The sequence below is a fragment of the Schistocerca gregaria genome, unplaced genomic scaffold (genome assembly GCF_023897955.1).
Source record: "Schistocerca gregaria isolate iqSchGreg1 unplaced genomic scaffold, iqSchGreg1.2 ptg000008l, whole genome shotgun sequence".
In the NCBI taxonomy this organism is placed as follows: domain Eukaryota; kingdom Metazoa; phylum Arthropoda; class Insecta; order Orthoptera; family Acrididae; genus Schistocerca; species Schistocerca gregaria.
In genome coordinates this window covers 1,451,430-1,739,787 of record NW_026061700.1, presented here as the reverse complement: position 1 = coordinate 1,739,787, position 288,358 = coordinate 1,451,430, and the positions used below count along the sequence as shown (strand labels likewise).

General features: G+C 40.3%; 2 protein-coding genes and 1 long non-coding RNA gene across 3 annotated transcripts; 1 reads left to right on the top strand and 2 right to left on the bottom strand.

Annotated features, from left to right (window-relative positions):
* Positions 1 to 79,125: 79,125 nt before the first annotated feature.
* Positions 79,126 to 104,351, bottom strand: LOC126301111 (uncharacterized). The gene is made up of 3 exons (XR_007552923.1): positions 104,327 to 104,351; positions 93,268 to 93,354; positions 79,126 to 79,142 (listed from the first exon to the last, which is right to left on the bottom strand). It is a non-coding gene; the product is annotated as an uncharacterized LOC126301111 (long non-coding RNA).
* A 26,708-nt stretch (positions 104,352 to 131,059) lies between these two features.
* On the bottom strand, positions 131,060 to 250,759 carry LOC126301101 (chaplin-A-like). Its single transcript, XM_049991691.1, has 16 exons — positions 250,708 to 250,759; positions 249,275 to 249,311; positions 243,566 to 243,709; positions 243,368 to 243,473; positions 229,270 to 229,306; positions 215,480 to 215,517; positions 204,029 to 204,065; positions 200,745 to 200,782; positions 193,177 to 193,213; positions 189,885 to 189,922; positions 182,306 to 182,342; positions 178,571 to 178,608; positions 170,972 to 171,008; positions 167,247 to 167,284; positions 159,649 to 159,685; positions 131,060 to 131,142 (listed from the first exon to the last, which is right to left on the bottom strand). Exons 1-16 carry the CDS (start codon positions 250,757 to 250,759, stop codon positions 131,060 to 131,062), a joined length of 834 nt encoding a protein of 277 aa, XP_049847648.1.
* Positions 250,760 to 277,816: 27,057 nt separating this feature from the next.
* LOC126301100 (cilia- and flagella-associated protein 251-like) lies at positions 277,817 to 283,903 on the top strand. Its single transcript, XM_049991690.1, has 5 exons — positions 277,817 to 277,822; positions 278,235 to 278,371; positions 278,424 to 279,136; positions 281,569 to 281,633; positions 283,763 to 283,903. The coding sequence occupies exons 1-5, from the start codon at positions 277,817 to 277,819 to the stop codon at positions 283,901 to 283,903; spliced, it is 1,062 nt and encodes a 353-aa protein (XP_049847647.1).
* Positions 283,904 to 288,358: the final 4,455 nt, after the last annotated feature.

Sequence of the window (288,358 nt, the reverse complement as noted above, 5' to 3'; positions counted from 1 at the left end):
GGTGAAGTTAAGGGCATTGTGAAGTGTTACTTAAACCAAAGTGGTAAATTAGAGGAGAGGTCAGTAGACGATAGCCCTAGATAGGAGACGGTAAAAAAAATCTGCTGTCAAGTAACAATGACCTTTCTGTACATTAGAGTCAAAATGGAAAGCTGAAGTGAACAGAGATGTTATGGCAGACTATTTCAAATATTTGGAGGGGACTGTAAGAGGTGTTCCACTGAGTCCCATGGCCAACTTCACCGATGACCTAGGCAATGTCATAGTGTTGGTCAAGAGCACATGTAAATACTTACACAGAATCATAGATACATCCAAACCAAAAAAGCCTACAATGAAGTTGAAAGAAGATGTTTTTAGATGAGTAAGGATGATATTTAAAGCTCTAAGGCACTGACACCTCATGAACTAACATATGGTATTCAATAACGAGTATCGAGATTTGTTTTGAGGAACATCGTACTGTATTAATAAAGCATTAATACATTCAGAGGTTGAATATTAATAAAGCATTTTGGGAATAAAAAACAGTAATTGGCTAACAGATGAATTAATATAAATGTATTTTTCTTAGTAAAATGCTGTTAGATGTGTTTAATGTGTTCCAATTCACCTCCACACATATTTTAAATGCAAATATTATTAAAAATATTCAGTGTTTCCAAATAGTCCCTGATCCTGCTGTGATTATGAACACAGTTTAGATTTAAATTTAAGGAAGAGTTTTGGTAGAGAATTTTCATCATTGCAAAACACTGATATAAGATGATCTGAAAATCATGAACTTGAGATTTTGCAGTTGTAGTGCAGTATTTAGACAATTCCCACTGAAAACTTTATTTTCTGTTCTAATTAAACCCAAATTAAGGAACTTGTACACAGATAATTCACAGTTTACATGTACAAAATAGTTACATAAACCTTATTACTTTGCTAACTATGCATTCATTACATAAACTTAATCATTGCCTAAACATATAAACCCTCAAATTCCACAAATTTTAACCTAGTTATTTTATAAACAAATACATAATTACACAAAATATCTTTACGTGAGTTTATAAATATGTCTTTCCTAAAAAAAAATAATCTTCAGTGTGCCATCATCAGTAACACTTGCAACATCTATGTATTGAGTCTCCAGTCATTTTGTGAGTATATGTTGTTATATAGTAACATTCATACCTAGAGAGTACACAATTAAGATGTTGATTCAAGTTTCTGTTCTAACAGATCAATTTAGGCAAAAAGAATATAAAACACTGACCACTACAATTTTTGGCACAATTGAATATTCCAGTGTCATTTTTCTGGCCAACAAAATGTCTTATGATGTATCTGTGAGAACATAAACAGTGTTTACCTACTTACAATTAGTGGATGTGTTTTGAGAATTAGTGCAACATTAAATATTTATAGTAACTGTAGTAATGAACAGTGTTCAACTTAGTTTTTCTATACAAAGTAAATTATGAGGCGACTTATGCTGTCACTGAAACTGTCACTGGCTGGGTGGTCCAGCCTGGTTCTTTTGATCTACAAATGCACTGAAGAGACAAACTGATACACCTGCCTAATACCATTATACCATTTAGGGCCTCATGCAAGCATGCACAAATACCACAACACAACATGGCATGGACTCAACGCAAGGGAATTGACACCATGAATCCTGCAGTGCTGTCCAGATCATATCTGGACATATCAGGGGTCCCAAATCACTCCAACATCACCCACCACACACCATTACAGAGCCCCCATCAGCTTGAAGAGTCCCTTCATGACATGCACAGTCAATGGATTCATGAGGTTACATCCATACCCGTACATGTCCAGCGGCTTGACAAAATTTGAACTCAGGCTCGTCTGACCAGGCACGATGTCTCCAGTCATCAACAGTCCAATGTCAGTGTTGACAACCCCAGGCATTGTGTAAGCCTTTGTGTTGTGCATTCATCAGTGGTACATGAGTGGGCCTTTGGCTCCAAAAGCCCATACTGATGATGTTTTGAGGAATGTTTCACAAGCTGACACTTGATGGCCCAGCATTGAAATCTGCAGCAATTTCTGGAAGGGTCATATTTCTGTCATGTTGAAAGATTCTCTTCAGGTGTCATTAGCCCTGTTTTTCCAGAATTTTTTTCAAGCCACAGAACTGATGTTTTAGCAGATTCTTAATATTCACAGTACACTCAGAAGTGGCCGTATGGGAAAATTGCACTTCATTGCTACCTTGGAGATACTATGTTCCATCATTTGTGCACCAACTAGAACACCAGATTCAAACTCACTCAGATCTTGAAAATGTGCCATTGTAATAGCAGTAACTGATCTAGAAACTGTGCCAGACACTTCTTGTCTTACATAGGCATTGCCGACTGCAGCACCATATTCTCCTGTTTATGTATCTCCGTATTTGAATACACATGCCTAAACCAATTTCTTTGGCATTTCAGTGTACAAGTGTTAGGTGACTAGTCGTCATCCAAACTGTCTATTTAAAGTTACTGAAAGTTTTCTTTTGTTATGGTTTTAGGGCACAAAACTCCCGATGATGAGTTCAGGAGGAAGAGGTCCAAGCACAAGGAAGAGCTATCTCGTCCAGCAATTTATTATTGGAAATGTCGACCAATGCGGGTGCCATGAAAGAGCAGCATGATGACATAAAGCACTCTGTAGATCGGTTAAGTGAATCATGCAAATAGCTGGCCAATGAAGAGAGACTGCATCCTTTGGCCGCTATATTGGCTGCCTTATTTCCGCAGATACCAACATATCCTGGGATACAGAGGAATGCCACAGAGAAGCCCCCCAAGTGGAGCAAGTGGAGGCAGTCCAGAATTTGGTAGACCAGAGGGTGGACAGGGTTGAGAGCTTGGAGACTGAGGGAGTCTGAGCACATAACAGACTGTATCCGCTGATAGCGATGGAAGTATTGGACAGCCTGGAGAACAGCATAAAGCTCCACAGTATAATCTGAACACTGGTTAGGAAGCCGAAATTGATTTGAGGTGTTGCCAACAAGGCAGAGAAGGACCACTTGGTCCGCTCCCCAGGAGGGCAATTCAGGACATGGAGGGTGTTGAGGGTCACAGACAGCGAGCCGAAAGATAGGAAATGTGGGAGGACCAGCACAGCTTTCTGTCAAACGTAAGACCCAAGAATTTAGTGACATCCAAAAACGGAAGGTTGACAGGTCCTAGATGTAAGGAAGGTAGAAGAAACTCCATATGATGCCAAAAATTAACACAAATGGTCTTACTGGGAGAAAAGCGGAAGCCTGTTTTGATGCTCCAAGAGTGGAGGCAATCGAGACATTCTTGAAGACGTCGTTCAAGAAGGCTGGTTGGTTGAGAGCTGTAGTAGATTGCAAAATCGTCCACAAAGAGGGAGCCCGAGACATCAGGAAGGAGACAGTCCATAATTGGAATTATGCCAATGGCAAACAGTAAAACACTTAGCACAGAGCCCTGGGTAACCCGTTTTCTTGGGAGAAAGTACGGGAGAGAGTAGTGTTCACCCGCACTCTAAATGTGTGCTCTGCCATAAATTCGCAAACAAAAAGGGGCAGCCGACCTCGAAAGCCCAAAGAGAACAGTGTGCGGAGGATACCCGTCCTCCAACAGGTATCGTATGCTCTCTCCAGATCAAAAAATACAGCTACTGTTTGGCGTTTCCAGAGAAAATTGTTCATGATATACGTGGAGAGAGCAACAAATGGTCAACTGCAGAATGATGCAGGTGGGCAGGTGTTAAAAGACTGTGGGACTCCAGCCACCAGGCTAAACGGCAATTCACCATACACTCTAAAACCTTACATACACTCCTTGTGAGCGAAATGGGGCAATAGCTAGAGGGGAGATATTTGTACTTTCCAGGTTTCAGAACAGGAACAATGATAGCTTCCAGCCATCCTCTGGGAAAAGTACTGTCGGTCCAAATTCGATTATAAAGGTGAAGGAGGTAGCGGAGACTATTGTATCATAAATGCAGAAACATTTGGATGTGGATACCATCCGGTCCTGGGGTGGAACAGCAAGAATAAGAGACTGCATGTTGCAGTTCCTGCGTGGAGGAAACAGTATTGTAGATTTCCCAATTTTGAGAGGAGAAGGCAAGAGGTTGCACTTCCACTGCACGTTTCTTCGGGAGAAATGCTGGTGGGTAATTTGAAGAGCTCGAAAACTCAGCGAAGTGTTGACCCAATGAATTAGAAATTGCGACAGGGTCCACTAATTTATAATGCATGACATTGAGCTAGAGACCGGGGAGAAACTAGGAGATCCAGATAACCGCCGAATCTGACTACAAACTTCCAAGGAGGAAGTGAACATGTAAAAAAAGCTAGTAAAGAAGACCCAGCTTGCCTTCTTGCTATCGCGGATGATGCAACGACATCACGCACGGAACTGCTTCTAGTGGATACAGTTGGCCAAAGTACGATGGTGTCTGGAAATGCAAAGAGCATGTAGCCGCTCATGTATTGCGTTATGGCATGCCTCATTCCACCAAGGAACTGGGGGGCACTGGGGCATTTCAGAGGTCCAAGGTATTGAACATTCCACAGCAGTAAGAATAACTTCTGAAATACGAGTGACCTCATTGTCGACACTAGCAAAGTGATGGTCATCGAATGTTGCTAGATACGAAAAAAGTGTACAATTGGCTTGGGCAAACTTCCAGTGTCTCAGGAACATATATGGCAGTTGTGGTTTCAATCGAAGGACACATGGAAAGTGGTCACTCAAGTGTGTATCAACATGACCGAACCATTTGAAGCATCGGGCTAGCGGAACTATTCCGACCGAAAGGTGGAAATGAGAAAAATTTGTCGTGAGGCAGACATAAAGGTAGGGTCCCCATTGTTGAGGCAAACAAGATCCGCTTGGTGGAAGGCGTCTATCAATAGTGATCCGTGCGGACTAGGATGCGAAGATCCCCGAAGAGGGTGGTGGGCATTGAAGTCCCCAACCAACAAATAGAGGGGCGGAAGTTGTCCAAGAAGAGGAAGGAACTTGGGAGACGGGGCCTCGTGCCATTGATGTCGATGATGGAATGTAGACAGTACAAAGAGAAAAGTTGTATCCAGAAAGTGAAAGACGGACAGTGACAGCTTGGCAGGAGGAGTTTAAGGGGATTGGGTAATAATGGACAGTATCATGGAGAAGAATTGTGAGTCCTCCATGTGCTGGAGTGCCTTCAACAGAGGGATGATCAAATTGGACTTGCTGAAAATGGGGGATAACAAAGTGGTCATGGGGATGCATTTTTGTTTCCTGAAGACAGAAGATGACCGGCGAGTAGGATCATAAGAGGATTGACAATTCATCCCGATTGGGTCGAATGCCACAAATATTCCAATGGATAATGGACATAGGGTGGACAGAAAATGGAAGAATGTGACCAAGATTGCCCTCAACTCAACGACTACTCAGAGCTTGCTACAGACAGCGTGAAATGGCTTTCAGCCGAAGGCTGAAGATCTTGATCCATAGGTTGTTCGGGAGCAGCTCCTGCCACCAGCGATCAGCTGGTTGATTGGCCGGCAGCAGTGTGCCTCGGCGACACAGAAGACGGCCGAAGGCAGTTACCGCCAGGTGGTGCTGTAGATGAGACATGCTGTGGCAGAGAAGGAGAGGAAATGGGTTTCTTATTAGCCTTCTTGGAAACAGGATGATTAGATGAAGGAGGAATCAATGGTTGTGAAATTGGGGTTCGTAAAATATCTTCAAGACTAGGCTCTTTTTTGGAAGTCCGGGTGTCTGATTTTGGGGCTCGAGATTGAGCAGAACCCGATGAAGAGTGAGCCATAGAGTGAGCAGGTGAGAGTGGGGAGGTTGAATGGGTGATCTTTGTGCTGTGGGATCTGATGACCATGGCACTAAAGGTGAGATCACAAGTCTGAGTGGCTGCCTCCTTTGTTGGCCACGGAGAGGCAAGGACAGTGCTGTATTTACCTGTGTGAGGCACAGTGGGCTTTTGATTGGTGAATAACTTTCGAGCAGGAAAGGTCGACACTTTTTCCTTCACTCTGATTTCCTGAATGAGCCGTTCATCTAACAAAATAGGGCAATCTCTAGAGGAAGCAGCATGGTCACCCATACAGTTGATGCAATGAGGGGATGGAGGTTTTGAAGCACCCTCGTGGACATCATTGCCACACAACGCATTAGGCCAGATTGGAGCAGGAGTGGCTGGTATGATTGAACCACTGACTCCGATAGCAATATGTAGGGCTCAGGAGGTAAGGGCGAATGGAAATTATCTCATAGCTCACTTTTATGTTGGATGGGAGTTGAACTCTGTCAGATGTCAACAAGACAGTTTGGGTTGGAACGATGTACTTGTAAACCCTTTTTGTGACTCGATGAACAGCGATGACACCCTATTCAGACAGGAAGTGTAGAATTTCCTTGTCTTACAATCAACCGAGGGAGGGTGTATAAACGACCCCATGTGAGGAATTGTTGAAGTGCGGTGCAGTTCCACCTAGACAGGGAATGTTTGTAGCAGTGAAGTGTGCAGCAATATTTGTGCCTGGAGGGCATTGACTGTTTTTAACAACAAGGTGCCATTTCGTAATCTGGAACAAGAATTTACAGGACCTACGATTGCATCGACACCTTTCTGATTAATGAAAGGGTTGACCGTGGAGAAGTCATGACCTTGGTCAGACCGAGAAACAACAAGAAACTGCAGCAACGATGGCAGAATAGTCAGTGGCTGAGACTCATTGAACTTATGCTTGTGAGCAGACATAGTAGATGATGAGGAAAGCATTGCGGAAATATCCCCCATGATTATCAGCATCTCTGATGGTGTGCTACTTCCTTGTGGGGGCCCTTGCTGAGGGCACTCCCGCCTTAGGTGATTGTTCACAGCTGAGGTCACACCTGCTGAGAAATGGATTCAGAGACCTATCGGCACACTTGGAAGGTATCAGCTTGGGTAATCACCCCTCCCTGGGCATGGCCGTTACAGAGGGTATGTTCGTGCCCTACCTGTCTATCCGGGTCAGGAAATTATGTGTTACCCCGTCACTGGTTATGCATGGGAATGTGTGGGTCAGCCTTCAGACACACACAGGGAGGAGAAAAGAGGAAAGGAAATACAAAGAAAGGGAAGGGAAAGAAGAGAGGTCCCAAACACTGCAGTGGAGAAAAGGGTAAAGAGAAGAGGTAAGGAAAAGAGAACGACAAGGTAAGGACAAAGACTTGCCAGCAGAGAAAGCAAAGAAGAGAGACTGTTTTACATTTTCGAGCATCCCTCTCCAGATGTAGGCACAAAAACATACTCCCAGAGGGAGAGAAAGTGAAAGAAAGAGGCAATGGTGAAGGGGGGGGGGGGGGGGACAAGATGGAGGATTAGGAAGGATGCGGAAAAGGAAGGTCTGCAGCCCGGAAAGGAAGGAGAGCCACATTAGCTCAAGGTCCCTTGCCTGGGGGGGGGGGGGGGGTTATGAAAGTGTGGCCAACTGAAACTATAAGACAATTGTGTTGCGCCCATTATTGTATAAGATTCAGAATTGTAGAGATTTCAGTGGAGAGACTATGGACTTATGCCTTACCAAGAAGAATAAACGCATGAGGCAGGAGCCAGGCTGGTAATCTTTCAAGCTCATTTTTGACTACATCAGTTAAATCCAGTTTGTGAAGTCCCCTTCTGGTGTGTTCTTTTGATGCATTGGCACATATCTGATATGCTAACCTGCAGGCTAAATTTTTGTGGCTCTTAAATTATGAAAATTTGTGTTTGTACTGTGTGTTAAGTGACTGAATTCTATTTTTCAGCAGTTAATTGTGTTGCAGTGTTTGGTAAGTGTAAATGTTGCCCGTTGGGTTGACAGGAATTGCTGTGTGTAGATTGTGGTTTGAAATTTCAGTGGAACAAATCTACTGGTCAATTTTTCTCATTTGATGGTAAAGCCACTGGGTAAGAATGTAGAAAATAATGATCCCATAGTTTTGATGAAATTCAACCCGAACTTCTCTATCATCTGCTCAAAAAATGTTAGAGGAGGTATTCTGGATGTCAACTTCAATTACTGTACCAACAAATGCATCGAGGTAAACCTGAAAAATGTGAATGATTAAGGCCAGTGTACATGCTATCAATGAATTTTACATGCTACCAGTATGGAATCCAAAGCAATTAACATGTTACAAAGGCAGCAACAAACAATAGTCTCCCTGAAACAAGATACAGAGGAGGGTATTATCAAATATTTTACAGCAATAATGAAATCATAACATCTAGAACTGAAGCATAATTTAGTAAGAGGGAATGAAGAAAAAATAAACCATAAACAAGACTGAGAGCTCATGACTTGATTTACAGACATAAATACTGGTGATTAAAAGCAAATTGCCAGAAAAGTAAGTTAAGAGAAGAAAGCTACATGTAAATTTTTCTCAAAGTCCAACTGTGCTCAAAGATGATAGCAAATAGTAAAAATGTGCAGTCATTACTAATGCCTCATCTTATACATGTTCTGTGATGTGCACACCACATGTATGCCCTCCATGTGATCCACACACATGCACAGTGAGTGCAGGCTGTGTCAGTGTGAGTGGAGCAGTGCAAAGGAGATAATGGTATTCACGGTGGAGTAGTGAGTGTTTGTTATGGAAAGTTATGTGACAAGAAAGTAATGGAAACAATGTGTATCACACCAATCACGCAGAGAAATACTCTGCCTGGACCTGCACACACATCCCTGCCTAATTGTGTGCTGTTCAAGCATTGAAACCAGCAGAAGCTACTCAGCACCTCCAGTTTTGTAAGTGTCTGTTCACTGAGAACAATTAACAACTTGAACATGGATCTGTCTTTTACTTCTGATTAAGCATGGTTTCACCTGAGTGGTTATGTTAACTCACAATATCATACATTATGGGCAGTGAAGAATCTGTGTAGCTTCCATGAAACACTATTGCATGATAAGAAGGTTGTCCAATCTCCTTTCATCAGACACTGACAACTGTGCATAGCACTGTGAACATTTTTAAACAATTTGTGGCAGCATTAATAGAGGAGGAAAAGACCTACAGTTACTTCCAACAGGACTGAGCAACTGCTCACACAGCTGGTTGAACCTTGGATCACATCTGCACAGTCTTCATGCCTGACAGTGTTGTTATCAGAGGTCAGTCTGGTCATGGTCCTAGCTGGCTACTCAGTTCATATGATCTGTGAGTGTGTCATTATTTAGTGTGAGGAGACCACAAGTGTAAGGTGTAGCATAACTACCTTCATAGTCTTAAGAAACTGTAGCAGAACATTTCGGATGAAATTCCAGAAATCCAGGTTCTGTGCGATGGGATGAACAGTGGTCACTTACAGCATCTGCTGTAGTTCAGTTGGTACAGTATTTCCTTTTCTCCAGTGTTTGTATGCTGGGACTCTGCTCTCCAGGCCACTTTTATTTGTCTCGCCCTTTATATGACAATAGTAATTTCTTAAACTTGTGTTTATGCTTAGTGAGAAATAATTAGCTTTTTGAATCATGTTCAGACTTCAGAGTATTACTTTCCCTTGCACTTTAAATATTATTGGTGATAAAAAAACCATTTGCATTATGCCCTTATGAGCTTTATATCATGGCCCCTGCAAGCAGGCAGTATTGAAATGTGCACATTTGTTAAAATTGCTTGTAAAATAATGGAAAACTAAAGACGGAATGTAACAACGTAATGAAAAGGACAAATGCTACTCACTCTATAGCACAAATGAGACTAAGAATCTCCACTGTATGGTGAGTAGCAACTACCCTTGTCATTATATTGTTACTTATTTATTCTTTCTCAAATTACATAAATGATGTCTAATAAGCCTGAAAAACAATTATTTAAAAGAAATAACACTGGTGCTCACTTTATTTAATCATAACCTTAACATCTCCATCCTTCTCCCATTTCCCCTAATGCTGATGACGATGTAGTAGCAATGTTCCCCTCCTTAGGTCATTCTAGTTTTAAACAAAATGGAAGTTAATAATGTAGTGCGCAATGGCCTGAACCACAATTAGAGCAGAAACTCACAGTGCTGTTGCACCATAGGACTCGTGTGGAACAACTAAGCCAATGAGATGTTGCTCGAAACTAGTTTTTCTCATTCCAATATTGATCACTCAATCTCATAATGCAAAGTTAGAGTTGTTATTGTTACTTATGTGGTGTACAGCATTCCCAGAGTCAAAAAATTAAATTTCCTGTCTCACCCTGTCTTCTTACATGAGAATATATAGCACAAGACATCAAATTCAAAGGGAATTCCAAGAGAATTTAACAAAATGATTCAGGACCACATGCAGAAGTAAGTACAATATCACAGCACTGCCAAATACTTGCAATTATGTTGCAAAGTCTTAGCTGATCTAGGGACAGTTACTTAGCAAATTGTTTGTGACACTCATCTTATACCGATGCTATGAGGTGACATGCAAATTCATTTGGTTTTATATGCTGTGCCATCTCCTGATACTTTGTAACATCACTTATTTGACAGTCACATGCTACGATACCAAATAGTGATAGGAAACCTCTTATGATTGAGCAGATAACAACTCAATAGTAATAATAAAAACTGACAATGAATTAAGTTTATTGCATTACAAATGTTTTAAACTAAAAATAAAAGTATCCTGATGACCAGTTGGTGCAATGAAAAGGTTTTCTTATCATTTTGTTACTGAATTCTGTTGTGGTTATTTCCAGAGAAAAAAAGAAAATAAGCTGAAGTGATACACATTGGCAGTACTTTGCAATCTGAACTGGCAACTGCTCTTGCCTTAGATGATGAGATGATCATGATGCCATGGAGCAGACATGACACTTTTTCATTCAGCTCTCTGCCATTGCTCTGGTTTTGGTTAATGCAGACAGTTCACGACATGAAACACCAAACAAGTGGAAATGTAAGCAAATAATTACCTTCCTAACATCAAAAAATGAAATTTATGATCTTGATCTCACACAGATGTGATAACTATTCAAATTTCTTCATCAGTACAAAAGGAGAAACTTAAGAGAATTTCGCACACTCACTCAGTACCAATCCCAAAAATGAGTTAATGACCGTGAAGTGCTGAACATCATCAGCAACATTGCCCAGCCTCAACTGCACTAGCAATATGAAGAAATTTATGGACAGCTCACAATGTCCTCATGGCTATTCACAGCCTGCTTCAGCCAGCCCTGACTGGAGCTGTGCAATCAGATGCCAAGTTGCCAATCTGGGGGACAGTTTCAAACTGACAGTAGGGTATACCAGAGAAAACTACACATGAGTTGCAAATTTATCCTGTTTGACTTGTGGTTTAAGCTTGTTATAACGAAAATAAAAATGTATGTAAAACTACCTTGTCCAAAATGGAACACAGTGTTCTACTAAACACAGTCAACACCTAAACAAGAGAGGGTAAGATATGTAGCCTGATCTCTTTACAGAAAATGTAGCACGAGATACCATCACACCATTCACCATCTCTGTGTTTACTGGTGCCATAGAGGTACCTGTGTTACTTTAGAATTATGATACAGACACCATGTTTTGAAAGAACTCAAAACAACTGAACAGACCAACAAAATATGCAAGTATCCACAGGAAAGTAAGGCTAGCTTTTTTCATCAGAATATTAGAGGATAGAGTAACCAGATGAAACAGCTTCTTTATCTCTTTGGAAATTTAGAGACCTCTAAAAATAATGATGTCCTGCATGTACCTCAGTACCAACCCAACACAGGGTTGGATGAATTAAATACTTTACTATTACATTCTAGCATCTTATTCAAGTAAAACTAATGTGGGAAAAGAATTAGTTGTTACATGCATGAACACACAACATACAATTAGAAACACTGAGACATGATGATTTTGTGATAATTAGCAGACATGAGTGCATGCTAGTGAAGCAACACTGAAAATTATCTTGTAGAAAAGTTCTTGTAGAATGACTGCTGCACAACATCTGTCATTTGGATCCTTCCTACAAACACCAGCTTTTTTGAACTGTGCAGGTGGCAGACCCCTGCAATATATTGTACATTCCATAACCATTCTGGCCTCAACCTTTGTTAATCATTGTCCTTTGCCCACCTATCCACTTCCCTGGTCCCATTCCACCACTACACAACTTCCTACTCCACCAATGCACATATAGTCTCTTTACTTATCTGCTTTTCAGAATTTCACCCCCCACCCCCTCCTCAACACCAACTGCCACCCGTCTAGCCCGTTAACTCCACTTGCCTACACTAGCCTCTCTCCACTTCTTTCCCGTGTACGTCCACACACAGCATTTTACCATCTCCCACTCCAAACCTGCTGTCCCTCCCCCTCCCCCTTCCCCTCCCACCCACCTTGTTGCTCCCACTATCCAGATCACTTCTCCCATCATGCAGCATTACTCACAGTATAGCCTCAGTAGCCATAGACAGTAGTCATTTTGAAAGTATCTTTTCTAAAGGATTATGGTAGGAAAAATATTCTGGGACTCTTATTTGGATTCAACAGTTCATTTAAACAGTTAATTGCTCATCAGTTTCATTTTCTATAGCACTTTTGCATGATAAATCACTAAAATGGTGAGCTTGTCATATTAGAGTCACATCAAAATTTAATTTGTAAATATAGTTACATGCAGAACTTTCTTAAGACTTTTTTAATGTGCAGATCTGTGTTATTAACTCCTGTCCACCACTTTCTGTACATTACAATAACAGAAACTGTTTGTGGAATAGAAGGAATTGCCAAGCAGAAGCTTTTTCACATTGCTTTTAAATTTTATTCTGTTGTCTGTATGACATTTTGTATCACTGGGTAACAAATGTAATTGTTTTGCTGCAGCACTGTGCACCACTTTCAGTGCTAAGGACAACCTATGTGTAGAGTAATGGGTGTTACTTTCTTCCATCTCATATTGTACTTATGTACATCAATGTTCCTTTTGAGCAGCAGTGGATTATTCACAATGAACTCCACAAGGAAGGAAATATACAATGAAGCAGTAATTGGAATGCCCAATGCCTTATAAAGATGTGTCAGAAGATGATACGTATGATCATCATATATTATTCTTACGACACATTTTGATTTCTCCCCAGTCAGAAGAATCTTCCCTGCTTAGATGGGTTGAATAATTATGTACCGATTTCTGCACTTTTTGGTCAGATGTGACATCTCATTCCACTATGACATTCAGTTCGATAAAGCCTCAGTTTTGCTAGGAGAATATTGTGATTTAAACAATTAAATGCCATAAATGGACTGCAGGAAATACCAGCCTGTGCTATTTTGTTATTTAATGCTTGTAAACTTTGGCGACTGGAGGCCTATATAACAATCTCAGCAGACAACTCATCTGAAATTACAACTGTTATTTACTGAGGAAATGACTGTTACATACCAGACTCTTAATTTTAATGAAAACCTGTCAGGAAGAAGACCAAAAGCTATTACTACAAACTCACTTCCTCATCTCTGAGTTTCAAGTGTTCACAAATGATGGAACAATAAACATACTCCCATTGGGATACTACAGTTCCATTACTCAGTGACCCCTCATCCTGTTTTGGACAAAAGTTAAGTTCTGGTGTGCAGATATTTAGAAGAGGAGCTAGCTATTCATATTGAGCCTCCTGCATACAAGTGTCAAAACTATGGAGATTTCTTTAATGCATTGCTTTCACTCTACAAGTCACAAGCAAAGCAAGCTTGTGTCAAACAACAGCATCACACTCAGAAATTTCCAACTACCTGACTTTCACAGTCATCCCAGCTTCTTCAAACACATGGTTTTTCAGAAGTATCAGTTTTTGGATACTCTATGTAATCCTGCATAACTGATAAGCATATTTTCAACGAAGTTACTTGTACAATTAAGGCTTATTGTTCTATAGAGACATTGTATTCAAAATATTTATGCATTTCAGAGCTTTGTACAACAACTAGACTAGGATAAATATAATTCCTAGTCTTGGTTCTTCAGCCTATGGATGAAATTACCACAAGTCCTGCCTCAGCAATACAGGAAAAATAAATGGCAACCTAAGGGTAAATTTCGTAACTAAGCAATATTCAGGGATACCTGGAACCCACAAATGCATTACAATTGTGTGGGGGGTTCATTAGAAACAGTCACAACCAGTAAAGTTTTGTGGAGTTTAGATCCACAAACTTAGGACACAGTGCTAGCTGGTGATCCTAACAACAACAATGACAACACAGGTGGTAACTGATGCTACAGGTAGGGTGAAGAGAGCAGATTTATAAGCTTTCATTCCCAAAAGACTACAAAATGCCACCCACATTAATTATTGAAGGGATAATGTGGAACTAATAAAATGATTGTTTATATCGTAAACAGATGTGTGTCATTGAGGACACATCTTGGGACTATGTCAATCATTTTAATCAGGGCTTATGGAACACCAAATACTGAGACAAGGCTGATGAAGGCAATGAATAGAAGATATTCCAAAAGTCAGAGAGAATATCCTGAGGAACACAGGAATACCAGAATTCACTGGGAAGATGGTACAGTGAAGGATTTATTTCAACAATTCTCCAACATATGGGTCACCCAAAAATGTAGGTAGGAAGTAGTAGTTTGTGTTTATTTATGGTTCCATGTACTAGCTATTAGTAAGAAATTAAGACTGTAATGCAAGTGGTATTTGTCTGCAAACACACCTAATACTGGAGAGATAAAAACGCAAAGTGATGTCAGCTCACATTTTTGCATCCTTAAGTTTTTAACCTGTGAGCTCTATGTAAATCTTGTTGATTAATCATAATCACAAGAAATGCTAGAATAATAAACTAACTTGTGGTAACCACATTCAACTCTGATGTTTCAAACGTCAAAAACAAATGGCTCTGAGCACTATGGGACTTAACTTCTGAGGTCATCAGTCCCTAGAACTTAGAACTACTTAAACCTAACTAACCTAAGACATCACACACATTCATGCCCAAGGCAGGATTCGAACCTGCAACTGTAGCAGTCGCAAAGTTCCAGACTGTAGCACCTAGAACTGCTCAACCACTCCAGCCGGAAAAAAACAAAAAACAAAAAACAACCAAAAAACAAATGACTGAAGCAGAATTTGCTGCTTATCATTGGGACAGAGCATGCAAGAAAAAAAAATCAAACTAAAGTTTCCCATTGTTCTTCGCACTGCTATTGCCCTTTACATCAGATCAACAACATTTATAAGAATTAAATATTTCACTCAAAAAACTAAGTTGGAAGTCACAGGGGAATGAGTGAGGAGAAGGCGGCACCTCTGGATCTCCTCTGCATCTGTTAAATCCCAACAGCATCTGGAGCATACTGGACTAACAGTGGTCTTCACTGCATTATATCGCTGACTTATTTTCCCTGAGCTGTAACCCTTCAGACATGACACTTATTTGGTTTGTCAAGTCATGAAGTAGAATTAATGGTTCATATGCCATAGTATCTGTGACACAGAGCATTTTTCATTTAATCACAGTGCTACACCATGAACAGTCCTTGTTGAGCCATTAGATACTCAAGCCAAGGGGAAGCATTTCCACCAGATAGATCATGTGTGTGCTGGATTCACCTCTCTGGTGATTGCCTGTGTATGCACGCCGTATTAGTGTCAAACTAGCTGAAGTCCTCACACGGAAGAAACTGCTGTACCATAACCATGATCTGGAGCCAACAAGTCACAGGCAGAAGCCACTGCAAACCTGTCTGCCAAGGAAAATCCACAGTGTAGTCCAAATGAAAACAGCCTGTCAGCAAAAAAGCGAGTTAATAACTAATGACTTCTCCCAGATACTAAGTGGAGTGTTTTAAATACAGGGGATATCTATTAGTTGCAGACCCTACTTAATGTGTCCCCGCAGTTGTAGTCAAATGTGTGGTGTCTAGGAAACCTGCATGCTTAGTACACTAGACAAGACACTTGAACAATTCTTATTAATGGGTTTTGTTACAAAATGAAAAGATACAATACTAAATTTTGCAATAACACAGAGGAGTCACATGCAAAGGGTAACATACAATATAAGCAATCTTCATCAGTATAGACAATCCTAAGTCTGTGCTACATAGTATGAGCGAAATGACTGGAATTGACACTCCTATCCGAGTCACTAGTCTGTAAGCTGCTACTCGACTGGCCCAACACCAATCGGTTGCTGCACTAACATCCTCTTCACATAGGCATTGCTGCCATCACATCGTCGTACCAGAGAGGGGTCAGTCAGCGTGTGATCGGCTGACGTCTTCCCGCATCTGTATTGTCTTTACCATTGCCGACTAGCATGCTGGTGCATGACCTTACACCGTAACAGTTAATATGAAAACTCAGGGCACGTTCTGATGGAGACCTTTGGAGCCAAACCTGTGGTTCCCACAGCAGGGGTATTTTCCTCGGCATTTTCCAAGGCTTCAGAAATTGTGCAGTTAATCCAACATGTATGAAGTATGATGCGCATTGTGTAACTGTGAAGCCTCCCTAGGTGCTCCAGCCAAGTACAAGGAGTGCAAAGAAAACAACCCTGCTGGGTACTGAAAATGCAGCTACTTTCTGGAACAAATGGGCAATTACTAGGGCAGATAAAAGAAGACAACAGCTGCTGTACTCGTTACTGACCCTCCCTTACAACTCACCTAGAGGCTCCACTCTGCAGGACTGAACATGTCACATTGCAAAAGTTAATTCTGAATGTTAGTTGTATAGAGCCAGCTGATCGATCTCTTGTACAGACTCAATGCCAATGACGACAAAATTGCCCTGGCGGGCAAATTGTCAGAAAGTGAGTTCAAAATAGTACCAATTTTTTAAAATCTGAAGTAGGAAAGGAATGCTTTGACACTTGTTCATTAGTGGTATCAGAAATATGGCAATTCACTGCAAGTAAGCAAAATTTAAACATGGTACTCAGACATCTGATGTGGTACTAAGCAAAATTAATAATATCCAGTTTAAACATTTCAGCAGCTGCAAAGATCTACAATGCTAGGAATACTTTGGAGTATGCACATTTTAAGTAACTCAAATTTCAGAACTAGGTATGCATAATGTGTGAACAGAATTTCCTTGAGTTGGTGGGTCAAAATCTGTCAACTTGACAGCATTTTTTTGCACACCCATAATGGAAATATGGGAGAAGTGTGCATTATGTAGCTATATAACTACATTCATATGTGATCTTGCTTTTGTATCCAGAAGTTCTGTATCAACTTAAATGGCGCCAACAAACATACTATATGGAAATCTGTTCATACTTGTTACAGTTTATTTGGGAAAAGAAGTTGCTAACATAATTTAACTTCAAATACTTTAGCGCATGCTACACTTTATTTATTGAATACAAGAATAACAGAAGTACATAATCTGGGAATGTTAACAAAAATGTACTTGTTGGAATGATTAGCTTATGAATTAGTGTACTCAATTACATACCATGTTTCAACAATGGAACAGTAATCAGAAATGAAGTTTTTGGGAAGATAGAAATAATATTTTAAGAGCAAATTGCTGTTAAAACTAACAAATGAAACTAGAACACAGAGAAGAGTGGATAAAAGGAGAAAAGAAAATCATTTATCTTGGAATGAAGAGGACTAAGGTGCAGGACTGTACTGATGTCAAGTAAGTAAATCAGACTTTCTTTTTTTTTCTTTTTTAGAAAGGTGAATAAGGAATTTGAAAATTTAAATATTATTTAGCATTTTTATATGTCATTTATTTTGTTTATATTTCATTTATATGAGAACAGTAAATGTTAAAATCACTTTTCTCCCCTCAGTGTTACTGGCATGTTTTATTTCAACAAAATAAATATTCTAATCGTTACCATTGGTTTTAAATCTGGTTGCCCCAGCCTGAACATAAATGAAGAAAACACTAGATTTTTATATATTTTCAGAATGACTGTTCATAATACTATTTTCATCTTATAGAATAGGGGCAAATGGTTGTGTAGGTACCCAAGATGTGAACATAAAATGCTGGAGCAATTGTTTTCCACCTAAATTATTACCATATTACTACTGTCAGAATGACCTGGTGAAGTGTTTAAAAGCTATTTAATAGCTTCCAGATGTGACAAAAATTTCAGTTTCATTATTTTGCATGACTACTGACTTAATTTAAAAAATGTAAAATAATGTCATGGTCTACTCACTAAGAGGAACAATCCTATTTTAAAGGTCTATCACAATAGAAACAAATAAGTGTACCAGTTAGGAACAGTGTTTTCGTCTCGAGGCAGTGCTACTGACAACATGCAAATACGTGCATCATATTCATCCAGTACCTGAGAATGAGACTCCTTAGCAACTTCCTAAAAACTTTTACAAAACATTCTATCACTGACAGCTTCCACAACATGATGAAAGAAAAAGATTATCACATATTACATTTTTGTAGTACATGCAGTCAAACAAGTTTCTGTTAATATTCAGCACTAGAGCTGTCAAATTTTATTGTTTACTGTATACCAGCTCAGCTGTAGAACAACACTTTTACTTTGCTATCACCAATTTCATTCTTATAACATGTTCACTTTGCCTGCCAAACCAGGAATTTATGCTTAAACTACAGCATCTTAATGAATGAATAAGGAACACACACTGGCAAACATCATATTATACTGCCACCAACTGGTGCAAATGTAATGACATAAAATGTCGGGTTGTCATATGTAATGTTAAATACCAACCCAAAAACAATAATTACAGTCATTCTGCTGACCAACTGGTGGAAGAACAGTGAGTAGGCATCCAGTAATCACAAGGAATGACAAAACCTCAAGTACAGAACTTAGATTAAAGAGTAACAAAAACACTACCCAATTAATGAAAACAATTCAAAAACAGGTACAAATAAAGGTGAAAAACACAATCCTACAAAAAATCAATGGAACTGGTGCTTTGCTTGCAATTAAATTTAACATGTAAAACAACAGGAATAGAACAAATTATCACCCTAGAGCGGACTGTGCACCAATACAAAACTTTCTGGCAGATTAGAACAGTGTGTCGGACTCAGACTCGATCTTGGGACTTTTAAGTTTTGCATGGCCAGGTGCTCTACAACTGAGCTACTCGAGCATGACTTGGACCCGTCCTCACAGTTTTTTTAATATAACAGGTAAATGGTGTTGCAAGGTAATTATGTAAAAGATTTCAGGAATAATATGTATGATCTCTCAGAATCATCTTAGGCCACAAATAATGTAGCTACAAAAGATGCATTGCCACTGAATTGTGTTTTCACTGAACTTGTGCAAGAATTAACAATACCTGAACTGAATCAAACAATTGAAAATCCAGCACAGAATGTAACAACATTACGAGAAGGAAAGATGTCACTCAACATGTACTGGAGACACTGAGTTGCAGATAGCCACAACAAAATGACTGTCACAAATAACACCTTAGATCCATCAGGCTGTAATCAGAAATGGATAAAACACTGCGTGCACGCCCACGCCCACGCCCACACCCACACCCACACCCACACACACACCCACGCCCATGCCCTCCGCATGTGATGGACTGCAGATGTAGATTTGGATGGACTTCACGTCATCTCCCTGCTGACAGACAAAGAATTACCTTCTACAGTGACAGTCACCATTCTTCCAGCAGTTGTCAACAAACAACAAATGACAAGGACAACTACAGATGTGTGTGAGGTCTGTGATGACTGACAACTAAGAATGTGGAATGTGCTGAAGAGGGGTTGTTTAGCGACCGAGTACAGTGGTATCCCCGATACTTCCAGCAATCCTCCACCACCGCACTTTGTCCCCATTTCTCCATTGGTGTTCTCTTGACATGTGGAATCCAGAAAATTACTTTGTTCAAATATCATCTCCAGCCCAGTGTTTTATGTCACTGGTATTCTGAAACAGTAATCTCCACAGTATTGCTTGCAGTTTTTCACAAGCCAGTGAGGTCACTTCAGTACTATGCCTTTCTCCAGGGTTCCCTCTGTAGTAATGGCAACAACTTAGGTTTACTGTTTCCAATATTCCCCATTACATTTTTGTCAATGACACTTAAAAAAAAACAGCAGCATTTAACATTTAATTCTGCTTACATCTTTCTAGTAAGGATGTTTATTTACACACAGACAGATGTCTCTTACTGAGGGTCTCTTGTTCTAAAACTGGAGGTATTCTGAGTGAGTGTGCTATCACACAAACACTGCTGTCCACCCATCCAGTATGGACTATTCCTTATAGCCTGTTCTGGCCTCACAATCCCCAGATATGGAAGCTGAGCAAGAGGTTATTTTCAGGCCTGTGAGTATGAAAACATTTTACAAAGATCAGTTACCAGCATTATCAGATAACCTGCAGCACATGGAAGATTGGTATTTGTCTGAAGAGTTTGCTCCTCTACAAGAGATGGCTTCACACAGCCCCTCTACCAACACCCCCCTCCACAACCCTTATGGTAAGTGGTAGGTAAGATTAGTAAATTAAAGACACCCTTGGGTCTCACAGTCTACGAGTGCTGGGGTTGAAAGAAAAGAGAGCTGGCCAAGAGAGAGCAACAGAAAAGAAAATACAAGTCTAATGTAACTGAGTGGATGCCATGTCAAACAGCTGAGAACTTACTAGCAGTCATACATGTTATAGTCTCCTATTTGGCATGAAGAGAAGAAACACTGTTGTATTAAGGATTAGATATTTCTTACACTATTTGTCAAATTTAATAAATAATATTTAACAGCACTTTCATGTGAGTGCATAAAGTAGCCACTTACACAATAACAACAATACTATTCAACAAATTAAAATTTTACATTGTAAACACATGTTACAGAGATTTATTACAAGTTATACATGAATATCAATGTCACGTATAGTATGTTAACACCATCAAGACTTGAACAAGACAGTAGGCCAACAATCACACAAACAACGAGCTCATATGTGGATAGTCACTTACAACCATTTCTACCTAATATTATGTCATACGTTAGTATAAAAGTTTGACAGTAAAATGGCCCAGCTCAGTATAGGGACCCTTTCCTTTAATTTTTAATATTTTCCACCCCCCTGACCAAACTATATATACAATATGCACCCATTCTTTTGCATACATATGCTACACATTTTTAATACTAGAAACTATTCAGAAACTCAAATGTAAGTAAAAGACACTAACTCAAATGTCAAAAGAAGCTCAACCATTAAGGCTACTGATGTCCAATACAATGAAACCATGTTAACGTATATAGCAACACATTACAAATGTGTGTTACCAACAGTCCTCAAAAATATAACACTAGGAAGAGATTGCAATATGTGAATCAAGAAATACCCATTTCTATTAACCAACCAGCAAGAAGTATATGCACAATCACATTAAATTGCAAGAAAATACATCAAAATAATATGATGAGCTTTGCAGTGTAATGATACAACAGGATTACAAGAGGGCAAGGGATGGATTTGAATATGAACAGGCAAGTACTAAAAACACTACTGGGAATGGTTGTGATTATGCTATGTGCAAAATGATCTATTTTAAATGCAACTACTCACAAATGAACCATAATATTTTACACAAAAATTAATGTAGATCAAATACAGGGTGAGTTACGAGGAAAGGTACATGTATTGATAGGTGATAGAATTACTGATTCTGAACAAAAAGTTTATGTGGACATATGCCCTATTGCAAATGGTTTCCAAGATAAAACACTTTCAATGTGCATTTCTAGTTATTTTATGTATTATTCACTGTCATTGTTTACAATGGACCACATTAATATAGAGGAAGTTGAGACGTACGATTTGGCACAGGTCACTCATGGTCTATCAAGTTGGAAAACTACCTCAAACTGCCTACAAGTAGTACCTAAGCTACAGTGCATGAACATCACATGAGATTTTCAATATTCCCATGATCTCTCCATGCAAACTGTTACTCCTAGACAAAAAATAGACAGTAATTTTTTGTAGCAAATTTATTTTAATTTAATTGTGTACTGAGTCACATTTTCGTTAGTGTGTGCTGTTTTCGAGTTATTAAAGAAACATGTACAAAAGTGGTATTAAATGTGTTCTATCTCAGAAACCATTCCCAATCGGGCATATGTCCATATGAAGCTTTTGTTCATAATCACTAATACTATCACATCTCGAAGCATATACCTTTCCTCCTGACTCATGCTGTCTATTATACAGAACCAATAAATTTGTGAAACAAACTCTTATGCACAGTGAAAAAAGAAACAGGAGTGTTCAAAAGGGCAAGAGTAACAACATGTTTTTGTGTACCTACACAAAGTTAAGATTACACTGAACACATCATACAATAATTGATGGAAAGCTATGTTCAAAATACCATGTCATTAACTTAACTAATACCTTTCCCCTGATATGACAAAAGAACAGGAGTCATACCTTCATATTATGGTTGTGTAAGAACATAGAAACAAAGTTTATACAGTATAAAATAGAAATCATGGATAACAAAAAGGCTTGGGCTAAAAAGACTCAAAAACAGAAATATAATATGTTTGTAATGTTTTGTCTTGTCATTAGCTTCAAATCCATATGATGGATTTAAAACACAAGCTACAGGGTAGCAAAGAGAATGTGCTAAAGTCTCACATATAGTAATGATGATGATGATGATGATGATGATGATGATGATGATGATCTCACAGGATAGAATTTATTAGAGCTCAAGCAACTGTGGTAAATACTATGACCAAGCCAAATTAATATATATTTATGTCAGTAGAAGCAATAACAGATACTACAAACCAATCAGTAAACAGTAAGAAACGTAATTCCCTCAGAAGAGAATTAACAAGTTAAATATTTGATGTTCAACATGTAAGTTTAAAAAAATGCAAGAGGATTTGAAATTTTATTTAAAGTTTGTCAGAGCCCACTAAGTGCGCTCAACTTTCCGTACTGTGCTGAACCTTTCATGTATCACACTTACTTTTAATGAAAAGATTATGACAAGAGTATAATTATTGTCTGAATCTAAACAAAAAATTATATGAAATGTAGAGAATCAAATTTTTTTCTCCTCTGGAAGTTGTTGGACAAACAACATGCAAATGGTACTGGGTTTCATTAATAGGATCAGTTGTTTTGTAATACTTATGGAGTAGTGTTCTTCTTTTGGGAAAGATGCCTTCTGTTCTGTGTCCTGCATCACCTCTGATTTATGCTAATGATCAGCCTGCAGTAATGAATGGTGTAGTACAAAAATTTACCGTATTTTATAGATATTGTATTACAAGGCTAGTGTCATCTGCAAACAGTTACCAGCAGCATTTTACCAAAAGTTTCAAATGGTTTGCTGTTAACTCACTTTGTGCCAAACTAAGAAAAAAAATTTTGTGCATTCTACAAGTCACAAAATGCCAGAGGAATACTTAGTGAAACTCAATGAGCATCAGATGAATGATATGGGATCATCAAGTTCCTGGACATTCATTTAGACTGAGGATGGAGAGGAGAACATCACATTCATCAATCTAAAAGCGATTAAAGGAACCTGGATATAGTGGGCTGCACTTTTACTAGTATTTTGAAATTTAATAACTCAAAAACTTTAATAGATACTGGAATGAAACTTTAATCAAACAGTAAGAGTACTATAACATCCGTGGAGAAAAACTGATCTTTATCTTGTAACCTATACACGATAAAAACTTTAATTTTAAATTGTGGTTTACAGGGTGGAATGAATATTAACTTTTATCTTACACACTGGATTACAAGTAATTTTTACTTCAGGAACACTGTACTTCCACATTATTCAAAATAAAAGGTCAAAAACTTTTTTTTATTTTTTTGAAATAGTATTACCTTATTGAAGCAGTAAACAAGGAATATTTGCCAATTTGTTGTTCATTGCAATTTAAAAATTTGTTTTTGAAAGTCAACTTTTTGCTCCTAATAGCTGAAGAACATATGACATGCTCCAAGTTAAAATAATTTAATACATTGTTGAATAATGTAGTTCACTGTGTAGGAAAGCACTAAGCTGTTGTTCATGCTAAATTTTGTTTTTGTGGCTTTAATACTGGATGAGATAATGATACCTAAGTAAGCAAAAACGCTGATAAAGGGGGAATTGGGACTAAAAATTTGCATGTTATCTTCTTCTCAATAAAAACATGTCAAAATATTCCAGCTCATTAATCTTGTCGATTGCGAGTGTCCTTACCATCATCTGTAGGTTTCTTTCTTTTCTTTGTTATTGTGTCCACTGTCATGCTTTTCGCAATTTTTCCAGCATTGGTGAGAATTCACCTGTGTACTTGTATAAGTCCACTTTTCGTGTCATCCCCAGTTTTGACACCTAGTCCACTCATAGTTTTTAATCTGCTCGTTACTCCAGCATTATAACATATTATGATGGCCAGCCCACCCATCTGAAAAGCTGACATACAAAAAAAAACAGTTTTTGGCAAGTGTACCCAAATGCAAGTTTTGAAGCTGTCATTCAGACTCTGTGTTTTGCCACACAACGTTTTTCTAGAAGTTTAGAATCTTAAAGGTCTCTATGAATTGGCTTTAGCTCTACCATAATGGTTTCTGGCAAGGGGTGTGCACATGTATGTTTCTGTCCATTTGCTTCACACATATTATGCTTGCAACATAAAGTGTTTCCTGTGGGCAAATGCCACACTGTGGATGCTCATCAGTGGATAGTCTGTAAACCAATGTGCCGAAATTGCTTTCCTCATCTCACTGACAATTTTGCTGTTTCTCCTGATGACTGGAACTTAATATTCCAAGAGGTTTCCTGTTTCTGATTTCGCAAGTCTTAATTTGTCACCAACTGCTTTGACACCAGATATTTTTACTGTCACATCCTTGGGGAGTTTCTTACGTCTTGCCTCTATTATCTTGATCACACATCCTGTACATTCCATTTCTTTAATTTCAGTTTTATCATTTGGTTTAAGAGCCACAACACTACAGAATCCTAAGAGTCATCAGCAGGGTTTCTAGTGTACTGCACACTACGTCTAGCAACTGACCTACTGGCAACAGAGACTTTCCCCTTACTTTTCACATCACCACTGAAACCTTCCAATTTTTTGTCAGATCTGTATTCATTTACCTCACTGACACAACCTTGGCAGTGTCAGTCCAGGAGCTTTCCTGTATCTCAACTCTCAGATTTTACAGGTGGCAGTGGGAAACTCTGATATGGCATGGATTATCTGGGCTGCTTGTACTTTTCTTCCCACCCCGACATATCTCGTGGTGTAAGGGAGATGATAATTTATTTCACTATATTTTGCAAGCACTTGACACTCCATTACAATCTTGCTGGACAGGTGACTCCTCTTAGTTATGTCCTCACTAAACTAAAGAGTTTTTCACTTTTATAGTATTGACAGTATTTGCAATAGTAATTTTCAATGCTTGTTCTTGCTAATTAAAATGTAAACACAATTTTCACAATTTTGTTCATTCTTGGTAAGATGTTTCAATCTTGCATTTTGATGCACTGCCTGGGTAACTTATAGGCTTAAACTCAGGCTTGAACTCCCTTCAGTGTGGTGTAACAAGTACTTCATTTTTAAGATTACTAAAAACACAACGATTTTGATCAGTGCATAATTAATGGCCACAGTTAAAATTCTTCAGTTTTGGCATTTCATGATTGAAAATGGTTGAAATATGCAGTCAGACCAAGTTTACAAGATGTACACATGCAAAAAACATAAGTAAACTGCAGAAATCTATTTTAATCAACACAAAGATAGATTGCAATAAATCCCTGCTCATAGTGCAGTCTGTACCTTCTTCAAGGAAATTACACAAATGAGTTGTTATAGAAATAGTGGTGGAAAAATTAAATGAGGAGACATTGAAGAGATTTTGTGTTTGACAATAGTATGACAGCTAGGCATTCATGCAATCCATCTGCTTCAGAAAGACATTTAAACCACACACACACACACACACACACACACACACACACACACACACACACACACTCTCTCTCTCTCTCTCTCTCTCTCTCTCTCTCTCTCTCTCTCTCTCTCTCTCTCTCTCTTTTAACTTTTACAAGCTTTTACAATCTTTTGGATCCCATCTGGAAGTCTGCTATGTACTGGAGTTCTGGGTGACTTTTCTGAGCTGTACCCTTTCCCTAAACTTCTCCAGCCCTTTTCCTTCACCCCTTCAACTCTTCTTCCTGAAGAAGGAGCTACTGACTCCACAGAAAGTATATAATTTTAGAATTGGAAAGAATCACAGAGTTTCATTACATAAACATTCTCTCTCTCTCTCTCTCTCTCTCTCCCCCCCCCCCCTCCTTTTTTTTGTAATCATGATGTCCAGCTCCCCTTAGGATGAGCAGTTTTTGCATCAAGATGAAATGATCAGAAATGCACCTTATTTTGCTTATAGGGACTGTCGTGTCATATGGAATTATCTTCTGGAGGAACTCTTCTCTAGCTCACAAAAGTGATTACAGTCATATGATGACATCCAAGAATGTCCTGTAATATATTATTTAGCCAGCTGGGAATAAACAGGTCTGTTTTGTTATCAAGAGTTCCATTCTCTTTGAACAAAACTCAGCAGTTCACTTATATGATGCTAAACAGAAGAACCTTTTTCACTATCAGTTACATTATCTGCAAAGAGATATTGACTATTCTGAACTACACAATTTTCTGTTGAATCACCCATTCTACTTTGTTGAGTAACAGATAAATAGACAGCTCAACTAAGGTGAGACAACTACATAGTTTCAAAATTGACATATGTTAATGTAAGTACTTCAGGGGACATTACTGATTCACTTCTGTAGGCATTACTATCAAAAGACCCTACACACTATGAAAGCAACCAGTTGGCTGCCAGACAATAGTTTCAGACCTACTGACTATACGAGATACATGCAACAAACAGTTCTTTTCCAGGGTCAGACATCCCGAGATGTGAGAGCAACTGTTACAAAGCATCACCTGAACTGTGAGACATTACTAGAACCAAATGTCAACTTCTGAAAAATATTTAGATTATGCACAACATCGTTGCAGTAGTCATACAGGGAAGCCATCTACTATGATACAGAGGTCAAAGAACCCTAAAACGATTATACAATATTGCAGTGCCTGTTTTATTATGAATAAGGATTGAAAGTTTCTTTGGACATGCATGCATGTCGGTACCCCACTGCCGACTCCTAAGTAAGGTGCGAGCATATGTGATTGGTTCCCAAGTATGTGAGCAGCTCAAAGGCTTCTTATGTAATAGAACGCAGTATGTTGTCCTCGATGGTGAGTGTTCATCAGAGTTGAGGGTATAATCTGGAGCGCCACAGGGATGTGTGGTAGGTCTGCTGTTGTTTTCTATCTACATAAATGATCTCTTGGATAGCAATGTGTGGCTGTTTGCTGATGATTCTGTGGTGTACAGGAAGTTGTCATCATTGAGTGACTGTAGGAGGATACAAGATGACTTTGACAGGATTTGTGATTGGTGTAAAGAATGGCAGCTAACTCTAAATATAGACAAATGTAATTAATGCAGATGAATAGGAAAAAGAATCCTGTAATCTTTGAATACTCCATCAGTAGTGTAGCACTTGACACAGTCACGTCAAATATTTGGGCGTAATATTGCAGAGTGATAGGAGGTTGGACAAGTATGTAATGGCAGTTGTGGGGAAGGTGGATAGTCATCTCCAGTTCACTGGTAGAATTGTTGGAAGATGTGGTTCATCTGTAAAGGGGACCAGTTATAATACACCGATACAACCTATTCTTGAGTTCTGCTTGAGCATTTGAGATCCTTATTAGGTTGGATTGAGGGAGGACATAGAAGCAATTCAGAGTCAGGCTGCTGTATTTGTTACTGGTAGGTTTGATCATCATGCGATTGTTACGGAAATGCTTCAGGAACTTGGGTGGGAGTCTCTAAAGGAAAGGGGGTGTTCTTTTTGTGAATCACTAATGAGGGAATTTAGAGAACCAGCATTTGAGGCTGATTGCAGTACAATTTTACTTTTACCATCTTACATTTTGCAGAAAGATCACAAAGATAAGAGAGATTATGGTTCATACAGAGGCATATAGGCAGTCATTTTTCCCTTGTTCTGTTGGGGAGTGGAACAGGGAGAAAAGATGCTGGTTGTGGTATGTGGTACCCACTGCAATGCACCGTACGGTGGATTGCGGAGTATGTATGTAGATGTAGATGTAGAACAGGCATTGTGGTAAACACAACCATTATGAAACACACTTTGTATATTTAAAAATGTGAATATGGACAACTATTAGCCATAGACCCAAATGATCACATTGTGAATTTGTGCCAGATCAAGACTTGAATCCAGATTCCCCCTTATCATTAGCTGTCCTCTTAACATGAGGCTATCCACACACGACTCTTAACAAGACCGAAACTTCCATGTCTTATGAACCGTGTGTCTACATCCTGTACTCATCATTCCATTATATATTCCCAAACATATGAGACATTTTGACTTTAAAGTTGCTTACAAAGTTTCACAGAAATATGATATTGTGTAACCTGCATTACTCTGAATTATGATGGATACCCAAAGGACCTTTGCATTTTAATTCAGAATAACATAGGCAAAGTGATATCATATTTATCAGCCAACATCGTGCAAGAAACATTCAAGTATAAATACCTCATCTGTACAGGAATATACATAATGGACCTACGAGTGTAGGTTGAGATGCATGACTGATGACATATGGAAGTTTGGATCTGGCTGCAAGTCATATGTGGATAGCCATATTTTAAGATGACCACTAACAATACCCGTAAATCTGGTTTTGAGTCCCAATTTGGCTCAAGTTTTCATTGTCATTTCATTCTGCAGCTGACAGTTGTCCATAATTGCAGTTAGAAATACATTTAATGCAAGTACAACACTGTAAGTGCAATGTACAACATTAGAGCCCAACATTTATCGAGACTGCTTTGCACATTTTTGGACCATATAAAGCAGCAAATCACTGAGACAGAATAATACTTATTAAACAGGAACACAAAAATGTAAAGAAAAGAAGCTGGTTACAGCACTGAATATTTGTGCTACGTGATTCCTGAAGAGGTTGAAGCATCAATAATAAACATAAAATCTGGTGGAGCTTTATGCTCTGACATCGGAGATTCCCTTTGCATCTGGTAACTACACGAGGAAATGGTTAACAAAATTCTTTGCTTCACTTCTAAAGATGAGAAATGTTCCCCAAGAATTTAAACATGCCGAGATAAATGTTCTCTGAAACCAGATCTAGTAGGATATCTCCCTACAAAATTTTTCATATCACTACACTGCTATTGTGATTCACAGTTTGTCCCAGGAATTTTGGAACAAACTTTGAGGAGTTGTAGGGGGTGTTAGAAGGAACAGATTGAGGGTAGGAACCTGTCTCTGGAAACATCATCCAATGATGCTCCAGAACACTGGTGCCATCCCTTAAAGTAAAGTAGAGTAGAGTAGAGTAGAGTAGAGTACAGTAGATTTTTATTGGTCCTGGTAATCATATAGCTCACAAATAGTAGATTCAAATTTACAACAAGTCAGTGTATAACAAAATATAATATTAAATTGGCATTAATTTCATTATTTGTACATTAAATGATAAAAAAGAAAGAAGAAAAAAAAAGAGTAGACATTATAAAGGAGAAAGATCATGTACTGTACTGGCAGATTAGTATTTGTATTACAGCAACATTTACATTTGTTTTCTTTTTTTGTCAGGAGGGTGGAGAGGGGGGGGGGGGGGGCCCTTAGGGCACGAAACAGATAAGGTTATAAGCACCCAGTATAGAACCATACAATGCTGGGATCACCAGGCTAAAAAACTGTTGCGAGGTCAAATACAAAAAGGAACAAACCACAAATCTAAAACATCAATACGTTATGGAAGAGTATCTAAAAGACTTTGACAAGACCAGAGTCCCCAGATAGAAATCAAATATCTTTTTCCCACCCCAAACAAGAGGGGACAGGGTAAGACTGTTGAATGAGCTGGTGAAGGAAACCCAGCATACTTTCTTGCTTTCCTTAGCAGTTTGATTGATCTGCACATGTAGTTGCTTGTAGCAGATGCAGTTTGTTAACATAGGATGACTGTGAAAGACACAAAGCGTACATCGTTACGTACCAACTGCATTGCCACACTCCACGGTCCACCAAGGGACTGAGACCTAACTGGGAGAAGTAGTAGTACAAGGATAGATGATTCAGCAGCCAAGAGAATAACGTCCACAAGGTGCTTGACCTGATCATTGTATCTGGGAAACGCCATTCATCAAAGACTGCCAAGGAGGAATATATACTCCATTCAGCAAGAAAGAATTTCAAATGAGTGGGATGGGGTATGATTGAACAGGTGAGTTACACAATTGATGTGGTCACTCGAGTAAGTATTAGAAAGAGCACACCACTCGAGGTGACGAGTGAGCTGGGCAGACCAGATCGAAGTTTCTAAGTGGGAGTAAGTGTGCAGGGTATCAGATAGAAATGTTGCATCACCATTGTTAAAGCACACAAGATTAAGGTGATTAAGTATCAACCAAAACGGAACCTCCAGGGCAGGCGACAGGTGAGCCCCAAAGAGGATGATGGGCACTGGTGTCACTGAGGAGCAGAAAGGGTGGAGGAAGCTGAGCAAAAAGCTGCATCGGGCCCTACTGACAGCAGAGACGAAGGGATATACATGGTGCAGAGGGAAAAGGTAGATTTGGGAAGGAACACACGGGCAGCAACTGCTTGCAGGTGGGTGCACAAGTGGATAGGAGTGATGGCGAGCATCAACTTGTAGAAGCAACGTGACACCACTATGAACAGGTTCATCCATAGCGAAATAAGATAGGAAAGAGCAAAATGGTCTTGAGGACATAGCTTCGTTTCTTGGAGACAGACTACAGCGGAAATTGACATCGCAGGGACAGATGGAGGTCTGACCTGTTAGACAAAAGGCCACGGATATTCCATTGTAAATGGGCCTTACAATTTTGGAACACCAGAGAATGAAGAAGAAATATTCACCTTGATGACTGCTTAGGGTGAGCCATCGAGGTAGGATGGCCACTGGAATCTAAAACTGAAAGGATCTTAAAACATCAACTCAGTGGGATCTACAGAGCTTCCCCAGTGCAGATCAGTTGAAAGGGACTGACAAGTTGAAGAGGACTGGTGAGTCGGGGAGGGGGAACACTATTTGCCTTTTGATGATTGTTTTGACTTTTGGGGATTGGTAGATGAGCCAGATGGCTGCGAAGTCGAGGTAAGCAAGAAATCTTCCTGGGAATAATCCTTTTTCAACTGACGGTTTGCTGGCTGCATTGCAACCATCTTCGCTGATGAGGGCAAAGAACAGGTAGTAGAATCTACAGCCCAGGAAGTGGGAGATGGAGTGTCAGCTTGAAGGCAAGTTGACTTTGACACCGTCGAACTGAACTGTAATTAACAACTTTGCATAGCCATGTTTTTTGTGGGATAGGGAGAGGCTAACACAGTGCTGTAGCCTTCAAGGGAAAAGAGCGCCGAGGGGGGAAAAGAGCGCCGAGGGGGGAAAAGAGCGCCGAGGGGGGAAAAGAGCGCCGAGGGGGGAAAAGAGCGCCGAGGGGGGAAAAGAGCGCCGAGGGGGGAAAAGAGCGCCGAGGGGGGAAAAGAGCGCCGAGGGGGGAAAAGAGCGCCGAGGGGGGGAAAAGAGCGCCGAGGGGGGAAAAGAGCGCCGAGGGGGGAAAAGAGCGCCGAGGGGGGAAAAGAGCGCCGAGGGGGGAAAAGAGCGCCGAGGGGGGAAAAGAGCGCCGAGGGGGGAAAAGAGCGCCGAGGGGGGGAAAGAGCGCCGAGGGGGGAAAAGAGCGCCGAGGGGGGAAAAGAGCGCCGAGGGGGGAAAAGAGCGCCGAGGGGGGGAAAGAGCGCCGAGGGGGGGAAAGAGCGCCGAGGGGGGGAAAGAGCGCCGAGGGGGGGAAAGAGCGCCGAGGGGGGGAAAGAGCGCCGAGGGGGGGAAAGAGCGCCGAGGGGGGGAAAGAGCGCCGAGGGGGGGAAAAGAGCGCCGAGGGGGGGAAAAGAGCGCCGAGGGGGGGAAAGAGCGCCGAGGGGGGGAAAAGAGCGCCGAGGGGGGGAAAAGAGCGCCGAGGGGGGGAAAAGAGCGCCGAGGGGGGGAAAAGAGCGCCGAGGGGGGGGAAAGAGCGCCGAGGGGGGGAAAAGAGCGCCGAGGGGGGGAAAAGAGCGCCGAGGGGGGGAAAAGAGCGCCGAGGGGGGGAAAAGGGCACCGAGGGGGGGGAAAGGGCACCGAGGGGGGGGAAAGGGCACCGAGGGGGGGAAAAGGCACCGAGGGGGGGAAAAGGCACCGAGGGGGGGAAAAGGCACCGAGGGGGGGGGAAAGCACCGAGGGGGGGGGAAAGCACCGAGGGGGGGGGGGAAAGCACCGGGGGGGGAAAAGCACCAAGGGGGGGAAAAGCACCAAGGGGGGGAAAAGCACCAAGGGGGGGAAAAGCACCAAGGGGGGGAAAAGCACCAAGGGGGGGAAAAGCACCAAGGGGGGGAAAAGCACCAAGGGGGGGAAAAGCACCAAGGGGGGGAAAAGCACCAAGGGGGGGAAAAGCACCAAGGGGGGGAAAAGCACCAAGGGGGGGAAAAGCACCAAGGGGGGGAAAAGCACCAAGGGGGGGAAGAGCACCAAGGGGGGGAAGAGCACCAAGGGGGGGAAGAGCACCAAGGGGGGGAAGAGCACCAAGGGGGGGAAAAGCACCAAGGGGGGGAAAAGCACCAAGGGGGGGAAAAGCACCAAGGGGGGGAAAAGCACCAAGGGGGGGAAAAGCACCAAGGGGGGGAAAAGCACCAAGGGGGGGAAAAGCACCAAGGGGGGGAAAAGCACCAAGGGGGGGAAAAGCACCAAGGGGGGGAAAAGCACCAAGGGGGGGAAAAGCACCAAGGGGGGGAAAAGCACCAAGGGGGGGGAAAGCACCAAGGGGGGGAAAAGCACCAAGGGGGGGGAAAGCACCAAGGGGGGGAAAAGCACCAAGGGGGGGAAAAGCACCAAGGGGGGGGAAAGCACCAAGGGGGGGGAAAGCACCAAGGGGGGGAAAAGCACCAAGGGGGGGAAAAGCACCAAGGGGGGGAAAAGCACCAAGGGGGGGAAAAGCACCAAGGGGGGGAAAAGCACCAAGGGGGGGAAAAGCACCAAGGGGGGGAAAAGCACCAAGGGGGGGGGAAAAGCACCAAGGGGGGGAAAAGCACCAAGGGGGGGAAAAGCACCAAGGGGGGGAAAAGCACCAAGGGGGGGAAAAGCACCAAGGGGGGGAAAGCACCAAGGGGGGGAAAGCACCAAGGGGGGGAAAGCACCAAGGGGGGGAAAGCACCAAGGGGGGGAAAGCACCAAGGGGGGGAAAGCACCAAGGGGGGGAAAGCACCAAGGGGGGGAAAGCACCAAGGGGGGGAAAGCACCAAGGGGGGGAAAGCACCAAGGGGGGGAAAGCACCAAGGGGGGGAAAGCACCAAGGGGGGGAAAGCACCAAGGGGGGGAAAGCACCAAGGGGGGGAAAGCACCAAGGGGGGGAAAGCACCAAGGGGGGGAAAGCACCAAGGGGGGGAAAGCACCAAGGGGGGGAAAGCACCAAGGGGGGGAAAAGCACCAAGGGGGGGAAAAGCACCAAGGGGGGGAAAAGCACCAAGGGGGGGAAAAGCACCAAGGGGGGGAAAAGCACCAAGGGGGGGAAAAGCACCAAGGGGGGGGAAAGCACCAAGGGGGGGAAAAGCACCAAGGGGGGGGAAAGCACCAAGGGGGGGAAAAGCACCAAGGGGGGGAAAAGCACCAAGGGGGGGGAAAGCACCAAGGGGGGGGAAAGCACCAAGGGGGGGAAAAGCACCAAGGGGGGGAAAAGCACCAAGGGGGGGAAAAGCACCAAGGGGGGGAAAAGCACCAAGGGGGGGAAAAGCACCAAGGGGGGGAAAAGCACCAAGGGGGGGAAAAGCACCAAGGGGGGGGGAAAAGCACCAAGGGGGGGAAAAGCACCAAGGGGGGGAAAAGCACCAAGGGGGGGAAAAGCACCAAGGGGGGGAAAAGCACCAAGGGGGGGAAAGCACCAAGGGGGGGAAAGCACCAAGGGGGGGAAAGCACCAAGGGGGGGAAAGCACCAAGGGGGGGAAAGCACCAAGGGGGGGAAAGCACCAAGGGGGGGAAAGCACCAAGGGGGGGAAAGCACCAAGGGGGGGAAAGCACCAAGGGGGGGAAAGCACCAAGGGGGGGAAAGCACCAAGGGGGGGAAAGCACCAAGGGGGGGAAAGCACCAAGGGGGGGAAAGCACCAAGGGGGGGAAAGCACCAAGGGGGGGAAAGCACCAAGGGGGGGAAAGCACCAAGGGGGGGAAAGCACCAAGGGGGGGAAAGCACCAAGGGGGGGAAAGCACCAAGGGGGGGAAAGCACCAAGGGGGGGAAAGCACCAAGGGGGGAAAGCACCAAGGGGGCGAAAGCACCAGGGGGGGGAAAGCACCAAGGGGGGGGAAAGCACCAAGGGGGGGAAAGCACCAAGGGGGGGAAGCACCAAGGGGGGGAAGCACCAAGGGGGGAAAAGCACCAAGGGGGGAAAAGCACCAAGGGGGGAAAAGCACCAAGGGGGGAAAAGCACCAAGGGGGGAAAAGCACCAAGGGGGGAAAAGCACCAAGGGGGGAAAAGCACCAAAGGGGGGAAAAGCACCAAGGGGGGGAAAAGCACCAAGGGGGGGAAAAGCACCAAGGGGGGGAAAAGCACCAAGGGGGGGAAAAGCACCAAGGGGGGGAAAAGCACCAAGGGGGGGGAAAGCACCAAGGGGGGGGAAAGCACCAAGGGGGGGGAAAGCACCAAGGGGGGGGAAAGCACCAAGGGGGGGAAAGCACCAAGGGGGGGAAAAGCACCAAGGGGGGGAAAAGCACCAAGGGGTTGAAAAGCACCAAGGGGGGGAAAAGCACCAAGGGGGGGAAAAGCACCAAGGGGGGGAAAGCACCAAGGGGGGGAAAGCACCAAGGGGGGGAAAGCACCAAGGGGGGAAAGCACCAAGGGGGGGGAAAGCACCAAGGGGGGGAAAGCACCAAGGGGGGGAAAGCACCAAGGGGGGGAAAGCACCAAGGGGGGGAAAGCACCAAGGGGGGGAAAGCACCAAGGGGGGGAAAGCACCAAGGGGGGGAAAGCACCAAGGGGGGGAAAGCACCAAGGGGGGAAAGCACCAAGGGGGGAAAAAGCACCAAGGGGGGAAAAAGCACCAAGGGGGGAAAAAGCACCAAGGGGGGAAAAAGCACCAAGGGGGGAAAAAGCACCAAGGGGGGAAAAAGCACCAAGGGGGGAAATAGCAGAAAGGGGAAAAAGCAGTAAGGGGAAAAAGCAGTAAGGGGAAAAAGCAGTAAGGGGAAAAAGCAGTAAGGGGAAAAAGCAGTAAGGGGAAAAAGCAGTAAGGGGAAAAAGCAGTAAGGGGAAAAAGCAGTAAGGGGAAAAAGCAGTAAGGGGAAAAAGCAGTAAGGGGAAAAAGCAGTAAGGGGAAAAAGCAGTAAGGGGAAAAAGCAGTAAGGGGAAAAAGCAGTAAGGGGAAAAAGCAGTAAGGGGAAAAAGCAGTAAGGGGAAAAAGCAGTAAGGGGAAAAAGCAGTAAGGGGAAAAAGCAGTAAGGGGAAAAAGCAGTAAGGGGAAAAAGCAGTAAGGGGAAAAAGCAGTAAGGGGAAAAAGCAGTAAGGGGAAAAAGCAGTAAGGGGAAAAAGCAGTAAGGGGAAAAAGCAGTAAGGGGAAAAAGCAGTTAGGGGAAAAAGCAGTTAGGGGAAAAAGCAGTAAGGGGAAAAAGCAGTAAGGGGAAAAAGCAGTAAGGGGAAAAAGCAGTAAGGGGAAAAAGCAGTAAGGGGAAAAAGCAGTAAGGGGAAAAAGCAGTAAGGGGAAAAAGCAGTAAGGGGAAAAAGCAGTAAGGAAAAAAGCAGTAAGGAAAAAGCAGTAAGGGAAAAAGCAGTAAGGGGAAAAGCAGTAAGGGGAAAAGCAGTAAGGGGAAAAGCAGTAAGGGGAAAAGCAGTAAGGGGAAAAGCAGTAAGGGGAAAAGCAGTAAGGGAAAAAGCAGTAAGGGAAAAAGCAGTAAGGAAAAAGCAGTAAGGGAAAAAGCAGTAAGGGGAAAAGCAGTAAGGGAAAAAGCAGTAAGGGAAAAAGCAGTAAGGGGAAAAAGCAGTAAGGGGAAAAAGCAGTAAGGAAAAAGCAGTAAGGGAAAAAGCAGTAAGGGAAAAAGCAGTAAGGGGAAAAGCAGTAAGGGTTAAAGCAGTAAGGGAAAAAGCAGTAAGGGAAAAAGCAGTAAGGGAAAAAGCAGTAAGGGAAAAAGCAGTAAGGGAAAAAGCAGTAAGGGAAAAAGCAGTAAGGGAAAAAGCAGTAAGGGGAAAAGCAGTAAGGGGAAAAGCAGTAAGAGGAAAAGCAGTAAGGGAAAAAGCAATAAGGAAAAAGCAGTAAGGGAAAAAGCAGTAAGGGAAAAAGCAGTAAGGGAAAAAGCAGTAAGGGAAAAAGCAGTAAGGGAAAAAGCAGTTTATCAAAGAATATTCCTACAAGCAAACCAATGCAAATGAGCTTCAAGAGCCCACAAAGGCATGTGACAAATTCTCAAAAGAGGGGAAAAGTACAGGAGAAGAAGAGACAAGCAGCAGACAAAGAAGCAGTGCTACGATGGCTGGGACCCTGTGGTTGCCAAGCACATACTCAGCAAAGGGTGGTGAGCTCCCTGGAGGGACATACATACTAAGTCATTGAAGTTCTAGTAACATTTATGTGATGTGTCACTAAGGCAAAGATACAAATCATTCACGAACTTCCTGAAGGACCTCGTGGAGGCTATAGAATCAGTAATATGTCAAATATGCCTTAGTAGTTGATAAGTTGACTTGTAATTTACCAGTAAATTTATTGATTTAATTTGCAGGGGGATTTCATTATAAATAACTTTCCCATAATACAAGGTTGCTTTTTTAATCAGGGTGGGGTTGGTGGGCTCTAAATGAAAGTTTCCTTTATGTCCGATGTCACAGGTGTGAATATTTTCATTTTTCTGAAAGAGAGTGGGATTTTTCATGGAATAGTATTTCACGAACACAATTATCTCATACACATACATGCATGGCACTGAGAGGATTTCTAGCTATTTAAAGAGTGGCCTACAGGTTTTGTTCCTTTTTACACTTCCATTATTCTTACATTTCTTTTTTGTAGCCTTTTTTGTAGCTTTTGGCTAAAAGAATAGTTACCCCAGAAAATAATTCCATAATTCAGTTGTGAGCATATATAGGCATAGTACACAGTTTTCATAGAAGCTTTGTTGCAACGTTCCTCCAATATTCTCATTAAGTAGCATGCAGTGCTTAATTTCTTACAGACTTTTTTAATATGCATTCCCAGTAATGATTATCTTGGAGCCACACTCACAAGAACTTAATGTTGTCTACATTCTGAAGGTCTGTCAGGTATCTTAGTCTGAACAGTTTGCTCACCTTTCTTCACATTATAGAAATATAGTTCCACTGTATTACTTTCATTTATTTCCGATTTGTTAAGACTTAACCAGTTTTCATTATTGTTCAGTGTCTCTGTGGTAGACCTATGAAGCATTTCCATTTCATTCCCACTCACTAGCACACTTGTATCATCAGTAAACTGGATGACGTTCTCGCAGAATCTGTTTAGGTCATTCACATATAACAGAAATAGGAGAAATCCCAGAACTGAACCTTGTGGCACTCCATATTTAATAGTTTCATTGTCTGAATAATTCCAAGTGAGTAATGTTGCACTTCAACCACTTGTGTTTGACCGCTTATGTATGACTTTATGCAGTTTTAGATGTCCCTATAATACACATGTTGTCAAGCTTAGGCAATAGTTTTGTGTGATCTATGATATCCAAAGTCTTAGATCTACAATATTCCAGTGACATTTCTGCCTCGTTTAGTTTCTGAAGTACTTCACTTAATAGTAAAAAAATTGCTGTATCAGTTGATTGGCCTTTCCAGAAACCATGTCATGCTGTGGATAGTATTTTGTGCTGTTCCAGAAAATCTACTATTCTTCCTTGAAAATGTTTTTCAATTTTAGAGGGTACAGATAGTGGCCTGTAGTTACCTACTTCATTCTTTTTACCTTTTTTGAATAGTGGGTTGAGCTTAACTGTTTATAGGCATGATGTGAAAATTCTGTTTAGAAAGGAACTATTAGAAAGGTGAGCTAATGGTTCAGTAATGAGATCTCCACATATTTTAATAAGGCTGTCTGGGATGCCCTCTATTCCTGTGGAACAATTCACTTTTAAAATTCTGATAATTGACATGGCTTCTTTCTGGGTTGTTCGAAAGAGAAACAGTGAAGGAGGATGATGGTATTTACAGATGATAATGGGCAGTTTGTTTTGCAAGGTTTGATTTCAGTGATTAATTGCTCACTTATATTGCTAAGCAAGTACCACACTCATTTGCTATTTCTTTAGGATCATTAATTTCTTTGCTGCTATGATTCAATTTAATATTGTTTCTGTGCACTGACAACCATTTTCAGTGATTGTGTCCGATTGCCATGATCATCAGTGGAGAAGGTCGAGGTACGTGCTACGTAGAATGGCCTAGTTTCCTACGAATGCAACTATCTGTTGCCTCAGTGGGTGACTGTTTTGGACACCATTATCCATCTGTAGTTCATTATTCTCTGGAACCTTCTAAAATCTCAGCTACAGATGGAAACCAGTGTCTGAAACTGTCATCTACTGAGGGAAAAGATAATCACAGATTGCAGTCTCAGGAGGCCTGTCTGTGGACCAGTCCAGTCCATCTTATCCACTAGCGATTGTGGCAATCAGTTGTAATCACTGAATAACAAACAATATTGTGGGGCATTCCACGTATAGTTTGCTTGTGTACAAAGTCTGATTTGCTGCCATAAGGGATGGCCTAGTGATGGGTTCCAGTGCCTGTAACTTCGATGTCCTGTAGCATCATTGAAAAATATTTCTGGACACAGGTTCCTATCCTCTGTTTGTTCCTCTGGACATCCTCTACAGCCCCTCCAAGTTTGACACAACATTTCTGGGATATCCTGAACAAATTTTTGAAATTAGTACTGTTTAAAGGGATCAGTCAAACAATGCTACAGAACAAGCCAGCTTATGCTCCAAATGAAACTGTGGAGACCAAGTACAGGCCCTCATGTCACATGCATAACTGTGTTTCCAGAAGAAAGGGAAAACGTCTTAGGCTTTCATCGGCCCATGATACCATCCGGATACAAGGGCTACTCTGTAAACCAATGAAGACAATCTACAGCCAGAAAGTAAAAAAGCTTGTTGAAAACTGACTTTTAACAGCAGGTTTCAGGTCATCATCCTATATAAAATGAGCTGCAAGTAATTTCCCTAAAATGGTTTACCCCAAGGCTCAATATCAGAGCCGCTGCTCTTCACTCTTTTTCACTTTGGAGGAGCCAGAAACAATTTGTGAGAAATTTGGTTATGTTGACTTTGAGCCATAGGAAAGAAAGGCACAGTTTTTTGTTTTTGGAAATGGTGATAGAAACCCTGACCTCTCAGTTTCCTCAATGACAGAATACTTCTGAAAATGGAGGCTTACACTTAATGCTGCTAGGAAGCCAATTCTGACAACACAGGGAGAATGCAAGCGATACCCAAACTGTCATCTCCATGGATGCTGAAATGTAGGTGCCTATCCATTTGGGGAGAAGCACAACTGTATGTAGCTATTGCTTTGGCTGGAACACCTGATAAGGCATCATGATGAATGTGTAACAGAGTGAAACCAAAGTTCTCAGCTGGTGGTCATGATGTTCTGGAAATCTCTCCAGACCACGATGCACGAATTTTATTACTAAAGGGTTTTTGTACTCAAACAAAGGTTATATATAATTACAAACTAAGTATAAAAGCTAAGGCAACAGTACTTTAAGGTTTCTTCGACATTATTACATAATAAGATTGGGAGGATGTTTAGAGTGTCAATAACGTAGATGACAAATATAATGTCAGTTGGGGTGGCCGAGCGGTTCTAGGTGATACAGTCTGGAACCGCGAGACCACTACAGCCGCAGGTTCAAATCTTGCCTCAGTCATGGATGTGTGTGATGTCCTTAGGTTAGTTAGGTTTGAGTAGTTCTAAGTTATAGGAGACTGATGAAATCCGAAGTTAAGTCCCATAGTGCTCAAAGCCATTTGAACCATGTGAACAATTATAATGCTTTCCTTAACTCATTTCTCATTATCTTTGATAGTTCCTTTCCCTCAAAACACTCAAATAGGGTATTAGCTATAAAAGGCAGCCTGTGTGTCTGACTAGTAGCCTAAGGATTCCATGTAAGACAGTGGGAATTGTATCAAAATGTTGTAAGTAGTCACAATCAAGCTACAGTAGTCCATTACAAACAGTATTGTAAGGTCCTCATAAATGTTGTTAGGAAGGCAAAGTGTATGTGCTACACAAATAGAATAGTTAATTCACAGGATAAAATTAATATTGTATAGTCTGTCATGAAGGAAGTGTCTAGGTAGCAGCACCAGGTCGATACATAAAATCAGTTCACAGTAAAAATATTTCTGTTACTGATAAGTCAGATATATGTACACTATTTAACAATCACTTTCTGAGCATTGCTGGTGGATTAAATAAAAACTTAGTTTCTACAGGGAATCAAAAAACTCTTTTGGAAAATGCGTTTCTGAGATTCATGTCCAAAACACTCCTTTCTGACACTCACAAGAGGGAGTTTGGGTCAATAATTAAATCACTGAAGCCTGAGTACTCTCACAGATATGATGTAGTGCCTTGCAGAATATTACAGTCCTGTGCTACACATTTTAGCCTTGTACTTAGGCATATTTGTAATTTTTCCATGAAGAATAGTCAGTTTGCTGAATGATCCAACTACTCTATAGTAAAGCCGCTTTATAAAAATGGGAGACAGGTATAATGCAGACAATTTTAGCCCTATTACTCTTCCACATAATTTGCAGTCACATGTACAGGTCAGTTTTAAAAGTAGTTAAATAAGTGAAATTGCTATATTCTCTTTTCTCTGTGAGGTACTAGATGGATTAAACAAAAAGTTTTGAATGCTAGACGTTGTTTTTCATTTAACTAAGGCATTTGATTCAGTGAATCACAAAATGTTGTAGTGATTCAAGAATTTCTGTGTAAATCGTATATATATATATAAAACAGAAAGAAACTTCCACATGGGAAAAATATATTAAAAACAAAGATTCCAAGACTTACCAAGCGGGAAAGCGCCGGCAGACAGGCACATGAACAAAACACACAAACACACACACAGAATTACGAGCTTTCGCAACTGGCAGTTGCTTCGTCAGGAAAGAGGGAAGGAGAGGGAAAAATGAAAGGATGTGTGTTTTAAGGGAGAGGGTAAGGAGTCATTCCAATCCCGGGAGCGGAAAGACTTCCCTGCTTGTGTCTGTGTATGTGCGGGTGGATATGTGTGTGTGTGCAAGTGTACACCTGTCCTTTTTTTCCCCTAAGGGAAGTCTTTCCGCTCCCGGGATTGGAATGACTCCTTACCCTCTCCCTTAAAACCCACATCCTTTCATTTTTCCCTCTCCTTCCCTATTTCCTGACGAAGCAACTGCCAGTTGCGAAAGCTCGTAATTCTGTGTGTGTGTTTGTGTGTTTTGTTCACGTGCCTGTCTGCCGGCGCTAGTGACAGTTCTAATCTGACATAAGAAATTACAAGATCTTGAACAAGCATACCCATGACTTGGATCATTTCCAGAAGCAAAATATTCATAATACAATTCAAAAGATCAGGAAAACTTTCACGAACAAGATTGTTAGTTTTTACAGAAATCTCACTCACTCTTGGTCTGTAAGCATCAGGCGTTTTGGAATGCCAATAATGATACGCATCCCCATACTTTTCTTTAATAGTCATACTGCCCACAGGCTCGCCAAAGATACATCGAAAACAAGCTTGAGGTTGCCGCACATGTACCAGTAAGAGAAACTGGCAGCTACAAGTATCCGTCCTCTTGCTTATGAGCATTACATCTGTAAAGATTCTTGTCAAGACTTGCTTTCTGCCTTCTGGTAACAAGAAATGCAAGTTCATGTCAAACACAACACCAGGATTAGAAATTTCAAACCATCTCATTGTTTAAGTGCTACCCATTTCTTTGGATATACAATTAAACAAAGATCACTCTTTCTGAAGAAGCATATACTCCTGCAGAGCTGATTATCATACATATGACAAAGATATCTGTAGGGATAAGGCACATTAGACTATCAAGTCATTGCAAGGATGAGGATTAAACATTCCAAAGTCCCATATAGAAGACAGAGCTTGACAATCTCGACTAGCAACTGACAAATCACAAGTAAGAACCAAATCTACCAGAGGTCTACCCTCTGCCAAACACACCAAATAACAGGTAATGGGAGAGAGGATGTCAAAACTGGGTATCATTCAGAGACAAAGGCCCTGGAACTCACAAAGTCATTATAACAGATACGGGAGTAGGTTTGTGCCACAAAGAGGCTTGAAGATGGTGGAGGGTTATGCTTGAGAACCCAGAAAATAATCCTAGAGGAGACAGTCCCTCACTGCAGTAACAACATGAGCAGTAGTCGATGCAATAGATGAGAGTAGAACAGAGCAGACATAGCAGAACCCATTTTCTATTTTATGAGGACATACGGGAAACACTTTTGGAACACACAAATTCTCTTTTGTTCACTTTGATTATTTTTATTGATTAAGTCTTTCTGTCTCACATGAAGTAGTGTTGTGGTCATCAGTGATGTCACGTTCAGTGGGTGTAACAATGAAGGAACTTCACCAATCCGCTCATGACAGATAATGAAAGTTTAGGAAACCATTGTGGAGAAAGAAGTTTCCATGTCAGATTACATTTACCCAGACTATTCGTCGGCAGGTAATATTGTGACTGTGTCCTGTCACGTGCACAATTTTAGGGTTAGATCAAGGCAGTAATGAATCTCAGTGGTGCAAAAGGAGAGACACCTGTGAGGTATCATGTATCTATACCACCCAACAGGAATCATAAAGTTTGCAATGGAATTTAAGTTTCTGTCAGACAACAACTGCAGTTTTGCAGAATCTGCTGGATCCGACGGTCCACGTTCACTGAACCACACCTCCAGCACGTCGGGGCTCCCTCTGCTGCCACAATATACAACAGCCAGTGGCAACGACATGACCCACTTGCACTCTGAGCCTCATAGCTACGCCATACTACATAGACGCCATCTAGTCATGGCTACGGCACCGTCATTGATGCTATTTCTCACTGCATTATTTGTAACAAGCCACTTAGAGAAATTAAAGTTAAGTAAATCTTCTGTTTGTTTTCCTGTTTGTTAATCATTTCTGTTCCTGTCAAGATTTCCTATGACAACAGCTGATGCACCACTTTGTAGTCCACCACTTCTTACAGAGAGTAACTGGTAGCTCTATGGTGTTAAGGTTTGAAAACTGTGTTTTGAGAAAAGACATTTGAACTCATCGCCCAAGATTTCTTGCTCACTTACTGAGCTAGGATCCTTCGACCGAGCTACACATGAGGTCAGGATGTCATGTTCTGTTCATTAACAATCTTCTTACATCTCGAAAACAGTGTGGGACAAAGTGCGTAATATGTAAGGTTCTCCAGATGTTGACAGATTTTAATTGTAAACCATATGGTAAAGGAGGCAAAGAAAGAAATGGTTCTGAGAGGATGTGACAGTGTTTTGTGACCATTTTAACCAAACTGTCCTGTAACTTGTGTATAACACACAAGATACAGCCGAATTAAATTGGAATAACTTATTCTTCACTTGGTAGTGAAATATTCATTATTGCTAACTATTGCCAATATGTAACAACTTCGATATTAATTTCAAACAACAGACACTCCACTTAGGAATATCAACAATGTAGGAAAAGACAGTTTGCTACTTACCACAAACAAAACTTGTAGAGTTGCAGACAGGCACAATTAAAAGACACACAAATGGCTTTGCTGTGTGTGTGTGTGTGTGTGTGTGTGTGTGTGTGTGTGTTTACCTGTGAAGGCTGTGGATAAAAGGTCTGTGCCAGTGGCTTAATTGTGCCCATTTCCAGCTTAATGTGTCTTCTTTATGATATGCAGTAATCTTTCTTTCACTACATTGTAGATTTTGGTTCCCTATGTTAAACTGCATGCATAGCCAAGTGAGAGGCCACTCTGACATAGCCAAGTGAAAGGCCACTCTGAAGGCAAGGTGAATGCAAATGAGGATGAGAAAGAAGCAGTTTAGGCTGAAAATAACTGTGAGTCCACTGCCACTACTATTTGCAGAGCCAACACTCTGCTCCCTGTGGAAAGGAAAATGCAAGGTAAACAAAGTCTTTCAGAGTAGGAGTTTATTGACTGGGATAAAAGAGTAAGCCCCAACAGTGTAGTTTGTCCCCAAACATAGCAGGCTACATCTTAAGTATATGCAGGACTACAGAGCGCGTTTCTAGCAAGCATGTCAACTGGATGTTTGCTGCCTAATGGCCCAAGTCTTGGAGGAACTGCTTTTGCAGAATGGAACACTGAGAATTAAAACTCCGCCAAAAATTGTCAGTTATTAAGATGCATTCTTAGTGAATGCTACAGGAACACAAAGTTGGAACTACTTTGTAGTGTGATATGTGCTGACATTCATCCAGGTGGTGCCATAGTGAACAGATATTTAAAGGAACTTCAAGACAGCTCTTATTAGTTCCATAAATAACCTCAGGGTGGGAGAAGAGAATGTAGCTGTGCATACAGGTACATAACTCTATTGGCCACTGTACGAAAGAAGGCACAGAGTGTTAGTAAATCATACACATTTCAGAGCCTTCAGACTAACTTACTTTTTAACTGGTCAACCACCTGAAATCTGAGTAAGTAAGGGAGGCTAGCACATAGTACGGCATGTAACTGGTTGGCACTAAAAGTAATCAGTATTCCACCAATTAAAATTACACCATGGTGAAAGACACAGAGCTCTCAGTTTACCACTCTGCATATAATCACTTCTCCTCCAACCCTTCTCACCAAGACGTCATTTGCTGGAAGTCCCTCCTACTTCTCCACCAGAACTTCATTCCCAGACTTCTGGGACAAGAGTCACTCAACTGCCCAAGGCTCAACTTACAATCTGAAATTGGAGTCTGCAATGCCTGCAGTATCAGTCATCAGATTGGTACCGACAGCTCATTTTCTCCAGCATTAAGTGCAATTGACAGCTGCGACTGGGAAGTGAACTGTGGGGGAGGCACAGTTTATGTAACTGTGCGCAGTGATTCCAATCTACATTTTGTAGGCTGATTTCCAGTTAGAAGTTTGACATGCTTCCAAATTTGGCAAGAGATGCACACTTTTATTTCTTTGTAGTATTTCTGATCTCTGTGAACTAACCTACAGCAATCAGGGTGCAACTTCTACAATTGTAGATTTTACATTCAGATACCACGTGTACCGGTAAGAAATGAGCATTAGAATACAAATGTGTTGATAGGGAATATTTGTTGTGAACAAGCCTTAATTTTTTTCTTTTGTTTGGTATGACATCTGTCAAAGATATTTAGTGTACATCAAGTCACGGAACAGTTAACATCATATGTTTTCATCATGTTAACAATGTCAAATTTTGTACCAGAAAGTGATGATTTGGGGAAAGCATTAATTTTTTGTTTTCATTTGAAGAAAATGTGCTTTAGAGTCACATCGAAAGCTTGTTGAGGCATATGGTGATCATGCTCTATCATAAGCAACAAGCAAACGATGGCCCTGTAGTATTTTATATGTTTATCCAGAGGAGGAATCCTCCTCATCATTAGGCAAAGGATGAGAATGTGTACGCTAATAATAGCATTGACAAGCAAAACAAACATATTTACACCTGCATGTATATGAAATCTGTTACACAGAAATACAGTGTAATGCAAAATTCACCTGACATTGCCCACATATTAATTTTAAGAGCTCTATCTCCAAAATCGTATGCTTACTTGCAAATGTGAGAAATTCTTTTGCCATACAGGGCAACAATTCACAAATGAATAGTAGAATTTAAATGCTGACCTGGTGTTGTCAAAGAGGTCCTGCATTTATTGTCAGAGGACATAACACTCGTTTCACATTCCAGTGTTCAGTTTGTCATGATTTGTAGGTTCCACAAGCAACCAGTGAATTACAATTTCTATGCAGTTATGACTAGTAGGTCTTTTCAGACTGTCATCTCTCAAAGAATCTGAAATGTATATTTGAGCTGTGAGATAAGATTATGGTGTAGAAGATAAGAAAGTTTGTGTTGATATCAAGGAAACTATTTGTGCATCCAGGAGTATATGCATTTCCTGTGACACACTGTATCAGTTAAAGGTGTTGCAGAGCCATTTTGAACACAGAGGCATTATGCTATATAATGATTTGAAAGTAGCACAGGCTCTGATAAAGGATCTTTTTAAGCAGTGACCTATCAATAACATTCCACATTACTAAGGTGGAGTTTCTTTTAACTGAAAGATCAAGGCAGAAAGAAAGGTGACATCAGTCCACTTTAATAATGTATGTTCACCTCTGTACAGTAGATTTAGGATCCATCTCGCAAGAATAAAGAGAGAATGTTGTACATGTACAACTACACTAGCTCATGGCAATGACTGATTGTTGCATTTCCAAAAAGTTTTCCCTATGTCAGTAAAACCTTTCTTTTCTTTTTCAAAAGACGAAAAAAGGATTAAAGTCATTTATAGTGACTTCTAGAGTATACCAAGATTGATTGTAAGTTTTTTCTATGAGATGCTCTACATCTACATCTACATCTACATCTACATCTACATCCATACTCCGCAAGCCACCTGACAGTGTGTGGTGGAGGGTACCTTGAGTACCTCTATAGGTTCTACCTTCTATTCCAGTCTTGTATTGTTCATAAAAAGAAGGATTGTTGGTATGCCTCTGTGTGGGCTCTAATCTCTCTGCTTTTATCCTCATGGTCTCTTATTTAGATACATGTAAGAGAGAGCAATATACTGCTTGACTCCTTGGTGAAGGTATGTTCTGAAAACTTCAACAAAAGCCCGTAACAAGCAACTGAGTGGCTCTCCTGCAGAGTCTTCCACTGGAGTTTATCTATTATCTCCGTAAGGCTATCGTGATTACTAAATGATCCTGTAATGAAGCACGATGCTCTCCACTGGATCTTCTATATCTCTTCTATCAACCCTATCTGGTATGGATCCCACACTGCTGAGCAGTATTCAAGTGGTGGGCAAACAAGTGTACTGTAACCTACTTCCTTTGTTTTCACATTGCATTTGTTTAGAATTCTTCCAATGAATCTCAGTCTGGCCTCTGTTTTACCGATGACTAACTTTATATGATTATTCAATTTTAAATCACTCCTAATGCGTACTCCCAGATAATTTATGGAATTAACTGCTTGCAGTTGCTGATCTACTATATTGTAGGTAAATGATAAGCGATCTTTATTTCTATGTATTCACAGCACATTGCACTTGTCTACATTGAAATTCAGTTGCCATTCCGTGCACAACGTGTCAATTCGCGGCAAATCCTCCTGCATTTCACTACTATTTTCCATTGTTACAACCTCACAATATACCACAGCATCATCCACAAAAAGCCTCAGTGAACTTCCAATGTTATCCACAAGGTCATTCATGTATATTGTAAATAGCAACAGTCATATCACACTCCCCTGTGGCACACCTAAAATCACTCTTACTTCTGAAGACTTCTCTCCATTGAGAATGGGATGCTGTGTTCTGTTATCTAGAAACTCTTCAATCCAATCACACAATTGATCTGATAGTCCATATGCTCTTACTTTGTTCTTTATGCAACTGTGGGGAACTGTATCTAACACCTTGCAGAAGTCTAGAAACATGGCATGTACCTGGGAACCCATGTCTATGGCCCTCCGAGTCTCATGAATTAATAGCACAAGCTGGATTTCACACGATCGTCTTTTTCGAAACCCATGCTGATTCCTACAGAGTACTTTCTAGTCTCCAGAAAAGTCATTATACTCTAACATAATACGTGTTCCAAAATTCTACAACTGATCAACATTAGAGATATAGATATATAGTTCTGCACATCTGTTCAAAGTCGCTTCTTGAAAATGGGGTTGACCTGTGCCCTTTTACAATACTTTGGATTGCTCTGCTCTTCTAGAGGCCTATGGTACACCGTTGCAGGAAGAGGGGCAAGTTCCTTCACGTACTCTGTATAAAATTGAACTTGTATCCCATCAGGTCTAGCGACCTTTCCTTTTTTGAGCTATTTTAATTGTTTCTCTATCCCTCTGTTATCTATTTTGATATCTACCATTTTTTCATGTGTGTGACAATCTAGAGAAGTAACTACAGTGCAGTCTTCCTCTGTGAAACAGCTTTGGAAAAAGACATTTAACATTTCAACCTTTAGTCTCTCATCCTGTGTTTCAGTATCATTTTGATCACAGAGTGTCTGGACATTTTGTTTTGATACACTTACCGCTTTGACATAAAACCAAAATTTCTTAGGATTTTCTGCCAAGTCAATACATAGAACTTTACTTTCGAATTCATTGAACACCTCTTGCATAGCCCTCCTCACACTACATCTTGCTTCGTGTAATTTTTGATCATCTACAAGGCTTTGGCTATGTTTATGTTGCTGTGAAGTTCCCTTTGCTTCTGCAGCAGGTTTCTAACTTGGTTGTTGTACCACAGTGGCTGTTTTCCATCTCTTATGATCTTGCTTTGAACATGCTCATGTAACGCATATTGGATGATGGTTTTGAACTTTGTCCACTGATCCTCAAAATTATCTGTACTTGAGTCAAAACTTTCGTGTTGAGCTGTCAGGTACACTGAAATCTGCTTTTTGTCACTTTTGCTGAACAGAAAAATCTTCTTACCTTTTTTAATATTTCTATTTACAGCTGAAATCATCGATGAAGAAACCGCTTTATGATCGCTGCTTCCCTGTTCTGCATTAACTGTTTCAAACGCATCGGTTCTGTTTGTCACCGAAGGTGTAATATGTTATTGCCACAAGTTGGTTCTCTGTTTATCTGAAAACTACAGGGAGCAGTTACAGCTTTTAAAAAAAATTAACTGTATTCTTTGTCCCAGCAACCCGTTATGAACATTTGAGTCTCCCAGTCTATATCCGGCAAATTAAAATCGCCACCCAGAACTATAACATGGGGGGGAAAATCTACTCTAAATATTTTCCAAATTATTCTTTGGGTGCTCAGCCACAACAGCTGCTGAGCCAGAGGGCCTACAGAGACATCCAATATTCATGTCTGAGCCTGCTTTAACCATGACCTTTGCTCAAATTATTTCACATTTCAGATCTCCATCAATTTCCTTCAATACTATTACACTTCTTATCCCTATAAACTTGCATCCCCCTTCACTGTCCAGCCTGTCCCTGTGGTATACATTCCAATCTCAGTGTAGGATTTCATTACTGTTTACATCTGGTTTCAGCTAACTATCTGTCCCTTGTACTATGTGGGCACTGTGACCGTTTACTAGTGAGAGCAATTCTGGGGCCTTTCTATAGATGCTCCTGCAGTTTACTATTAGCACATTAATATTGTTATTCCCTGTTGCATTTTGCCTACTCCTACCTTGCCGCATCTCAGGAGGCTTCTTGTCGGGTCTAGGGAGGGAATTCTCTAACCTAGAAAGCCCAAATGTGCACTCCACACGTACTCCGCTACCCTTGTAGCCACTTCCTGCATGTAGTGCGTGCCTAACCTATTCAGGGGGACCCTACATTTCTCCACCCAATAGGAGAGGTCAAGAAATTTGCACTCCACATCTCTGCAGAATCATCTGAGCCTCTGGTTTAAGCCTTTCACTTGGCTTCAAACCAGAGGAGCGCGATCATTTCTGGGAATTATACTACAAATAGTTAGCTCAGATTCCACCCCACGAGCGAGGCTTTCCACCTTCACCAACTCCACCAACCGCCTGTATGAACTGAGGATGACTTCTGAAACCAGATGGTAGGAGTCATTGGTGCTGACATCACCAACAATTTGCAGTCGTGGGTGCATTTAGTGCTCTCTATTTCCGCCGGCATGGCCACCTCCACATCTCGGATGAGACCCCCTGGCAAGCAGTCAGAGTGAACACTTTCCTTCTTCCCCGAGCTTTCCGCTATTTCTGTAACGGGCTCCATCACCTGCCTAACATCAGAGCTCCCAATCACTAATAAACCCCTTCCACCCGTGTGCCTGCTCAGACCTTGCTGAAGGAGCAGCCACATGTCCATTCACAGGCAGAGCGGGCGATGCCACATGGCCAGCATCCACATTGACCCTCCACCTTGTGCACTGCCAATGCTGCTGAACCCGCCACTCCCCTTGGGGAGAGGGTGGCCCAACCGCACCTGGTACCCATGAAGATGTCTCGACAGCAGGGACAGTGGGTGAAACATGTAACGCCTGGGGTGTACCATGCAACACACCAGATTCCCCACTGCGGCTCCACTGAGGCAGCAACCTGAAGACAGCTGACTGCACCAATCAACACTTTCAACTGTCCGCGAGCAGTGGCCTGCTCCTCCAGTGTCCATACACAGCAGTCACACATTCTATCCATCCTAAGAAATCAATTTACTATAGAGAGTTGATCAACTTTTTACTACACTGCTAACTCATTAAAGGCAGCTGATAGTTGACTAAACTGTGGTTACTAGACACTTTTCGCAGAAAAAATGAAAATAGCACTACCTGCCTCTGGACTGTATTCAAAGCAAACAATGGCACTACTGGTACTATGGCTGACTAAAGGGACTCTCTCTGACTGTATTCAAAACAAACAGGAAATCTGCGGTACATTATTACTAGCACTCGCCAATTAAAGCGTCCTAAAAGCAAAAACACACGGAAGAAGTACGAGTAGTGATAAGTAAGAAAAATACAGTTAATACTGAAATTAACATGGATTGCTGCACAGTAGACATGACGCACACGGCAGTTATGATGACACTGATACTTGTGTTTAATTCTATTTATGTTAACTTCACACCATTTGAAGGAACAAACAGGGTGTTTCACTTTATAATAGTGGCCAATATCCTCCTGGTAACTCCACTCTGCTAAAATATCTTCTGTTTATATATTACTGTACTGCTACATCACTCAGTCAGGTGACACACACAAACTCCATGAGCAACAAATGCTATAAATATATTATGCCTGATATACAGCTTATTCAGACAATTTTTGTCAATGCTGCTTATGAGAGAACTTTGACCTCAATTATGTGAATGCCATTGTGAGGCGTTTCCAGCAGTGTTAATCAAAGTTTTATCCAACGCATACACATCTAAATGTTTTCATCCACAATTGAGTCCATAAAATTCACACAGCAGGAGCTCATGGAAAGTTAGCTCACCGTATACCTGATACTCTGGCATTACATTCTTATTTTATGAATGGACTGACTGACCTTAATTAGGATTTTAAAATTACAAGACATTATTTGAAACACACAACAACCTGCCTCCACCAGATCACTATGCAGTGAATTTATGAATGTAACACTGACCCCAATAGCAGGAAGATGGTGGTCCACCTGGGACACATGTCTCCCTCCAATATTTAAACAATTAAATATTATGTGTTTAGATTAAGAAATGTGGAGTTAAGAAATCATGGGAACAACTGAAATAGCACATTGCTTCACAGCAATTTGCATTTATTATGGCATTTGATAACAGACCAAGGAAATGTCACATGTTACACTTGACAGCTAATAGAACTAGAACAATAATAAACATCTTTCTGCACTACAGTTATAGTTCAACAGGGGAACTCACTTTAAGTTCTCCCATAAATATAAATATATGCTTAGGCACATTTAGTCACTTATAACATCAAGGCAGGCACACTCCATGTACAGAGAAAGTAATTAGCATGTTTACACATCGACTAGAACAAGACGAACATCAGGAAAGTGCTCCAGCCACAACACATTACAGCGACAATTTACCTCCAATAAGTTATTTTATTTACAATATGACATTAAGTACAGTTCAATGGTAATATAAACACACCAACACGCACCCAAAAGACACACCGACACACACACACACACACACACACACACACACAAAAACACACACACACACACACAAAAACACACACACACACACACAAAAACACACACACACACACACAAAAACACACACACACACACACACACAAACACACACACACACACACACACACACAAACACACACACAAACACACAGGAAATTTACAAATCTATACCCAAAGGAGCCGCAGTCCATCTAAATACCCCAAAAATGACAACTTATTGGCTACCTAGAATAACAAATTAAGAGTAGCATACTTATAGATTGACTACAATAAAGGAATAAGTAACACACACACAGCTTCTGATGGCCAACACACTGTTTTGGGCTATTGAGCAGTGATTAAAATATCCACAACATATGCTAACTAGGTTAGCGGTATATTTAAAGACAAGTGTTGAGCAACAACACTGGTCAGAAAGTAATCAATACTCACAGTATTCCCTTACATGACAAATGAGCCAGCACATCCATTCACACCCCAGAATCAACTAGCCCAACGTAAATCTTTGACAAATTTCAGATACTGTTTTGAAACAACATACTTAAATACCTTTGTTTACCACAAGCCTTAATTATTTATCAGGTTAGATTCCATTATTGAGGCCATGCAAAAGAGGTAGCAAGTTAAGTTCTACAATTCTACTTTGCCATTTAACATACATGGTGATGAGGAAAGGAAGAATCCAATTAATTAATTTAAAGTCACTACTTGGATTCAGTATTTGACTGTGTGCTCAAAATTTTACAGACAAAGGTGAGATTCCAGTTTACACTCATAAACAGTAGAAGCAGAACACAAGCATAAAATGAACATTAAATAAACTACTCCTTCTTCAGTCATTTACACGCCAATAAAACAAATAATATTCGCCAAATTACTGCAGATGGTGGAATCCCCAGTTGCTTCAGGTAACACAAAATAATGGTCAAAATGCCTTAGTGTAAGTTTGATGACATCCACAGGATATGAGTTTCAATGGACAACCAGGCCTCATCCCCTTTGATCCATCTGTGACTGACACAGTAACATGGCTGGTATCACAGTCTTAACAATGCATCACACCTGACAAGAGTCACGTCAGACATCAACAAAATCTCGTGGCCTCCCGTATGCTCTCAGATGTCCACAATTAGAGTTCCTCCTCCAGACCAAAACTCTCTCACAAATGTGGCAGGCAGCCAGCCACAGCAATGCCAAAGCACAATCTGACTAGGGCAAAAAAACAGCAGAGCGCAAATGAGGAATTTCAAAGGGAATGAGCTACGGACTATGAGGAAACTCGGAGAACCAACAGTGACATTTCGTCATGGTTCACCTCCTTACAAAACAAAAAAAAATGGGAATTATGGTCTCCACAGCATTACTGAGAGATAGCCAATTAATACTAGCCATTCCCAGGATGATAATTCACCTGCTTTAACAAGAGACTAATTATGAACTGCAGATAAAGGCCAGGATCAATCACTTATGTCAAACACTGGGTGTCTCAAATGCAGAAAGTGCCTCATCTCCAGCCACATTCCCTTCCCATGTAAGACATCAGAAACGTTTTGTACATATGCAGACACCTGTGGAAAATAAGAAAAGCTTCATTTCTTTTGGTGAATTATCAGGGGCATTTCTATTCTCTGAACGAAATATCAAATCGTCTAATGACATTAACAATTGCATGTCATTTGAAACTCATTATTCTTTAAGAAGTTCTGATTGCATTTTGGTACAAAGTGCTCCAACATGAAATAATATTTTGGTACAACGAAGTAAGAACACATACACCTTCAACAGTAATTTGTGAAGTGGGGCAAAGCACATGAAGTCACGCAGTCGAACAACATTTTAGTTCGGGCAGATGAAGATATTGCAGATATTACAGCTGCCCTGCCCAACTCTGTGCTATGTACTGTATGAGCTGGGCAATCTGAGAAGCCTACGCAGTCAAAGGTAATCACATGGAGATAAGTATCATCATTCCTGTGACTGTGCACGATTAAGTATAAAACTAAGTCACACACAAAAGCAACTATCCAGGGAACTGAGACTACAAAATACACCAACTGGAGAGCAGTTAGGACATGGTGGAGTGTTCAGAATAGCTGCCCAGACAGAAAACATTAGCCAAGTGACATCTTCAGTGCATCATGACAGCATGACTAACACTGGCCAGTCTCACATAAATACTGTTGATTTACAGTGTGACTAACTCTGTCTGCAGCCCACCTCTCCAGAGGAGGGACATATGTTGGTGTGCCATTAACCTGTCTGTCTGTCTGTCTGTCTACAAGCTTCTATGGTGTATCAGTTCCCATCTAGGAGACTCAAATGCCATTTCCCCAACACCTCCGCCCACGCCAAATCTGATAATTTGACTGGCAGACTAATTGGAGGGCTCCGCTGCAATTGCTGAGGGTCTCCCACTGCTCTTCCATCATCATGAAGGGAGAGCTATCTCATCCGCCTGCCTGCCTGTTTCCAGCTCCCGAGGGCACTCGACACTTCAAGTTGCTGCCCTACTCATGTGCAACCTACGAGGTGACCACAGTGATAATGTACACCACAACCACGCATTTCTGAAGTGTCTATGTGTCTTTGACAGTACGGACAAAACTGCATGTCTGCTGCGAGGGCTGACAGACTCGTGCTGTGACCAGCCCTCGTGATGCTGCCACACCCATGAGCCTCACCTCGGTCAGTGCTCGTGGGGCAGATGTCTTCAGCCAATGCACCTACCAATACTAAGGCAATGGAGTGTCGAAACATGAACCATTGTAGTTTCTGAATGGCAAAAGTTTATTGTTTCAAAATTGTTTTACAAATGCCAAATGGCATCAGAGAGAAATCCACTCACTGAGCCACTATCCTCCCACACCTGGGGTGACAGTTTGACAGCCTCCTGACACCTACTGTCCCCACGTGCCACCTACAACAATGTCCAGCCCCACAGATGTTATGTCTGGTGTCAGAAGTCATCTTGCACTGGAGGTGCAGTGAGCCATTATCGCAACTTTGGTCTCACCTTTCCTACAATTTTGGTGAGTGATTCCCACTCTCAGCCTCTCCTTTTTCAGCATTACGGGTGTATGTAGTAGCCAGGACATCCATTGTAACTTAAAAAAGACTTTAGTCTGTAAGGTGTTGGAGAAACTATAAAGAATGCTTTTATGAATGCCATAATTTTTCTGGGTATAAGATGCACTAACAAAGACAGGGCCAGTTATGTGCAGTACTTGTAGAAGTTTTTGCACAATGCACAGCAGAGCTCTGAATCCGTCAAGGCTTAATCTTGCTGTATCACCCATGGTATGTTGATGGTGATTATCCTTCATGTTTTTGTATTATTAAGTGGAGATTGCACAAATGCCAGAATCAAGAATAGCACGGACACACAAATTGACTGAATTTCTATTTGGGCAATAAACTGTGGTGCGCAAAAATAATGCAATGCTGTGGCTAAGTTATACTGCATTACAGGAGCAACTAGGAACTTGCTAGCCATTAATGAGCATGGACAGGCTGAGCCAGCACAGGTAAAATCCTTGTCAGATGTCCATATCCCTCCTACAGATCCCTTCACATCTAATTTGCTGACTGATGTTTTGGGCTAACTAACTGTGGGTGTGCCAGAATCTGTTAGTGATTTATAAGCTAACACTAAGTTTGCCTTATGCAAGCAGGTCAGGTCCCATCTGGCCAATTTCTTACATTAAATTATGATGAAGAGACGTACTTTGTGTACTGTGAGGGATAAAGTGAGCCACAGGCATTTGAATGACTTACAGAGGAGCTCATTACAAAACAGCTTACCAGTTTGTCACAGACATGGAATAAAGCAATAGAAGCATTTCTGGATAGATCTATGAAAGTCAATGGACAGACTTACGAGTTACTACCAAATGCTGAAGCAGACTGAATCATTCTGCAGGAGACAGAGTATAGAGTGCCACATGTATTTCTATAAGACCTGCTGAGAAGGGTGAGAATGGAACCCCCAAAAGACTAACACACCACCACTAGATTGACACACTACCACAGAAAATCAACACTGCCAACTGAGGAACAGACAATTAAAGTAGCAGAAGTTCAACAGTCCAAGTAAACCAAAACAGTATTGTGGGCAGTGTCATAAACATGTGCATAACACACATTCAGAAAAAATTGTGAAGTGTGTCTATTGCCTTGAAGTTGAGGACTCAGTGTAGTCTATTGTATATGAACACATCTGTATTTTGTATTGTAATTTGTCAATTTTTTATTCACTCAATCCAATACTTATAACAATTAACAACATTATTAAACTGAAGCCTTAGTTCAAATACATCAACCATTTTGAAAGTTGTAATTTTTCGTCAGTAAACTTATTTAATACCTGAGGGCTCACTGAACACCCACATCCCCCCCCCCCCCTCCACCCTAGTCAGCCAAGTTATAAGATAAGGCTTTGTGCATCCTAGTGTTAAGAAAAATTTGATGTTTCAGCGTCTACAATCTAAGTAAGTGAGGCATTGTAACAGTTGGCAATGACCACTAAAGTGTTACACCATCCCAAGTTTTGTCTGTTGTGAAGGTAGTACCAAATAAACTGCAGATGTATCCACTAAAGCTCACTTTGCAATATAAGATCCCAGGAGGAATAGGAAAGACAGTCTTTGTGAGTGAGGATACCGACACACCGAGTGAGATGATGTGTGCTAAAAAGACATTGGAATATAATGACAGAATGCATACACTGCACTATGTTGTGTGCAGTGGTATAGTACATATAGGAGAAAAAGATGGAGGTTATTTAGTTCCAGTGAGTTGGCATTATTTCAGCACGGATGTGTCTGTCCAAGCGTTTGCCAATTACTACCAAATCTGACATTTCAGAGGTTAGGTATATCAAGTGGAGATATATGCCATAAGCAAACCGTCAGTGCATCTGGATGTGAAAACTTTTATCACTTATGGGAAGAATTAACAATGGTGTAAGACTTTATTCCTATGATTCACAGATTTATGTACTACTGGTGGAATATTACCAGCAACACTAAAAATATAATAAACAAGTCATAACACTACAGTTTACAGAAAACCATACAGGGACCAACAATACCTACAACCAATAGTGGAAGAGTTCCTCCACCAGCTGTTGCCTGATGGCATTATTAATTATTAAACATAGTGTCAGTCGGTGGGTGGTGGTTGGGGGGGGGGGGGGGGGGGTGGCAGCATCTGTTTGGATTATTCCCCAAAAAAGTCATCATCAGATGGTACAACACAGTATATGTTTTGGTGTCACTACAGGTATCTTAGTGCACTAACACAAACCAATGCATATTCTAAACCAGTTATAAGAGAGAATCTGGACAATTTGGGACAGTATAAATGCTTTATGATGATGACTTTAAAAGAGATTATTTCAAGTTTTAAGTAGTTCCAATAGACTGGGAAAAAAATGCATTCAGTCCAAAGTGTGTGCTGTAAACTGCATTCAGTCCCAAGTGTGTGCTGTCAGTATTGTTTGGTGTCAAGGGTGTTCCAGCTACTTTAGATGGAGTGCTCAAATAACAAACTGAAACAATGCATGGTTCATATTAGTGATACAATTGTCTTTACCAAAGACATGGAAGAGCATTTACAAAGCTCGGAGAAAGTATTCGATAGAGTGTGTTAAGCATGTTTAACAGTGAGTGTTGATAAGTGTCACTTTGCAGCAATACGAGCGATCTAGTGTGGGTTATGTAATTCATTAAGAGGGGGTAAAAACCATAGTGCAATTGATTTATGCTGTGTATTATTTCTAGCAACAACAGACAGGAAAGGTACATCAAATATTTCTAATACTTTGTAATTACTATATATAATTTGTGATGTATTTTGTGTAAGTTCCTGGGTCTTTAAACCCTCTGTTAAGGAAAGAGGGTGAAAATTCAATGGTGTACTAAATGGCAGACTGTGTTTGGAAATTTAAAAGGAACATTTACAATAGTTTTGGTATTGGTGTTTCCAAACTTTGAGATATAATTTTATCATGAGACATCACCAATTTGGTGACCGGATGCATTCTCAGCCAGAATATGGATGCCAAGGAACAACTGGTGGCATATGCATCAAGGCAGTTAAATGATGCAGTACAGAAGTATTCGTCAACAGAGAAGGTGGTACCAGCCATCATCTAGTGTATTATGTACTTCCATTGTTACCTGTAGGGAAGAAAATATAAAGCTGTGACAAACCATGCTGCACCAATATTCTGGAGTCAACAGCATGCTCGGGCATGTACAAGCAATAGTGGATGCAAATAGATCAATGGTGGACTGGTATACTACACAACAGATAAATTTGTAACACGATATATTGAATAATACCAAGGTAATAAAGGAATTGACTATGGAATTAATGTGAAATATAAAGGATACTATTGGGAGTAAAGCACAGGCAATGAGAGAAAACTATTTTAAAAGGGGGAAAAGAATCTTAAAATTTTGTGCAGATCTCTGTAACTTGATAGCTACTGCAATCTACAGCCATATGAATCTGCAGATAGTATTGATGCCTTCAGTTTTTACCATCACACTACAAACAGTTACTGAAATAATTATTTATTGATGTCTCAGAATGAGTTCTAGCAACTAATCCTTTGTTTTAGGTATGTTCTGCCACAAATTTCTGTTCAATCCATTTCAATTCATTAACTCATTAGTGATGCAATCTGTCCATCTGAACTCCAGCATTCTTTTGCAGACCACATCTCAAAAACCTCAGTCTAACTTGTCTGAACTGCTTATTTTCTACAATTATTTTCCATGTAAATGCCTTCAGGAAATACTTCTTAGCAAATAAATTTATGTTTGAATTTAACAAGTATATCTTCTTCAGCAATGCTTTTTTTGCCATTGCCAAATCTTTTTTTTTTAACCTGTCTGCTTCCAATATCATTTATTTTACTCCCCAGATACATATGTGCAGACTGAGAAGGGAAAAGTCAGGGTTGTCAACTGTCCCCTGCATTAGTCAACCATTGTTTCCCTTTTATGCCCTTCAGCTGACATTCAGTTTTTATGTGAGCCTCATTCAGAAAAAATCGATAACTTTCTTCAAGTGGACAAATGCTATAAACATCTGTTTGCATTTCCTTCATCTATCTTCTAAACTTAGCCATAAGGTCAGTATTGACTGAAGTTCCTACCTTTCTTCAGAACCTGAACTGATCTTTCACACTTTTCTATCCTTCAGCAAATAAGTTTGTAGTACTTTGAGAATTTCAGCGTTAATTCTAGAACCACTAGGCCTTCTACTGTCTTGAACACACAATATTTTAGATGTGAGTTGGGAGAAAGGAACCCTATCTACTGTGTGTCACCTGTCTGCATGTGAAGGTCAGAAGTTTATTGTGAGAAGACTGTAGATACAGTGGTTGAACAACACCATCAAGTACTCGTCAATTGTGCCACCTAAGTTGTAATGAAAGAGCACAGCAGAACCAAGGAACTTTTGTGTTATTCTGCGCTGTTTTATAACTGTGACTATTGTTAGTGACAAAAAAACATTTGAGCTGATAAAAGATTGAGTAACTTTTAAATTTAACTTGCAAGAGGCAAGACAGGTGGATGATTTCTGTGTAATAGAGTCATGGTTAGCAAGCCAACTCTGTTGTAAATGTAATTGCATTTCTAACATTTGGACATTCAAGGAGACCCACTTAACAGTATTTATTCATGTGGAGAGTGAGACTTTTAAAAGTTTGAAGTTTAAATATACGTTGTTAAGTGAAGCAAAAGAAACTGTGTATGTCTACTTATTTCTATTAGCAGAAAGAGTCTTGAGAAATTCCTCTTCCCAGCAATATATCACACAGAAGAAGAGAAAGGGAGTTTGTAGTAGCAGGCTAACCAGCTAGGATAGACAGCTGACCATCTCAAATAACTTTGCACACATACTTCACCACTTCAAGTCATCCGAAATGTTAGAAGTTGAGCCAATCTTCCGCAACCATAACTTATTAAATTGGAAATTCAGTAATATTCATATATGTCAGCAGCTGCTTTCTTTGGACTTATTAGTTGTTCTTGAATTCTGAAGGTATTCCATGTGTCTTGTACATCTTACATACTAGAATATCAGTAATCCTGCTAGAATTTCTTCTATTCCAGGAGCCTTGTTTCTACTAAAATCTTTCAGTATTGTGTTCAATTCGACTCCCATCATCTTAACTCCTATCTCTTCCTCTCCCCATTCTAGAATATAGCCTTCAAGTTCATTTCTCTTCTATAGCCTCACCAAATATCACACTTTACTTTCTGTTTTCCCATATTTAATGCTTATTTAATGCTTACAAGGCCCTGTTAGCTGCCTACAAATAAAGAGCTGTTATGACTGCTGTAAGTCATTGTACAGTCACCCTTTTTTCAGATCCACTGCACCACAACTTTAGCTTTCCTACGAATGATGAGGATAGTAACTGGACCTCATTCCCAACATTTTCCAGCACTGGCTCTAGATCAGTGTGATATTCACTGCATAATTTCACCCTCATAATCTACAAGGATGAAATCACAGAAATAAAACCATTTTTGTGACGTAGCATCACGCTAGAAAGAAGTATTATCTATTCAAAATAGAGAACTTCCTCAGACTGTTGTCACCTGTTTTAGTATTTCTCATTTGCTACTTTGAAGAACACCAGGTGCAGCATTAACAAGTATGGCTGCCTCCTAAAATGTTTAAAGGCTGAAAAATATAACTCAGAAAACTGAAAGATAATATATCTAACAATATAAATATTTTTGCTAAATTTTTCTTTGGATTAGCAATATATGACCCCTATGACATCCCTGTGGGGCTGCTCCATCCGGATCAAACTGTGTAGCACATGTGAAAGGTATTGGTGATTCTTAAATTAGTACCTACTTATCACACCCAGTACCTCTACAGGTTGGGAAATGTTACAGTTACATAGACCTTGGGCAGCAGTACAGATCAAACTAGAAAGGCCAGTACAGTGCAATAGCAGAAAATAAAGAAAGGGCCATCCAGTCAGCATGACAATGTGCGAGACTCTGTCATCAATACCATAAATTTGCGTTTTAAACTTATTCTCCAGAAACATTTCTCTTCTAAACTATTACTTGTACAGTACTAAAATTGTTTTCCATGTACCACTTAAAAGCATTCTAGAATTCATTGTCTCACTCACTTCTCCTTGATTAACAGGTAAACCAACTCAACTAATACTTTACTTCCTCTGGTAAATAACTCTGCAGTTGTCATATGTACCTGCAGGTCTTTCCCTAGGGTAGGCTGCTAAAAATTTGAGCTGAAGTAATACAGCACTAGAAGTTGTGACTATTTGTTGTAGAAATAGTAAACAACCAAGGAGTTACCAGTTGGAAGGTTTGTGAAAACCCCTTTACCACAGTTTCAATATTGATAAAAATGTCTTCATTAGAAGGAAATACTGTCAACCTAACAAAGTTAATGTTACATGCGTGCCTGCGCAGAGAGAGAGAGAGAGAGAGAGAGAGAGAGAGAGAGAGAGAGAGAGAGAGAGAGAGAGAGAGAGACAGAGAGAGAGAAAAGAAGAGAAGAATCGTCTCATTAGCAAAACAGTGGCAAGAGACCACTATTTGTTGTTACTTACACAGCTGCTTTCTTTGATAATGATCAACAAAAACCAATGAATAGACTGTGTATGATAGGAAATGTTCTGAACGAGAGTTAGGCAAAAATTTTTCTCCATTTGAAAATCTTTGTGGCTGCTTCTTTAGCACATCAAATTTTGCACAGAAATTAGAGTCATCTTAGATTTAAAAATCTAGTCAGCTGCCGTGCTTCAATTCTGACTGTATCACTACTAGGCATAAAATAATACAATTATAAACATGACATGATATGTATATTCTTCTGCATTTGCTGTTGTCTCACTTTAGCTTTGTAGTTTATTAGGCAGACAGGATTTAAATGAGATAGCAGCAACCACGAAAGAATACATGGCATAATGTTTATATTCATATTATTCTTATGGTGAAGAGAATAATGCTTGTGATTCATATTTCATAAGGTTCTATTAGCAACCACCTCTTCTCACAGGTAGGAAAAAATTCAGAACGTAGAGTTGGCCATATTGACAAACATCCAAACAGTCTTGCCAGTCGGATTTTTGTAGTACATTGAAATTCTGCTACATTTGGAGATGAGCAATATGGAATTTGTATTTACTTTGTTAGATAATTTATGAAAATGCAGTGGTCGAAACTCGGGGCAGAGAAAAAAAGCTCGTCTCACACTTTTTTTTTTAACTGACGCAGTGGTTTTGGCACCAGTATTTATCTTTGTGCCTACAAAGCATGCCTGTGTACTGCTACATGTATTCGATGGCAGTAGTTAGTTGTGGTGGCACCTATCAACATTTTTCAGAACTTCCGCTTGCTTTGCACTCAATTCTAAGCCACAGGCGGTTTTTTGGCTTACAAAAACCAGAAAAAAAGTGTGGCTTAGATTTGAGTAAATATGGTATGTATCGGATGGTTATAATTCAATTTGGCTACTTCAACCAGTTTAGCTGGGAAAATTATTTAACATACAAGCCCCCAATTTTGTAGGATTAATGTTCAGACTGTGCAGTGCAGGATTTGAATTTTTAGAAGTGTTTGTGTCATGACTTGCATTAGGCAGTGATGCCAGTATGGAGGTTAGGGTTGAAATAAATGCATTGTTCTACATTACCGTCACAGATGGTTGATGCGGGGTCTGAGCAAAGTGAGTAATGCTTCACTCACAAAGCTGTTACATTGACACACCTCATTAAGAGTATTGATGCATTAAAGGAATATGGAAAGGTCCTCTTTCTGCACCATATTGTGATTTTCAAGGATTCCATGGGCTGTGTCACAACAGCCGAATTTTCCACTGTCCACTAGCTGAAAAGTGTTGCAAACAATTGTGATTTGATATCTCTGCTGTGAGCTCAGGCTGATGTGAATGCGAATGGTCATCACACTGAGCAAGATCTGTAACCTGAAAGATATACATGGTATGTAAGGAACAGATGTTACAGTCTTGCATTGAAATTAAAACGTGTTTCTTTCAGTGGTGTAGTTATTTCTCCTCTGCATGTCCTTGCAAGTGTTTCCACAAAGTTCGATTACCCTACAGTCGTTTTCATGAGGGTGCTCTGAAGTACTGAAATATAAATTATAACCATCCTTTATTACGTGACGACTTGCTGCTCGGAATGGTAATACTACAACGCTCGCATCGATAAAGCTTCCTGCAGGGGAGAGTAGTAATTGTTATTTCATCCAGGAAATTGTCTAGTTTGCCCCCATGATATCTAACAGTACAGACCTTACTTTTGCAAATTTCTAATAGTCATTGCCAGTGATTCTATATCATCACAGATTTAGCATTACTAAGTGCAATCTAAATTTTTGTGATTTTTTTCTTTCTTTCTTTCTTTTTTTGGAAAAGTTATGTTTATACACCTAAAGGGAGGAGAATTTTTTATTTTGAAAATTTATGTCTGTTTCAAGACTTCTGGGAGTAATAATTTGGCTTTTCTGCTATGCAACAGATTTTTTTTTTTTTTTTTTTTTTTTTTTAAATCTGAGATGATTCACCCACTTGAGATTTTTAACTTTCAGCAACAACCAACTTTTTTTGTTCATGAACAAAAGCTATTTGTGAACAACTCTTTAAAGTCTGTGGATTTCACCATCAGGAGAATGCAATTTCAGAAAATTGAATCAGAATAGTGGCATTCATATGAACTGTAACATTTATCCAGGGACAGATGTGGACTGTGGCCACAATTCATTGTTTATGGACTGTAGACTAAAACTGAGTAACTTGCAAAAAGGTAGGAAATTAAGGAGATGGGCCATGGGCAATTAGAGGTGAGCAGAGATACCTGAGAGCTTCAAAAGAAGCAATAGGCTATGGTTGACTGAAACTATAATACAGATGGAGACAAATGGGTAGCTTTCAGAGATGAAATAGTAAAGTCAGCAGAGGATGAAAAAGGTAAGCAGACAAGGCATTTTAGAAATCATTGTATATAACTGGAGATGTTCAGTTCAACTGATGAAAGGAGGAAGTTTAAAAACTTGTAAAAGAAGCAAACAGAGGGGAATAAAAAATCTAAAAGATGACATTAATAGACCTTTGGAGGTGACAGAGTCCCACCTCTAACTGACAAACCAGGGACTCCTAAGATACGACTTGGCAAAAAAAATGGTAATGAGATGGGGAGCTGTTAATATCAGTGGGGGCTACTGTGAGAAGAAGGCAGAGCTGGCAGAGGCTGCAAGTAAGATGGGGTTGGACATTTTAGCTGTTAGTGACATTCAGGTAAGGGGTGAGAAAGAAGAGGAAGTGGGAGAATACAAGGTCTAACTGTCAGGAGTCAAAGCAGGAATAGCACAATGGGGTGTAGGGCTTTACATCAGGAAAGAAATTGAACTCATAATAGTTGCAATAAGGTATGTAAACAAATGACTGATGTGGATTGATTTGACAGTGTCTAGCAAGAAAATTAGGATTGTGTCAAAATATTTGCATTGTGAAGGGACAGATCGAGATAAGATGGATAGTTTTTATGACACACCTGGTGATGTAGTTGTTAGAGTAAAGGACAAGGATGGTGCTCTGCTCATGGGTGATATTTATGCCAGGATTAAAAATCAAACAGTAGACTATGAAAAGGTTATGGGTAAATTTGGAGAGGATATAAAGGCCAACAGGAACGGGAAACAACTCTTGGATTTCTGTGCCAGTATGGTCTTAGTAATCACAAACTCCTTTTGCAAACATAAGAATATTCACCTTTATACTTGGGAATGTAGGGGAACCAGATCTGTCATTTACTATATAAAAACAACAGATCAGGAATTCAGGAAGGCTGTGAGGGACACACTTGTATTCAGGGGATTCTTTGAGGACACTGATCACTATTTAATCTGCAGTGAAATTGGTATTGTGAGGTCCATATGTAGGAGGACAAGAGTGGAGAAACTGCAGGATAAGGAAATCAGGCCCAAGGACATAACAATGATCTCAGAAATGTACCAGTTAGTTGGATGTAGTTGATTACAGTCATTTGAAAAGAAATGGACAAGGTACAGGGACACAGTACTAGAAGTGGCTAAAGAATGTCTTGGAACAGTGGTGTGTAAATGTATGATGAAGCAAGCAGTCAAGGCAGCCTGTAAAAGGTAAAAGAAGGCGTATCAAAAATGGCTACATACTAGAACTCCGGTAGACAGAGAAAGTTATGTTGAAGAAAGAAACAAATCCAAACAGATAATTGCAGCATTCAAGAAGAAATCTTGGGAAGACTTTGGAATCAAGTTGGAGACTTTGGGTCAAACTGCTGGAAAACCATTCGGGAGTGTAATTAGCAGTCTTCGAAAGGGAGGTAAGAAGGAAATGACAAGTATTTTTGGCAGGTCAGGAAAACTGCTGGTGAATCCTGTTGATGCCTTGGGCAGATCCAGGGAATATTTTGAAGAGTTACTCAATGCTGATGAAAATACGATCAGTAATGTTTCACATTTCAGTGTACAATAGGATGGGAATGATGATAGAAATAGGATGACATTTGATGAAGTGGAGAAGATGTTTAATAGACTGCAGTACAATACAGCGACAGGGGTGGATGAAATTATATCAGAACTCATCAAATACAGTGAAATGTCAGGTCTTAAATGGCTACACAGGATAATTGAAATGGCGTGGAGACAGGACAGGTTCCATCATCCTGGGCAAAAGCAGTAATCACACCAATCTTTAAATATGGAAACAGAAAATACTGTAACAACAACAGAGGTATCTCTTTAATCAGTGATGTGGGAAAAATCTTCTCAGGTAATGTTGAAAGCAAAGTGTGAGTACTAGTTGAGGGCAAATTGGATGAAAATCAATGTGGGTTTAGGCCTCTTAGAGGTTGTTAGGACCAGACCTTTTGCTTACGGCAAATAATGGACAAGTGTTACGAGTGCAACAGGGAATTGTATCTATACTTTATAGATATAGAAAAGGCATATTACCGGGTTCCTAGGAGGAAGTTATTGTCTGATCTATGGAATAGGAGGCAAACTTCTGCAGGCAATTAAAGGTCTTTACATAGATAGTCAGGCAGCAGTTAGAGTTGACGATAAATTGAGTTCATGGGTCAGAGTAGTTTCAGGGGTAAGACAACTCTGCAACCTATCTCCACTGTTGTTCATATTATTTATGGATCATATGTTGAGAACAATAGACTGGCTGGGTGAGATAAAGATATGTGAACACAAAATAAGCAGTCTCGCATATGCGGATGACTTAGTTGTGATGGCAGATTCGATTGAAAGTTTGCAAAGTTATATTTCAGAGCTAGATCAAAAATGTAAGGACTATGGTATGGAGATTAGCATCTCCAAAAAGTACTTAGGATGCATGTTCTAACAGGATGACAACATAGTGAAAGAAGTGGAAGCGAGGTGTAGCAAAGCTAATGCAGTGAACGCTCAGCTACAATCTACTCTCTTCTGCAAGAAAGAAGTCAGTACCAAGACTAAGTTATCTGTGCACCGTATAATCTTTTGACCAACTTTGTTGTATGGGAGCAAAAGCTGGGTGGATTCAGGTTACCTTATTGATAAGGTTGAGGTTACAGATACGAAAGTAGCCAGGTTGATTACAGGTACTAGTAGATGGGAACAATGGCAGGAGGGTGTCCATAATGAGGAAATCAAAAAACTGGGAATGAACTCTATAGATGTAGCAGTCAGGATGAACAGGCTTAGATGGTGCGGTCATGTTACACACATTGGAGAAGCAAGGTTATCCAAGAGACTCATGGGTTCAGCAGTAGAGTTTAGGAGGAGTCAGGGTAGACCAGGGGGAAAGTACCTGGAATCGGTTAAGAATGATTTTGAAGTAATAGGCTTAACATTAGAAGATTCACCAATGTTAGCACTGGAAAGGGGATCATGGAGGAATTGTATAAGGGGGACTGTCCTCCGGACTGAATGCTGAAAGGCATAATCAGTCCAAAACGATGACAAAGAATTATTATTATTATTATTACAAAATATGTATAAAACTTTAAATTTTGGTATTGGTGAAAGACTAACAAATTATCATTTTCAGTGAATGGTCTTTCCTTCCATTTTATGTGGCTGCAGAATGCTGCAATTTCTATTTGAACCCGTACTGTAGCCTTAGGTAACTAACATCTCCCAATCTGCTAATTATTGGCTGAATGTCGTAGGTAGTAATTTAACGTGTTGCATAGATTGGTCTGAATGGAGCAGATCCAAATAGGGATTATGGGAGTCATGTACCACAAACCAAAGAGAAGATTTAGTAAAGGAGTTCATATTTTAGAACATTATCTTTCTATTTTCTCTGTCTCTGAACACCTGAGGAGGCAACTACACTTGTTAATAATGCACATTGTGTTTCAGTAAATACCCAATAAGATATACAGAACAGATTACATTAGCCTGAGAAAGCACTCTATTTTGAGCAGAACAACAGACTTCCTTCAATTACGAGCTAGCTACAGTATGTGAACAACTTCTGTCTATGATCTTGTCCTTACTGATTACAAGAGTGAAGAAGAAGTGAAGTTGTTTATGTCACACAATTTATAGCTAGTGCTAGAAAATGTGTGAAATAAGATTGGATTATGTCTCAAATTGTTCATAAGACAGGTGCAGATGAGGTGCAGTGGAGCTCCACAAATGATGATCATTGATGGAGTTGCACTACTTATAAAAGCTTTTTTTTTCTCTTTTTCTTCCAGAAACCACGTTGAGTCTTGTAAAAGGAATTGCAGATTACATATATGAGGTAAAAGGTTGTAGCAACTTTATCACAGCTTGATTGCATGTAACCTAGGAAACAGCAGTAGAGCAAAAAAGAATTTACTGTTAAGTGTATAAAAATATGTTTCATACAAAGTGAAGAGCACTATATTGTTTTGTTTAGTTTTAGGGCACAAAAACAACTAGGGCCCTATGTACTTTTTTTAGAACTGTAGAACATGAAGACAAAGAAAGGAGTCAAAAACAACTACATTTTAATTCCAATCGATGGAAGGGAAGACAGCTAAGGAACAGGGACATGGAGTAAGGTCTATAAAATACACCTTAGAGAAATGGAGAACTTTAATTAAAAATTAAATGGCTCTTGCCATACTGCTACGATGAATAAAAAGTAAAACACAGTCGACAGCCCGCACATCATTCACTGAAATGGCCGGTAACTCAGACAGCAAACATGAATGAAAATGTAAGTGGTTAAAAGGGGCATTTGGCATGGAAATTGTGGACCATCAGTGGTTGTGACCTATGAGTACAAAGTGGTGGGGCAGCACCACTAAAAAGGCTTCCCGATATGCAGCCTAGCTAAAGTGATCTCCTCACAGTGAGAGGGCCGAGAGGTAGTCAGCTGAGGAGCTGCGAGAGGCTTAATAAACCTGAAACTTGTTCCCATGAAGAGAGGACCAGTGGTGATGCCAAAGTGACACCACCTGCTGACAGATGGCAACACAGAGGTCATCAGAGGTAATGGAGGAACTAGTGGGCCGTGGCAAAGACTGTGGCCTCAGCACAACATCGGTGGTCTCGTTTCCTGTCAGACCGACATGACTGGGAACCTACATAAACGTCACAGGGGCTCTGTGAAGAGTGAACAGGTGAAGAGTGAACAGGTGACAGATTTTCTGGAACTGTTGCACTAAGGGATGGATGGTGTGCAGCACACAGGCTTTAAAGGTCGTTGAGAGAGTATGGGCAGATGATGCTGTTGAAAAGCCTGTGACTCAGAATGTACTACATGGTCTGATACAGGGTGAAAAGCTCTTCTGTAAATACTGAGCAGTGTTCCACAAGCTGACACAGAGAAAAGTCAGTGCCAATGACAAAGGGACACCCGACACCGGAGTCAGCCAGAGCCGTCAGTGTATACAATAGTACTATTGTGAAGTTCTGTGAAGTCATGAAACTGAATGTGTAAGAGTAAGACTGCAGTAGTGTCCTTAAAAAGTGACTGAAGGCTGAGGTGAATGTGGACTGCCTTACGAAGCCGAGATGGCGAAGGGTTTACACCCACAGGGAAAGTTTCAGGTAGAGTGAAGTTCAACTCCCAGAGCATAGGACAAAAGCAGTCTCCAGGAGGTAAGAGAAGATGGACACACCCAATACTGGTGATCAAATGAGTCATTGAAGGAAAAGGCATAACATGGGTGGCCACATGTACAGACAAACAGAATGCTCATCAGCTAAGGAGAAAGTCGTGGTGGTAGGACAGCAGTAGTTAGTCAGTTTCTCCATACAGACACAACTGGGGTAGTATAAAAGGTGCTGGTGGTCAAGTGGATGCCACAATGGTGGACAGTATTGAGATGGTGTAAGAGGGACATATTCGGAGATTCATAAATGAAACACTCACTGTCTAGTCTTCTATCTGCTCCCCAGGCAGTACTACTGACGACATGTGGGACATTGAGGGACCACATATAGCAGGCTGCCAGGTGAGACAAGAGGGAGGACCGAGAAAGTTTCCTATTGAGCCTGAGCCTCCGGAATTTAGTAGTTTTAATGAACAGAAGAGCAACAGGCCCAAGATGTAAAGACAGTGGGAAAAACCAATTGCACCACCAGAAAGTCATACAAATGATTATGTTGGTGGACAAACGAAAGCCATTGTCAATGGTCCCCTAGTAAAGATGATCACAACATCACATCACTGTAGATTCCACTCACTCAATGAGATGGATCAGTGGGGAACTATAACAGATTGCAAAATCGTCAACAAGAATGAAGCCAGAGATGCCTGGCAGCAGACTGGCCATTAAAGGGTTAACAGCAATAGCAAAGAGAACAACACTGAGGATGTAACTCTGAGGCAAGAATAAAGGTGTCTGAGAAGCCACACTTACCTTGTAACCTCTATCTTTTAATCATTCCTGAAGGAAACAGTGCACGTGGCCACGAAAGCCACACATGTAGGGAGTACAGAAGGTACCAGCAGGTATCTTTCGCTTTCTCCAAAGCAAAAAACGCAGCCAGGGTATAGGATTTCCACAGAAAACCATTTGTGACATTGATAGACAAAGTGACAAGATGGTCAACTACAGAATGGTGCACTCTAAATCCACATGTTGCAACGATTGGTAAATTGTGTGACTCGAGCCACCATACCATGTAGGTATGAATCATATGTTACATCACCTCATACACACAGCTTTTGAGGGAAATGTGGCAATAAGGAGAAGGAAGGCGTTTGTCCTTACTTTGAGTACAGATGAGTGGCTTCACACCAGTGTCAGGGAAATGTGCAAGCTCCCCAGATGTGGTTTCATGTATGAAGCAGAAAGTGCTTGCCCATCTGAGAAAGCTGTTGCAACATCTGAATGTGAACACTGTTTGGCCTGGAAGGATCACAAAGTGAGAGCATGATGTAGGTACCTCATAGCAAAAGTGGCATTGTAGCACTCATGATTCTGAAAAGAGGAGGGTATCATCCAAGCTGCCTCCACTTGATTTTAATGTGGGAAGGCAGGATGATAATGTGAGGAGCTTGAAATCTCTGCAAAATGGTGCCCAAGGTATTGGAGATAGCAATTGGGTCCATGTCAGGCTCTAAATTGGGGAATGGGTATTGGTCCCAGAAAGCCATCAGATGTTTCCCCACGCAATGGAAGAGGGAGCAGAACTGTAAAAGACCATGTGAATGAAATCTAGCTGGCTTTTTTTGCTATCCCAAAGAACATAGCAACACTGCCCATGCAAATTATAATGAACCCATTTTGACATCACAGGATAATAGTTAAACATGCGGAGAGCACATCTCCATGTGTGAATTGCATCCTGGAATGCCTTAGTCCACCATGGGTAGGCAACATGGCATGGTAAAGAGGAAGTGAGAGGAATGGAACATTCTGCAGCAGTAAAGTTAATGTTTGTTAGATATTCTGCCTGCTCACCGCAACTGGGAAAATGTTCATCAAAAGTCGCCATGGAGGAGAAAGCCTCCAGTTGGGTTTAGAAAGCTGTTGTTTGGGTGAGATTGTAGGTGAGGTAGGAGTCAGAAGTCAGAGAGCACCTGGGAAATTGTCATTCGAGTATGCATCAGAGAGAATAGACCACTGAAGACAATGGGCAAGCTAGGCAGTGCAGAGGGATAGGTTGAAATGGGAATAGGTGTGCATGGAGTTTGAAAGGAACATGGGTGTTTCTGTGTTAAAGTACCAGAGATTAAGTGAACTGAAAAGGTCAGCTAAGAGAGCAACTTTCTGACAGGTCCTGGGAGAACTTCAAAGTTTATGATGTGTATTAGAGTCACCGAGCAGCAGAAATGTGTGATAGAGCTTCCCAATAAGGTGGAGGAAGTCTTGCCCTGGTGCCATCGAGTGGTGGAGGGATGTAGGTATGTAGATGGAACAAAGGAAAAAGGTCAAATGAGAAAGGATAGTGTTAACTACAACAACATTAAGGTGGGTAGTCCCATGTGAGCAGCAAGGTGCAGCTGGGAGGGTCATTGATTCATCATCCTCATTCAGTTGACATTTAGAAGTTTTTGATTTTGAAGAAGATGATTGCTCATCCCCATGAATGCCATTGTCTCTCATGGTGTACACTTCACTAGGGGGCACATCCATCTTAGGTGATTTTTCGCACTTCACGTCACACCTCCTGAACACCTGACAGAGGGACCAATTGGGAATTTGGGAAGGTAGCAGCTAAGACAAACACCCGTCCCTGGGTCTGGCCTGTACTAGGGTGTACGTGCAAACCCTACCTGTCAACACAGGGCTGGGAGCTGCATGTTACCCAGTGGCCTGCTATGCATCAGACTTGTGGGCTGAACTTCAGGAGTGCACACAAAGGAAGAAGAGAAAAGAGGAACCTCAACCACTGAAATGGTGGAAGACAGGAGAAGTTGAATGAAGAAAGGAAAAAAGGAACAAAAAACAGTGGAGGGAGTGCTCCAAAATTGTCCACTGAAAATGCAGAACACATTTCCAGCAACATCCCAGACATGTCCCCCAATGGAGGGGAAAATAAATATCAAGAGGAGAGACGTGCAGCATGGAAGAGGAACTATGCTGCAAAGACTACAGGACCCACGTTGGCCAAGCACGAACCATGCAAAGATCAGCGAGCCACTTGGTGACAGTTTTGTTGAAATTGGTGAAGCGAGTCTTGGGAAAAACAAATTTGGCAGAGGAAATAATGTAAAAGGAAAATGGGTATTTACAGTACAAATGGAACCAAGACTTTTTTTTAACATTTTTCTGAGGTGTATTAAGCAAGTGCTACTAAGAGTTATGAAAGAACACATCCTTCCAGCAACTACTGTGTTTTCTGGCCATTTCAGTTCATTTAAATTTTGTGATTTACAGTCGTACATTTAAATTGTTAGTGATGTGTGTACAAGCATCACAGAAGATAGAATAAAAATCCAGAGAGGTTTATACATTTCATTAAATCTATTGTAACTGTGTTCAAGCTCAGACGTAATCCCTTGTTTTGAGAACTCTGGTGTTATGTTTATTTTTAAATTGTCTGGCATTCCTTAGTCACAACTGTATCATTTTTTCTTGAAGATGCGATCCACCACCACAACTAAATGAAAGGCTGTTTATTTTTATGCAATATGCACTTTCTTCCTTTTGTTTACTATGTATTGTCAGTTGCCTGTATAATAAACTACATTTCATTACTAAACAGAAAATAAAATCTATCTTATTTACTTGCATAGTCAGACCATATCTGCAGGAGTATATTATTTGTAAAAGTGTGTGTTAAACCAATTACGTGTTCATGCAGTGAAACTGAATTTTTCCAGAACACAGGTACACACAATGAATACTGTTATGAAAATACTATATCAAAACATAATATTTATTTCTGTAATCATTTCAACTTAAGCATTGTTGTTATTAGCCATACAGATCATCTGCTCCACCACCTCAGCTTATCACAATCAACCGCAGCAGGATATACTGACATAACTAGAGGTAGCAGCACAGATGACAGTCTGAAGCCTTACCCAAAACCTTAAGCAAAAACCACATTTGCCTTACATGTAGCTCAAGATAAATATCAAGTGCCATAGCACACAACCTACAAAAAATTCACCTGGCCAACAAGAGTAAAAGAATGTACCTATTTTGAGAAACTGAAATCTATTCTCATAAATTTGCAACTTCAAATAAATTTCTAAATGACCAAGCAGAGGTACTAAACAAAGTTTTCCAAGAAACTTCTGCAATTTACTTAAACAAATACAGAACAAATATAGTCCTGAAGAAACATAATACAAGTAGTAAATAAAAAATTACATACCTCTGATGCCATATTCAATGTGAGCCGATACAACACAATTGTAGCTTTGCATTATGTCACTTAGCTTTGCCTTTGTCCATTATAAAATTCATATACTTACTTTCCCCACAATTTATACATTTAATATTAAAATATAAAATTTAATGCATACACAGAACTGACTTCAGCAATATCTACAGAACCTGTACACAATATGTAACCGACTGTGGTTTCAATTTTCCAATGATAACAAACATACCAGTTGGCAACAGAGTGAAGAAAATGTGTTGTTACTCCCATTTTCCACAATTAAAAGTGATTCATAACATACAGAATAGTAGTTGTTTTTAATATGGTGCTAACTGAAGGCTAATGTGTGTTCCATCAAATTAAAATGGTCCAAAGTCAAACACGGATTGGTATAAATAAAAATTCATATAAAGCGTCTGGTGGTTCTAGTTCTTAAAGTAATTTCATCAGTTTATGAGCACATTACCTTCCACGAGTTCAATGCTAGACCCATAATTTTAGAGACAGAAGAACCTGCTGGAATAGATGTCTGCCAGAAGACTAAATTCAGTAAACCAATATTTTTAGGCAACCCAGTGCAGACAAATTTTCTCGTGTAACACAGGCACATCAATACACCAACACACAAATATGCACTGAGCTTACCACTTACTAAAGTGGTACACTCACACACATAATGTGAAAATTTTGACAAAGTTAAAGAAGGAACTGCACATACACAGACTAGTGAACTTTTTAACACACAATCTACAGCCTACTATGATAATCAAACTAACTACATAACAGATATCGTCTCAGCAGAATGGGGAATAACACAGGGTAACTGGTGTGGATAGAGCCACACCTCAACACAACTCACAATGCTGCACTTGGGTTAATAATAAATCCCTTACAAACAAAAAAAACAAACAAGTAAAAATTATTCCTAAATCGCAGAATACAAAAAAGCTGTCAAATCCAATATATGATATGTTCATAATTATATTGAGAAATAAATAGTTACCTGAAACTTATACCCCACAAGTAGGAGTCCCATAAGGTTCAATAATTTCAACTTCCTTCATGAATGGCGGACATGACTGAACAGGCACAGTTTAATGAAGAGCTAGATGTCTCTATTTCAAATTCTAAAGGTGGCAGGGGTAAAGTACAGAGAGCGAAAGGCTATTTACAATTTTTATAGAAACCAGATGACAGTTGAGGGGCACAAAAGGGAAGCAGTGATTGGGAAGGGATTGAGACAGATGTTATTCAATCTGCATGTTAAGCAAGCAGTAAAGGAAACAAAAGAAAAATTCAGAGTAGTATTAAATTCCATGGAGAAGACAAAAAAATTTGGAGGTTCAATGATAACATTGTGATTCTGTCAAAAACAGCAAAGGACTTGGGAGAGTAGTTGAAAGGAATGGGCAGTGTCTTGAAAGGAGGGTACAAGGTGTACATCAACAAAAGTAAAATGAGAATAATGGAATGTAGTCGAATGAAGTCGTGTGACGCTGAGAGAATTAGATTAGGAAACGAGACACTTAAAGTAGTAAAGGAGTTTTGCTGTTTGGGGAGAAAAATAACTGATGATGGTCGAGGTAGAGAGGATATAAAATGTAGACTGGCAATGGCAAGGAAAGCATTTCTAAAGAAGAGAAATTTGTTAACATCGAGTATAGATTTAAGTGTAGCCATGGACAATAAATAATTTAGACAAGGAATAGAATGGAAGCTTTTGAAATGTAGTGCTACAGAAGAATGCTGATGATTAGATGGTTAGATCACGTAACTAATGAGGAGGTATTGAATAGAATTGGGGAGAAGAAGAGTTTGTGGCACAACTTGAGAAGAAGGGATCATTTGGTAGGACATGTTCTGAGGCATCAGGGGATCATAAATTTAGCATTGGAGGGCAGTGTGGAGGGTAAAAATTGTAGAGGGAGATCAAAAGATGCATACATTAAGCAGATTCACAAGGATGAGGGTTGCAGTAAGTTCTGGGAGATGATGAAGCTAGGACATGATAGAGTGGTGTGGAGAGCTGCATCAAACCAGTCTCAGGACTAAAGACCACAACAACTGATGTCTATGGCCTCCTTATGTCTTGCTGCTACCACCGAAATTGTATCTACCAAGACAAATAGATACATTAAAATACTGGAAGTGTAGATGGCAAAAGGTGAATAAGGGTAGAATTGGCTGACACACAGTGAGGGGAGACAAAGCCAAGTTGTCATAACTTGCAGTTTTCAGTCATTGCTGCTGCTGCTGCTTAGCAGACAACTCCAACAACTACATGATCACAGTATACACTACGGAACAGGCCACAGACAGGAAAGTTACACACAGTTTGTGAGTACACATCAGTGTCCCACATCTCAGCATTTCTTCACACTAACTACTACTTTCTTCACTCCGTTTTAGTTTTCAACATTTTTTATTATCTAACCTGTCTATTTTCCACTGTCCCCATCCTTGTCCCATCTCTGTTATTGTTATATATTATGCACTCAGTTTTTTGCTCTTATTAACTCATGTGCAATGTTTTAGCACTAACCTCTTTCTTGCCGATTACTCTGTGTTCCACCTTAAAGTTATCAGGTTTTTGAATCTAGTCCAGCACAGTCCCAAACCATCAGTCTTCCCTTCTCATCCTGACTGGTAAGTCTTCCCTAACCCAAGGTTCTAGGTGACTTTTCCAAACTCAATCCCTTTTTCTAAACTTCTCCAGTTCCTTTCCCTTTATCCTTCTTCCTTCTCTTTCAACACTTCTTTGAGGAGTGGCTCCAAAAGAGAGAGAGAGAGAGAGAGAGAGAGAGAGAGAGAGAGAGAGAGAGAGTTTGAGTGTGTGTGTGTGTGTGTGTGTGTGTGTGTGTGTGTGTGTGTGTGTGTGTGTGTGACCCCTCCTGCCCCACTTGACCCTCCTGCCCGCTGAGTAGATTTTTTATCTATCTAACGGCAACATAAACTGTCAGACTAGCCAAACTGTGTTGCAGGCTGCCATACATGCTGTGGTGGGAGACATACTTATGATAGTGACAATAGACACGGGTGTCGCAGCAAGTGTTATTTCCCCGAGGCCTGTTTGAAGAATAGTGTCATCTGATTAACGTGCCTAATTTATGGTAGGATTTTAGTAGCTATAGCATAGCACACAATCTCAGAAAATTAAATGGCAGACCTGTGTTCTGCTACTGATAGGGAATGTAGTAATGATAGGCATGTTGCTCATAGTAAAGGCATTGATCACAGAGAGCCTAATAGATGTCCATTTGTCTTGTGAGAAGAAGGCTATAGTAGATGCCTACATGGAGTCAATTCTATATTATGTTCACAAATGTAAAGCACAGTCTCATCTCACTGGGATGAAAATTGTCAGGTGATCAAATCACAGTTCTTCAACATGGAAAATAAATTTTGACACCAGCATATTGAAATACTTACTTGACTGAATACTGAACGGAAAATTAAATTGAAGTTATGACAATCTCAGTGTTTAACTAAAATTCAGAGAAAAAGTTTAATTAATATTTCAGGGAAATGAGCTGAGATATTTGAAGGAAAAGATAGTGTTATATGAATATTTATAGCACATGAACCATTCTGTCTACCTTTCCGCCCATTCCTTGTTTGAAACGGACAGCTGTAGCAAAAGAGTTACACATGATGAAGCAATTGGGCCATAAAGCAGCCCAATCTCTAACCTCTTGTTAGCTGCAGCTAAAGCTGGGAGAAGTATTAGGCTGGTATTACCCATGAGGGAAATTAATAAAATGGTAATACTGTGTGAATCTCACCAGAAAATTTTAAATCAACAAATCCAGTGGATCCAAGGGATCAGGTACTTCATTTCAATTAATTTCAGTGTGTCATACTCGCAGACACTTCTAGAAAGACCATGCTTTTATCTTTACAGGTCATACGTACCAGTTTAGAATGATGTCATTTACTCTCAATGTGAGGAGTGGTGGTTTGATTATAGCACCAATGGAATATTTATTAGGTCTGGAATTACTTTATTTGTGTATGATTTGTTGATTGCCACGCTTACTTGGGAAGAGCATGAGGAGATGTTAGAGGAAGTTTTATATCAATTTCAGCAACATGATGTTACAGGCAGTTTCAAAAAAATGAAATGTTGTGGTGAGAAAATGAATTTGTTGGAGCACATAATTATGCCTCGAAGTGTCCTAACTGATAACAAAAATACAACCAGTTCATTACTTTCCAGTATCCCAGACAAAGAGGCAATTAAAAGTACCTTTAGATTTATCCAACTTCTAGCGTAACTTCATTCCAGACCAATTATTAAACGCAGATCCATTACTGAACTTTCTACACAACAGATATCATAGAATTGGTCACAAGTATGCCAATCTGCTTTCAGTAAAATCAAAAATGCACTAGCTAGTCCACAATAATTGTACCATCTGGATATGTACCAGGTCGGGAGCCTGCCCTTCCATATCAGAGGCATTTACAGTACATGAACTGTCTGTACAATACTCTTTGCTAGTGAGCCAGATAGCCACTGAGTTAGAAGTTCTCACAATTATATGTACTTTTAGGAAATTCCATCATTGTTTTGTTGGTAATCACACCAAAGTATACTGTGATAACCAGCCCTTAAGCTTTCTTCTCAATTGAAAAGTACTGCACACAACACTGGTTCAGTTCTACAATACGGTTTTGAAATAGTTTACGTAAAGGGAGAGAATGATGTAGTAACTTGGAATCTAAGGGATAAAGTACTAAATATAAGATCTTACTGATGCAAGATAAAATTTATTATCTGCATCAACTATATTTAGTTACGTGTCACACCTCAGAGACAGACCACCCCCTCCTTCCCCCCCCCCCCCCCCCCCCCCCACCACCCACCAGGTGGAGAGAAATCTGTAACTAGTGCATCAGGTGGGTTAAGGGTAAGTTGTATTCACACTGTGTGCTTATCAATAATGTATTACGTTATTGCTGTCTCATGAGGTATGATAACTGGTAAAAGCTAAGCTTGTGCACCCATAGAGCACTGGGGATCCTGGAGTGGCTAAATGTGCTGAGAAAATCAGTGAGTATTGCTATTTTCCTTTCCTCCAAAGCAGCGTGTAATGGATTATCCACAAATGCCTAGTCTGTCAAAATGCTGAACCTTTGAACCATGGCTCCAAAGGTGAGCTACACCTAGTCATTACCAAGAAACCCCTGCAAATCCTTGCCATTCACTTAAGGTGGTCCCCTTCCCTGGAGCTGTGCAGGTGTTACACATTGTTACAATATGTGAGCTATTTTCTAAATATGTCAACTTACATATATTGAAAAGTGCCACTAGTGCAGTGACAAAGACAGGCAATTAAAAATTACTTCTTGATTGCCAACATGTGGAGTGTAATCATTTCTGATAATGAACAAAACTTTAATAGTGTAAAATGTAAAAAGTTCCTGCATGTTTATTAAATTGAACAGATCCTAAAATCAAGTTACCATCCTGAAAGTAAACGTGGAGAAAGAGAGCTTTGAGAGTTGGACAGGTTAATGAGAACTTCCCCTTTAAACAAGAAATTTTGTGGCCAAATTACTTTTCATTATTTCAAGGATATTTTAATAATCTACTTCATACCTCTATAGAATGATCCATTACTCTGTCAGTCTCAACCTCTTCACCCTCTGCTTAATATATGTGGCACTATCCTCACCTGCACAAAGAACATTATGTATGAGAACAGATGTATATAGAATAGCTGAAATGTGAACAAAAACAGATGAAAACATTCCTGAAAGATATTTATTGGCAGAAATGACTTTTACTTGAGTAGCTCAGTCAACAGACCATATGCAAGTGAAAGGCAAAGGTTCACAGTGCAAGTTGGGGACATTTATCATAGCTTCAAAAGCCACAGGTATTGAACACTTACCACAAGTCAACAAAAATTTGAATCTGAGGACTAATTTTTGTAAAAACTATTACATAACTCTGAATATCTATTTGAGTTGTTTACAATTAACAAAGATATAATGTTACTTAAAAACCGTCTTGATTTCAAATATCATATGACGTAGCATGTGAAAACTGCTGGATTTGGACGGGTTACTCCTGTAACTGAAATATCAGATCTGAAGACGGTTCTGAAATAACCGAAACCGGTCATATGAATAAAAATATTTGCAATCAAGACGGTTTTTAAGTATCATTATAATTTAACTGATTGCTGTTGTCCCATAAGACATTATGTCTGTTTTTGCAAAATAACAAAGATATGTAAATTAGTATAATGTTACTACCTAGCCAGTGTTTCAAGCACCGGATCTGAGGACGGCCACGTTTGCTGGTTTTGATGCCAGCAGCTTTCATTGTGTCAACCTCCCAAAGACTGCTGTCATTTGCTATAAAACAAAGGCACATTCTGCGTATAGGTACTTTTCAGTAGTGTACTGTTACTTAGTTATGAGTTTATTTATGATAAAAATAAAAAATGTAAATTAATTCCGATGTCTAACAAACAATTGTGAAAAATAAAAGTAGTGCACTTGTAACGCTGCTGATGGGTAAAAAAACCAAATAGGTAACTGAAATGTGATTCAAACGTAATTTCACCTCAAAAGTACACTTGGGATAAAGAACATGATATGTGACACAATTTGATAGTGTTCACTGTTTTAATTTTATAAAGCTGCATGTCTTGGTAATTACTAGGACATTCCGTTCTCGTGTGTGCTTGTGTTTGGCTAATGGGGTGGTGAAGTGGAGGAGGTTGGTGTGGAGGTGTGGTGTGGAAAGGCAACTGTGTTATTTCAGTCACAACATACATGCCTACTGAACTTCAAACTGTAATCCCTCCTTAGTTGCTCAAGAAGAGACCAAAAGCACCAGCTTCAAATATTTTCTGATTACGCAGCCCACAATCAAACACAACTAAAGAGAGAAAAATATGCTGAGTAGTCCACTATGCCTCACTCATCAACATATTAGTGTATAAACCATGTAAAATGTGCCCTGCAGGAATGGCACCCCAGTACAGTATCTTGTCAATATACAGAAAAGGGCAAAGAGTCATCAAATAAAATATAGACCAAGATACCAAACGGGGAACAAATAATTATAACACAGAACTGTAAGAGACTTTGCCCAACATGAAACACCTATGATAAAGTGGCACGGGGGATGCAGGGGAGTTGAAGGATGTCACGGTGTGGTAATCTCATGGAAGTGGAGGAAACCAAGAAGAGATTTAGGTGACAAATCTCATGCTGTTGAGAAAGTTGTTTTTAAATTGTGGTTCTTAGATGATGTACACATTGAAATCAAACAATAGCTGCACCAGACACTCATTCTAATGTGAAGTTTAGTGGTCATTATGCACCCACAGAAAGCAAAAACATTGGTTGTAAGCCAGCTGGAGTGAGGTACGGGCTACCAGGTCTATTTGAAGGACATTAACTGACATTGGGTCTGGGGGATTAGTTGAGTAAGAAAAGGTATTCCACATGTCCAGACATTAACAGACAGGATATTCCTACCTTCAGAAAGTATCGGACTCAGAAAATTATTCGAGATAGGAATTTCGCTGCTTTGACAAGTAGTTCATTCCTCAGGTGTCTTCTATACTAAATGACCTTATTTCACGGTCCATTTGATTCTCTCCTTGCGTAGAGTATAAAATGAATTATGGTTCAGGGGTATAGCAGATAAATGAAGTATGCATACATAACAAAGCTGGGACTGCAGAGCAAGTCATGTGGAATTGGAACAGACAAGAAAGGGTGGTCTGTTCCCCACAGACTACATTAATAAACCTACTTTAAAATATGTATTACATAAGGAATCATGATTCAAGTCGTAAGTATGACATCCATGTAAGCTTATAATCAAACTCTCAGCCCAAAATATCATTGATTCTGAAAATTTAAAAAAGTCAACATTATGTCCAAGACATCAGACAAACTGCATGAAACAAAAAAATAAAATAAAAACAGCTCTATCTGCAAAGTGAAGGTAGGTGAAAGTAACAAGATAGGTTAACTCTATAGAAAACAAGGATTGGTGACATTCATGTGAAAGTTCCATTTTCCGTATCAGACTAATTAAACACTAGGTTAATTATACAGAAATGAGGAAAAAGTATGTACACTTAACACACAGAAGCATATACTGCAAAATGTTGGCCAGATTTACAGCAGCTTCAGCATATGATACAAGTACTATGTGTGGAGTACGTGAGAGAATCTAGTTTAAGATGCTCATCTCTAAGGCCTTGACCACAATAATGGAGGCATGCAGACTATTTTACAGAGCTACAGGTGAGTGGGCGGGAGAGGTCCAATTTTAAATGGATATATTTACTAATAAAGAAACATGACTCACTACTCAGAGAATAGGACAAATGAACATACTGCAGTGAAGAATAATGAGTAGGCCTTCAGTTTTAAGGCACAAACATTAGCCACATACAGAGGGTCACATACAAACACACAAATGGAGCATTTGAACTCTACAAAACACATGGAGTGGAAGATTCTGTACATCCATCTTCTCACAGATGGTTGTGGGTCTTGGATTTTCAGTACAGACTGTCCAATCTGTGCAATTGAAAAGCCAGCAGGTGATGTTTCAAGTGATCACTGTATCAAAAATCTACAGGTGACCGTCATTGAATATTGGCCATTGTTCTGACTGGATCAGACGTGGGAATCTTCCAACACATTGCAAAAGAGTATTCTTGGTAAAATAACAATTTGGAAATTTAGGTGGCTAACAGGTGTTCAATTTGACACTGTGCACCTGGAGAAGAATGTTATTTCAAAATTTTACAGATGCCACACTGCAGATACAAGCGTTGAAAAGCACAGAAGAAGAACAGTGTTTGGAAGCAGAGAGAGAGCCACAATGCTATTCAGTCTGTACAATGAACAAGAAGTTTAAAAAAGATGAAAGGAAAACAATGAGGTTTCTGAATGAACTTTAATTCTGTGAGAGATGGATAATCACTTGGGAGAGCAGTTAAATAAATGTCTTTAAAGAGATTAAAAGATAAACAACAAAAGTGAAACAAATTTAATGGAAAGTAGTTTAATTCCATGATCTAATTCACTCAGAATCACTTGATTTAATTAGACACATTAAGCAAGACATTATTGTATAATAGGATGCCACAAAAGTATGTGGCATTCTCCCTTGGTTTAAATTGATGGGGGATAAGATATTTTATCTAAGGATTTACAGTACAAGTTTTCTCTTATCAAATTTCTTGTACATGATCCAGAAGAGTTCATCAGTCTTCTGATGGGATTATAGAGTAGATCAGGATGGCCCACAGCAAACCAAACTACTTCACCTCGCAGTGTAACACACTCAATTATTTTCTGGACTACTCTAATTTCTCCCTTCTCCTGAAGTTCTTTTCTCTGTAGCTCCCCCAGGTATGATGGAAGATACTCTTTGTTCTCTTAACATGTGACCTCTCACATTCTTTCCCTTCTTGTCATTGTTTCTGTGGTGAAACTCTTCATTTCCTATAATTTGGGCCACTGATTTTCCAACATTTCTATGTAGAACGATATCTCTAACACTTTGATCCTGACCTCTTCCGGTTTTCTCACAATACTTAATTTAGAAGGACCACATAATTGTACAGATGTCAATTAACAATGCTCCCCCACCCTGACCCCTACACCCCAGTCTTTTATGACCCATGAAGAAATGTTAACTGTGCCTCTAGCATTATTTGATTGCACGTTTCCCAATTCTTTGTTTAACTCTTAATCTTCATTGGCTAACCAATGCCTTCTAACTCCTCTTCTATTGTGTCATCAGACAAATTGTACCCACATAGATGCCTTAATATATACTTGGCACCTATCAGCTCAGTACTCTGAGTTCAACAGTGAAACTAACGTCGCACTCTTAATGTTTGTTCCTTTGGTCTAATTTCACCAAAGGTTGCTTTGAATTTTTATATATGCTCAATAGTCCTACCAATGACTATTTCACTTTTGTTTTCTTCACATTTTTCTGCTGTCATTCCACTTTGACTTTTCAGCTTTCCTATTTATTTTACACTTAAATGTCTTATAATGATGTATTCCTATCTCTTACTGCAGATTTTTGTATTTCCTTACTTAAGAAATCAATTTCAGTATTTCCTCTGTAACACAATGTTTCTTTACGGTCGCCTTGTACATACTTACATTTGTCTGATCAACTTATGTGATTATCCTTTTCAGATAAATCCCTTTCTCTTCAACTGACCTGCCTACTACAGTACTCATTCCCACAGTATTTACTGCTTCAGAGAACTTCAGACACACAAAATTCATCCAAGTACCCCACTTCATTCACAACCAATATTTCTGGACAATTCTCATAAGCTTCAGTCTATTCTTCATCATTACTAACATCATTACTAAATTGTGTTATGACTCTGTATCTGCTCCCAGGTACACCTTGCAATCCAATATCAGATTTTGCAAAAGGTCTCAAAATGATGTAATCCAACTAGAATCTTCTCACAACTCGAAGACTATTCGAAATATACCTCCTCTATTAATTTTTGAATAGTATAATCATAATTAACAACAAACTTATAGAACAATTGAATCTGTGTTTTTTACTTTGTCACTCCCATTGACAAGTTGATACTGTTCCACAATTCTGTCTTCTATTACATCGCCTACTACAGCATTCCAATCACTCACAATTATTAGATTTCCATTCTCCTGTCATTAACATTTTGTCATAGACTTTCACTTTCTCTTTATCAGACACTTGCAGATATATCTGAACCATTAGTGGTTTTTTCCCCCCTGTCAATTCTGATGAGCATAATCTTATTACTCAACTGCCCAATGTATTTACCTGCACAGATCCACACCCAAAATCTAGATAAGCAGTTGTAATGTGCATCACACAAGTCAGCTGATACAGCTAGAAGTTCAACAACAGCCAGAGGCTGACACTCATGGATGCTCACAGAGCCTCTCATCTGTGCACTCTACTGGTTGGCTGACAGCTTTTGGAGACAGGACTGGCCAGCTCTAACTCAGTCACTTTTGCCTTGATGTGTGTGTCACCTCACTGTTATTGTGCCCTCTCCATTGCCAGTGTATCGATTATAACAAGCTGTGTCTAGGCTTAATAAAGTTCATTGTGTCTGTCACAACATAGTGTTCTCTTCTGGGATTAGATCATACACAGTGACTCATTTCATTTCAGCTAAGGAATCTTTGCGATTGTGTGACTGCCTCTGCTTCTTGGCTTTAGATTTCTGCCATGAATTATTACAACTTATTCAATGAAAATGGACATTGAAACTATTTGACAACATATTAGTCGGAAAGATATTTGCTATGATTACAAGGGATGACAGCATCTGAACAGAAGTTTTGCATAATGGCATGCCACTCAGATCAATCCTCAGTTCTCATTTTTTTTTGTCTTCAGTCCTAAGATTGGTTTGATGCAGCTCTCCATGCTACTCTGTCCTGTGCAAGCTGCTTGATCTCCCAGAACCCACTGCAACCCACATCCTTCTGAATCTGCTTAGTATAGTCATCTCTTGATTTCCCTCTATGATTTTTACCCTCCACACTGCCCTGCAATGCTAAATTTATGATCCCCTGATGCCTCAGAACATGTCCTACCAAATGATCCCTTCTTCTCAAGTTGTGCCACAAACTCTTCTTCTCCCCAATTCTATTCAATACCTCCTCATTAGTTACGTGATCTAACCATCTAATCATCAGCATTCTTCTGTAGCACTACATTTCAAAAGCTTCCATTCTATTCCTTGTCTAAATTATTTATTGTCCATGGCTACACTCCATACAAATACTTTCAGAAATGACTTCCTGACACTTAAATCTATACTCGATGTTAACAAATTTCTCTTCACAAACGCTTTCCTTGCCATTGCCAGTCTACATTTTATATCATCTCTACTTCGACCATCATCAGTTATTTTGCTCCCCAAATAGCAAAACTCCTTTACTACTTTAAGTGTCTCATTTCCTAATCTAATTCCCTCAGCATCACCTGCCTTCATTCAACTACATTCCATTATCCTCGTTTTGCTTTTGTTGTTGTTCATCTTATACCCTCCTTTCAAGACACTGTCCATTCCATTCAACTGCTCTTCAAAGTGCTTTGCTGTCTCTGACAGTATTACAATGTAATCGGCGACCCACAAAGTTTTTATTTCTTCTCCATGCAATTTAATTCCTACTCAGAATTTTACTTTTGTTTCCTTTACTGCTTGCTCAATATACAGATTGAATAACATCAGGGAGAGGCTACAACTCTGTCTCAACCCTTCCCAACCACTGCTTCCCTTTCATGCCCCTCGACTCTAAAAACTGCCATCTGCTTTCTGTACAAATTGTAAATAGCTTTTCACTCCCTATATTTTACCCCTGACACTTTCAGAATTTGAAAGAGATTATTCCAATCAACATTGTCAAAAGCTTTTTCTAAGTCTACAAATGCTAGAAACATACATTTGCCTTTACTTAATCTTTCTTCTAAGGTAAGGCGTAGGGTCAGTATTGCCTCATGTGTTCCAACACATCTACAGAATCCAAACTGATCTTCCCTGAGGTCAGCTTCTATCAGTTTTTCCATTTGTCTTTATAGAATTCATGTTAGTATTTTGTAGCTGTGACGTATTAAACAGATAGTTCAGTAATTTTAGTCTGAGGGTATTTCACCTGTCTCATACAACTTGCTTACTTGACGGTAGAGTTTTGTCAGAACTGGGTCTCCCAAGGCTTTTTCTTTCTTTTTTATTATGGTTTTTGGGGCACAAAACTGCTACGGTCATAAACGCCCTGTCTGTGACTTAGGAAAATTCAGAAATGAGAACGAAACTCAAAAAATTGGAGAAACTAAAAATTAGAGGAAAGCTTAAAAAACCACTATAGAAGAGGGTTGGTTGTCCCCAAGAAGAGCTTCAAATGACTGACGTAATCTCACTGGCACTAATAAACTCAAGAATACAATCAGCTGAGTGCGTGTCATCTGCTAAAACGGAAGATATATCAGGCGACAGATGTAGACGGACCCGTAATGGAGTAAAATAGGGGCACTCAAATAGAAGGTGTCTTACCGTCCACAGCTGAGAGCAGTGGGAACAGAGTGAGGGAGGATCACCACTTAAAAGATATCGATTGCTAAAAAGACAGTGCCCTACCCGGAGTCTAGTTAGAAGTACCTCCTCTCGACGATGCATTCAGGAGGAAGAGGTCCAAGCATGGGGAAGAGCTTTCACATCCCACAATTTATTATTGGAAAGTGTCAACCAATGTGCATGCCATGAAAGGGTAACATAACAACATAAAACACTCCGTAGATCAGCGAAGGGAATCGTGCGAATAGCTGGATGAAGAAGAGAGACTGCAGCCTTGGCCGCTATATCGGCCCCCTCATTTCCACAGATACCAATGTGTCCTGGGATCCAGAGAAATGCCACAGAGACGCCCTGCAAGTGGAGGCAGTCCTGAATCCAGTGGACCACAGGGTGGACAGGGTACAGACCTTGGAGACTGAGGAGAGAGCTGAGAGACTCTGAACAGATAACATACTGTATTTGCAGATGGCAACGGATGTATTGGACAGCCTAGAGAACAGCATAAAGCTCTGCAGTATAAACCAAGCACTGATCGGGAAGCTGAAATCAATTTGTGGTGTCGCCAACAATATAGGCACTCCCTACACCTAACGATGTTTTCGAGCCATCAGTGTAAATAAATGTGTCTTCCTTAATTTGTGCACATAGAGCAGCAAATGCCCGATGATAAACAAGTGAAGGGGTACCATCCTTGGGAAATTGACAAAGGTCATGGAGGAGGCAGGTCTGGGAATGGAGCCAAGACGGTGCTGTACCCCAAGTTGTTAAGAAGGTTTTAGGAAAGCGGAAGGAAACAGAATGGAGCAGTTGACAGAAGCGGACTCCCGCTGTTATTAGGGAGGAATGGCGGAATGCATACACTAAATCCAGGGAGGCATCAAAAAAATGTCATGGGCCAGATTAGCAGGCATGGAAGACAGATGGCTAGGACTGCTCGCTGATTGGACAGTGAAGGTTCAGCGGTCACAGCATAAAGGCTTCCCACAGGGCTGGTGTAAAAAACCTCTAGACAGTAAAAGTAATCCACAGTGGTGGATAGAGACAAGATGCCGAAGAATAGACGGCCAAGCAGAGGAGTAAACTATGCTTCCATAGTCCAATTTCGAGTGCTCTAAGGCATGGTAGAGGCGGAGGAGGACCACTCGGTCCTCTCCCTAGGAGGTACCATTCAGGACACGGAGGGTGTTGAGGGATCGCAGACAGTGAGCCGAAAGATAGGAAATGTGGGAGGACCAGCACAGTGTTCTGTCAAACATAAGAGCCAAGAATTTAGCAACGTCCGAAAATAGAAGGTTGACATGTCCTAGATGTAAGAAAGGTTGAAGGAACTCCATACAACGCAAAAATTAACACAAACGGTTTTACTGGGAGAAAAGCGGAAACCTGTTGCGATGCTTCAAGAGTGGAGGCAATCGAGACATCCTTTGAGACCTTGTTCGAGAAGCCTGTTACGTTGAGAGCTGTAGTAGATAGCATGGACCCCTGGTGTACCCCGTTTTCTTGGGAGAAAGTACGGGAGAGAGTAGTTTCACCCGCACTATATATGTGCACTCTGCCATAAATTCGTGGAGAAAAAGTGGCAGCCGACCTAGAAAGCCCAAGAGAACAGCGTGCAGAGGATGCCTGTCCTCTAACAGGTATCTTATGCTCACACCAGATCAAAAAATATTGCTACCGTTTGGCGTTTCCAGAGAAAATTGTTCATGATATTAGTGGAGACAGATTCAGAATGATGTAGGTTGCAGTAAGTACTGGGAGATGAAGAAGCTTGCACAGGATAGAGTAGCTTGGAGAGCTGCATCAAACCAGTCTCAAGACTGAAGACCACAACACATAAGTGGAGGGAGCAACAATATGGTCAACTACAGAACAATGCTTTCGGAAACCGCACTCGGCAGGTGTTAAAAGACTGCGGGACTCCAGCCACCAAGTTAACGGCAATTTACCATATGCTCCAAAACCTTACATGCCCTACTGATGAGAGAAATGGGGCGATAGCTAGAGAGGAGATGTTTGTCCTTTCCAGGTTTTGGAACAGGAACGATGATAGCTTCCCCGACATCTTCTGGGAAAAGTACTGTCGTTCCAAATTTGATCATAAAGGTGAAGGAGGTAGTGCAGACTATGGTATGATAAATGCAACAACATTTGGATACCATCCAGTCCTTGGGTGGAGGAGCGAGAAGAAGAGAGTTTGTGTTGGAGCTCCCGCATGGAGAAAACAATATTACAGCTTTCGAAATTTTGAGAGGAGAAAGCAAGAGGTTGCAATTCCGCTGCACATTTCTTCAGGAGAAACACTCACGAGTAATTTTAAGAGTTCAAAATCTCATCAAAGTGTTGACCCAATGAGTTAGAAATTGCGATGTGGTCCACTAATGTATCATGTGCCAAAGTTAGCCCAGAGACCGGCAAGAAACTAGGCACGCAACATAACTGTCAATTCTGACTCCAAACTTCAGAGGAGGGAGTGAAGGTGTTAAATAAGCTAGTAAAGAAGTTCCAGGTTGCCTTCTTGCTATCGCAGATGATATGACGGCATCGTGCGTGGAACTGCATATAGCAGACACAGTTGGCCAAAGTAGGATGTTGGTGGAAAACGCGAAGAGAATGTCACCGCTCATGTATTGCATCATGGCATGCGTCGTTGCACCAAGGAACTGGGGGGAACTGGGGCAATTCAGCGGTGCATGGTACTGAACGTTCTGCAGCTGTAAGGATAACGTCTGTAATGTGTGTGACCTCATTGTCGGTGCTAGGAGAGTGACGGTCATCGAATGTTGCTAGAGATGAAAAAAAGTGTCCAATCGGCTTGGGCAAACTTCCAGCGTCGCGGGTGCATATATATATTGCAGTTGAAACTGTAGTCTAAGGACACATGGAATGTGGTCACTCGAGTGTGTATCATCAAGGGCGAACCATTCGAAGTGCTCAGCTAGCGGAACAGTACCAACCGAAAGGTCCAAATGAGAGATATTTGTCGTGGAGGTAGACCAAAATGCAGGGTTCCCAGTGTTGAGGCAAACAAGATCCGCTTGGTGGAAGACGTCTATCAATAGTGAGCCACGCTGACATGGATGTGGAAGTCCCCAAAACGGGTAGTGGGCATTGAAGTCCCCAACCGCAAATAGGCGGGTGGAAGCTGACCAAGATGATGAAGGAGATCAGCTCGTACCATTGGTGTGGACGATGGAATGTATACATTGCAAAGAGAGAAGGTGTATGCAGAAAGGGAAAGACAGACAGTGACAGCTTTGAAGAAAGGGGAATGGGTGATAATGGAGAGTATCATGGAGAAGGATCATGAGTCTTCCATGTGCTGGAGTGCCTTCAACAGAGGGGAGATCAAATAGGACGGACTGAAAATGGGGGAGAACAAAGCAGTCATGGGGACACAGCTTTGTTTCCTGAAGACAGAAAATGACCAGTGAGTAAGATCGTAAGAGGATCAACAATTCATCCAAAGTGGCTTGAATACCATGGATGTTCCAGCGGATAAAGGCCATAGGGTGAACAGAAAATGGAGGAATGTGACCTAGGTTGCCATCAACTCAATGACTGCTCAGAGCTTGCAGCCGACAGCATGGAACGGCATTCAGCTGAATGCAAAAGATGCTGATCCATAGGTTGTTCAGGAGCAGCTCCTGCCACCAGTGATCAGCCGGTTGATTGGCCGGCAGCAGTGCGCAACAGCGACAGAGAAGACGGCCGAGTGTGGATACCGCCACGTGGTGCTGTAGATGAGACATGCCTTGGCAGAGAAGGAGAGGAACTGGGTTTCTTATTAGCCTTCTTGGAACCATAATGTTTAGATGAAGGAGGAACCAATGGTTGTGAAGTTGGGGTATGTAAAAAATCTTCACGAGTGTGCTCTTTTTTATAAGTCCGCGTGTCTGACTTTTGGGCTCGAGACTTAGCAGAACCCAATGAAGGGTGAGCCTTAGAGTGAACAGGTGAAAGTGGGGAGGTTGAACAGGTTATCTTTGCGCTGGCCAATCTGATGACCGTGGCACTAAAGGTGAGATCACAAGTCTGCATGGCCGCCTCATTCGTTGGCCGAGGAGAGGCAAGGACAGTGCTGCACTTTCCTGTCTGAGGCACAATAGGCTTTCGACTGGCTAATAATTTTCGAGCAGCAAAGGTCGACACCTTTTCCTTCACTCTGATTTCCTGAATGAGCTTTTCGTCTTTAAAAATGGGACAATCTCTAGAGGAAGCAGCATGGTCACCCATACAGTTGTCGCAACAAGGGGATGGAGATGGACAAGCACCTTCATGGGCATCCTTGCCACACGTAACACATTTGGCCAGATTGGAATAGGACTGGCTGATGTGATTGAACCGCTGAAACTGATAGCAACGCATAGGGTTTGGGATGTAAGGGTGAGCAGAAATTCTCTCATAGCCTGCTTTGATTTTTGATGGGAGTTGAACTTTGTCAAATATCAATAAGACGCCATGTGAGGAATTTAAAGTTTGGTGCTCTTCCACACGGACAGGGAAGGTGTGTAGCAGTTAAGTACGCAGCAATTTTAGTGTCTGGAGGGCACTGATTGTTTCTAACAACAAGGTGCCATTTTGTAATCTGGAACAAGACTTTACAGGACGTGCGATTGCGTCAACACCTTTCTGAATAATGAAAAGGTTGACCATGGAGAAGTTGTGACTTTTGTCAGACCTAGAAACAACAGGAAACTGTGGCAATGATGGAAGGACTGTCTGTGGCTGAGACTCATTGAACTTATGCTTGTGAGCAGACATAGTAGATGATGAAGAAACCATTGCGAAAGTATCCCCCATGATTGCTGTCATCTCCAATGGCATTCTCCTTCCTTCTCCCAATGCTGTCAGTAGTTTTAATGGAATAATGTTTACTCTGGGTCCCTTGTTTCGACTCAGATCTTTCAGTGCTCTGTCAAAGTCTTCACGCAGTATCATGTCTCCCATTTCATCTTCATCTGCATCCTCTTCCATTTCCATAATACTATCCAAGTACATCACCCTTGTATTAACGCTCTATATACTTCTTCCACCTTTCTGCTTTCCCTCCTTTGCTTAGAACTGGGTTCCATCTGAGCTCTTGATATTCATGCAAGTGGTTCTCCTATCCCCCAAAGGTCTCTCTGCTTTATGCGAAGGCAGTATCTATCTTACCCCTAGTGACGTAAGTCTCTACATCTTTGCATTTGTCCTCTAGCCATCCCTGCTTAGCCACTTTGCTCTTCCTGTTGACCTCATTTTTGTGGTGTTTATATTCCTTTTTGCCTGCTTCATTTACTGCATTTTTATACTTTCTCATTTCATCAATGAAATTCAATATTTCTTCTGTTACCCAGCGATTTCTACTAGCCATTATCTTTTTACCTATTTGGTCCTCTGCTGCCTTCACTATTTCATCCCTCAAAGCTACTCATTCATCTTCTCCTGTATTCCTTTCCCCAATTCCTTTCAATTGCTGCCTTATGCTCCGATATTTCTCCAATACAACCCATATAATTTGGCTATGCAGATGACTCGTCAACATCATCTGACCTAGCCATATTCAGCCAAAACTTCCAAAAAAGTAGGTTACAACCTAATGTAAGAAAACGCAAGTTGCACATTTTCACTTGTAAAACAGACTGGCACATAGAGTCCTTGATGCTCATTTTGACAGAGACAGAGTGTCATAATGTGCACCTGAAGTACCTTGGGACAGACACTTCGTTTTATGTAGCACTTACAACCAACACCTGGAAAGCTGAAAAGCACATACAACATTCTGCACCAGCTCTGTGTTCTTGTCGGGCAGTGTCAGCAAACACATTTCAGTCAATAGCAGAGTACATCTACTGTGTGCCCATTTAGTGGAATAGTACATATGTGAAAAAGGTATATGTACATCTTAACTGATGTGCATCCACTGTCAGTAGGTCTGTACAGTATATTTCCACACATTGGTTACCTATATCAGGTCACATTCCACATCATTACATAATGTGAAAAAGTGCTCTACTACACACATATCAGAATTCTTATCATGGCTTGGTTTCTTCCTGAAAATGAATTCAATGCCACCAATAAACAGAAATGCGGTCAGCAACAAAAGTGTTCTCTGCCATGACTGAAACTGTCTTGCACCCACGAGAAAACCCATGGACTTGACAAGCCTTGAGAAATTTGTGTATTTGAATGGTGCAAGGAAGATGTGTAAACACGTTCCGCAAGTGAGGCAAATCTTCATTACCATCTTGGGACTGTGGTGTGTGATGGCAGATAGTAGCTCATATGTTATAAACATGTCTCACAAGTTCCTACAAGGGTTGTTTTGAAGAATTTCTGACAGTGATGATTAATGTGATGAACTACATAACAGAGCTGCAGGTGTGAGTAATCTGTAAAGCATAAATATCGAAGTAATATGTCATCTCGTGTCAAATCTTTTCATTTAAAAAGTAACCATCTGAAATTACACCTACTGCCATTTGTGTCATATTACATTTGAGAGCTGTGTTGAAATGTAGTAGTTTGTATATGTATCATTTGATTGAAAATCTGATAACATATGCCTTAAATAAATTGGTTATTCCATCTTTTTCTCATAGTTACCTACCCTTAGGTAGATTGAAATGAGGGACTAATCCAGAATGTTTTGCCAATGGTGAGTTCATTGTGAACTGTAAGTAAAATAGCTTCACCAAAAACAACAAATGAAATTAATTACCTTTATTCTTTGTCCACTCTGAACAGCAGTGTCTCCAACATCGAGGTACTCCGTTACAAAATTTCCTCTTTATCTCATCAGGCACTCCTGAAAACATAAATAAAGATATATCAATAACCATCATTGACACTCGGATCTTACCTAAAATGTAAAAAGTTCTGCTTTACACCACAGAGAGACAAAAATGAACAAGAGGTCGAGTGGAGAGGTCGAGTGGAGAGGTCGAGTGGAGAGGTCGAGTGGAGAGGTCGAGTGGAGAGGTCGAGTGGAGAGGTCGAGTGGAGAGGTCGAGTGGAGAGGTCGAGTGGTGGGAGGGAGGGAGGGCAGAGAAGAAGGAAGAGGATGAAACATGTTATCGATTCATGACCCAATACTCACAGGGCCACAAAGCTTCTAGTCCCCGTCTGACAGATGGAACCCTATGAACAATGTAGTCAGTCCTCACGTCTTAACACACAGAGAAGAGGTGGGATATTGAGTGATCAGGATACTTGTGCCACCACACCTATTCTCCATGGTAGCCAAATACTAGCAGTGAACATTTCATGCGCCACCAGTATTAAAGCTGGCTTGCCTCTGAACAGAGCAGCACAACAGAGCACAAGTGTATTCAGTGATGAAAGGAGGCTGACTAGCTGTCAGGTAACACAAAAAATTCCCATTTCTGATGAGTACCTAAGGAAAATTGCCCCCCTATAACAGCTGCTTTTCTGACTTATACAACCCAAGGCAAATAAAATGAACCATCACAAAGGAATTGACTGTACGGGATAGAAATCGGGATTTTGTGTACATATACAGATAAACAAATGATTACAATTTTAGAAAAGTGGGATAATTTATCCCACAAAAAAGAGCTTCACAAACTGTGCAAATAAGTAATGCATTGGCTCAACTCTGCCCCTTATGCAAGCGGTTTTCAGCTTGCTATTGCTTCATAGAGATGGTGAATATCCTCCAGAGTGTTCCAATGCCAAACCTGGCCAAGTGGTGTGTGTAGTCATCAAAATCACAAGACGGTTTGAGTGCTGTGGTCATAATGCTCCAAACACACACTAGTCAGAAGAGATCCGGTAATGCTGCCGATTGAGGTAACATTAGTCGAGCATGAATGCGAGCAGTAGAAACTCTCACCATGTATGAGCAGACATTATCCCAATGAAATGTGAGCCCAAAATGGCTTTCAATGAATGGCAATGAAATGAGGCACAGAATATCGTCTTGTACCTCCGTACTTTAAGGATGCCATGGATGACAACCCGAGGAATCCTGCTACAAATAGAAACAGCACACATCACTACTGGTTGTCAGGCTAAATGGCTAGTGACAGTAAAGCTGATATCTCACTTCTGCCTGTACCACTTCGTGACATGCCTTCTGCCTGGAATCTCAGTGACTTTAGTAGAATTGTCTTCAGTGACGAGTCCTGCTTTGAAGTGAGCCCCTATGACCACAGTACATTATCACATGCACAATCTGCAAACACAGTGAGTCTTGTTTGTACTTCACCATCGAGTGTTTGTTATTTTGAGAAGACAGGCCAAGAATGAATGCCTTTCTGCAAGCCTTAATTGTCACCCTTAAGCTCTTATAATAGCTCCAAATCATAGAGGAAACAGCCAGAATCAAAGTGAGACCATGAGTAATCACAACAAAAGTGTAGCATTTAGAACCTGTCTGTCCCACATGGCCTACCATTGAGGAACTTATTGCACAATCTTCATTTGAAGCCATGCATGTTTCTAACCGATATTAACTGCTTTCAGCTAAAGTATTATTTAGAACTATGACATGACTCGCCTTTTATCTTAGGGAATTGGAAAAACAGTGCTTCTGCACATTCCTCAGGTCCCACAACATACAACTGCAAGCGACGTTCTGTAGATACCAGTTTCGAGGACATGCTAAAAACTGAAAAGTCAAAAACAAATTCCATCACATTCAAACCGCTCCCCATATGGGCACAATTTTTCTGAAGAAAATTGTTTGAAAGCTATCATTTTATGAAAGGACATCGACAGCATTGAGATTCTGTATAATACTCATAAAAAACTTATTTCTGACATTTTCTTCAAATTTCTCTCTCTGAGTAACACAAAGTTTTCTGAATGTCTAAAACGACTTGTCACACATTGTGTGAGTAGTGTCATGTAACGGACTACTGAAACTACTGATACTGCCAGTTGGCAAGGTGTGCGGTGTCGTCAATCAACTTGAAGGAGCAAGTGAACTTTAACTACGTAGACATGAAGTGAAATATTATTATTTTGTTACAAAATAATACAATGACAATAATGAGGTATACTGCCACAGAATTATATTATAAACACTTTTAATTTTTTAAACTATGATTTTCATATATGTATACGTGAGGTGTGTAAAATATCGATATACAACCAAGGTTGGCAATACTGCACAGTTTGTAATCTCTGAACAGGAGCCGGTTGTTGGCGGGTGTAGAGTCAGTGGGGAGTTGGTGTTGGGATGTCTTGTAATATGCATGCTTTGAAAAGATCAAGGATGGCGGGAATGAAATGAAGTACTGGAAAATATCATCACAATCAGGATTTGTAAAATAAAAGTTGGAAGTTTAACTAAGCATCTGTTTTTATGCAGCAAAATACACACCCTGGACCACAAATTTATTTAGCAAACAGTGGATGGCGATATTCATCACTGGACGACAAGCGTGCACCAACAACCAATAATGGTAAGAAAGTTATATTACTCTAAATTCATATTGTGATGATACCTATCTTTCTCCATGTCTTCAGCCCTAAATGTACTCTGTTGTTGGAGTGAACAACACGATGGGGTCTGGTGGTCATTTGACACACCAGGGAGACCACACAAGTTTAAAAATCATAATTTGCAGCTTAATATACTACTACTGATAATAATTAATATTTGTCCCCTGCAGAAAGAGGTGCTTTAAAGTAGGCAAAGCACATTTGGACAATTTTTGTGTTGCCAGCTGTAGTTGTGTAAGATTGTTAACATTATAGTGGTACCTGTTAAACACACAAGATTGCAAGTGCATCAGAAACACGTATCAGATGGAATGTCACCCTTTGTGATACAGGTAACACAAAGACAGGCAGACAGACTGACCGTCAAATGACAATACAGACTTGATAGTTTTACCAAATTGTGATTGTCATGCAAACTGGACATGTTGACCCTTGGGGCTGAGATTTAGAAACGCTGCTACCTGGACTGAGAATCCTTTGAAGACAGCTTTATCGAGGCTTGGCACTGCTCACATACTCACTAAAAACTGTAGGTAATTGCAGATTGTATTTTGCCGAGGGCACAGAACAGTGTGAGGCAACTTGGACAACATTTTTAAATCTCCAAACATACCCACCTCTTGTCCCATCTGTACTTCATTGCAGTATGTTCAGTTAGATTGTGATAAGCTGGACCTTAAGCAAAACAGCTTCTACTACTTCTTATTTGGTGGCAATAAATTGCAGAATTTTAAGTATCTGAAGGTAAATTAGTGGGAGAGGGAGACGAGTTACACAATATCACACAGGATACTATTTAGTAACTGATATTTTCCCAACAATTCTCCTTTTTACAGGTGGAGAAAAACTGAGTCCCAAAATTTTAACCCTGGATAGCAGATGCTAATAGGAACCAAAATTACTAACATAGTGTCAGTTAACAACACACTATTTTTAAACAATGTAAACTTGGTGCAATTCACATCAATTGGCCATGGGATTGACTTGTTGCTGTTCGTCAGTTGACGGGCAGTGCTATAGCTGTCAATCCTCGCAAACAAATGTCCCTCGCACTGTCACTACCCTAACACAATATGAACATGTGTCAAATAGGTCTCAATGTTTGTCTCCATCTCACATAAGAGGCATTCACATGTCACCTTTGTTTTGGAGCACACAAATCTTCTGCAATTTGTTCATACAGTGAGCGTGGCAACACAGTATTTGTTTGAAGAATGATGAGACACGGATTTTGTTCATGGACTAGCTGATGGTAACACACATGAAACTTGATGTTTGTATGAGGAATGGTACCCAGCAATATGTCACCCACACTCGCAAACATTTACAGCAATTCACCATTGAATTGGTGAATCAGGCTCGTTAACAGGATATCATGGTGATGCTGGAAGACCTCAAACATGATGGGACACTGCATTTGAAGACTCAATCACTTTTAGGAAGCACCTAAAACATGTACTTGAGCAGTTGGAAGCAACATAGGAGCCACACATCAGTTAGTCTGGAAGGTTTTGAGGAATGGTGCCCAGCATCCTTTTACTTTCCACCCTGCTCTAGACCTAAATCCTGTGGGGGACAATGAATACTGGCTAGAGTTTATCCAGTGGTTTCAGCAACATGTTGCATGAGATCCCAAACCCCCCTCCCCGGCCACCACCTCAATTGTGTTTTTTACCGACGAGTGTGCCTCCTACTGAGATAGTGTTTACAGCACTCAAAACATTGGGGCAAGAGGAAATCCTAGTGTCATCTACATGTACACCCATGGACCCCAGGAACAATTTTTGCTCAACATTTGGGCGATCATTGTGGGTGACCATCTTACTGGGCCTGTCCATCTACCTCTTTGGCTTACTGGGGGAAATTACCTTCACTTATTGAACAAACTCTACCCGGCCTGCTGGAAGATGTTCCCCTGGAAATACAGCTATGCAAGTGATTGCAGCATGGGGTGCCTCCACATAAGAGTCATGCTGTGCACAGATATTTAAATGAACTTTGTGATGGCCAGGTAATTGGCAGAGGTGGCCATAGGACACGGCCCCCGCAGTCACCACAACTCGTGCCACAAAACTTTTTCCTGTGTTGATTCTTCAATGTTCTAGTTCACCCACCTGGGCAGGATCCACTTAGAAACAAAGAGGAATTAGTGCATCTCATTCAACACGCTGCCAATCACATCAAGGCCATGCCAGGAATCTTTGAAAGAGTTTGGCAAAACACCATTCGACATTATCAAGCTTGTAAACAATGTTGTAGCTACAAAAAAGGCCCTTTTAAGGGCCAAAAGAATTTGTAAAAGACTTTCCGTATGCAAATTAACAGCTGCTGATGATTTTGTTCTCAGTACATCTTATCATGAAACTACAATGGATGTGTTGGGACCCTGACGGATTTGCCCCTAGCGCCCCAGAGTGGAAGGCTGGTATGCTACCACTGAGCATGTGTGCCGCCTCAGATACACCGCGATTTCCAACAGGCAAAGCATTCCAGTCACACATTGTCCAGAAAACCTGGCAACACAGCAATGCCATGGCCAATTGGACCACATGACACCAAGTTTCCACAGTTTAAAGATTGTTGACCTACACAACATTAGTAATTTTAGTTCCTACTGGCATCAGGTATCCAGAGTTAAAATTTCACGACAATTTTGCTCCACCCTGTATATGGATGACAACCATCACGTAGGCCAAATTAAGAAACAGACCTCCGAGAACTACCCAAATATGGGACATCCAGTATGCAGTTGCCACAAGAGTTGAGTGGCATCTGTGGGTCATCAGGATCTCTCAGATTCAGCACTAGTTAGAAAACCTGCCTCCAGCATATAGTCTCATCCCACTACCTTTCTAAATTTAACCTTCCATCAGTATAACCTCCCTTTTCCTGAGTAGTATATATCACTGAAAGTAAAGTGTGGTCAAGGCTATTACAAAAATATGATAAAATAAACTAGTTCTTAAATTAAGGTGTAGAAGTATTAGTACTGGTGATGCACGCATATTACTATCCACACACCTTTCCATCCCAACAGCCTTATGAACTTAGCTTCCTTTAACACCTCCCTTTTTTTCACAATAACAACAACAACAATTATTATTGTAGTAGTAGTAGTAGTAGTAGTAGTAGTAGTAGTAGTAGTAGTAGTAGTACCCCGTGGAGGCTCGGGAAAAGAATAGGCCTCCAGTCATAAAAGGCGACAAAAAGAACAAACCACTAATAGGGCTAACACCCTTTACTGTTATTAGTTGGTTCAGGACGGAACTAATGAAGCCTCAGACAAGCGCTGTCATGGTCGGGGATGACGCTTAAACCCTATACCCGTCCACATTGGTAATGACACTGCTAGCCACACGGAAAATAATTTAAATCCGAATAGAGGTGTTTTGTAGGATATGCTTCCTGCAACCACTCTAGAAGGAAAACAAAGACATAGGATGAGATGGTCTGATGAAGTTAACCGACACATGATGTTCTGTTATTACCAAGCAGCAAACTTAGGATCAAACAAAACTGGATACAGTATACACAACATTTTTACCAGATAACCAGAATTAAAATTTTTAACAGAACAACGACTAGCTAATCAGATCCATGTAATGATCAAAATTAACAGGATACCACAGTCAGAATTAGAAAATATCAAACAACAAGTACAACAAATACTGGAAGAAAATTATGTGCAATCAGAAGAAGAAGAAAATACAGTAATGGACTCTCACATCCCAGAGCAAACAAACAAAGAACACCACGCATCAATTAAACAACCAGGGGAAAATTAAATCTTAAGACAGCCACCAGAACAAGCACAAATAGAACATGAAGTGACACACATGTTAGATATAGAAAAAAAATTTCAGTTGACATATATGGAATACAAAGACACAAATACAAACATTAGACCATTCTTGCTTAGACCACCAAATAACCCACAAGTCAAAACAACAATAACAACTATCAACACAATCATACACAACAAAATAAATGAAAATGCAACTATGGAAAAGTTACAACTACTGGTTTATATAGGAGCACTCACTACACGAAATATACACACCAGGCAGAGATCAGAACCAACCAACACACAGGAGATACGCATAAAACCAGCATGGCAACACAGCCTACAGATCAGAATAGAAAAACTGAGAAAAGACATCAGACAGCTAACACAATTTATAAGACGTCAAATGTCAGAAAAAAATGAAAAATGTTAGGTGAAATCTCACAACAAGAAGCAATAGAGCAATTAGATGAAAAGAAGCAGAAATTACAAGCATTGGCCAAACGACTTAGAAGATACAAAAATGTGGAAATAGAAGGAAACAAAACCAAACATTCAACACAAACCAAAAGATATTTTACCAGACAATAGATAACACACATTAAAATAGACAATCCACCAAACATAACAGACATGGAACACTTCTGGAGCAACAAATGGTGAAACCCAGTACAACACAACAGGCATGCACGGTGCATAGAAGCAGAAACAGACACATACAAGATGATACCACAAATGCCTGAAGTGATAATTTTGCAACATGAAGTCAACTGAGCAATTAATTCTATGCACAATTGTAAAGCCCCTGGAAAAGATAAAATAGCAAATTTCTGGCTAAAGGAGTTCACCTCCACACATTCACATCTAACTAAATTATTTAACAGTTACATTGCAGACCCATACACATTCCCTGATACACTTACACAATGAGTAACTTATCTGAAACCTAAAGATCAAGCAGACACAGCATACCCTGCAAAATATCGCCCCATAACATGGCTACCAAGAATATACAAAATATTAAGTTCAGTCGTTACACAGATATTAGTGACACATACAACACATAACAAAATTATAAATGAATTATAAAAAAAATGTTGCAAAGGAGCATGAGGATGTAAAGAGCAACTGACAATAGATTCAGAGAAGACAAATCAAGCTAAAACTAAACAAGGTCACTACACTACACACACATTGATTACCAAAAAGCTTTTGATAGTCTACACGACTCTTGCTTACCACAGGTATTGGAAATATACAAAGCAGATCCTAAATTCATACAGTTCCTAAACATAGTAATGAAACATTGGAAAAGCACACTTAATATCCAAACAAATTCAAATAACATCACATCACAGCCAATACAGATTAAGCATTGAATATACCAAGGAGACTCATTAAGTCCTTTCTGGGTCCGGCATGCTCTGAACCCACTATCCAACATGTTAAATAATACAGATTATGGATATAATATTACTGGAACATACCCACACAAAATCACATATTTGCTATACATGGATGATGTAAAACTACTGGCAGCAACCAATCAACAACTCAACCATTTACTAAAGATAACAGAAGTATTCAGCAATTATATAAATATGGCTTTTGGAACAGATAAATGTAAGAATAACAGTATAGACAAGGGAAAACACACTAAACAGAAAGATTACATATTGGATAACCCCAGTGACTGCATAGAAGCAGTGGAAAAAACAGATGCCTATAAATATCTAGGATACAGACAAAAAATAGGAATAGATAATGCAAATGTTAAAGAGGAACTAAAAGAAAAATATAGACAAAAACTAACAAAAATACTGAAAAAAGAATTGACAGCAAGAAAAAAAGACAAAAGCTATAAATAATTACGCTATGCCAATATTGTCCTACACATTTGGAGTAGTGAAATGGAGTAATACAGACCTAGAAGCACTCGGTACACTTACACGATCACAATACCACAAATATAGAATACATCACATACATTCAGCAACAGAAAGATTCACATTATGTAGAGACGAAGTAGGAAGGGGATTTATTGACAAATAAATGCTACATTATGGACAGGTAAACGATTTAAGAAAATTCTTTATAGAACGTGCAGAAACTAGCAAAATACGCATAGCAATCACTCATATAAATACATCGGCTGCACCATTACAATTTCATAACCACTTCTACAACCCCTTAGATCACATAACGTCAACAGGTATGAAGCAAGTAAATTTGAAAAAGAAAAAACTACATGGCAATCACCCATATCATTTAATACAGCCACACATCGATGAAGACGTATCCAACACATGGCTAAGAAAAGGCAATATATACAGTGAGATGGAAGGATTCATGGTTACAGTACAGGATCAAACAATAAACACTAGATATTACAGCAAGCATACTATTAATGATTCCAATACCACAACAGATAAGTGCGGACTTTGCAAACAACAAATAGAAACAGTAGATTACATCACAAGTGGATATACAATACTAGCAAATACAGAATACCCCAGAAGATATGACAATGTAGCAAAAATAATACATCAATGACTTGCCATACAACATAAACTAATAAAGCAACATGTTCTCACATACAATTATGCACCATAAAATGTATTGGAGAATGATGAATACAAATTATACTATCAACTACCGGAGTAATACCACACAGTATCCACCAGTACATGAATGCAATGCAGCTACATCCAAACATATATATACAACTACAGAAATATACAACTACAGAAATATGTAATTAATGATACATGTACAATTACCCAAAAGTTCCTAAATGCAATGGAACATATACCGTACAGTTAAAAGGAAGTCACGCTTGATCAAGGTCCGCACCACTTTCCATTTTTATTGAGACATAACGCCTGAGAAAGGAAATTATATAATAATAATAATAATAATAATAATAATAATAGTAATAGTAGTAATTATCATACCTATTGCATCTCATTATTTCGTTCACTGTTCTAACCTTCTTATTTTCAGCCTACCCTCCCTTTCTCTGTCTAATGCTTCTCCTCCTTGCCCTCCATTTCTTAATTGTATTACTCATTTTTTTCCTTCCTCTAAATCTGTTTTCTTTCTTAATCATTGTAGCTCGTATCTGTGAGTACAGAGAGCAAATTCCAAATCAAGAAATTAAAGCACTTAAAGCAGTGATGCTTTTAGGGGTGAATCAATCCATCCAGAGGGTAAGATAATGGAAAATGAAGGCACTGTATTTTTTACCTACCATGAAGATGACATATCGAGTTGTATCCCCACACAATGAAGAGTGTTACTCACTTCAGGTTTGGCTAAAGCCTTCTTAAGAAAAGAAAAGTCACACTCTCACAAACAAGCACACATCATTACCACTGTCTCAAGAAGCTCCAGCAACAGTGCTACAGTCACATTGATTTAAAGTAGCAATCCAGAATGGGACACAAAAAGGGTTGATATAGAGAATACAGGTGTGACAAGGGAGCAGCACTGTAACAGAGCAGGCAGGTTCTACTTGGCAGCAGGAGAATGCTGCCAGGCACAGTATCTGGAAGCTGTGGGGGAGCAAGTGCAGAAGGATTGGGGAGAAAAGGGAATGGGGAAGGAGAGGTGCAGAGAGTGGGGAGAAAAACCAGAGGGTGCATTGGGAGAGAGCAGCACACAATGGAAGTGAGGGAAGGTCGTGTGGGACAGATGCAGCAGAAACTGTTGGATAGACTGTGTGTGAGCAACAGGTTGTAGTAGACTGAGGAAAAGATAATTTTTAGAGTGGTGCAAGTGCTGAGAGGATAACTACCATCTGTACAGTTCAGGAAAGATGGTGGTGGAAGGAATGATCCAGATGGCCCAGGTTATAAAACAGGCACATAATGAAACATATTATGTTCTGCTGCATGTTGTTCCACATGGTGGGCCCCATACCTGTTGGCCACAGTTCGGCAGTGACCATTCATCCTGGTTGACAGCTGATTGATAGTCCTTCCAATATAAAAAGCTATGCAATTAATGCATCAGTGCTGGTATCTGACAAACTTGTTTTCACATGTGGTATGCCCTTTGATATGTTGGAATAATCCCGTGACAGGACTGGGACTGGAATCACTGTTTTGTTGGATGGGACAGGTTTGGACCTAGGTCTCCCATAGAGATGATATCCCCGTGGAGAGGTGAGGGATTTTCAGTATCATAGGGATGAACTAGGATTTTGTGAAGGTTGTGCAGGCATGGTTCACTACTTTAGGAGGGATGGGAAGAAGCTCTGTTAGGGTATCCCTTGTTTCAGGGCACAATGATAGGGGATCCAAGGTCTATCAGAGGGCTACATCTATCATCATGCCACAAAATGTGGTACTTCCAACCCAATCTCCTTCTTACCCATCCTAAAATGGTGTTCCATAGCCCACCCCACCTCTGCAACATCTTAGTCCATGACTATTACTCTCCCCCCATGCCAAATCCTTGCCACAGGGGTCATTTCTAAAAAACACTGTTGACTGATGATATATTTAACCTTTGAAATACTTACGATTATTATCATCCCGCAACTCGCCGAGGAGGTGGCAAGTGTTGCCATCGGTGAGCCTGACGTAACTGCAACTCTGGCCCTGGCCAACTCTAGCCTTCACAGCTGCAGTCACATATCTCATTACACTGCCTCGGAAGTACCTAATGAACATAAAAAATGAATTACATCTGTGTATTATTTTACATTACACTGCATGCAATTTAAAGAAAAAAATGATTTAAGAAATTTTCACTAAAACTCATATAGTTACAAAACTCAGTTTGAGGACTGTAGCAATTTCATATCTCCTGCTTTAGGGTACACAAACAGTATAAACATTTACCTCAGACCTATGGGGCAAGTAGAACCCCAAGGCCCATACAATGTTTTGAGTACTTTTCATTGGGTTTTCTTCTGAATGATGAAGGTCATTCTCTTCAAAGTCAGGAGTGAGACATGTCCATGTAGCACTCATTATCCTCATACATGTAAATGTACCAGTTTCTTGCAGCCATTGCTGTAGTCAAATGTAAAGTGGTATGTTGTTGTTGTGGTCTTCAGTTCTGAGACTGGTCTGATGCAGCTCTCCATGCTACTCTATCCTGTGCAAGCTTCTTCATCTCCCAGAACCCACTGTAACCCACATCCTTCTGAATCTGCTTAGTGTAGTCATCTCTTGATCTGCCTCTATGATTTTTACCCTCTACGCAGCCCTCCAATACTAAATTGGTGATCCCTTGATGCCTCAGAACATGTCCTACTAACCAATCCCTACTTCTGGTCAAGTTGTGCCACAAACTTCTCTTCTCCCCAATTCTATTCAATACCTCCTCATTAGTTATGTGATCTACCGATCTAATATTCAGCATTCTTCTGTAGAACCACATTTAAAAAACTTCTATTCTCTTCTTGTCCAAACTATTTATCGTCCACGTTTCACTTCCATACATGGCTACACTCCATACAAATACTTTCAGAAATGACTTCCTGACACTTAAATCTATACTCGATGTTAACAATTTTTCAGAAATGCTTTCCTTGCCATTGCCAGTCTACATTTTATATCCTCTCTACTTCGACCATCAGCAGTTATTTTGCTCCCCAAATAGCAAAACACATTTACTACTTTAAGTGTCTCATTTCCTAATCTAATTCCCTCAGCATCACCCGACTTCATTCGACTATATTCCCTTATCCTCATTTTGCTTTTGTTGATGTTTATCTTATATCCTCCTTTCAAGACACTATCCATTCTGTTCAACTGCTCTTCCAAGTCATTTGCTGTCTCGTTTCCATTACTGCTTGCTCAATATACAGATTGAATAACATCGGTGAGAGGCTACAGCCCTGTCTCACTCCCTTCCCAACCACTGCTTCCCTTTCATGCCCCTCAACTCTTGTAACTGCCATCTGGTTTCTGTACAAATTGTAAATAGCCTTCCGCTCCCTATCTTTTAACACTGCCACCTTCAGAATTTAGAGTTAAGCATTAGGAAGTCTCTAATGCAGGTATTCGTCTTGAGTGTAGTAAAGTATGCCAGAAACATAGACAATAACAGAGTAGAAGCTTTTGAAATGTGGTGCTACTGAAGAATGGTGAATATTAAGATGGGTAGATTGTGTACATAATGAGGAGGTACTGAACAGAATTGGTTGAAGAAGAAATTTTTGTTACAACTTGAGTAAATAAGAGAGACGTTGGTAGAGCACATTATGAGGCATCAAGGCATCACCAGTTTAGGAGCAGGGGGAAGCAGCGGTGGTGGTGGTGGTGGTGCTGAAATTTGACTCTACAGAGAACTATCTTTGTGTGCTTGTCTGTCTCTGTTACACATCCTCCGAGGAGCTCTTCTAGTGCATCATTCACAATCCATCTTAACTGTAGACCATGGTTAGTATAGCCTTATTGTAGGTTTGCTGTTTCAACATAAATGGATTTACTTAACATCCGTTAAGTACAAATAATTCTCAGAAAGTAACAGATCACTGCTCTTCTTAAACCAAACATAAACAAGATTTCCTAGTGGCAGATACATCTTGGAAGATGAAGCACTCTCAAAATTTACCAATAACTCTAACATTAGTGCTGGAGAACACTAACATTGCCAGGCTACGAATCCTCTTATATGGAACACACATTCCATGCACACAAAGCTGAGGGTGCACTCACAGTAGGCACTACATGCAGTTGAATAGAGGATGAGGGCTTCCCCACATTAGGAAAACAGACATGTCCACATGCAAGCCAAACAGCAGTGGTTAGGGAAAACAGAGACCAAATCAGTGTTCATGAATAGCTAAATTTTCTAAGCTCACAGTAAATGTGTCCTCCAGACACTACGTAACACTCTTCAGCAAGTACATACAAGAGGAGCTGAGGTTGACTTTTGCAGCCCTTTCATCTGCTGTTGGTTTTTAGCCACTTGGCCTGGTGTTGACACATTTATCACTACACGCCATCCTCTGTTGTGCCTAGTAACCTCATTGGGTGTGTTTATAAACACTCTGATTGATCCATCTTACTTCCAGTGGAATTATAAGAAATCTAATTTAATAATTGGAGCAAGAGTTGCATCACAGATATTAGTCCAACCTACAGTCAAAGGCAACAAAACTGGTCATTGTGCTGCTTAACCGCAATGAAAGACAGACTAGTGAGGGCTGTTGCATGCTACAATCCATTCATGTCATTTTTAAAGCTGTGATTAATTTATTAACTAAAACACACTGTACCTCCTCCTGTAAGAACCTGAACATTCCATTAGATAATTTGCTCAAGGCATGTTATTCTCTGAAACATGGTTAAGTGTGACACTTTATTTCATGACAATTACAAATATGGGACTCTACACCTATTTTTTTTTTTTTTCCCCCCTCTGCTGTGTGTCTCGCACATCTCCAGTGGTTGTTATCAAGCAGCAAGATTCTTTTCTTTCTATTTTCTAACGTTTATGAAAAACATTAATGATATTCCAATGAGTCTACTGCATTCCATTTTAACAAAGTTGAAAGCCACTTATTCCAGGCAACAAGCCAAACTGTTTGTTAACCTGAATTGCTGACGTGATTTCTATATTTTTTCATTTTCCTTTTTACTTCTTACTCTTTCCCAGTTCCCATTAGATTTTCTTTAGTCAACCTTTCAATTGTAGCTACATAATTACTAACTTTGCATGATGTACACTAATACTTGTCCTCTACTCTCTCCTGCCTAACCCACAGCTGTGAGAGAGGATCATCAAGCACTTGATCCCTCCTTGTGACCAAACCACAAAATTGATCCATAATCATTACATGCCTTATTGAAAAGGTGCCTATATTATATCAAACTTCTGCTAAATCACTAGAGGCAAGCACAAGACTGACTTTCTTGAACATCCTCTCTCAGTCCAAGATAGAGTTCCATTTCAAATGACCCGACTGGTGACAGGATATTCAACCTTAGTCATCTTTCATTCCTTTCTACCTCCCTTACTTCTTATCTTAACTGAATACCCACCTCTGACAATATGCCACTACTTATAGCAGTGACTCACAGGTCACTCTTTCACACTTAAGGACTTTTTGGTGTTAAGATGCCTAGATGGTTAAATGAAGTGACTAAATCTTTGCACAATAACTGTCCAGTCTTTATATAATGATATGACCCTAGAAAAATCCAAAACTCATGTCTCACTAAACTCAATAAACCTAGTTCAATAATGGAAGCAGCCAAACCATGATGGAAACTACAGCAGCAATATACAGAAGACACCAGAGGCCTTTTGAGCTCTACAGAAATTGTGTCCCAGTGGTGGGTTAAAAAAAACTGCCCATGTGTGGCATGACATCCACTAAGTACAGAAATTCATGTTAGGTTCAAATTAATAATGATGAAAATAAAACAGAAAGAAACTTCCACATGGGAAAAATATATTAAAAACAAAGATTCCAAGACTTACCAAGCGGGAAAGCGCCGGCAGACAGGCACATGAACAAAACACACAAACACACACACAGAATTACGAGCTTTCGCAACTGGCAGTTGCTTCGTCAGGAAAGAGGGAAGGAGAGGGAAAAATGAAAGGATGTGGGTTTTAAGGGACAGGGTAAGAAGTCATTCCAATCCCGGGAGCGGAAAGACTTCCCTTAGGGGAAAAAAAGGACAGGTGTACACTCGCACACACACACACATATCCATCCGCACATACACAGACACAAGCAGACATATTTAAGGGCAATGAGTAAGGGCAGAGATGTCAGTCGAGGCGGAAGTACAGAGGCAAAGAAGTTGTTGAAAGACAGGTGAGGTATGAGCAGCGGCAACTTGAAATTAGCGGAGGTTGAGGCCTGGCGGATATCGAGAAGAGAGGATATACTGAAGGGCGAGTTCCCATCTCCGGAGTTCGGATAGGTTGGTGTTGGTGGGAAGTATCCAGATAACTCGGATGGTGCAACACTGTGCCAAGATGTGCTGGCCGTGCATCAAGGCATGTTTAGCCACAGGGTGATCCTCATTACCAACAAACACTGTCTGCCTGTGTCCATTCATGCGAATGGACAGTTTGTAGCTGGTCATTCCCACATAGAAAGCATCACAGTGCAGGCAGGTCAGTTGGTAAATCACGTGGGTGCTTTCACATGTGGCTCTCCCTTTGATCGTGTACACCTTCCGGGTTACAGGACTGGAGTAGGTGGTGGTGGGAGGGTGCATAGGACAGGTTTTACACCGGGGGCGGTTGCAAGGGTAGGAGCCAGAGGGTAGGGGAGGTGGTTTGGGGATTTCATAGGGATGAACCAAGAGGTTACGAAGGTTAGGTGGACGGCGGAAAGACACTCTTGGTGGAGTGGGAAGGATTTCATGAAGGATGGATCTCATTTCGGGGCAAGATTTTAGGAAGTCGTATCCCTGCTGGAGAGCCACATTCAAGGTCTGATCCAGTCCCAGGAAGTATTCTGTTACAAGTGGGGCACTTTTGGGGTTCTTCTGTGAGAGGTTCTGGGTTTGAGGGGATGAGGAAGTGGCTCTGGTTATCTGCTTCTGTACCAGGTTGGGAGGGTAGTTGCGGGATGCGAAAGCTGTTTTCAGGTTGTTGGTGTAATGGTCGAGGGATTCAGGACTGGAGCAGATTCGTTTGCCACGAAGGCCTAGGCTGTAGGGAAGGGACCGTTTGATGTGTAATGGGTTTCAGCTGTCATAATGGAGGTACTGTTGCTTGTTGGTGGGTTTGATGTGGACGGATGTGTGCAGCTGGCCATTGGACAGATGGAGGTCAACGTCTAGGAAAGTGGCATGGGATTTGGAGTAGGACCAGGTGAATCTGATGGAACCAAAGGAGTTGAGGTTAGAGAGGAAATTCTGGAGTTGTTGTTCACTGTGAGTCCAGATCATGAAGATGTCATCAATAAATCTGTACCAAACTTTGGGTTGGCAGGCTTGGGTAACCAAGAAGGCTTCCTCTAAGCGACCCATAAATAGGTTGGCATACGAGGGGGCCATCCTGGTACCCATGGCTGTTCCCTTTAATTGTTGGTATGTCTGGCCTTCAAAAGTGAAGAAGTTGTGGGTCAGTATGAAGCTGGCTAAGGTGAAGAGGAAAGAGGTTTTAGGTAGGGTGGCACGTGATCGGCGTGAAAGGAAGTGCTCCATTGCAGCGAGGCCCTGGACGTGCGGGATATTTGTGTATAGGGAAGTGGCATCAATGGTTACAAGGATGGTTTCCGGGGGTAACAGACTGGGTACGGATTCCAGGCGTTCGAGAAAGTGGTTGGTGTCTTTGATGAAGCATGGGAGACTGCATGTAATTGGTTGAAGGTGTTGATCTACGTAGGCAGAGATACGTTCTGTGGGGGCTTGGTAACCAGCTACAATGGGGCGGCCAGGATGTTTGGGTTTGTGAATTTTAGGAAGTAGGTAGAAGGTAGGAGTGCGAGGTGTCGGTGGGGTGAGGAGTTTGATGGAGTCAGGTGAAAGGTTTTGTAGGGGGCCTAAGGTTCTGAGGATTCCTTGAAGCTCCGCCTGGACATCAGGAATGGGATTACCTCGGCAAAATTTGTATGTAGAGTTGTCTGAAAGCTGACGCAGTCCCTCAGCCACATACTCCCGACGATCAAGTACCACCTCAAAATTCCTGTTAACACAATCTGGAACCACAACACCCCAATTCGGTAGTTAACCTTTCCTCCAAACCCCTCTCCCAATCCGAAACCTCTGTCCTATCCAAAGGCCTCACCTTCAGCCCCACTCCCAGGTTCAACCAAACTGCCCTTGTCAAGGATTTACTGTCCTACACTCGTAGTCTCTGCTGGAAATATCACTTTGCCATGAAGAAAAACAATCCTGATCCAACTCCCCAAGACACTATCCAAATTTAACCCTGCCTGCAACAGTTCCGTTCTCCATCACAGCGGGACCCACCTCCTCTTCCTCAAAATCACCCTCTCCAAACCTTCCAGGAATTTCTCACTTCCAGGCTTGCCTCTCAATCTTTCTTGAAAAACCTTAATCCTACTCCCAACATCACCACAGCCGAATCCCAGGCTATCCGTGATCTGAAAGCTGACCGATCCATCATCATTCTTCCAGCTGACAAGGGTTCCACGACCGTGGTACTTGATCGTCGATAGTGTGTGGCTGAGGGACTGCGTCAGCTTTCAGACAACTCTACATACAAAGTTTGCCGAGGTAATCCCATTCCTGATGTCCAGGCGGAGCTTCAAGGAATCCTCAGAACCTTAGGCCCCCTACAAAACCTTTTACCTGACTCCATCCAACTCCTCACCCCACCGACACCTCGCACTCCTACCTTCTACCTACTTCCTAAAATTCACAAACCCAAACATCCTGGCCGCCCCATTGTAGCTGGTTACCAAGCCCCCACAGAACGTATCTCTGCCTACGTAGATCAACACCTTCAACACATTACATGCAGTCTCCCATCCTTCATCAAAGACACCAACCACTTTCTCGAACGCCTGGAATCCGTACCCAGTCTGTTACCCCCGGAAACCATCCTTGTAACCATTGATGCCACTTCCCTATACACAAATATCCCGCACGTCCGGGGCCTCGCTGCAATGGAGCACTTCTATTCACGCCGATCACGTGCCAACCTACCTAAAACCTCTTTCCTCGTCACCTTAGCCAGCTTCATCCTGAACCACAACTTCTTCACTTTTGAAGGCCAGACATACCAACAATTAAAGGGAACAGCCATGGGTACCAGGATGGCCCCCTCGTATGCCAACCTATTTATGGGTCGCTTAGAGGAAGCCTTCTTGGTTACCCAAGCCTGCCAACCCAAAGTTTGGTACAGATTTATTGATGACATCTTCATGATCTGGACTCACAGTGAAGAACAACTCCAGAATTTCCTCTCCAACCTAACTCCTTTGGTTCCATCAGATTCACCTGGTCCTACTCCAAATCCCATGCCACTTTCCTAGACGTTGACCTCCATCTGTCCAATGGCCAGCTGCACACATCCGTCCACATCAAACCCACCAACAAGCAACAGTACCTCCATTATGACAGCTGCCACCCATTCCATATCGAACGGTCCCTTCCCTACAGCCTAGGCCTTCGTGGCAAACGAATCTGCTCCAGTCCTGAATCCCTCGACCATTACACCAACAACCTGAAAACAGCTTTCGCATCCCGCAACTACCCTCCCAACCTGGTACAGAAGCAGATAACCAGAGCCACTTCCTCATCCCCTCAAACCCAGAACCTCTCACAGAAGAACCCCAAAAGTGCCCCACTTGTAACAGAATACTTCCCGGGACTGGATCAGACCTTGAATGTGGCTCTCCAGCAGGGATACGACTTCCTAAAATCTTGCCCCGAAATGAGATCCATCCTTCATGAAATCCTTCCCACTCCACCAAGAGTGTCTTTCCGCCATCCACCTAACCTTCGTAACCTCTTGGTTCATCCCTATGAAATCCCCAAACCACCTCCCCTACCCTCTGGCTCCTACCCTTGCAACCGCCCCCAGTGTAAAACCTGTCCTATGCACCCTCCCACCACCACCTACTCCAGTCCTGTAACCCGGAAGGTGTACACGATCAAAGGGAGAGCCACATGTGAAAGCACCCACGTGATTTACCAACTGACCTGCCTGCACTGTGATGCTTTCTATGTGGGAATGACCAGCAACAAACTGTCCATTCGCATGAATGGACGCAGGCAGACTTGTTTGTTGGTAATGAGGATCACCCCGTGGCTAAATATGCCTTGATGCACGGCCAGCACATCTTGGCACAGTGTTGCACCATCCGAGTTATCTGGATACTTCCCACCAACACCAACCTATCCGAACTCTCGAGATGGGAACTCGCCCTTCAGTATATCCTCTCTTCTCGATATCCGCCAGGCCTCAACCTCCGCTAATTTCAAGTTGCCGCCGCTCATACCTCACCTGTCTTTCAACAACTTCTTTGCCTCTGTACTTCTGCCTCGACTGACATCTCTGCCCTTACTCTTTGCCTTTAAATATGTCTGCTTGTGTCTGTGTATGTGCGGATGGATATGTGTGTGTGTGTGTGTGTGTGTGTGCGCGCGAGTGTACACCTGTCTTTTTTTCCCCTAAGGGAAGTCTTTCCGCTCCCGGGATTGGAATGACTCCTTACCCTCTCCCTTAAAACCCACATCCTTTCATTTTTCCCTCTCCTTCCCTCTTTCCTGACGAAGCAACTGCCAGTTGCGAAAGCTCGTAATTCTGTGTGTGTGTTTGTGTGTTTTGTTCATGTGCCTGTCTGCCGGCGCTTTCCAGCTTGGTAAGTCTTGGAATCTTTGTTATGAAATTCATGTTAAGTTTGAAATAAAATGTCACTGACAAGGTGTTACAAATACCTCAAGTCTCTTTCAGTTAGGATATTTTTACAATCACTGTTAACATGCTGTGCTACAGAGCTATGAATTGTACAGCTGTCCAAGGAGATATTTACAGAGGTATACCTCTTTTAATGACTTTACTTCAAAGAAAACTGTTTGTTTTTACTTCTCTTTATCTTCTATCAAATTTTTAAAACTTTTTAGTAATTACTAGAAATACTTGAACTAATTAGTATAAACACTCAAATCTGTTTTGATATTTGTCTTAATCTTTCACATCCAATGATAAACAGGCACTGGACAATATTTAACTAAATACATGTAATACAACTCATTTATAAAAGGATCAACAACTACATCTACATCTATGTTTATACTCCACAAGCCTCCCCGCAGTGTGTGGTGGAGGGCACTTTACGTGCCACTGTCATTACCTCTCTTTTCTGTTCTAGTTGCATATGGTTCGTCGGAAGAACAACTGTCTGAAAGCCTCCATGAGAGCTCGAATCTCTCTAATTTTACATTCATGATCTCGTCGGGAGGTAGCAGTAGGGGGAAGCAATATATTCGATACCTCATCCGAAAACGCACCCTCTCGGAACCTGGCAAACAATATTCACCGCGATGCAGAGCGTCTCTCTTGCAGAGTCTGCCACTGGAGTTTGCTAAACATTTCCATAACACTATCATGGTTACCAAATAACCCTGTAACGAAACACGCTGCTCTTCTTTTGATATTCTCTATCTCCTCCATCAACCTGATCTGGTCTGATATTCCGTAGGCTGTTACTTTGTTTATCAGGCGACAGTGCGGAAGTCAAGGAAACTAGCATCTACCTGGGAGTCTGTATCTAATATTTTCTGAGTCTCATGAACAAATAAAGTGAGTTGTGTCTCTCGCGATTGCTGTTTCCAGAATCCATGTTGATTCAGACAGAGTAGATTATGGGTTTCCGAAAACGATGTGATACTCGAGCAAAAAACATGTTCGACATTAGAGATATAGGTCTATACTTTTGCGCATCTGCTCGATGACCCTTCTTGAAGACTGGGACTACCTGTGCTTTTTTCCAATTATTTGGTACCTTTGTTCCTCTAGAGACATGCGGTACACAGCTGTTAGAAGGGGGGCTAGTTCTTTCGCGTACTCTGAGTAGAATCGAACTGGTATCCCATCAGGTTCAGTAGACTTTACTCTGTTGAGTGATTCCAGTTGCTTTTCTATTCCTTGGACACTTATTTTGATGTCAGCCATTTTTTCATTTGTGTGAGGATTTAGAGAAGGAACTGCAGTGCAGTCTTCCTCTGTGAAACAGCTTTAGAAAAAGGTGTTTAGCATTACAGCTTTACATGTGTCATCCTCTGTTTCAATGCCATCATCATTCTGGAGTGTCTGGATTTGCTGTTTTGAGCCACTTACTGATTTAACATAAGACCAGAACTTCCTAGGATTATCTGTCAAGTCAGTACATAGAATTTTACTTTCGAATTCACTAAACGCATCATGCATAACCATCCTTACGCTACATTTGACATCATTTAGCTTCTGTTTGTCCTAGAGGTTTTGGCTGCGTTTTCATTTGGAGTAAAGCTCTTTGCTTTTGCAGTAGTTTCCTAACTTTGTTGTTGAACCATGGTGGGTTTTTCCCAGCCCTCACAGTTTTACTCGGCACGTACCTGTCTAAAACGCATTTTATGATTGCCTTGAACTTTTTCCATAAACACTTAACATTGTCGGTGTTGGAACAGAAATTTTCATTTTGACCTCTTAGGTAGTCTGAAATCTGCGTTCTATTACTCTTGCTAAACAGATAAACCTTCCTCCCTTTTTTATATTCCTATTAACTTCCATATTGAGGGATGCTGCAATGGCCTTATGATTACTGATTCCCTGTTCTGCACTTACAGAGTCGAAAAGTTTGGGTCTGTTTGTTAGCAGTAGGTCCAAGATGTTATCTCCACGAGTCAGTTCTCTGTTTAATTCACATGAAACACACACTATACAGAAGTGCTCAACCTATGGTTTTTATTTTTATCTAAGTCTGATGACCTCTAACAATAGTTTACAATGGTATCCAATGCCACTTAAGTCTTGTGTAGGCTTAACTACAATTTTAAAATATGTTTGATTTATGAATGCATTAAGGGATGTGTATCCCTGATAATTAATATACCGTATTCAATTATAATTTTGTTGTAAACAACAAAATAGACTATTTTTTGGGAGTGTGTAACTTTATCCACCCCATTCATATGTATAGATTTGTGTGTTATTCCAAACATTAAAATTTTTAATATTTTGAATCACATATTTCTTCACCTCCTTTGAGATAATTGTGTATGGACTGCAAGGTGACTTATGCTACCAGTACAATGGCTTCACACTGACGGTTTGTCCACCCTCAGCCCACAGATGTCTCTCTTCACTAGTGTGTGCTTACGAATACCACAAGGACATCCGTGTTGCGAACATGATGCAGTATACAAACAATTTGTTGATACACGAAGAGTTACATGTGCCACCAGGGGGCACTAGCCACATTTCTACAGAGTGCACTCATCAGGAAACAGAGGGCAGTGCTATCAAGGAAACACATCCCATCTGCACATGATGTGGTAATGTACATTCAATTGTTTACTCAGTTCCACTCCAGGTGTTGGCTAATTCTCATCTAGCCAAGACCAGCACAGATGCTCCATTCTACACCACACTGCCACTGCACTGCATCATGGTATACTAAACAGTGTGCTGCCCCGCCACCATCCTCTTAACTCCCCCCCTCTACCATCATAATGTTATCACCTTCACACCCTGTGTTTCTGGAAGGCCCGTGCTTCTGACTTCTGTGTCTTCATCGTGGCAGAAGCTGATAAGGGTGCTTGTGTAGGAGGGGCGATGGGAGGAAGAGGAGACATCGACCGGGCGATCTTAGCACTGGCCGAAAGGACGACCGTAGTGCTGAATGTCAGATCGCATGTCTGTATCGCCACCTCCCTAGTAGTCCGAGGAGAGGCGAGGACAGTACTGTACATCCCCGCTGAGAGCAACGTGGGCTTCCTTCTAGCGAATAGCTTGCGAGCAGCCGAGATGGAGACTCTCTCTTTGACCTGAATTTCTTGGATACAGCATTCTTCCTTGTAGATGGGACAGATGCGGGAGGACGCTGCATGGTCACCGCGACAGTTCACACGACGAGGAGACGGAGGTGGACAGTCACCCTCATGGGCATCCCTGCCACAAGTCACACATGTAGCCGCATTGGAGTAAGAATGGCGAGTGTGATTAAAACATTTACACTGGTACCAGTGCGAAGGTGTCGGGACATAGGGGCGAACAGAAATAACCTCGTAGCCCGCATTGATGCATGACGGCAGCTGAACACTATCAAAGGTAAAGAAAAGTGTCCGGGTCGGTACAAGGTCATTATTGACCTTTTTCATGACCCTATGGACAGCCGTCACACCCTGCTCAGCGAGGAAAGACTGAATCTCCTTTTCAGTCAATCCGTCGAGTGATCTACTATAGACCACACCACGAGACCAATTCAAAGTGCAGTTAGCCTCCACCTGGACAGGAGTGTGGCCCGAAGCAGTTTTTGTGAATGAAAGGCGCTCTCAGTTTCTAGTAACGAGGTACCATTACGCAACCTGGTACAAGACTTGACAGATCCGGCTATGGCATCTACACACTTCTGGATAACGAAAGGGTTAACAGAGGAAAAATCCTTTCCGTCCTCACATCGAGAAACTACGAGGAACTGAGGGCCGGCGGTAGTACTTTTGTCACTGGTGGCTGGTCAAGTTTCCATTTGTGGGCAGAAGTCGAGAGAGAAGAAGAAGAGAAATCTATTGCAGAGGAATCCCCCATGATTGCCAGCATCTCCGATGGCGCGCTCCTTCCTTGTGGGGACCCTCTCAGAGGGCACTCCCGCTTTAGGTGATTGTTCACACCTCAGGTCACACCTCCCGAGAAACGGATGGAGGGACCAATCGGCATGGTCGGAAGGTGTCAGCTCAGGCAATCACCTGTCCCTGGGACTGGCCTTTACCAGGGGGTACGTGCGTGCCTTACTTGTCTACCCAGGGCGGGGAATTACGCGTTACCCCGTCACCGGCTACGTGTGCGAACGCGTGGGTCGGCCTTCAGGCATGTACAGGGAGGAAGGAAGAAGAGGAAAAAGAAAGGAGAGAGGGAAAGATAGGACAGACTGTCTCAAACGCCGAAGCGGAGACCAGAGAAGGAGAAAAAAGCAAGGAGAAGAAGGCAAGGAGAAGAAGGCAAGGAGAAGAAGGCAAGGAGAAGAAGGCAAGGAGAAGAAGGCAAGGAGAAGAAGGCAAGGAGAAGAAGGCAAGGAGAAGAGTAAGTAAGACAGTGAGATGGAGAAGAACAAAGAAAGGAACCAACCGAAGGAAGGAAGAAACCAGAAGAAGTGAAAAACCAAAATGAACGCAAATATTGGTCGTGAAACCATCCGTCTCCGGACGCAGGCGCTAACTAGCCCCTTGAGGGGGAGTTACTCTTTTTAGTTGCCTCTTACAACAGGCAGGAATACCTCGGGCCTATTCTAACCCCCGGACCCCCAGGGGGGAGGTTTGTACTGAATTAATACCGTGTTTGTGTGTGTGTGTATGTGTGTGCGTGTCTGTGTGTGTGTGTGTGTGTGTGTGTGTGTGTGTGTGTGTGTGTGTGTTTCAGAAAACGCTGCTCAAAAAAAAAATCATTTTGTTCAGTAATGGAGTGACTAATTTGTTAGCCTCCAAAATGGAAACAATGACATATATATGCACTGTATTAATAGGCAAAGGTATTGCACACAAAAAATGTAGATTTGGAAAATTCCACATGCAAGAGGATCAATGTCTAATTCAGCATTTGCATCATCATCATCATCATCATCATCATCATCATCATCATCATCGTGTTCTGTTTCAGTGATGAACTAATGATTGTTCACCATTGAAGTCAAGTTGTGTCAGATACCGTAAAATCTCAAATATTTCCAAACCAGTAAAATCAGACCTGTACTTTTATTATTAGTTTAAATCCAAACAGGTTAATGGGTTAAGTGGAGTTCCAGAAAAACAGAATCTTGCCCTCAATGTAAAGAAGTTTTCGAAAAAGCCACAATGCTGAGGGAAAATTACAAATATTTTTACAGTTTTCTGGAAAATCTGTAATTAATTTTCCTAACATTTTCATTCTGATACCCAAATTATTATTTTAATTAGTGGCACCTGTATTCATCATACAACCCTGTTAGGCTCCTTTTGAAGCCAGATTAAGACAGTGATCAAGTCAATTGTACTTTGGTCTACACAGAATCACAGTGACTTGTGATCTTCTTGAACAGTGGAACTAATAAGGAAAAAGGACTGCAGTGGAGAAAAACAGCAAGTATTTGTAAAGGCACATCTGTATTTAAGGGGAAAAGTTAAATTTAAAAAATGATAAATACCTCAATCCCTCAAAGTGGAGATTGCCCGCCTCCAGTATAGGGCACCAATCAACCAGCTGTATTTCCTGTTCCTGAAATAAATTGGTTGTGTGTATGGTATAGAACAACAAACAAACAAATTTACAAAAATTAAATAAGATTATACTATGTCACATTTAAAGCAATTTGCCAATCATTGCATCGGTTTGGAAACCTATCGACACGTGACTATTTATATACAGTACATCATTACAGATAAATGTCATCTCTGCAAAGACTGAATGTCTATTAATATTGCTTGTCTTGTCATCACTATACAATGTAATGAGGATCATAACATGATTTCCTTGCTGGAAGCTACAACTAATATCCGTATCTGTACCTGCCTTATTTTTTGCGTTAGGTTGTAAGTGCCCATGTCATAACCTTACAACACAAATATGTGAAAGTCATTGAGAGCAACTATATGCTAACCCAAATAAACAGAAGGAAACAGATAAAAACAAGGACTTCCTCTTGAAGAAAGGTCCCTAAAATTTGCCATAGTGACATTAGAGGTCACTAACCAAATATTAACCATCCATTACTCACACGAAAATTCGTGACATCATCACTCGTGTGGATGACTGGTGTCATCCACAAAGCAAGTGAACTATTTGTACACTTTGAATAGTGTTTACGACTGGTTTTATGATTTTTTTATTAAATCTAAATATAATATATTTAATATTTGTACACACTGTAAAATATTCTGTGGTTTGAAACAGTGTGACCATTCGAAGAACAATATCTTGTAGTGAATTACTGGCATTACATAGCCTTTCTTGTTTCTTACCAATGCATTGTTCTAAACCCAAAGTGTAAGCAGTTTTTACATCAACCAAAGCAAACACTTTTAACCCATACTTTGCTGGTTTGCTAGGAATATATTGCCTGAATGGGCAGGTTCTTCTAAATTCCAAAAGCTGTTTGTCAACAGTAAGACATTCACTAGGTGAAAAATATTTTTGGCAATTGTTCATGAAAAGTTCACATACCTCTCCAAGAGCTCTGACAGCAGCCAACTTGTCAATCTCTCTGAGAACACTTCTATCACAGATATTATTGAATCTCAGGCATCTCAACAGAAGGCGGAATTGGTTTACACTTACGCATAAATAACATAAATCAAGTCTGTTTCCCTTTGAGTTATCCCACAATTTTGATATACTCTTCCTAGAACATCTCTAACATCCACATAGATATAAGAAACCAATGAAAGCTCTGATTTCTACCACCTCTGTTCCTTTAGCTTCCCTTTCCTTAGAGAAGTCACCACAAACTTCATTGATGTGTATATTAGTGCATGTTGCGATAATGCTTATTATGTTTCCATCCAAGAACAAATTCAGAATTTCTATTTCTGTCTTTTTATATGAGTTTGCTTTTTTGGTCTAGGCAAATGCATAATAAAATTACAACATCTTCTTCTAACACTGGTAGGATATTTATTTTTCCTCCGTTTAGTTATTCCATCTTTCCCTAAAAAAATGTAGCCTCTTGACTTCCTTTTTTTTTTTTTTTTTTTTTTTGATTCAGTCTCTGAGACAGTGCCATCACTATTAGCATCTTCATCACTCAGCTCATTGAACCATCCCACCCATACGTTAGGATCCCTACTGAACTCTGTCTGAGATTTTTTGCCTTTGACATTTCTTCCACAATTTAAAAATAAAGACAATACTAAGCAACATGGAAGGCAACTGCAATGAGTTTCAATACATCTAAATTTACACCTATGAAAGATTGACTGAATCTAGGAAAGCAATGAAGTAATAAAGTAATACAGACCTGATTTGTTTCAGACTGTGGCAGCAGAGCTGTTCTCCAGACTATAATAATGTTTCATAAACAATGATTGGAGCTAACGGCCAGAGAGTTAACAGAGAGGTACTGAAAATGGTGTGAACTGAGTCCAGCCATGTCAGAGAAAACTGAGCAAGAAAAATCATGTGGATGATGAGTGCCATCCATGCAAGCAATGAAGGGTTAAATGTCCCTTAAAAAATTGCTATCACTTCTAAAACAGCCTGCATGCAGTATGCTAAAATGGCCAATAATTCAGGCAGCAAACATATAGTGAAACATAAGCATTTCAGAAAAAGATATTGGCTCAAGAAATAGCAAACCACCAATTCATTATTATGACAAGCACAAATTGGTGAAGGATCGCTGCTTATCAAATGGTAATGGCCAAATAGACAGTGCCCAATAAAAGGCCTAGCTAAAACAATCATCTTGTGATGAAAGGGCCAAGAGGTGGCCAGCCAAACCATTGGGAGAGGTTCAATTCCCTGGAGCTTGTTCCTGTGAAGAGAAGACTAGCAGTTATTCCCAAGTGGTACCATCTACCAACAGAGAGCAACAAGGAGATCATCCAAAGCAACGGAAGAGCTAGCAGGTCGAGGTAGGAATGTAGCTTCGGCAGCAGCCTCATTTCTCATCAGACCAACATGACAAGGAAATCGTGGTGGCTCCCTTGAAAGCAAGCAAGTGTAAGCTTTCTTGGACTTGTTGCATTAAGTACAATGAAGACCTGAATGCTCCTGAGAGAATTGGAGCATACGGCCCAGTTAAAAAGTATATGTTGTTGGGTGTACTAGGTGGTCTGACAGAGGAAATAGCTCTGCTCTAAAAATCTACCAGTTTACAGGAAGCTCATAACAAAAATGGTCAGTGCCAGTCACCAAGGCACATCTGACGCCACGGGCTGTCTGAGTCAACAGTCTACATCAATATGCTTCCACTAATTTGTGTGCAAAGGTTGACGAATCCAAACAGAAGAATGGTGTGACCCATACAGGCAATTGAGGTAGGCATCAAAATACAGGGCATAGGATGTGTGGCTGGGCACACACAACGAATGGCATTCATATTTGCCAAGGAGAAGATCATGCCAGGAGCGCAGTTGTAGTTAGGCAGCTTGTGCATAGAGGCTCTCAATGGGACTACGTAAAGGTTCCCAGTGGCCTAACATATTCCACTCTGGTGGATTGGGTTACATCCATGTACAGTGGATGGATGTGTAGATTAATAAATCAAACAGATGTAGTCTAGTTTCAAATGGACAAGGGATCAGTAAAAATGGAGGAGGGTGATCTGATTTAAGCCCAAGGAAATACAGCTTTGGACATGTAGGACACTGATAGACTGGATACAGTGTGTGGCCAAACAAGACATGTGGGAGGGACAAAAAAGTTTCCTAACAAGCACAACTTCCATGAATTTTGTAGTTGCAGTGAAACAAAGAACAATGGGTCCAAGATGTAATGATGGTGGAACCCATTGCACCACTAGAAATTTGTACAAACTGTTTTTTTTCCCAATGGAAAAGCAAAAGCCATTTTTGATGCTGCACAAGTAAGGAGAATCCAGACACCACCAAAGATGTTGGTCAAGGAGATGAGTCCATGGAGAACTGCAATAGATTGCTAAGTCATCAACTAAAAAGGAAGTCCGAGATGCCTGGGGGGAATCGCCTTAGCAGGGTTAATGGCGCTTAGGACAAAGCCTCGAGGCACTCTGTGCTTTTGGATAAAGGTATACAATAAGGGTGAACTACCATGTACCTTGGAAATTTGGTCTTTTAAAGATTTGTACACAATATGGGGCAGGCAGCATGGGAAGCCCCACATGTATATAGTACAAAGGGTACCAGTTCTCCAACTGGTGTCACAGGCTTTCTCTAAATCAAAAAGCCTGATCACAGTCCACAGTTAGTAGATTGTGAGACTCCAGGCTCCACACCAGCTGGCCATGAATCATACATTCCATCATCCTGCAAACATGACTGGTGAGGGTAATGGAGTGGCAGCTAGAAGACACGTATTTTGTCCTTACCAGGCATATGGATAGGTACAAGAGTGGCTTCTGCCAGTGTCGGGAAAACATGACATCTGCCCAAAAGAGTGTGTTACTATGAAGGAGAAAGTGATTCCATTCTCTAGTGGGCCAACAGTGTCTGGCTCTGGGGTGGAGGATTGCGATGAGGTGACAGCACATAAAGGCTACATTGTAGTATTCATAATTCTGAGAGGAGAAGTATATCATCCAAGCTGCCTCCACTCATTTCAAAAGGAGGAAGTTGTGGTGACAGTGAGTGTAGCTATAATTCTACAAAAAATAGTGGCCCACACTGTTGGAGACTGGTGTAGGGTCTACAATGACATCTGCTACAGTCAGACTGGTCATCTGTCAACAGACCTCCATCACAGACGTTGCAGGGTGCACCCTGTGACAGAAGATGAGAAGATGGGGGTGGAACTGTTGAAAGAATTAGTAAAAAAAATTCATTTAGTTTTCTTGCTACCCCGAAGAATGAAATGGCACTGTACATGCAACAGTTTATAATCAATATATTTTGCCATCATGGGATGACAGTTAATAAAGGGGAGAGCACTTCTCTGCATGTAAATTTCATCACAGCATGCCTCAGACCACCAGCTGATCAGGACACAGTGCGGTAAAGAACTGTGTGGTATGCAACATTCTGCAGCAGTAAAGATAATGTTCATCAGGTACTGTATGTGGTTATCTTAACTGGGCAGATGATGTCCGTTGAAGGTAGTCAGGGGCAACAAAGCCTCCAGTTGGCCTTGGGAAGCTGGTAATTGGGTTTACACATAGATGGAGGTATGAGTCGACAAATGGATAGTGCCCAGTAAATGGTTGCTCGGGTATGTGTCAGAGAGAAATGACCACTGAAGATGACAGGCAAGCTGGGCAGTGCAGAACAAGACATCCATAGGTGTGTATGGTGTCTGAAAGGAACTTGGGTGCTGCCGTGTTAAGGTAGATGACGTTGAGTCAGTTGAGAAGGTCAGTCAAGAAGGAACCTATCTGACAGGTTTTCAAACAGCCCCAAACAGGATGGTGGACATTAAAGTCATTGAGCAGGAAAAAAGGGGTGAGGGAGCTGACCATTAAGATGCAATTGTGACAGGTAATGATGGAGGAACAGACCTTGAGAAAAGGTTAAATGAAGAAGGAAAATGTGGACTGCAACAGCTTGCACCTGTGTATTCAATAAGATTGTTTGGCTACAGTCACACCAAATGAGCAGCACAATGAGTGATTTCACTGTAATTTTCCCATAACTTGGTAAAATCCTGTGTAGACCTGACCTTACTGATATTGGTTTCCAGGAACTAATTAAGCTTGTTTTCAGATTACATAACAATTTGTGGAACTTTAGTTAATATTGTCAGTAGCTGTGGAAGTCATGGATAAAATATTGTAGGTAACAAAACAAATTGTTTCCATCCCATCAAACTAAATATCAGGACCCACAGGCAACTGGGACAATGCAATGGCATTATCATACCCGGTGTTGGGCCAAAAGTGGCTATCATCAAAATAATTGTTGAGAAATATTCCTCAATGGTGTAGTGTGAGCCATCTTTTCAGGAAGTCTGGCCTTAGGTTTAAACAATAGTACTTACTGTTTATGATCCAAGACCAACTGAGATTTGGAGCCATACAGGGAAACTTAAAGCTTTTTTAACACCACCTCTGTCAGAGAGTAATTCATTTCGGTGGGTGGAAGGGTCTTAGTCCCAAAGATAATTATCTGCTGTGATGCATCAGTAGCCAATATTAAGGTTTTCTTGGGATCAAAGGTTGTAAGGCAATGATCATCAACAATGTTTTAACCACAAAAGGACATTCTGACAAGTGTCTGACCAAACAAATTTTGCATCTTTCTTAAGGAGCTGATTGAGAGAGTGAGAGACCACAGATGCTTTTGGTTTGGATTTGTTTTAATAGTTACCCCTGGCAAGGAACAACAACATCCAGCTCCTTCAAGTTCTGATGTCCAGGCAGCTAATCAACTGGTAGAAAGCAGTCATTTAAGGCATGGCGTTAATACTAGACACGGGGTGCAAAAATGTACAATTTCCCAACCTACAATGCAGACCACTGTCCTCCACACCCGAACCACCACCTGTAAGTACTGAAAATACTGGCAGCACCTCTGAAAAGTAGATCATCCAGATAAGATGCACACTTCATGTTATGGTGAGCTCTCTGCTTTATGACTTTCTCCAACTGTAAGAACACCAAAAGGAAATCTGGTAAACTTATAGAAGCCAAATGTCATATTAGTAATTGGCAACTGCAGTTACATGTATCTCTAATCACTGTTTGAAAAATAATGTCCACCAGCCACCCTCATTAGTATCTCCTTGGTGCCAGTGACCGGATCAAGTTCCACCTCACACTGTTTTTTAATTCTGGCTTTAAAACTGCCACATGATCCAATTACTGCACTGGGTTTTTTTAATCAACATTAACTGTATTGCCTACTGACTCAATGCTGCAGGCAAAATAACCCTTAATTCCTATAGTTTAGCTAATTCAGTGTCAACTGCGAAACTCATAACAAATGGCAAAGTGCAAGCACAGAAAACCTTCGGGTTCACAGGTCACTCTAGCTAAATGTGGGCTAGCAAATCCCTTGCTTCACCCAGCATTGGCTCAAAACACTGTTTATGCAACTGTGAAAGTTATTAAAGGTCACAGAAGGAAATGACTCATGACACTAAATTAATACAATCAACAACTTTGAAATCAAAATGCTGTGAAAGCAACTAATCAAAAAAAATGTTGTCAAAGAGAGATCAACCACCAAGAATGCTACTCGATTCTCCAAATTCTCATACTCTGCAGGCCACAACCAGTTGACCTCTTAATGGAGCTTTTTGGCAACTACAGGAGACACTTTCTTTGCTAAATGCTACACAGCTCATGATACATATGGCACATTTACCAACAAGGCCACAGTGCCAATATCAAGCTGAAACACAACTAGCCATCTCAAAATAGACAAGTGCATTATGAGATTGTGGGCTGTTTACCTGATTTGTGAGCTAGGCATGGAAAATGTGTTAATTGACAACTAGTCCGCATTGTAAACACTCCACTCCACAGCATAGACATCAGTGATGTGGCTACTGTGGTTGCACCTGACAACACCTTTGTTTACATGCAGACATTTCCAGCACTTATGTTGAGTGTAGCAACTGAGGCATGCCCTACAATATAAGAAGCTTACCAGTGCCAAGGAGGTGGCAGGTATCTTCTCTTATACTGGACAACAAATTGTGATACCACTGCACCTTTCATATGAAGACATGTCCACTAATGGGGAAAGCTTGTCCCTACTGTCTGTCTTATTAAGTTGCTTAACAGAGCTGTAGCAAGACTGCTTTTTGACAACTAATAGTGGCAGGTGCAGATAAGCCCCAAGGAATGAGACCCTATTGTGTCATCTGACAATTGACTACAGGAACAGCTACAATCGTCTTACGCTATATGGCACTCGTCAACAAATGCTTCCCAGGTCTGTGCAGACAGCTTGTATGACCATACCAACTGTGCTATGTCATCTACAGATACATCAGTCAACTGAAGACTTCACTTTCAACAACTGATTAAAAAGGAACCTCATAATTATATCACAGATAATGGCATCTACATAAGATATGCCACACTGATGACATTCAAACTTACAATTTCTAGACATATTATGTAATTCTGCTATCCACTCTGCATCCAATTTTTTAGCACACATCTATCACCAATTTTTTAGCACACATCTATCACCAATTTACCTTAAGCTACATTGCCACAACTTGCAATTTACATTCAACATTTGCAGTTATTGATTTACACTAACAATCAAATTTCAATAAGTTGGGATCACACCAAATTATAAAGAAAGGAACTAGAATGAATGAAGTCTGCACTCACAGCCAGTTCAGGCATTTGTTCCATTTCATACATACATACATACATACATACATACATAATAACGTCTAGAAATTTGGATGGGTTAGGGGAAACAGGAAGGGTGCCTGGTGTCAGTGATGTGTGTTTCTATAGCTTCTCTCAAAATGACAACACTTGAAGAAGGTGAACTGTCCAGCATGTTGTTACTATATTGCTCCTGCTGATGCCGTTGCTACCGCCATACTTCTGTAAAGTGGCTGCATGAGATGATGCAATTGTATCGATGGATGCACGAGCCACAATTGTCACCACTTTTACAACTCACTCAAAGGGTTCAAGTTCAGATATGCTAGGTCACAAATCGGGGTGGGGGGTGATGACATCACACCCTATCCAGCCTATACCAAATTGTGAACATCAGTAATTTGAACTTTCGAAGAACTGAGCCAATTCAACACTAGACAGAAAAGGGAGCATAATACATCAATAGAGGAAACAGGCCACATCTATGACTGGTAGAATATCAGCAGGCCTGACTTTTAAGCAACCACCCTACCAAAAGCATCAAGTCAGTGGTTACCTTCCGTTCCCTTTATGCCTCATAAACCAGAGGCTTTTCCAACATACATGATTAAGTCAAGCTCTGTCAGCAGACACTGTAACTGCACCCCATTTGCTGGCTGCTAGCATTGTTGTTTCTGATCTGAGAAGGGGCTAGGCAAGTGAAGGAAAATGACTAGTGAACGAAGGTTGAGGCCAGTAGGGTTACAGAAATGTTGGGTACATTCTAAGGAGAGTTCACTACTGTGAAGTTGAAAAACGCTGATGTTGGTAGGAAGAATGCAGAAGGCACAGGCTGTGAAGTAGTCTTTCGAGGGAAGAACATGTCAGGCAGCATGCCCTCCAACTGGGTGGTCTAGCTGTCTCTCAGCAACAGTATGTCAGTGGCCATTCATATGGAAATACAGCTTGCCGTTTGCTATGCTCATGTAGAATGCAGCACAGTGATTGCAGCTTAGCTTGTACATCATGTGACTTATTGCATAGGTGGCCCTGCCTCTTGATGAGGTAGGTGATTTTGTGACTGGACTGGAGTAGATGGTGGTGGTAGGAGGAAGTACAGTCCAGGCCTTGCACCAAGGTCTATTACAGGGATATGGGCCAACAGACAAGAGATTGGGAGCAGGGGTTGTGTAGGGATGGGTGAAGATATTTTGTAGGTTTGGTGGGCAGCAGCATACCACAGTTTGAGAACTGGGAAGGATAGTGGGTAGGACATTCTTCATTTCAGGCCACAATGAGTGGCAGTTGAAACCCTAGGAGAGTATGTGATTCAGTTGCTCCAGTCCTGGATCATAATGAGTCATGAGGGTAATACTCCTCTTCAGCTGGACAGTGGGACTTTGGAAGATGGTGGGTGACTGGAGACATCACAGGCCTCATCTCTCCAGTCATTCAATCACCCCCTGTAAGCCCCACCATCCGGCCACAAAGGAGCCTTCTCCTCGTGACTCAGTACCACCCAGCAGCGGAGTAACTGAATCACATTCCCTACTAGGATCTATTGCCATGGCCTGAAATAACCAATGTCCTTCCTACTAACCCTCCCACCCATCCCATAGTGGTATTCTGCCACTCACTAGAACTACACAATAACTTCCGCAATCATTACACAACCTCTATTCCCAAACCCTTGCCAGACCAAGGTTTCCCACACCAACACAACCACCACCACCACCACCACCACCACCACCTACAGTCCCATCAGAAGCAATTACTATCCCATAAAATGCCAGGCTATTTGTGAAACAAGTCATGTGATGTACAAGCTAATCTGCAACCACTGTTCTGCATTCTACTCAGGCAAAACAACAGATAAGCTGTCTGTGTGTATGAATGGCCATGAACAAAGTATCTTGAAGAAACAACTGGACCACCCAGTTGAGAAAGCTGTCCAACACTGTGTTGTAATGACTGTATCCACCAATGGGCTGCCTGCCAACTGCAACTTTTTAATACTATACTGATAAGATATATGTTGTTGTTGTTGTTGTCTTCAGTCCTGAGACTGGTTTGATGCAGCTCTCCATGCTACTCTATCCCGTGCAAGCTGCTTCATCTCCCAGTACATACTGTAGCCTACATCCTTCTGAATCGATTTAGTGTACTCACCTCTTGGTCTCCCTCTATGATTTTTACCCTCCAGGCTTCCCTCCAACGCTAAATTTGTGATCCCTTGATGCCTCAAAACATGTCCTACCAACCGATCCCTTCTTCTAGTTAAGTTGTGCCACAAACTTCTCTTCTCCCCAATCCTATTCAATACCTCCTCATCAGTTACATGATCTACCGATCTAATGTTCAGCATTCTTCTGTAGCACCACATTTCAAAAGTTTCTATTCTCTTCTTGTCCAAACTATTTATCGTCCATGTTTCACTTCCATACATGGCTACACTCCAAACAAATACTTTCAGAAATGACTTCCTGATACATAAATCTATATTCGATGTTAACAAATTTCTCTTCTTCAGAAACGCTTTCCTTGCCGTTGCCAGTCTACATTTTTTATCCTTTCTACTTCGACCATCATCAGTTATTTTGCTCCCCAAATAGCAAAACTCCTTTACTACTTTAAGTGTCTCATTTCCTAATGTAATTCCCTCACCATCACCCGATTTAATTTGACTACATTCCATTATCCTCGTTTTGCTTTTGTTGATGTTCATCTTATATCCTTCTTTCAAGGCACTGTCCATTCCGTTCAACTGCTCTTCCATTCCTTTGCTGTCTCTGTCAGAATTACAATGTCATTGGCGAACCTCAAAATTTTTACTTATTCTGCATGAATTTTAATACCTACTCCAAATTTTTCATTCGTTTCCTTTACTGCTTGCTCAATATACAGATTGAATAACATCGGGGAGAGGCTACAACCCCGTCTCACTCCTTTCCCAACCACTGCTTCCCTTTCATGCCCCTCGACTCTAATAACTGCCATGGGGTTTATGTACAAATTGTAAATAGCCTTTTGCTCCCTGTATTTTACCCCTGCCACCTTCAGAATGTGAGAGAGAGTATTCGAGTCAACATTGTCAAAAGCTTTCTCTAAGTCTACAAATGCTAGAAATGTAGGTTTGCCTTTCCTTAATCTTTCTTCTAAGATAAGTCGTAAGGTCAGTATTGCCTCACATGTTCCAACATTTCTACGGAATCCAAACTGATCCTCCCCAAGGTTTGCATCTACCAGTTTTTCCATTCGTCTGTAAAGAATTCGCGTTAGTATTTTGCAGCTGTGACTTATTAAACCGATAGTTTGGTAATTTTCACATCTGTCAACACCTGCTTTCTTTGGTATTGGAATTATTACAATCTTCTTGAAGTCTGCGGGTATTTCACCTGTCTCATACATCTTGCTCACCAGCTGGTAGAGTTTTGTCATGACTGGCTCTCCAAAGGCCGTCAGTAGTTCTAATGGAATGTTGTCTACTCTGGGGACCTTGTTTTGATTCACGTCTTTCAGTGCTCTGTCAAACTCTTCACGCAGTATCTTACCTCCCATTTCATCTTCCTCTACATCCACTTCCATTTCCATAATACTGTCCTCAAGTACATTGCCCTTGTATAAACCTTCTATATACTCCTTCCACCTTTCTGCCTTCCCTTCTTTGCTTAGAACTGGTTTGCCATCTGAGCTCTTGATATTCATACACGTGGTTCTCTTCTCTCCAAAGGTGTCTTTAACTTTCCTGTAGGCTGCATCTATCTTACCCCTAGTGATGTAACCTTCTACATCCTTACATTTGTCCTCTAGCCATCCGTACTTAGCCATTTTGCACTTCCTGTCAATCTCATTTTTGAGACATTTGTATTCCTTTTTGCCTGATTCATTTACTGCATTGATAAGATATATAGCAGCGTGAATTCCCCTGTTCCCATAAACCTACTGGTCTGTACTTTAACTACTTAACTGCTTGCCTGTTCCCACTCCAGCATCACACAACCTTTATTCCACAAGAGCACTCATAGTCTTTTTCCTTCCCTCATTCCCCCAGTTCCCCTCCAATACACCATGTGAACTCCCCAATGCATCTCGCTGTCCTACCCTCTCCTCACCATATCCCTGCATAAAACTTGAAACAACATGGGTTGGACTAGACACACTGAAATCTTGAGGGTGGCAGGGATGAAATACAGCGAGCAAAATATTATTTGCAACTTCAGAAACCAGCTGTAATTGTAAGAGAAAAAAAAACAGATAAATATGGGCAGTGCAGTTGAGGAGAGAGGGAGACAAGATTATAGCCTATCCCAAATGTTATTAAGTACACATTTACACCTACAGTTATACTCTCTGCAGACTGCAGTGTAGTGCATGGTAGAAGTACTTCCTATGGTACCATTGTTTGGGCTTCTTTTATATTCCATTCATGTATAGATCTTTGAGAGAATAACTGCTGAATTCATCTTCCTCAGTATCCATAAATGATATAAATATGGGACTTAACCTTCTTCAATCTATTTTGATAGGCAAATTCTAAAGACAGTATTGACATTTCTGCAGTACAAAATCTAAACTTCCTAGAGATAATGTTCTATCTTTTTATTGACAGCAGTCACATCTCCCCCAGGAAATGTCAGTTTAAAATGTGGTGTCAAAATATCTATCTCACCATTAGATCTATTAGAAAGCTTCCAGTGATCCCAGATATTTCCCAAATATACAACCATTTTTTTATTGTAGCTTGCATTTCATATTCTCCTCCTCCTCCTCCTCCTCCTCCTCCTCATCATCATCATCATCATTCATTATTAAACCTATTCCATAATTACTGCTATTTAACTTTGTGTTGACAGCCCTGAAATGCCCTGACCAGGTATCCTATTCTTTCTTCCACAGTATTTTACTAGTTCTCACTACATATATCTTTTCATTACAAAGGAAGATACAGAAGAATTGGTTCAGTTTCCTTTTTACACCACTGCAAAGATGACTGATGTAGATATTAGTGTCACTGGAATTCAGAAACAGCTAAAATCACTAACATTGAACCAGAATTAAGGGCCTGAAAAATTCTTGTCGTTACCTATATACAATTTCCAGCTGAGGTAACTCCTGTTTTCACTCTAATACATTACACCATAAATACCTCGAGCTAACAATCTGTGCCCAGTGATTGGAAGGAAGAACAGGACATACCTATCTACAAAAAGGATATTAGAAGTGTTTGACAGAACTAACATACTATTTCATTGACATTCATGAATTGCAGAACCTCAGAACATATTTTGAAATCAATATTTGAACAGAATTACATACTAGATGCAAACCACCAAAGATTGCATGCTGTGCGAAATGTTGGGCGAAGGATGTAGGGACAGTAGTTTACAATAGGTTACCATAGGTTAGCATAGGTTACCATAGGTTGAGGGCAGGATGAATTCTGGAGCAGTGAATGTGCTGTAAGGATAACTCCCAGCTTCACAGTTTGGAAAAGCTTGTGGTGGTGGAGACAAACCAGATGGCCTGGGCTGTGAGGCAGCAACTGTAATTTGATAGGTTATGTTCATTTGCATGTTGTGCACTGTGCTCCACTTTGCTCTTGACCACGTGTTACGTTTACAATGAGCATCAGTCTATCCTTTATGGAACTGCTTTTTTGTCGTCAGTTATCTGACTGGTTTGATGTGGCTCACCATGAATTCTTCTCGTGTTCCAACCTCTTAATTTCAGAGTAGCACTCGCAACCGATGTTTCAATTATTTACTGGATGTATTCTAACTTGCGCTACAATTGTTTCCATCTACAGCTCTCTATAGTAACACAGAAGTCATTCCCTGATGTCTTGACCCATGTCCTATCAACCTGTCCCTCATCCATATCAATGTTTTCCACATATTCCTTTCGTCTTCAATTCCGGCAAATCTTCCTCATTCCTTAGCTTATCAGGCCCTATATTTTTCAATATTCACCTAGAGCACATAATCTCAAATGTTTTGATTCTCTTTTCTTCTGGTTTTTCTGCTGTCCATGTTTCACTATCACACAAGGCTGTGCTCCAAACATACATTCTCAGAAATTTCTTCCTCAAATTAAGGACTATGTTTGATACCAATTGACTACTCCTGGCCAGGAACACCATTTTGCCATATCTAGTATCCTTTTGATGTCCTCCTTTCCCAGCTATCATTGGGTGTTTTGCTGCCTAGGTAGTAGAATTCCTTGGTATCATCAACCTCATCACCATCATTTCCAATGTTAAGTTTCTCATTCTTTTCATTTCTGCTACTTTTCATTACTTTCATCTTTCTTTTAATTTACTCTCAATTCAAATTCTGTACTCACTAGATTGTTCGCTCCATTCAGCAGATCACTTGATTCTTCTGCACTCTAGCAAATGTAATCAGTGAACTGTACTACAGATATACTCTCACCTTCAATTTTAATCTCATTACTGATTTTTCATCATTGCTCCTACGCTGTACAGATTTTAACAGTGGGGGCAGAAGATTACATCCCTGTGTTACACCACTTTTAAACCAAGCAATTTGTTCTTGGTCATTCACTTATTTATCCATATTAGCTATTGTAAATATTGTATATTACCCATCTATTCCTATAGCTTACCCCTATTTTCCTCAGAATTTCAAATATCTTGCACCATTTTACACTGTTGAAAACTTTTTCCAGATCAACATATCATATGAACATGTGTGTATTTGTCTTTAATCTTGCTTCAATTATGAACTAAAACATCAGTAATGTCTCTCTCATGCATTTACCTTTCCTAAAGACAAACTGATCATCATGCAATACATCCTCAATTTTCTTTATGATTCTTATTCTTATCAGTAACTTGGATGCATGACCTGTTAAGCTGATTGTGTGATAATTCTCACATTTGTCAGCTTGCAGTCTTTGGAATTGCATGGACAATACTCTTCTGAATGTCAGATGGGATATTGCCAGACTCATACATTCTACACACCAATGTGAATTATTGTTTTGTTGCCACTTCCCCCAATGATTTTAGATATTCTGATAGAATGTTATCTACCCACTGTGCCTTATTTTATCTCAAGGGTTCCAAAGGTCTTGAATTCTGATTCTAATACTGGATACCCTATCTTTACCAGATGGACTCCTGTTTCTTCTTCTACCACAGCTGGCAAATCTATCCCTTCACAGAGGCCTTCAAAGTACTTTTCCACCTATTTACTCACTTCCATGAATTTATCAGTTCAATTCGAATTACATTCTTAATGTTACCACTCTCACTTTTAATTTCAGCAAACATTGTTTTGACTTTTCTACATACTGATTTAGTCCTTCTGACCATAATTTCTTTTACGATTTCTTCACATTTTTCATGCAGTTATTTCATCTTAGCTTCCCTGTTCCTTTTTATTTCATCCCTCAGTGACTTATTTTTGTATTCCTTAATTTCCCTGAACAGTTCTGTACTTCCTTCTTTTATTGATCAACTGCACTTCTTTGTGTATTGAGTCTTCATGACCAATCTCTTGAATGTCAGCCTTCTCTTCACAACAGCTGACACTATGAATTAAGTAACTGAAAGGCCAGTAGATTCTGAATATTTAGTTTAGATATTCAAGAAAATGCTTCTATGATACTAGACAGTCAATTTATTTTTCTGTATTGGGGAAGAAATGTAAATTATGAACTTCATAGTTTTTCTGGTGTAAATTACAAAGAGTTACTCGTCACGTTGCCTTTATTAAATCTAATACAAATTTGAGTCAGCACTTACAGACACAAATAATGAAACAAGAAAGATAAATGAAAATTTCCAAGTGGCATTGAAATGTTCAACTGTCATTTTACAGATAATCCACATGACCAGGATAAATAAAGGTTCTTTATCTTCAGAACATAATAAATCTTGAAATTTGATGCTGCTCTCTCCTGGGTACCATTATGTCCTGATTGGTTTTCCAAGCAGGTTACCCCATTAGGCTGTGATGTTCTGTTTCTTTGCTTGACAAATATTTTTGGTTTTGTTGTGAACCATAACATTTTGTTGGTGTTCCTTTTCTGCTAGCAAAAAATTCAAAACAATATTTGATCTGAGTATTTTGAGACCTGCAATGAGATGGTGGTTCTTTTTGCTATAGTTGTGGAGTAGATATAATACCATGAAATGCTGTAGCATGTGTGTTAGATACTGTGGCCATTTATCTGTCATTCTTTGGCAGTGTTCTGTGAATGTTCTGGATGAATTCTCTCTACATTAGAGTTATAACTTGGGGAGAACTGTTCACTGCTGAATGATTAGATAATAAGTTAAAGTCATCTCAGGTGAAATTTGACGCTCTGTAAAAACTGAACATGCAAGTCTAGACTTGGGAATAACTTGAGGATTTGAAGGAAAGATTCCTGTTTCTTTGAAACAGTCAAGCTCACCTTGTGCCATTTCTTTCAGCCAGGCACTTCCAACAACACATGTGACTGGTTTATCTCTTCCAATTATCCAGTACTTAGGTCAGCAACATCCCAAAATATTCAGATGGTTTGAAAATACCCTTTTAAAGTAGGGAATGTTCACATTTCTAATTTCTTTAGAAGCAATAAAGTATCTATTGTTTAATTAAGCAGCAGCAACAATAATTGGCATCACGACATGATTTACCTCCATTAACAATGAGGGAGGTTTTGTGAGGATACTGGCTATCACTGAGCCTTTTCTGTTACTTCATGCAAGTGTTGCCAGATTAATTAATGTGCCTTTCACCTTTATACATCTTTCCTCTAAACAAAATCATGGGAGCAATACTTTTAAGTACAGCATTTACATGTTCAACTACTGCTACATTCTGAGCTTGTTCATGAGCAGTAATCTAAAGTCCTCTTATTACAACAAATGTATGAAGCAAGCGCCACCAAGGTTTTATTAGAGACCTACTTTTCCTCATTCAGCTACTCACTAGCTTCATACCACAAATAAATTTGCAAATTTAATAACTATGTCCTAGTAACAGAGAAATGAGCTTTTGAGGCATATATAATGACAGTTTTCTTACAAATTACTTTGGATATCTGAAGAATTCACATTATTTGAAGCTGGTCTAATGTAGCACTCTAACCGAATTTTTCAAGGGGCGAAGGGGGAGGGGGGGGGGGATAAATGATATCATAGCTTAAATACATTACTAGTGCTTAAGCATATACAAGCAGAAGATTCAGTGCAAGCTGCAATATTCCACATCTCACTCATACTTTCAGAACTGTGAGCTGTGGGTTTCATTTGAAACTAGAAAACTTACTTCTTTATGCCCCATTCGCTCATAATAAATTATTCACAGTAATCAAGTTAAAATAATTGGAAACTAAAACAGTTTCCACAGTAAAACTTTCTCTCAAAACCTGGCAGAAAATCCAAAGAGATTCTGGCCGCATGTGAAGTATGTTAGCAGGAAGAAACAATCAATGCCTTCTCTACATGATTGCAATGGAGATACTACTGAAGACAGTGCTACCAAAGCAGAGTTACTAAACACAGCCATCCAGAACGCCTTCACAAAAGATGATGGAGTAAGTATTCCATAACTCAAATTGTGTAGAGCTGCCAAAATGAGTAACATAGAAGTAAATATCCTCGGAGTAATGAAGCAACTTAAATCATTTAATAAAAGCTAGTCTTCTGGACCAGACTGAATACCAATTAGGTTCCTTTTGGAGTATGCTGATGCATTAGCTCCATACTTCATGGTCATATACAACTGTTCGCTCATTGAAATATCTTTACCCAAAGACTAGAAAGTTGCGCAGGTCAGGAACAGTAGTAGGAGTAACCCACTAAATTACAGGCCCATATCATTAACATCGATATGCAGCAGGATTTTAGAACATATATTGTGTTCAAACATTATGAATTGCCTCAAAGGAAACGGTCTATTGATGCACAGTCAACATGGGTTCAGAAAACATCGTTCCTGTTAAACACAACTAGCTCTATTATCACATGAAGTGTTGAGTGCTATTGACAAGGGATTTCTAAAAGGCTTTTGACACTACCACACAAGTGACTGGTACTGAAATTGCGTGCTTATGGAATATTGCCCCAGTTATATGACTGAATTTGGATTTCCTGCCAGAGAGGCCACAGTTTGTAATAAATGAAGGAAAGTCATCGAGTAAAACAGAAGTGGTTTCTGGCATTCCCCAAGGAAGTGTTTTAAGCCCTTTGCTGTTCCATATCTATACAAATCATTTTTGAGACAATCTGAGCAGCCATCTGAGTCATTTATCGACTAATAAAGTCATCAGAAGAATAAAACAAACTGCAAATTGGTTTAGAAAAGATATCTTAATGGTGCAAAAAGTGGCAATTGACCATAAATAATGAAAAGTGTGAAGTCATCAACATGAATGCTGAAAGGAACTTGTTTAGCCTAATCTAAAAGCCACAAATTCAACTAAGTACCTAGGTACTGCAATAACAAACAACTTGAATTGGAAGGAACACACAGAAAATGTTGTGGGGAATGCCAACGAAAGACTGACTTTTATTGGCAGTTCAGTTAGAAAATGTAACCGACCTATTAATGAGACTGCCTACACTACACTTGTTCATCCTCTTTTAGAATACTACTGTGCAGTGTGGGATCCTTACCAGATAGGATTGACAGAGTACATCAAAAAGATCAAAGAAAGGCACCACATTTTGTCTTAATGAGAAATATGGGAGAGATCGCGAAAGAAATGATACAGGATTTGGGCTTGAAATCATTAAAAGAAGGCCGTTTTTCATTGCGATGGAATCTTCTCACAAAATTTCAATCACCATCTTGCTCCTCTGAATGCGAAAATATTTTGTTGACACTGACCTACATAGGTAGGAACAATAAAATAAGGGAAATCAGAGCTCATATGGAAAGATGTGTGTGTTTCTTATATAAATAGCAAAACTACTTTACTACTTTAACTGTCCCATTTCCTGATCAAATTCCATCAGCATCATCCAACTTAATTCAACTACATTCCATTATCCTCGTTTTGCTTTTGTTGATGTCCATCTTACACCATCCTTTCAGGACACTGTCAATTCTTTTTGACTGTTCTTCGAAGTCCTTTTCAGTCTCTGATAATTAAAATTTCATCGGCGAACCTCAAAGTTTTTATTTCTTCTCCATGGATTTTAATACTTACTCCAAATTTTTCCTTTACTTCCTTTACTGCTTGCTCAATATACAGATTGAATAACACCGGGGAGAAGCTACATCCCTGTCTCACTCCCTTCCCAACCACTGCTTACTTTTTGAGTCTCTCAACACTCATAACTGCCATCTGGTTCCTGTACAAATTGTAAATAGCCTTACACTCCCTGTATTTGACCCCTGCAACCTTTAGAATTTGAAAGAGAGTATTCCAATCAACAATGTCAAAAGCTTTCTTTAATTCTACCAATGTTAGAAACATGTGTTTGCCTTTCCTTAATCTTTCTTCTAAGATAAGTCATAAGGTCAGTATTGCCTCAGAAGTTCCAGTATTTCTATGGAATCCAAACTGATCTTCCCCAAGGTCAGCTTCTACCTGTTTTTCCACTCATCTGTAAAGAATTCATATTAGTATTTTCCAGCTGTGACTTATTAAACTGATAGTTCAGTAATGTTCACATCTATCAACACCTGCTTTCTTTGGTATTGGAATTATTATATTCTTCTTCAAGTCTGAGGGTATTTCACCTGTCTCATTGATCTTGCTCATCAGATGGTAGAGTTTTGTCAGGACTGGCTCCCCCAAGGCACTCAGTAGTAAAAGGGAGAGAAGGAAACCTAGTAGGTGAACATGTATTGGAATGTTGTGTAATCTCGGGGCCTTGTTTCAACTTAGATCTTTCATTGCTCTGTCAAACTCTTCACATAGTACCTTATGTCCCATATCATTTTCATCTACCTCCTCTTAAACTTCCATAATTTTGTCCTCAAGTACATAGCCCTTGTGTAGATGCTCTACATAATCCTTCCACCTTTCTGCTTTCCCTTCTTTGCTTAGAATTTGGCTTCCATCTGAGCTATTGATATTCATACAATTCTGTAGCCAGTATCTATTTTACCCCTAGTGAGATAATCCTCTACATCCTTACATTTGTCCTCTAGACATCCCTGCTTAGCCATTTTGAACTACCTGTTGATCTCATTTTTTGAGTTGTTTGTATTCCTTTTTGCCTGCTTATTTCAATAAATTTTGGGTGTTCTTCTTCTTCCATCAATTACATTCAGTATTTCTTCTGTTACCCAAGGATTTCTATTAGCCCTCGTATTTTTACCTACTTGATCCTCTTGCCTTCATTTCTTCATCCCTCAGAGCAACCCATTCTTTTTCTACTACATTTCTTTTCCCCATCCCTGTCACTTGTGCTTTTACACTCTCCCTGAAACTTTGTACAACTGCTGGTTTATTCAGTTTATCCAGGTCCCATCTCCTTAAATTCCCACCTTTTGCAGTTTCTTCAGTTTTAATCTACAGTTCATAACCAATAGAATGTGGTCGGAGTCCACATCTGCCGCTGGAAATGTCTTACAATTTAAAACCTGGTTCCTAAATCTCTGTCTTACCATTATGTAATCTGTCTGATACCTTCTAGTATCTCCAGGATACTTCCAAGTATACAACCTTCTTTTATGATTTTTGAACCAAGTTTTGGCTATGATTAAGTTATGCACTGTGCATTAATCTACCAGGTGGCTTCCTCTTTCATTTCTTACCCCCAATCCATACTCACCTACTAGGTTTCCTTCTCTCCCTTTTCCTATTATCAAATTCCAGTCACTGTCACTATTAAATTTTCGTCTCCCTCCACTACCTGAATAATTTGTTTTATCTCATCAAACATTTCATCAATTTCTTCATTTGCAGAGCTAGTTGGCATATAATCACATACTACTGTCATAGGCATGGGCTTCACGTATATCTTGGCCACATTAATGTGTTCATTATGTTGATTGGAGTAGCTTACCCAAACTCACATTTTTTTATTCATTATTAAACCTACTCCTGCATTACTTCTAGTTGATTTTGTATTTATAACCCTGTATTCACCTGACCAAAAGTATTGTTCCTCCTGCCACCGAACGTCACTAATACCCACTATATGTAACTTTAACATATCCATTTCCCTGTTTCAAATTTTCTATCCTACCTGCCCGAGTAAGAGATCTGCCATTCTACACTCTGATCCATAGAAGACCAGTTTTCTTTCTTCTGATGACTATGTCCTCTTGAGTAGTCCCCACCCGGAGATCGGAATGGGGGACTATTTTACCTCTGGAATATTTTACCCAAGAGGACACCATCATCATTTAACCATACAGTAAAGCTGTATGCCCTGGAGAAAAATTATGGTTGTAGTTTCCCCGTGCATTCAGCTGTTTGCAGTACCAGCACAGCAAGGCCATTTTGGTTAGTGTTACAGATGAGTCTATCATCCAGGCTGTTGCCCCTGCAACTACTGAAAAAGCTGCCCGCCCCTCTTCAAGAACCACACGTTTCTCTGGCCTCTCAACAGATACCCCTCCATTGTGCTTGCACCTACGGTATGGCCATCTGTATCACTGAGGCACGCAAGCTTCCCCACCAACAGCAAGGTCCATGTTTCATGTGGGGGATTTATCTTCAAAAATAGATTAAGGGAAGGCAAGCCTATGTTTCTAGCATTTGTAGACTCAGAGAAAGCTTTTGACAATGTTGACTGAAATACTCTCTTTCAAATTCTGAAGGTTGCAGGGGTAACACACAGGGAGCAAAAGGCTATTTAGAATTTGTACAGAAACAATATGGGCGTTATAATAGTCAAGGGTCATGAAAGGGAAGCAATGGTTGGAGAAGGGAGTGAGACATGGTTTTAGCCTATTTCCAATGTTATTCAATTTGTATATTTAGCAACAAGTAAAGAGAAAAAAAGAAAAAATAGGAGTAGGAATTAAAATCCATGGAGAAGAAATTAAAACTTAGAGGTTCGCCAATGAAATTTTAATTGTGTCAGAGACAGCAAAGGACTTGGAAGACCAGTTGAATGGAATGGACAGTGTCTTGAAAGGATGATATAAGATGAATATCAACAAAGCAAAACAAGGGCAATGGAATGTGGTCGAGTTAACTCAGGTGATGCTGAGGGAATTAGCTTAGGAAATGAGACACTTAAAGGAGTTTTGCTATTTGAGGAGCAAAGTAACTGATGATGGTTGAAGTAGAGAGGATATAAAATGTAGACTGGCAATGGCAAAAGAAGCGTTTCTAAATAAAGAGAAAATTGTTAACTTTTTGTATAGATTTAAGTGTCAGGAAGTCGTTTCTGAAAGTATTTGTATAGAGTGTAGCTATGTATGGAAGTAAAACATGGATGATAAATAGTTCAGGCAAAAAGAGAATAGAAGTTTTCGAAATGTGGTGCTACGGAAGAATGCTCAAGATTAGATGGGTACATCACATAACTAATGAGGAGGTATTGAATAGAATTGGGGAGAAGAGGAGATTGTGGCACAATTTGACTAGAAGAAGGAGTCGGTTGGTAGGACATGTTCTGAGCCATAAAGGGATTACCAATTTAGTATTGGAGGGCAGCACAGAGGGAAAAAGTCATAGAGGGAGACCAAAAGATGAATACACCAAACAGATTCAGAAGGATGTAGGTCAGTAGATACTAGGAGATGATGAAGCTTGCACTGGATAGAGTAGCATGGAGAGTTGCATTAAACCAGTCTCTGGATTGAAGACAACAACAACAACAACGACAACAACAACAACATATGAGATGGGAATAATAGAGAATTGTGACGGTGGTTCTATGAACCATCTGCTAGGGACTTGAATGTGATTTGCAGAGTATGCATGTACATATAGGTGTAGATGTTGATGTAGTGACACTCAATGGAGTGTCTCATACTTTACATAACCCTCAGCTTAAGACAGTGGATCCAGAGGTTAACCATTGATATCTCAGTAATATAACAGCAGTCTCTCTACAGTTTAAGTAGTAGTTTTTATGTACAAGTGAACACAGTGAAAGAAGTACATGCGTAATCCATAAACACAACCAGAATGATGAGAGGCCAAACTGAAAGCCAAAAGGAGGATGAGGGATAGGTAAAAATTTGTGAGCAGAAATTCGAGTGAAAGAGGAGGCATTTCATTTCGGCTTATGTAACACTGGCTGAAAAACTTAAGAATGATGAAGTTATGCATTTCATTGGTTACAGTACTCCAATGACATTTTCCAGAAACATAATTTTACAGAATCTCAATTTGCTACAGTATCACAATGCAAACAGATGAACAATTTTTGTAAACACCAAGACACATCTGTACATTCATACATAAATATTTGAACAATAAAGAAAACCAGGACTGAATATTGATGATAATAATAATAATAATAATATGAAAATAGTAGCTTGCTACTTACCATAGAGTGGAGATACGATGTATACAGGCACAACAAGAAAACTACCAAACATGTGAACTTATGGCAAACAGCTCACATGCAAATAACCACTGTCTCTGCCAATGAAGGTGGGACTCAGAGCAACTGCACATGATGGGAGAAGCCATCTGGGTGGGCAGGGCAGATATGAGGCTGGGGCAGGAAGGGGGGGGGGGTGATACCAGGGTAGGGGTACGTGACTGAAGTGCTGGTTGTGGTTGCATACAGTGATGTGGTAGTGTGGTAGGGACAGGGCAGGGGAATTATGTGCAATCAGAATTTTGGACAAGGAAGAGGGATGGGAAAAGGGGGGGGAAGGAGATAGGAAAAGGAGAGAATTAGAGGAGGGGGGAAAAAAGACTCCTTGTACTGCGTAGTGGTGCATTTGGAGGACAGGGACTAATAGAGTTTGATGCTGGTGGAAGGGGGGGGGGGGTGAAGAGATGAGGTGTGGTCTCCAGGGACATATGACATATTGCAATGGGGAGGGGGCCATTCGCACCTATGCAGTTCACAGAAGCTAGGTTGGGAAAGAAGGGTACAGATGGTGCACGCTGTGAAGCAGTCATTAAAGGGTGGGACGCTCTGTCGGGCGGGACGCTCTGTCGGGCAGCATGTTCTGTCGGGCAGCATGTTCTGTCGGGCAGCATGTTCTGTCGGGCAGCATGTTCTGTCGGGCAGCATGTTCTGTCGGGCAGCATGTTCTGTCGGGCAGCATGTTCTGTCGGGCAGCATGTTCTGTCGGGCAGCATGTTCTGTCGGGCAGCATGTTCTGTCGGGCAGCATGTTCTGTCGGGCAGCATGTTCTGTCGGGCGGGACGCTCTGTCGGGCAGCATGTTCAACAACTGGGTGGTCCAGCTATCTCTCTGTGACCATTCATGTGAACCTACAGCTTGTTGGTTGTCTCATCCAATAGAACATGGCACAGTGATCACAGCTTAGCTTTTAGATTACATGACTGCTTTTAGATTACATGACTGCTTTTACAGGTAGCCTTGTCTTTGATGGGATACGTGATGCTTGCGAGCGGACAGGAGTAGGTGGTTGTTCAGTTGCTACACTTGACCGAGCCAATGGAGTACACTGCCCTCTCTCAAGCCATTTCTATCTGAGGGACAATGGCCAAGATGCCACCACTCCTAGTGTGACTAATAGGACACTTGCCACAGCAAGAGGGGGGAACAGTTGTGAAAGAGTACTTAATCTGGCATCTGTCACAGGTCAATGCATATGCTCCTCTTACACTAAAGGGTGAATGTGTGTGTTTTCTTTTGTGTGTGGTAAGTGTTAATTATAAGTGATTCTTTACACACACCCTCATTCACTGCCATCTGAATGGATCTGAACCATTATACATCCTTTAAATTCCCGGTACTCAGATAAAACTGATGATTTAAATTCCTGTCTGTGGACACTAACATTTTGGTCCATGTGGGCTGGACTGTTATGGATTCGATGAAATAGCAAGTTGGGCAGCCACCTGTGGGTGAAAATGCAGTGAGCTTCAATGGAGCAGCATGGGGATGAAGGCAGTGACAGACACGGCACATTATAAGCTAACTACATGGTCTGGTTATTCTGATTCCTGTAAATTTCCCACTCATTCTGAATGCTGCATCTGCTTACACATGCTTTGCTAACCTTCCATGATGGACAAATTTTTAAGAAAGGAACTTGTTATTACAACCTCAGTGGTGAAAGCATGGCTCACATGTTTGCTGAAGTTTGCAAATGAATTTGGCATAAAGGGGATTTTGAACACTTTGGGTACTACTGTCAGGCTGGAACAGCTCCCAAAGATAGTGGATAAATATGAAGATTCACAGCCACAGAGTGAATTGTTTAAGACATAGACAGACAGACAGACGTGCTGATAACAGGGAAAACTTCAGAAACATGCTATTTGAGGTTTCAAAATAACAGATCATGCCAATGCAGGTGACAGGATTTCATTAATGACGCAACTGACTTGACCAATTCGTTCATTGAGAGGGGTTATGGGACCAAACAGCGAGGTCATCATTCCAGCGATTCCAAAGTTAGACACAGATGAAAGAGAGTCCGCTGAAAGTGTATGCACCCAGTCAGGGGTGTCAAATAGTAAAATAATGAAGATTAAAGAGACGCAGCAAACGCCATAAAAGGTTAGACCAAATCTAAAAACTGGAAAAAGAAAGGAAAAAGCAGAAAATGTGGAGTGGTCTTTCCATGGGGGAGTGTTCATGAGGTCCCACACTGAAAAGACGGTAAAAGAGGTCCCAAGCCCTGCTCTAAGATTACTGAAGTAGAAAATTATATCTGGAAATAAAAACCACTTTCACAAAGGAAACTGAGGACCTGTTCAATCATCCAAGATTCATCTGGTAATATTAAATTTAAGGGGAGCTGGAATAATCCATCTCCTCCATGTTAATTTTAGCAAATAGAAGGAACATTTTTTTCTAAAATCATGAAACATATTGCTCTGAAATTTCACATACATGTTCAATGAGTACTTCTCTACAAACATATATTGCCATGTTAAGAAATATTTATTGGTTTTTCTTTTTTAGACAGATGGTCATTTTTCTCTAAAATTTTGCACTTTTTCTTCTTTAACTCTTGTTATATACAATATTTTTTTACAATTTGTTATAAAAATGAAGGCAAAGAAGTAACCAATATTCTGTATAAATTTCATTGATATACTGTTAGCAGTTTTTGAGAAAATGTTCCTCAAAGATAAAAATTTTAAAGTTACAGGAAATGGCTTCCTAAGTTTTTTAATACATTCCTGCCCCATATGATGGATTATCAGCATCCTCTTCTGTTTGCAGTGTTAGTTTCCTTTTCACTGACATTTTCTTCCCTTTTGCTGCATGTTGTAGGCTTTTGTCTCTTCTTCCTGCAACTCTTAGTCTTTCTCCATCAATTAAGCACTTTGTGGAAATTGTGGTGTGTCCTGGTTGTAAACCTGAACGTTTCAGCACATCATATTTGACAATGTTTCCTTCATTGTATGTTTCCACTGCATCATACACTCCAAAGTGCAATATTTTTGTCTGTACTAGCACACTTTTGGGAATCCTAATCCAAATTAAATTATTTACACCTTCATTTGGTTTTTGAGTTTTCCCATGTAAAAACTTTACCAATAAACTTGGCTGTGATAAATCTCTGAATGTGGGCTTAATTAAATCAATTACAGCATTTGGGAAACACTTTTTATGGGCATATTCCTTTCCTGATAGGTACTTACACCATGAGTCATCACCTGTGGGGCACAATGCATGTTGTCGATGTTCGTTTGTTGATGCAGTATGAAAATGTAATGCCCATATCGCTCTACTCATATGAACAATGGTTCTTGTATTTTGCATAATTGAACACCCATAATATCTCTGTAATCTATCAATTGCTTTGTCTGTCAATCTTCCTCTTCCTCCTAGCGTCTTACCACCACCAAACTTCTGGGATCCTAATGTCTGCTTTAGTTTGCACAAGTGAGCCCCCATGTGCTTCTGCACATGTCCAAAGCACTCCTGTTTTTTAATGTGAATTTCATTACCATAAGGTTTGAGTTTGTCTACAGCTTTATATCCCTTAGAATCGCCATCTCCTAGTTAGTGTATTGTACATCATTCCATTCCTGTGATCTGAAAAATATTGCTTTTACTCCCTCTACTTCCATCGCTCCACTCGTGCCATGAAAATTTGCTTCACAACTTTCAATATGGTCATCCTTGGTATTGCCCTTACATCTACAATGTTTTATGAGAACAACAACATCAATTACTTTGCAACTGTCTCCACTTGTAGCTGTCACAACTCTGTTTAGAGATTTATGACCTCTATGTTGCCTTGATCTATGTAAAGCAATGGTTAAATCTCTAAAATTCCCATTATCTGTTACAGATTTTTAAACTGCTTTCTTCTGTGTTGCTTGAGCAATATCTTCAGCAGAAGATCACACCAATTCATTACAAAATTCAAACTTGGTTGGCGGTTTTGGTAAGTTCATAATTCCACGTAACATTTTCCCTGCAGCACTGCCCATGCCAATGCAACGCAAGCCATACATTAGCCTCACAATTATATCTTACACTTTCATTCCACTATTACCACTATGAGGATTAATGTTAGAAAATGAAGCTTCTGCAGCACACTTGTTACACTTCAATAACATGCCAAACAAATGTTTGAAGTTATTTTCAATTCCAGTCCTCTCTCTTTGCAAATTTGGCATAATGTGTTATGTTTCAAAATATAAGAGAGCAAGGAAAGGTTAGTTATTTCATTCACATCATTACTGTCACTTTCGTAATTTTCAAATTTTTCTTTCCTGTCACAAAGTTTCTTGCTGGAAAAAGTTTTGTCACATTCATTAGGAGTTGTCGGTGAAGCAGTCTGAGCAGCATCTCCCTTTGAAACAAAACAAAACAAAACAAAACAAAACAAAACAAAAAGATTTCTTCTTCCTTGCAATGTGCCTTTTCTTAAACACTCAATTGCTGAAGCAGGGCATATTGATATCCACAAACCAAATATGTAAAACAGGTATGAGCAAAATTCATCAAATATGCAAAATTGAACAGCTAAACGACACAAAGCAAACTCCACAAGTCAACACATATGGCAAAGCATTTATGTTTACAGATATGAACAGTCACTTGTCACACAGAAAGCCATACAACATCTGAAAACAAAACGTTGTCTAATTCCGCAAAGATACCCTGCTTGCAGTCAGCGAGCACTGCCATCAGAGGTTACACACCAAGTTGCTACAACCATTTATGCGGTGCATCTACTTTGCAGCAATAAGAAAACACACTTAGAATTCCATGAGAAGTGTGAAACTTGATTTGTTTTATTCAGAAAATCCAAATAATTTTATACTGAAAAAAAGAAACATTTACAGGATACCATCAGTCTGGCTCAACAACCACATAGAGGGATGGTGGGGTAGAGGAGGGGGGGCATTACATAGATTACTTAGGAGGAAACAATGGGTGAGCCTGGTAGGACCAATGCATTGACGGCCGAAAACATTGGACTCCCTCTGAGAGGAGTAGACTACTTGATTGTGGTGAGTTTATTACTATGAGCAGTAGCACACAAGCTGTCATTCCATTTTTGGGCAAAGAGGGATATGACATAGATCCGCATATCCACACCTGGAATCATGGAAGGAAATGGCAGTAAGTATCTGCTTCTCTAGTCAAATGGTTAGCCAGTTCATTCCCAGGGATGCCCACATGACTTGGGACCCAGAGAAAGACAACTGAACAGGCGGCACACTCAGGGGCAGAGAGAAGGGCATGGATAACAGAGACCTAGGATGATGAGATTAGCATTGGTTGATAGCATGCATGCTGCTCATTGAGTCTGAAGTATTGGAACACTTGGAGGGAGGCCTGAGAAACAAAAGTGGAGGGCTCTGAATTGCTAGAATCTATGCTGTGAACACACTTAATGATCCCAGCAGTAAATTTTTTGCTAAGACAGTAGGAGACATGAAAGTGTATTCCACCTTACTGCCTGTCTTATAATGATCAGTGTACAAGATTGTGGCACCCTGGAACTCTTCAAGGATGGCACGTACATATTGGTGGAGAACGAAAGGAGCAACACAGAGATCTTCGGACCATGGAATAGATCAGTCCTAAACCATGGTCTAGTTACAATCGAAAGGGGGGGGGGGGGGGGGTTATGGAAGGAAAGACACGAGGTGCATTACAGTGAGTGGAGATGGGGATGCTAACACAGGGAAGTGTGACGCATGCCAACTGTCAGTCCCACACAAGAGCGGGTCTCAGGAGCAAGACATCCCTTATTGGTGAACAGCACAGGGTACATCGGATGGTCAGGGAACAGGCAAATGATGACTGCATAAGAAAGTGATAGTTTGCTCTGTTGTATCTGTGGCGGGGGATGCCCCACTTCTGTGAGGGACTATCGATAAGACTAGTGTGAAAGTCTGCAGAGCCATAAACCTGACTACCACAATCTAGTTTGGACAAGGCCAGATCACAGTAAAGATAGAAAAGAGTGATACAGTTTGCACGCCAAGAGACATGGGCCAGAAAGTAGTGAGCATTAAGCTCCCACATACAGTCCTTAGGTGGCAAATGTAGGGCAGCCATGTCAGCTTGTTACCAAAGATAAGGCCCAAGAAACAGGACTGTGGTACAACATCGAGGAACTGGTCACCTAAATAAAGATCTGAATTGGCGTGTACTGTGAGTCTATGGTAAAAATGCATAACCCACATTTTGGAGAGAGAGTACTTTAAGGCATAGGAGGTGGCTCACGCAGAGATCCATGGGATGGCATCTTGGAGCCGGCGCTCACCAGATGCTATTTAGTTGGAGCTACATCACATGCAAAAATCATCAATGTACAATGCCAGGGTAACCAGAGGCTCAACAGAGGTTGATTGCAAAGAGGAAGAGTGGGACACTTACCACCGACCCCTGTGGGATATCATTCTCTAGAATGCCAGGGTGCTGAATGAAGCGCCAGCTTGAACCTGAAAGAGACGCTGAGAGAAAAATTTGTGGATAAAATTCTGAAGCGGACCACTGAAGCCTCAGTCATGGAGGGTAACTAAAATGTGATGGCACCAACCCATATCATGGGCCTTAGGTAAAAAGAAGACCACGACAAGATGTGGGCAGTGGGTAAAAACCTGTAGGTGGCTGTTTCCAATCCGAGTAAATGGTCAGTTGGAGATTGTCTTGCTTGATATGGGGACAAAAGGCACAGAGATTTGCGTACCCAACATAATTTGAAGCTAACCATCCTCTCAAGCAGTTTACATAATACGTTCGTCAGCTTAATTTGGTGGTAGCTGTCGGGAGCTGTTGGGTTCTTCCTGGTCTTAAGGAAAGGAATACCTATACTGTCTCGTCATTGTGACCATAAATCAGATGTGAACCAAATGCAGTTTAAGTTCCAAGACAATCTGGTTGTGGATGTAATCTTGGCCAGGTGCCATGTCCCGTGAAGAGGTAAGAACCTGCAACAATTTCCATTCAGTGAGGGGTTCATTATAGGGCTCCGTGTGGTGTGGGATGAAACAAAGAGGGGTCTAGTCAACACCGCACTTCTGCTGGAGAAAGTTAGTAGGAAAGAAAGATGATGTCAATGCCATCACAAAGTGTGTAGCAAGGTGTTCTGTGAGGACCAATGTATCAGTGCACAGACCACATTCAAGGTTAAGGCCCCGGACAACTGATGGTCACTGGCAGCCCAGAACGCTGCGGAGCGTGGACCAAATCTGCGATGAAGATGAATATGTCCCCAGAGAGGACACATAGTGCTCCCAGCATTCCTTTTTATGCTGCTTAATAACATAATGAGCCTTATCATGGACACACTTAAATGCGAAGAGGTTGGTCTCTGAAAGGTATCACTTAAATTGCTGCAATGCTCATCAGTGGTTATGGACAGCGACTGTGATGCCCTTGACCCACCACAGTATCAGCTGACAATGGAGGACCTGTGGATGGGGGGCACAGCAGTGCCAGCAGCGTGAAGAAGAGTGGCATATATACCTTGACTGACTATATCAATGGAATTCAACATGGAGGTGTACAAATGCATAGCACACATATATAAAGGAAAATTGGCCCTGAATAATGCATAACTTTGAGACCTGTCTGCCTGGCAGCAGCAGGTATACAATAGAATCACTGGAAACTGGTCACTATCACAAAGGGTCATCATGTGATGACAAATGTAGGGAAACCACAAAGGCAGGGGAGGAGATCATGAGATCAATAGCAGTAAAGGTGTCATGATGAGCACTGAACTGGGTAGAGGAACCATCATTGAGGAGACACAAATTCAGGTTTGTAATAAGCTAGTTATTTAAGAGACCCCTACCCATTGAAGACATACTCTCCCATAGTCAGTTGCAGGCATTCAGGTCCCGAAGGAGGAGAAACAGGGGTGGAAATTGCTGGATTAAGGTACAGTGCAACATAAGGAGTTATCTTACCTGGAGAAAAGTGGACACTGCAAATGGTGATTCCCAGAGGTTGCTTCCAGGTTGATACATAGGGGGATCTGGTCACTAATGACATTGGAGTGAATTAAAGGGAAGATCCTACCAGATGCTGCCTGGGGCCAGTACAGTTCTGACAGAAGGTTGCATTTCTGGTAGGTGATTATAGTATCCATGGAAATTCCTCTGGATGATTGTGTGGCCAAAATTCAGGTGAAAATAACACCTTGCTGTTAATAGTCGTCACCGACAAGGATGAGGTGATATACATAAATAAGATGATGTTTCCATTATTATTATTATTATTATTTCTTTCTGATCTCAGACGTTATGTCTGGTCTAAAGTAGAAAGTGACGTGAACCTTGATCAAGTGTGCCTTCCTTTTAACTGTACGGTATATGTTATATTGCATTTAGGAAATTTCGGGTAATTGAACATGTATCAATAATTACGGATATCTGTAGTTGTATATATAAGTTTGGATGTAGGTGTATTGCGTTGTTGTACTGGTGGATATTGTGTAGTATGAGTCCTGTAATTGACAGAATAATTGGTATAATGTCAACTTTATCCTGATGATACATATCCTTGTCTTCCTCAGCCGGTTGGATGTATTTTTTAATTTTTTATCCTGTTTTCTTTTGTATATTTGTCATATTGGGTATTGATATTTCGATTAGTTGTTAATTTCTTCTATTTATTGGTGAGGATGATGTCAGGTTTGTTATGTGGTGTTGTTTTATCTGTTATGATGGTTCTGTTCCAGTGTAATTTGTATTCATCATTCTCCAGTACATTTTGTGGTGCATACTTTTATGTGGGAACATGTTGTTGTATAAGTTTATGTTGTAAGGCAAGCAGTTGATGTATTATTTTTGCTACATTGTCATGTCTCCTGGGGTATTCTGTATTTGCTAGTATTGCACATCCACTTGTGATGTGATCTACTGTTTCTATTTGTTGTTTGCAAAGTCTGCATTTATCTGTTGTGATATTGGGATCTTTCATAATATGCTTGGTGTAATATCTTTTGTTTACTGTTTGATCCTGTATTGCAATCATGAATCCTTCCATCTCACTGATTATATTGCCTTTTCTTAGCCATGTGTTGGATGCGTCTTGATCGATGTGTGGCTGTGTTAGATGATAGGGGAGATTGGCATGTAGTGTTTTTTTTTTCCAATTCACATTCTTTGTATCTGCTGATGTTTTGTGATCTAAAGGGTTGTAGAAGTGGTTACGAAATTGCAGTGGTGTGACCGATGTACTTATATGAGTGACTGCTTTGTGTATTTTGCTAGTTTATGCTCGTTCTAGAAAGAATTTTCTTAAATTGTCTACCTGTCCATAATGTAGGTTTTTTATATTGATAAATCCCCTTCCTCCTTCCTTTCTGCTTAATGTGAATCTTTCTGTTGCTGAATGTATGTGATGTATTCTATATCTGTGGCATTGTGATTGTGTAAGTGTATTGAGTGCTTCTAGGTCTGTATTACTCCATATCACTACTCCAAATGAGTAGGTCAATATTGGTATAGCACAAGTATTTATAGCTTTTGGTTTGTTTCGTGCTGTCAATTCTGTTTTCAGTATTTTTGTTGGGCTTTCTCTATATTTTTCTTTTAGTTCTTTAATATTTTTATTATCTATTCCTATTTTTTGTCTGTATCCTAGATATTTATAGGCATCTGTTTTTTCCATTTCTTCTATGCAGTCACTGTGGTTATCCAATATGTAATCTTCTTGAATGTGATTTTCACTCTGCAGCGGAGTGTGCGCTGATATGAAACTTCCTGGCAGATTAAAACTATGTGCCCGACCGAGACTCGAACTCGGGATATTTGCCTTTCGCGGGCAAGTGCTCTACCAAGTTTCATATCAGCGCACACTCCACTGCAGAGTGAAAATCTCATTCTGAAAACATCCCTCAGGCTGTGGCTAAGCTATGTCTCCGCAATATCCTTTCTTTCAGGAGTGCTAGTTCTGCAAGGTTCGCAGGAGAGCTTCTGTAAAGTTTGGAAGGTAGGAGATGGATACTGGCAGAAGTAAAGCTGTGAGTACCGGGCGTGAGTCGTGCTTCAGTAGCTCGATTGGTAGAGCACTTGCCCGCGAAAGGCAAAGGTCCCGAGTTCGAGTTTTTGTAATCTTCTTGTTCAGTTTGTTTTCCCTTGACTATGCTATTTCTCTTACATTTGACTATTCTAAAAGCCATATTTATATCATTGCTGAATGCTTACCTTATCTTTAGTTATTGGTTGAGTTGTTGATTTGTTGCTGCCAGTAGTTTTAGATCATCCATGTATAGCAAATGCGTGATATTGTGTGGGGATGTTCCAGTAATATTGTATCCATAATTAGTATTATTTAGCATATTGGATAGTGGATTCATAGCAAGGCAGAAGCAGAAAGGACATAATGAGTCTCCTTGGTATATTCCACGCTTAATCTGTATTGGCTGTGATGTGATGTTATTTGAATTTGTTTGAATATTAAGTGTGGTTTTCCAATTTTTCATTACTATGTTTAGGACCCGTAGCAATTTAGGATATAATTTGTATATTTCCAATATTTGTAGTAACCATGAGTGGGGTACACTATCAAAAGCTTTTCGGTATTCAATGTATGCATAGTGTAGTGACCTTTGTTTAGTTTTAGCTTGATATGTTACCTCTGCATCTATTATCAGTTGCTCTTTACATACTCGTGCTCCATTGCAACAGCCTATTTTGTTCTTCATTTATAATTTTGTTCTGTGTTGTATGTGTCATTAATTTCTGTGTAATGACTGAAGTTAATATTTTCTATATTGTTGGTAGGCATATTATGGAGCGGTATTTAACTGGGTTTGCTGTGTCTACTTGATCTTTAGGTTTCATATAATTTATTCCATGTGTAAGTGTATCAGGGAATCTGTATGGGTCTGCAATGTAGCTGTTAAATAATTTAGTTAGATGTGAATGTGTTGAGGTTAAATTCTTTAGCCAGAAATTTGCTATTTTATCTTGTCCAATTGTGAGTAGAATTAATTGCTTTGGTGACTTCATGTTGCAAAATTATCACTTCAGGCATTTGTGGTATAATCTTGTATATGCCTGTTTCTGCTTGAATCCACCATGCATGCCTGGTACACTGTACCAGGTTTGACCACATGTTGCTCCAGAAGTGTTCCATGTCTGTTATGTTTGGTGGATTGTCCGTTTCAATGTGTGTGTTACATATTGTCTTCTAAGATTTCTTTTGGTTTGTGTTGAATGTTTGGTTTTGTTTCCTTCTATTTCCACATTTTTGTATCTTCTAAGTCATTTGGCCAATGTTTGTAATTTCTGCTTCTTTTCATCTAATTGCTCTATCGCTTCTTGTTGTTAGATTTTACCTAACCTTTTTCGTTTTTTTCTGACTTTTGATGGCTTATAAATTGCGTTAGCTGTCCGATGTCTTTTCTCAGTTTTTCTATTCTGATCTGTAGTCTGTGTTGCCATGCTGGTTTTGTGGGTTTCTTCTGTGTGTTGATTGGTTCTGATCTCTGCCTAGTGTGTATATTTAGTGTACTGAGTGCTCCTATATAAACCAGTAGTTTTAACTATTCCATAGTTATGTTTTCATTTATTTTGTTGTGTATGACTGTGTTGATAGTTTTTATTGTTGTTTTGACTTGTGGGTTATATGGCAGGCTATGCAATAATGGTCTAATGTCTGTATTTGTGTCTTTATATGCTATATATGTCAACTGAAATTTTTCTTCTGTATCTAACATGTGTGCCACTTCGTGTTTTATTTGTGTTGGTTCTGGTGGCTGTCTTATGATTTTATTTTCCTCTGATTGTTTATTTGATGCGTGTTGTTCTTTGATTGTTTGCTCTGGGATGTGAGAGCCTATTACTGTATTTTCACCTTTTACTGATTGCACATTATTTTGTTCCAGAATTTGTTGTACTTGTTGTTTGATGTTTTCTGATTCTGACTGTGGTATCCTGTTATTTTTGATCATTACACGAATCTCATCAGCTAGTCGTTGTTCTGTTAAGAATTTTAATATGGGGTATCTCGTAATAAATGTTGTGTATACTTGTGATCTGTATCCAGTTGTGTTTGTTCCTATGCTTGTTGCATTGTAATAACAGAACATGAGGTGTTGATTAACTTCACCTGACCATCTCATCCTCTGTCTTTGTTTTCCATCTAGTGTGGTCGCAGGAAAGATATCCTGGAAAACAGCTCTATTTGGATTTATATCATTTTCCAGTTGGCTTGCAGTGTCGTTACCATTGTGGGCGGGCATAGGGTTCAAGCGTCGTCCCCAACCATGACGGCACTTGTCCGAGGCTTCTTTAGTTGTGTCCTGAACCAACTAATCACACTAAAAAGGTGGGTTAGCAATAATAATGGTTTGTTGTTTTCGTCGCCTTTTATGACTGGCATAATGTACCGGAGGCCTATTCATTTTCCGGGTCTCCACAGGCATTGTTGTTTTTGTTGTTGTTGTTGTTGTGTTTATTATTATTATTATTATTAGCGGGTAACCTTGGGTTGGAGTGATGCACCGTACAGTGATGGTAAGAGACTTCCGGATTGAGAGATGCTGGGAAGTGGGGTTCTGGGAAGTAGCCAAGTTACTGGCGAAGGAAGTGGAGACTTTTTGGGCTGGGGAGTAGGAGCAGGATGGGGTGGGGTGGGAGGGAGAGTCCGGCGAGGGAAGGGAGAGACCAGGGCTGTGCAAGGAAGACGTTAAATGAGCAAATAAGTAATGGACAAGAACATAGGAGAAAGTTGAAGATACTAACAGTGGATGAAGTGTCTCATTCTTACGGCCATCCTCAGAAAAAATACAGGTGATACAGACACTTGTATACTTTGATCTTCTCTCTTGTACACTGGGCAAATCTGGAGAGTGGGTGGTGTGTATTTCAGTTCATTTATCACACGCAGGTGTTACGACAGAGGGGCTTTCATCATGAACTCTGTGTTCACAGTCACTAAAGGGTCTGCTGTACAGTGGAATGACATTCTCAAAATGCAACCATGGAAAGAAGCACATAGGAGGAGGGATGAATGGCTAACGTCACATCTGTAGCATGAAACCTTGACCTCCTCTGGGAGGGTATCCCCATCAAAAGTTAGAATGAGGCCACCAGTATTGGATGGTTTTCTTTCTGGCCTTTCTGAACACATCAAACAAAAAGAATGCCACAAAAATCCAAATTAACCTAAAGTTCCTCATCAGTTTGCAGGATGAGATCCCTATGAAAAATCACTCTCTGCAACATATTAATAGATTGGTAAGGGTAATAGACACTGGAACATTGCCAAGATGATTAAAGGTACAAGCAGCTGCCGAATAGGTGGCAGAAGACTTTGATCAACAAATTTATGCTCAATATATTCCACAAAAAACAATGTCTTTCTCACAAAGCATGTGTCCCATATCTGGCGTCCCACAGATGAGGTAATGGAGGAAGTGTTTCATATAATGTACTTGAGATAAAATTTTGGTCACCAGTGTAGACCAAGTTGCAAACGTTGTGGGGCCAGGAAAGAGTGTGGTGAAAAAAACACTGAGAAAGAAAGTGGAAATGAATAGGATACATAGGAACGAGTTTACTAATTAAAATGAGGTTGTGAAGGGCAGTGCACAAAAGGGATGAAAACCCTGAGCTGTTGAAACGTATGAGCACCCGGGAAGAAGGCCAGGAAACACTGCGGGGTTCATTACATGCCATGAAACCTTACTAGTTTTGCTACTGGTGAGACTCACCTGTTCTCGGCCAGTCTCACTGGTGCTATCCTCTACTCTCTCTCACTCACCTGAGCAATAGGAGGTGGGACTTGCTCTTCAACAGGGCCTGATTGACAAGAAAAGAAATTGCATGTTAATATAAGAACTACTTTATCTGCAAAGGTAACACAAACAGGTGATTAAGTAAGAATGTTACAATATGACAAGGTACAGAAAAAAATTGTTTCAATCTTTTAGAGCGCCTACTGATCATTGAACAACTGAGCATCTGATCTACTTAATTATGTACAGCAGTGAACATTACTAACCGATTTACAGAAAGCCAGAACTTTACTCCAGTTGGAGGCTGCTATCTGAAGACTGACAGGGACAAACAAAATTTTTACTGTCAACATTTCACATAATGTTTGACCAAATTTTACAATCCTGTAGTAACATACTTATTGAAACATACAACTTTATGTAACAGGATTATCTCACTGTGGCAAGTGGAACAGTTAGGAACTGTGTGTAAGACTGTTTATGCAGCATCATTCACTGGAGGCATATGCAAACATTTATTCATTATGTATTTGACAATGAGAGCACTTAATGACTCGCAGGGAACTTCACCCCCAATTTCAAATTATCATGAATTTTTTCTCAGGGATACCCCAAATCACAAACTCTTCATCAACTGTAACTTCAGATTGCCATGACTATGTTAATAAGAATGTAGTCCTTAATATTGACATCACCAGTGCAACTTACACATTCGGTGCCTTCAGCAGTGCTTCTCAGTTGTTACAGAGATAGTGCTGAAATGGAGATTCAAGGAATACTTCTCATAGTAGCAAATATCTTTCAGTGGATCAAGGCATTCTCTATCTTGCCTTCACTAGAAATCTGTTTCATTAGCTGCATGTTGTTACACACAATCTGTGTTGCTATGAAGCTCTATTCACATTGGCTACTCAGGAACATCTCTTGTGCTGTATTCATTACTTCTTTGTCTGTGGAAACTTATTACCAGTGTCCTGTGCTCCACTGGGTAGCATTCATCTCTGTGTCATTCCACCTCACCATCCTTCTTCAATGATGATGTGGCCAATTCCTTTATTCTTCTTCAAGGTCAGTGCCTTCTGGATGGCACTGCCACCACCTCCATGAGGATGTCAATCGTCATATTTTTTGCTGCTGTTACAGACTGCTTTTCCTCTGAGCACAACAACAACATTGGAATCTAGGACACCACCAGTGCAACTTGCAGTGCTCATCTAACACCTTAAATAATGATTCTTGTATTAGTGACAGCCTTAGTGCATATGAGAACTATTTTTATGTTGGTTGCACTAGGAAGCTGCTTCACTTGCACAACATTATCATGTGCCTTCTGTGCTGAAACAGAGTTATAATGGTATGGCTACCTGAGGTAACTAGGTGGGACATGGGACTATGAGTGTGGGTGGCAGATGGCACTTTCCTGCTGGACTCCCTGTAGAGAGGTGAAGCAGAAATACAAATAGATTGGTTTGGGAACAGACTGTAGTGAAAACCTTAATGGGAAATATTTTATAAACAAAGGAAAAAGTGATACTGTACATACATTATCTTTGGATACATACTATCAGCCATTCTCTCCACATGTGTAAAAATATTTCTCCTATGGAGACAGAGAAGAGTCTGAATGTGTGAGAAAACTGACCAATCAAGGTTGAAGCCATGGGGTTATGGGAACAAAGAATATACTGCAGGGAGAGTTCAGACTTGTGCAGTTCAGAAAAGCTAGAGTTGGTTAGAAGGATCCATAATGTCACAGGCACAGGCGCCAGACTTGTTGGTAGCACCACAACATGTGTACTGCATTCTCCAGACCCATCTTCAGTCCACTCACCCACTGCACTTCTGTGCAGGGAGGGTTCCCACCTTCACATTTCAGAAAAGCTGGTGTTTGTGGGTATGATCTGTATGGCTCAGGGTGGGAAGCAGTCATTGAAATGAAGGATGTCATGTTGGGCAGCAGGCTCAGCAACAGGGTGGTCCACTTGTTTACTGGCCACAGTTTGTCAGTGGACATTCCTGCACACAGACAGCTTGTTGCTTGTCAGTCACATGCAGATAGCAGCACAGTGGTTGCGGTTTATCTTGTAAATCACATGACTCGTTTCACAGGAAGCCCTGCCTTTGGTGGGATAGGTGATGTAAGTGAGATGACTGGAGTAAGTGAGGGTGGAAGGATGTATGGGACAGGTCTTGCATTTAGTTCTGTTACAGGGATATGAGCCATGATGTAATGGGTTGGGAGCAGGGGTTGTGTTCTGATGGCCAATTATATAATGTAGGTTTGATGGACGGAGGAATACCACTGTGGGAGGGGAGGGAAAGATATTAGGCACTGAATTTCAAATTTCAGAGCACAATGATGGGTAGTCAGAACCTTGGCAGAGAATGTAATTCAGTTGTTCTAGTTCTGGGTGGTACTGAGTTACAATGGGAATGCTCCTCTGTGGCCAGACAGAGAGACTTAGGGGATTGTGGGAGACTGCAAAGGCAAGGCACAGGAGTTTTGTTTTTGTACACTTTATTGAGACCACCAGTACATTTCGAGGAGAAATGTTCACAACTGTCGATGCGACAACTGTGGGTGGATAGGCTGTATGGAAGGAAATTCTAGGTACTGAATGGTTGGCAGTTGTCAAAATGGAAGCATCACTTGTGTTTAGAATGTTGGATATGGACAGAAGCAGTGATGTAGCCATCTTTGAAGGATGTCAATTTCTGTGAAGGTGGATTGTTGCCTTAAGAAACTCCAGGTGAAACAAAGGGATCCAGATCACAAATATTTCTTCAGTAAATCTGAAAAAGAGGAGGGGTTTAGGATTCTCAGTGTTTAAAAAGGATTTTCAAACCATTACCTCATCACTCATATCCATGTTACAGTCCTAGATGTAAGACCTGTCCATTCACCACCACCACCACCACCACCACCACCACCACCACCACCACCACCACCGACTGCTCCTGTGCAGTCATAATCACGACCTATCCCATCAAAATCAGGGCTACCTGTGTAACCAGTCATTTGATACATAAAACTTAGATGCACCCATTGTACAGCACTGTATTTGGGCATGACAATGAATGAGCTGTCTGTCCACAGAAATGGCCAGCTACGAACAGGGCAAGAAACAGGTTTATACCCTGTTCCTGGGCAGGCTGCCCAACACAACATCCTTCAGTTCAATGACTGCTTCCCACCCTGAGCCATACAGATCATACCCACAAACACCAGCATTTCTGAAATGTGAAGGTGGGAACCCTCCCTGCACGGAAGTGCAGTGGGTGAGTGGACTGGAGATGGGTCTGGAGAATGCAGTACACATGTTGTGGTGCTACCAACAAGTCAGGCGCCATATACTCTGTAGCATGTTGTCATTTGGTAGTCAAATAGCCTCTTGGCAGGTGATGGTGAACTGTGGCACCCAGCTGTGTCAGACTATTTCACACATCAGATAGGTGGCAAAATACTGCTATGGGAAAGAAGAAGGATTACAAGGACAGTAGTCTTCATTTCATGAGATGATGATAAGGTTTCAAATCACTGGCCGTGAATGTGGTTAACTTGTTCCGGTCCCCAATAACTTTGTCAAATTTCCTCTTTAAGAAGCTCAAATATGCTGAGCAATAATTGTATACTTAAAAATATTTCTCTCAAGATGATGATTTTAGTTTGAGCCATGACTACAGAATAAGGGGACTGTGATCTAAACATTAGTACTTGTTGTAGTGTGCCAATTAGTGATATGAGCTTACCTTTACAATGACTTATTTTTTAAATGTCAATTTCCTACTTAAATACCTGTCTTCTTCCTATTTGATCACGTTTTCCTCACAATCTATCACAGTACACTTTTGAAACACAACTGAACATTTGTGACCAATCACTTGTAGTTACAAAGGCACTGTCAATTTTCAGTATGAATTATGTACTAGATAATTAATATCCAGTGTCAGGTTCTAGCATAAAATTCTGAACAACTGTTTCACTAACATGCTTTAGCACACAATCAATGAAGAATTAATGTCAAAGAAAATTATGAAAAAATGTGCCATACAAGATAACATTAAAGTGATTACATTAACATGTAATTAAGCTACTGAAGAAAGTGAAAATCTCACCTGCTACTACCTCTTCTGCTTGCACCTCTTGTGGCTCCTGAAAAAAAAAGAAAATAAATAAATAATAATAATAATAATAATATGAATAACTTTACATCAACTTAATTTAAAGGTAAATCAAATACCTTAAAAGTGCCAGTGGTATGTCATCTCGCTGCACATGCCCTTGTAAGTTGGCAAATTAAATATTGATAGCGATTAGGAATCAGGTGCAGTGACAAGTATATGAATATGAAATTCTATTAATATGAGACTGATAAAGCTGCATAATGATCCAAGTTAAGAATCACAAAATATTTGAGTTTTAATTGAGCTTAACGATCTGAATTCCAGCTGCTACATACAGCCACTGTCACAAATAGGACAAGGTGCCCACAAAATGCAAGTCTACAGGATGGGAAAGCAGACCATAGTTGCTAGATGTTTGAAGGCTGGTGTAACGATACTGCCAGTGACCAAAATAGAAGTACAGCATAGTTTGCTCTATCAAATACCCCTCACAATGGCCTGGTATAGTAGTCCAAAGGATAGTGGAAGGGGAAATGTATAACAGACCATTATAAAATCACAGATCATAGAGATAGTGATAGGGTCCATCATGACTACATCTGCTGCTACTCGGACAGGAATTTGTGAGTTGATCTTGGTCCCAGAGAGCCATTTGAGGTTCACACACACAAGAGAGAGTGAAATTGTTAAAAGAACTATTACATTATATAAAGCCAGCTTTTTGCTATCCTTAAGAGTTCGATGACACTGTGTGTGCAACTGTTTATAATGAATGCAATTTACCATCATAGAATGATGGTTAAAAACATGGAGAGCACATCTCTGCATGTGAGATGAGTCACTAAATGGCTCAGTCAATCGAGTGAATGTGACATGGCGCAGTAAAGATGAAGTGCAAGAATGGAACATTGTGTCACAGTAATGATTACATTTGTAAGATATTCTACCTGGGCACCACAACTGGGGAAATAATGTTTCTCGAAGGGTGCCAGGGACCACTGAAATTCTTGTCATCCTTAGAAAGCTTCCTTGTGGGTGTGCACAAAGGTGGCGTAGGAATCAGAAAATGGATGTTGTTGTTGTTGTCTTCAGTCCTAAGACTGGTTTGATGCAGCTCTCCATCCTATTCTATCCTGTGCAATCTTCATATCCCAGTACTTACTGCAACCTACATCCTTCTGAATTTGCTTCATGTATTCATCTCTTGGTCTCCCTCTATGATTTTTACCCTTAACACTGCCTTCCAATACTAAATTGGTGATCTCTTGATGCCTCGGAAGATGCCTACCAACCAATCCCATCTTCTAGTCAAGTTGTGCCACAATCTCCTCTTCTCCCCAGTTCTATTCAATACCTCTTCATTAGTTATGTGATCTACCCATCTAATCATCAGCATCCTTCTTAGCACCACATTTGGAAAGCTTCTAATCTCTTGTCTGAACTATTTATCACCCACGTTCCACTTCATTACATGGCTACACTCCATACAAATACTTTCAGAAACAACTTCCTGACACTTAAATCTATACTCGATGTTAGCAAATTTCTCTTGTTGAGAAACACTTTACTTGCCATTGCCAGTATACATTTTGTATCCTCTCTACTTCGACCATCATCAGTTATTTTGCTCCCTAAATAGCAAAACTCCTTTACTACTTTAAGTATTTCATTTCCTAATCTAATTCCCTCAATGTCACCTGACTTAATTCTACTACATTCCATTATCCTCGTTTTGCTTTTGTTGATGGTTGTCTTATATCCTCCTTTCAACACACTGTCCATTCCATTCAACTGCTTTTCCAAGTCCTTTGCTGTCTCTGAATAAACTACAATGTCATCAGCAGACCTCAAATTTTTTATTTCTTCTCCATGGATTTTAATACCTACTCCAAACCTTTCTTTTGTTTCCTTTACTGCTTGCTCAAAATACAGATTGAGTAACACTGCAGAATTTGAAAGAGTATTCCAGTCAACATTGTCAAAAGCTTCATATAAGTCTACAAATGCTAGAAACGTAGGTTTGCCTTTCCTTAATCTAGCTTCTAAGGTAAGCCATAGAATCAGTATAACCTCATGTGTTCCAATATTTGTACGGAATCGAAACTGATCTTCCCTGAGGTCTGTTTCTACCAGATTTTCCATTTGTCTGTAAAGAATTCGCATTATTATTTTCCAGCATGACTTATTTAAAAGATAGTTCAGTAATTTTTCACACCTGTCATAACCTGTTTTCTTTGTGATTCGAATAATTCGAATTATTCTTGCAGTCTGATGATAGCAAATGACAAATGGTCACTTGGTTTCTTACCATAGATACTTGGACTACTTCAAGCAATGTTCATGTGCTGATGGCATTACAACTAAATTAATCCTTGCAAGACATGACTATATCTCACGTATTTGTATAAAATGTTGACCAGTCTGTGAGAACAGAATTTAAATTGCATCGGAGTTCAAAAGCTTTCTGACATTAGGAGAGAGGTAGGTTTTTCTGTAAAATAAATGCAAATCTGAAATCAAGAAGGATACAGACCTACATGGCACAGCACATATGTGAACAAACAGCAGACTTCCTGCAATACCAAGCACTTTGCGCATTTGAAATTGATCTAGTCCCTGATAGTGCTGCATTTGTCATGTGCCACTTGCCTCATACTTTGCAGAAGGGCAGAAAATTCAGGCAAGCCACATGTAGTGAACACAAACCTATTCTGATGCCCAACAAATTGTTTGCTTAATTGCTTAAAGCGTGTTTGTAGGGCTTCTAGTTGCACATCTGTATGCTGTCATGCTTGTCAAAAATCACACCACACAGAAATAAAACACACAAAATGGAAAAAGGTAGGGGACTGTCCTAGTGACAAAATACAAACACAATGGTATACATTCATCACCTGCATTGTGTTATTGCTCACCTAAATCATCCCTGGCAAACAAGTATTGCTTACAACAGTGACAATATGGTTAAAAGATAGCAGTGGCACATGAAAAACTTATGCTCTCTCAGTTTCTGACTTGCAGACATGATTTATATCTCAACCATGTGCACAGTGCCTCTGACTTCACAAATGGCAAAGTAGAGCACACATTCAAGGAACAGATGGAATCAAACCAGAAACAAAACAGTGCATCTTCATTCAAATTGACTCGTGTATAAAAGTCTTCATTTTACCTTCTGTGTGTTTAATGTTGCTGAAGATAACTGACATCTCATCTCAATCACATTGTGTTGGATTTGATGAGTATATAACTTGTTGATCCAGAAATTTGGTCACCTGTCAAGATGGACATGTTGCTGGGATCACAAGTTTGTGTGTACATTCATAAGGCAAGGACTCTCTCCATAGGAACTGATCATCCTGTGCTTCAAGAGAGAGAACTGTGTTGGGTTATGTGTGTCAAAGCAGTATCAAATGGTAGAACACAAAACTTTGTCAAGGTAGCCATTTGTGTAATGCTCTGTGAAGACTTACACTGACTTTCTTGAAGAAACTGAAGGACAGAAGGATGAAATCAAGTCTGAGCCACAGTATCTCAAATCTTGGTGGTACTGTATTCCACTGGCATCACTAACTACTTAGGTTGCTGATATTGATTAGATTGCAAGTTGCAAGCTAAGATCTTTGATCAAAGCACACGTGCGATTGTGCATGTGTGTCCGTTTGGTGGGGCCTGGAGAACAGTTGGCTGGAGTGCATATGGCTGGCAATTTGTTACTTTTGGGGGACTCCCACTATCCAGTGCAGGACAAAAGATACCACTGAAGGTCGAGTCAGTGAGAGAAAAATGGACCAGATTACATGAGGACCAACAGCGGTGCCATGCAAGAAGACATACGGACATTGCACACAACCTGCTTCGCAAGTTACTGGCTTACTCTACAAGCTTAAATTTTATCGCTCCTTGATGATCACAAGTGGGGGTAGGATGCAATAATACCCTGGCTAAAATCCTGCATAGTCACTGCTCCTTCACAACTGAGTCAAGTTTTGAGTTGTTTTGTTATATTTGAGTAAGGTCATATCTGTGTTATCTAGAATTGCATCTGTAATAATAATGCACCTATGAGTGATTCAGTGCATGATCATCAGTAAATGTTATTAATTGCAATTTGTGTTCTGGGTCATGCATCATGCAAGTGTAAGAGTATTCCGTGTTTTAAGTCATGATGGGAATCTACTCCAACACAATCTGTGTCAGAGGCAAAGCAACCTCGGTACATGTGTACACTTGAGCTAATGTATCAGGACGTGCTTAAATTTTTGCTTCTGAATAATACAAATTTTAAGGAGTGTTAATTTGTATCTCTAGTCAGTTGTGCCAAGCATTCACATTTTCTACTTCCTGGCCCTTATTGTGTGAAGCTTTATTTGTGCAGACCACTGTTCCCATTGATGTGTGTCAGCGGGAAATGACATGTTGCTATTCCCTGAACACAGAGCAGAGGTATGTTTGCATTTGGCCATGGCAGCACTTCTGTCATCACGTGGCACCCAGATTGACTGGCAGTATGCTGCCCCTACCAGTCACACTGTGGGGCCTCGAAGGAAGTGAAGTTGCTCATTTGACGTGTGCTGTGGTGGAGTTTCACCTCTGGGCACTAACCAGTAATCTGCTCTTATTTTATTGATTTATTGAAATCAGGAGATTAAGGCATATTTCCTAAGCCTGAGGTTCCTCCTCATTATGCCTTTAACTACTTGCTTAAACCTAGCATTCTTAATCCTAATTCTCAACACGTTTAGTTTAAACCCTGTTAGCTATCAGTATAAACTGTCAATCGTTACCTCAGTGAATAGTCATTAATTAACCCCACTTGGGGAATTTGGCTGTTTGCTCCTTGTTGACTGTGGTAGCTCTGCTGTAGTTCTCAGCTTATTCTGAATTTGGGACGAATGTTTATTTATTAAAGGCAATTTTTCATGTTTGTCTGCAATGTACAGGTTACTGCTTAAGGGTTATTCTTTCTTTTTGTTGTGTGTTAAACATTGCTGAGGGACCTTCCAGCAGCAACAGTAAGTGATGTGACTTGCAAATCTTCCTGTGTTTGTATGAATGTTATTCAGTTGTGTAATAGTTACAAAAGCAGCAAGTTCTTAGCACATTTAATGTCTGTCATTGTAAATCATTTAACTCATAATATTTTTGTTTAACCTGCCCAACTGCTGCGACGTTTCCTTGTTTTGTGACCCGTGTACTTCAAATTTCATGCCCTGTTTGGAATGGTACAACTGACAAAATATGGCTTCTAATTAATTAAGCCTGTTCAAGTTTCAACTGTGAATATCGTGACTTTAAGTAAGTTATTAATTTGTAATAATAATAATAATAATAATAATAATAATAATGTTGTAAATAAGAAAGTGTATTACATAAAATAACAAGTTACAAAATATGCGAGTCCACATTCCATTTCTTTTACTTAAAGCTGTTCCAAACCTAGTTGTGAGGTATCAATGTCTTAATTATGTAAGAAGAGCAGCAATGTGACTCACCCATCCTGGAACACACAACTGAAGATTCAACAGACAGATTCATTGTTCATCTTCCATTTCAGGAAGAGCTGAGTTTGTTATTCAATTCTTTCCACAATACAGCAAGATTACTCTATTAAACTGAACAGAAACTTGCAAGACAATCAAAGTTTGTGGAAAGCTACACAGAGTTTATAAGGAAGTATGAAGATTTAAGACATATGGTAATAGTAGTTATGACAGATGCCATTTAATATTGCATGCCAATGAATATTGTGGAGGAGTGATAGATTTGCACCACTTCAGGAATACCAACAAAAGACAATCACATAAAAAATGACTTGTGCCCCCTTCCTTGCAGCACTGTGTCTGTTATAATTAGCTCATGAAGAGAGTGAGCAGAGTGAGGCAGCAAACATTCTCAATAATCACTTCAGTATGGACCACTTTATCTCAGTTTGTGATACAGTAAGGGTTGAAATTCAGCTCCAACAAGATCTCATGATGATATTGATCAGAAGTTGATCTTCACTATGGAAATGGTACAACAACAGTGCCAAACTATTCAAAAATATCCCCTCTGTGGAGCATGAAACACAACTACTTTTACTGCTTGGTAATGATGAGGATATTAGAACACCTAATTTATTCTAGCATCCAGCTTATGATCATTCAAAAATTGTAAACAATGTCAAAGCAACACCTAGTATCTGCAGCTTCACTAAACACACACTACTCTGTGACACATCAAACATTTTTAATTTCTTTGGATTAATTAGACACATTGTCATCACATTTGAGATATGTTTGCAATATCTATGGCAGCATAGGTTAATGTGAATTGGGCCCTTGCCCTCAGAGTTTCACTCCTTGTGGCAGACACTATATAGTCAAATTCATATGACATACAGCATGCACATTGATCGTATAATCATTGCAGGAGGGACACCTATCAGCAAACATAAATCAGTACAAGATTTGGATGATCATCCAAATATTTATCACTTGATTCTATTTCATGTATCAGAGACCTATCTGAATATTACTGGAAGCAAATCCCAAAAAACAAAAGTAGCTACACCCTTACTTTTACTTCACTCAGCACAATCTGTGATACATGAGCTACCAAACATGAAGTTAGTTTTATTGAATTACTAAGCTACATGTGTTAAAATCTTCACACCCAGAGACAAGATGATCTCTCTATGAAAATCACAAGATATCTATTAAATAGCCACACAAATATCGAAAGAAGATTTTTTTAAGTTTGTCTGGCTATGATAATAGCAAGAAGTGTGACTACTGTCAATGTAGGAACGTACGTCTTGTGTAGTTGCAATAACTAAATATTTTACACAAATTAGTTATCATATCTACTGCTGTGTCACCTAAAACTTGGCGAAAGTTACATGTTTCACAATGTCTATAGGACCGATGAACAATGGCTGCAGCAATAAAGTTATATTTTAGTTCAAACAGTTGATTTAAACTTTTATTTACTTCAGGAATTTTTTTCTCTTGTGGATGAACTCTGTTGCAAATTTATGAAGAATTTCTACAGAGTGGGAAAACGATAGTTGCACTATTAAGCTTCACCGTACCTGCTGATTTTTGGTTTATTCCTTGCTACCCCATTCCTGTTCAGTGATGTACCTAGCCCATAGATCTGTAAGCACAGTGGCAACTGTTATTGTATCAGGAGAAAAACCTGAAGGTGAGCTGTCATTAGCCAGTATGAAAGTATTGTTTGAGAAAGTTTTTGGATTCTTCAGTATACAATTTTATCTTGACAATTTATTTGAGATAACATTTTGGTAATCAGTGTAAACAAAGTTGCATATGTTGTAGGGGTAGGAAGGAGTGGAGTGGAGTGCAAAAAAACAATGAGAAAGAAAGTGGAGATGAATAGGATACATAGAAAGGAGTTGATTAATTAAAATGAGGTTGTGAAGGGCAGCACACACAAGGGATGAAAACCCTTGGCTGATGAAATTAGTGAGCACCCTAGGAGGAGGGCAGGAAACTGTGTGACACAAAACCAAACTTGTTTCGCTACTGGTGAAACTCACCCATGCTCTGACAGTCTCACAGGTGCTACCCTCTAGTTTCACTCACCTGAGCAGTAGGAGGTGGAACTTGCTCCTCGACAGGCCCTGATTGCGAGAAAAGAAATTGCGTGTTAATATAAAAACTACTTTATCTGCAAAGGTAAAAAAAAACAGGTGATTAACTAAGAATGTTACAGTATGACATGATAAAGAACAGAATTATTCAAAGTACTTACGGGCATTAAGCCAGGTTGAATTTTCGACAACTGCCGATATTTCGGAGGATGCACACTCCGCCATTTTCAAGGCTTAAACACCGATACATTTCCTCCCCGTAGAGGTAAATAATGTGAGACCTTAGTTTCTCCTGGCGTAAACTATGTTCAAAGTACTTACGGGCATTCAGCCAGGTTGAATTTTCGACAACTGCTGATATTTCGGCGGATGCACACTCCGCCATTTCCAAGGCTTAAACACCGATACATTTCCTCCCCGTCGAGGTAAAAAATGTGAGACCTACGGGGAGGAAATGTATCAGTGTTTAAGCCTTGAAAATAGCGGAGTGTGCATAAGCCGAAATATCGGCAGTTGTCGAAAATTCAACCTGCCTGAATGCCCTTAAGTATTTTGAACATAGTTTACGCCAAGAACACAATTATTTCAATCTTTTAGAGTGCTTACTGATCAGTGAATAACTGAGCATCTGATCTACATAATTATGTACAGCAGTGAACATTACTAACCGAGTTCCATAAAGCCAAAACTTTATTCCAGTTGGTGGCTACTGTCTGAAGACTGCATAGTGCAAACAAATTTTACTGTCAACATTTCACATAATTAAGGTCAAAATTTTACAATCCTGTAGTAATGTGCTTATTGAAACAAACAACTTTATTTAGCAGGATTAACTCACTGTGGCAAGTGTAACAGGTAGGAACAGTGTATATGACTGGATATGCAGCCGCACTCATTGCAGGCATTGCCAACATTATATTCATCAAGAAGTTGACAATAAGAGCACTTAGTGACTTGCAGGAAATTCACCCCCAATTTCAAATTATCATGAATTTTTCTCAGGAATACCTCACACAAAGTAATACCAAAAATTTTGATCACTTACCACATTTTTGATGTTCGTGCAGTCAAACTGCCACATCAAACAAATGCAATGCAACCCTTCTTTCTTTATTTACAGATGGGTAGATATAGCCACAAGAAGGCATGGAAGATGATGTGGGGTACTTCTCAGGTGCTTTCTTCACAGGGGTGAGGTGGGAAGAGCTTTGATGGGTATGGCAACAGGATGGAGCAGGAGACATAACAGGAATTAGGTGGACGTGGGCGGTGTACCATCTGGATGGTTCCTTACAATTCTGTCTTGTGAAATTCAACAGAGGGCTCTCTGTTGCTGGCATATTAAGAGGCTTGAAACGAACTCAGTATAGCTCATCTTTCCCATGACAGACACTGCATAGTTTCTGTACAGAGGCCCATAACACTGGCCAATTTTCCAGTACTCCTGCAATGCCCAGCCTTCATAGATCACTGCACAAGGTCTTACCAGCCCACCCAGGTCACAAACTCTACATCAACTATAACTTCAGAGTGCCATGACTATACAAATAAGAATGCAGCCCTCAATATTGACATCGCCAGTGCAACCTACACTTTAGGTGCCTACAGCAGTGCTTCTCAGTTTTTACAGACAGAGTGCTAAAATGGAGAGTAAAGGAATAGTTCTCATAGTAGCAAATATCTTATAGTGCATCAGGGCATTCTCTACCTTGCCTTCACTAGAAACCTGTTTCATGCTGTTACACACAAAATGTGTTGCAATGAAGCTCTATTCCCCTTGTCTACTAAGGAACATCTCTCTTCTTGTGCTATTTACAATACTTCTTTGTTTCTGGAAACTTATTACCAGTGTCTTGTGTTCCCGTCAGTAGCCTTCATCTCTGTGTCATTCCACGTCACTATCCTCCTTCAATGATGATGTTGCCCGATTCCGGCATTATTCTTCCAGGTCTGTGCCTCCTGGATGGCACTCCATGAGGATGTCAGTTGTCACATTTTTGGTGCTGTTATAGACAACTTTTCCTCTGAGCACAACAACAACATTGGATAGGACACCACTAGTGCAACTTGCAGTGCTCACCTAACACCTTGAAGAATGATTCCCACATTAGTTATAACCTCAGAGCATATCAGAACTATTTTTGTGTTGCTTGCACTAGGAAGCTGCTTCACTTGCACAACATTATCATGTGCCTTCTTTTTTGCAATGAAGTTACAACGGTATGGCTACCTGAGCAAACTAGGTGGGACATGGGATTATGAGTGTGGGTTGCACATGGCAGTTGCCTCCTGGATTCCCTGTAGAGAGTTGAAGCAGGAATACAAATAGATTGGCTTAGGAACAGACTGTAGGGAAAATCTTAATGGGAAATATTTTATAAACAAAGGAAAAGTGATACTGTACATACATTATCATTGGATACTTATTATCAGCCATTCTCTCCACATATGAGATAATATTTCTCCTATTGAGACAGGAAAGGGTCTGAATCGGTGAGAAACAGACAAATGAAGGTGAAGGTGGGAACCCTCCTTGCATCATATTCTATGTTTCTGTGACCCTTCTGGACCCCAACTTAGTTAGTGATGTTTCTCATTCATCCATATCTTCCTATTCCAGCACTGCAGCACTGCTCAGCCCCCATTCTGCCATTGCACGGAGTCTTCAATATTCTCCTTAACTGCTAACACTCCCCCCAACCCCCCCCCCCCCTCACCTTACCACACAACACATGCTCACACACAGCCAGGTTACCATCATGCTACTGCAGGGCAGCATAGGAGTAGCGACTACCAGCTTGAATGAGTTTTGTGGAAGTTAAGGATGAGTTAAGAGGGAATAACACATGTTCAAATTAAGAAAGCTGGTATGGGTGTGCAGTTTGTAGGACTGGAGATGACCTCGAGAATGCAGTACACATGTTTTGGTGCTACCAACATATCAGGGACCTTGTACTCTGTAGCATGCTGTCATTTGGTAGTCAATTAGCCTCTTTGCAGGTGATGGGTAACTGTGGCACTCAGATGTGTCAGGCTATTTCACACATCAGACAGATGGCAAAATACTGCTTTGGGAAAGAAGAAGGATTACAAGGACAGTAGTCCTCATATCAAGACATAATGATGAGGTTTCAAATCACTAGCCATGAATGTGGTTAACTTGATCTGGTCCCCAATAACTTTGTCAATTTTCCTCTTTAAGATGCTCAACTATGCTGAGCAATCGTTGTATACTTTAAAATATTTCTCTCAAGATGATGATTTTAGTATGAGCCATGACTACAGAATAAGGGGACTGTGATCTAAACATTACTACTTGTTGTAGTGTGCCAATTAGTAATGTGAGCTTACCTTTACAATGACTTATTTTTTAAATGTCAATTTACTACTTAAATATTTGTCTTCTTCCTCTTTGATCACGTTTTCCTCACAATCTACCACAGTACACTTTTCAAACACAACTGCACCTTTGTGACCAATCACTTGTAGTTACAATGGCACTGCCAATTTTCAGTATGAATTATGTACTAGGTAATTAATATCCAGTGTCAGGTTCTAGCATAAAATTCTGAACAACTGTTTCACTGATATGCTTTAGCACACAATCAATGAAGAATTAATGTCAAAGAAAATTATGAAAAACTGTGCCACACAAGATAACATTAAAGTGATTACTTTAACATGTAATTAAGCTACTGAAGAAAGTGAAAATCGCACCTGCTACTACCTCTTCTGCTTGCACCTCTTGTGGATCCTGCAAAAGAAATAATAATAATAATAATAATAATATGAATAACTTTACATCAACTTAATTTAAGTGTAAATCAAATACCTTAAATGTGCCAGTGGTATGTCATCTCACTGCACATGCCCTTGTAATTGTTAATGAGTTGGCAAATTAAATATTGATAGCGATTAGGAATCAGGTGCAGTGACAAGTATATGGATATGCAATTCTATTAATGTGAGACTGATAAAGCTGCATAATGCTCCAAGTTAAGAATCACAAAATATTTGAGTTTTAATTGAGCTTAACGGTCTGAATTCCAGCTGCTACATACAGCCACTGTCACAGTGTAGGCCAAGGTGCCCACAAAACGCAAGTCAACAGAATGGGAAAGCAGACCATAGTTGCTAGATGTTTGAAGGCTGGTGTAACGATACTGCCAGTGACCAAAATAGAAGTACAGCATAGTTTGCTGGATCAAACACCCCTCACAATGGCCTGGTGTAGTAGTCCAAAGGATAGTGGAAGGGGAAATGTATAACAGACCATTATAAAATCACAGCTCATAGAGATAGTGATAGGGTCCATCATGACTACATCTGCTGCTACTCGGACAGGAATTTGTGAGTTGATCTTGGTCCCAGAGAGCCATTTGAGGTTCACACACACAAGAGAGAGTGAAATTGTTAAAAGAACTATTACATTATATAAAGCCAGCTTTTTGCTATCCTTAAGAGTTCGATGACACTGTGTGTGCAACTGTTTATAATGAATGCAATTTACCATCATAGAATGATGGTTAAAAACATGGAGAGCACATCTCTGCATGTGAGATGAGTCACTAAATGGCTCAGTCAATCGAGTGAATGTGACATGGAGCAGTAAAGATGAAGTGCAAGAATGGAACATTGTGTCACAGTAATGATTACATTTGTAAGATATTCTACCTGGGCACCACAACTGGGGAAATAATGTTTCTCGAAGGGTGCCAGGGACCACTGAAATTCTTGTCATCCTTAGAAAGCTTCCTTGTGGGTGTGCACAAAGGTGGCGTAGGAATCAGAAAATGGATGTTGTTGTTGTTGTCTTCAGTCCTAAGACTGGTTTGATGCAGCTCTCCATCCTATTCTATCCTGTGCAATCTTCATATCCCAGTACTTACTGCAACCTACATCCTTCTGAATTTGCTTCATGTATTCATCTCTTGGTCTCCCTCTATGATTTTTACCCTTAACACTGCCTTCCAATACTAAATTGGTGATCTCTTGATGCCTCGGAAGATGCCTACCAACCAATCCCATCTTCTAGTCAAGTTGTGCCACAATCTCCTCTTCTCCCCAGTTCTATTCAATACCTCTTCATTAGTTATGTGATCTACCCATCTAATCATCAGCATCCTTCTTAGCACCACATTTGGAAAGCTTCTAATCTCTTGTCTGAACTATTTATCACCCACGTTCCACTTCATTACATGGCTACACTCCATACAAATACTTTCAGAAACAACTTCCTGACACTTAAATCTATACTCGATGTTAGCAAATTTCTCTTGTTGAGAAACACTTTACTTGCCATTGCCAGTATACATTTTGTATCCTCTCTACTTCGACCATCATCAGTTATTTTGCTCCCTAAATAGCAAAACTCCTTTACTACTTTAAGTATTTCATTTCCTAATCTAATTCCCTCAATGTCACCTGACTTAATTCTACTACATTCCATTATCCTCGTTTTGCTTTTGTTGATGGTTGTCTTATATCCTCCTTTCAACACACTGTCCATTCCGTTCAACTGCTTTTCCAAGTCCTTTGCTGTCTCTGAATAAACTACAATGTCATCAGCAGACCTCAAATTTTTTATTTCTTCTCCATGGATTTTAATACCTACTCCAAACCTTTCTTTTGTTTCCTTTACTGCTTGCTCAAAATACAGATTGAGTAACACTGCAGAATTTGAAAGAGTATTCCAGTCAACATTGTCAAAAGCTTCATATAAGTCTACAAATGCTAGAAACGTAGGTTTGCCTTTCCTTAATCTAGCTTCTAAGGTAAGCCATAGAATCAGTATAACCTCATGTGTTCCAATATTTGTACGGAATCGAAACTGATCTTCCCTGAGGTCTGTTTCTACCAGATTTTCCATTTGTCTGTAAAGAATTCGCATTATTATTTTCCAGCATGACTTATTTAAAAGACAGTTCAGTAATTTTTCACACCTGTCATAACCTGTTTTCTTTGTGATTGGAATAATTCGAATTATTCTTGCAGTCTGATGATAGCAAATGACAAATGGTCACTTGGTTTCTTACCATAGATACTTGGACTACTTCAAGCAATGTTCATGTGCTGATGGCATTACAACTAAATTAATCCTTGCAAGACATGACTATATCTCACGTATTTGTATAAAATGTTGACCAGTCTGTGAGAACAGAATTTAAATTGCATCGGAGTTCAAAAGCTTTCTGACATTAGGAGAGAGGTAGGTTTTTCTGTAAAATAAATGCAAATCTGAAATCAAGAAGGATACAGACCTACATGGCACAGCACATATGGGAACAAACAGCAGACTTCCTGCAATACCAAGCACTTTGCGCATTTGAAATTGATCTAGTCCCTGATAGTGCTGCATTTGTCATGTGCCACTTGCCTCATACTTTGCAGAAGTGCAGAAAATTCAGGCAAGCCACATGTAGTGAACACAAACCTATTCTGATGCCCAACAAATTGTTTGCTTAATTGCTTAAAGCGTGTTTGTAGGGCTTCTAGTTGCACATCTGTATGCTGTCATGCTTGTCAAAAATCACACCACACAGAAATAAAACACACAAAATGGAAAAAGGTAGGGGACTGTCCTAGTGACAAAATACAAACACAATGGTATACATTCATCACCTGCATTGTGTTATTGCTCACCTAAATCATCCCTGGCAAACAAGTATTGCTTACAACAGTGACAATATGGTTAAAAGATAGCAGTGGCACATGAAAAACTTATGCTCTCTCAGTTTCTGACTTGCAGACATGATTTATATCTCAACCATGTGCACAGTGCCTCTGACTTCACAAATGGCAAAGTAGAGCACACATTCAAGGAACAGATGGAATCAAACCAGAAACAAAACAGTGCATCTTCATTCAAATTGACTCGTGTATAAAAGTCTTCATTTTACCTTCTGTGTGTTTAATGTTGCTGAAGATAACTGACATCTCATCTCAATCACATTGTGTTGGATTTGATGAGTATATAACTTGTTGATCCAGAAATTTGGTCACCTGTCAAGATGGACATGTTGCTGGGATCACAAGTTTGTGTGTACATTCATAAGGCAAGGACTCTCTCCATAGGAACTGATCATCCTGTGCTTCAAGAGAGAGAACTGTGTTGGGTTATGTGTGTCAAAGCAGTATCAAATGGTAGAACACAAAACTTTGTCAAGGTAGCCATTTGTGTAATGCTCTGTGAAGACTTACACTGACTTTCTTGAAGAAACTGAAGGACAGAAGGATGAAATCAAGTCTGAGCCACAGTATCTCAAATCTTGGTGGTACTGTATTCCACTGGCATCACTAACTACTTAGGTTGCTGATATTGATTAGATTGCAAGTTGCAAGCTAAGATCTTTGATCAAAGCACACGTGCGATTGTGCATGTGTGTCCGTTTGGTGGGGCCTGGAGAACAGTTGGCTGGAGTGCATATGGCTGGCAATTTGTTACTTTTGGGGGACTCCCACTATCCAGTGCAGGACAAAAGATACCACTGAAGGTCGAGTCAGTGAGAGAAAAATGGACCAGATTACATGAGGACCAACAGCGGTGCCATGCAAGAAGACATACGGACATTGCACACAACCTGCTTCGCAAGTTACTGGCTTACTCTACAAGCTTAAATTTTATCGCTCCTTGATGATCACAAGTGGGGGTAGGATGCAATAATACCCTGGCTAAAATCCTGCATAGTCACTGCTCCTTCACAACTGAGTCAAGTTTTGAGTTGTTTTGTTATATTTGAGTAAGGTCATATCTGTGTTATCTAGAATTGCATCTGTAATAATAATGCACCTATGAGTGATTCAGTGCATGATCATCAGTAAATGTTATTAATTGCAATTTGTGTTCTGGGTCATGCATCATGCAAGTGTAAGAGTATTCCGTGTTTTAAGTCATGATGGGAATCTACTCCAACACAATCTGTGTCAGAGGCAAAGCAACCTCGGTACATGTGTACACTTGAGCTAATGTATCAGGACATGCTTAAATTTTTGCTTCTGAATAATACAAATTTTAAGGAGTGTTAATTTGTATCTCTAGTCAGTTGTGCCAAGCATTCACATTTTCTACTTCCTGGCCCTTATTGTGTGAAGCTTTATTTGTGCAGACCACTGTTCCCATTGATGTGTGTCAGCGGGAAATGACATGTTGCTATTCCCTGAACACAGAGCAGAGGTATGTTTGCATTTGGCCATGGCAGCACTTCTGTCATCACGTGGCACCCAGATTGACTGGCAGTATGCTGCCCCTACCAGTCACACTGTGGGGCCTCGAAGGAAGTGAAGTTGCTCATTTGACGTGTGCTGTGGTGGAGTTTCACCTCTGGGCACTAACCAGTAATCTGCTCTTATTTTATTGATTTATTGAAATCAGGAGATTAAGGCATATTTCCTAAGCCTGAGGTTCCTCCTCATTATGCCTTTAACTACTTGCTTAAACCTAGCATTCTTAATCCTAATTCTCAACACGTTTAGTTTAAACCCTGTTAGCTATCAGTATAAACTGTCAATCGTTACCTCAGTGAATAGTCATTAATTAACCCCACTTGGGGAATTTGGCTGTTTGCTCCTTGTTGACTGTGGTAGCTCTGCTGTAGTTCTCAGCTTATTCTGAATTTGGGACGAATGTTTATTTATTAAAGGCAATTTTTCATGTTTGTCTGCAATGTACAGGTTACTGCTTAAGGGTTATTCTTTCTTTTTGTTGTGTGTTAAACATTGCTGAGGGACCTTCCAGCAGCAACAGTAAGTGATGTGACTTGCAAATCTTCCTGTGTTTGTATGAATGTTATTCAGTTGTGTAATAGTTACAAAAGCAGCAAGTTCTTAGCACATTTAATGTCTGTCATTGTAAATCATTTAACTCATAATATTTTTGTTTAACCTGCCCAACTGCTGCGACGTTTCCTTGTTTTGTGACCCGTGTACTTCAAATTTCATGCCCTGTTTGGAATGGTACAACTGACAAAATATGGCTTCTAATTAATTAAGCCTGTTCAAGTTTCAACTGTGAATATCGTGACTTTAAGTAAGTTATTAATTTGTAATAATAATAATAATAATAATAATAATAATAATGTTGTAAATAAGAAAGTGTATTACATAAAATAACAAGTTACAAAATATGCGAGTCCACATTCCATTTCTTTTACTTAAAGCTGTTCCAAACCTAGTTGTGAGGTATCAATGTCTTAATTATGTAAGAAGAGCAGCAATGTGACTCACCCATCCTGGAACACACAACTGAAGATTCAACAGACAGATTCATTGTTCATCTTCCATTTCAGGAAGAGCTGAGTTTGTTATTCAATTCTTTCCACAATACAGCAAGATTACTCTATTAAACTGAACAGAAACTTGCAAGACAATCAAAGTTTGTGGAAAGCTACACAGAGTTTATAAGGAAGTATGAAGATTTAAGACATATGGTAATAGTAGTTATGACAGATGCCATTTAATATTGCATGCCAATGAATATTGTGGAGGAGTGATAGATTTGCACCACTTCAGGAATACCAACAAAAGACAATCACATAAAAAATGACTTGTGCCCCCTTCCTTGCAGCACTGTGTCTGTTATAATTAGCTCATGAAGAGAGTGAGCAGAGTGAGGCAGCAAACATTCTCAATAATCACTTCAGTATGGACCACTTTATCTCAGTTTGTGATACAGTAAGGGTTGAAATTCAGCTCCAACAAGATCTCATGATGATATTGATCAGAAGTTGATCTTCACTATGGAAATGGTACAACAACAGTGCCAAACTATTCAAAAATATCCCCTCTGTGGAGCATGAAACACAACTACTTTTACTGCTTGGTAATGATGAGGATATTAGAACACCTAATTTATTCTAGCATCCAGCTTATGATCATTCAAAAATTGTAAACAATGTCAAAGCAACACCTAGTATCTGCAGCTTCACTAAACACACACTACTCTGTGACACATCAAACATTTTTAATTTCTTTGGATTAATTAGACACATTGTCATCACATTTGAGATATGTTTGCAATATCTATGGCAGCATAGGTTAATGTGAATTGGGCCCTTGCCCTCAGAGTTTCACTCCTTGTGGCAGACACTATATAGTCAAATTCATATGACATACAGCATGCACATTGATCGTATAATCATTGCAGGAGGGACACCTATCAGCAAACATAAATCAGTACAAGATTTGGATGATCATCCAAATATTTATCACTTGATTCTATTTCATGTATCAGAGACCTATCTGAATATTACTGGAAGCAAATCCCAAAAAACAAAAGTAGCTACACCCTTACTTTTACTTCACTCAGCACAATCTGTGATACATGAGCTACCAAACATGAAGTTAGTTTTATTGAATTACTAAGCTACATGTGTTAAAATCTTCACACCCAGAGACAAGATGATCTCTCTATGAAAATCACAAGATATCTATTAAATAGCCACACAAATATCGAAAGAAGATTTTTTTAAGTTTGTCTGGCTATGATAATAGCAAGAAGTGTGACTACTGTCAATGTAGGAACGTACGTCTTGTGTAGTTGCAATAACTAAATATTTTACACAAATTAGTTATCATATCTACTGCTGTGTCACCTAAAACTTGGCGAAAGTTACATGTTTCACAATGTCTATAGGACCGATGAACAATGGCTGCAGCAATAAAGTTATATTTTAGTTCAAACAGTTGATTTAAACTTTTATTTACTTCAGGAATTTTTTTCTCTTGTGGATGAACTCTGTTGCAAATTTATGAAGAATTTCTACAGAGTGGGAAAACGATAGTTGCACTATTAAGCTTCACCGTACCTGCTGATTTTTGGTTTATTCCTTGCTACCCCATTCCTGTTCAGTGATGTACCTAGCCCATAGATCTGTAAGCACAGTGGCAACTGTTATTGTATCAGGAGAAAAACCTGAAGGTGAGCTGTCATTAGCCAGTATGAAAGTATTGTTTGAGAAAGTTTTTGGATTCTTCAGTATACAATTTTATCTTGACAATTTATTTGAGATAACATTTTGGTAATCAGTGTAAACAAAGTTGCATATGTTGTAGGGGTAGGAAGGAGTGGAGTGGAGTGCAAAAAAACAATGAGAAAGAAAGTGGAGATGAATAGGATACATAGAAAGGAGTTGATTAATTAAAATGAGGTTGTGAAGGGCAGCACACACAAGGGATGAAAACCCTTGGCTGATGAAATTAGTGAGCACCCTAGGAGGAGGGCAGGAAACTGTGTGACACAAAACCAAACTTGTTTCGCTACTGGTGAAACTCACCCATGCTCTGACAGTCTCACAGGTGCTACCCTCTAGTTTCACTCACCTGAGCAGTAGGAGGTGGAACTTGCTCCTCGACAGGCCCTGATTGCGAGAAAAGAAATTGCGTGTTAATATAAAAACTACTTTATCTGCAAAGGTAAAAAAAAAACAGGTGATTAACTAAGAATGTTACAGTATGACATGATAAAGAACAGAATTATTCAAAGTACTTACGGGCATTAAGCCAGGTTGAATTTTCGACAACTGCCGATATTTCGGAGGATGCACACTCCGCCATTTTCAAGGCTTAAACACCGATACATTTCCTCCCCGTAGAGGTAAATAATGTGAGACCTTAGTTTCTCCTGGCGTAAACTATGTTCAAAGTACTTACAGGCATTCAGCCAGGTTGAATTTTCGACAACTGCTGATATTTCGGCGGATGCACACTCCGCCATTTCCAAGGCTTAAACACCGATACATTTCCTCCCCGTCGAGGTAAAAAATGTGAGACCTACGGGGAGGAAATGTATCAGTGTTTAAGCCTTGAAAATAGCGGAGTGTGCATAAGCCGAAATATCGGCAGTTGTCGAAAATTCAACCTGCCTGAATGCCCCTAAGTATTTTGAACATAGTTTACGCCAAGAACACAATTATTTCAATCTTTTAGAGTGCTTACTGATCAGTGAATAACTGAGCATCTGATCTACATAATTATGTACAGCAGTGAACATTACTAACCGAGTTCCATAAAGCCAAAACTTTATTCCAGTTGGTGGCTACTGTCTGAAGACTGCATAGTGCAAACAAATTTTACTGTCAACATTTCACATAATTAAGGTCAAAATTTTACAATCCTGTAGTAATGTGCTTATTGAAACAAACAACTTTATTTAGCAGGATTAACTCACTGTGGCAAGTGTAACAGGTAGGAACAGTGTATATGACTGGATATGCAGCCGCACTCATTGCAGGCATTGCCAACATTATATTCATCAAGAAGTTGACAATAAGAGCACTTAGTGACTTGCAGGAAATTCACCCCCAATTTCAAATTATCATGAATTTTTCTCAGGAATACCTCACACAAAGTAATACCAAAAATTTTGATCACTTACCACATTTTTGATGTTCGTGCAGTCAAACTGCCACATCAAACAAATGCAATGCAACCCTTCTTTCTTTATTTACAGATGGGTAGATATAGCCACAAGAAGGCATGGAAGATGATGTGGGGTACTTCTCAGGTGCTTTCTTCACAGGGGTGAGGTGGGAAGAGCTTTGATGGGTATGGCAACAGGATGGAGCAGGAGACATAACAGGAATTAGGTGGACGTGGGCGGTGTACCATCTGGATGGTTCCTTACAATTCTGTCTTGTGAAATTCAACAGAGGGCTCTCTGTTGCTGGCATATTAAGAGGCTTGAAACGAACTCAGTATAGCTCATCTTTCCCATGACAGACACTGCATAGTTTCTGTACAGAGGCCCATAACACTGGACAATTTTCCAGTACTCCTGCAATGCACAGCCTTCATAGATCACTGCACAAGGGCTTACCAGCCCACCCAGGTCACAAACTCTACATCAACTATAACTTCAGAGTGCCATGACTATACAAATAAGAATGCAGCCCTCAATATTGACATCGCCAGTGCAACCTACACTTTAGGTGCCTACAGCAGTGCTTCTCAGTTTTTACAGACAGAGTGCTAAAATGGAGAGTAAAGGAATAGTTCTCATAGTAGCAAATATCTTTTAGTGCATCAGGGCATTCTCTACCTTGCCTTCACTAGAAACCTGTTTCATGCTGTTACACACAAAATGTGTTGCAATGAAGCTCTATTCCCCTTGTCTACTAAGGAACATCTCTCTTCTTGTGCTATTTACAATACTTCTTTGTTTCTGGAAACTTATTACCAGTGTCTTGTGTTCCCGTCAGTAGCCTTCATCTCTGTGTCATTCCACGTCACTATCCTCCTTCAATGATGATGTTGCCCGATTCCGGCATTATTCTTCCAGGTCTGTGCCTCCTGGATGGCACTCCATGAGGATGTCAGTTGTCACATTTTTGGTGCTGTTATAGACAACTTTTCCTCTGAGCACAACAACAACATTGGATAGGACACCACTAGTGCAACTTGCAGTGCTCACCTAACACCTTGAAGAATGATTCCCACATTAGTTATAACCTCAGAGCATATCAGAACTATTTTTGTGTTGCTTGCACTAGGAAGCTGCTTCACTTGCACAACATTATCATGTGCCTTCTTTTTTGCAACGAAGTTACAACGGTATGGCTACCTGAGCAAACTAGGTGGGACATGGGATTATGAGTGTGGGTTGCACATGGCAGTTGCCTCCTGGATTCCCTGTAGAGAGTTGAAGCAGGAATACAAATAGATTGGCTTAGGAACAGACTGTAGGGAAAATCTTAATGGGAAATATTTTATAAACAAAGGAAAAGTGATACTGTACATACATTATCATTGGATACTTATTATCAGCCATTCTCTCCACATATGAGATAATATTTCTCCTATTGAGACAGGAAAGGGTCTGAATCGGTGAGAAACAGACAAATGAAGGTGAAGGTGGGAACCCTCCTTGCATCATATTCTATGTTTCTGTGACCCTTCTGGACTCCAACTTAGTTAGTGATGTTTCTCATTCATCCATATCTTCCTATTCCAGCACTGCAGCACTGCTCAGCCCCCATTCTGCCATTGCACGGAGTCTTCAATATTCTCCTTAACTGCTAACACTCCCCCCAACCCCCCCCCCCCCCCCCCCCCCTCACCTTACCACACAACACATGCTCACACACAGCCAGGTTACCATCATGCTACTGCAGGGCAGCATAGGAGTAGCGACTACCAGCTTGAATGAGTTTTGTGGAAGTTAAGGATGAGTTAAGAGGGAATAACACATGTTCAAATTAAGAAAGCTGGTATGGGTGTGCAGTTTGTAGGACTGGAGATGACCTCGAGAATGCAGTACACATGTTTTGGTGCTACCAACATATCAGGGACCTTGTACTCTGTAGCATGCTGTCATTTGGTAGTCAATTAGCCTCTTTGCAGGTGATGGGTAACTGTGGCACTCAGATGTGTCAGGCTATTTCACACATCAGACAGATGGCAAAATACTGCTTTGGGAAAGAAGAAGGATTACAAGGACAGTAGTCCTCATATCAAGACATAATGATGAGGTTTCAAATCACTAGCCATGAATGTGGTTAACTTGATCTGGTCCCCAATAACTTTGTCAATTTTCCTCTTTAAGATGCTCAACTATGCTGAGCAATCGTTGTATACTTTAAAATATTTCTCTCAAGATGATGATTTTAGTATGAGCCATGACTACAGAATAAGGGGACTGTGATCTAAACATTACTACTTGTTGTAGTGTGCCAATTAGTAATGTGAGCTTACCTTTACAATGACTTATTTTTTAAATGTCAATTTACTACTTAAATATTTGTCTTCTTCCTCTTTGATCACGTTTTCCTCACAATCTACCACAGTACACTTTTCAAACACAACTGCACCTTTGTGACCAATCACTTGTAGTTACAATGGCACTGCCAATTTTCAGTATGAATTATGTACTAGGTAATTAATATCCAGTGTCAGGTTCTAGCATAAAATTCTGAACAACTGTTTCACTGATATGCTTTAGCACACAATCAATGAAGAATTAATGTCAAAGAAAATTATGAAAAACTGTGCCACACAAGATAACATTAAAGTGATTACTTTAACATGTAATTAAGCTACTGAAGAAAGTGAAAATCTCACCTGCTACTACCTCTTCTGCTTGCACCTCTTGTGGATCCTGCAAAAGAAAAAATAATAATAATAATAATAATAATAATAATAATAATATGAATAACTTTACATCAACTTAATTTAAGTGTAAATCAAATACCTTAAATGTGCCAGTGGTATGTCATCTCACTGCACATGCCCTTGTAATTGTTAATGAGTTGGCAAATTAAATATTGATAGCGATTAGGAATCAGGTGCAGTGACAAGTATATGGATATGAAATTCTATTAATGTGAGACTGATAAAGCTGCATAATGCTCCAAGTTAAGAATCACAAAATATTTGAGTTTTAATTGAGCTTAACGGTCTGAATTCCAGCTGCTACATACAGCCACTGTCACAGAGTAGGACAAGGTGCCCACAAAACGCAAGTCAACAGAATGGGAAAGCAGACCATAGTTGCTAGATGTTTGAAGGCTGGTGTAACGATACTGCCAGTGACCAAAATAGAAGTACAGCATAGTTTGCTGGATCAAACACCCCTCACAATGGCCTGGTGTAGTAGTCCAAAGGATAGTGGAAGGGGAAATGTATAACAGACCATTATAAAATCACAGCTCATAGAGATAGTGATAGGGTCCATCATGACTACATCTGCTGCTACTCGGACAGGAATTTGTGAGTTGATCTTGGTCCCAGAGAGCCATTTGAGGTTCACACACACAAGAGAGAGTGAAATTGTTAAAAGAACTATTACATTATATAAAGCCAGCTTTTTGCTATCCTTAAGAGTTCGATGACACTGTGTGTGCAACTGTTTATAATGAATGCAATTTACCATCATAGAATGATGGTTAAAAACATGGAGAGCACATCTCTGCATGTGAGACGAGTCACTAAATGGCTCAGTCAATCGAGTGAATGTGACATGGCGCAGTAAAGATGAAGTGCAAGAATGGAACATTGTGTCACAGTAATGATTACATTTGTAAGATATTCTACCTGGGCACCACAACTGGGGAAATAATGTTTCTCGAAGGGTGCCAGGGACCACTGAAATTCTTGTCATCCTTAGAAAGCTTCCTTGTGGGTGTGCACAAAGGTGGCGTAGGAATCAGAAAATGGATGTTGTTGTTGTTGTCTTCAGTCCTAAGACTGGTTTGATGCAGCTCTCCATCCTATTCTATCCTGTGCAATCTTCATATCCCAGTACTTACTGCAACCTACATCCTTCTGAATTTGCTTCATGTATTCATCTCTTGGTCTCCCTCTACGATTTTTACCCTTAACACTGCCTTCCAATACTAAATTGGTGATCTCTTGATGCCTCGGAAGATGCCTACCAACCAATCCCATCTTCTAGTCAAGTTGTGCCACAATCTCCTCTTCTCCCCAGTTCTATTCAATACCTCTTCATTAGTTATGTGATCTACCCATCTAATCATCAGCATCCTTCTTAGCACCACATTTGGAAAGCTTCTAATCTCTTGTCTGAACTATTTATCACCCACGTTCCACTTCATTACATGGCTACACTCCATACAAATACTTTCAGAAACAACTTCCTGACACTTAAATCTATACTCGATGTTAGCAAATTTCTCTTGTTGAGAAACACTTTACTTGCCATTGCCAGTATACATTTTGTATCCTCTCTACTTCGACCATCATCAGTTATTTTGCTCCCTAAATAGCAAAACTCCTTTACTACTTTAAGTATTTCATTTCCTAATCTAATTCCCTCAATGTCACCTGACTTAATTCTACTACATTCCATTATCCTCGTTTTGCTTTTGTTGATGGTTGTCTTATATCCTCCTTTCAACACACTGTCCATTCCGTTCAACTGCTTTTCCAAGTCCTTTGCTGTCTCTGAATAAACTACAATGTCATCAGCAGACCTCAAATTTTTTATTTCTTCTCCATGGATTTTAATACCTACTCCAAACCTTTCTTTTGTTTCCTTTACTGCTTGCTCAAAATACAGATTGAGTAACACTGCAGAATTTGAAAGAGTATTCCAGTCAACATTGTCAAAAGCTTCATATAAGTCTACAAATGCTAGAAACGTAGGTTTGCCTTTCCTTAATCTAGCTTCTAAGGTAAGCCATAGAATCAGTATAACCTCATGTGTTCCAATATTTGTACGGAATCGAAACTGATCTTCCCTGAGGTCTGTTTCTACCAGATTTTCCATTTGTCTGTAAAGAATTCGCATTATTATTTTCCAGCATGACTTATTTAAAAGATAGTTCAGTAATTTTTCACACCTGTCATAACCTGTTTTCTTTGTGATTGGAATAATTCGAATTATTCTTGCAGTCTGATGATAGCAAATGACAAATGGTCACTTGGTTTCTTACCATAGATACTTGGACTACTTCAAGCAATGTTCATGTGCTGATGGCATTACAACTAAATTAATCCTTGCAAGACATGACTATATCTCACGTATTTGTAGAAAATGTTGACCAGTCTGTGGGAACAGAATTTAAATTGCATCGGAGTTCAAAAGCTTTCTGACATTAGGAGAGAGGTAGGTTTTTCTGTAAAATAAATGCAAATCTGAAATCAAGAAGGATACAGACCTACATGGCACAGCACATATGGGAACAAACAGCAGATTTCCTGCAATACCAAGCACTTTGCGCATTTGAAATTGATCTAGTCCCTGATAGTGCTGCATTTGTCATGTGCCACTTGCCTCATACTTTGCAGAAGTGCAGAAAATTCAGGCAAGCCACATGTAGTGAACACAAACCTATTCTGATGCCCAACAAATTGTTTGCTTAATTGCTTAAAGCGTGTTTGTAGGGCTTCTAGTTGCACATCTGTATGCTGTCATGCTTGTCAAAAATCACACCACACAGAAATAAAACACACAAAATGGAAAAAGGTAGGGGACTGTCCTAGTGACAAAATACAAACACAATGGTATACATTCATCACCTGCATTGTGTTATTGCTCACCTAAATCATCCCTGGCAAACAAGTATTGCTTACAACAGTGACAATATGGTTAAAAGATAGCAGTGGCACATGAAAAACTTATGCTCTCTCAGTTTCTGACTTGCAGACATGATTTATATCTCAACCATGTGCACAGTGCCTCTGACTTCACAAATGGCAAAGTAGAGCACACATTCAAGGAACAGATGGAATCAAACCAGAAACAAAACAGTGCATCTTCATTCAAATTGACTCGTGTATAAAAGTCTTCATTTTACCTTCTGTGTGTTTAATGTTGCTGGAGATAACTGACATCTCATCTCAATCACATTGTGTTGGATTTGATGAGTATATAACTTGTTGATCCAGAAATTTGGTCACCTGTCAAGATGGACATGTTGCTGGGATCACAAGTTTGTGTGTACATTCATAAGGCAAGGACTCTCTCCATAGGAACTGATCATCCTGTGCTTCAAGAGAGAGAACTGTGTTGGGTTATGTGTGTCAAAGCAGTATCAAATGGTAGAACACAAAACTTTGTCAAGGTAGCCATTTGTGTTATGCTCTGTGAAGACTTACACTGACTTTCTTGAAGAAACTGAAGGACAGAAGGATGAAATCAAGTCTGAGCCACAGTATCTCAAATCTTGGTGGTACTGTATTCCACTGGCATCACTAACTACTTAGGTTGCTGATATTGATTAGATTGCAAGTTGCAAGCTAAGATCTTTGATCAAAGCACACGTGCGATTGTGCATGTGTGTCCGTTTGGTGGGGCCTGGAGAACAGTTGGCTGGAGTGCATATGGCTGGCAATTTGTTACTTTTGGGGGACTCCCACTATCCAGTGCAGGACAAAAGATACCACTGAAGGTCGAGTCAGTGAGAGAAAAATGGACCAGATCACATGAGGACCAACAGCGGTGCCATGCAAGAAGACATACGGACATTGCACACAACCTGCTTCGCAAGTTACTGGCTTACTCTACAAGCTTAAATTTTATCGCTCCTTGATGATCACAAGTGGGGGTAGGATGCAATAATACCCTGGCTAAAATCCTGCATAGTCACTGCTCCTTCACAACTGAGTCAAGTTTTGAGTTGTTTTGTTATATTTGAGTAAGGTCATATCTGTGTTATCTAGAATTGCATCTGTAATAATAATGCACCTATGAGTGATTCAGTGCATGATCATCAGTAAATGTTATTAATTGCAATTTGTGTTCTGGGTCATGCATCATGCAAGTGTAAGAGTATTCCGTGTTTTAAGTCTCATGATGGGAATCTACTCCAACACAATCTGTGTCAGAGGCAAAGCAACCTCGGTACATGTGTACACTTGAGCTAATGTATCAGGACGTGCTTAAATTTTTGCTTCTGAATAATACAAATTTTAAGGAGTGTTAATTTGTATCTCTAGTCAGTTGTGCCAAGCATTCACGTTTTCTACTTCCTGGCCCTTATTGTGTGAAGCTTTATTTGTGCAGACCACTGTTCCCATTGATGTGTGTCAGCGGGAAATGACATGTTGCTATTCCCTGAACACAGAGCAGAGGTATGTTTGCATTTGGCCATGGCAGCACTTCTGTCATCACGTGGCACCCAGATTGACTGGCAGTATGCTGCCCCTACCAGTCAAACTGTGGGGCCTCGAAGGAAGTGGGGCAGGAACCAGTAATCTGCTATTATTTTATTGATTTATTGAAATCAGGAGATTAAGGCATATTTCCTAAGCCTGAGGTTCCTCCTCATTATGCCTTTAACTACTTGCTTAAACCTAGCATTCTTAATCCTAATTCTCAACACGTTTAGTTTAAACCCTGTTAGCTATCAGTATAAACTGTCAATCGTTACCTCAGTGAATAGTCATTCATTAACCCCACTTGGGGAATTTGGCTGTTTGCTCCTTGTTGACTGTGGTAGCTCTGCTGTAGTTCTCAGCTTATTCTGAATTTGGGACGAATGTTTATTTATTAAAGGCAATTTTTCATGTTTGTCTGCAATGTACAGGTTACTGCTTAAGGGTTATTCTTTCTTTTTGTTGTGTGTTAAACATTGCTGAGGGACCTTCCAACAGCAACAATAAGTGATGTGACTTGCAAATCTTCCTGTGTTTGTATGAATGTTATTCAGTTGTGTAATAGTTACAAAAGCAGCAAGTTCTTAGCACATTTAATGTCTGTCATTGTAAATCATTTAACTCATAATATTTTTGTTTAACCTGCCCAACTGCTGCGACGTTTCCTTGTTTTGTGACCCGTGTACTTCAAATTTCATGCCCTGTTTGGAATGGTACAACTGACAAAATATGGCTTCTAATTAATTAAGCCTGTTCAAGTTTCAACTGTGAATATCGTGACTTTAAGTAAGTTATTAATTTGTAATAATAATAATAATAATAATAATAATAATAATAATGTTGTAAATAAGAAAGTGTATTACATAAAATAACAAGTTACAAAATATGCGAGTCCACATTCCATTTCTTTTACTTAAAGCTGTTCCAAACCTAGTTGTGAGGTATCAATGTCTTAATTATGTAAGAAGAGCAGCAATGTGACTCACCCATCCTGGAACACACAACTGAAGATTCAACAGACAGATTCATTGTTCATCTTCCATTTCAGGAAGAGCTGAGTTTGTTATTCAATTCTTTCCACAATACAGCAAGATTACTCTATTAAACTGAACAGAAACTTGCAAGACAATCAAAGTTTGTGGAAAGCTACACAGAGTTTATAAGGAAGTATGAAGATTTAAGACATATGGTAATAGTAGTTATGACAGATGCCATTTAATATTGCATGCCGATGAATATTGTGGAGGAGTGATAGATTTGCACCACTTCAGGAATACCAACGAAAGACAATCACATAAAAAATGACTTGTGCCCCCTTCCTTGCAGCACTGTGTCTGTTATAATTAGCTCATGAAGAGAGTGATCAGAGTGAGGCAGCAAACATTCTCAGTAATCACTTCAGTATGGACCACTTTATCTCAGTTTGTGATACAGTAAGGGTTGAAATTCAGCTCCAACAAGATCTCATGATGATATTGATCAGAAGTTGATCTTCACTATGGAAATGGTACAACAACAGTGCCAAACTATTCAAAAATATCCCCTCTGTGGAGCATGAAACACAACTACTTTTACTGCTTGGTAATGATGAGGATATTAGAACACCTGGTTTATTCTAGCATCCAGCTTATGATCATTCAAAAATTGTAAACAATGTCAAAGCAACACCTAGTATCTGCAGCTTCACTAAACACACACTACTCTGTGACACATAAAACATTTTTAATTTCTTTGGATTAATTAGACACATTGTCATCACATTTGAGATATGTTTGCAATATCTATGGCAGCATAGGTTAATGTGAATTGGGCCCTTGCCCTCAGAGTTTCACTCCTTGTGGCAGACACTATATAGTCAAATTCATATGACATACAGCATGCACATTGATCGTATAATCATTGCAGGAGGGACACCTATCAGCAAACATAAATCAGTACAAGATTTGGATGATCATCCAAATATTTATCACTTGATTCTATTTCATGTATCAGAGACCTACCTGAATATTACTGGAAGCAAATCCCAAAAAACAAAAGTAGCTACACCCTTACTTTTACTTCACTCAGCACAATCTGTGATACATGAGCTACCAAACATGAAGTTAGTTTTATTGAATTACTAAGCTACATGTGTTAAAATCTTCACACCCAGAGACAAGATGATCTCTCTATGAAAATCACAAGATATCTATTAAATAGCCACACAAATATCGAAAGAAGATTTTTTTTAAGTTTGTCTGGCTATGATAATAGCAAGAAGTGTGACTACTATCAATGTAGGAATGTACGTCTTGTGTAGTTGCAATAACTAAATATTTTACACAAATTAGTTATCATATCTACTGCTGTGTAACCTAAAACTTGGCGAAAGTTACATGTTTCACAATGTCTATAGGACCGATGAACAATGGCTGCAGCAATAAAGTTATATTTTAGTTCATACAGTTGATTTAAACTTTTATTTACTTCAGGATTTTTTTTCTCTTGTGGATGAACTCTGTTGCAAATTTATGAAGAATTTCTACAGAGTGGGAAAACGATAGTTGCACTATTAGGCTTCACCGTACCTGCTGATTTTTGGTTTATTCCTTGCTACCCCATTCCTGTTCAGTGATGTACCTAGCCCATAGATCTGTAAGCACAGTGGCAACTGTCATTGTATCAGGAGAAAAACCTGAAGGTGAGCTGTCATTAGCCAGTATGAAAGTATTGTTTGAGAAAGTTTTTGGATTCTTCAGTACACAATTTTATCTTGACAATTTATTTGAGATAACATTTTGGTAATCAGTGTAAACAAAGTTGCATATGTTGTAGGGGCCAGGAAGGAGTGGAGTGGAGTGCAAAAAAACAATGAGAAAGAAAGTGGAGATGAATAGGATACATAGAAAGGAGTTGATTAATTAAAATGAGGTTGTGAAGGGCAGCACACACAAGGGATGAAAACCCTTGGCTGATGAAATTAGTGAGCACCCTAGGAGGATTGCAGGAAACTGTGTGACACAAAACCAAACTTGTTTCGCTACTGGTGAAACTCACCCATGCTCTGACAGTCTCACAGGTGCTACCCTCTAGTTTCACTCACCTGAGCAGTAGGAGGTGGAACTTGCTCCTCGACAGGCCCTGATTGCGAGAAAAGAAATTGTGTGTTAATATAAAAACTACTTTATCTGCAAAGGTAAAAAAAAATAGGTGATTAACTAAGAATGTTACAGTATGACATGATAAAGAACAGAATTATTTCAATCTTTTAGAGTGCTTACTGATCAGTGAATAACTGAGCATCAGATCTACATAATTATGTACAGCAGTGAACATTACTAACCGAGTTCCATAAAGCCAAAACTTTATTCCAGTTGGTGGCTACTGTCTGAAGACTGCATAGTGCAAACAAATTTTACTGTCAACATTTCACATAATTAAGGTCAAAATTTTACAATCCTGTAGTAATGTGCTTATTGAAACAAACAACTTTATTTAGCAGGATTAACTCACTGTGGCAAGTGTAACAGGTAGGAACAGTGTATATGACTGGATATGCAGCCGCACTCATTGCAGGCATTGCCAACATTATATTCATCAAGAAGTTGACAATAAGAGCACTTAGTGACTTGCAGGAAACTTCACCCCCAATTTCAAATTATCATGAATTTTTCTCAGGAATACCTCACACAAAGTAATACCAAAAATTTTGATCACTTACCACATTTTTGATGTTCGTGCAGTCAAACTGCCACATCAAACAAATGCAATGCAACCCTTCTTTCTTTATTTACAGATGGGTAGATATAGCCACAAGAAGGCATGGAAGATGATGTGGGGTACTTCTCAGGTGCTTTCTTCACAGGGGTGAGGTGGGAAGAGCTTTGATGGGTATGGCAACAGGATGGAGCAGGAGACATAACAGGAATTAGGTGGACGTGGGCGGTGTACCATCTGGATGGTTCCTTACAATTCTGTCTTGTGAAATTCAACAGAGGGCTCTCTGTTGCTGGCATATTAAGAGGCTTGAAACGAACTCAGTATAGCTCATCTTTCCCATGACAGACACTGCATAGTTTCTGTACAGAGGCCCATAACACTGGCCAATTTTCCAGTACTCCTGCAATGCCCAGCCTTCATAGATCACTGCACAAGGTCTTACCAGCCCACCCAGGTCACAAACTCTACATCAACTATAACTTCAGAGTGCCATGACTATACAAATAAGAATGCAGCCCTCAATATTGACATCGCCAGTGCAACCTACACTTTAGGTGCCTACAGCAGTGCTTCTCAGTTTTTACAGACAGAGTGCTAAAATGGAGAGTAAAGGAATAGTTCTCATAGTAGCAAATATCTTTTAGTGCATCAGGGCATTCTCTACCTTGCCTTCACTAGAAACCTGTTTCATGCTGTTACACACAAAATGTGTTGCAATGAAGCTCTATTCCCCTTGTCCACTAAGGAACATCTCTCTTCTTGTGCTATTTACATTTGTTTCTGGAAACTTATTACCAGTGTCTTGTGTTCCCGTCAGTAGCCTTCATCTCCGTGTCATTTTACGTCACTATCCTCCTTCAATGATGATGTTGCCCGATTCCGGCATTATTCTTCCAGGTCTGTGCCTCCTGGATGGCACTCCATGAGGATGTCAGTTGTCACATTTTTGGTGCTGTTATAGACAACTTTTCCTCTGAGCACAACAACAACATTGGATACTAGGACACCACTAGTGCAACTTGCAGTGCTCACCTAACACCTTGAAGAATGATTCCCACATTAGTTATAACCTCAGAGCATATCAGAACTATTTTTGTGTTGCTTGCACTAGGAAGCTGCTTCACTTGCACAACATTATCATGTGCCTTCTTTTTTGCAACGAAGTTACAACGGTATGGCTACCTGAGCAAACTAGGTGGGACATGGGATTATGAGTGTGGGTTGCACATGGCAGTTGCCTCCTGGATTCCCTGTAGAGAGTTGAAGCAGGAATACAAATAGATTGGCTTAGGAACAGACTGTAGGGAAAATCTTAATGGGAAATATTTTATAAACAAAGGAAAAGTGATACTGTACATACATTATCATTGGATACTTATTATCAGCCATTCTCTCCACATATGAGATAATATTTCTCCTATTGAGACAGGAAAGGGTCTGAATCGGTGAGAAACAGACAAATGAAGGTGAAGGTGGGAACCCTCCTTGCATCATATTCTATGTTTCTGTGACCCTTCTGGACTCCAACTTAGTTAGTGATGTTTCTCATTCATCCATATCTTCCTATTCCAGCACTGCAGCACTGCTCAGCCCCCATTCTGCCATTGCACGGAGTCTTCAATATTCTCCTTAACTGCTAACACTCCCCCCAACCCCCCCCCCCCCCCCCCCTCACCTTACCACACAACACATGCTCACACACAGCCAGGTTACCATCATGCTACTGCAGGGCAGCATAGGAGTAGCGACTACCAGCTTGAATGAGTTTTGTGGAAGTTAAGGATGAGTTAAGAGGGAATAACACATGTTCAAATTAAGAAAGCTGGTATGGGTGTGCAGTTTGTAGGACTGGAGATGACCTCGAGAATGCAGTACACATGTTTTGGTGCTACCAACATATCAGGGACCTTGTACTCTGTAGCATGCTGTCATTTGGTAGTCAATTAGCCTCTTTGCAGGTGATGGGTAACTGTGGCACTCAGATGTGTCAGGCTATTTCACACATCAGACAGATGGCAAAATACTGCTTTGGGAAAGAAGAAGGATTACAAGGACAGTAGTCCTCATATCAAGACATAATGATGAGGTTTCAAATCACTAGCCATGAATGTGGTTAACTTGATCTGGTCCCCAATAACTTTGTCAATTTTCCTCTTTAAGATGCTCAACTATGCTGAGCAATCGTTGTATACTTTAAAATATTTCTCTCAAGATGATGATTTTAGTATGAGCCATGACTACAGAATAAGGGGACTGTGATCTAAACATTACTACTTGTTGTAGTGTGCCAATTAGTAATGTGAGCTTGCCTTTACAATGACTTATTTTTTAAATGTCAATTTACTACTTAAATATTTGTCTTCTTCCTCTTTGATCACGTTTTCCTCACAATCTACCACAGTACACTTTTCAAACACAACTGCACCTTTGTGACCAATCACTTGTAGTTACAATGGCACTGCCAATTTTCAGTATGAATTATGTACTAGGTAATTAATATCCAGTGTCAGGTTCTAGCATAAAATTCTGAACAACTGTTTCACTGATATGCTTTAGCACACAATCAATGAAGAATTAATGTCAAAGAAAATTATGAAAAAATGTGCCATACAAGATAACATTAAAGTGATTACATTAACATGTAATTAAGCTACTGAAGAAAGTGAAAATCTCACCTGCTACTACCTCTTCTGCTTGCACCTCTTGTGGCTCCTGAAAAAAAAAGAAAATAAATAAATAATAATAATAATAATAATATGAATAACTTTACATCAACTTAATTTAAGTGTAAATCAAATACCTTAAATGTGCCAGTGGTATGTCATCTCACTGCACATGCCCTTGTAATTGTTAATGAGTTGGCAAATTAAATATTGATAGCGATTAGGAATCAGGTGCAGTGACAAGTATATGGATATGAAATTCTATTAATGTGAGACTGATAAAGCTGCATAATGCTCCAAGTTAAGAATCACAAAATATTTGAGTTTTAATTGAGCTTAACGGTCTGAATTCCAGATGCTACATACAGCCACTGTCACAGAGTAGGACAAGGTGCCCACAAAACGCAAGTCAACAGAATGGGAAAGCAGACCATAGTTGTTAGATGTTTGAAGGCTGGTGTAACGATACTGCCAGTGACCAAAATAGAAGTACAGCATAGTTTGCTGGATCAAACACCCCTCACAATGGCCTGGTGTAGTAGTCCAAAGGATAGTGGAAGGGGAAATGTATAACAGACCATTATAAAATCACAGCTCATAGAGATAGTGATAGGGTCCATCATGACTACATCTGCTGCTACTCGGACAGGAATTTGTGAGTTGATCTTGGTCCCAGAGAGCCATTTGAGGTTCACACACACAAGAGAGAGTGAAATTGTTAAAAGAACTATTACATTATATAAAGCCAGCTTTTTGCTATCCTTAAGAGTTCGATGACACTGTGTGTGCAACTGTTTATAATGAATGCAATTTACCATCATAGAATGATGGTTAAAAACATGGAGAGCACATCTCTGCATGTGAGATGAGTCACTAAATGGCTCAGTCAATCGAGTGAATGTGACATGGCGCAGTAAAGATGAAGTGCAAGAATGGAACATTGTGTCACAGTAATGATTACATTTGTAAGATATTCTACCTGGGCACCACAACTGGGGAAATAATGTTTCTCGAAGGGTGCCAGGGACCACTGAAATTCTTGTCATCCTTAGAAAGCTTCCTTGTGGGTGTGCACAAAGGTGGCGTAGGAATCAGAAAATGGATGTTGTTGTTGTTGTCTTCAGTCCTAAGACTGGTTTGATGCAGCTCTCCATCCTATTCTATCCTGTGCAATCTTCATATCCCAGTACTTACTGCAACCTACATCCTTCTGAATTTGCTTCATGTATTCATCTCTTGGTCTCCCTCTACGATTTTTACCCTTAACACTGCCTTCCAATACTAAACTGGTGATCTCTTGATGCCTCGGAAGATGCCTACCAACCAATCCCATCTTCTAGTCAAGTTGTGCCACAATCTCCTCTTCTCCCCAGTTCTATTCAATACCTCTTCATTAGTTATGTGATCTACCCATCTAATCATCAGCATCCTTCTTAGCACCACATTTGGAAAGCTTCTAATCTCTTGTCTGAACTATTTATCACCCACGTTCCACTTCATTACATGGCTACACTCCATACAAATACTTTCAGAAACAACTTCCTGACACTTAAATCTATACTCGATGTTAGCAAATTTCTCTTGTTGAGAAACACTTTACTTGCCATTGCCAGTATACATTTTGTATCCTCTCTACTTCGACCATCATCAGTTATTTTGCTCCCTAAATAGCAAAACTCCTTTACTACTTTAAGTATTTCATTTCCTAATCTAATTCCCTCAATGTCACCTGACTTAATTCTACTACATTCCATTATCCTCGTTTTGCTTTTGTTGATGGTTGTCTTATATCCTCCTTTCAACACACTGTCCATTCCGTTCAACTGCTTTTCCAAGTCCTTTGCTGTCTCTGAATAAACTACAATGTCATCAGCAGACCTCAAATTTTTTATTTCTTCTCCATGGATTTTAATACCTACTCCAAACCTTTCTTTTGTTTCCTTTACTGCTTGCTCAAAATACAGATTGAGTAACACTGCAGAATTTGAAAGAGTATTCCAGTCAACATTGTCAAAAGCTTCATATAAGTCTACAAATGCTAGAAACGTAGGTTTGCCTTTCCTTAATCTAGCTTCTAAGGTAAGCCATAGAATCAGTATAACCTCATGTGTTCCAATATTTGTACGGAATCGAAACTGATCTTCCCTGAGGTCTGTTTCTACCAGATTTTCCATTTGTCTGTAAAGAATTCGCATTATTATTTTCCAGCATGACTTATTTAAAAGATAGTTCAGTAATTTTTCACACCTGTCATAACCTGTTTTCTTTGTGATTGGAATAATTCGAATTATTCTTGCAGTCTGATGATAGCAAATGACAAATGGTCACTTGGTTTCTTACCATAGATACTTGGACTACTTCAAGCAATGTTCATGTGCTGATGGCATTACAACTAAATTAATCCTTGCAAGACATGACTATATCTCACGTATTTGTAGAAAATGTTGACCAGTCTGTGAGAACAGAATTTAAATTGCATTGGAGTTCAAAAGCTTTCTGACATTAGGAGAGAGGTAGGTTTTTCTGTAAAATAAATGCAAATCTGAAATCAAGAAGGATACAGACCTACATGGCACAGCACATATGGGAACAAACAGCAGACTTCCTGCAATACCAAGCACTTTGCGCATTTGAAATTGATCTAGTCCCTGATAGTGCTGCATTTGTCATGTGCCACTTGCCTCATACTTTGCAGAAGTGCAGAAAATTCAGGCAAGCCACATGTAGTGAACACAAACCTATTCTGATGCCCAACAAATTGTTTGCTTAATTGCTTAAAGCGTGTTTGTAGGGCTTCTAGTTGCACATCTGTATGCTGTCATGCTTGTCAAAAATCACACCACACAGAAATAAAACACACAAAATGGAAAAAGGTAGGGGACTGTCCTAGTGACAAAATACAAACACAATGGTATACATTCATCACCTGCATTGTGTTATTGCTCACCTAAATCATCCCTGGCAAACAAGTATTGCTTACAACAGTGACAATATGGTTAAAAGATAGCAGTGGCACATGAAAAACTTATGCTCTCTCAGTTTCTGACTTGCAGACATGATTTATATCTCAACCATGTGCACAGTGCCTCTGACTTCACAAATGGCAAAGTAGAGCACACATTCAAGGAACAGATGGAATCAAACCAGAAACAAAACAGTGCATCTTCATTCAAATTGACTCGTGTATAAAAGTCTTCATTTTACCTTCTGTGTGTTTAATGTTGCTGAAGATAACTGACATCTCATCTCAATCACATTGTGTTGGATTTGATGAGTATATAACTTGTTGATCCAGAAATTTGGTCACCTGTCAAGATGGACATGTTGCTGGGATCACAAGTTTGTGTGTACATTCATAAGGCAAGGACTCTCTCCATAGGAACTGATCATCCTGTGCTTCAAGAGAGAGAACTGTGTTGGGTTATGTGTGTCAAAGCAGTATCAAATGGTAGAACACAAAACTTTGTCAAGGTAGCCATTTGTGTTATGCTCTGTGAAGACTTACACTGACTTTCTTGAAGAAACTGAAGGACAGAAGGATGAAATCAAGTCTGAGCCACAGTATCTCAAATCTTGGTGGTACTGTATTCCACTGGCATCACTAACTACTTAGGTTGCTGATATTGATTAGATTGCAAGTTGCAAGCTAAGATCTTTGATCAAAGCACACGTGCGATTGTGCATGTGTGTCCGTTTGGTGGGGCCTGGAGAACAGTTGGCTGGAGTGCATATGGCTGGCAATTTGTTACTTTTGGGGGACTCCCACTATCCAGTGCAGGACAAAAGATACCACTGAAGGTCGAGTCAGTGAGAGAAAAATGGACCAGATCACATGAGGACCAACAGCGGTGCCATGCAAGAAGACATACGGACATTGCACACAACCTGCTTCGCAAGTTACTGGCTTACTCTACAAGCTTAAATTTTATCGCTCCTTGATGATCACAAGTGGGGGTAGGATGCAATAATACCCTGGCTAAAATCCTGCATAGTCACTGCTCCTTCACAACTGAGTCAAGTTTTGAGTTGTTTTGTTATATTTGAGTAAGGTCATATCTGTGTTATCTAGAATTGCATCTGTAATAATAATGCACCTATGAGTGATTCAGTGCATGATCATCAGTAAATGTTATTAATTGCAATTTGTGTTCTGGGTCATGCATCATGCAAGTGTAAGAGTATTCCGTGTTTTAAGTCTCATGATGGGAATCTACTCCAACACAATCTGTGTCAGAGGCAAAGCAACCTCGGTACATGTGTACACTTGAGCTAATGTATCAGGACGTGCTTAAATTTTTGCTTCTGAATAATACAAATTTTAAGGAGTGTTAATTTGTATCTCTAGTCAGTTGTGCCAAGCATTCACGTTTTCTACTTCCTGGCCCTTATTGTGTGAAGCTTTATTTGTGCAGACCACTGTTCCCATTGATGTGTGTCAGCGGGAAATGACATGTTGCTATTCCCTGAACACAGAGCAGAGGTATGTTTGCATTTGGCCATGGCAGCACTTCTGTCATCACGTGGCACCCAGATTGACTGGCAGTATGCTGCCCCTACCAGTCAAACTGTGGGGCCTCGAAGGAAGTGGGGCAGGAACCAGTAATCTGCTATTATTTTATTGATTTATTGAAATCAGGAGATTAAGGCATATTTCCTAAGCCTGAGGTTCCTCCTCATTATGCCTTTAACTACTTGCTTAAACCTAGCATTCTTAATCCTAATTCTCAACACGTTTAGTTTAAACCCTGTTAGCTATCAGTATAAACTGTCAATCGTTACCTCAGTGAATAGTCATTCATTAACCCCACTTGGGGAATTTGGCTGTTTGCTCCTTGTTGACTGTGGTAGCTCTGCTGTAGTTCTCAGCTTATTCTGAATTTGGGACGAATGTTTATTTATTAAAGGCAATTTTTCATGTTTGTCTGCAATGTACAGGTTACTGCTTAAGGGTTATTCTTTCTTTTTGTTGTGTGTTAAACATTGCTGAGGGACCTTCCAACAGCAACAATAAGTGATGTGACTTGCAAATCTTCCTGTGTTTGTATGAATGTTATTCAGTTGTGTAATAGTTACAAAAGCAGCAAGTTCTTAGCACATTTAATGTCTGTCATTGTAAATCATTTAACTCATAATATTTTTGTTTAACCTGCCCAACTGCTGCGACGTTTCCTTGTTTTGTGACCCGTGTACTTCAAATTTCATGCCCTGTTTGGAATGGTACAACTGACAAAATATGGCTTCTAATTAATTAAGCCTGTTCAAGTTTCAACTGTGAATATCGTGACTTTAAGTAAGTTATTAATTTGTAATAATAATAATAATAATAATAATAATAATGTTGTAAATAAGAAAGTGTATTACATAAAATAACAAGTTACAAAATATGCGAGTCCACATTCCATTTCTTTTACTTAAAGCTGTTCCAAACCTAGTTGTGAGGTATCAATGTCTTAATTATGTAAGAAGAGCAGCAATGTGACTCACCCATCCTGGAACACACAACTGAAGATTCAACAGACAGATTCATTGTTCATCTTCCATTTCAGGAAGAGCTGAGTTTGTTATTCAATTCTTTCCACAATACAGCAAGATTACTCTATTAAACTGAACAGAAACTTGCAAGACAATCAAAGTTTGTGGAAAGCTACACAGAGTTTATAAGGAAGTATGAAGATTTAAGACATATGGTAATAGTAGTTATGACAGATGCCATTTAATATTGCATGCCGATGAATATTGTGGAGGAGTGATAGATTTGCACCACTTCAGGAATACCAACGAAAGACAATCACATAAAAAATGACTTGTGCCCCCTTCCTTGCAGCACTGTGTCTGTTATAATTAGCTCATGAAGAGAGTGATCAGAGTGAGGCAGCAAACATTCTCAGTAATCACTTCAGTATGGACCACTTTATCTCAGTTTGTGATACAGTAAGGGTTGAAATTCAGCTCCAACAAGATCTCATGATGATATTGATCAGAAGTTGATCTTCACTATGGAAATGGTACAACAACAGTGCCAAACTATTCAAAAATATCCCCTCTGTGGAGCATGAAACACAACTACTTTTACTGCTTGGTAATGATGAGGATATTAGAACACCTGGTTTATTCTAGCATCCAGCTTATGATCATTCAAAAATTGTAAACAATGTCAAAGCAACACCTAGTATCTGCAGCTTCACTAAACACACACTACTCTGTGACACATAAAACATTTTTAATTTCTTTGGATTAATTAGACACATTGTCATCACATTTGAGATATGTTTGCAATATCTATGGCAGCATAGGTTAATGTGAATTGGGCCCTTGCCCTCAGAGTTTCACTCCTTGTGGCAGACACTATATAGTCAAATTCATATGACATACAGCATGCACATTGATCGTATAATCATTGCAGGAGGGACACCTATCAGCAAACATAAATCAGTACAAGATTTGGATGATCATCCAAATATTTATCACTTGATTCTATTTCATGTATCAGAGACCTACCTGAATATTACTGGAAGCAAATCCCAAAAAACAAAAGTAGCTACACCCTTACTTTTACTTCACTCAGCACAATCTGTGATACATGAGCTACCAAACATGAAGTTAGTTTTATTGAATTACTAAGCTACATGTGTTAAAATCTTCACACCCAGAGACAAGATGATCTCTCTATGAAAATCACAAGATATCTATTAAATAGCCACACAAATATCGAAAGAAGATTTTTTTTAAGTTTGTCTGGCTATGATAATAGCAAGAAGTGTGACTACTATCAATGTAGGAATGTACGTCTTGTGTAGTTGCAATAACTAAATATTTTACACAAATTAGTTATCATATCTACTGCTGTGTAACCCAAAACTTGGCGAAAGTTACATGTTTCACAATGTCTATAGGACCGATGAACAATGGCTGCAGCAATAAAGTTATATTTTAGTTCATACAGTTGATTTAAACTTTTATTTACTTCAGGAATTTTTTTCTCTTGTGGATGAACTCTGTTGCAAATTTATGAAGAATTTCTACAGAGTGGGAAAACGATAGTTGCACTATTAGGCTTCACCGTACCTGCTGATTTTTGGTTTATTCCTTGCTACCCCATTCCTGTTCAGTGATGTACCTAGCCCATAGATCTGTAAGCACAGTGGCAACTGTCATTGTATCAGGAGAAAAACCTGAAGGTGAGCTGTCATTAGCCAGTATGAAAGTATTGTTTGAGAAAGTTTTTGGATTCTTCAGTACACAATTTTATCTTGACAATTTATTTGAGATAACATTTTGGTAATCAGTGTAAACAAAGTTGCATATGTTGTAGGGGCCAGGAAGGAGTGGAGTGGAGTGCAAAAAAACAATGAGAAAGAAAGTGGAGATGAATAGGATACATAGAAAGGAGTTGATTAATTAAAATGAGGTTGTGAAGGGCAGCACACACAAGGGATGAAAACCCTTGGCTGATGAAATTAGTGAGCACCCTAGGAGGAGGGCAGGAAACTGTGTGACACAAAACCAAACTTGTTTCGCTACTGGTGAAACTCACCCATGCTCTGACAGTCTCACAGGTGCTACCCTCCAGTTTCACTCACCTGAGCAGTAGGAGGTGGAACTTGCTCCTCGACAGGCCCTGATTGCGAGAAAAGAAATTGTGTGTTAATATAAAAACTACTTTATCTGCAAAGGTAAAAAAAAATAGGTGATTAACTAAGAATGTTACAGTATGACATGATAAAGAACAGAATTATTTCAATCTTTTAGAGTGCTTTCTGATCAGTGAATAACTGAGCATCAGATCTACATAATTATGTACAGCAGTGAACATTACTAACCGAGTTCCATAAAGCCAAAACTTTATTCCAGTTGGTGGCTACTGTCTGAAGACTGCATAGTGCAAACAAATTTTACTGTCAACATTTCACATAATTAAGGTCAAAATTTTACAATCCTGTAGTAATGTGCTTATTGAAACAAACAACTTTATTTAGCAGGATTAACTCACTGTGGCAAGTGTAACAGGTAGGAACAGTGTATATGACTGGATATGCAGCCGCACTCATTGCAGGCATTGCCAACATTATATTCATCAAGAAGTTGACAATAAGAGCACTTAGTGACTTGCAGGAAACTTCACCCCCAATCTCAAATTATCATGAATTTTTCTCAGGAATACCTCACACAAAGTAATACCAAAAATTTTGATCACTTACCACATTTTTGATGTTCGTGCAGTCAAACTGCCACATCAAACAAATGCAATGCAACCCTTCTTTCTTTATTTACAGATGGGTAGATATAGCCACAAGAAGGCATGGAAGATAATGTGGGGTACTTCTCAGGTGCTTTCTTCACAGGGGTGAGGTGGGAAGAGCTTTGATGGGTATGGCAACAGGATGGAGCAGGAGACATAACAGGAATTAGGTGGACGTGGGCGGTGTACCATCTGGATGGTTCCTTACAATTCTGTCTTGTGAAATTCAACAGAGGGCTCTCTGTTGCTGGCATATTAAGAGGCTTGAAACGAACTCAGTATAGCTCATCTTTCCCATGACAGACACTGCATAGTTTCTGTACAGAGGCCCATAACACTGGACAATTTTCCAGTACTCCTGCAATGCACAGCCTTCATGGATCACTGCACAAGGGCTTACCAGCCCACCCAGGTCACAAACTCTACATCAACAATAACTTCAGAGTGCCATGACTATACAAATAAGAATGCAGCCCTCAATATTGACATCGCCAGTGCAACCTACACTTTAGGTGCCTACAGCAGTGCTTCTCAGTTTTTACAGACAGAGTGCTAAAATGGAGAGTAAAGGAATAGTTCTCATAGTAGCAAATATCTTTTAGTGCATCAGGGCATTCTCTACCTTGCCTTCACTAGAAACCTGTTTCATGCTGTTACACACAAAATGTGTTGCAATGAAGCTCTATTCCCCTTGTCTACTAAGGAACATCTCTCTTCTTGTGCTATTTACATTACTTCTTTGTTTCTGGAAACTTATTACCAGTGTCTTGTGTTCCCGTCAGTAGCCTTCATCTCTGTGTCATTCCACATCACTATCCTCCTTCAATGATGATGTTGCCCGATTCCGGCATTATTCTTCCAGGTCTGTGCCTCCTGGATGGCACTCCATGAGGATGTCAGTTGTCACATTTTTGGTGCTGTTATAGACAACTTTTCCTCTGAGCACAACAAGAACATTGGATACTGGGACACCACTAGTGCAACTTGCAGTGCTCACCTAACACCTTGAAGAATGATTCCCACATTAGTTATAACCTCAGAGCATATCAGAACTATTTTTGTGTTGCTTGCACTAGGAAGCTGCTTCACTTGCACAACATTATCATGTGCCTTCTTTTTTGCAACGAAGTTACAACAGTATGGCTACCTGAGCAAACTAGGTGGGACATGGGATTATGAGTGTGGGTTGCACATGGCAGTTCCCTGCTGGATTCCCTGTAGAGAGTTGAAGCAGGAATACAAATAGATTGGCTTAGGAACAGACTGTAGGGAAAATCTTAATGGGAAATATTTTATAAACAAAGGAAAAGTGATACTGTACATACATTATCATTGGATACTTATTATCAGCCATTCTCTCCACATATGAGATAATATTTCTCCTATTGAGACAGGAAAGGGTCTGAATCGGTGAGAAACAGACAAATGAAGGTGAAGGTGGGAACCCTCCTTGCATCATATTCTATGTTTCTGTGACCCTCCTGGACTCCAACTTAGTTAGTGATGTTTCTCATTCATCCATATCTTCCTATTCCAGCACTGCAGCACTGCTCAGCCCCCATTCTGCCATTGCACGGAGTCTTCAATATTCTCCTTAACTGCTACCACCCCCCCCCCCCCCCCTCACCCTACCACACAACACATGCTCACACACAGCCAGGTTACCATCATGCTACTGCAGGGCAGCATAGGAGTAGCGACTACCAGCTTGAATGAGTTTTGTGGAAGTTAAGGATGAGTTAAGAGGAAATAACACATGTTCAAATTAAGAAAGCTGGTATGGGTGTGCAATGGGTAGGACTGGAGATGACCTCGAGAATGCAGTGCACATGTTTTGGTGCTACCAACATATCAAGGACCTTGTACTCTGTAGCATGCTGTCATTTGGTAGTCAATTAGCCTCTTTGCAGGTGATGGGTAACTGTGGCACTCAGATGTGTCAGGCTATTTCACACATCAGACAGATGGTAAAATACTGCTTTGGGAAAGAAGAAGGATTACAAGGACAGTAGTCTTCATTTCATGAGATGATGATGAGGTTTTAAATCACTGGCCGTGAATGTGGTTAACTTGTTCCGGTCCCCAATAACTTTGTCAATTTTCCTCTTTAAGAAGCTCAACTATGCTCAGCAATAATTGTATACTTAAAAATATTTCTCTCAAGATGATGATTTTAGTATGAGCCATGACTACAGAATAAGGGGGCTGTGATCTAAACATTACTACTTGTTGTAGTGTGCCAATTAGTAATATGAGCTTACCTTTACAATGACTTTTTTTTAAATGTCAATTTCCTACTTAAATATTTGTCTTCTTCCTCTCTGATCACGTTTTCCTCATAATCTATCACAGTACACATTTGAAACACAACTGCACATTTGTGACAATCACTTGTAGTTACAAAGGCACTGTCAATTTTCAGTATGAATTATGTACTAGATAATTAATATCCAGTGTCAGGTTCTATCATAAAAATCTGAACAACTGTTTCACTGATATGCTTTAGCACACAATCAATGAAGAATTAATGTCAAAGAAAATTATGAAAAACTGTTTCATACAAGATAACATTAAAGTGATTACTTTAACATGTAATTAAGCTACTGAAGAAAGTAAAAATCTCACCTGCTACTACCTCTTCTGCTTGCACCTCTTGTGGATCCTGCAAAAGAAAAAATAATAATAATAATATGAATAACTTTACATCAACTTAATTTAAGTGTAAATCAAATACCTTAAATGTGCCAGTGGTATGTCATCTCACTGCACATGCCCTTGTAATTGTTAATGAGTTGGCAAATTAAATATTGATAGCGATTAGACATTTTTTGCTATCCTGATGGGTGTGACAACACTGTGTGTGCAACTGTTTGTAACATATGTTGTTTGCCATCATAGAATGATGGTTGAAAAACATGGAGAGCACATCTCTGCACGTGAGTTGAGTCACAACATTGCTGTGTCAGACGAGTGACTATGACATGGCATGGTAAAGATGAAGTGCAAGAATGGAACATTGTTGGCAGTAATGATTACATTTATAACTGGGGAAATAATGTTTCACAGAGGGTGCCAGGGAACATTTAATCTCTAGTCATCCTTACAAAGCTGCTATTTATGTGTGCACGTGGGTGGGGTAGGAGTAAGAAAATGGATTGCAAATGGGAAATGCTCACTTGTTTTTGTTCTGTAGATAATGATGAGAGGATGGGCAAATTGGGCAGTGCAGGTGAGGTCCAGATGGGGATTGGAGTGCATGGAGAATGAAAGGTATGTGGGTACTAGCACAGTAAATATAAGGTGACAAGAAGTCAATGAAGAGGGCACCTTTCTGACAGGTTCTGTGAGAGCCCCAAGAGGATCAGCAGAAAGGGGTGATTGAGTTGGCCAGTAAGCTGGAAGCAGACTGTTCAGTGACTTAGGGATGTAAACAGTACAAATGGAAAAGTCCTGGCAAGGAAGTAAAAGGCAGACAGGAATAGTTTGAAGCTGGTTAGTCAGGAAAACTATGAATGTCATCCTAATAAACAGCACGACTCCATTGCATGACATAGAATCTGTCCCTGGGTGATAGTGTGAGTTTGGGGGGAGCCTTCTGGTTTGGCAGAAGAAGACTCAGATGTTTGTTGGCTGGAGGAACATGAAAAGTTTTCATGGGAGTGTTCCTCCTATCTTTCCTGCCCTGTCAGTTGAGTAGCATGTGACTTTCACCCATTAGGCAAAAGTTTGTGGCTTGTTTGCACAGCTGGAGAAGAGGAGGAGGAGATGGGGCTGCTACTCTGACACTGTGTGATTTTACAACCACAGTGCTGTATTCCATATCATATGTCTAGATGTCCATGTCCTTCATGCACTGAGATGTAGCATGTACAGTACTGTAACTGCCTGATGGTAGAACACAGGGTTACTGACAAGCCGACAATTTTCTAGTGACCTGGTAAGGCATCATTCTCCTTGACCAAGATTTCCTGGATCCCCCATCATTAAGGTACAAGAGACAACCTCAGGCAGAGGTGGCATGGTCACCTTTACAACTTTTGCAGCTGGAGGAGGAAGGAGCCAGGTTACACAGTTGGCTGTGTGTCACCAGGACATTCGAGTGTGGTCATAATGATGATGCTGGTAGCAGTTAATTTTGTTCAGAATGTGTTGTCTTACTGATGTTTGACAGAAGCATCACTCTATCAAAAGTGAAAAAAAGAAGGCAAGCCTGGACCTCCTCCCACAGTGTAGCCAGGGAAGGAAGAGTTGCTGGGTAATATGAAATAGCATTCTATGATTGTTCAACATTCACAGGAATGCCCATTTGATATCGGCCAGAATTTTGCAGCTCAATACGCTTCATGCATCAAGCATCCCACCAATACCAGCCACTGTGACAAGGGAGCCCTCCACAAGGACACCACCATGCCACAGCAATGGCTGTCTGGAATGGCAGCCACTGCTGCGAGTCCGATGCTCTGAGAAAACAAGCAACAACTATTTGCCATACATGGGGAGTGAACAACTCAGGAATCAGGAGTGTGATCCCTGTGTTGTCAGGGGGTTCAGCCATATGGGTACATAACAGCCCCATGATCCTGGTAGCTCAGCAGGGTTGAAGGGGACTACAGGGAGAAAGGGCGAGGGAAGGAATGGGGGAAAAGAGGCATTCACACCACAGATGCCAGGGAGGGAGTTGTTCCTCAATAGGCTCACACTAAAGTACAGGAAATTTTAAAGTGGAGGTTAAACCTGAAGTAGGGAACTAAACACCAAAAAGGATGAATGACAAGGCAGAAGAAACAAAATTGCAAACAATACAAGAAAGCAATTGGATAGTGATGTCGATTTAAATCAGAACACTGAGAAAGCGGAAGGAGGGGGGCAATGCAGAAAAAGCAGGGTGTCAAATGCAGCCAATAAAGAAGAAATGGATGCATTGCCCCATGTGCACCACATCTGAACTAAGGAAACAACTGTGAGACCCCAGGGAGGGATCTGACCCGAGTGCATCAGAATTTTCCATCAATATGCCCATCATAAAACTGCCATCATTCAGAGATTATGTAAAGCAGTTCAGGCATTTTTGTGACATTTGTGAGTCTTGTGGTAAATAATAAGGGGTTATAAGACACTGCTAAATAAACATTTACTTAGATCAGTAACATGTGCCTCTCACAATGTAATCGCCCATCTTCTGGTGGCTAGCACTAATTTCAATGCAGCTTTTGCTACAGTTTGCAACAGATGCAATAACCCTAGATTGCATCTTCATTCAAATTGACTCCTGTATAAACATCTTCATTTTACCTTCTGTGTGTTTAATGTTGCTGGAGATAACTGACGTATTATCTCCATCCCAATGTGTCGGATTTGTTGAGTATAAAAATTTTTGATCCAGAATTATGGTCACCTTGCATGATTAACATGATGTTGGGAGCAGATGATTGTCTGTACATTCTGAAGGCAAGGACTCTCTCCTTAGGAACTGATCATCATGCTCTTCAAGAGACAGAACTCTTTTGGGTTAAGTATGTCAAAGCAGTATCAATTGGTAGCCACAAAATTTTGTCAAGGTAATCATTCGTGTTGTGTTCTGTGAAAACTTAGGCTGTCTTTCTTGAAGTAACTGTGAAGGACCGAAGGATCAAATCATGTCTGAGCCAAAATATCTCTAATCTCAGTGCACAGCATTCCACTGGCATCACTAACTACTTAAGTTGCCAATATTGATTTGATCTCATGTTCCAAATTTATCGATGCACAAGTGTGATCGTGCATGTGTGCATGTGTGTCAGTTTGGTGGAGCCTGGAAAACATTTGGCTGAAGGGCACGTGGCTGGCAAGTTGTTGCTTTTGGGGGACTTCCACTGTACAGTGCAGGTCCCTAGATGCTGCTGAAGGTCGATTTGGTGAGGGCAAACTGGGCTGGATCACATGAGGACTGATAGCGGTGACCTGCATGAAGACATACCACTGTCCAGTGCAGGTCCCTAGATGCTGCTGAAGGTCGATTTGGTGAGGGCAAACTGGGCTGGATCACATGAGGACTGATAGCGGTGACCTGCATGAAGACATACGGACATTGGGTGCAACATGCTTGGCAAGTTACTGGCTTATTCTAAAGGCTTAAATTTTATCGCTCCTTGATGATCACATGTGGGGGTACAATGCAATAATGCCTTGGTTGGAATCCTGCAAGGCACTGCTCCTTCACAACTGAGTAGAGATTTGAGTTGTTTTGTTATATTTGAGTAAGGTCATTTCTGCATTACCTGAAACTGCATCTGTAATATTAATGCACCTATGGGTGATTCAGTGAATGATCATCAGTCGATGTTATTAATTGCACTTTGTGTTCATGGGCCATGTATCATGCAAGTGTAAGACTATTCTGAGTTTTAAGTCTCATGAAGGGAATCTACTTTAACACTATCTGTGTTTGAGGCAAAGAAATCTTGGTACATGTGTACACTTGAGCTAATATATCAGCAGGTGCTGAAATTTTTGCTTCTGAATAATACAAATTTTAAAGAGTATTAACTTGTATCTCTAGTCAGTTGTGCCAGACATTCACATTTTCTACTTCCTGGCCCTTATTGTATGAAGCTTTATTTGTGCAGATTACTGTTCCCATTGATGTGTGTCAGCAGGAAATGGTGTGTTCCAGTTCCCTGGGCCCAGAGCAGAGGTATGTTTACATTTTGCCATGGCGGCACTTCCGTCGTCACGTGGCACCCAGATTGACTGGTAGTCTGCTGCCCTTAGTAGTCACACTGTGGTGGCTCAAGGGAAGTGAAGTTGCTAATTTGACATGTGCCATGGTGGAGTGTCACCTCTGGGCAGGAACCAGTAGTGTGCTCTTTTTGGAGCATCTCTTGAAATTGGGAGATTAACGCACATTTACCAAGCCTGAGGTTCTTCCTCATTGTACCTTTAACTAATTGCTTAAAATTTGATCTCTTACTACTAATTCTCAAGACATTAAGTTTAAACCCTGCTAGTTAAAAGTGTAAACTGTCGATTGTTAACCTGATGCACAGTGAGACACTAACTCCACTTGGGAATTTGGCTGCTTGTTTCTTGTTGACTGTGATAGCTCTCTGCTGTAGCTCTCAGCTTGCTATGAATTTTGGATGATGGTATATTTGTAAAAGGTCATTTTTAATGTTTGTTTGCAATCTATGAATTACTACTTAAGGGCTTTCCTTTCTTTTCGTAAGTGTTATACATTACTAAGAGCCCTTGCAACAGCTTCAATCAGTGGTGTGACTTGTGAATCTTCCTGTACTTGGAATAATGTTATTCAATTGTCTAACAGTTGCAAAAGCTGCAAGTTGTTAGCTCATTTTCTGTCTGTCATTGTAGTTCATTGGACAGATAAATTTTTTTGTTGAACCTGCCCAATCAGTGTGACCTTTCCTTGTTTTGCGACCTGTGTACTTCCAATTTCATGCCCTGTGCAAAATGGTACAATTGACAAAATACGGCTTCCAATTAATTAAGCCTGTTCAAGTTTTGACTGTGAGTATTATGCTGTAAGTAGTACTACTACTAGTAGTAGTAGTAGTAGTAGTAGTAGTAGTAGTAGTAGTACTACTAGTAGTAGTACTAGTAGCAGTAGTAATAATAATAATAATAATAATACCCGTCGAGGACCGGGAAAAGAATTGGCCTCTGTTATGCTCTGCCAGTCAAAGGCATCGAACAGAACAAACCACTAACAGGGCTAACCTCCCTTTTAGTGTGATTAGTTGGTTCAGGACACAACTAAAGAAGCCTCGGACAAGCGCCATCATGGTCGGGGACGACGCTTGAACCCTATGCCCGCCCACAATGGTAACGACACTGCAAGCCAACTGGAAAATGATTTAAATCCAAATAGAGCTGTTTTCCAGGATATCTTTCCTGCAACCACACTAGATGGAAAACAAAGACAGAGGATGAGATGGTCAGATGAAGTTAATCAACACCTCACGTTCTGTTATTACAACGCAACAAACATAGGCACAAACACAAATGGATACAGATCACATGTATACACAACATTTATTACCAGATACCCCATATTACAATTCTTAACAGAACAACAACTAGCTGATGAGATTCGTGTAATGATCAAAAATAACAGGATACCACAGTCAGAATTAGAAAACATCAAACAAGAAGTAAAACATATACTGGAACAAAATAATGTGCAATTAGAAGAAGAAGAAAATACAGTAATGGCCTCACACATCCCAGGGCAAACAAACATTGAAAAACACACATCAATTAAACAATCAGAGGAAAACGAAATCTTAAGACTGCCACCAGAACAAGTACAAATAGAACACGAAGAGACGCACATGTTAGATATAGAAGAAAAATTTCAGCCGATATATATAGAATACAAAGACACAAATACAGACATTAGACAATTTTTGCATAGACCGCAAAATAACCCACAAGTTGAAACAACAATATAAACTATCAACACAATCATACACAACAAAATAAATGAAAACACAACTATGGAAGAGTTACAACAACTGGTTTATATAGGAACACTCACTACACTAAATATACACACCAGGCAGAGATCAGAACCAACCAAAACACAGAAGAAATGCACAAAACCAGCATGGCCACACAGGCTACAGATCAGAATAGAAAAACTGAGAAAAGACATCGGACAGCTAACACAATTTATAAGACATCAAATGTCAGGAAAAAAAGAAAAAGGTTAGGTAAAATCTCACAACAAGAAGCAATAGAGCAATTAGATGAAAAGAAGCAGAAATTACAAGCATTGGCCAAATGACTTAGAAGATACAAAAATGTGGAAATAGAAGGAAACAAAACCAAACATTCAACACAAACCAAAAGATATTTTACCAGACAATAGATAACACACATTGAAATAGACAATCCACCAAACATAACAGACATGGAACACTTCTCGAGCAACATATGGTCAAACCCAGTACAACACAACAGGCACGCACGGTGCATAGAAGCAGAAACAGACACATACAAGATGATACCACAAATGCCTGAAGTGATAATTTTGCAACATGAAGTCACCAAACCAATTAACTCTACTCACAATTGGAAAGACCCTGGAAAAAATAAAATAGCAAATTTCTGGCTAAATGAGTTCACCTCAACACATTCTCATCTAACTAAATTATTTAACAGTTACATTGCAGACCCATACAGATTCCCTGATATAATAACACATTCAATAACTTATATGAAACCTAAAGATCAAGTAGACACAGCTAACCCATTTAAATACCGCCCCATAATATGCCTACCAACAATATACAAAGTATTAACTTCAGTCATTACACAGAAATTAATGACACATACAACAAAGAACAAAATTATAAATGAAGAACAAAAAGGTTGTTGCAAAGGAGCATGAGGATGTAAAGAGCAACTGATAATAGATGCAGTGGTAACATATCAAGCTAAAACCAAACAAAGGTTGCTACACTATGCATACATTGATTACGTAAAAGCTTTTGATACTGTACCCCACTCATGATTACTACAAATATTGGAAATATACAAAGTTGATCATAAATTGGTACAGTTCCTAAACATAGTAATGAAAAATTGGAAAACCACACTTAATATCCAAACAAATTCAAATAACATCACATCACAGCCAATACAGATTAAGCGTGGAATATACCAAGGAGACTCATTATGTCCTTTCTGGTTCTGCCTTGCTCTGAACCCACTATCCAACATGCTAAATAATACAAATTATGGATACAATATTACTGCAACATACCCACACAAAATCAAACATTTGCTATACATGGATGATCTAAAACTACTGGCAGCAACAAATCAACAACTCAACCAATAACTAAAGATAAAGTAAGCATTCAGCAATGATATAAATATGGTTTTCGGAGAAGAAAAATGTAAGAAACGTAGCATAGTCAAGGGGAAACACACTAAACAAAAAGATTACATATTGTATAACCACAGCGACTGCATAGAAGTGATAGAAAAGACAGATGCCTATAAATATCTAGGATACAGACAAGAAATAGGAATAGATAATAAAAATATTAAATAACTAAAAGAAAAATATAGACAAAGCCTAACAAAAATACTGAAAACAGAATTGACAGCACGAAACAAACCAAAAGCTATAAATAATTATGCTATACCAATATTGACCTACACATTTGGGGTAGTGAAATGGAGTAACACAGACCTAGAAGCACTCAATACACTAACATAATCACAATACCACAAATATAGAATATATCACATACAATCAGCAACAGAAAGATTCACATTAAGCAGAAATGAAGGAGGAAGTGGATTTATTGACATAAAAATCCTACATTATGGACAGGTAGACAATTTAAGAAAATTATTTCTAAAACTGGCATAAACTAGAAAAATACAAAAGGTTCAAATGTCTCTGAGCACTATGGGAGTTAACAGCTGTGGTCATCAGTCCCCTAGAACTTAGAACTACTTAAACCTAACTAACCTAAGGACATCACACACATCCATGCCCGAGGCAGGATTCGAACCTGCGAACGTAGCAGTCGCACGGTTCCAGACTGCGCGCCTAAAACCGCGAGACCACCGCGGCCGGCTAGAAAAATACACAAAGCAGTCACTCATATAAATGCATCGGCTACACCACTGCAATTTCATAACAACTTCTACAACCCTTTAGATCACATAACATCAACAGATACAAAGAAAGTAAATTGGAAAAAGAAAACACTACATGGCAAGCATCCGTAACATCTAACACAGCCACACATTGATCAAGATGCATCCAACACATGGCTAAGAAGAGGCAATACATGCAGTGAGATGGAAGGATTCATGATTGCAATACAGGATCAAACAGTAAACACCAGATATTGCAGCAAGCATATTATTGAAGATCCTAGTACCACAACAGATAATTGCACACTTTGCAAACAACAAATAGAAACAGTAGATCACATCACAAGTGGATGTACAATACTAGCATATACACAACACCCAAGAAGACATGACAATGTAGCAAAAATAATAGATCAACAAAAAGCCATACAGCATAAACTAATAAAACAACACGTTCCCACATACAAGTATTCACCACAAAATATACTGGAGAATGATGAATAAAAATTATACTGGAACAGAACCCTAATAACAGATAAAACACCACCACTTAACAAACCTGACATCATACTCACCAATAAAAAGAAGAAATTAACACAACTAATCGAAATATCCATACCCAATACAACAAATATACAAAAGAAAACAGGAGAAAAAAATGAAAAATACATCCAACCAGCTGAGGAAGCAAGGACATGTGGCATCAGGATAAAGCTGACGCTATACCTACTATACTATCAAGTACAGCAGTCATACCACACAATATCCACCAGTACATCAATGCCATACAGCTACATCCAAACTTGTATATACAACTACAGAAATCTGTAATTATTGATCATGTTCAATTACCCGAAAGTTCCTAAATGCAATGTAACATATTCCACACAGATAAAAGGAAGTCACACTTGTTCAAGGTCCACATCACTTTCCATTTTTAACCAGACATAACGTCTGAGAAAGGAAAGAAATAATAATAATGTTGGTAAGTAATAAAGGGTATTACATAAAACAACAAGGGACATAATATGCGAGTCCACATTCCTTTACTTTTCCTTAAAGCTGTTCCAACCTTAGTTGTGAGGTATCAATGTCTTAATGATGGAAGAAGAGCAGTGATGTGAGTCACACTTCCTTGAGCACACAACTGAAGATTCAACAGACAAATTCATTGTTCGTTTTCCATTTCAGGAAGAGCCAATTTTGTTATGCAATTCTTTCCACAATGCAGCAAAATGATTCTCTTAAACCGAACAGAAACTAGCAAGACAATCAAAGTTTGTTGTAAGCTACACAGAGTTTATGAGGAAGTATGAAGATTTAAGACATATGGTAATAGTAATCATTACAGATGCCATTTCATATTACATGCCACATCAGCTATCTTTAAAAAACCAGCTCAACTACTAAAGCAAGAGTAATGTTTGATTGTCTTGCCAAATGGAATACGAAACTGTCACTTAACAGTCTTCAAATGGTGGGACCAACCATGAAATATTATTTGTACACCTTAACGTTATGCTTCCAAATGCATCGCGTTGTCTTCACAGTAGGCAAGGAGAATATGTTTCGACAAGTTCTGGAAGTAGATGAAGAGCACACTTTCCGATGAATGTTGTGGAGGAGTGATAGATCTGCACCACTTCAGGAATACCAATGAAGGATAAACACATACACAATGACTTGGGCCCCCTTACTTGCAGACGTGTGTCTGTCAATAGCTCACAAAGAGAATGAGCAGAGTGAGGCAGCAAACATTTTCACTAATCATTTCAATATGGACTACTGTATCTCAGGTTGTGATACAGTAAGGGCTGAAATCGATCTCCAGCAAGAACTTCTGAAGGTATTGATCAGAAGTGGATCTTCACTATGGAAATTGTACAATAACAGTGCCAAACTATTCAAAAATATCCCCTCAGTGGAGCAAGAAACACAACTACTTTTACTGCTTGGTAATGATGAGGATATTAGAACACCTGGTTTATTCTAGCATCCAGCTAATGATCATTTTAAAATTGTAAACAATGTCAAACCAGCACCTAATATCTACAGCTTCACAAAACACACATTACTGTGTGACACGTCAAATATCTTTGGTCCTTTTGATGAATTAGTTCAACTGTGATAAAACTTAAAACATTTTTGCAATGTCTATGGCAGCGTAAGTTAGTGTGGAATGAGCTCTTGCCCTCGGAGTTGCATTCCTTGTGGCAGACTTTATACAGTCAAATTCATATGACAGACAGCATGCACGTTGATCGTATAGTAATTGCAGGAGGGACACCTATCAGCATACAGAAGTCAGTACAAGATTTGGAAGACTATCCAAAGATTTATCATTTGATTCTATTTCATGTATCAGAGACCTATCTTAATATTACTGGAAGCAAATCCCAAAAAGCAAAAGCAGCTACACCCTTACTTTTACTTCACTCAGCACAATCTTTGATACATGAGCTACAAAACATGAAGTTAGTTTTATTGAATTACTAAGTTACATGTGTTAAAATCCTCACAAGCAGAGACAAGACGACCTCTCTATCAAAAACAAAAGATATCTATTTAACAGCCACGAAAATATCCTAAGAAGATTTATTGAAGTTTGTCTGGCTATGATAATAGCAAGAAGCGTGACTCTGCTATCATTTAGAAAGGTACTTGATGGGTAATTGCAATAACTAAATATTTTAGACAACTGTATTTATCATATCTACTGTGGTGTAACCAATCACTTGGTTAAAGTTTCATATTTCGCAGTGTTTATAGTACCGATGAATGATGGCTGCAGCAATAAAGTCATATTTTAGTTCAAACAGTGCGTTTAAACTTTTATTTGCTTCAGGAATTTTTTTCTCTTGTGAATGAACTTCTTTAGAGTTGTATGAAGAATTTCCACAGAGTGGGACAATGATAGTTGCTTTATGAAACTTCACCGTACCTGCTGATTTTTGGTTTATTCCACGCTACCTCAATCTGGTTCCGTGATGAGCCTAGTCCCTAGATCTGTGAGCACAGTGACAACTGTCATTACATCAGGACACAAACATGAAGTTGAGCTGTCATTAGTATGTAAATATTGTTTGAGAAATTTTTTGGATTTTTACTGTAGACAAATTTATTGTGATAATGGACTTGATATAACATTTCAGTCACCGGTGTAAATGAAGTTGAATAGGTTGTGGGGACAGGAAGGAGTGGTGTACAAAAAACAATGAGATTGAAGTGGAGATGAATAGGATACATAGAAAGGAGTTGATTAATTAAAATGAGGTTGTGAAGGGCAGCACACACAAGGGATGAAAACCCTTGGCTGATGAAATTAGTGAGCACTCTAGGAAGAGGCCAGGAAACTGTGTGGTGTTCATTACATGCCACAAAACGAAACTTGTTTCGCTACTGGTGAAACTCACCCATGCTCTGCCAGTATCACAGGTGCTACCCTCTAGTTTCACTCACCTGAGCAATAGGAGATGGAACTTGCTCCTCGACAGGGCCTGATTGCGAGAAAAGAAATTGCGTGTTAATATAAAAACTACTTTATCTGCAAAGGTAAAAGAAACAGGTGATTAACTAAGAATGTTACAATATGACGTGATAAAGAACAGAATTATTTCAGTCTTTTAACGTGCCTACTGATCAGTGAATAACTGACCATTGATCCACTCAATTATGTACAACAATGAACATTACTAACCGATTCCAAGAAAGCCAAAACTTTATTCCATTTGGAGGGTGCTACCTGAAGACTGCCAGTGGCAAATAAATTTTTAGTCAATATTTCACATAATTAAGGACCAAATTTTACAATCCTGTAGTAACGTGCTTATTGAAACATACAACTTTATGTTACAGGAGTAATTCACTGTGGCAAGTGGAACAGTTAGGAACAGTGTGTATGACTGTATATGCAGCCTCACTCATTGCAGGCATTGCCAACATTATATTCATCAAGAAGTTGACAATAAGAGCACTTATTGACTTGCAGGAACTTCACCCCCAATTTCAAATTATGAATTTCTCTCAGGGATACCCCACACAAAGTAATAGCAGAAATGGTTATCACTTACCACATTTTTGCAGTTCATGCAGTCAAAGTGCCACATCAAATAAATAGAATGCAACCCTCCTTTCGTTACTTACCAGCCAACCCAAGTCACTAAATCTGCATCAACTATCTACTTCGGAGTGCCATGGCTATATTAATTAGGATGCAGCCCTCAATATTGGCATCACCAGTGCAACCTACACTTTAGGTGCCTACAGCAGTGGTTCTCAGTTGGTACAGACGGAGTGCTGAAATGGAGATTCAAGAATAAGACTCATTTAGTAAATATCTTTCAGTGGATCAGCACATGTTCTACCTCGCCTTTCGTAGAAATTTGTTTCAGTAGCTGCATGTTGTTACACACAATCTGTGTTGCAATGAAGACCTATTCCCCTTGGCTACTGAGGAACATCTCTCTTCTTTTGCTATTTTCATTACTTCTTTGTCCCTGGAAACTTATTACCAGTGTCTTGTGTTGCATTGGGTAGCCTTCATCTCTGTGTCATTCCACCTCACCATCCTCCTTCAATGATCATGTGGCCCGATTCCTGTATTATTTTTCGAGGTCTGTGCCTCCTGGATGGCACTGCCATCGCCTCCATGAGGGTGACAGTCGTCATTTTTTACTGCTGTTACAGACTAGTTTTCCTCTGAGCACAACAACAACATTGGAATCTAGGACACTACCAGTGCAACTTGCAGTGCTCACCTAACACCTTAAAGAATGATCCTTATATTGGTGACAACCTTAGAGCATATCAGAACTATTTTTATGTTGCTTGCACTAAGAAGCTGCTTCACTTGCACAACATTTTAATTTGCCTTCTGTGTTGCAATGAATTTCTAACATTATGGCTAATTGAGCACATTTCTCCCCTTGTGCATGGATCATCCACAATAGGTGGGAGATATGACGAAGTCCAGTCAAAACCTTGGCAGAGAATGTAATTCAGTTGTTGCAGTATGTGTCAAGAAGGAATACTCATCACTATAGATTTGACAACTGTGGGTGGACAGGCTGTATGGGAGGAACCTCTAGGTATGGAATGGGTGGCAGTTGTCAAAATAGAGGCATAACTTGTGGTTAGTAGATATGATATAGACAGAAGCAGTGATGTAGCCATCTTTGAAGTGGATGACGATATCTATGAAGGTGGCTTGTTGGCTTTAGAAGGTCCATGTGAAGCAAAGGTGGAGAAGCAGTTGCAGATCTGTGGAATGTGGATAGGGTAACTTCACTCTCGATCCAGATCACAAAGATGTCTTCAGTGAACCTGAACGAGAAGAGTCCTTTAGCCACCACCACCACCACCACCACCACCACCACCCCCGCCGCCGCCGCCGCCGCCGCCGCCGCCTACTCATACTCATACTCCAGTTCGGGCACAATCACCACCTATCCCATCAAAGCAAGGCTACCTAGGATATATAAGCTAAGATGCAACCATTGTGCTGCTTTCTATGTGGGTACGGCAACTAAAAAGCTGCCTGTCCACTTAAATGGCCACCTACAAACAGGGCAAGAAACAAGTTTATACCCAGCTGCTGGGCAAGCTGCTCAACTCAACATCCTTCATTTCAATGACTGCTTCACAGCCTGAGCCATATAGATCATGCCCACAAACACCATCTTTTCTGAAATGTGATAGGTGGGAACCCTCCCTGCATCATATTTTATGTTCCTGCGCCCCTCTGGCCTCCACCTCCGTTAGTCACTTTTCTTATCCATCCATATCTTCCTATTCCATCACTGCTCATCCCTTATTCCACAATCACACCCAGTCCTCACTTTTCTCCTTTTCTGGTACCACCACCCACCTGTCCACAACACCCTCCTTTTCTGGTACCACCAACCACCTGTCCACAACACCCTCCTCCTCTCCTCCCCCCCCCCCCCACCCCATTCACACAGCCCCCCATCATGTGACTACGTCCATCCACCCTACTCTCTCCCCACCTCATCTCTGGGAGCTTTCAAGCAGCACTTCACTTTCACTCCCACCCGAAACACGGCTCGTTAGTACCTCCACTTTTCACTTCAGTGCAGTGCTTCAGTTTTATGTCATTCACCCCAGTTACATACAGTCCCATTTTGTGTTTAATCAACTATTTCTCCTTTGCAATTTAATTTGATAGAGAAAAAATTACCTGCCATGCAGCAGCAGAACATACACATGAAACAAGGTAATATGTGATTAGATGTATTTATCTATCCAAATAAATTACACTGTTCAAGAAGGTTCTATTTCTGATATTTAAGGGTGTGCTTCTAACACAGTTTACCACAGGAAATTCAAATATGCAATCAAAATATCATTGTGTGGGATACTTTTTATGTAATATGTAACGATGTATATATCCATGATTCAAACACATGGACGTTACAGAGAAACAAGTATGTTGCCGCATCCAGTAATAATGGAATATGACAGTTGCCTGTTCAACAGCGTGTGAGAAGAATTCGATGTCATTGTGTTATATTCCCCCCCCCCATGTGTAAGTCATTGAGACCACCTGCAATAGCTCATTATCTCTATTGGTGAATGCCGATCGCTGCATCGAAAACAAGTCTCAAGGGTGTTTTGCTGTACAACGGAAATAAGATACCTCTGCTCCAGTAGCTTATGCCAGATTCACCCAAGAGAATTACAAATTCATAGGAAGGGTATTAAATTCATTACTATACCATGAATACAAATGGAAAGTATTTGCAGAGTTCAAAGTAATTGCTACGGTACAGAGAATGCAACAAGGCTACCTGATATATGTCCGTTTCCTTTGTGAGTAGAATAGTCGAGAAAGAAATTGTCACTATGTGAAAAGGAAATGGCCTAGGTGGAGATGGAAAGTGGGCAAAAAGAATGTGCAACATTAAAGTCTGGTAGCTCCTTAAGGTATACTACATCCACCACTTCACATCAAACTTGGCCTAATGAAACTATTTGTAAAGGCCATGGATCCAACAGGCAGTGGGTTGGCATATCTAGCTACTAGATTCCCCCATCTTCCAGCTGCAAAAGTATAGCAAGGTGTATTTGTGGAACCACAAATAAAGGAGCTGCAGAAAGATGCCAGTTTTGAAGCGTGTTAAACTGACGAAGAAAAGACAGCCTGGTCCTGTACCAAGACGCTGTCAGAAACCTTCCTCGGAAGGAAAAGAGCTAATAACTACAAAGCCCTGGTGAATGAGATGATGAAAGAGTAACAACATTTGTGGTGCAGTATGTCTTTCAAGGTATGTTTGATGGACTCTCATCTGGACTACTACATAGAGAGCTGTAGTGACATATTGGATGAACATGGTGAAAATTTGATGAAGACATTTCTACCATAGAAAGGCGTTAGGAGGGAAGTGGGTACCTTCTATGTTAGCAGAATATTCATGGGATATCATTCAAGAGAAGAAAGATTCACTATACAAGACAAAAAAGTGATGTGCATTAGAATAATGTGGTTCAATTTCTTGTCAATTTTCTGTAATTTCCCATGTCGAATAAATGTTACAAAGCATATCCAGAAACATTACTGTGTTACATGTTAGATCTCACCTTCCATTAATGTAATGAACTTATGATATCATAAAAACCTGAATTTGTTTTTCGAATTTCACCTCAAGTTTGCTGCAGTACATCAGAAACAGAAAAGAGAAATAAAATTGTAATGGCTCATAACCAATCACTGACATAAAATATTAAAACAAGTTTTTATAATATTGAACAATTTGGGGGTCAGTACTCCCTCTTGCTGTTAGATACAGTTCTCTTCTATGGTTGCAAGATATTCTTATTCCTTTAGTTAGCCAAGGTTTTTATATGTTTTCTTGGAATTATGTTTCACTGTTTTCTTGGGAAAACAATTTTCAAATACCCTTAAAAATGTATCGTGAAATATGTTATATCTCAAGTTTGCATCGGGTTCCACATACACTTCATCCCAGTCTAGCTCCTTTAGTCTTTCCCTAAAGTTTGCAGTATTTATATTGTTAATTGAACGCACTGCTTTGAAATTCTTATTTGATATACTGCATGGAGCTATGGCATGTACTGTAACTAGCTGTGCACCATGATCTGAAAGACCATCCTCAACAGGATAAACATTTATGTCCTTAAACTTATCTTGGTCTATAAAAAAGTCATCTATCAATGTCCTGCTGTTCTTTGTTATCCGAGTAGGAAAATCAATGCCGGAGCTCAAATTGAAAGAACTTAGTAATACTACAAGGTCATTCTTCCTATCACACTCTTTCAGGGAATCAACATTGAAATCCCCACAAATGACAATTTGCTTCCCCCTGTCTGACAGATAGCACAACAAAGCATCCAAGTTTTCTAGAAATAGCTGGAAATTCCCTGAGGGGGACCTATACACTGTTACAATTATGAAAGTGCCATCATTTAGTTTTAGTTCAGTGGCACATGCTTCCATATGTTGCTCTACACAAAAATTTTTAGTTTCTAAATGTTTTGCACTGTGCAAGCTTTTGACATATATGGCAACTCCTCCTCTCATCATATTATCTCTATTTACATGTGCAGCTAATTTGTACCCATTGATGCTAACCTTTTGCATATCAGTGACAATGTGATGCTCAGACAGGCATAGTACATCTATTACATTCTCAGTTTCTATATCTTCTAAACAAAGCAGAAGCTCATCAATTTTATTCTTCAATCCCCCAACATTTTGATGAAATATACTAACATTTTTCATTTTACTTTTGTGAGTATCTTTAACTTTTTTAACATCTTTAGTACTGGCCTGGCTGAGTTTCCCACTGGACACTGATCTTACACTAAAAAGAGAGTTACCACCACGAGATGTAGTTCCTGCCCCCTTTAAATTTCCTGCTATCAGCCCAGACAGTTTACCCTTCCCCTTCTTGTTGAGGTGAAGGCCATGTCTAGTATAGTCCCACCTACAGAGTGAATCAACAGGAACCACACCAATGTGTGATCCAGCAAAAGAGCCAAGTAGCCGTTCCAACTCCAAATTAACTCTCCTGACAGAAGAGCTCAAATGAGGCCGGTCGTGGCGCTCCAGAACTGACACAAACCCAACACTGGTATGACTCGATGCCGATGCAATATTTGCCAGGTCACACACTATGCTGTACCCCGGATCTTTGTCAATACAGTTGCCCGGCCCAACCACAATAACCACGGTATCTTCCTTAGTAAAGCCTCTCCATAGTGAACCTAAATCCTCTGTAACCTGCCCCAGTCCAGCACTAGGATTGATAAAATTTGTGACCTGGTATTCTGACCCTAATTCATCCTGCAGAAGTTGGCCCACACCCCTAGCATGCGAACTACCTAGCAACAAGACTTTCTTTCTCTTTGCACACTTCCCTACCTTCTTATTCAATTTGCTGCCGAAAGCTTGTTGAGCCCTGTCTACATCTACTTCTGTGAGAGGCTCATCAGTTTCCGACTGAGGCAACAGGTCAAACCTATATTGTACATTAATAACAAAGCTGTCAGAAGAATTTCTTGGCCGGTTCCTTACGCCTGTTGCCACTTCCCACCCCTGTTTACCCTTCTCCCCCCTTAACCTGCACAGTTCTCGTCTAGCGTCATTTAACTCAGCCTGAAGGGCAGCAATTTTCCCCTCCTGTTCCACAATCTTTCTATCTCTACTGCATAGCCTACAGAACCACTGATGAGTCTCGCTCATTTTCCCAATTCCCAAACCACTACAATCTCCCCAATGAAAAGAGTTACTACATCCATCACACCAGACCCCAGAGCTAACAATTCTATGGCACGTCAGGCACTTTACACTCATGGTACAAATCGATTTTAGTGACAGAAAGACAATTAAGTTACTGGAAAACAATGAAAATACGTGTACAAAAAATTAGGCCTACTCGCGACAATGTAAACAATTGTTCAGAAGTTTCTTACTGAAAATTACTTTAGAGACGACGATACTCTACAGATATAAAGCAGCAGCAAACGTATTTGGCACACTAAACTATCAGTAAATGCACTTAAAATTGCGGTATGAAGTTTAATCTGAAAGCTCAAAAGTTTGGCCTGGCCCCAATAGGTAAACAAAACGAACGTTGCTTGATTACTATGAAAATACGCAAGTAAGACAAAAACTTTTAATGGTACACTTGAAGAGCACTATAATTAACGTAATAAATTAGTTTAAAGTGTTAGAAACCGTTTATTACTACTAAAATTACTTATCTTGTATGGGAGCTGTGACTCAAACGTCTGTATAGCAGGCGCAGGGCTACCAAATTGTTATATTTGTCAGGTAAAACACATTCTGTGGTGTAGGGCATTTAGGATTATGTGAAATTATTCAGGTGTTTAATCATGATGTCCATTTAGCTAAAGTTGTTGGCATCAATTGAATAGAGAAGCGAATTACTACAAGCTCAAAATATTACCACTGATGTTGTGGTAAGACACTCGGAGCTTATGAAGTGACTTAAAATATTTTTATGAAAATTGGGGCCCCACTCCCCCTGGACTAAAGTTGCTGCCAGTGAAGTTAATATCAATCATGAATTTCACTAGGTGTTCCTTGATGAAACCAGGAACAGATTTATTCAAGATAAATATATCTTATCTTATTGACAATCTAACTTTAAAGGCAATATGAAACAGTGAAAACTTTAGATGAAACATTTCCTGAAAGATAGGCCCACTAATTGTCATTGCCAGTGTAACAGTCAGAAGGTTATAATATGCTACCCACTACACAAATAATGGTGATTTACATGAGAGTGCACTGTTTACTGAAATGTGTGGGCATGTTGGGGAAAGAACGGGGACTCAATACTCCATATCACACCAGGCATTTCATCATCTTACACGTAAGTACAATATTTAGTAGTTTTTATACTGAAGTAGTAAAAGTAATTTTAAAAATTAAATGAAATGGAGCATACATACATTTTACAATAATTCATTACTGAGCAGCATCTGAAGGTGAGCTTGTAAGTTTAGCAGTAATATTTGTTTTCTACCTCATCATGTAGCTCATGGTTGAGCTATCATTCTGTTACCTAGCTGTGGTGGTCTCGGGCTCCTGAAAAACTGTCTTCCATCATTACTTTTCCAACTCATATGTTACTATTATTTCTGTCTCCTCCTCCATGAAGACATCATGGTGATAGTACTTTTTATCACTTGCCATGATTTATCTAGTGTTTGTGCCCTTTCCAAGCCACAGTGGGAAACTGGAGTTAGGGTTCATGATTACATTTTTGTTTTGCTATGTTCCAGATAATTTTAATTGTAATAAATTTCATACAAGATCTATCATAATAGCTATTACTAGTCTTGTGAAATAACAGAGGGCAATAAATTAAACATTTTTCTTAATAATGAAATGTCCATTACTGCATTCTTTTTGTACTTATGCTGGGATTTAATGAAAGGGCTGGAAGTACTTCACAGCAAAGCAAATGAGATATTTAGAGCAACAACTTAGCAAGGGCTCATCATACGGATATACTATTGTTTTATTTCTATGAAATCATCATAATTAAATACAATTAAATTTGCAAATACAGTTTTAAATGTTATTTAAATTTGTTCATAGCAAAATCTAATTCTGACTGAAAATGTGTGTGAATGCAGAAAATGTGCTTGTAAAATAAATAAATTACTTATTGGAGGCAGCAATTTTAGCTTTCATTGTCAGTTCTGTAATTAGGTCTCCTGTCTTTCCATACTATGAAATGGAAAGCTGTTGCACACCGCATAGCGGAGATGCTGAGTTGCAGGTAGGCACAACAGAGAGACTATTGTTGATGAAGGCCTTAACGGCCTTTTATGTGGGTGTCTTTTTGTTCTGCCTATGTACGACTCCGCATCTCTGCTATATGGCGAATAGCAACTTTCCTTCTCATAATATTGTTACATTACATCCCAGATTTTCCATTGTTTCCCTTTTGTCTTTCCATACTTTCATAGGGAAACACTCAAGTATTTTTATGCCTGAAATGAAGTAAATAAAGTTTACATATAACACTAATTTCAGTAATTCCTTGTCTCTGTGGGAAGAAATACAGCTGAAGGAAAACATCTAAAAATCAGAGTGATGAGCACTCTCTCTTGCACAGAAAATGAAGTATTAGGAGGCAATGTAGTATTGATTAGTAATGCTTACATCGCTGTCCTCTATCCAATGAGAAGATTATGAACTTCAGTGTCCACATGTTCCACAATACAGGATAACACTGCATGCAACATGCAACCAAAGGTAGTACTGTCAACAGTGGCTAGACAATACACTTTTTTAGACTACCACATTCTCTGATTCAATGTACTGCACCACAGACAACTATTAATTTGCTCTACTCTGTACATCAGTATCTCATGCAACAAATAGTACCATAGGGCAAACCACCGGCAAAATGCTGCTGTTAAGGCACGTGAAAGATGAACACATTCCTCTTCAAAATACTTGCATTAGAGTGGGGAAACAGCTGCCCCAGTCTACATTTTGCCTTCCTCACCCAAAATCTTTGTATGTGAACATATTCCCACTGTATTTAACACACAAGAATCTAAAATCATTTACCTGGTCTCTCTCTGCAGTGAAACCTTCATACTCAGCATCTCCATCTCACTGTCCCTGTGTATGTATATGGCTCTCTGCCACTCTCTCTTTCTTCTCCCACTGTCTCATTTTTTCCCCACCTATTTACAGTATATCCCACTGCCAATGTCACCTCTCTCAATCACACTGTTTGCATTTGCCTTTACTCCCACTGTCTCCACAACTCCTTAACAGCTCAAAAATAGTTCTGGGGTATCCAATTTGGTTTTTTTCCCTTATATTCAAGAGTGTAAAACCTCAGGCCAAAATTGTCACTCCCCCACACCTGTGTTTTCAAGTACACAACAAGACTGATGTATGGCGTCCACAAGTCTTTTTGTCTACACTGGCTCCTATCTCTTTTCCACCCACTTTTCTTTCACATATCTTTCCTCCTCTTTTACTACCACTGTCCCACTGCCCACCAATATCTCCTTACCTTTCTTTTTAAAGAAATTTCCATCATTTGACTATTAATAGTTCATTTGTTTTACACAGTCATGATTTCAGCTGTATACCCATTCTCAAGCTCATGTCTGTGAGTCATAGAAAAATTGTATTATTGGTCTTATGATGTGTTCTACTGCAGGATATGAGTACATGAGGAGGATATGTAAAATGGCTGTCATTGTGCACAGTTGAAAACCACAAATTAGCCTATAAAGATAGAAATACCTTTTTCCAATAACAGAACAACACAGCATGACAGACATATTAACATTTCAACATGCATTGAAGAATGGCTATAAAGATAAAGCCATTATTGTGAAAAATAAAAGCACACTCTAAAGTCAATTTATGGAAATTTGTTCTAAAAAATTCCCCACGTTTGTTCCCTCATGTCCATTCCACCATTGTGTAGCATTTGAATGCAATGGAGAACGTTCAACAATGAAGTTTATGAGTACCACAAGCCAAGTCAGAAAAATTACTGGTTGGCCTTATGTGCATTATCCTCTTGCTTGTCCTCAATTAGTATGTGAACGCCACTGATCATTCCTATCCTGTTTCATTACTGCTGACTAGAAAATTTTTCTTTATGTTAATCTAAGGGAAAGAATAGAAAGGTATTCTTTAGTCCAAACAATCAGCAATGCCACATAGAAAGACTTATTTGCATCCACATAAGATAATGTTATGCATCTGGTCAAACAGTGGCCATGTGGTGTACTATGAGTTCCTTGCAAAACAGACATCTTGCAGATGCCTTTCTGCACCCACCTTTTTCCATCTGATATTGCACACTCCAGTTTCATCTTTTCTGCTCTCTGTTCGACGATCTTCACGTACTCCCTTTTGGAGTGAAAATACAGTTTGAACATGGCTCTGTGTGTTCTTTGCTACAAAACTAAATGAATTCTAAAGTTGTGGATTGAGAAAGTTACCCCTACACTGGAATATGGTAGTGAACAGTGCAGCAGATTACGTTATTTGATGACTTAAGTCTCCATTATGTATAATATGCGTTTTTTGAGCTTATAGTAAACACTACAGCTTTATTTATTGGGCTAAGATGATCCATTGGTCATGAAAGGGTTAATCTGGAAACAAACAGTAAAAGGCTAAGTATGGAATAACATTTGCCACAGTCAATCCCTCTGCCAATCAAATAAATTGTCTTAAACCAGCAGGCTAACTGCATGAGGAGTTGTGGTGGACAGAGTGAGAATGTCAGTGAGGGGATGGGATGACAGAGGGTATAATATAGGAGGCACAGGGACAGGGATAGAGTTATGCATGCAAAAGGGCAGCATGAGATGAGTATGTGCCAAGCAAGACGGCAAGAGATGGAAATGAGTCACCGTGGTACAACAACTGAATTAGAAAAATGCTGCAGAAGCAAAGGGAACTTCACAGCAAACATAAACATAGCCAAAGCTTTGCAGACAAACAAAAATTACACAAAGCGAAATGTGGTGTGAGGAGGGCTATGCGAGAGGCGTTCAGTGAATTCGAAAGTAAAGTTCTATGTACTGACTTGGCAGAAAATTCTAAGAAATTTTGGTCTTACGTCAAAGCGGTAGGTGGATCAAAACAAAATGTCCAGACACTCTGTGACCAAAACTGTACTGAAACAGATGATGACAGACTAAAGGCCGAAATACTAAATGGCTTCTTCCAAATCTGTTTCACAGAGGAAGACTGCAGTGTACTTCCTTCTCTAGATTGTCGCATAGATGACAAATTGGTAGATATCGAAATAGATGACAGAGGGACACAGAAACAATTAAAATCGCTCAAAAGAGTAAAGGCCGCTGGACCAGCTGGGATAGCAGTTTGATTTTACACAGAGTACGCGAAGGAACTTGGCCCCTTTCTTGCAGTGGTGTACCGTAGGTCTCTAGAAGAAGGTAGCATTCCAAAGGATTGGAAAAGGGCACAGGTCATCCCTGTTTTCAAGAAGGGGCATCTAACAGATGTGCGGAACTATAGACCTATATCTCTAACGTTGATCAGTTGTAGAATTTTGGAACACGTATTATGTTCGAGTATAATGTCTTTTCTGGAGACTAGAAATCTACTCTGTAGGAATCAGCATGGGATTCGAAAAAGACGGTCGTGTGAAACCCAGCTCGCGCTATTCGTCCATGAGACTCAGAGGGCCACAGACACTGGTTCACAGGTAGATGCCGTGTTTCTTGACTTCCCCAAGGCGTTTGACACAGTTCCTCACAGTCGTTTAATGAACAAAGTAAGAGCATATGGACTATCAGACCAATTATGTGATTGGATTGAGGAGTTCCTAGATAACAGAACGCAGCGTGTCATTCTCAATGGAGAGAAGTCTTCCGAAGTAAGAGTGATTTCAGGTGTGCCGCAGGGGAGTGTCACAGGACCGTTGCTATTTAAAATATACATGAATGACCTTGTGGATGACATCGGAAGTTCACTGAGGCTTTTTGTGGATGATGCTGTGGTATATCGAGAGGTTGTAGCAATGGAAAATTGTACTGAAATGCAGGAGCATCTGCAGCGTATTGACACATGGTGCAGGAAATGGCAATTGAATCTCAATGTAGACAAGCGTAATGTGCTGCGAATATATAGAAAAATAGATCCCATATCATTTAGCTACAAAATAGCAGGTCAGCAACTGGAAGGAGTTAATTCCACAAATTATCTGGGAGTATGCATTAGGAGTGATTTAAAATGGAATGATCATATAAAGTTGATCGTTGGTAAAGCAGATGCCAGACAGATTCATTGGAAGAATCCTAAGGAAATGCAACACGAAAACAAAGGAAGTAGGTTACAGTATGCTTATTCGCCCACTGCTTGAATACTGCTCAGCAGTGTGGGATCCGTACCAGATAGGGTTGATAGAAGAGATAGAGAAGATCCAATGGAGAGCAGCGCGCTTCGTTACAGGATAATTTAGTAATCGCAAAAGCATTACGGGGATGATAGATAAACTCCAGTGGAAGACTCTGCAGGAGAGATGCTCAGTAGCTCGGTATGGGCTTTTGTTAAAGTTTTGAGAACATACCTTCACCAAAGAGTGAAGCAGTATATTGCTCCCTCCTATGTGTATCTCGTGAAGAGACCATGAGGATAAAAGAGAGATTTGAGTCCACAAAGAAGCATACCAACAGTCCTACTTTCCACGAACAATACAAGACTGGAATAGAAGGGAGAACCTCTAGAGGTATTCAGGGTACTCTCCGCCACACACAGTCAGGTGGCTTGCGGAGTATGGATCTAGATGTAGATGTAGGGGCTACCAACTACTGAGGGAGGAGGATTGTGGAACTTAAGAACAAGTTAATGGGAAATCCCATATGTTTAAGTTGGTGAAGCTGGTATGGGAGTGGTGAGAGGACTGGAGATGGGTCTCGAGGATGCTGTACACCTGTTGTGGAGCTACCAACAAGTCAGGCACCTTGTACTGAGTGACTTGTTGTCATTAGGTAGTCTAGTATGCTCTCGGCAGGCAAAGGATGCAAATTAACTGTGGCACCCAGATGGGCCAGGCTATTTCATATGTCCGTCAAGCGATAAATACCGCTTTGGGAGAAAAGAAGGATTACACAGACAATATTCTCCATTTCACAGCATGATGAGATTCCAGGTCACTTGCTAAGAATGTGGTTAACTTGTTCCAGTCCCCATTAACATTGGCATATTTTCCTCTTTAAGAAACTCAACTACGCTGAGTGATAGTTGTATACTTAAATATATATTTATCTGAAGATGCTGATTTTAATATGTGCCATAACTATGGAATAAGTGGACTGTGGTCTAAACACAACTACAATTAGTAATTTTTGCTGACCTTTACAATGACTTATTTTGAAATGTCAATTTGCAGCTTAAATATTTGTCTTCTTCCTCTTTGATCATATTTCCCTCACAATCTATGACAATAAACATTTAATTGCTATTGCACATTTGTAACCAATCTTTCATAGTTATGATGACAATGAAAATTTTCAGTGTGAATTATGTACTACATAATTAATGTCCAGTGTCAAGTTCATGTACACAATTTTGAACAACTATTTGACTGAAATACTTTAGCATACCACCAATGAAGAATTAGTTTCAAAGAAAAAGATGAAAAAAATGTACCACATAAGAAAATATTAAAGTGGCAACTTTAACGTATAATTAAGCTACTGTCATAAGCGAAAAATCTCACCTGCTGACTGTTCCTCTAGGTGTACCTCTTGTGGCCCCTGCAAGAAATTAAAAAAGCTGAATAACTTTACATCAACTTAATTTAAGTGTAAGTCAGACACCTTGAAACATGGCAGTGGTATGTCACCTCACTACACATACTCACCTCGGTGTTAATAGGTTGGTAAACTAAAATAATGATGGAGATTAGGAATCATGTACAGTGACAAGTTGATAGTTATGAAATGTTATTGAAGTGAGAATTATTAAAAATGCATAATTATCTAAGTGAAGAAGCACAAAATATTTGAATTTTAAATGAGCTTAACAGTCTGAATTCGCTACAGCTGACATCTGCGACACAGCTTCCGACAGAGAGCAGGACAAAGGTGCCCAAAAAATTCAAGTTAACAAGGATACTGCCAGTGGCCAAAACAGTAGGACAGCACAGTTTGGTGGAATGAACTCCCCTCAACTATTACCTGGTGGAGTAGTCCAAAGGATCATGGAAGGGGAAATGAATGATGCACCATTTTAAAATCACAAATTATAGAAACAGTGATCAAAATAAGGTCCATTTTGACTTCATCTACGTCTGTCAGGCCAGAAATTGGAGAATGGTTCTCAGTCCCAGAGATCCAACTGAGGTTGGCCCACACAACAGAAAACTAGGTGGAATTGTTGAAACACCTAGCAAACGAAATACAGTAAGTTTTTTTCTATCCTGATAAGATGTGACAACACTTAGTATGGAACTGTTTATAATGAAGATAGTTTGCCTTTGCAGAATGATGGTTAAAAAGTGAAGAGCATATCTCTTTGTGCGAGTTGGCACGTGACATACCTCAGTCCACCAAGAGACCACAATACACCACACTAAAATTGTGTGAGAATGTAACACTGTGGTGGTAAGGATAACATTTGTAAGATATTCTACCTGGTCATCACAGATGGGGAAATGATGTTTCTTGAAGGGTGCCAGGGAGCAGTAAATCTCCAGTCATCCTTAAAAAGCTGCCATTTGGGTGTTCTCGAGGGTGGGGTAGGAGTCAGAATGTAGCCAGCAAATGGGAAATGGTTGCTTGAATACTTATCAGAGACAATGGAACATTAGAGATGATGGGCAAACTGGGCAGTGCCAGAGAGCTATAGATGGAGGTAGGAGTGCACAGAGTCTGGAAGGAATGTGGGTGCTCCCATGGTAAGGCAAATGAGGTTAAGGTAATTGAGGATGTCAGCCAAGACGGCATCTATGAAAGGTTAGTGGAGAGCCTAAAAGGGGATGGTGTGCATTACAGTCAATGAGCAGCAGGACAGGGTGAAGAAGATGCCTAATAAGCTGGATGAACTCTGCCCATGACACTGAATGACTGCGGGATTTAAACAGCACAAATGGATACGTTCAGGTACGGAAGTAAAATGAACACTGGAATAGCTTGAAGCTGTGTGTCAGGGAGACTATGATCATCATTCTCAATTAGCAAAATCTGTCTACTACATTATGTATAAGAAGTGTTTGGGGGATGGGTGTGGATCTCAAAGCTGACTAGAAAGAAATGCGAGAACTCGAAGCAGTCATTAGGACGCAGTTTTGTTTTGTGCAGGCACAGAACAAGCAGAGGTTGCGATTCCTAGAGCAGACGGAAGTCCTCTTTTTGGATCGAAGGCCACAAACATTCCATTGGAAGAGTGTCATGATTAGGGAAGGGAAGAGGGGGAAGAAATGGAGGGGTGTCACCTCAGCAGCTATGGAGTGGCAGCTTTCAAAGGATCACTGCTAAAGGGCACAGAGGCTGGATTATACTCCTGTACAGAGTTGTTGTCACTCTCCTTCTGTCTGTCCTCAGAGTCCAGAGCAGAGAACAAGCAGAAGAGGTGACACGGTCACTATTGAAACTGATGCAGCAGAGAGGAGAAGGCAGACAGGCTACACAGTTGGCTGGGTGTAGACACGACCTACAATCGTGGTTGCAATGATTATACTCATAGCAGTGCAGTGGGTTCTGAATGTATTGTCTGACTAAGATATTTCGGGCAACACTTATGCAAATTATGGAATTGAGTGTGAGAGAAATGAAATTTCTGCACTTTTTGCATATGGGCTTCACTCAGATTATATTCTTAAAGTACCTGTAGCTAAAGTCATGAAATTTATAATGTCTTGTGATAGAGAATAGGCCACGGCCTTTGACAGAAACACCACTCTAATAAAAGTGAGAAAAAAGAGTGTGTGTTTTCTCTAAGAATGCCTCTGATGATGATGACTGGTTTTCGGGGCACTGAACTACAATATAAGCAGTGTCCATGCAAAGTCCCAATTTTTACACAGTCCAATTTTTTTACACAGTCCAGTCTGGAGACTGTCATGAATGATGATGATGATGATATGATGAGGACAATGGCACACTACTTCAACAGGCGCCCCTCTCAGTGGGGAGCGCATCTGCCTTGTGTGATTGTTCACAACTCAAGTCACACCTCCTGAACACTTGACAGACAGATGGACGGACGGACCAATCTGTAATTTGGGAAGGTAGCAGCTGAGGCAATCACCCCTCCTTGGGCCTTGCCTGTCCTAGAATTTATGTGCAAACCTTACCTGTTGACCTGGGGCTGGGATATGGGTCACAACATTGTATTTGGTGGTGTGCTCAGCAACAGGGTGGTACAATCATTTCTTGGTCACAGTTTATTAGTGGCCATTCATGCAGACAGGCAACTTGTTGTTTATCACCTCCTTGTAGAACGCAGTACAGTGGTTACAGCCTAGCTTGTGGATCACATGACTGGTTTCCCAGGTTGCCTACCTTTAATGGGATAGGCTACGTTCATGACTGGACTTCAGTAGGTGGTGGTGATGGGAGGATGTGTGGCCAAGCCCTGCCTCTAGATCTATTACAAGGGCATGAGACATGAAGCAAGGGAGTTGGAAGCAGATATTGTGTAGGGATGGACTAGGGCACTGTAATAGCATTGTGGGGGTTGTGGGAAGCATAGTGGGTAGGAAATTTCACATTTCAGGACACAATGAAAGGTAGTGAGAACCCTGCTGGAGAATGTAGTTCACTTGCTTCAGTTCTGGGTGGTACCAAGTCACAAGTGAATGCTCCTCTGTGGCTGAACAGTCAGACTTTGTGAGGTGGGTGGTGACTGGAAATAAATGCCACAATGTTGGAAGGGTAATTACTGTCTGTAAAGACATGAATGACACCCTTTATATTTTAAGGCTCTGTGGAAGGGGTTTCTTGGTATGGAATGAGTGGCAGGTGCCTATGAGGAGGAACTCCTAGTGGTTGGTAGGTTTGATATGGACAGACATACTGATGAAGTCATATTTCAGGTGGAGGTCACATTGAGGAAGGTGGCTAGTTGGGTAGAGTAGGATCACATGAAGCAAATGAGAGAGAAGGTGCTGTGGTTCTGGAAGAATGTAGATAGGGTGTCTTCACCCTCAATCCAGAGCACAAAGATGTCATTAAGGAATCTGAACCAGGTGATCAGTTTGAGGGTCTAGGTGTTTAGGAAAGACTCCTCTGGATGCCCCACGAATAGGTAGGCATAGGATGGTGCCACGGGGTGCCCACAGCTTTTTTTTTAACAGAGGCCTTGTTAGGTGAAAGCTCTAATCCAAAGACTAACTTTGTTGTGTCTATCTGTGACTCAGAATCTTGGCTACACGGTGAGTAGCAACTATCCTTTTCACAATATTATTGCAAACAAATTTAGTGTTTCAGTCTAGTCCACAGATGTCTAACACTTTCAGACAAAGAGATCCTCACCAAAGAATTACATCACATAAGAAAAGTGTTACAAAGAATGAGTAGCCACATGATCAAATTGAATGGGTGTTGCAGTGAAATTCAACAACAGCTGAATAAGAAATTGAGAGTGAGAGTGTAAGAGAATCCAAAAACTACTTTTTTAGCTTATGTTGACCCAATATATGAGAAGATTGGGAGACTCCTATGGATACACAACATCCTGTGTATTTTTTTCTTTTCAGCTAGGATAAGAAGTCTCCTTTGTAACATCAAAGATGAACTAGATAGAGCACCAGCAACACAACCAAGTGAAACAAAGAAGTAAATCAAATGTCACCAAAGTCTGCTCTGAATATAATCATGAAATGAAATGTGGTGAGACCATTTTCATGTTGGACACTTCAGATAGCTTGAACAAAGTCATTAAAGCTCTAGTGGGTGCACCTACGTATAAAGTGCACCAACTGCAAATAACATTCTATTGTATCACTTGATTGTTATTTTACATTTGGGAGTCCACTTCTCTTTCTTCATTATTGCTTTAGCTAACACATTGGAAAGCTGTGTTGTTACACGTCCAAGTGAGCAGCAGTATCATAAAATACACAGTGAACCAGGTGAGAAAAAATTACAACCTGTGAAAGAGAAGACCCAGAGTCTGAGATAGCAGCACAACCCCTTAATGAGGCAATTGCCTATGAGATAAATAGTACTTGAATATATGTCTGGCTGGGATCTGATGCAACTGTGATGTTTGATACACTGAGTAGGTCATAATTGTGCAACAACACTCTTAAGCGGCAACAGAGTTACACAATCAAGATTATTTTGTTATTGTTTAGTTAAAAAGTGACTCAGCCAATATAGCAGGGGTTTATTTTATCATTGCTTGGTTAAATTAAGATTAAACTGTCATTTTTCTCATAAGTGTTTACCTCAGTTACAAGACAGCCACCCTTTACATGTGTATAAAGTACGCCACAAGCTTGCTCGCGTTACAAAAATCAGCACAACCGCCAAGGGTTAAGGAGTGTTGAAATAAATATGTCAGAAAATCTAATAAACATAAACAGTCATTTCCATTTAACAAGGCTTGGAGTGCAGTGTTGAATTTATTAAGCTCTCACTGCCAACCAAATTCACTAGTGCTGAGATAAACACACAATAGTTGCATGTCATGGAATATCGGAGTAGTACATGAAAGGGCATAGTGGATATGAGCAATCAAACTTTGTTGTTGGTCATGTACCACTATCAATAACAAAGGCTTCTTTGTCGGGTTGGATACCTAGCACTGAGTTCATGTAACTCCAGACATGCAGCACCTGAAAGGGCCTGCTCAATATGTCATCAAAATATTATGCATAAAATGTTAAAAACTCTGCAGGACTCCTGGAAGCACAGAATTAAACACTGACAAGGCTTCCCCATTAGATATTTTCAAGTAGGTGCTAAGATATGCTTATGTAAAATTCACAATGTTTCATACTATATTTGTGACACTGCAATAGACTGCATCATCACTTTAAGTACGTGGTCTGGACAAGAGGAGGGGGTTAAGCTTTGGAACTTCTGCCAAGTGTGCCACACTACCTTGATGAAGGTCTGTAAATGATGAACCATGCATACAAATTCAAGAGCTTTTAGAATTTCCAGAAAATGTAACAAAGTAATAAGAAAATAATACTAACTGCTAGTGGTCCTCCTCAGCCAAATGAGCATTTTCCAAAAGACAAAGGAAGATACTTTTCTTGTAATTACTGTAATGTTGGAACTTAACTGACCTCAAACTTCACAGTGATTTGTTAACATGTTCAGAGAAACAGCAAATGTAATGACTGTATTGTCTATTCTGTGGATCAATGAAAACAGGTTTGTTACCTGTCGGACACATATTTTTATGTACTTGGTAAGGGCTTGATGCCAAAATCATGACAGTAATGAAAATAAAGAAAAAGAAGATAAATTGATGAATGAAGTAGGGCATTACTCATCTTACAGAAAAACCAACACAATTGATGCCAATCATTTGAAACTAATGTCATCCTACCTTACAAAGCTCCCAAGGGTAGCTCCAAATGGGTATCTCAAAACACAATGTCTGGAAAAAACTGTAGATCTTGTGCTTATTCCACAAAGAAGTACAATGGAAATTATGAATTTGAAAGTAGTAATGAATGGTGAACTTGAAGTCCAACTCCTACATAATAAAGAATGAAGAGAGACACAAAGGTCACTAAAATATAATGCAGACAGACTCGCTACACCAAAAGAATCTGTTAAAAGCTATTAGCATGAAATTAAACTGACTAAACATGGCCCCTGGCAAAAAGATATCCACAGTGATCAATAATGCTGCACAAAAAATATTTCAATCCATAGAAAATTAAAGGAAAATATGGGGGAATGAAATATGCAAACAAACCATAGCAGAGAGGCCTGAAAGGCAAGAAACATGAAAAAGCTCAAAGAAAATTCAAGATTATGATCAATTTAAACAACAAAGAAAGAAAATAGCCAGATTAATCAGAAATACCAATGAGCATTTGAAAATGAGAAACTTTTGCACATAGACAAAACTTTGTAATAATCGTTCCCATGATTTTTAACAAACTTTGAAAAACAAATGACATGGATACCAAATTGCAAATGTGTTTCTAAAATGGAAACGGCCAAACTGGGTTGAGCAATACTGGAAATTATGATATAATGGCAAGATATCATTATCAGCTTCTGAACTGTTCTGAACAAAGTCATACATCTGAATTATGAGATATTAATGAAAATTCTGAAGTTTTACCACCAGCTATGTAAGAATCTGAAGAATTACTTAACACCCTCAAAAATAACACAGCTTGTGGAGAAGATTCTATTACAGCTGAACTTTTGAAGTGGTCTTTGCCAAATAAAGCAAATGAGCTAGATTTACTCTTTGATGAAACCTGGAAAAAAGAAAAAAAAATTCCAGAGAATGGAGATTTGCCTTGATACATCCACTGCACACGGAAGATAATAAACAGGATGTAAACAACTACATAGTAATCTATTTACTGTCAGTAGCATCTAGGTATTTTCCAAAATTGTATTAAGCAGAATAACAACAACACTAGATGACCATTTAGGTGAATATCAAGGTTGTTTTAGGAAGGGATGATCATGGTCATAACAAATATTTAATCCCAAGACAATAATTCATCATCAGTTACTTAATTCAAAGGACACTGTAGTTATCTTGTGGATAACAAGAAGGCTTTTCATTAACTTGACAGAAAAACTATAGATAAAAATGTGGCATCTACTACAACACAAATTTCTGTAAGAAATAGGCAGTAGAACTGGCTTAAAGACTTATATAGGACAAGAACAATTTAACAAATGGTAAGAAAGCTAGAAATCCCTGAAAAGAGATGTCCAAATAGAGAGGGTAAGAAAAATTAAAATATGTAGGGGAGATAACACAAGAATGTGATTTACAAAATTATGCAGTACAAAAAAATTTGAATACATTGGGGAGAGCATAGATCATCACTAAGTAACTATGGAATAAAAAGTGCCTCACAAAAATTGCAAAGATAAGGCATTACAACAACAGTAATGAAGTCACAATGATTATATTCAAGTGAATGCCTAGCAATATACTGCAATTTAGATAAATTAGTAGTATTACAAAGGAGAGTTACAACGAAAATATTAAGACCACAAAACACAGCAGAAGGTTGGAAATTACAAATTAATGTTGATATACACTGTAATACAGAAAATATTTCAAATTTAGCTGAAACTGAAACATGGTCCTGAAATGGTCTATTCACAGGGAAAAAAATAAAAGTTATCCATGATCTTCATACAAATGTTCCTTTTTTTGTTTGTCAATCATTGTTTTCTTTGTTAAACAATGGAAAATCCAGGTGGAATATAACAATATATGACAAAGGCCTTACTGGCCAAAAGCTATGAGTGTGTGTATCTTTTTAATGTGACTATCAAGATTCAGCACCTGTGCTATACGGTTTTCTTTGTATTTCAAATAACCTGTTTCAGACCCAAGATGTTATATGCATATTTGAGAAAGTCAAATAGTGACAAAAGTAATAAGATTATAGTTGAGACGAAATTTTGCAGATTAATATGTGACAAATTTTTCCCACGACAGTACTGCGCCATACTGGAATGAAGCAGCATGCAGATTCAGCCAAAACCTTCCCTCCACTACACACCGTCAGGTGGCTTGCAGAGTATGGGTGTAGACGTAGATATAGACCAAGAAGGAAGAAACATTCTCTAAGCCAAAGAGGGTGCAATTTTGGAATTACATAGAAGGAACATTGTGGGCACAGTATGTTGTTGCTGTGGTCTTCAGTCCTGAGACTGGTTTGATGAAGCTCTCCATGCAACTCTATCCTGTGCAAGCTACTTCATCTCCCTAGTACCTACTGAAACTTACATCCTTCGGTATGTGTTTTGTGTATTCATCTCTTGGTCTCCCTCTACAATTTTTACCCTCCATGCAGCCCTCCAATACCAAATTGGTGATCCCTTGATGCCTCAGAACATGTCCTACCAACCGATCCCTTCTTCTAGTCAAGTTGTGCCATAAACTTCTCTTCTCCCCAATCCTATTCAATACCTCCTCATTAGTTGTATGATCTACCCATCTAATCTTCAGCATTCTTCTGTAGCACCACATTTCGAAAGCTTCTATTCTATTCTTATCTAAACTAGTTATCGTCCATGTTTCACTTCCATACATGGCTACGCTTCATACAAATACTTTCAGAAACAACTTCCAGACACTTAAATCAATACTCGATGTTAACAAACTTCTCTTCTTCAGAAACGCTTTCCTTGCCATTGCCAGTCTACATTTTCTATCCCCTCTACATCAACCATAATCAGTTATTTTGCTCCCCAAACAGCAAAACTCCTTTAGTACTTTAAGTGTCTCATTTCCTAATCTAATTCCCTCAGCATCACCCGACTTCATTCGACTACATTCCCTTATCCTCATTTTGCTTTTGTTGATGTTTATCTTATATCCTCCTTTCAAGACACTGTCCATTCCATTCAACTGCTCTTCCAAGTCCTTTGCTGTCTGACCAAATTACAATGTCATCGGTGAACCTCGAAGTTTTTATTTCTTCTCCAAGGATTTTAATACCTATTCCCAACTTTTCTTTTGTTTCCATTAATGCTTGCTCAATAAACAGATTAAATAACATCGAGGACAGGATACAATCCTCTCACACACCTTCCCAACCACTGCTCCACTTTCATGACCCTCAACTATTATAATTGATATCTGGTTCCTGTTCAAATTGTAAATAGTGTTTCACGCACTGTATTTTACCTCTGCCACTTTCAGAATTTGAAAGAGTATTCCACTCAAAATTGTCAAAAGCTTTCTCCAAGTCTACAAATGCTAGAAACCTATGTTTGCCTTTCCTTATTCTTTCCTCTAAGATAAGTCATAGGGTCAGTATTGACTCAAGTGTTCCAACGTTTCTAGGGAATCTAAACTGATCTTCATCAAGGTCAGCTTCTACCAGTTTTTCCATTCATCTGTAAAGAATTTGCATTAGTATTTTGCATCTGTGACTTATTAAACTGATTGTTTGGTAATTTTCACATCTCTCAGCAACTGCTTTCTTAGGAATTGGAATTATTATATTCTTCTTGAAGTCTGAGGGTATTTCGTCTGTCTCATAAATCTTGCTCACCAGATGGTGGAATTCTGTCAGGACTGGCTCTCCGAAGGCCATCAGTAGTTCTTATGAAATGTTGTCTACTCCGGGGGCCTTGTTTCGATTCAGGTCTTTCAGTGTTCTGTCAAACTCTTCAGGCAGTATCGTATCTCCTATTTCATCTTCATCTACATCCTCTACCATTTCCATAATATTGTCTTCAAGTACATCACCATTTTATAGACCCTCTTCATACTCCTTCCATCTTTCTTCTTTCCCTTCTTGCTTAGAACTGGGATTCCATCTGAGCTCTTGATACCCATACAAGTGGTTCTATTTTCTCCAAAGGTCTCTTTAATTTTCCTGTAGGCAGTATCTATCTTACCCCTAGTGAGATAAGCCTCTACATCTATACATTTGTCCTCTAGCCATGCCTGCTTTGCCATTTTGCACTTCCTGTTTATCTCATTTTTGAGACGTTTGTATTCCTTTTTGCCTGCTTCATTTACTGCATTTTTATATTTTCCCCCATCATCAATTAAATTCAATATTTCTTCTGTTACCCAAGTGTTTATACTAGCGCTTGTCTTTTTACCTATCTGATCCTCTGCTGCCTTCACTACTTCATCTCTCAAAGCTACCCATTCTTCTTCTACTGTATTTCTTTCCCCCATTCCTGTCAATTGTTCCCTTATGTTCTCCCTGAAACTCTGTACGACCTCAAGTTTAGTCAGATTATCCAGGTCCCATCTCCTTAAATTCCCAACATTTGCAGTTTCTTCAGTTTTAATCTACAGCTCATAACTAATAGATTGTGGTCAGTGCCCACATCTGCCCCTGGAAATGTCTTAAAATTTAAAAACTGGTTCCTAAATCTCTGTCTTACCATGATATAATTTATCTGATACCTTCTAGTATCTCCAGGCTTCTTCCATGTATACAACCTTCTTTTATGATTCTTGAACCAAGTGTTAGCTATGATTAAGTTGTGCTCTGCACAAAATTCTACCAGACGGCTCCCTCTTTCATTTCTTAGCCCCAATCCATATTCACCTACTACGTTTCCTTCTCTCCCTTTTCCTACACTCGAATTCCAGTCACAAATTACTATTAATTTTTTTTAATTCATTATTAAACCTACTCCTGCATTACCTGTAGTTGATTTTGAATTTATAACTCTGTATTCGCCTGACCAAAAGTCTTGTTCCACCTGACACCGATCATTACTAATTCCCAACTATATAGAACTTCAATCTATCCATTTCCCTTTTTAGATTTTCTAACCTATCTGCTAGATCTGACATTCCACACTCCAATCCGTAGAATGCCAGTTTTCTTTTTCCTGAAACATCATTCTCTTGAGTAGTCCCCGCCCGGAGATCCAAATGGGGGATTATTTTACCTCTGGAATATTTTGCCCAAGAGGACGCCATCATCATTTAACCATACAGTAAAGCTGCATGCCCTTGGGAAAAATTACAGCTGTGGTTTCCCCTTGCTTTCATCCATTCGCAGTACCAGCACAGCAAGGTTGTTTTGATTAATGTTGCAAGGCCAGATCTGAAAATCATCCAGACTATTAACCATGAAACTACTGAAAAGGCTGCTGCCCCTCTTCAGGAACCACATGTTTGTCAGTCCTCTCAACAGATACCCCTCCATTGTGGTTGCACCTAGGGTACGGCTATCTGTATCGCTGAGGCAATGGCAAGGTCCATGGTTCTTGGGAGAGAGGGAGGGGAAGGGGGGATGGCACAGTAATAGGAGAGCAATTGCAGCATATGCGAAAAGTAGCAAGTTATAACGTAGGACAAGAGGGGCTTGATATTTAGGCTCATCAGATAAAAAAAAATCAAGAGAAATTGCTGATTTGACAAAGTTATTTAACACATTACAGTGACTATAAAATTTAAGACTTTTAGCCTTACCTGTATTTGACCTTCACAGCTCCCTCTACTATCAGCTAATGAGACAAAGAGAAGATTTTTTCCAAGGTTTCTTAGAACTTATCTAATTTTTCCCTCTAATAAAAATAGGACCTTGGAAAACTGTCTCTTTAACGATTATTGATGCCTTCTTTATCAAGTCCACAGAAGGTCATGAAATACACTTTTCTGAAGACAAACTGGATGCATTTTTGCAGCCACCAACCTTGAGACATTTCAGTAGTTTCCAGGAGCTTGCTTTGTCTGCATACATAGATAGTCTAAAGCCACACTGATACTGGTATAATTATCCCTATAATTTCTGGAGTCGTCAGTTCACACCTTACACCCCCCCCCCCCCACTTTGTTAGACAACAGTAAGCAGTATGTGCCATTTTCTAAGATGATCATTTGTCGTATTTAATGAGTATCAACTATGATGTAACCTATCACTCTGGTAAAATTATGGATCTCACAGTCTAATGTCTACAGTACTGATGAACAATGGTCACCACCAGAAAGTCATTTTTTAGTTGAAATGGTGCATTTAAACTTTTAATCACTTTAGAAACATCCCATCTTGTACATGAAATCTTGTACAGATTCATGCAGCATTTCTGCAAGGTGGGATAATGATAGTTGCTTTATTGTCCTTCATAGTACGTGATGATTTGAGTGATTTATTCCATGATAAAGATATCTGGTTAGGGAGGCACTCAATTGCATGGTTATCAGCATCCATTCAAAGTCCCAATTTTTGCGTGGTCCAGTCCTGATACTTTTTATTCCATATTGTCTCATTCTGGGTCAGTGATATGCCTTCCCCCTACATCTGTGATCACTGTGAAATATGCAATTACATGAAGATGAAGTTTAACTCTCATTAAGATTCAGGTTAATAACCACTCACACACAACACAGCATTAATTTTTAAGGAGAGTTGCTTGTTGTAAATTAATAGCCAGTATGTGACTGGTCTTTGAGAAATGTTTTGGATCATTTAGCAGATAATTTAGACTTGAGATAGCATTTCAGTAACCAGTGCAATAGAGGTTAAAGAGTTTGTGGGGTCAGGAAACAAACCAGCATGGGAGATGTAATTAGAATGGAATGGAGATGAATAGGATATGAAGAAAGGAGTTTACTTGATTAATTAAGTCAGTAACCTGTGGGAAGTATTGTAATTGCTCAAAGCCCTGAGCTGGTGAAAGTTGTGAGCGCCCTGGAATGAGTCCAGGAAGGAGGATGGTGTTAATTACATGCCACAAAATTAACTTTCTGCCAGTGGTGAAACTTACCCTTGTTCCACTGGTCTCTAGAGTCCCCTCTTCAATTTCACGCTCTTCATTAATAGGAGAGAGAACACCTGAACATGATTGACAGAAAAAAATTCGAGTCAATATAAAAAAAATACTTAAATGCATAAGTAAAAAGCAAACAAGTGATACACAAAGATTGTTTCAACATTACAGGATAAAGAACAGAATCAATTATTTCAATTTATTAGAGTGCCTACTGATCAGTAAATTACTGAGCATCTAATCTACTGAATTATGGACAATAGTGATAATTACTAACCTTGTTCCAGAAAGCCAGAACTTTATTTCAGTTGCAGGCTGGCTATCTGAAGACTGACTGGGACAAATAAAATTTTACTGTCAACGATTTAAGTAGTTGACAAAATTTTAATATGTAAAATCCTTTAGTAATATGCTTACAAAAACATACAACTTTATGTTACAGGATTAACTCACTGTGGCATGTGTAAAAGTTAGGAACTGTGTGTATGACTGTATATGCAGCCTCACTAACTGCAGGCATACGCCAAAATTATATTTAGCCAGTATTTGACATTAAGAGCACTTAGTGACTTGCAGATAATTTCACTCATCATTCAAATTATCATAAATTTCTCTCAGGGTTACCCAACACAAAGTAATAGCAAAATTGTTTATAACATACTATATTTTTGCTGTTCATGCAGTAAAATTGCCACATCGTAACACATACAATGCGACCCTCTTTTCCTTATTTACAGCTGGGTACACGAAGTCAGGAGAATGAATGGTAGATGAGATAAGGTGCTGTATTTGTAGTGGTGATGTAGGATGAAAAACTGATGGATACAATGACAGTATGGAGTAGGAGACATAATAAGAATGATGTGGATGTGGGTTGTGTAGCATCTCTGTGGTGCCTTATTATCCTGCCTTCTGTCACACAATGCAGGGCTGTCTGTTGCTGGCATGTTAAGAGGCCTGAAACTCAGTGCTGTTAATCTTGCCCAGACAGCCACTGCACAGTTTCTGTACAGGGGCCATGTGATACTGGACAACTTTCCAGTATACCACCACTGCACAGTGTTCATATGTCACTGTGCAGTGGCTCACCAGCCAACCGAAGTCCTAAACTTGACATCAATTATCTACTTCTGAGTGCCATGATTATATTACTAAGAATGCAGCCCACAATATTGTCATTTCCAGTGCAACATACACCAAATGTGCCTAAAACAATGATTGTCAGTTGTTACAGAGTGCTGAACTGGAAGCTTCAAGAATAGTACTCATATTAGGGACAATCTTAAAGTGGATCAGGATAATCTCTACCTTGCCTTCACTAGAGAGCTGTTTCATTTGCTGTGTGTTGTCACATACAACCTGTGCTGCAATGAAACTCTATTCCTCTTGGATACTCGGGAACATCTCTCTTCTTGTGCTTTTTTCATTACTGCTTTGTCCCTGGGAACTTACTTCCAGTGTCTTCTGTTCCATTGGGTAGCCTTCACCTCTGAGTTCTAGTGCTTCTGCACACTTTTTGTATGGTTTTGCTTCATGACCAAAACAGTTTCCATTTCCTCTGAGTTGCAGATGACTCTACATTTTTGTTCTTGCATGTTCTTTGATTCATTACCTTATTATTACTTGTTTTATCTTGTCTCTGTCTTGTACCTCTTCATTTCTTCATTCTGTTGTAATTCTGCCTGTACCACCCCTTCATTGGCTGCTGTTACAGTCACAACATTTCCTCTGGGCACAACAACAACATTGGACTCTAGGACATCACCAGTACAACTTGCAGTGCTCAACTTGCTCCTTGAAGAATGATTCTCATACTAATTTCAACCTTACATCACATCAGGACTATTTTTATGTTGCTTGCAATAGGAAGCTGGTTCACTTACCCAACGCTATCATGTGACTTCTGTGTTGCAATGAAGTTCTAATGTTATGGCTACCTGGGCATGGATCATCCACAATAGGTTGGATGTGTTACTATGAGTGTGGGTGGCAGATGGGGCAAGGCAGTTCCTTACTGGGCTCCCTGTAGGGAGGTGAGGCAGGAAGACAAACAGACTGGTCCTTGAACAGACTGTAGTGAAAGTCTTAATGGGGAATAATTTATGAGTAAAGGGCCTGGCACCAGAGATAAACCAAGAGACCAAGAAGTGACACTGTATGTACTTTATCAATTGCAAATACACAGATAAGCTGTGTGTTTAATAAGAAATTATATTTACTTTAGATTTCATCTCAGTGTGTATTTTTTCTGTATCATCAATACTCCCCAGACTATGTTATGTTTCACTCTCACTCAGTAGTCCTGGTTACAAAAGCTGGGCTGATTCTGAAAGCCACACATTCCTGGTCTCAACATTAAGCAATGCTGAATGTCGTGTAATGAGCAATATCCACTACACAGTGGACATTTGGAAGCAAGGGATTAGGAGCGAAGTGACAAATCATTCTGTACTCTATGCCAATGTAATGGAAGGAGTTGTGTTAGCTGAACACTGTTAACTTTACGTGCCATCATCATTAGTGCCAACAATGATGTGCAAAGAAGGCAGTGTGACAGTATGCAATTGCTCCTCTTAACTTGTTCCCTCCTTATCACACTTTAGAAAATGTGTATTTGACAGCAGTTTACTGTCTACAGCAGAGGAAGAGTTCAGGCACAATGACTGACTGAATCAGCTCAACAATGCCCCCTGTGATGAACTAGCATCGTGAGGCAAAATTTTGTGGACAGTTATATTCCTGCATTGAGCTTGCCCACCAATGTTCCAACCAGAAAGCAATGGATCATCTTAGGGACAAGTTATAATGGTGACTTCACTCCAAACCCAATGTCCTACATCTTTACCTTCTTTGGGTTCGGCTCTCAAGGAAGAATGGGCTGCCATTCCTTCACAGAGGTTTGGGTGTTAACAGAACAGTTCATGCCACTATAAAGGAGACGGGTGGACGCACACACCATCTTAATGTTCACTAATATGTGACCTGATACATTTGATTCACAAGCCTCCCCTTGTGGGCTCTCACTGCTACTCACCCACTGAGTGCTTGGCGTCTCCAGCCTTGTCCTCTTGCTCGAGCTGCCGCCGTCTTTCAGCAGCTGCAGCTATACACACACAGAGAGAGGAAAGCATCTTTTAATAACCTTACTTACTGCTCTAGTGAAATGCTTCTTCTACTATTTTGAAATTATAGCTGCAACAACTGGCATATGTGCATCTTTTAACATACACAGTGCCATATTGAGCCTTCTGCTAATCTTAGAAGGAATTACTAAGAAATAGAAAGCCACATACATGGTGTGTGTAAAAAGAAAATTTTTTGACAGTGTCCATTGGAACAACTTTCATGGACCACGCTTACATAAACCACTTTGAAGGAGTGATGAACATACCGATGTCTCTTAACAAAGACTGACATTTTTAAAAAATATGTCACTAATACAGTATGAATAAAGTAACACAAAACAACTTGCGATGCATACGAATATCGTTCATTTGATTTATTAGATTTATTTCCATTTTGTTTATGGTGAGTTACGTCAGGAGAAAATATGCATTGTCACAGCAGCATTGCGTGATAAACTATATGCTCAGCTGTGGGAATAGGTGTTCTGTGGGTCACCACACTGCCCTGCAGTTGTATAGGTTTCCAAAGTGCAGTTATTTTAAAAACTGGTACACTTTCTGAGACATAGAAGAGGAGCCTTGGAAACATTGTAACTGTCGCTCTTGTACAGGGAGGGAGGGGAGGGAGGGGAGGGAGGGGAGGGAGGGGAGGGAGGGAGGGGAGGGGAGGGAGGGGAGGGGAGGGAGGGGAGGACAAATGTGTAAAATGAGAAAACACTGTTTGAATTTCAATACTGAAGAAATTTTCATTTGCCACTATTCAATTGTTCATTGCCCTATTCAAGTAGAAGCCAGAAATTTCATTCAATAGATCTAGATAATGTTTCAGTCCAAAGGCTTTCAACTTGTGTATAGTTCTTGGGTACATCCAGCAATGTCTTCTCATTTATGGCTGAGTAATCTTGCAGCTTGAGATAGCCAATTCAGTGAGGAGTAAGGCACAAACCAGTGCATACACATTGAACACGCGATCTAGTGTTGGGGGGGGGGGAGTAGGGTGTTTCTTATCAGTGAAGTGTAGAATTAATTTTGATTGGTTGTGTATAGAAACAACATGTCTAGTCTGTACATATTGCGCATGTACTGCTTTTGCTTTATGGTGTTTCAGGAAACACTTCTTTAAAGCAACCCATCTGTAAGGAAACCCACACTGTCACAGCTCTTTCAGGGATACTGGATATAATAAACAACTCTAACATGGAAGTGTGCTGCAATGTGAGCCAAAGACACAAGTCATCCTAAGGCTATTTCTGGTGAAGGTTTCAAAGAACTAGTCAAATAATAAATAGATCTAGGTGAAAATTTCATAGTATTTCAGATGTACTGAATTCATCAGCACAACACTGCAAATATAAATTATACCTGCTATGTATTGCTGGGAAACAAACCTGTTCCATTCATTAATAGTACTTGCTGTTAGCAACATAATGCTGATCTTACTCTTCTCTTTCGAACTTGCATTCAGTGCTGCTCAGTTCTGTCTCAGGTTTGTTTTTGCATCTCTATTAGTTCTATGTGAACAATGATATTCAGAACTACAGATAGCGTAGCTCACTAACAGACCCACGCCACCAGTGGCAAGGGGCAAGGCACCTCAGACAATGCAACTACATAAACGTAACATATATTTTTTTTTTGGCAGTACAAGAAATATGTATTTTAGTCAAAAATGTTACAGAATTTAAAAACTACAGGCATTTTAGGGTTAAAAAAGGATTAAAAATTATGAAAAAATAGGACTACCTGGTACTGTTTTCCATATAAAGAAAAATTTAGAAGATTATGTGACAATTCAAACTGATTAACACAGTGACATGAAAAATAAACAGGATACCATTGTTAATTGCCAAGTTCCAATTAATGATGACAATAAGAAAACTATGAGTGAAGTAAAAGCACTCTGGGAACTTTTGGAAAATACAATATAAAAAATTCCAAAAGCACGTAATGTGATAATGGTGGAGAATATTAAGAGAATATCTAGCCCATAAAGGAACCAACCAGAAGAAGGTCAAGAATAATTAATCTTAGTAGAACAATTCAGTTGAAGTAAATGTCAACTTGTACTAAAAAATTTGATAGTAACAAGAAAATGGGAAATTAAAGCTGATCATTATCTAACGAAAATTGACCTGAATCTTCTCCCTAATAAAAACAAAAAGATACAGAAAACATTCATTGAATGTGGCACAGACAGGCTTAACAACACAAAAGAGACAGTAAAACATTTTTCAGAAGAAATGAAAACAGCTAAATCAGGAAAATGGAAGAATTATCCAAAGAAATGAATAGAGCACTGAAGAATGCATTTGGATTAACAAAAATGGAGAAAAAAGTCTATGAAGGTTAATGTTTTCTGTTGAATTACTAATTATACAAACTTTATGTCCTAGAATGATGAATCACTTGAAAAACACTCAGTTTGCTAAGAAATCCAGAGGTATAGATATTAAGGAGTAAAGAAGTAGTATACTGCAACATAGGAAACACAACTGAATTGCTACAGGAGAGTTGACTGCTATTTTTTGGCCATTTTTGAAGAATGAACAGCAACAGGTTAACCAAACAGATTGTTAAGTATCTTTGGGTCAAAGTGTCAACAATAGCATCGATACAAGAAGTTACGAAAGATTTCAAAAGGAATACAAGAAACGTGTGCAGTAGAAAGGCAGATTTTCAAGAAGCAAGTTTTGCAAATGGAAGGATTCCAAGGCAGGAGGAAGAAGAGGGCAGGGTCATAATGGTCTGAGAAGAGAAAAAGGATAGGTAGTGAGAAGATGAAAGAAACCTGGAAGAAGAAGAAAGAGGAACAAAGGAGTAAGCATTGAAATTAACATGTGGTCATTAGATGTCCCAAAGGCAAAAACAAAAAACCAAAAAAATAAGAACAATTATATCTGCAACATTATTAATACACAACATCAACACCAAGGGCCCAACACACTTCTTTGGAAAACATCTTAAGTTACTTCTACAATGTTCTATGTAATTCTATGTAATGTCCTACCAATAGATATATCCTCAGCCTTGTCACTAGTTTCATTTCTTTTGTACATATCTTAGTGAAAGAACCTATCAACATTTTGTGATGCTGGTACATTAGATGTTAGGAGCACAAATGAGAGACATCTTTAAGCAGCTGATACCAATAATGGTAACAGTGAGCAAACAATGCATGCCTTTAGTCAGCCTTTCCCATCTTTGTGCTTTTTGTTGTTAGTGACATTACATGTGATCTAAGACAAGTTGATATGCCTAGAACCCAAAGGATACAGTCTGCTTTTTCACAATTTTTATGGAGTACATTACCTAATTCTCACCTAATGTGGACACATTCTTTTAGATTAATAGTCAACCTATGAATATTATGTTGACACAAAGCATTAATAGATTTTAATTTAAAATGGCTAAATGGGCTAAATGAGAACAATGGTGCTTACAATAAGTGGTTTCAATGGCAAGTGGCAAAAATTCGTTTAAAAGTAAATTTATTTTCCCTATGAAACCTAGCCACAAAAAATTAAAAATATTAGGTTGGAGCTCAAGTAGCTAGGGTTTTTTGCATGTTGGTATTCTGGTTGCTATTGGTTTATTTATAAATTGTCATTTTGTATTTTAGTTCGCAGTAGCTATTCGATTTTCATATTGTCATTCTGTCATTTCGCATGAATGTGGTTAACTTGTTCCAGTTCCCAATAACGTAGGCAAGTTTTTCTAAGAAGCTCAACTATGAAGAGTGATAGTTGTATACTTAAATATATTTATCTCAAGGTGACAATTTCAATATGTGCCATGTTAATGGAATAAAGGAATTGTGAATTAAATATTACTACTTACATATTGTGCTAATTTGTAATGTTTGCTGATCTTTAAAGTGGAGTACTTTTAAATGTTAATTTGGTACTTAAAAATTTGTCTTCTTTCCCTTTGACCACATTTCCTTCACAATCTACCACATTACACATTTTAAAAGCATCTACACATTTGTAACCAATCATTTGTATTTACGATAACACTGCCAATTTTCAGTATGATGTATGTACTACATAATTAACATCCAGTGTTAAGTCAAAGTATACAATTTTAAAAAACTGTTTTACTGAAATACTGTAGCACATCATCAATGAAGAATTAATGTCAAAGGAAATGATGAAAAATAATTTACCACATAAGAAAATATTGAAGTTGCAAATTTAAAGTGTAATAATGCTACTGAAGAAAGCTAAAAACTCACCTGCCAATAGCTGTGCCATCGGTAACTTCTGCGGACCCTGCAAAAAAAATTTACAAAGATGAATAACTTTACATCAACTGAATTTGAGTGTAAGTCAAACACCTTGAAACATGGCAGTCCTATGTCATCTCACTGCACATGCTCACCTCAGTTTTAATAAGTTGCTAAACTGAAATGATGGAGATAGGAATCAGGTGCAGTGACAAGTAGGTGGATGTGGAATTTTATTAAAGTGAGATTGACAAAAAGTGAATAATGATCCAAGTGAAGAAACACCAATTTTTTTAAACATAAAATTACAGACTGTCTCAGTTAGGGGGTAGGAGAAATTATGTCATGTATAATACTAACAGTGTTCTATAAGTTTACAGGTTACTGATCACAAACAGATCCCAAAATGTTGAGCCATTGTAGTTTGTAGTTAAATGTGGCAGAAATCCGGAATCATATGCCATGTAGTATAGCAAAGTTGTGGCAGCTTACAACTTTAAATTCATTGGTGACTCACTTTCTTGTGTATTGGCAGTGTGATGTTGATAGGATGCTGTAGAGGTCACACAACCAGTGGGAATGCTGACTGAAGCACTTTGAATTTCTTGCAACTGTTGTAATGACTGTATACCTACAAAACTGGAGGACACTGGCCTCAACAATACACTATGATTTTATGAGATTTGTCAATTTACGGGTGTACTAGACTGTCCCACAACATTGCTGCGTTAGAATAATTCATCATCAGAGTCCATATCTTGGAATCCAACACAGTAATAGCTGCACCGGAGGTTAGATCAAGGAAATTTAACATGTTGAAGATGTGCCCACGGATACTTAAGATGCAGGGCCAGCAAGCACGTTTTCAATTTTATTCAGTCATGCAACCCTCTTGGGCAGCTTCTTACTTATGCAGGTAGGTTGTTCAAGGTACATTGTTGGTTAGGTCTTGGATAGCCATTTTCTCTCTATGTGAATCTACATAATGTGTGTTGATTAGCACATGGTCAGTTAGCCCAAAACTGCAGTCAATAACTACTGCAGTTCACATCGCTACAGCAGACTGCAAACTTGATTGAAATATGGCACTGTAGACATCCAAATAGCTATCACTGGCAGTGTCCTGTAAAAAATGTGTCTGACACTACTGGCAACAGTGTATGAGCCTCACTGAATTGTAGCTGTACACACAGAACAAGTGAGGCTGGTGTGTTTCATAGTGAACAAATTGGCGGAAGCCACTTCACACTGTGGAAAGTGTTAAGGTTCTATGCAGAAATGTATGTCTAATTTACAAAGAAGGTAGTCTAGCTGTCTTGAAGTGGACTGCGTAACATTGGTATCAGTGACATATAAAGCAAAAATACTATGACAGCTTAACACATATCCATAGCAACACTGCAGAGAGGAACAGTGACTGAGTGAAGAAACAACATACTCACATGGGAGTTCCAACACATCCAAACTTTTATATCCAGCAACTAAAGGAACCATATTTCAATTTCGATGTGCAGCGTAACCAGCAAAACTATCATGCATAAGTGTGGCAATCCTTACAGGTACTGCTGTTACAACTTTTGCAAGAATCTAATAAAACATTTATACTAAATCCAACTGCAATGTCAATTTGGATTCTGTGACAGGCAAATGGTGAGTCTTACATCACATGGAGAGGAAAGGAAATGTTGAAACTTAAGGCTTTAAAATAATCAATAAGGGTACAGTTTGATAGAACTACAGACAATTCATCTGTACTCCATTTTTGGTGCAGTCGAGCATTTAATTGGGTAACTGTCAGAGCAGTGGCTGTGGACAATTTTTAAGCTTCTTTGTATTTTGGCCAGGTGTATCTCTGTAGTCATTGCTGTCTGAGATAGAAGCTGACATTATGATAGCAGAAACACAATGTGACTAATGTGAACATGTTCAATAAAGAGGTCATTGCAAATTAGGGTCCCAATGGCATTCACAACATGGTGTGAAGGATGGATGGTAGGTATTACATAATGCAGAGTCTGCAGTTGCAATTTTTCTCCATTATAGGTAGAATGATGTCTGGAAACAGATTAATGCTGTAGTCCAGCTTTGGACAAAATATGTTTGTTGCTTGTCTCAACACAAACAAAATGCCATATTGTTTCTTATTCTACGTGAACCATGAGAGCACATGTGTGCTCCATCATACAAATGCAGCACACAGAGAAATTTCAATATTTAAACATGATTAGAAACTACAAATTATCACAATGTCCTGTTTTCTTATATGGTCATCAGAGACATTGCCATTTGAGGGATATATATATATATATATATATATATATATATATATATATATATATATATATATATATATAGAGAGAGAGAGAGAGAGAGAGAGAGAGAGAGAGAGAGAGAGAGAGAATATAATATTAGAAGGTATATTTTGCACATTTCTAGTCGAGTCCAATGGGTGGCAATGAAAGGGAACTGAGAGATGATTTTGATGTAATGTGAAATAGCCTTAAAAATGGAAATCTGGATTTATTTGTCTTATGTATATAGGCAGGGAGCAAGTGAAGAGGATGTACTATTCAAAACATAAAATTGCAAGAAATTTATTTCAGTTTCAAGAAGAATGTTAAATAGAACTAGCTCAAGTTTTCTTACCTCATGTTCAGTATTTTTCATTGCCAAGGGTTTTTGTGCTAGCTCTCACTAACAGGAAACTGAGCAGCAGAACAAAGAAAGTAAATTATTTTTAGGGCTTTATTTTTTATTCAGAATACCCCATTATTTCTAACTTCAGTCATGTACTCTGACACTGAATCTGTGAAGCACTGGCCATAAATGTCAGAAGAGCCAATTCCCTCCACAGCTTCAATAAAGCAGCACCAAAGAGCATCAGCTATAAATGGTTCATTTCACAGCCAGTTCTCTGACAGAGTTCCTGCTACCTCCAAACACACATTTTACATTGCATTCATGTAAGCAGTCAGTCACAGCCAGTCCATTACATTTATGTCCATGTCGGACAGCTGCTGTTTAATGAAGTAGACTTGTACACAAGTGAATGTACTTTCTGTAGCATTAATTCTTCCCATCAATATAGCATTCACACTACAGGCAGTACTACTTTCTTCAAAATGTTGGCATACTGCCTGCTATTGAGGAAGCATTCCTGCTCCTCTCACAGAAATCCAATCCCTCCAGGAAACTGACTATCTGCTAGTACTGCATGTTATCACCCCTTTTTCTTCATGATGTCTCAACCCTCAGGGCCATTAAACTACTCTTGGACCATTGTAAAACACCGTATCAGTCAAAAGTACATTTTCCCACACCTCGTTCAGGTTGAGCTCTGTGACTGCCACTCAGCACAACACATTTTCCTCACTCAGTTCCTGTATCATAGTGGATATTAGTACATGCTGTACAGCTTTCCTCAGCCTTCAGTGAACTGTCTCATCAGAACTGGCAAGTTGGTCACTCACTACAACTGCTTCATATCTAGGAGAGGGAGTTGTTAGCTCTTACATGCAACCTCTGTGTTGTCCTGCTGTGTGCTCAGTCTCTTCCTGCTCAAACCAGGAATTCTGCCAATATGCCTCTTTCAACATAACTGTTCCAACATCTCTTTACAGTAGTGAATGGCATGCCATACGTCCTATATTCATCTCCAGTCAAAAACTTGTCTCCTTCAATCAGAATGTTGAATGCTTCTGGTGACCTATCACAACTGACTGCTCCTGACATTATTTCCTCTTGGTGTTGTGCTGATGCCTGGGGAGGAAGTATACATTTTGCCATCAGGTGTGGCAGTGGCGACAGATGTATAACTAAGTCTCAACATAAACCTACGCAGCTCCAGCCTGTGGAGGTGTAGGGTGAGACATTTTAGGGGTCATAGATTCGAATCCCACATATTGCATGTATGATGTTACCTTGAGATTATGCTCATCTGTGCATACCTGTGTTTTTCCCCAAACAAAAATTTGTTTGCTAGTTCTTAACAAACTTAGTCAAATTTGAACAAATAATTGATAACTGTACTGTGCAGTTGCTGAATGCCAGTGGCCATAGCAGACATGTCGAAGTCTAATGTCTTTGAAAGATATATAGATAAAGGGAAAAAGTTTGTCTGGTTGACCTCTTATTGCAGAGGGAACTAAGGTGAAAAGACAGAGGTTGTTAGTTTGAATTTGGTCCAGGGATGAACTATTTAATATGCATGTATCCCATCTTGAATTCTTAAGCAAAAGGAAGAAGAATAGAAATACACTATGTCAGTAGAAGCATCTGGACACCTGGCTGAAAATGACATGTTCATGGCACCCTCCATTAGTAATGATGGAATTCAATATGGTGTTGACCCACCCGTAGCCTCGATGATAGCTTTCCCTCTCGCACGCATATCGTCAGTCACTTACTGGGAGTTTCCTTGGGGAATGGCAGCCCATTCTTTGTGGACTGCTGCACTCAGAAGATGTATCTATGTCAGTTGGTGAGGCCTGGCATGGAGTTGGCGTTCCAAAACGTCCCATAGGTTTTCTATAGGATTCAGGTCAGGACTGTGCAAGCACGTCCATTAAAGGGATGTTATTGTCATGTAAACACTCTGCCACAGGCTATGCAATATGAACACGTGCTCAATTGTGTTCAAAGATGCATGTCCATACCCCAATTTCTTTTCAATGGTGGGAAGCAAGAAAGTTCTTGAAACACCAATGTGGGCCTGTGCTGTGGAAGTGGCATGAAAAACAACAAAGGGGGCAAACCCCCTCCATGAAAAACACAACCACACCATAATACCAGGATTTATAAATTTTACTGTTGGCACTAGACACGCTAGCAGATGATGTTCACCAGGCATTTGCCATACCTACACCCTGCCATCAGATCGCCACATTGTATACCATGATTTGTGACTCTGTACAACATTTTTCCACTGTTCAGTTGTCCAATGTTTATGCTCCTTACACCAAGTGCGGCAGCATTTAGCATTTACTGATGTGATGTGTGGCTTATGAGCTGCACTCAACCATGAAATCCAAGTTTTGTCACATTTCACCTAACTGCATAGTACTTGCAGTGGATCCTGCTGCAGTTTGGAATTCCTGTGTGATCGTCTGGATAGCTGTCTGCCTGTTACACTTCACAACCCTCTCCAAATGTCTGCAGTCCCTCTCAGTAAACAGGTGAGGCCAGCCTGTACACATTTGTGCTGCACATGTCCCTTCACATTTCCATGTCACTATCACAACTGAAAGAGTGGATCTAGGGAAGTCTAGGTGTGTGGAAATTTTGCATACAGACGTACGACAAGTGACATCCAATTATCTGACCACACTTAAAGTCCACAGAGAGCCCCATTCTGCTCTCTCACAATCTCTAATGACTACTGAGGTTGCTGATATCGAGTACCTAGCAGTAAGTGACAGCACAATGCACCTAATATGAAAAACATATGTTTTTTGGGGGTCTCTAGATAGTTTTGATCCCATAGTGTAGCTACAGCAGACACTTTAGGTGATGTGTGTCCGGCTGTTTGTTTGTTTGTCCCGAACACCATTCATTTACTGGATCCAGATATCAAGTTTAGGGTTAGACTTCTGACATTCCAAAGATTCATCCATCACATGGTTGATATTTAATCCAAAGTTCCCAGTACTAAGGCAACTTCCATTCCCATAGTCGCCCTTGAGGTGAATTTGTATAGCTTTAAAAATACATATTACTACCACTGAATAGTTGCCATATGAACACAAGAATGGGCAGTGTCATTAAAGGAGGGTATATGATGGACATCAACAAAAGCAAAACAAGGATAATGGAATGTAGTCTAATTAAGTTGGGTGATGCTGAGGGAATTAGATTAGGAAATGAGACACTTCAAGTAGTAAAGGAGTTTTGCTATTTGGGGAGCAAAATAACTCATGATGGTCCAAGTAGAGAGGATATAAAATGTAGATTGGCAAAGGCAAGGAAAAGCATTTCTGAAGAAGAAAAATTTGGTAACATCGAGTAAATATTTAAATGTCAGGAAGTCATTTCTGAAAGTATTTGTATGGAGTGTAGCCATGTATGGAAGTGAAACATGGACAGTAACTAGTTCGGACAAGAAGAGAATAGAAGCTTCTGAAATGTGGTGCTACAGAAGAACGCTAAAGTTTAGGTGGGTAGATGACATAACTAACAAGGAGGTATTGAATAGGATTGGGGATAAGATTAACTTTGTGGCACAACTTGACTAGAAGAAGGGATTGGTTAGTTTGACATGTTCAGAGGCATCAAGGGATCACCAATTTTTGTATTGGAGGGCAGTGTGGGGGGTAAAAATCAGAGAGGGAGACCAAGAGATGAATACACTAAGCAGATTCAGAACGATGTAGGCTGCAGTAGGTACTGGGAGATGAAGCTTGCACAGCAGAGAATAGCATGGAGAGCTGCATCAAACCCGTCTCAGGACTGAAGATAACAACAATAACAACAACAACAACAACATCAACAGCAACACAGGATACCTAGAAATTCATGAATCTGCCAGATATGCGATATGAACAGATGGAAAGTCAAATTATCTGCATAATGCTTACACTGGAGGACAGTCCATGTGGTCGAAGGAAAGTTCCTTTACCACTTTCACCATTATCAGCATGACGAGAGAGAAATCAACATTGGATTAATTTGGCATTTCTAACATATAAGACAAACACTTTTGACAATACCTCAGTTACAGACATCCTTTCACAATCAGAAACACAAGAATATCACAGTCAAGCAGACATCAATGATTGAGATGGGCCGAGGGCATGGGTAATAACAACCAAAGGTGTATTCATTTATTTATTTATGTTTATTTGTTACTAGTAACTAGGGTCTCACTTGTGTTCAAAGGCCTCCCATCACACCTTCCACTGCTCTGTGTCCCTAACTATTGTTGCTATGATGGTCTATCAGAAGACTGCAGCTCACCACCACCACCACCACCACCACCACCACCCTTCTCACTGTTTCTCGAACAATTAGTCTGTTGGTCAAACAGCTTGTAAATAACTGTAGGTGCATCCAAAGGATATACAGTGCACTAGGACTCCCATTCAAAACACACATCATACAACGATAACCTGCATAATATCGTAAATCCCGAGAAGTAATTGAACCATCTGTCTCGCGTGTGTATGTTTATGGAAGTGCACTTCACAGTGTCAACATTGTGCTAGATCATACACAAGCACAGCAATGGGAAGTGAAATTATATTTTGGCAAATGTGACAGATGATATGTGTTGGAATGTGATCAAGTATCTTGTTGGAACACTTTGCTTACCTAGGCCAGGAACTGGATGATACTGTTAATTATTAGTTTTACTGTTTTTATTCCTTACATTTATGTTTGCTTTGCATTGAACAAGCTACATCAAACTTAAAGCAAATTCCACATTTAAATGAGCAAATGCACGCAAGTCAGTGCTTAAGAGGTGAGCATCCAAGATCGTATGCATCTGAAAGCTTTTGCTGCTGACTTTCATTTTGTCTAGTGGTTTATAATACATGTAATATATTACATAGTTAATATTCTCTGGCAAGTAGGTGACCCAGCAATGTTGCTTAAGTAATTTTATGATGTTACACATCCAATAGAGCTTTAATGGCTGCATGTAGGTGCACAAGTACATTGTTAATTGATCACACTTTCTCAAAGCATTCAGTCATTAATTTATTGAGAAAATTTAACCACAGATTTAAATATGTAAGTATTTTAAGTATTATGTGCAACTGTACTAATCTGTAACATTTCTTATGACAAATTGGTAATGGTTTCATGTTCAATTATATATTTTGAAAAGAGCTCTTCAAATGTTTCTTTTGTGATTGGTTATTTTCTCTATCACAAGACATTTTAACTTTCATGACTTTAGCTACAGGTACGTTAAGAAAATAATCTGGAAGAGTGAAGCCCATTTGCAAAAAGGGCAGAAATTTTATTTCTCTCACACTCAATTCCATAATTTGCATAAATGTTGCCCAAAATAACTCTCTCTCTCTCTCTCTCTCTCTCTCTCTCTCTCTCTCTCTCTCTATTGAATTTGTACAAAAATTAAAGAAATGGAAACCTGTAGCATTGTACTCTGCAACCTCAGGTTACCAAGCAACGCTTCTGTCATTACACTTTGAAGAATGGATGTGAGACAGACTCCACATGCTCACAGAAGGTAATTTTGTTGCCCTAACCTTTGTTCCAAAACATGGAAAGATATATTTTCAAGTTGCAAGAGATGAATATGAGTCACTGCAAAATATAAAAAACGTGTTGGTAAAATTGGTCTTCCATTCTTAATCAACTGAATGGTACAGAGTGAGCACTTACAAGCACACTCTTAGCCTTTCAGGACCTCCATGTAGCATATTTATTATCATTCATGACAGTCACTGACATGAAACTTCTGACAGTCAGGTCCATAATCCATGGAGTTAAGTAAGCAATCACTAGCACATGGGGGCAGAAGTGAAAACTGAGTTAGTATGAGACAGCTCACATTTACAGAACTGATGACCCTCTTCATTTCTACAAAATCACTCTCTGGTCCAGTTGTTATGGCACTATTGCCAAATGATCTGATGTTTCCTGCCTTTTGTCTGCTGAGGCACAATTTTTTGTTTGCTGATGAGTGTACACTGGCCCATACCTCTGCACCTCAATGCCTCAAGCCATCACAATCCTTCAAAAACAAATTCAACAATATTATGAAAAGGGTAACTGCTACTCACCATAAAGCAGAGATGCTGAGTCACAGACACACAACAAAAAAACTGTCAGAAAGTGAGCTTTCAGTCAACAAGGCCTTCTTTAGAAATAGGTAATGCACACGCACACGCGTGACCACAGTCTCTGGCAGCTGAAGCCAGACTGGGAGAAACTGCATGTGATTGGACAGGCAACCAAGCAGGGTAAGGAAGAGGCTGGGACAGGGAGGGTGAGGGATACCAGTGTAGGGGTGGGGACAGTAAACTGCTAGAGATGACATGGGGGAGACAGAACATAATAGGATTAAAGGCAATAGTAATGAGGGCAACGCTCAGGGCAGTACCCTTAGGAACACTGTCTTCCTGATACAGGTGTCCAAACAAGACAGACCCCACACGTACCTTAGAAACTCCGTATATTAAAAATTCCTGAAGGAAATGGAACACGTGGCCTGTGAATCCCCACATGTAAAGAGCATTGAGGATACCAATCCTTCAAGAGGTGTTTTAGGCTTTATCCAAATTGAGAAACACTGCCACAGTTGCTATTTCCACAGAAAACCTTTCATGACACAGATTGATGAAGTGACGTGATGGCCAAATGCAGAACAGCCTGCTCGAAATCCACACTGTGTAGTGAGCGGTAAATTGCCAGACTCTAGCCACTACACCAGCCAAGCATGAATTATATGACTTTGCAAACACAGCTCATGAGAGAAACGGGACAGTAACTAGAAGGAAGTTGTTCGTTCTTATCATGCTTGGGTATGGGTATGACAGTGGATTCATGCTAGCATCTGGGAAACATGCTTTCTGTCCAGATGTGATTGTACATATGAAGCAGCAAGTGCTTGCACACAACGAAAAGGTTTTGCAACATCTGAATGGGAACATCACCCAGCAATGGGGTGGAGGATAGGTAAGAAAATGAGTGCAAGAGCTTGTAGCACTCACGAATCTGGCAAAAGAAGGTTATTGCCTGAGATTCCGTCACTTGTTTCTGATGCAAGAAAGCAAAGTGATAGTGGGTGGAGATCAAAATCTCTGCAAAATAGGAGTCCAATGTATTGGAGATAGTGAACCTTCTGCTGTCAGGACAGAAACTTGGGAATCCATCTTGGTCCCATTAAGCCATCAGACGTTGGCCCACACAACAGAAGAGGGAATGGAACTCTTAAAACAATTAGCAAATAAAATACAGCCAATTTTTTGCTATTCTGAAAGCTGTGACAAGATTGAATATGAGACTGTTTATAATGAAGACAGTTTGCCAATGCAGAATTAGAGGTAAAAACATGGAGAGCACATCTCTGTACAAAAGTCGGGTCACGAAACACCTCAGTCTACCAAGGGACCAGAACACGGCATGCAAAAGAAGTTCGAGAATGCAACACTGGTGGTGGTAAGGGTAACATTTGTAAGATATTCTGCCTGGTCATCAAAAATGGGGAAATAATGTTTCTTGAACATTGTCAGGGAGCAGTAAATCTCCAGTCATCCATTTGGGTGTGCATGTATGTGTGGTAGGAGGCAATAATGGATAGCAAACGGGAAATGGTCACTTGATTTTTTACCACACATAATAATGAGATCATCATCAGGGCAAATTTGGCGGTGCAGGAGAGGTCCAGATGGGGGTAGGAGTGCATGGAGTGTGAAAGAAATGTGGGTACTCCCACAGTAAGTCAAATGAGGTTAAGGTGACTGAGGAGGTCAGCTAAGAGGGAAGCTCTCTGACAGGTTCAGGGAGAGCCCCAAGGGGAGCAGCAGAAATGGGTGAGGGAGTTGGCCAGTAAGCTGGAAGCAGACTGTCCAGTGACTGAGGAAGGTAAACAGTACAAATGGAAAAGTCGAGGTGAGGAAGTTAACGGCAGACAGGAATAGCTTTAAGATGGGTTGTCAGGAAGACTATGAACATCATCCTCCTTAAGCAGCCCAACTCCACTGCATGACATGTAATCTGTCCCCTGGGTGATGGTGAGAGGTGGGGGGCATGTGAAAGCAGACTGGAAACAAATGAGAGTGTTCAAAGCAGGCCGTGAGCATGCAATTTTGTTTCCTGGAAGCAGAGAAAAAGTAGAGGCTGTGATACCAAGAGCAGCCATAAATCCTCTTTGTTGTATCAAAAGCCACAAACATTCCACTGGAAGAGTGCAACAAGGGGAAAAGGGGAAAAAATGGAAGGGTCTCACCTCAGTGGCTATCGAGTGGCAGCTCACAGCTATAGGGCAAAGAGGCTGGAGATTCCGCCCCTACGAGATCTACAGAGGTGTCGGTATTTTCATTCTAACCGTCCTTTAAGTCCAGAGCAGAAAAATGGCTGGAGGTGCATTCCGGCAACAAGGTGGTCAGCCAGCCAAGCACATCATGTGCTGACACCATCAAGGAGGATCTCCAAGCCAATAAAGATGATCGTTTGCCTTTCTTTGATTTCTTGGAGCCTTTCTGGTTGGCAGAGGAAGACTCAGATGTTTGTTGGCTGGAGGAATATGGAAAGTTTTTGTGGGAGTATTACTTCTACCCTTCCTGGCCTGTCAGTTGTGTAGCAGGTGACTTTCTCCTGTGAGACAAAAGTTTGTGGCTTGATTGGAAAGGATGGGGCAAGAGGAGAGGCCGTGGGTTATTGACAAGGTGACAATTTGTGAGTGACCTGGTAAGGCATCTTTTTCCTTGACCTAGATTTCCTGGATGCCCGACCATCAAGGTACATGAAACAATCTGGGGAGAAGGTGGCATGGTCACCATTACAACTTATGAAGCAGGGAGGAGGAGGCAGCCAGGTTACACAGTTGGCCATTACATTTGACTGATGGTCATAATGAAGACACTGGTTGCAGTGCATTTTGTTCAGAATGTCTTGTCTTACTGATCTTTGATGGAAGCATCACTATCAAATATGAAAAAAAGAAAGGAAGACAAACCTGGCCCTCACACAACAGTGTAGCTAGGGAATGAAAGGTTGCTGGATAATATGAAGTTGCATTCAATGATTGTTCACCATTCATAGAAACCACTGTTTGAGATCGTCCAAAATTTTGCAGCTCAATATATTTCATGCGTCAAGCTACCACCCCAATACCAGTCATTCTGTCCAGGGGCTCTCCACAAGGGCATCACCAAGCCAAAGCAAGGGCCGTCTGCCACATAGAGCATTTGAGATGAATCTAGTACCTTCTAGTGCTGCATTTGTCATGTGCCACTTGCCTGATGCTTTGCAGAAGTGCAGAAAATTCAGGCAAGCCATGTGTAGTGAAAACAAACCTATTATGATGCCCAACAAAGTGTTTGCCCAATTGCCTGAATGGTGTCCATAGGGCTTCTAGTTGCACATCTGCATGCTGTCATGCTTTTCAAAAATGACACCGTACAGAAATAAAACACAAAAAGTGGAACAAGGTACGACTGTCCAAGAGACATAAAACACAAACACAATGGTATACATCCATCAAGTACATTGTGTTATTGCTCACTTAAGTCATCCCTGGCAAAAACAATTGCTGCTTACAACAGTGGCAATTTGGTTAAAAGGTAGCAGCGGCACATGAAAAACTTATGCTCTCTCAGTTCAGACTCACAGGGATGATTTATATCTGAAGCATGTGCACAGTGCCTCTGAATTCACAAATGGCAAAGTAGAGCACCCATTCAGGGAACAGATGGAAACATACAAGAAACAAAACAATGCATCTCTGTTCAAGTAGACTCATGAATAAATGTCTTCATTTTACCTTCTGTCTGTTTAATGTTGCTGGAGATAACTGGCATCTCATCTCGATCCCAATGTGTCGGATTTGATGAGTATAAAAATTATTGATCCAGAAATTTGGTCACCTTGCAAGATCAACATGATGTTGGGAGCAGAAGTTTGTCTGTACATTCAGAAGGCAAGGACTCTCTCCATAGGAACTGATCATCATGTGCTTCAAAGGACAGAACTGTGTTGGGTTATGTATGTCAAAGCAGTATGAATTGGTAGAACACAAAATTTTGTCAAGGTATTCACTCGTCTTGTGTTCTGTGAAAACTTAGGCTGTCTTTCTTGAAGAAACTGAAGGGCAATGTCTGAACCACAGTATCTCTAATCTTGGTGGAACAGCATTCCTCTGGTATCATGAACTACTTAGGTTGCTGATATTGATCCGATCGGTTGCCACAAGCTAAGATCTTTGATTGATGCACACATGCAATTGTGCATGTGTGTCCCAAGATGCCGCTGAAGTTTGCATTGGTCAGGGCAAACTGAGCTGGATCTCATGAGGACCAATAGTGGTGACCTGCGTGAAGACATACAGACATTGCATGCAAACTGATTGGCAAGTTAAAGGCTTACTCTACAAACTTAAATTTTATGCCTCCTCGACAATCACCTGTGGAGATAGGATGCAATAATACCCTGGCTGGAATCCTGCAAGGCACTGCTCCTTCACAACTGAGTCGAGTTTTGAGTTGTTTTGTTACATTTAAGTAAGGTCCTGTCTGTGTTATATAGAATTGCGTCTGTAATAATAATGCATCTATGAGTGATTCAGTTCATGACCAATAGTCAATGTTATTAATTTCACTTTGTGTTCTGGGTCATGCGTCATGGAAGTGTAAGTGTAAGAGTATTCCATGTTTTAAGTCTCATGAAGGGAACCTACTCTAACACGATCTGTGTTGGAGGCAAAGCAATCTTGGTACATGTGTACACTTGAGCTAATGTATCAACAGGTGCTGATATTTTCTACTTCCTGGCCCTTATTGTATGAAGCTATATTTGCGCAGATTACTGTTCCCATTGACGTGTGGCAGCAGGAAATGGGTGTTCCAGTTCCCTGGGCCTAGAGCAGAGCTATGTTTGGATTTTGCCATGGTGGCACTTCCATCATCCCTTGGCGTCCAAATTGACGGGCAGTCTGCTGCCCCTACTGGTTGCACTGTGGTGGCTCGAGGGAAGTGAAGTTGCTCATTTGACATGTGCCGTGGTGGAGTGTCGCCTCTGGGCAGGAACCAGTAGTTTGCTCTTTTTGGTGAATTTATTGAGGTCAGCAGATTAAGGCATATTTACCAAGCCCCAGGTTTCTCCTTATTATACCTTTAACTACTTGATTAAACCTTGTATATTTAATACTAATTTTCAACAAATTAAGTTTAAACCCTGTTAGCCATCAGTATAATCTGTCAATTGTTACCTCAGTGAATAGTCATTAGCTAACTCCACTTGGGAATTTGGCTGCTTGTTTCTTGTTGACTGTGATAGCTCTCTGCTGTAGCTCTCAGCTTGCTCTGAATTTTGGATGATGGTATATTTATAAAAGGTAATTTTTAATGTTTCTTTGCAATGTATGAATTACTACTTAAGGGCTTTTCTTTCTTTTTCTGAAGTGTTATACATTACTAAGAGCCCTTGCTTCCGCTTCAGTGGTGTGACTTGTGAATCTTCCTGTGTTTGGAATAATGTTATTCAATTGTCTAACAGTTGCAAAAGCTGCAAGTTGTTAGCTCATTTTCTGTCTATCATTGTAGTTCATTGGACTGAAATGTTTTTGTTGAACCTGCCCAATCAGTGTGACCTTTCCTTGTTTTGTGACCTGTGTACTTCCAATTTCATGCCCTGTGCAATATGGTACAATTGACAAAATACGGCTTCCAATTAATTAAGCCTGTTCAAGTTTTGACTGTGAGTATTATGACTGTAAGTAGTTTATTAATTTGTAGTAGTAGTAGTAGTAATAGTAATAATAATAATAATAATAATAATAATAATAATAATAATAATACCCGTGGAGGACCGCAAAAAGAATTGGCCTCTGGTATGGTCTGCCAGTCAAAGGCATCGAAAAGAACAATCCACTAATAGGGCTAACCTCCCTTTTAGTGTGATTAGTTGGTTCTGTACACAACTAAAGGAGCCTCAGACAAGTGCCGTCATGGTCGAGGACGACGCTTGAACCCTATGCCCACCCAAAATGGAAACGACACTGCAAGCCAACTGGAAAATGATTTAAATCCAAATAGAGCTGTTTTGCAGGATATGCTTCCTGCAACCACCCTCGAAGGAAAACAAAGACAGAGGATGAGATGGTCAGATGAAGTTAATCGACACCTCATGTTCTGTTATTACCACACAACAAACATAGGAACAAACACAACTGGATACAGATCACAAGTATAAACAACATTTATTACCAGATATCCTAAATTACAATTCTTAACAGAACAACGACTAGTTGTTCAGATTCATGTAATGATCAAAAATAACAGGATACCACAGTCAGAATTAGAAAACATCAAACAAGAAGTAAAACAAATACTGGAACAAAATAATGTGCAATTAGAAGAAGAAGAAAATTCAGTAATGGCCTCACACATCCCAGAGCAAACAAACATTGAAAAACACACATCAATTAAACAATCAGAGGAAAACGAAATCTTAAGACTGTCACCAGAACAAGTACAAATAGAACATGAAGTGACACACATGTTAGATATAGAAGAAAAATTTCAGCTGATATATATATATATATATATATATATATATATATATATATATATATATATATATATATATATATATATATATATATATATATAAAAAAACAAAGATTCCAAGACTTACCAAGCGGGAAAGCGCCGGCAGACAGGCACATGAACAAAACACACAAACACACACACAGAATTGCTAGCTTTCGCAACCGATGGTTGCTTCTTCAGGAAGGAGAGGGAAAGACGAAAGGATGTAGGTTTTAAGGGAGAGGGTAAGGAGTCATTCCAATCCCGGGAGCGGAAAGACTTCCCTTAGGGGAAAAAAAGGACAGATGTACACTCGCGCGCACACACATATATATAGAATACAAAGACACAAATACAGAGATTAGACCATTCTTGCATAGACCGCCAAATAACCCACAAGTCGAAACAACAATAAAAACTATCAACACAATCATACACAACAAAATAAATGAAAACACAACTATGGAAGAGTTACAACAACTGGTTTATATAGGAACACTCACTACACTAAATATACACACTAGGCAGAGATCAGAACGAACCAACACACAGAAGAAACGCACAACCCAGCATGACAACACAGGCTACAGATCAGAATAGAAAACTCAGAAAAGTCATCGGACAGGTAACAACGTATAAGACATCAAATGTCAGAAAAAAACGGAAAAGGTTAGGTAAAATCTCACAACAAGAAGCGATAGAGCAATTAGATGAAAAGAAGCAGAAATTACAAGCATTGGCCAAATGACTTAGAAGATACAAAAATGTGGAAATAGAAGGAAACAAAACCAAACATTCAACACAAACCAAAAGAAATTTTACAAGACAATAGGTAACACACACATTGTAAAAGATAATCCATCAAACATAACAGAAATGGAACACTTTTGCAGCAACATATGGTCAAACCCGGTACAACATAACAGGCACGCACGGTGCATAGAAGCAGAAACACACACATACAATGTGATACCACAAATGCCTGAAGTGATAATTTTGCAACATGAAGTCACCAAAAACAATTAACTCTACTCACAATTGGAAAGACCCTGGAAAAGATAAAATAGCAAATTTATGGCTAAATGAGTTCACCTCAACACATTCTCATCGAACTAAATTATTTAACATATTCAAAAACAAAGATTCCAAGACTTACCAAGCGGGAAAGCGCCGGCAGACAGGCACAATGAACAAAACACACAAACACACACACACAATTCCTAGCTTTCGCAACCGATGGTTGCTTCTTCAGGAAGGAGAGGGAAAGAGGGAAAGACGAAAGGATGTGGGTTTTAAGGGAGAAGGTTAGGAGTCATTCCATCCCGGGAGTGGAAAGACTTCCCTTAGGGGGAAACACACACATTTAAGGGCGAAGAGTAAGGACAGAGATGTCAGTCGAGGCAGAAGTACAGAGGCAAAGAAGTTGTTGAAAGACAGGTGAGGTATGAGTGGCGGCAACTTGAAATTAGTGGAGGTTGAGGCCTAGCGGATATCGAGAAGAGAGTATATACTGAAGGGCGAGTTCCCATCTCCGGAGTTTGGATAGGTTGGTGTTGGTGGGAAGTATCCAGATAACTTGGACGGCGTAACACTGTGCCAAGAAGTGCTGGCCGTGCACCAAGGCATGTTTAGCCACAGAGTGATCCTCATTACCAACAAACACTGTCTGCCTGTGTCCATTCATGTGAATGGACAGTTTGTTGCTGGTCAGTTACAGTCAGTTAACAGTTACATTGCAGGCACATACAGATTCCCTGATACACTTACACATGCAATAACTTATATGAAACCTAAAGATCAAGCAGACACAGCAAACCCATTAAAATATCGCCCCATAACATGCCTACCAACAATATACAATGTATTAACTTCAGTCATTACACAGAAATTAATGACACATACAACAAAGAACAAAATTATAAATGAAGAACAAAAAGGTTGTTGCAAAGGAGCATGAGGATGTAAAGAGCAACTGTTTAGTTTTAGCTTGATGTGTCACCTCCTCATCTATTATCAAAGGTCACTACACTATGCATACATTGATTACGTAAAAGCTTTTGATACTGTACCCCACTCATGATTACTACAAATATTGGAAATATACAAAGTTGATCATAAATTGGTACAGTTCCTAAACATAGTAATGAAAAATTGGAAAACCACACTTAATATCCAAACAAATTCAAATAACATCACATCACAGCCAATACAGATTAAGCGTGGAATATACCAAGGAGACTCATTATGTCCTTTCTGGTTCTGCCTTGCTCTGAACCCACTATCCAACATGCTAAATAATACAAATTATGGATACAATATTACTGGAACATACCCACACAAAATCACACATTTGCTATACATGGGTGAGCTAAAACTACTGGCAGCAACAAATCAACAACTCGACCAATTACTAAAGATAACAGAAGTATTCACCAATGATAGAAAAAACAAATGCCTATAAATATCTATGATACAGACAAAAATAGGAATAGATAATGCAAATGTTAAAGAAGACCTAAAAGAAAAATATAGACAAAAACTAACAAAAATACTGAAAACAGAATTGATAGCAAGAAAGAAGACAAAAGCTATAAATAATTACGCTATACCAATGTTGACCTACTCATTTGGTGTAGTGAAATGGAGTAATACAGACCTAGAAGCACTCAATACACTTACACAATCACAATACCACAAATATAAAATACATCACATACATTCAGCAACAGAAAGATTCACATTAAGCAGAACGGGAGGAGGAAGGGGATTTATAGACATAAGAAACCTCATTATGGAAAGGTAGACAATTTAAGAAAATTCTTTCTAGAATGAGCATAAACTAGCAAAATACACAAAGCAGTCACTCATATAAATACATCGGCTACACCACTGCAATTTCATAACCACTTCTACAACACTTTAGATCACATAACATCAACAGATACAAAGAAAGTAAATTGGACTATCGCAGTTTGTGAAGGTTTGATCCTGAAAGGTCGTCCTAGAAGAGAAGAGCCCCCACTTTTCTTTGGAGATGTTCCAACTAGTTGAGCACGGAGGGGGGGTATGATGCAGGAGATGGATAACACATGGGAAGTGGTTGCTCGAATATGTATCAGAAACCACATACCGCTTATACCGTCGTGCAAGTTGGGTAGTACATACAGAGAGGTCTAAATGGGAATAGGTGTGAGAGGTGTCTGAAAGGAAAATAGGGGCGCCAGTATTGAGGCAGATAAGATTGAGCTGGTTGAAAACTTCTGCTAACAGGGAGCCCTCGGACAGAATGCTGGAGAGCAACAAAGAGGATGGTGAGCATTGTTGCTGTCCAGTTCACAAAAATGGTGCAGGGAGCTGAGCAATAATTTGCAGCATGTCTGCCCTGGTAACAGCAGACGACGATGGAATGTAAACGGTACAAATGGAAAATGTAAAACTGGGGAGAGTAATGCAGATGGCAACTGCCTGCAGGCCGGTGTGCAATGTCATGGGATCATAGTAGATATCATCCCGGACCAGCAACATAATCCTTCCATGAGCCGGAATACCTGCCACAGAGGGTAGGTCAAAACGCACATAGGTGTAGTGTGCCAACGCAATGTGATTGCATGGGCATAGCTTCGTTTCCTGGAGGGCTATGATGAGCGGACGGTGCAAGCGGAGCAGCAATTTCAAGTCCTATCAGTTGGAGATAAAGCTGCGAATATTCCTGTGAATAAATGCCATCGTGAGAAGATGAAGATGCAAGAAGGGTTCACCTCGAAGGCCGCTGAGGGCCCGGCGTTGAGCGAGCACTGCCGCCGCTAACAGTAGGCGGACAGTCATCGTCCATTTGTTCTATAGGTTCATCGGCCATCTTGTTAAGATGGCCGGCAGGGGAAGCTTCCTCTGCTGGTGAACAGACAGATGTTCAGCTACCTGCGGTGCAGCCAGGCGAAACGGATGACAGCCTGGGGCTGCAACCGCTGGGTGGCACAGGACAAGAAGTGCGCCGTGGCAGGGAAGGAGAACTGTGTCTCCTATGAGCCTTCTTGGAAGGCCGTTTTGTGGAAGTATTGGTTGATGGCTGGGAATTCGAGGTACATAGGAAGTCTGCACGAGACTTCCTTCTTGAAGGCCCATTTATCAGACTTCTGGGTCTTCGTCTTGGCAGAAGCTGATGAAGGTGCTTGTGTCTTAGGGGTAATGGGAGGAAGAGGAGATGTCAACCGGGCGATCTTAGCACTGGCTGAACGGACGACCGTAGTGCTGAAGGTCAGATCGCAAGTCTGCATCGCCACCTCCTTGTAGTCCAAGGAGAGGCGAGGACAGTACTTTATTTCCCCGCTGGGAGCAGCGTGGGATTCCTACTTGCAAATAGCTTGCGAGCAGCCGAGGTGGAGACTTTCTCTTTGACCCGAATTTCTTCGATACAGCGTTCTTCGTTGTAGATGGGACAGTCGCGGGAGGAAGCTGCATGGTCAGCCTGACAGTTCACACAACGAGGAGATGGAGGTGGACATTCACCCACATGGGCAGCCCAGCCACAAGTGACATTTAGCCACATTGGAACAATACTGGCGCGTGCGATTAAAACAGTGACACTGGTAGCAGCACGTAGGTGTCGGGACATATGGGGGAACAGAAATAACCTCGTAGCCTGCTTTGATGTGCGACAGCAGCTGAACACTATCAGAGGTCAAGAAAAGTGTCCGGGGTGGTACAAGGTCATTGTTGACCTTTTTCATGAACCTATGGACAGCCATCACGCCCTGCTCAGCGACGAAAGACAATTTTCTTGTCAGTCAATCCATTGAGTGATCTAGTGTATACCACACCATGAGACGAATTTAAAGTGCGGTGAGCCTCCAGCCGGAGAGGGAATGTGTACAGGGGTGTGGCCCGAAGCAATTTTTGTAGCTGAAAGGTGCTCTCAGTTTCTAGTAACAAGGTACCATTACGCAACCTCGTACAAGGCTTGACTGATCCTGCTATGTCATTTAAGCCCTTCTGGATAACGAAAGGGTTGACAGAGAAAAAATCCATTCCATCCTCAGATCAAGAAACTACGAGGAACTGTGGGGCAGGCGGTAGTACTTTTGTCACTGGTGCCTGGTCAAGTTTCCCTTTGTGGGCGGAAGTCAAGAGAGAAAAGAAGAGATATCCATTGCAGAGTAATCCCCTATGATTGCCAGCATATCCAATGGCGCTTTCCTTTCTTGTGGGGACCCAATCAGAGGGCACTCCCACCTTAGGTTATTGTTCACACCTCAGGTCACACCTTCCGAGAAACAGACGGAGGAACCAATTGACATTGAAGATATCAGCTCCGTCAATCTCCCCTCCCTGGGCCTGGACTTTACCAGAGGGTACGTGCATGCCTTACTTGTCTACCCAGGATGGAGAATTACGCATAACCTGTCACCAGCAATGCGTGCGAATGTGTGGTTCAGCCTTCAGGCAAGGACAGGGGGAAAGAAAGGACAGACTGGCACGGAGAAGGGGGGCGGCACGGAGAAGGGGGGCGACACTCCTCTTATGACAGGCAGGAATACCTCAGGCCTATTCTAACCCCGGACCCACAGGTGGGTCACTTTCCAGTGAATATTGTGGACGAGCGATAGATCTGCTTCACTTCAGAAATGCACAATTACTTGTGGCCCCTTCCCTCCAGCACCGTGTCTATTACGATTAGCTCACGAAGAGAGTGAGCAGACTGAGGCAGCAAAAATTCTCACTAATCATTTCAATATGGACCACTGTATCTCATGTTGTGATACAGTAAGGGCAGAAATCGAGCTCCAGCAAGATCCTGAAGACATTGATCAGAAGTGGATATTCACTACAGAAATTGTACAGAAACAGTGCCACACTATTCAAAAGTATGCCCTCAGTGGAGCAGGAAACCCAACTACTTTCACTGCTTGATAATGTTGAGGATATTAGAACTTCAGGTTTATTCTAGCATCCAGGTGATGATCATTTTAAAATTGCAAACAATATCAAACCTAATATCTACAGTTTCACAAAACACTTACTATTGTGTGCCACAGCAGACATTTGTATCCTTTTGGATTAATTAGTCCCATTGTTATTACATTAAGGATATTTTTGCAATGTCTACGGCAGCATAAGTTAATGTGGAATGAGCCGTTGCCCTCAGAGTTGCATTCCTTGTGGCAGGCACTATACAGTTGAATTCTTATGACAGGCACCAGGCACATTGTTCATATAGTCATTGCAGGAGGGACACCTATCAGCATACAGAAGTAAGTACAAGATCTGTATGATTTACAAAAGATTTATTATTTGATTCTGTTTCCTGATTCAGAGACCTATCTGAATATTACTGGAAGCAAATCCCAAAAAGCAGAAGTAGCTACACACGTACTTTTACTTCACTCAGCACAATCTGTGAACATGAGCTACCAAACACGAAATTAGTTTTCTTGAATTATTAAGCTACATGTGTTAAAATCTTCACAAACAGAGACATGACGACCTCTCTATCAAAAACACAAGATATCTGTTTAACAGCCACGAAAATATTCTACAAAGATTTATTGAAGTGTGTCTCGATATGATAATAGCAAGAATCGTGACTCTTGCTATCATTTTGGAAAGGTACTTGTTTTGTAGTTTCAATATATTTGACAACTGTAGCTATCACATCTACAGAGGTGTAACATATCACTTGGGTGTTGTTGTTGTCGTGTTCAGTCCTGCGACTGGTTTGATGCAGCTCTCCATGCCACTCTATCCTGTGCAAGCTTCATCATCTCCCAGTACCTACTGCGGCCTACATCCTTCTGAATCTGCTTAGTGTATTCATCTCTTAATCTCCCTCTACGATTTTTACACTCCATGCTGCCCTCCAGTAAGAAAATTTGTGATCCCATGATGCCTCAGAACATATTCTACCAACTGATCCCTTCTTCTGGTCAATTTGTGCCACAAATTCCTCTTCTCCCCAATCCTATTCAAATACCTCCCCATTAGTTATGTGATCTACCCATTTAATCTTCAGCATTCTTCTGTAGCGTAAAGTTACATATTTCGCAATGTCTATAGTATCTATGAATGATGGCTGTAGCAATAAGGCCAGTCAGTGAGTTCAAACTTTTATTCACTTTAGAAATGTTTTTTCTCTTGTGGATGAACTCTGTTGCATATGAATGAAGAATTTCTACCGAGTGGGACAACAAAAGTTGCATTATGAGGCTTCACCGTACCTGCTGATTTTTGGTTTATTCCTTACTACCTCATTCTGGTTCAGTGATGTACCTAACCTCTAGATCAATGAGCACAGTGACAACTGTCATTACATCTGGACACGAACATGCAGTGAAGCAGTTATTAGCCAGTATGAAAGTATTGTTTGAGATATTTTTTGGCTTGTACACTAGACCATTTTAGTGTGATAATGGACTTGAGATAACATTTCGGTTAACAGTGTGGACGAAGTTGCAAAGGTTGTGGGGCAAGGAAGGATTGGAGTGCAAAAAACCATCAGAATGAAGTGGAGATGAATAGGATATGTAGAAAGGAGCTGATTAATTAAAATGGGGTTTATGAAGGGCAGTGCACAGAAATGCTGAAAACACTGGGCTGACAAAATTTGTGAGCACCCTGAGGAGGAGGCCAGGAAACTGTGTGGTGTTCATTACATGCCACAAAACCAAACTTGTTTCGCTACTGGTGAAACTCACCCATGCTCTGACAGTCTCACAGGTGCTACCCTCTAGTTTCACTCACCTGAGCAATAGGACGTGGACCTTGCTCCTCAACAGGGCCTGATTGACAAGAAAAGAAATTGCGTGTTAATATAAAAATTACATTACCTGCAAAGGTAAAATAAACAGATGATTCACTAACAATGTTACAATATGACATGATAAAGAAAAGAATTATTTCCATCTTTTAATGTGCCTACTGATCAGTGAATAACTGAGCATCTGATCCACTTAATTATGTTCAACAATGAACATTACTAACCGATTCCAAGAAAGCCAAAATTTTATTCCATTTGGAGGGTGCTATCTGAAGAATGCACAAGGGCAAATAAATGTTTAGTCAACATTTCACATAATTAAGGACCAAATTTTACAATCCTGTAGTAATGTGCTTATTGAAACATACAAATTTATGTTACAGGATTAATTCACTGTGGCAAGAGGAATAGTTAGGAATTGTGTGTATGACTGCATATGCAGCCTCACTCACTGCAGGCATATGCAAACATTATATTTATCAAGTATTTTACAATGAGAGCACTTAGTGACTTGCAGGAACTTCACCCCAAATTTCAAATTATCGTGAATTTTTCTCAGGGATAAACCACACAAAGTAATAGGAAAAATGGTTATCACTTACCACTTTTGCTGTTCATGCAGTCAAAGTGCCACATCAAATAAATAGAATGCAACCCTTCATTCTTTACTTAAAGATGGGTACATACAGCCACAAGAGGGCATGACAAATAAAGTGGGGTATTTCTCAGGTGTTTTCTTCATAGAGGTGAGGCAGTAAGATCTTTGATGGGTATGGCAAAAGGATGGCGTAGGAAACATAATAGGGTGAGGTGAAACTGGGTGGTGTACCATCTGGTTGGAACCTTACAATGCTAACTTGTGGAATTCAACAAATGACTCTCTGTTGCTGGTGTATTAAGTGGCCTGAAACAAACTCAGTATAGCTCATCTTCCCTATGACAGACACTGTATAGTTTCCATACAAGGGCCCATAACGCTGGACAATTTTCCAGTATTCCTGCACTGCAGAGCCTTCATAGATCACTGCGCAGTAGGTCACAAACTCTATATCAACTATCTACTTCGGGGTGCCATGGCTATTTTAATAAGAATGCAGTCCTCAATATTGAGGTTACCAGTGCAACCTACACTCCAGGTGCCTACAGCAGTCCTCCTCAGTTGTTACCGACTGAGGGCTGAACTGGAGATTCAAGAATAGTTCTCATAGTAGCAAATATCTTTCAGTGGAATGGGGCATTCTCTATCTTGCATTCACTAGAAATCTGTTTCATTAGCTGCATGTTGTTACACACAATCTGTGCTGCAATGAAGCTCTATTCCACTTGGCTACTCAGGAACATCTCTCTTTTTGTGCTGTTTTCATTACTTCTTTGTCTCTGGAAAATTATACCTATGCCTTGTGTTCCATTGCGTAGCCTTGATCTGTGTCATTCCACCTCACCATCCTCCTTCACTAATCATGTGGCCCGATTCCTATATTATTCTTCCAGGTCTGTGCCTCCTGTATGCCACTGCCACTGCCTCCATGAGGGTGACAGTTGATATATTTTATGCTGCTGCATAGAAAACTTTTCCTCCAAGCACAACAACAACATTGGAATCTGGGATATCACCAGTGCAACTTTGCAGTGTTCACCTAACACTTCAAAGAATGATTCTCATATTAGTGACAAGCTTAGTGCATATATGAAGTATTTTTATGTTGCTTGCACTAGGAATCTGCTTCACTTGCACATCATTAACATGTGCCTTATGTATCACAACAAAGTTCTAACGTTATGCACAAGGAGAGAAATATTGCTCAGATAGCCATATGACCACGAGTATGGGTGGTAGATGGCAGTTCCATGCTGGACTCCCAGTACAAAGGTGAGGCACGAATACATACAGATTGGTTTGGGAGCAGACTGTAGCAAATATCTTAATGGGAAATATTTTGCCAACAAAGGGACAGAGAAACTTTACATACATTATCTTTGGATACTTATTATCAGTCATTCTCTCCACGTACATGAAAACATTTCTTCTATGGAGACGTGGAAAGGTCAGAATGGGTGAGCAAACTGACTACGCAAGGTTGAGGCTGGGAGTGTTATGGGAACAAAGGATATACTGCAGGCAGGATTCCCACTTGTGCAGTTCAGAAGGATCCATAATGGCACAGGCTGTCAAGCAATCATTGAAGTGCATGATGTGATGTTGGCATCTTGTTCAGCAACAGGGTGGTCCACTTGTTTACTGGCCACAGTTTGTAAGTGGCCTTTCCTGCAGACAGCTTGTTGCTTGTCAGTCCCATGCAGATAGCAGCACAGTGGGTGCAGATTAGCTTGTGAATCACATGACTGGTTTGGTGGGTATGTGATATTTGTGAACTGACGGGAGGAGGTGACAGTGGAAGGATGTATGGGACAGGCCTTGCATTTAGTTCTGTTACAGGGATATGAGCCATGATGTAATGGGTTGGGAGCAGGGTTTGTGTTCAGATGGCCAATTATATTTTGTAAGTTTGGTGGACAGAGCAATAGCACTGTGGGAAGGGTGGGAAGGGTGGGAAGGATAGTAGGCATGGCATTTCAAATTTCAGAACACAATGACGGGTATTCAAAACTTTGGTGGAGAATGTAATTCAGTTGTTCCAGTTGTGGTTGGTACTTAGTTATGAGGGGAATGCTCCTCTGTGGCCAGACAGAGAGACTTGGGGGGAGACTGCAAATATAAGGCACAGGAGATTCGTTATTGTAAGCTTTATTCAGTCCCCCAGTAACTTCGAGGAGTAATGCTCATGACTGTAGATGTGAGAACTGCAGGTGGATAAGCTGTATGGAAGGAACTTCTAGGAATGGAATGGCTGGCAGTTGTCAAAATGGAGGCATCACTTGTGTTTAGTAGGTTTAATATGGACAGAAGCAGTGAAGAAGCCACCTTTGAAGTGGATGTCAACTACTATGAAGGTGGCTTGATGGCTTGTGAAGGTCCAGGGGAAGCAAAGGGGGAGAAGCTGTTGAGGTTCAGTGGGATGTGGATAGGGTGTCTTGAATCTCAATCCAACTCTCAAGATGTGCTCAGTGAACCTGAACGAAAGGACGGCTTTAGGATTCTGAGTGTTTAGGAAGGATTTTCAATCCATTACCTCATCACTCATATCCATCCAACAGACCTAGCTACAAGACCTGTCCCATACATCCTACCACCACCACCACCACCACCACCACCACCACCACCACCACCTACTGCTCCACTCTGGTCCCATTCACCAGCTGTCCCATCAAGGGCAGGAGTAACTGTGAAACCAGTCATTTTATAAATAACCTAAGTTGCAACCATTGTGCTGCATTCTATGGTGGCAGGACAACAAACAAGCTGCCTGTCCACATAAAGGGCCACCTACCAACAGGGCAAGAAACAAGTTTGCGGGACCTCAACAAAACATCCTTCATTTCAATTACTGTTTCACTGCCTGAGACATACAGATGATGCCCACAAACACCATCTTTTCCTAAATGTGAAGGTGGGAACCCTCCAGGCAATATATTCTATGCTCCTACGACTCTCCACCTCAGTTATTCACTTTTCTCATACATCCATACCTTCCTATTCCAGCACTGCTCAGTGCTCAGCCCTCATTCCACCATCGTAGCCAGTCTTCACTTTTCTCATTCTGAACAACCGTTTCACTGGTAAAATTTATATTTTACCTCACCACCAATGAAGAACTTATGTCAAAGAAAAAGATGAAAATATATGTGCCACACAAGACAACATTAAAGTGATAACTTTAACATGTAATTAAGCTACTGAGGAAAGCGAAAATCTCACCTGCTAATTCCTCCTCTGCCTGCACTTGTTCTGGCACCTGCAAAAAAATTTTAAAAGCTGAATAACTTTACATAGACTTAATTTAAGTGCAAATCAAAAACCTTGAAACGTGGCAGTGGTATGTCATCTCACTGCACATGCTCATCTAAGTGTTAATAAGTTGGTAAATTAAATATTTATAGCAATTAGGAATCAGGTGCTGTGACAGGTAGATAGATATGGAATTTTATAAATGTGAGATTGATGAAAACAGGATATTGATACAAGTTAAGAACCACAAAATATTTCAATTTTAATTGAGCTTAACAGTATGAATTCACTAGAGCTGCCAGCTGCCACATACAGCAACTGTCGCAGAGCAGGGCAAAGATGCCTACTAAACGCAAGGAGGCAGGTTGGGAATTCAGATCATAGCTTATGGATGTTTGAAGGCTGGTTTAAGGATACTGCCAGTGACCAAAACAAAGGTACAGCATAGTTTTCTGGATTGAACACTCCTCAACTATGACCTGGTGTAGTAGTCAAAAGGATCACGGAAGGGGAAATGAATAACAGACATCATAAAATAACAGACATCATAAAATAACAGACATCATAAAATAACAGACATCATAAAATAACAGACAACATAAAATCACAGATCGTAGAGATAGTGATTAGGTCCATCATGGCTACATCTGCTGCTATCGGGCCAGGAATTTGTGAATGTATCTTGGTCTCACAGAGCTATCTGAGGTTGGGCCACACAACAGAAGTGGAAATCGAACTGTTAAAGGAACAAGTAAATTTAATCCAGCCAGTTTTTTTGCTATCCTTAAGGGTGTGACGAGACAAAGTATGCGACTGTTTACAATGAATGTTGTTCGCCATCATAGAATGGTGGTTAAAAACATAGAGAGCACATCTCTTCATGTGGGAAGAGCCCCAACATGGCTCAGTCAAATGAGGGACTGTGACATTGCCCAGTAAAGTTGAAGTGCAAGAATGGAACATTGTTGGCACTGATGATTACGTTTGTAAGTGGGGAAATAATGTTTCTCAAAGGGTGATAGGGAGCATTAAATCTCTAATCATCCTTAGAAATCTGCCATTTGTGTGGGCACTTAGGTGGGGTAGGAGTCAGAAAATGGATGGCAAATGGGAAATGGTAACTTGATGATCTCATCATTGTGTATGATATGAAATCATCAGGGCAAATTCAGCAGTGCAGGAGAGGTCCAGATGGGGGTAGGAGTGTATGGAGTGTGAAATAAATGTGGGTATTCCCACAGGAAGCTAAATGAGGTTGGGGTGACAGGAGGTCAACGAAGAGGGCACCTTTCTGACAGGTTTTGTGAGAGCCCCAAGGGGAGCAGGAGAAACAGGTGAGGGAGTTGGCCAGTAAGCTGGAAGCAGACTGTCCAGTGACTTAGGGATGTAAACAGTAGAAATGGAAAAGTCAAGGTGAGGAAGTAAAAGGCAGACAGGAATAGCTAGAAGCTGAGTAGTCAGGAAGACTATGAACTTCATCCTTAATAAAAAACATGACTCCACTGCATTACATGGAAACTTTCCCTGGGTGATTGTGTGAGTCTGGGGGGGATGTCAAAGCAGACTGGAAATAAATAAGAGTTCAAAGCAGGTCATGAGCATGCAATTTTGTTTCCTGAAAGCAGAAAACAAGTAGAGGCTATGATTCCAAAAGCAGCCATAAATCCTCTTTGTTGATTCAAAGGCCACAAACATGCCACCAAAAGAGTGCCATGATTAGGAAAGGGAAAACGGAGAAAATGGAGGTGTGTCACCTCAGTGGCTATCGAGTGGCAGCTTTCGAAGGCTCACTGGCGCAGGTCACAGAGGCTGGAGAATCCACCTCTATGAGGTCTACAGAGGTGTTGGCATCCTCATTCTGTCTATTCCGTCCATCCTTGGAATCCACAGCAGAAAAATGTCTGGAGATGCATACCAGCAACAAGGAGGTCAGTCAGCCAAGGATATCTTGTCACAACACCACCAAGGAGGATCTCCAAGCAAATAAATAAGCAGATCATTTGCCTTTCTGTTTGGCAGAGGAAGACTCAAATATTTGTTGGCTTTAGGAACATGGAAAGTTTTCATGGTAGTGTTCCTTCTATCCTTCCTGGAATGTCAATTGTGTAGCAGATGATTTTTTCCTGTGAGGCAAAAGTTTTTGGCTTGTTTGCACAGGAGGAGACGGGGGAGGAGCAGAGTGAGGAGACGGGGGAGGAGCAGAAGGAGGAGACGGGGGAGGAGCAGAAGGAGGAGACGGGGGAGGAGCAGAAGGAGGAGACGGGGGAGGAGCAGAAGGAGGAGACGGGGGAGGAGCAGAAGGAGGAGACGGGGGAGGAGCAGAAGGAGGAGACGGGGGAGGAGCAGAAGGAGGAGACGGAGGGGGGGGGAAGAAGGAGGAGACGGAGGGGGGGGGAAGAAGGAGGAGACGGGGGAGGAGCAGAAGGAGGAGACGGGGGAGGAGCAGAAGGAGGAGACGGGGGAGGAGCAGAAGGAGGAGACGGGGGAGGAGCAGAAGGAGGAGACGGGGGAGGAGCAGAAGGAGGAGACGGGGGAGGAGCAGAAGGAGGAGACGGGGGAGGAGCAGAAGGAGGAGACGGGGGAGGAGCAGAAGGAGGAGACGGGGGAGGAGCAGAAGGAGGAGACGGGGGAGGAGCAGAAGGAGGAGACGGGGGAGGAGCAGAAGGAGGAGACGGGGGAGGAGCAGAAGGAGGAGACGGGGGAGGAGCAGAAGGAGGAGACGGGGGAGGAGCAGAAGGAGGAGACGGGGGAGGAGCAGAAGGAGGAGACGGGGGAGGAGCAGAAGGAGGAGACGGGGGAGGAGCAGAAGGAGGAGACGGGGGAGGAGCAGAAGGAGGAGACGGGGGAGGAGCAGAAGGAGGAGACGGGGGAGAAGCAGAAGGAGGAGACGGGGGAGGAGCAGAAGGAGGAGACGGGGGAAGAGCAGAAGGAGGAGACGGGGGAAGAGCAGAAGGAGGAGACGGGGGAAGAGCAGGAGGAGGAGACGGGGGAAGAGCAGAAGGAGGAGACGGGGGAAGAGCAGAAGGAGGAGACGGAGGAGCAGAAGGAGACAGAGATGGGCTGCTACTATGACACTGGGTGTTTTTACAACCAAAGTGCTGTATTTCTCATCACATGTCTGGATGTCCATGTCCTTCATGAACTGAGACATAGCAAGAAATACTGGAACTGCCTGATGGTAGAACACAGGATTACTGAGAAGCCGACAATTTTCAAATGACCTGGAAGGGCACCTCTTTCCTTAACCCAGATTTCACGGATGCTCTATCATCAAGGTACATGGAAGGAGGAGATGGCATGGTCACCATTACAACTTTTGAAGCAGGGAGGAAGAGGCAGCCAGGTTACACAGTTGGCTGGGTGTCACCAGGACATTACAGTGTGGTCAAAATGATCACACTGGTAACAGTGCAGTGTGTTCAGAATGTGTTGTTTTGCTGATCTTTGACAGTAGCATCTCTCTATCAAATGTGAGAAAAGGTAGGGTAGCCAGGCCCTACTCCAATGGTGTAGACAGAAAAGGAAAAGTTGCTGTCTAATATGAAGTTGCATTCAATGATTGTTCACAATTCATAGAAACTTCCTTCTGAGATCAGAAAGAACTTGGTAACTCAATATGCTTCGTGCGTCAAGCATCCCCCCCCCCCCCCCAATAGCAGCCACTCTGACCATGGGCTCTCCACAGGAGTGTCACCCACCCACAAGAAGGGCCGTCTGACAACAGCTGCTGCCAGGGTTTCCAATCCTCCGAGAGGGAGATAAAACACTACTTGCCATACATGTGGAAAGAACAACTGAAGAATTAGGAGTGTGATCCCTGTGTTGTCAGGGGGCTCACCCATATGGGTACATAACAGCCGCATCACAGATGCCAGGGAGGGAGTTGTTCCGTAAGTGGCTCACACTGAAAAACAGGAAATTTTGAAGTGGAGGTCAAACCTAAAGTGGGGACCTAAACACCAAAAAGTATGAATGAACAGGCAAAAGGAACAAAATTGTGAACAATACAGGAAAGCAGGTGGATAGCCATGTCAATTTGAATCTGAACACTGAGAAAGAAGAAGGAGAGGGCATTGGAGAATGAGCAAGGATAGAGAGGGAGTGGAGGTTGACAAATGCAGGCAGTGAAGAAGAACTGGCTGTATTGCCCCATCTGCGCCACGTGTGAAGTCACTAAACAACTGTGAGATCCCAGCGAGGGATCTGACTTTAGTGCATCATAATGTACCATCAAGTTTCCCATCATGAAATTGCCATCATTCAAAGGTTATATAAAGCAGTGCAGGCATTTTTGTGACTTTCGTGAGTCTTGTGGTAAATAATGAGGATTCATAAATCACTGCTAAAATAACCATTTTCTTAATTCAGTAATATGTGCTGCTCGCAATATAAACACCCATTTTCTGGTGACTAGCATTAATTTTAATCCAGCTTTTGACACGGTTTGCAATACATAGAATAATCCGAGATTGATTGTGGGAGCACATCTGGAAAACCTGTTGGTGCTTCCTTTAGTAAACGGGAACGGTGCAAGTAAATTTCATGGACTACTTCAAACAATACTCATGTGCTGATGGTATTACAACTAATTGTATCCTTGCAAGACATAATTGTATCTCATCTATTTGCAGAAATTGTTGACCAGTCTGTAAGAACAGAATTTAAATCCCACTGGAGTTTCAAAAGCTTTCTGACATTAGGAGAGAGATAAGCTTTTCTCTAAAATAAAAGCAAATCTGAAATCGTGAAGGCTACAGACCGATATGGCACAGCACATATGGGAATAAACATCAGACCACTTGCAATGCCAAGCACTTTGCCCATTTGAGATGAATATAGTACCTGTTAGTGCTGCATTTGTCATGTGCCACTTGCCTGATACTTTGCTGAAATACAGAAAATTCAGACAAGCCATGTGTAGTGAATACAAACCTATTATGATGCTCAACAAAGTGTTTTGCCCAATTGCCTGAAGGGTGTCCATAGGACTTCTAGTTGCACATCTGCATGCTGTCATGCTTGTCAAAAATGACACCACACAGAAACAAAACACACAAAGTGGAACAAGGTACGACTGTCCAAGTGACATAAAACACAAACACAATGGTATACATCCATCAAGTACATTGTGTTATTGCTCAAATAAGTCATCCCTGGCAAAAACAATTGCTGCTTACAACAGTGGCAATATGGTTAAAAGATAGCAGTGGCACATGAAAAACTTATGCTCTCTCAGTTCATACTTGCAGGCACGATTTATATCTGAAGCACGTGCACAGTGCCTCTGACTTCACAAATGGCAAAGTAGAGCACCCATTCAGGGAACAGATGGAAACATACCAGAAACAAAACAGTGGATATCTGTTCAAGTAGACTCCTGTATAAGCGTCTTCATTTTACCTTCTGTCTGTTTAATGATGCTGGAGATAACTGACATCTCATCTCAATCCCAATGTCTCAGATTTGGTGAGTATAAAAATTGTTTATCCAGAATTTTGGTCACCTTGCAAGATCAATATGATGTTGGGAGCAGAAGTTTGTCTGTACATTCAGAAGGCAAGCACTCTCCATAGGAACTGATCATCATGCGCTTCAAAAGACAGAACTTTTTTGGGTTATGTATGTCAAAGCAGTATCAATTGGTAGAACAAAAAATTTTGTCAAGGTAGCCATTTGTGTTGTGTTCTGTGAAAACTTAGGCCGTGTTTCTTGAAGAAACTGTGAAGGTCAGAAGGGTCAAATCATGTCTGAGCCACAATATCTCTAATCTCAGGGCACAGCATTCCACTGGCATCACTAACTACTTAGACTGTTGATATTGATTCGATTGAGTGTCACAAGTGAAAATCTTTGATTGATGCACATGTGCAATTGTTCATGTGTGCATGTGTGTCCCAAGATGCCGCTGATACAATAATACCCTGGCTGGTATCCTGCAAGGCTCTGCTCCTTCACAACTGAGTCACATTTTGAGTTGTTTTGTTATATTTGAGTAAGTTCCTGTCCGTGTTGTTTAGAATTGTGTCTGCAATAATAATGCACCTATGAGTGATTCAGTGCTTGATCATCTGTCAATATTATGAATTGCACTTTGTGTTCTGCGTCATGCATCATGCAAGTGCGAGAGTATTCCATGTTTTAAGTCTCATGAAGGAAATCTACTCCAACACTACCTGTGTCAGAGGCAAAGCAATCTCGGTACATGTTTTTGCTTGAGCTAATGTATCAAAACTTGTTGAAACATTTGCTTCTGAATAATACAAATTTTAAAGAGTGTTAATTTATATTGCTAGCCAGTTCTGCCAGTCTTTCATATTTTCTACTTCCTGGCCCTTTTTGTGTGAATCTTTATTTGTGCAGATTACTGATTCCATTGATATGTGTCAGCAGAAAATCATGATTTTCAGTTCCCTTGGCATTGAGCAGAAATATGTTTGCACTTTGCCATGGTGGCACTTCCTTCTTCATGTGGCACCCAGATTGAACGGCTGTCTACTGCCCTACTAGTCACCCTGTTGTGGCTCAAGGGAAGTGAAGTTGCTCATTTGACATAAAAGTATAAACTGTCAATTGTTACCTCGGTGAATAGTCATTATCTAACTCCACTTGGGGAATTTGGCTGCTTGTTTCTTGTTGACTCTGATGGCTCTCTGCTGTAGCTCTCAGCGTGCTCTGAATTTTGGTAGATTGTATATTTATAAAGGTCATTTTTTAATGTTTGTCTGCAATTCATGGGTTACTTCTTATGGGCTTTTGTTTCTTTCTCTTAAGTGTTATACAATACTAAGCAGCTGTCCAAGAGCTACAATCAGTTGTCTGACTTGTGAATCTTCCTGTATTTGGATGAATGTTATTCAATTGTGTAACAGGTACAAAAGCTGCAAGTTGTTAGCTCATTTTCTGCCTGTAATTGTAGTTCATTTGACTGATAAAATTTTTTGTTGAACCTGCCCAATTGGTGTGACGTTTCCTAGTTTTGTAATCTGTGTACTTCCAATTTCAAGTCCTTTGCAAAATGGTACAATTGACAAAATATGGTTTCTAATTAATTAATCCTGTTCAAGTTTCAACTGTGAGTATTGTGATTTTTAAAAAAGTTAGTAAATTGTAATAATAATAATAATAATAATAATAATAATAATAATTTCGGTATGTAATAAAGTGAATCACATAAAGTAATTGACAAAATATGCGAGTTGACATTCAATTTCTTTTCCTTAAAGCTGTTTCAACCCAAGTTATGAGGTATCAATGTCTTTATAACAGAAGAAGAGCAGCAATGTGATTCACATTTCCTGGAGAAAAAAAAAAAAAAAAAAAAAAAAAAAAAAAGGAAAAAAAAAAACTGAAGATTCAAAAGATAGATTCATTGTTCATCTTCCATTTCAGGAAGAGCTGAGTTTGTTATGCAAGTCTTTCCACAATGAATCAAAATGCTTCTCTTAAACTGAACAGGAACTAGCAAGACAATCAAAGTTTGTCGAAAGCTACACAGAGTTCATGGGGATGTATGAAGATTTAAGACATATGGTAATAGTAATCATAACAGATGCCATTTCATATTACATGCCACATCAGATATCTTTAAAAAACTAGCTTAGCTACTAAAGCAAGAGTAATGTTTGATTGTCTTGCCAAATGGAATACGAATTTGTCACTCAAAATGCTTCTCTTAAACTGAACAGGAACTAGCAAGACAATCAAAGTTTGTCGAAAGCTACACAGAGTTCATGGGGATGTATGAAGATTTAAGACATATGGTAATAGTAATCATAACAGATGCCATTTCATATTACATGCCACATCAGATATCTTTAAAAAACTAGCTTAGCTACTAAAGCAAGAGTAATGTTTGATTGTCTTGCCAAATGGAATACGAATTTGTCACTCAACAGTCGTCCGATGGTGGGAACAGCCTTCCAGTGGTGGGAACAGCCTTCCAGTGGTGGGAACAGCCTTCCAGTGGTGGGAACAGCCTTCCAGTGGTGGGAACAGCCTTCCAGTGGTGGGAACAGCCTTCCAGTGGTGGGAACAGCCTTCCAGTGGTGGGAACAGCCTTCCAGTGGTGGGAACAGCCTTCCAGTGGTGGGAACAGCCTTCCAGTGGTGGGAACAGCCTTCCAGTGGTGGGAACAGCCTTCCAGTGGTGGGAACAGCCTTCCAATGGTGGGAACAGCCTTCCAATGGTGGGAACAGCCTTCCAATGGTGGGAACAGCCTTCCAATGGTGGGAACAGCCTTCCAATGGTGGGAACAGCCTTCCAATGGTGGGAACAGCCTTCCAATGGTAGGAACAGTGTCGCCCTAACCGCCATCTGCTTCACGTCTGCTGTGCAGCTAGCTACCTTAATATAAGTAATAACTGTATTTTTCTTACTTGTCACTTCTTCTTTGGTGTGTTTTTGGTTTTAAGAAGCTTTTCAATTGTCTAGTGCTAGTAATAGTGTTCCATAGATTTTGTGTTTGTTTTTAATACAGTCAGAGAGAGTCCGTTTAGTCAGCTATAGTGAGAGTAGTGTTAGTGTTTGTTTTCAATACAGGTCAGAGAGAGGTAGTGCTATTTTCATTGTTTTCTACAAGAAGTGTCTAGCAATCATAGTTTAGTCAATAATCAGCTGCCTTTAGTGAATTAGCAGTCTCGTTAAAAGTTGATTAACTCTCTTCAGTAAATTGATTCCTTAGGATGAATATGATGTGTGACTGCTGTGTACGGACACAGGAGGAGCTGGCCACTTTTCAAGAACAGGTGGGCATGTTGATGGCCGCGGTCAGCCGTTTTCAGGCTGCTGCCTCAGAGTGTAGCGGCAGTGGGGAGTCTGGTGAGTCGCAATGTACACCCCAGGTGTTACATGCTTCACCCACTGTCCCTGCTGTCGAGACATCTCCGTGGGTACCGGGCGCGGTTGGGTAACCCTCTCCCTAAGGGGAGTGGCGGGTTCAGCGGCGTTCACAGAGCACGAGGCGGAGGGTCAATGTGGAGGCTGGCCACGTGGCATTGCCCACACAGCCTGTGAGTGGACATGTGGCTGCTCCTTTAGCAAGGTCCGAGCAGGCACACGGGTGGAGGAGTTTATTAGTTATTGGGAGCTCCAACATTAGGCGGGTGATGGAGCCCCTTAGGGAAATAGCGGAAAGGTCGGGGAAGGAGGTCGGTGTTCACTCTGTCTGCTTGCTGGGGGTCTCATTTGAGATGTGGAGGAGGCCCTACCAGCAGCGATAGAGAGCATTGGGTGCACCCGATTGCAAATTGTTGCTCATGTCGGCACCAATGACTCCTGCTGTCTGGGTTCAGAGGTCATCCTCAGTTCATACAGGCGGTTGGCGGAGTTGGTGAAGGTGGAAAGCCTTGCTCATGGGGCGGAATCACAGCTAACTATTTGTAGTATCGTTCCCAGAACCGATCACGGTCCTCTGGTTTGGAGCCGAGTGGAAGGCTTAAACCAGAGGCTCAGACGATTCTGCGGAGAGCTGGGGTGCAAATTTCTCGACCTCCGCTATCGGGTGAAGAAATGTAGGGTCCCCATGAATACGTCAGGCGTGCACTACACGCCGGAAGCGGAGTACGTTTGGAGTGCACATGGGGTTTTTCTATGTTAGAGAATTCCCTACAAGACACCACCTGAGACACGGCATGGCAGGAGTAGGCAAAATGCAACAGGGAATAACATTATTCATGTGCTAATAGTAAACTGCAGGAGAGTCTATAGAAAGTACATAGAACTGCTTTCATTAATAAACGGTCACAACGCCCATATAGTACTAGGGAAAGAAAGTTGGCTGAAACCACATGTAAACAGTAATGAAATCCTAAACTCAGATTGGAATGTATACCACAGAAACAGGCTGGACAGTGAAGGGGGAGGCGTGTTTATAGCGATAAGAAGTGCGATAGTATCGAAAGAAATTGACGGAGATTCGAACTGTGAAATGATCTGGGTGAAGGTCACAGTTAAAGCAGGCTCAGAGATGGTAATTGGATGTCTCTGTAGGCCCCCGGGCTCAGCAGCTGTTGTGGCTCAGCACCTCAAGAATAATTTGGAAAATGTTTCGAGTAGATTTCCCCACCATGTTATAGTTCTGGGTGGAGATTTTAATTTGCCCAATATAGACAGGGAGTCTCAAAGGTTCATAACGGGTGGCTGGGACAAAGAATACAGTGAAATTCTTTAAAGTGCTTAAACTGCTCCCGGTAGTTTTCAGATAAACAGAGAACCAACTTGTGGCAACAACATATTAGACCTTTGGTGACAAAGGTTAACACAGAACAGGGAATCAGCGATTATAAAGTGGTTTCTGCATCGATAATTTCAGCTGTAAATAGAAATATTAAATAAGGTAAGAAGAATTTTCTGTTCAGTGAAACTGACAAAAAGCAGATTTCAGAGTACCTGACAGCTCAACACATAAGTTTTGTCTCAAGTACAGATAATTTTGAGGATCAGTGAACGAAGTTCAAGACCATCATCTAATATGCGTTACATGAGTATGTGCCAAGCAAGATCATAAGAGATGGAAAACAGCCACCTAGGTACAACAACGGAGTTAGAAAACTGCTGCAGAAGCAAAGGGAACTTCACAGCAAACATGAACATAGCCAAAGGCTTCCAGACAAACAAAAATTACGTGAAGCAAAATTTAATATGAGGGGGCCCATGCAAGAGGCATTCAATGAATTTGAAAGTAAAGTTCTATGTACTGAAATGGCAGAAAATGGTACTGAAACAGAGGATGACAGACTAAAGGCCAAAATACTTAATGTCTTCTTCCAAAGCTGTTTCACAGAGAAAGACTGCACTGTACTTCCTTCTCTAGATGTCACACAGTTGACAAAATGGTAGATATCAAAATAGATGACAGAGGGATAGAGAAACAAAATTGCTCAAGAGAGGAAAGGCCGTTGGTCCTGATGGGATACCAGTTCGATTTTACACAGAGTACGCGAAGGAACTTGCCCCCCTTATTGCAGTGGAATACTATAGTTCTCCAGAAGAGCGAAGCGTTCCAAAGGATTGGAAAAGGGCACAGGTCATCCCCGTTTTCAAGAAGGGACGTCGAGCAGATGTGCAGAACTATAGACCTATATCTCTAACGTTGATCAGTTGTAGAATTTTGGAACATGTATTATCTTCAAGTATAATGACTTTTATGGAGACTAGAAAAGTATTCAGTAGGAACCAGCATGGGTTTTGAAAAAGACGGTCATGTGAAACCCAGCTCGCACTATTCATCCACGAGACTCAGAGGGCCATAGACACGGGTTCACAGGTAGATGCCGTGTTTCTTGACTTCCGCATTGCGTTTGACACAGTTCCTCACAGTCGTTTAATGAACAAAGTAAGAGCATATGGACTATCAGACCAATTGTGTGATTGGATTGAGGAGTTCCTAGATAACAGAACGCAACATGTCATTCTCAATGGAGAGAAGCCTTCCGAAGTAAGAGTGATTTCAGGTGTGCTGCAGGGGAGTGTCATAGGACCGTTGCTATTCAAAATATACATAAATGACCTGGTGGATGATATCGGAAGTTCCCTGAGGCTTTTTGCAGATGATGCTGAGGTGTATCGAGAGGTTGCAACAATGAAAAATTGTATTGAAATGCAGGAGGATCTGCAGCGAATTGACGCATGGTGCACGGAATGGCAATTGAATCTCAATGTAGACAAGTGGAATGTGCTGCGAATACATAGAAAGATAGATCCCTTATCATTTAGCTACAAAATAGCAGGTCAGCAACTGGTAGCAGTTAATTCCATAAATTATCTGGGAGTACGCATTAGGAGTGATTTAAAATGGAATGATCATATAAAGTTTATCATCGGTAAAACAAATGCCAGACTGAGATTCATTATAAGAATTCTAAGGAAATGCAATACAACAACAAAGGAAGTAGGTTACAGTACGCTTGTTCACCCACTGCTTGAATACTGCTCAGCAGTGTGGGATCCACACCAGATATGGTTGATAGAAGAGATAGAGAAGATCCAGCGGAGAGCAGCGCGCTTCTTTACAGGATCATTTAGTAATCGCGAAAGCATTACTAAGATGATAGATAAACTCCAGTGGAAGACTCTGCAGAAGAGACGCTCAGTAGCTTGGTATGGGCTTATGTTAAAGTTTCGAGGACATACCTTGACCGAAGTGTCAAACAGTATATTGCTGCCTCCTATGTATATCTCGATAAGAGACCATGAGGATAAAATGTGAGAGATTAGAACCCACACAGAAGCATACCGACAATCCTCCTTTCTACGAACAATATGAGAGTGGAATAGAAGGGAGA

Coding starts and splice junctions, on each gene's coding strand:
- LOC126301100 (XM_049991690.1), top strand. Junction 279,137..281,568: donor GCAGAAGGAGACAGAGATGG/GCTGCTACTATG, acceptor TTGTTTATCCAG/AATTTTGGTCACCTTGCAAG. Junction 281,634..283,762: donor TTTGTCTGTACATTCAGAAG/GCAAGCACTCTC, acceptor TAAACTGAACAG/GAACTAGCAAGACAATCAAA.
- LOC126301101 (XM_049991691.1), bottom strand. CDS start 250,759: ATGGTTCCTTTAGTTGCTGGATATAAAAGTTTGGATGTGTTGGAACTC. Junction 178,609..182,305: donor AGCAGAAGAGGTAGTAGCAG/GTGAGATTTTCA, acceptor TCTCGCAATCAG/GGCCTGTCGAGGAGCAAGTT. Junction 171,009..178,570: donor TTCCACCTCCTACTGCTCAG/GTGAGTGAAACT, acceptor TTTCTTTTGCAG/GATCCACAAGAGGTGCAAGC.